The following is a 252,640-nucleotide window of genomic DNA, read 5'->3' as shown; positions in this document are numbered from 1 at the left end:
TTGTCACCGCCTCCCAAGTGCTGGGGTTAAAAGAGCGTGCACCATCATGCTTGGCTCTTTTTTAAATTTTAATTTGGCTTTCAGTTAGACAGTAGCTGAGAAGAGGCGGGGACCAGTAAGAACAGGAGGGGACAAAAGGAGATAATGGGATGCAGATGTGATCGAAATTAGATACATGTGACAATGTCATGATGAAATCCATTATTAGGCAACTAACATACGCTAATACAAACAATATAAAATAAGACTTTGAGACTACAGCATACACTGCAAGTTTACTTTCAGATAACATCCTGCCACTTCACAGGCAGAACAAGTACTTTATCCACACAGAATTTCTTGTGTCTGTCTTCCATCCCTTATATCACCACCATTGCTAATTTCCCTGGTCCATCAGATCCATAGATAAGCAAAATAAAAGATTTTATTTACCTGCATTTATCCCTTCTCCAGTATTCTTCATTTCTTTACATACAGTGAGCTTCTTTTCTTTTTTAAAGCAGTATTTAAAATTTATTTTATGTGTATGAGAGTTATGCCTGCAAATATGTATGTGTACAATGTGCGTATCCAGTGCCTTTGAAAGGCATTGGATCCCTTGGAATTGGAATTACTGACAGTTGTCAACTGCCATGTGGGTGCAGGGAATCGAACCTAGGTCTTGGAAGGGTGTGTGCAAAAACCAAAAACCAAAACAAAATCTCAAGTACCCTTCATCATTAGGCAATATCTTCAGGACTCTTAAGTTTTCAGATCATAGCATTTCTACCTCTGGCTAGCTCTCTTTAACACTCCATGAAAGGCCGTTCTCCTGAGGATGCATTTCTCCAGTGTTTCTCTGAGAAAGCCATGTTTTTTGGGGGAGAGAAGTGGGGGGGGGGTTGCAGCAAACTTTATTGATGGTATTCAAGAGAGTAGGGAGGGCTCCCCAGGCCCCTCCTGTTATTATGAGGGTCTAGGATGGAAATTGTGGGGGAGATGCTCAGTGTTGGGGGCCGAGTTGGGACAGGGACTCCTCAGCAACTGAGGGCCTCTCTCTTGCTCTCAGTGTCCTTGCTGGGGTGGGTGGTCCAGTGTTTCTCACTCCTTGGAGGCCATGTAGACCATGAGGTTGGTTGTACACCACCCTGTTGCTGTAGCTGCATTCATTGTCATACCAGGAAATGAGCTTTACAAAGCTGTCATTGAGAGCAATGCCAGCCCCAGCATCAAAGGTGGAAGAGTGGGAGTTGCTGTTGAAGTCTCAGAAGACAACCTGGTCCTCAATGTAGCCCAGGATGCCCTTCAGTGGGCCCTCAGATGCCTCCTTCAGTACGTTCTTGATGTCATCATACTTGGCAGATTTCTCCATGCGGCATGTCAAATCCACAACGGATACATTGGGGGTAGGAACATGGAAGGCCATGCCAGCGAGCTTCCTGTTCAGCTCTGGGATGACCTTGCCCACAGCCTTGGCAGCACTAGTGGATGCAGGGATGATGCTCTTGGCAGTGCCATGGCCATCAAGGCACAGCTTTCCAGAGGAGCCAGCCAGCCACAGTCTTCTGAGTGGCAGCGATAACATGAACTGTGGTCATGAGCCCTTTCATGATGCCAAAGTTGTTATGGATGACCTTGGCTGGGGGGCTAAATAGTTGGTGGTGCAGGATGCATTTCTGACAATCTTGAGTGAGTTGTCATATTTCTCATGGTTCACACCCACCACAAACATGGGGGCATTGGCAGAAGGGGCAGAGATGATGATCCTTTAGTCCCCACCCTTCAAGTGGGCCCCAGCTTTCTCCATGGTGGTGAAGACACCAGTAGACTCCACTACATACTTAGCACCAGCATCACCCCATTTGATGTTAGAGGGTCTTGCTCCTGGAAGATGGTGATGGGTTTCCCATTGATGACAAGCTTCCCATTCTCAGCCTTGACTGTGCTGTTGAGTTTGCCATGGGTAGAGCCATACTGCTACATGTAGACCATATAATTGACGTCAATGAAGGGGTTGTTGATAGCAACAATCTCCACTTTGCCAGCTGCAGGGCAGAAGGCAGCCCTGGTAACCAGGTGCCCAATACTGCCAAGTCCACTCACACCGATTTTCACCATCTTGTCTATGGGACGAGACTGGCACTGCACCAGATGCAGCCATCTCTGAAACAGGGAGGAGCAGAGAGTTGATGTACTGGCTAGTTTTGTGTCAACTTGACACAGCTGGAGTTATCACAGAGAAAGGAGCTTCAGTTGAGGAAATGCCTCCATGAGATCCAACTGTAAGGCATTTCCTCAATTAGTGATCAAGGGGGAAAGGCCCCTTGTGGGTGGGACCATCCCTGGGCTGGTAGTCTTGGTTCTATAAGAGAGCAGACTGAGCAAGCCAGGAGAAGCAAGCCAGTAAAGAACATCCCTCCACGGCTTCTGTATCAGCTCCTGCTTTCTGACCTGCTTGAATTCCAGTCCTGACTTCCTTGGTGATGAGCAGCAGTATAGAAGTGTAAGCCGAATAAACCCTTTCCTTCCCAACTTGATTCTTGGTCATGATGTTTGTGCAGGAATAGAAACCCTGACTAAGACCGTCGACTTGCATAAAATTATGCCCTCCATCATGAAAGGCTCCTCTCTCATGCTCATTGGCTAAAGTAGATACGCAGAAAAATGGAGGAAGTGCTGGTTCACATTACCAACACACACAGAAACTGTGAATAACAGCTGAGATGCAATGAAATATCACTTCACAAAACATCAAAAGTCCCACTTTTTAGAACTGGATTGAGAGCTTCGGTGGTTAAGAGTACCAGCTCTTCTTCCATAGGGTCCCGGTTTGCATCCCAGCACCCACATGGCAGCTCACAATCATCTGTAATTCCAGTCTTGGGGAATCCAGTGACTTCTTCTGGTCTCCACAGGACCAGCCATGCACGTAGTGTATATACATACATGTAGGTAAAGCACTCGTACACAAACCTCCCACTTTCTAAGTATGCCTAGGCAAGCCTGATCAGTGTAGGAAATCCAAGTCTTTCCTCAAGATTCTGTTGCTGGGGCTGGGACTGGGTAGCTCAGTTGGTAGAGTGTTCAACATGCATGAGGCCCTGGGTTCTGGCCCCACTACTACATAAACCAGTTGTACTACATGCCTGTAGTCCCAGCACTCAAGAGGTGGAGGCAGAAGAATATGAAGTTCAAGGTCAACCTCAGCTACATAGTGAGTTCAAGACCAGCTTGGGACACTTGAGACCCTGTCTTAAAAGAAGAAGAGAAAGAAGGGGAGAAGTGTAGTTGGGGGGGGGGATAAGGGAGACAAGGGAGACGAAGAGGAGGAGAAAAGGAAAACTGAAATGAATTGAAAATTAAAAGGTTATGTTGTTATTTCCATTGATTGTGAGCGTGCACAGATGAGTCTGAGTTTAATTTCCCCTTATTTTTGTTTTCTTTACAACTAGGTCTTAGAGTTTGTATGTGTGTGTGTGAGAGAGAGAGAGAGAGCGAGAGAGAGAAAGAGAGAGGGGAGAGAGAGAGAGAGAGAGAGAGAGAGAGAGAGAGGGAGAGAGAGAGGAATAACTTCAAAGAAGATTCAAACAATACTTGCAGATACAGCTTGAAGTTAGGTGTACTTTAAAAAGGACAAAGACAGGGCTGAGGATGGCCTGGCAGTCGAGAGCACACAGTCCTCTTGCAAAGGTCCACAGGCTGTGTGTCCAGCACCCACACCAGTTGACTCACAGCAGCCAGTAACCCCAGCTCCAAGGGACCCAGTGCCCCCCTCTGCCTTCTGTGGAGCATCTGCATGCATGTTCACATGCCCCACATATGAACACGACACACATATGAACATACAGACACATGAGTACAAATTTTAAAATAAAACTTTCGTTTAAAAAAGAAGGAAAAGGACAACTGAAAGAATTTATCCCGCACATATGTAGCAGATGTGCAGCTTGGTCTTCGTGCAGGTTCCCCAACAACTGGAACAGGGGCCGTCCCTGACTCTGTTGCCTGCCTGTGGATCCTGTTCCCCTGGCAGAGCTGCCTTGTCGGGCCTGAGTGGGAGAGAATGTGCCTAGTCCTGCAGTGACTGGATATGCCAGGATGGATTGGAACCCAGGGGCAGAGCCTTCTCCTTATCAGAGGAAAAGGGGAGGGGTTGGGAAGGAGCTATGTTTGGGGTATGTGAGCTGCCCACCTGGGTCCTAAGACAGACTCAGGTCCTCAGTACCCTGCCTGACTAATCTCTGAGCATGTCTCCATCCCTCATATAGGACTTCCACCAAAAAACTGTATAGTGTGATATTCGGGGAAAAAGACAACATGAAAAAGCAAAAGCAAATGTCATAACCAAGATTGTATATGGCAAATATTTTGCTCTGAGCCACTAGGAATTAAGGTAATTTTGATTAAAAAGTTAAAGGAAAAGGTGAATAGCAGGCCAGAGCAGATGTTAATGCAAGCAAGAGAGGTGTGGCTTTCAAGGGAGAAAGAAATGCTTGCACCCAGAAGCACGGAAACAAAAGCATAAGATGTTTTCAATGGGCTTGTTGGCACACGAAAGACAGCAGAAGAAATGTTCATGAGCCTGGATCAGTGTCAGCAGTTACTTCCCAAGTTGAAATGCAAAGAGAAAAAGAAAAGAAAAAGATGGCTCAGAATATTAACTATAATTCAACTGCAAACACCGCAGCATTCATGGGAACACGGAAGAGAAAGGAGGAAAGGGACAGAAGGGGCTATCTGAAGTAATAATGGATGAACGTTTTCCAAAATTAAAAATAAATGCCAGACCGCAGCACCAGGAAGCTTAGAGAATACAAAACAGCATAAATACCATCCCACCCCTGGGGTGGGGGACCTGAAACTAAACGTATCATATTTAAACTTCCGAAAACTTCAAAACACAATGAAAACCTTGAAAGAAGCTATGTGTGTGTGTGTGTGTGTGTGTGTGAGAGAGAGAGAGAGAGAGAGAGAGAGAGAGAGAGAGAGAGAGAGGGAGAGGGGGAGGGGGAGGGGGAGGGAGAGGGAGAGAGGGAGAGAGGGAGAGAGGGAGAGAGAGAACAGAGTGAAATATTTAAAGCATTGAAAGAAAAGTCACCTAGAACCTTATGTCTAGCAAAAACTGATTATTAAAAGTGGCTTTTAATGACAGCTTTGTAAAGCTCATTTCCTGATATGACAATGAGTACGGCTACAACAACAGGGTGGTGGACCTCATGGCCTACATGGCCTCCCAGGAGTGAGAAACCCTGGACCACCCACCCCAGCAAGGACACTGAGAGCAAGAGAGAGGCCCTCAGTTGCTGAGGAGTCCCTGTCCCAACTCGGCCCCCAACACTGAGCATCTTCCTCACAATTTCCATCCCAGACCCCCATAATAACAAGAGGGGCCTGAAGAGCCCTCCCTACTCTCTTGAATACCATCAATAAAGCTGGCTGCACCCCAAACACTCTTTTTATGCAAGTCCTGGGAGAAATGAGAACATGTTACCTGTCCCTAACTCTGAGCAGGGAGGGGAAAGCTAAGGTCACATCCATGAGATGCTTTGTTTGACCCAAGCTCTGCTGCAGGACCTGGCTGTCAGCATGCCACTCAGTATCACAAGGTGATGTGACACCAAGAGGTGTTTCCTTTTGGCTACTTCAGACTGGAACTTTGTAACTAAGCTAGGCTGTCTAGCCGGTGAAGCACAAGGATGCACCGTGTCTTCCTCCCCACTTATGGGGTTCTAAGTGAGTGCCACCATGTCTGGCCTGAACTTAGGTCTCATGCTTGCCTGTCGTCTCCCAGTACCCATCTCCCCAGCCCCAGAGATGCTGTTTTCTTTCCTCTCTGACTACGATGCTTCTGGTTTATGAGGTAGCTCTTGCTCTTCTCTACTCACGGGTAGGTAAGATTTGAACTCACATTATCTATGCCTCTGCCCTTTCTCCACTGCCTGGGACTTTCAGGCAGATCAAAGATTATCAGACTGGAATTTCCACAGTCAGCCGTGTGACTCATTGGCACATGCAAAGTCTTCTCACGCACCTGGAGCACCGCTGCGGAGGTGGGGCCGAGTCAATGTGCCATGAATGACTCATGGGCGCTTAGAAGTGGACTTGATGTTTCACAGGACACATGGTTAGCTCGCGTCTGTTCGGGAAGATACAGATGATGGCTTGCTGACCTAAAGCCTTTTCCTCTTGTTTCAGGCTTATGCAGGCTTTCCCAGAAGTTTACCCAGCTGCATCAGACTTTTTGCTGTTGTTTGTTTGTTTGTGACAGGGTCTCATTATATAGCCTTGGCTGGCCTAGAACTTGTTATGTAGACCTGGCTGGCCTCAAACTCATAGAAATCCACCTGCCTATGCTTTCTGAGTGTTGGGATCAATGCCATGTTCTACCACAACCAGCGAAGACTACTTTTTTGTTTTTAAAGGATTTATTTTATTTTATTTTATTTTCTGTGCATTGCTGTGTCTCTGTGACAGTTTGAGGATTTCCTAAAACTGGAATTACAGATGGTTGTGAGTTGTCAAGTGGATGTTGGGAATTGAACCCAGTCTTTTGGGAAAGCAGCCAGTGTTCTTACCTACTGATCTATATCTCCAGCCCCCAAGACTGATTTTATAACAGCCCTATAAGAAAGATTTAAAGTGTAGTTATGTGTATGTGTGTATGTGATATTTGTACAGGTGTGTGCAGTACCCACAAGCCAGAAGAGGGTGCTGGATCCCCTGGAATTTGAGTTACAGGGAGTTGTGAACCACTAGGTGTGGATACTGGGAACCAAACCCAGGTCTTCAGGAAGAGCAGAAAGTGCTCTTTACAGCTGAGCCATCTGTCTTAGGGTTTCTATTCCTGCACAAAACATCATGACCAAGAAGCAAGTTGGGGAGGAAAGGGTTTATTCACCTTATACTTCCACATTGTGTACATCACCAAAGGAAGTCAGGACTGGAACTCAAGCAGGTCAGGAAGCAGGAGCTGATGCAGAGGCCACGGAGGGATGTTACTTACTGACTTATTTCCCCTGGCTTGCTCAGCTTGCTCTCTTATAGAACCCAAGGCTACCAGCCCAGGGATGGCACCACCCACAATGGGCCCTCCTACTTTTGATCACTAATGGAGAAAATGCCTTACAGCTGGATCTCATGGAAGCATTTCTTCAAGGGAGGCTCCTTTCTCTGTGATAACTCCAGCTTGGGTCAAGTTGACACACAAACCAACCGTGCAATTGACTCCTCAACTTGATACACAAACACAGCACTATTAAGGCTTACTTTCTTATTAATCCCCAAGATCTAAATAACTTAAAAGTCCCACAGTCTTTACAAATTCTTACATATTAAATTTTCAATCCCTTTAAAATATCCAATCTCTCTTTTGCAATTTAAAATCTTTTACAATTCAAAGTCTCCTAACTGTGGGCTCTACAAAAATACTTTCTTACTTCAAGAAGGGAAAAAAAAAGCTGGCTGTAGTGGTGCACGCCTTTAATCCCAGCACTTGGGAGGCAGAGGCAGGCGAATTTCTGAGTTCAAGGCTATCCTGGTCTACAGAGTGAGTTCCAGGACAGCCAGGGCTATACAGAGAAACTCTGTCTCCAAAAAAACAAAACAAAACAAAACAAAAAACAACAACAACAACAACAACAACAACAAAAAAGGAGGAATAAAAATCAGGGCACAGTCACAATCAAAAGTAAAATCAGGGCCCAATATCTGGGATACACTTAAGATCTTCTGGGCTCCTCCAGGGGCTTTGGTTACTTCCCCAGCTCTGCCCTTTGTAGCACACACCTTGCCTTCTAGGCTCTGGTTAACTCCAATGCACTGCTGCAGCTGTTCTTGGTGGTCATCTCATGATACTGTCATCTCCAAAACACTGGGGTCTGCTGCTGCAACTAGGCTGTACTTTCACCAATAGCTTCTCAAAGGCTCTCTTCATGATGCCAAGCCTCAACTCCTTTGCATGACCCATTCAGTCCTGAACCTTCAACTGCCACTGAGGCTGCAACTTCACCAATGGCCTCTTCTGGCCACTCACAGTGCCAAGCCTTCATGACCCCTTCATGTACCAGTACCGCACATACATGTATAAACATACACACATGCACACACACACAGAGACAGAGACAGAGATAGACAGAGACAAAGACACACAGAGAGAGAAAATATTGGCCTCTGGCTCCTATATGTGCATGTGTGGTTAAACATACCTTTGTACACACAGTATCACACACATACACACATACACACACACACATCTGTCTTAAATCTCACTAAGGTTGCATATTAAAATAACTTGCAATATTTCCTGCCTTTTCAGGACTCTCGTTGTAATTGGAGTTAGCACCATGGCTTGGCATTTAACTGGTTCTCTATTTTTGGCTGTTTCTTTTTGCCTCTCTCTGTGAGACATGAGCCATCTAGAGCACCATCTAGTCCTTAGGTTTCCTTCACATCTCCCTGAATGCATTCAAGCTTCACAATGAATCTTTCTGTATTTGTTCACAAGACTGAGAACCCTTCAAGGCAAGCGTGTGTGTGCAGTGTAGTCCTTTCTTCTATGATTTGCTACAGTGCCTGGTACTAAATAAGTGTTCAATAAATACTTGTGTTTGTGGACACAGTGATAGATCCTAGAGACCTTGTAAGCTAAGGTCAAGGCTGAGTTTATCAGCAAAGCTCTCCTCTGTTCTGAAACAGCAAATGTTCTTTCTCCATGTATGTGAAACATGTATTAGTAAGAACTACCTTGAAATGCCAACCCTGGCTTATCCAGAAAGCATCTCATTTATACTCACCTGGGGTCAAAACAGACCTAAAAAGTAGCAGAAAGCCAGGTCTCACATTTCTTTCTCTTCCTTCCTTGTCTTCCTGATCTTACTGTATCTTCATGCTGGGGATTGAACTCAACTTCTTGGACTTGTGAGGCAAATGCTCTACTACTGAGCTGCAGCCCCAATCCCTCATACTGCTTTATTATTAACAGTCTCACAGAATCCCCTACCTCAGCAAAAATCAGTCTCATGATACAGAGTGGAAGCAAGTTTGAGTGGCACTGAGTTTGATAGCCTCCTGGTGCTCATGTCTTCCTTACAGATTTCATCCTGGCTGTGAACTCCAGAAGCTTTGGCTCAGGGAGGGGACTGTCCTGTAAGCAGAAGAGGGAGGATGCTGTCTCTAAAGAGAAAGGTAGTTAGTTAGGATCAAGAAAGGGACAAGATGGGGCTGGAGAGATAGCTCAACACTTATAAGCACTTCCAGAGGGCCTGAGTTCAACTCCCAGAAACCATGTAGTAGCTCTCAACCATCTGTAATGTGATCCGATGCCTAAGGGACAAGAATCCAGGAGCCCCTCCCCCCAAAGACTCAGGGGTGTTGAAGAAGGAGAAGGGGAGGAAGGGGTTGGGGAGAACGGTACAACTCTGATTTTCAGGTGTGACGCAACCACAATACTCTCACACTCTGTGCCTGTGATCGCGTGCACAAGATCTGTACAAGATTGGACTCCTCAATACCCTCAAGGGGAAGGGGTGCTTATGGAGCCTGGCTCCTGGGGATTCATACAACGTTAAGGGTTAACTGAGGAAGAGAGACATTTTCTTCAGTGAGATAGAGATGCTTGCTGCCCTAAAAAACCGCAATCTCTAATAAAGCCCATGACGCCACAAAAAACCCAAGAAGATATAAAAACAGAAGAGAGAGTAGATAGGAAGAGAGAAGGAACTAGCATGGGACAGGAGAGTAACCAGGACTTAATAAGAGCAAAATATACTATATGCAGGTGCAAAAGTAGTACAATGCAAACTGTTATTGTATATCATTAATATATACTAGATATATATATATATATATATATATATATATATATATATATATAATTTATTTATTTAGGCAGAGTCTCATTATGTAGCTCTGGCTGGCCTGGAACTTGCTATGTAGATGAGGCTGACCTTGAACTCACAGAGTTCTGCCTTCCTCTTCAGGTGATGGGGACAGAACACAGGGCCTGGTGCATACTGATGCCAAACTCAAGTGGGCCATGTGGGTATGATCCAGGAGATGTGTGCTCTTCGCCCCTTTTTACAGTTGTGGAAAGGCATTGACTGGAAGGAAGCAGCCAGAACAGGGCTTCTGCTTATCTCAGTGGCAAGGATGGGCTGGCAGTTACTCTAACTCAAGGGCACAGCATGAAGACTCTTGCATACCTATATCGCTCAGCTTTCCACCCAGTGCGCATGCACACATGTGGAACATCCGGTATGGTTCATGGATGCTTAGGGGACTTGATTAAGACTCCTTTCCTGGCTTGGAAAGATGGCTGGTGGTTAAGTGTTTGCTGCTCTTGGCAGAGAACTGGAGTTTGGCTTCCATCACTCATAATCGGTAACTCACAACTATGAGTATCACTAATTCCAACTTACCTGATGCCTATTCCGGCCTCTGCAGGCACCCGCACATAGGCGCACATGTACACATACAGACAACAATACAAAAATAACTATTTTGAAAAAAGATTCTTTTCCTTTCCTTGCTAGTGTTGTAGATAAAGGTTGGTACATATGCTTTGACCATTTGAGACTCATCCCTAGCAAATGTTGAGACTTAAATATATTTTTTTAATGTTGAAATTAACTTGCATTATGTGCTGTAAGGAAATATACCACTTCTTCAAGTGAAAGATTGCTTTGGAAAGAATCATGCTAATCTGGGCTTTCAGGTTGCTTCCTCAGCATGGTAGCCGAGAGAGTCAGGAAAGTGCCTTTTAATTATCTTTGGAAAGCTTGAAAGAATGTAATTGTGAGCCTGTGACCTAGTCAGGTGGTAATTCCCTAAGGACACCTTCCCCATGGGGGCAGCTCAGGCCAAGGTTGGTTCTGGGACTGCTATGCACCCTGGAGTCTGGAGCAGAGGGGGTGTGTTTGAATTTATCTGAGTCCCTCTATCTAGATAAGAGAAGCCAAGGTTCCAGTCCCTTTTTGTTATGATTGCGTATCAGGAACCGGGAGTTCACCTTGTTCTGGAGAGCTGAGCTGTGGACACTTGCTTGATTATTCTCCGTGGGGTGATAACTCCAGAACTCAAAGAAGTCTCATGACATAGTTTAGAGACTGATTATTACTCTGCTTTATCTACTGCTGGGGTCAGAGATAGGGAAGTTATTATGCATATGTATATATATATATGCATATATATGATTGACATGTATTAATTACACAGATTAATGCAGTTCAGTATGATATGTCAGCACATACATTTCTTCACGCAAAGGTAACAAATGTGATTTTTCTCCACACCTATAAAGCTCTTTATCTCTCTTTAAGGGTATTGTATTAACTGTGCTTTTCTTGGCTTTTGGTTGACAAAGTCAACTTTGATAATCAGAAAACAAAAATCAGGCCATTGGAAAATAATTTGCCTTATATGCCTGTTGCATGTCTTCCTTGTAATCATAAAGTTTTCCCAAGGTGACATGCTGACATGCCCAGGGTCACAGAGGAGTGAAAGGTCTGGAACTCCTTCAGCCTCCTGGCTGGTGCTTCAGTGCGCTGCAAGACCTACGCCTCTGCACTGTCTTCCCTCAGGATCATCCACACTGAGTTCTGAGGCAGGACTTCTCATTGGTCTGGAAGTCGCTGGCTAGGCTGGTGGCCCTCGAGCCCCAGGCACACATGCGCCTCTACTCCCTCAGCACAGGGGTTACACATGTGTCACACCATGCCTGGCTTGCTTGTATTTCGAGGGTGTGTCCCACTATAGCTCAGGCTGGCTTCAAATTTGGAATCCACCTGTCTCTGCCTCACGTGAGCTGGAGTTATAGGCATTTCCCACCATTAAGGGAAGCTGTTATCATTCGGGGTTACGTGGGACATCAGTATTTTTTTTTGTAAGCATATAATATACTTTGAACATATTTCCCCTAGATTTTTAAAAATTAGGGTAATGAGAAGGCTGTTGAAAAACAAAGTATTTTCACTGCATAAGGCTCTCCATATGCTTGAAGCAGTAGTAACCTTGACTCCAGCTCATTTTGCCTCTGCCTCCCGAGAGCCCTGATTGCAGGTCTGTATGACCATTAGGGATTTTTACATTTCCAGAATCCCTTTTAAAACACCCTTGGCCATTCCTTTCAGTCTCTCATTCTTTGCTCTGATTTTTCAAGCTTCTCACTAATTCCTTCCAGCAAAATAAAGAATTTTAAGCAGCTCCGTGTAAGACGTTTCTGCGTTGAAAAGTGCTGGCCGGCTCTCTGCTCCTCCCTGTTCCAGAGACAGCCGCATCTTCTTGTGCAGTGCCAGCCCCGTCCCGTAGACAAAATGGTGAAGGTCGGTGTGAACGGATTTGGCCGTATTGGGCGCCTGGTCACCAGGGCTGCCATCTGCAGTGGCAAAGTGGAGATTGTTGCCATCAACGACCCCTTCATTGACCTCAACTACATGGTCTACATGTTCCAGTATGACTCCACTCACGGCAAATTCAACGGCACAGTCAAGGCCGAGAATGGGAAGCTTGTCATCTATGGGAAGCCCATCACCATCTTCCAGGAGCGAGACCCCACTAACATCAAATGGGGTGAGGCCGGTGCTGAGTATGTCGTGGAGTCTACTGGTGTCTTCACCACCATGGAGAAGGCCGGGGCCCACTTGAAGGGTGGAGCCAAAAGGGTCATCATCTCCGCCCCTTCTGCCGATGCCCCCATGTTTGTGATGGGTGTGAACCACGAGAAATATGACAACTCACTCAAGATTGTCAGCAATGCATCCTGCACCACCAACTGCTTAGCCCCCCTGGCCAAGGTCATCCATGACAACTTTGGCATTGTGGAAGGGCTCATGACCACGGTCCATGCCATCACTGTCACCCAGAAGACTGTGGATGGCCCCTCTGGAAAGCTGTGGCGTGATGGCCGTGGGGCTGCCCAGAACATCATCCCTGCATCCACTGGTGCTGCCAAGGCTGTGGGCAAGGTCATCCCAGAGCTGAACGGGAAGCTCACTGGCATGGCCTTCCGTGTTCCTACCCCCAATGTGTCCGTCGTGGATCTGACGTGCCGCCTGGAGAAACCTGCCAAGTATGATGACATCAAGAAGGTGGTGAAGCAGGCATCTGAGGGCCCACTGAAGGGCATCTTGGGCTACACTGAGGACCAGGTTGTCTCCTGCGACTTCAACAGCAACTCCCACTCTTCCACCTTCGATGCCGGGGCTGGCATTGCTCTCAATGACAACTTTGTCAAGCTCATTTCCTGGTATGACAATGAATACGGCTACAGCAACAGGGTGGTGGACCTCATGGCCTACATGGCCTCCAAGGAGTAAGAAACCCTGGACCACCCACCCCAGCAAGGACACTGAGCAAGAGAGAGGCCCTATCCCAACTCGGCCCCCAACACTGAGCATCTCCCTCACAATTTCCATCCCAGACCCCCATAATAACAGGAGGGGCCTAGGGAGCCCTCCCTACTCTCTTGAATACCATCAATAAAGTTCGCTGCACCCAAAAAAAAAAAAAAAAAAAAAAAAGAAAAGTGCTGGCCAGTTTGATGTGGCTCTCTGATGCTTGCTCAGACTGCGGCCCAGGGCCCTCCCTTTTCTCTGGGAGGTGCCCTTGTCGTCTTGGTGACTTTATTTATAGAATCCCTTCAGGGCCTGCTTCAACGGTGTTTCCCCAGAGGACATTTGTTTCTGTAAGTTTCCTCGGAGGACTACTGACACAGACTGATTGCAATTTACATATCCAAATGAGTCTTTTCCCCACAGCGTGGGCAATTCAAATTCCTATAGATAAATGGGCCAGTGGTTTGACTGGCTAACACTGCCCAAGGTTATATTTCTTTTTCCTTTTTACAGAGCCTTCTGTTTAGTTGGTTTTGGAGACAAGGATCTAGCCCAGGCTAGCCTCAAACTTGGAATCTTCCTGCCTGAGACACTCAAGTACTACAGTCAGTCATGTGGGATACGGACTACCACATAGGGATATGGACTACCACATAGGGATATGTGCTACCACATAGGGATATGGACTACCACATAGGGATATGGACTACCACATAGGGATATGGGCTACCACATAGGGATATGTGCTACCACATAGGAATATGGACTACCACATAGGGATATGGACTACCACATAGGGATATGGACTACCACATAGGGATATGGACTACCACATAGGGATATGTGCTACCACATAGGTATATGTACTACCACATAGGAATATGGACTACCACAGAGGGATATGGGCTACCACATAGGGATATGGACTACCACATAGGGATATGGACTACCACATAGGAATATGGACTACCACAGAGGGATATGGGCTACCACATAGGGATATGGACTAACACATAGGGATATGAACTACCACATAGGGATATGGACTACCACATAGGAATATGGACTACCACAGAGGGATATGGACTACCACAGAGGGATATGGACTAACACATAGGGTTATGAACTACCACATAGGGATATGGACTACCACATAGGAATATGGACTACCACAGAGGGATATGGACTACCACAGAGGGATATGGACTACCACATAGGAATATGGACTACCACATAGGGATATGTGCTACCACAAAGTTTTGGTTTTTTTATTGTTTTGTTGGAGCTCATATTCTGGTGTGTGCTACATCCATTCCAGTAGTGACATGCATGACAGGCCAAAAGCCTGGATGCAGTCCTGAGGCAAAGAGTTTCACGGAAATTTAGTGTCCTGGAACTGTGGCAATCCATAGCACGTATGCTCCAATTTTGTCCTTGCGAATGGATCTGTGTGCTTCCTTTCAGTATTGTTTTGTTATAGGTGCCTCCAAGCAACGACTTGCCAAATACCTAAGCAAATTGAACTTTGCTTCCTGGCCTTCACCAATGCCCTAGGTAGTCCTTGAGCCAATCCTGGGCTTGGAATTCAGTAAGAATGTTGCCTATTCAGTGACATTCAGAATTGCCTCTAGTATTATAAGAGAGATAATGAAAGAAATCAGGCTTTACTATCTACTACATAGAGTTAGAAATCTCAGGGCAAGCTTAGCAAAGTAAGTTTAGAATTATTATTATAGTTATGTATGGCAGACTACATTACTTATTAGTAGAAAAGTCCCCCCACACTATCACTTAGAATAAAAGCCAAGTCGCTCCCATATTCAGGAATTTACAATGGTTTAGGAAATAGATCAGGCTGTGGTTTTAGAGTATCGAATTTTTTATGAAATGGTTAGCTAGAGTGGAACTCCCTAATTAGAACCATGACTTGCGTGTGAAAGCCCTTGCCCTAGGAGTGTAAAGACCTCACACCTGGCTTCTAAGACTATAGCTGACCTTAGATAGGACTGACTTTGTCTCAGTTGTTTTATTGCACAGTTCCTGCCAGTCTTTGTGTTTACATTCCTCTGTTTTGTGTAAGAGTCATTAAGCATCCGGTAACCTCATTTGTACCTTGCCGTTGTGTCACCTAACTTCCCTATTTTCTTCTCTATAAAAAGTTTGATGCTCAATTTGAAAAATTACATTCAGATCCACACTTGGTTGTGTCAAGTCTGTCTGACAATTCCCACCGACTCCTTGCCCACCTGCGACTAGAGACCCGTTCCACGCAGACAAGGGACCAAGAGGGTCTGCAGCAGGTGTGATGCCTTCTTCTGGTCTCTGTGGACACGAGTTTTGTAAAATATACAGCCTAATATGCTGGCAAAACATCCATACAAATTAAATATATAAAAATAAAACAGAACAAAACACATCACACACACACACACAAATCTCATAATGTTTTAAACAACTTTATGATTTTGTGTTAGGTTACATTCATGGTTATTTGAGTTGCATGTGGTCTGTAGGCTATGGGTTGGGCAGATCAGTTGAAGGGCTTGATCTCTGTCCCTGGCCCCATCGATCAAAAGCAGACATTTCAAACATCATCTGGCTTTGATGTTACCTTACCTCTTAGAGATGCTTTGGGAGCTATCTGTTGAGTGTTGACTCAGGGTTTGATTATTTACCCAGGGAAAGTGTTTGGGAGTGTTTAATCTTTCAGGCAGCTACACATGGACAGATTTTCATCTTCTAGGGGACCTTGTGGGCCAGGCTTGAGGTGACAGTAACAGTATGGTTGATGCCTATCAATCAGCTCACACTGACTTTAGGAGTCAATTTGGTTCTCTAAAATCTGACCAATTTGGAGTTGGAGAGGTAGTAAGTGGCTAAGAGAACTTGATGCCCTTGCAGAGGATTTGGGTTTGGTTCCCAGTACCTGTATAGTGGCTTATAACTCCAATTCCAGGGGATACAAACCTCTGACAGTACAGTACTGCATTAACTTACTACACACACACACACACACACACACACACACACACACACGCGCATACACACACACACACACACACACACACACACACACACACATACCCCACAGGCAAAACACTCATACACATAACAATTAAAAATATGTTTATAAACCTGTATTAGTCAGGGTTCTCTAGAGTCACAGAGTTTATGGATAGTCTCTATATAGTAAAGGAATTTATTGATGACTTACAGTCTGCAGTCCAATTCCCAACAATGGTTCAGTAGTAGCTGTGAATGGAAGTCCAAGGATCTAGCAGTTACTCAGTCCCACACGGCAAGCAGGCAAGGCAGCAAGACTCCCTTCTTCCAATGACCTTATGTTGTCTCCAGCAGAAGGTGTAGCCCAGATTAAAGGTGTGTTCCACTACAACTTTAATCTCAGATGACCTTGAACTCGGAGATTTAATCTTCTGGAATCCATAGCCACTATGCCTCAAGATCTCAATACCAAGATCCAGATCAGAATCTTCTATCTCCAAGCCTCCAGATAAGGGTCACTGGTGAGCCTTCCAATTCTGGATTGTAGTTCATTCCAAATATAGTCAAGTTGACAACCAGGAATAGCCACTACAAAACCTATTTTTTCTACTTGTTATACCAAAACCGAACCAAACCAAACCAAACATAGAAATGACTCCCTCAGTCATGAGTTCAAGCTTGAGTAAGGGAATCAGTGAAGAATGATGCCAGCACCTACCATGCACCCTCTATAAAGTGTTATGGCAGTGTGTCCCAGTGACTGTCCAAAGACAAGGACATCTGCCTCATCCACCAGGCCCCAGCGTAAACTGTGGAGAACTAAGCTGTTGGTATTAAGCAGCAACTGGGGGAGCTTAGTTCTTCACCATGATAGTTCCTACAGTGTGGTTCTGAAGTGTGAAGTGTATGTGTGTCTTTATAGTAGAGAGAATGAAAGTGCCACCATCCATGTCATCGCCTGGCAGTGTCACAAAGGGGAAAAGATACTTAGAAGAGAGCTTCATTGTTTGCTTGGAATGCTGCCGTTCAAACATAATCCGTTCATCTCTTTCTAAGAGTTCAAAAAATGTCTACAAGTCAGCCTTGCGTGTGCACCTCATCACAGGGCAGAGCGGGTGTGGAGGTGCACACCCACAGTCCCTGCACTTAGGGGCCGAGGCAAGAGCATTCCCAGTTTGAGACAAGCCTGTGATATTGTTTCAAAAAAAGTGCTCATAATTGTATTTAAAATCTAAACTTATTTATTGGGAAGCTATAGGATATTCAGTGATGTTGGCGTCTGGTCATTACTGTAGACACATAACAGACACAGAGACATAGACACATTGATCACTATGTAGGTATATATCTTGCTGTGACTGTATCTTTGCCCCCTTGATCAGTGTAAAAGTGTCTTGTTTCTGGAATCTCCTACAAGAACGTTTTATGAGTATTCCTAACTAGGTTGAGCAGCCGTCCCTATGAATTAGTACTGACAAGATGGAACCAGCAATTTATGAGAAATGCATAGGGCAGAGAAATAAGATGTGGAATTGGGCAGTAAAACTGAGATTATAGTAAGCCCCACATGACCAATGATCTAGGGTTTTGTGTTTTAAGATTTATTAATTTTATGTATGTGAGTACACTGTAGCTATCTTCAGACACACCAGGAGAGGAATCGGGGCCCATTACAGATGGTTGTGAGCCACCATGTGGTTGCTGGGAATTGAACTCAGTACCTCTGGAAGAGCAGGCAGTGTTCTTAACTGTTGAGCCATCTCTCCAGCCCCAATCTGGTTTTGTTTTAACAAAATATTCACGTGACAATAAATAGTGAGCATGAGGTGGGATATGGGAGTGAACAGAGAGGCTCAAGATAGACTCCCCATTATTATGTAAAAAACGTAGTAGAAGACAGAATTAAACTCTACACATTTATGGGACAATGTCAAGCTGAGAAACAGTTGAACTTTTAATGCTAACTAGGAATTATTGGTAATAGCATTAATTTTTTATTGTAAAATTAAAATTGTTTTGGTCAAAACATTATTATCATGCACATATGTGCCCTGGCACATATGTGGAGCCAAAGGATAACTTTGTAGAGTGGATTTTCTCTTTTCACTTTTATGTGGGCCCCAGAGATCAACCAGGTCACTGGGCTCTGACTAGGCTTGTGGGGCAGGCGTTTTACCTGAGGAACCATCTTGATGGCCCTAGGAGTTTGATATTTTAGAGGACATGTGATACAAATACATATTTTAGAAATAGTTTTTATAATATTTATGAATATTTATGAATGGAATGATGAGAAATTTCTAAGCCATTTGCTCCACATGACCAGAAATGGGGAAAAGGCCAGGACATACATAAAGCAAGTCCAGCCAGGAGGCGCCAGTCCCTGAAACGGTGGGGACAGAAGGGTTCATGATCTATTTTTGTTTCGATAAATATTTAAAGGTTTTTTGTTTTTTCTTTTCTGTTTTTTTTCCCTGATAATACATTAAAAACCATGGAGCAGGACTCATGAACTGTGGCAGGAAATGATTTTTTTTTTTTTTTTTTTTTGAGACAGGGTTTCTCTGTATAGCCTGGCTGTCCTGGAACTCACTTTGTAGACCAGGCTGGCCTCGAACTCAGAAATCCGCCTGCCTCTGCCTCCCAAGTGCTGGGATTAAAGGCGTGTGGCACCATGCCCGGCTAAATGAATTGGTTTTATCATTTAACTTTAATAGAAATAAGCAAATATATCTTGAAGTCCCAGTCTAAAGTTTCTCATTTATTAAGTATGTTCATGTGTGTGGGGTGTATGTGCCTGTGTGTGTGCAGATGTGCCAGACTGTGCTCTGAGGTACAGGCCAGAGGAAGATGGCAGCTGCCCTGTTCACTCACTCTCTGCTGTATTTACTTTTGATAGTCTTTGGTTGAAGCTGGAGTTAGACTAGCAGCCAGCAACTCCAGTGACACAGGTTTGTTTTGGCCAATAGGCTACAATCTGCCATGGTGTCTTAGAAGCAAGAGTATATATATATATATGCAGGCTTGTTATGTAACCCAGGCTGGCCTGAAACTCACTGTGTGGCCCAGGCTGGCCTACAGCTTCTGCCTCCCAAGTGCACTAGAGGCACGCACCATCACACTCAAGCGCATCTTCCTGTTCACTGGTCCCTAAGGCAGGGCACTCTCCTTCAGGGCACAAGAAGTTCCCAGATTCCCTAAGGAATCCCCACCAGCAAGGTGCTGTAGATAATAATTGTAGGAATTCTGGGTAAAGGGCAAACACATGACAGTGTGTGGTAACGATATCATTAATGTCTCCTGGAATTGTTGCTATCAGGTGTTCCTCAGCTGGAACCTTGACCCTTCTCTGAATCTCTCCTTATAAGGTTTGAAAGTGGCTGCTTGAGACCGGTCGGTCGCTGAAGCCCAGCAAGAACCTCTTGTTCCTGTAAGCAAGAATGCGCTGAAGCAAGACTTCGTTTATGAGAAATCGGGGCAGCAACAAAGGCAGAAGGACAAAGACAAGTGACAGCAGAGCTGAATGGCAGGTTCCGGGAACACTCCGAGTACACTGATCTTGTCTGCAGCAAGTTAGCCTTTACCCTGTCTTGGCCTCTGAAGCTGTTTGCTGCTTTTTGTCACACCTTGGGAGGGAACTTGGTGAACCTGGCATAGTTTTCCTGGATAGGGAACCAGGATGAACTTTTCCATAGCAAACAGGGGGTGGAGTTGAAGGGCCCTCATCGATTGATAAAATAAAATATAAATATCCTTTCAGGTTGTTTTCACCCTCATCTCTCACCACAGCCTTTCTATCTCAGCTCATATCTAACCTGAACCTTGGAGATGAAATGACTAGCATACCAGGAAGCCGGCCAGAGCCTGCTGATGTGACTGCAAACAGATGCAGGCACACGGTACGCAGAGAAACAACAACGGGGGTTCAAGTTGGCTCCTTTCAAAACTACAGTCCTGACATTCTAAACAGTGTCACAAAGCAGTACATGTTCGGGGGGGGGGGGCGGGCATCTTTGATTGGCATCAATTTTAGACAGTTATGATTTGCGATGGGTTTCCAGACATAGGTTTCAAATGAGCACATTTTTATCTGCTTGCTAATATTCTTTGTTCTTTGGAGTTTTTATCTTTTAAACATTTTAAATTTTATGAGCATGTGTGTGTGTGTGTGTGTGTCCATGTGCACGCGTGCAGGCACACGCGTGCCATGTTGCGTACATAGGAGTCATATGCCATCTCTTCAGGAGCTGGTTCTCTGCTTTCGCCTTGTGGGACAAGGGTCTCTCTTGTTTCTGCCACTCTGTCTTTGCCAAGCAAGCTGGCCCGTGAACCTTAAGTTGTCATAAAAATAGAAAAAGAATTTACATTCTCCTGTCAACACCTCCCATATCCCAGGGATGCTGAGACTAATTTCAAGCCACCAAATCCAGCTTTTTGTGGGATATGAGGATTGAACTCGGGTCATCAGGTTTGTGCGGCAAATGATCGCACCCCCTTAAAAGCCACCTGGCGGGTCCTTATTTTTAGCTTTTGAGAAAGAAACTGCAATAGTTGTAGTTGGCCCGGAACTTGCTACGTAGCAGAGGATACCCTTGAACTTCTGATCTTTCTTCCTCTATTGCCCACATTCTACGGCTGTGGGTGTGCATCACCAGGCCTGGCTTGCTGTTCTGTGTTTCATATATGGAAGTCTCTTCCGAAAGCTCCTGTTCTTACAGTCAGTCTGCAGCACACGTGGATTTAGCTGCTACCCTTGTTTCAGTCGTTAATTTGTTCAGACCCTCTTGGCCTTCCTTGGATGCAGAGCTCCGTGTTTCATGTTTAAACACGGAAGGTGGTAAGCGCAAAGGTAGAGAAACAGCAAGTCGCCTTATGTCACTTGGTTATTCCATGTGACCTCCTGGAATGGAGAGATTGGTGTTTGAGTTTTGAAACATCAAAACCACATGTAGTTGGAAGCATGGAGTATTTCTTTTGAAAGAGCAGATATTATCTCATGTAGAGTATTTTCACTGAAAATGAATATAAATGAAAATTTTCATTTACGAAAATATTTTTTAAAATTAATTCTTTGAGATCTTCCAACTCCTTTTAGGTCCAACCATTCTCCCTTACTTTACCTGTCCAACTTTGTGTTATCTTTTTTCAAAATTAAGTTGTGTGTGCGTGTGTGTGTGTATTTGTGAGTGTGTGTGTGTGTGTTTGTGCTCATGAGTGCAGGTGTCTATGGAGTCCAGAAGGCACCTGGTTCTCCGGAACTAGAGTTACAGGAGAGGATGAGCTGCCAAGACATGGGTGTTGAGAACCGGTTACATGGAAGAGTGGAAAGCGCTCTCAATCCTGAAATGTTTCTCCAGCCCTTAAATCATCACTCTTGGAATGGAGGAAGAGTAAGATAGATCTCATAGCTGGGCTTGGCTTGAAGAAACGTCCCTTAGACAACGTTTCTTCCCGTGCCCGTGTGTCAGTAACTCAAATGTCCCTGCTTGACTTTGCCTTTCCCTTGCTGCTCCCAGACACTAAGCAGCACCTAAGCCAAAGTGGTGGTAGATAAAGCGGGCAGGGGCACAGGTGGGTGAGGTGGGTTCTGCAACCCATGCTCCTATTTTAATATTTAAAAGGATCTATCGGGCTGGTGAGATGGCTCAGTGGGTAAGAGCACCCGACTGCTCTTCCGAAGGTCCAGAGTTCAAATCCCAGCAACCACATGGTGGCTCACAACCATCCGTAATAAGATCTGACTCCCTCTTCTGGTGTGTCTGAAGACAGCTACAGTGTACTTACATATAATAAATAAATAAATCTTTAAAAAAAAAAGGATCTATCTATCTATCTATCTATCACATCATGAGTATAGCTGTTTTGATTACATGTATGTCTGTGGAGTACCTGTATGTAGTACCCACAAATGCCAGAATGCCAGAACATGCCAGAAGAGGATACCAAATCCCCTGGACCTTGTGGGAGTCAACCCTTGGTTCTCTGAAAGAGCAGTCAGTGCTCTTAACTGCTGAGCCTTCTTTCCTGCTCAACCCAGACTTCTAGAAAGGAGTGTGTGCTTGGAAAATCTGGGAAAGGCATGGCTATTGTTTAGTGTGTGTGTGTGTGTGTGTGTGTGTGTGTGTGTGTGTGTGTGTGTGTGTGTGCGTGCACTCAATGTCATGCCTGCTGTGTGGACATCAGAGGACAACTTGTGTGCATCGCTTCCTTCATCCCCCTATGCATGTGGGGTCTGGATATTGCTCTCAGGTCTTCAGCTTTTGAAGGCATGCACCTTTTACTCAATGCCTGTCTCCTTAGCCCATAGCTCTCAAGATACAAGAGATGACTCAAGTTGTCTAGGAGTGGATTATCCTCATCTCTCTAATCCTCCAAGAAGTTAGCTGTAAGCACAAGCTTATGCTATTAGCTCTGGCTTAGCTGAACATTGACCTAGGTCCAGCACTCCTCTATGGTCCGTGGAAAGCAAGCCCGGAAGCATGTGCAGGAAAATCAGAATATGCAAATGAATGGAAATAAAAATGTAGGAAATTTGTTTAATGTCATCATCCATTGATAATTGCTATCAGGATTTTCTGCATGCAACCCTTTTTCTTATCTCTTTCTCTCTTTGTGCACAGGGGACTACAATGTATACCCTGTTTTATGATTTGTATACCTAACAACGTACGCTTGGCTTCATTCCATGGCATCGTGTATGGTCTATACCATTATGTAAAATACCTGACTTGCAGTGTTCTGTCCAGCTGTGTAATTTAACCTACATTCTATTATTGGATATTTGAGTTGGCTTAGAATTTATCTTTACTATTGAGGACAACACCTATGCAACTTACAGCCACAGCTGAGTCACTGAGCAAATGTTTAGCTATATCCTTGTGACAAATGTCTGGATGCGACTGCTGGGTCAAAGAATAGAAGTGATAGCATGCCCATCAGAGGCTGACGGGAAGTCTTATGTGTTAGTTACCGCCCTACAATAAACACCCTGCTCTGGAGTTCAGGAACTTCCAAGAGGAGTCCAGCCCCAATTCCAACCATGGCCCCTTCTTTCTTCTCCATCTTCTTGAGTGTGTTGGCCATTTTCATCCATCACAGGTAATGACAGGTGCTGCAGCTCCAAGCATTGTGGCCTCTCGTGAGAGAGCCAAGCAGGAAGGGAAGGAGCTGAGACAGTTAAGGAGAAGTCTGCAAATTCTTCCCGACAGTTGTTTTCTTCGGTGGCTTTAGGCAACTCCAACTCTTGGTCTGTTTTCAGACTAAATAGTGACTGGGCCTGAGTGGCCCCGACTTCTTTCCCCATGACTCATCTGGAAGTGGAAGCGGGGCTCAGAGCACCTGAATCTGAGCAAGTTCTTTAAACAGAGGGAATAGCCAGTCAGACACCAACGGAAGTTTTGTTAGAGAGTGTGCAGGAAATCCACTTGTTCCCCAGACTGCAGACTTCCTGAAAGCTCTGTACGACTTTTTATCGAGTACACATACTCAGGATCTCACAGGCACTGGGCATTCTATGGTGTTCACTAAAGTTTTCAGACCCCTCTAAGAAATGCTCAAGAGCATAGCTGAAGAGCACACCCCTGAAATTCTGGGAGGTTCCAAGCATTCCTGAGGCAGTAAGTAAAATTTTTTTTTTCCTGGCACTGTGTTCTGCCTGAAGCCTGATCTACAATATTTATATTTATCAAACATACTAAAAAGTTGAAAGATAATGTAAGCATCTTTTAAAATACTTTAAAATTTTATTTCTTATCAACACTATTTTTTCTTTTATTCATTAAAAGTGTCTGTGTGTGTGTACTCAGAGATGTGGGCACAGGTACTTGTGTACCATGGCTCATGGGTGGAGGTCAGAAAACAACTTTAAGTGGTTCTCAGGATGGTTAGGTTTGGAAACAAATCATTGCCAAGGAAACACCATGGACTCATGACAATCAGTTAGATCATTACTTCTTTCTCTCTCAGGACCCCTTCCATTTGCTGAGAAAAACTAACACAGCCCTGGTGTGTATACGTGTGTGTGTGTGTGTGTGTGTGTGTATGATATTAAATATATGTTTATCGTTTATATGTGTATATCTCATCAATCACACATTATATATACATATATGATATACTGATCTAATATTTACTGATAATAAATCATAAGTAAATTTATTTTAAAACAGTTCTTTGCTGTATATGCAATTCCACTATTTATTAATGGTCAATATGACTGGACACTAACAAGACAGATGTGTTTGCTTATTATGCATGTAAATCTCTGCTAAATATTGAATACTGCAGGACCCAACATCATCAACACTTTTATAGTCAGTGAGTATCCATTTTATTTTATTTTACTTTATTTTATTTTATTTTATTTTATTTTATTTTATTTTAATAGCGTTGGTTGTCCTGAAATTCACTGTGTAGACCAGGCTGGCCTCAGACTCACAGAGATCCACCTGCCTGTGCTCCCAAATTATCTTTAATTTTGAATGGGTATCTTGGCTTTGTAAGCACATGCCACTTTTCACAGATGTGTAGTTTCAAGATGGCCGCGTATTTAGTACTGCCTTAAAAACTGTTGGAAAGTCTGTCCCAATACCAAGCCAAATTCATTTAGCGATTAATAACATCCAAACGCTCAATTCAGCATTTCAAGTAGTAAATTTTGGAAATGTTTGGAAGCAGATTCTATGCCCCAGTATAGGGGAATGCCGGGGCCAGGAAGCGGGAGGGGGTGGGTAGGGGAGCAGGGTAGGGGGAGGGTATAGGGGACTTTCAGGATAGCATTTGAAATGTAAATGAAGAAAATATCTAATAAACATTGCTTAATAAAAAAAATGAAAGAAAATGTTTGGGAGCTTGCAAGATGGCTCAGTGGCTAAGAGCACTTGGCTAGGACCTGAGTTTAGTTCCCAGTACCCAAGTCAGAGGATTTACAGCTTCCTTTCTGTAAGTCCAGCTCCAGAAGATCCAACGCCCTCTTCTGGCTTCTGCAGGCACTGCATCCATATCTGCACACAGCCGTATGTGCCTATAGTTAAAAACAAATCTTTAATAAAAAAAGAAAATAAACATTTTCATACCATACATTCTCCATATATATAAATTTGATACTTAAATGCCAAGTGATGACAACAAGAAAATATTTACAGTTTTTATGTTAGTTAAACAATCGAACCATTCATTATATTTCTATAAAAGCAGATAACCTTGTGTGTATGTAAAACCACTACAATTTGTAGCATACAGTGGTCAGAATCTGAGGTGAGGTGCTTCAGGTACCATTCGCCAGCATCCTGAACTGTAGCGTGCTCAGGGCAAAGTGAGTGTGTGGTGTTTTCAGAACCAAGGCTGCAGGGAAGCTGTGGTGTGCAGTGCTAGCCGTCTCTGGTTGGTAGGAGTGCCACCATGGCCTGGAGCTCCCAGGACATTCCTGTTTTGTCTCCTGAGACCCCACAGATGGCTTGTGCTTTCCTCCCTCATGGACCGTTGCCCTCGGAGTGGGTGGACTCTGCTTACAGTGTGCAGGCCCGCAGATGGCCACGTTCCCACCAGCACTCAAACCACGTTTTGACTCGACCCAGAGAAGCTCCTTTCCTGAATATGCCCGACCGCTAACATCTGTCTGCTGCGGCTTCTCAGAGCACGGTGTCGTTTCATCCACTGTGAATAAATGTCAGGGGTCCTCAGTGGTGACGAATATGTAGAGGCTTCTGGAAATTTGTATAAAATTGAAAGAATATAACTCCAGGAAGTCCGTCCATCCTCGGGACTGTTGTAACCGTGGGTCCCTCCGTGAGCTCTTTCCTGACAGTAATGGGCATGCTTTACTTAAAAAAATACAGCCAGGATTGAGAAAGTCTGGAGACCAAGCAAGACTTTCCAAAACTGCCTGGTGCTTGCTTTGGCCCACTGTCTGACTTTTTGCTGCTTGAGACCACACTTGGCTTCCTTTTTAAAAACAATGTCTTAATGCATTTATTTTGCACATGTATCTGTGTGTATGTGTGTGCACATGTCATGCATGAGTGTGGGACATGAGTGTGTGTGTGTGTGTGTGGGGGGGGTCAAAAGACAACTGTTGGGACTCAGTTCTCTCTTTCTGCCTGATGGGCTCCAGAGATGGGACTCAAATTACCAAGTCTGGCAGCAAACCTTCTCCTGCTAGGCCATCGCACAAGCTCCAAGACCCATTTTCTCATATCCTAAAGGAGTGTCTAGAATAATGTTAGGCATTTATTAAATACCTGAGCAACATCCATGGCAGGACGATCTTAGACCAGATGCAGAGTACGGCCTGGCCTTGCTGGGGGTGGAATGATTTGGCTCCTGCCCCTGGAACAGGGCAGACAGGGCTTGAGCCTCCAGGGGTACTGATGGCTGCAGTAGGTGCAAGGCTTGTTTATATGATAATGTACATATTTTTACATGCCTCCTTCAAGGAATGTCCTCCCTGTTAATGCTTGACTCCATGATAATCAGAGAGTACGGGAGGAGAGAAGGTGTGGCTAATGTCTTACAGAAATGTAAAATCCTTAGGACAGCCCTTAAGGCTGTGGAAAAGAACTCTAAAAACATGAATTTGAAAGTATATGATCTCTCAACTATGGAAAAAAAATAAGGATGCAATATGAACTATATGTGGGGCTTCATGAATCTAAAGGAACAAAGGCAGCTGTATTAATGAGCCAGCTTGTCAGAAAGATACAAAGGCAAGCAGATTCCTGAGTTCAAGGATAGCCTGGGACACAGCAAGTCTAGGCCAATGAGGTAGAAATGGGAATTTCACGGCTGGGTCCCCCACCTAGCTAGTTTATAGTCTGTGGTTAACTGACTCAGGCAGATCTCTGAATTCTTTTGCAATGTTAAAAAACGACTGTGTTTACTTCCCCTAAGAATCAAGGGGCTGAAGTAGTAGGTGCTTATTCATAGGATAATTAAAAGGCAACTCGGAGTAAATGACTGGATTGATATGTAATAAAAGACTGCTCAAGAGCTAGAGAATTTTTTTAGAGTAGCAAGAGAGGACTGCCTGGAGAATTGTCTAGAGCAGAAAACAGAGCGATCTGGAGAGAAAGCAGAATAAAGATAAAGTAGTTTGGAAAGCTGTCTCCAGCAGAACATAGATTGATGTCAGAAAGGAGGAAGGTGTGGTTTTTGGTTTTAGTTTTTGTTTTGTTAGTTGGCTGTTGTTATGAAATGGGTACTGAGGTAGAGTCTTTGTCTTAGTCAGGGTTTCTATTCCTGCACAAACATCATGACCAAGAAGCAAGTTGGGGAGGAAAGGGTTTATTCGGCTTACACTTCCATACTGCTGTTCATCACCAAGGAAGTCAGGACTGGAACTCAAGCAGGTCAGGAAGCAGGAGCTGATGCAGAGGCCATGGAGGGATGTTCTTTACTGGCTTGCTTCACATGGTTTGCTCAGCCTGCTCTCTTATAGAACCAAGACTACCAGCCCAGAGATGATCCCACCCACAAGGGGCCTTTCCCCCTTGATCACTAATTGAGAAAATGCCTTACAGTTGGATCTCATGGAGGCATTTCCTCAACTGAAGCTCCTTTCTCTGTGATAACTCCAGCTGTGTCAAGTTGACACAAAATTAGCCAGTACAGTGGGAATGAGATATTGTTAAGCCAGGCTGTCTGCTGCTGCTGATTTAGGTCTCCAGGTCACATAAGGAGAGACAAGATGGAAGTCATTTTGTACCTACAGATTTAAATCTGACCTACTCACCTTTCCAAGACCCACATCAGGGCTGGGAGATGGCCTTGGGACAGTTGCTTGGCCCTTGACTTCCTCAGGATGAGTGATAGGGTCAGAGTCCTCCTGACTCAAGGTGACTTCTGGACGCTTTGCCTTCCTTTGTTTTTTTCTAAGAAAGCAAAGGCTCCTTTGAGGTTGAGACATGCTTTTCTCTTTCTCATCTGCCCCATCTAATCCGTCTTTCTGTCCTTTTAGCTAATCATCGCTGCTTGAAGTTAACCACCTGATTCTCTCTCTCCCCCTTTTCCTGACACCTTTCAGGCAGGCTACCACCAAGTCCTGGGGGTATCATCTTTCAAGACATCCAACTGTATGTCATGTCCACCTGCCTCACTGCATCTATACCACCCTTGCTTCTAGGACAGATGTTACATCTCAGCTGGCTTTTTACATCAGATTGTCCAATTCCCCTCTGAGGCCACTCTCGTCTCCTTCAGTCCATTCTTCGTTAAGAGGCCCAGGTGGCATTTGATAAAGTGGGTCACAGTGTCCCCTTACATGGCTCCCTATGGCATTTCACATCCTGGCATGGTCTGTCGCCTTTTCCCTTCTCTGACAATTCTAGCACCTGTCCATTTTGATTCACAATGCTCCAGGGATGGCTCCGGCCTTCTCAGATCTTAGATCTTGTCTATCTCGTTGTGTCTCGATGTCTTATCATCTGTTTTGCCTTTTTCTTAGGTCAGTCTTTGATCTCTTCTTTGGGCCAAACTTCCTCATCCCTGTATGTTATCTCTCTCTCTCACTTAAGATTTATTTATTTATTTTATGTATACGAGTACACTGTAGCTGTACAGATGGTTGTGAGCCTTTATGTGGTTGCGGGGATTTGAACTCAGGACCTTCAGAAGAGCAGTCAGTGCTCTTAACCGCTGAGCCGTCTCACCAGCCTGGATGTTATCTCTTGAGTCTTGCCTCTCTGTGCACCTCATCTAACTGGTGTTTTAGAACAGTCTTCTCTGCTGTACCTTTCCAACCCTTCAGAACAGTTGTTCTCAACCTTCCCAATGCTGTGACCCTTTAACACAATTCTTCATGTTGTGGTGATCCCCAACCATAAAATTATTTTTGTTACTCCATCCTAACTAATTTTGCTACTGTTAGGAATTGTATTATAAATATCTGTCTTAGGCGACCCTTGTGATCAGTTGGCCCCCCACCCCCAAAGGTTGAGAATCACTGCTTTAAAGAGGCCCGTTACCAGTGTGATTTTATTTGCTTGTTTATTGGTGGTCCTTACAACTGGATCATAAGCTCCTCGGGTACATGCCAGGTCAGTCATTTTCACTGCTAGGTTCTCTGAACCTAAAAGTCTTGCAGGGAGTGGATGCTCAATAGGCACCTGTAGGGAAAAATGGACAAGTGACAATAAGTAGCCCGAGTGGATCACACCCGGTGATCTTGTAGTTCTTTGAAACTGGTATAAACTTTCCCTTGACCTTCCTCTCCCTACTTCAGTTAGCTCACAGATTAATCAGGGTTCTCCAGCAAACAGAGCCTGAGCCTTCCACATACAGCTAAACAGTAGCTGTCCGCATCAATCAGTGGCTGTGGTTGACGTGTTCATAGGCAGACTGGCAAGATGGCTCGTGGATAAAGGTAATCTAGAACTATTTATTTCCTAGAAGCTACAGGGTAGACGGAGAGAGCTGATTCCTGAATGTTGTCTTCTGACCCCTCATCTTGTGCCATGGAAGCTGTGCCACAAGAATAGGCACCATATCCCCTTTTAACATAGATATTTCTAAATAGCAGGAAAGATTAAGTGTCCCAAATATCAAGAAAGAGCATCTCAAAAATGTACTGGGTACCTTCAGGTCTACCTGCACTAGTGAAGAAGACAATGTACACAGAGAACAATGATGTCTTCAACTATGACCATGCCAGTGTTTTAATGCAGCTCTTCTGAATGTGACCAGAACTCAGCATTGGTGTTAGTTTGGGGTGCTGGTTGACCCCCAGGAGCTCACTCAGGGGCCTCGTTGAGTTTTAAGGATTCTAGGTCAAGAGCAACTCTGTGCTTATGCTTTTGGCGTGGTCCTTTTCCAGGCCATACAGTTGCTTCCCTAAGGAGAAAGGGGCTTTCAGCCAAACCTTTGAATGCTTTCTTGGTGGACCCCCAGCAGAGAAAAGCATTTCCAGTCATTGCCCCATCCTTTTGCCCTGGGTATCTCCCAGTGGAGAAAAGTATATTGCTTCCAAGGTTCCTGGTAGCATTGAAAAATAGCTCTCTCCCTTGCAGGCAGCCAGCTCTCCTCTGGCAAGTCACCCGGCCTCTTTCTTTCCTTCTTTCCTTTCCCATGGAATCCGGTCCCTTCATTTGTCTTTCAAACTTGCCCTTAGCCACAGCGATTCAAGCTTGATTTTCTCCTTGAATGCACTCTCTCTGTGAAAGGGGCTTTTCACAGAGAGTGCTGCCCGTGCTTCCTCACGCCAGAGGGCCAGACAAAGACCTCCATGCTGGGCAGAAGTTTTACAGACATTCCCACATGCCTGTTCTTGGTTACATTTGGCTAAGACCAACCGCAGATGCACGAAAAACAGAAAAGGAAGGAAAAACTTTCCTAGGAAAAATCCTTCCGAAGCAATGGAGAGGGAACCGTGGCAAAAGTTGATAACCTTATTTTATTTTAAATCTATTTTGGGGGTACATTAATTTGATTCCAGCAAAGCAGACTTTGCAGCTACATATATGAAAAATATAAGTGAATGCATACATTCATATTGTTAAACACTATTAAATACCTTAAAGTTAAAAAAAGTTCAGCTAATGATTTATATGTGCTTAGAACCCCTGCAGATATAATAAGATAGTTTTTATTATTCCAGAGTGAAATATAAGAAACTAGGAAATTTTCATTTTACTTCTAACTTTTCTCTAAAGGCATTATAGCAGATAAATGTCTTTTTCTGTTTCCCCTAATGTTATAAAAAGTCACCAGGAAAAGAAGCTCTCACAAGACGAGTATCTAGATATCTATGTGTCAGCACATGTTGAAATTCTCAAAGATAGCTCTCTGAAGGACCGGCTTTCTCAGGTTCCGTCCAGGCAATACGCCCATGTGCTGTGTCCTGGGTTCCTGCTCAGTGAAACAGCAGCATTGAAGCCAGGGAACTAACCTCTTGCTTTCTTCTGCGTTTGCTTCCTCTATTTCTGTCCCCTTCCTTCCTCTCTGATGTCTAGAGAGTTCACTGCAGATGTGCACCTAGGCAGAGGAGAAAGCTGACCATTGCTGAGGCTTCATGGATCTGAAGAGTTACCTCAAACCCTACTTTCCCTTTTGCTCCTGTGATGACATCCCTTAAAGGTCTGTTTCAGTGAGACTGACAGATGCAGCTGTTAACACTCACCGAAACCTTGTTGGGATGAAGTAATAGCTCAGCTGGTAGAATGCTTGCCTAGCATGCAAGAAGCCCTGGGTTCATTGTCCTACTATTATGTAAGTTAGCTGTGGTGGTTATGTCTGCAGCTCCAGCTCTTGGGAGAAGAGGCAGAAGGATTAGGAGTTCAAGGCCAGCCTGGGATACATGAGATCCTGTCTCAAAATAACACCTTTGTGAATAGGTGATATATGGATATATGTGTGTGCATATGCATACATACATGTGTATATATGTGTATATACATATATATGTATCTCTCTATATATAATTTATGTGTATAAATTATTTACATGTAAATAATTTATGTGTATGTGCTTTGTGCTTGTAGGTTTATGTACACCATATGTGGAAAGGTGCCCAGGGAGGCTAGAGAACAATGGATTCCTGGAATTGTGGCCCACTTGCTGTGGGTGATGGGAGCTGAACATAGCTCTTCAATAAGAGCAGGAAGGGCATTTAAACACTGAACCATCTCTCCAACCTGACTTGGCAACCTCAACTCTCTTCTGACTTGAGACTTTTACCCTGCCGTCCTCTTGTGTGTCACCTCATGCTTCCCTTTCTCTCTGCATTGCTTGACCTTTATACACATTTTCAGCCCATCTCCAGGGTCAGGAAGCTGTATTTGATCTGGGATTGAGTGTACTCTTTAGCTCTTGAGAATAGGCCCAAATGGCGTAGAAACGTAATAGGGATTGAAGAGCAGTAGACATGGTGGAGTGTGCCACAGCCAGCTTGCACACTGGGTGAACAGAGCACAGCTGCCCAGATGGGGAGCACTCTGAGGGAGATGTCTGGCTGGTGTTGTAAGGAGGGGATTTTACTGCATTCTTCCCATGCCAGTGGCCCTCAAGCTTGAATCCATATTAGAATCAAGAGTGGAACCAAACGTGTTCAGACCATGCTCCAGTCAAGAACTGGGTATTGTTTTCAAGCTGGTAATTTTTAAATAGGTAATTCTTATATACCAGTAAGATTGAACAACACTGCTGTTGACAGAAACGCCCTCCTCTTCTCAGTCACGTTAGGGCAGGAAGGTGGTCTTCTATAACTTAAGAGAAAGGCCTTCACCACACAATCTGCTGTCGTGTCATGGGATCTCCAGTCTGTAGAACTCTGAGAAATAAAAGGCTGTTGGTTAAAGTATTGGTCTATGGTAATTTTGACATAGTGTCTTAGTCAGGGTTTCTATTCCTGCACAAACATCGTGACCAAGAAGCAAGTTGGGGAGGAAAGGGTTTATTCAGCTTACACTTCCATACTGCTGTTCATCACCAAAGGAAGTCAGGACTGGAACTCAAGCAGGTCAGGAAGCAGGAGCTGATGCAGAGGCCATGGAGCTATGTTACTTACTGACTTGCTTCCCCTGGCTTGCTCAGCTTGCTCTCTTATAGAATCGAAGACTACCAGCCTAGGGATGGCACCACCCACAATGGACTCCCCCGTCCCCCTTGATCACTAATGGAGAAAATGCCTTACAGCTGGATCTCATAGAGGCATTTCCTCAACTGAAGCTCCTTTCTCTGTGATAACTCCAGCCTGTGTCAAGTTGACACACAAAATCAGCCAGTACACACAGCAACCCAACTGGACCAGGACATAAGCGAAGAGAATGAAACTGAAGAGATGATCTTGGCAATTGCAAGGAACACAGTCTAGTGAGGTGCATGGCCTGGGGAGATGGGTAAACTTGGTTGCTGCCTCTTTCTTTTTTTTTTTTTTTTTTTTTTTTTTTTTTGCTGTTGTGGACCACTTGACTAAATTCTCTGTGATGGCCAATGCTCAAAGGAGTAGGGACAAGAGTGACCAGGTCCTTAAGCCTGCAATCGTCCCAGTGGCTTTTAAGTTTTCTGTGATGCTATTTCCTTGCAAATATTAGTATAGCCAAGCAATATTTGGAAGTATTTCTGAGGTTGCCTTAAATATCATTGAGTATTGGGAGCTGGGGAACTGATTCAGTTGGTGAAGTGATTACCATACAAGCAGAAGGATCTGAATGAATTTGGAGTCCCCAGTATCCGTGGAAATGCCAGTTATGGTCATACACCTCCATCACCCCTAGTATGGAGGAGTGAAGAGGCAGACTGCAGACAGACGCTTGAAGATTCCCAGTCAGCTAGACTAGCTGAACTGGTGAGTTCTAGCTTCAGTGAGGGACTCTGCCTCAAAGAGAAAAATACACCAAACATCTACCTCTGGCCTCCAGATTCAAGTGCACACATGTATACACATACATGTATTCCATACAAATTATGTATAAACACATTATCACACACATAAAATCATTGTTAATAGTGATGGACATTAGATGGCACTTTACTATCTTGTAATTTGCTCTATTATCTATATTCATCTTTCCATCATCTGTCATCTAATTTCTACTTATCTATTATATATATACCTATTTAGGTATCTATATATCATTTACCAATCTACCTATCATATCTATTTGTCTATCATCATATCTATCTGTCATATGTCTATCTATCTATCTATCTATCTATCTATCTATCTATCTATCTATCTACCTATCATCTATCTGTCACCTATGCAACACTGGTCTCTCAGCTTGTAAGTCTATTTATCTACTATGTGTTGCTATCTACCAGTGACTCTCAACTACAAGTAACCTGCCCTTCACTAGAGGCTTTTGACAAAACCTGGAGAAATTTTAATTGCTCCATCCAGGGAAAGTGTTTTTGTCATCTTGCATCCAGAGGTCAGAGGTTCTTCTCAGTATCTAAAATGCACAGAGCAGCCACTGACAACAAAGTATCATCTAGTCTCTATGCTCACAGTTCTAAAACTGAGCAATCAGAATGCACAGAATTTTTACAATGTTTGCAATATTTGCAATGAGTGCATGAGTACAAGAAAGGAGTCTGAGGGCCACACACGGTAACATACTCATTCAAGATTGTAAGTCACAATGTCAGGTATTTCATGTTGAGCTTGCTTAGCCACAGAAGGCTGCACATGGATAGAGAGCCAAGGTTGACTGTACGGGATACAGTACACCTTTGTTGACATTCAGTGCCCTCATAAAGCAGGCAGTTATGTGGAGTCAGTGCAGCAGAACAGAAAGTTTGTCTTGACCTCATTGGACTTTTTGCTCTTTAACAGGTTACAAGGGTTATGGAATGGAAAGTTGGCCCCTTGGATATTTTGTTTGGATCTTTTCATCTCTGCTTTAATTATTGTCAAAAATATTTTAGCTAGAGCAAATAAAGTTGATCCTCTGACTTTGTCCTTGAATATTCCTTCCTAGGAGCTTCATAGTTTAGAGTGCCATGACCCATGGACACTGCAGCCTGTTGAAAAGCAGAGATGCCCTTCCTAGGACCTAGTGTAGGGAGGGCAGAGCTGCACTGGACCACTGCTACCAGGAGAGTGATGACCACTACACCTCACTGCAGCCAGGAGAGTGATGAACATTGTAGACAGGAGAGTGATAACCACTGCAGCTCACTGCTACCAGGAAAGTGATGACCACTACAGCTCACTGAAGCCAGGAGAGGGATGACCACTGCAGCTCACTGCAGCCAGAAGAGTGATGATCATTGCAGCAGGAGAGTGATGACCACTGCAGCTCACTGCAGCCAGGAGGGTGATGACCACTGCAGCTCACTGCAGCCAGGAGAGTGATGACCACTGCAGCTCACTGCAGCCAGGAGGGTGATGACCACTGCAGCTCACTGCAGCCAGGAGAGTGATGAACATTGCAGCAGGAGAGTGATGACCACTGCAGCTCACTGCAGCCAGGAGGGTGATGACCACTGCAGCTCACTGCAGCCAGGAGAGTGATGACCACTGCAGCTCACTGCAGCCAGGAGGGTGATGACCACTGCAGCTCACTGCAGCCAGGAGGGTTATGATCACTGCAGCTCACTGCAGCCAGGAGAGTGATGACCACTGCAGCTCACTGCAGCCAGAAGAGTGATGATCATTGTAGCAGGAGAGTGATGACCACTGCAGCTCACTGCAGCCAGGAGGGTGATGACCATTGCAGCTCACTGCAGCCAGGAGGGTTATGACCACTGCAGCTCACTGCAGCCAGGAGAGTGATGACCACTGCAGCCAGGAGAGTGATGACCACTGCAGTTCACTGCAGCCAGAAGAGTGATGATCATTGCAGCAGGAGAGTGATGACCATTGCAGCTCACTGCAGCCAGGAGAGTGATGATCACTGCAGCCAGGTGGTCAGTAACCACAGGAGGAAAGGCACACTAGGTCCATACCACCTCAGATGCAGCAAGAACAACAGCCACCACTCATCAGTGAGCAGAACTCTGTAGTCATTCTGCTATGCTGTGGGTAACATTGAGAGGGTCCATCCAGAAGGGTCCCAGTCCATAGGAACGCACATCTATTTCAGGATATCTGAGTTAGAAGGGGGTACAGTTAGGTTAATCCCTTTCCTGGATTGATGTTTTAAACAGACCTGGATGAGAGTAGAAAGTAGGAGGAAGAGAGTTCTCAGCTATAGGCAATGCCTGTGTGAAGGAGTTGAAGCAGAAAAGTGCTTTGACGCTTGATGCTGGAAAGAAGGTTGGCAAGGTTGGAAAGTGCCGAGTGAGTTTGGGAAATGCAGAATAATGATGGAGCCTCAGATAGAACCCTACTGCCTACTTATCGGCTGCTAGGTTGCTAAAGGGCTTGAATGAGAAGTTTGTTACGATCTCTTGAAAACTTTAACATGCTATTCCCATATGATCCAGGGTGAACATGGTGGGACTATGCCTCAAAGAGTGAAAAGCATGGGGCTCAGGCAGGTATTTCCATATCTACAGTTCATAGAAGCAACAGACAAAATGTGGAATCAACCTAAGAGTCCATTGGCAGATTCACAGACAAGAAAATGTGGTGCACATGTATACTAGAATAAATTCAGCCTGAACAAAGGAGAAGGTGTGCTGACTCAGGTTCCAACATGAATAAGCCTTGAGGACATCATGCTAAGTGAAAGAAGCCCCACAGAAAAGGACTGTAACTTCACTGATATGAGATAATTTCTGGAAGTGGGGAGAAGAGAATGAGGAGTTACTGTTTAACAGGCACAGAGATCCAGTTTTGTAAGATGAGAAATTTCTGAAGATGGATGGTGGCTGTGGTGGTTTGAGTAAGTGTGGACCCCTTTGACTCCTGTGTTTACCCTTGGTCCATGAGGAGTGGCACTATTAGGAAGTGTTGCCTTGTTAGAGGAAGTCTTGTTGTGGAGGCAGGACTTTGAGGTCTTAAATGCTCAAGCTACACCCGGTCTAGTCTCCTAGACACATCTAGTTTCCTCCTAGTCACATCCTCTCTAGATCAAGATGTAGAACTCTCAGCTCCTCCAGCACCATGTCTACCTACTGCTATACTTCCTGCCATGATGATAGTGGAACTAAACCTCTGAAACTGTAAGCCAGCCCCAATTAAATGTTTGCCTTTATAAGAGTTGCCATGGTCATGGTGTCTCTTCACAGCAATAAAACCCTAACCAAGACAACAATGATGACTATATAACATGAATTTGCTCAGGACTACTTGGATATATACTTAAAATAGTAACTATAAAGCCCTGTGTGATGGCCCACTCTTGGAATGCCAGGGTAGACAGACGAACATGGCAGATCCATGAGACTCATTGCCCATTCAGCCTAGCCTACTGGGTGAGTACAGGGGAGAGAGAGAGAGAGAGAGAGAGAGAGAGAGAGAGAGAGAGAGAGAGAGAGAGAGAGAGAGAGATTGAGAGAGAGAGCCTGTTTCAAAACCAAGGTGTCCTGCACCCAAGGAACATAAGGATACCTGAGATTGACCTTTGGAAGGCACAGTCACAAGAAGAAGAGAACGGTCCTCCCTTCTTCTTGAGGTGGCTTGATGATGGACTAGAAGAGGAGACAAGAAAGATAAAGAAACATTGAACACTGGGCTCTGTGAGCAAGGAGAGAATGAAGTTACCTGTCATAATACAGCTTGTATTCTAATGCTAATTTGGGGCCCCCAAGACTGGTTGCCCCAGAGACAAGGAGAGAGAATTGGTAAATAAAGATGCCAACAGCTAAGAGCTGGGCAGAAGGGACATAAGTGGGGTTTAGGTTTTCCAGGCTTGGGGTCAGAGGAGGACCAGGAAAAGAAGACTGTTCAGGAGGAGCAAAGAACCAGCCATGGGTTAAAGGTCAAAAAAGCATGGCTCTGAGGGCTGCCCAACTGGAGTTAAGAGCAGCTCAGAAGGAACATAGCACATAGTAATAAATCAGGGTTATCAATAGGAAAGTGTATTCTAACAGCATGGAGGGTAGGGAGCTGCCCAGGTATTGTGCTGTTTAGGGCTTATTGTAAATATAAAGGCTGCGAGTATCTTTCATCTGGGAATTCAGTAACCTAGGTGGGGTAGAAACCCCTGACCAGGATTAGAGAAAATTCTAAAACAGCTATCATAGATTGGACTGGGTCTTAGCCCAGATGGTAGCTACCACTGTTTGGACTGGGTCATAGCCCAGATGGTAGCATGCTTTCCAATTTTGAGGGAGGTCCAGGGTTTGATACCATAGCACCACGTATCCTGGGTATGGAAGTGCATTCCTGTAATCTCAATGGTACGAAGGTGGCAGCAGGAGAATCTGGAGTTTAAGGTCATTCTCAGTTTGAGGCCAGCTTAGGGTCTGTTAGACCTTGTATAAACACATATATGAAAATAAAATTTCCACTGAGTGCAGGGGCAAATGTTGGGGTTGGGGGAAGCAAGCAGCAGAGTTCAAACGTTCAAGCTGAGACACAGCACCTTTGGGATGATTGCTACAGATGTCAAATGGGAAGTTGCAGATACAAGCCTGCAGTTTAGAAGGACATTCTAGGGAGGGGATATGAGATGACAGATGGCATTATGGAAGCCACAGGAACACACGAGATTGCTCAAGCAGAGGGTGTACACCAGTGAAGAAAAGACAACAACAAAAATATAGCTCAAGAAATGAGACAAGCCCACACCAGATCTGCAGATCCAGCAAATTAGCTTGTTTTTTTTTTTTTTTCCTTCTTAACCAAAGTTTGTGGGCCTTCAATGATGTTGGTGCCTAAATATAAAAATCTTTGATGTCTAAATATAAATATCTTCTGGAGACCAAGAGCACAGGGTGGGCCTTGACGACGCGCTGGCAGTCATGTGGACCCTGCCACATGGTCATGGTCAGTGATTTGGGGCACAGGGAGCTCTTATCACTGAGTCTATCTGGGGTCTTACAAAAATTCACCTTCTCTGGTCTTCTTTGCATGAGGGAACTGAATAGAAGAGAGAAAACAGAGCAGAGTAACTGTGATGCCCAAGACTGAGGACAGCAGACAGGCCTACAGTACACCTTCAACTACGAAGGTTTGTTATATTCCCTCCACTTGTATTTGTATAGTAATCTCCATGTTTGGTTCATCCACCCGACTAAAGATTGTGTGGCAGCAACTAAAAGAACAAACTAAAATCTCTTTAAGAGAGATGAGTGCAGGAGGCATTTCCATCTTCTGGTATCTTCAATTTCTTTATTTGGTGTGTTCAAACTTTCATTGTACAGATCTTTCATTTCCTTGGTTAGATTTATTCCAAGTTTTTTTCTTAAGTTTAGGTTAATATGAATGGAATTGCTTATTTGATTTCTTTCTCTGTATGTTTGATTTGGTATATAGGAAGGCTACTGTTTTTTGGGTTTTTTTGGTAGGTAAATTTGGTATTCTATTTTACTGGTTTGCTGAGTGTGTTTATTAGCTATAGGGTGTTTCTGGTGGAGTTCATGGGGGACTTTTATGCATAAAGTCACACCATCTGCAAAGAACAATACTTTGACTTCTTCCTTTCCTATCTATATCCCCTTTCTATTGCTTTAGCTAAGACTTCCAGTCATTATATTGAACAGGGGTGGCAGAAAGAGTAGACATCTTGTTTTGCTCATGATTTTAGTGGAAAAAAATGTGAAGTATTCTCCTTTCTTAGAATGATGTTGGCTGTACCTTGCTGTGTATTGCCCTTATTATATTGAGATTTGTATTCTTAGGTTCTCCAGAAGTTTTATCATGAATGGATGATGGATTTTGTTCAAGGCCTCTTTTGCATCTAATGTGATGATCGTGTAGTCTCTATCCACGAGTCTAAATGGTGAATTACATTTACTGATTTATATCTGTTGAACCATCTCTGTATCTCTGGATGATGTCAACTTGATCATGGCAGATAATCTTTTTGATGTATTCCTGAATTCAGCTTACAATTATTTTTGTTGAGAATCTTTGTCTGCATGGTCATTAGAGGAATTGGTCTATAATTTGGGAGAGATTAATGGTGGGAATATGTGAGGAAATAGGGCAGAGGGACTGGGAGGTGGCCTTGCTAAAAACACATTTTAGGCATATACAAAATTTTCAAGCAATAAAAAAAGAAAGATGAACTATGAGCATAAGATTCTAGTGGTAAAAAGGTGTCAGCTACCCCCCCACACACACAAAGGATATGTACACACACACACGCTCACACACACACACACAATATATATATATACACACATACATATATATGTATGTATGTGTGTATATATATATATATATACATATATATATATTACATGCACACACACATACACACACATATCAGATTAGATGCACTCTTTTTCTCCTCCCTCTCTCCCTCTGTCACCTCTTCCTCCCCCTCCTCTTCTCTGTTTTAATCTCTCTCTTTCCCTCCTTTGGAGGTTATACTTAACTTCCATTTTCTGAACATGCTCCAGTTGGTTTAGACATGGAAAGAATTGGGGAATTGCTTTGAGAATAAATAGTCAAGGTTTTTCTGAACATGTAAGAGCTCCCTAGATGTTTAGCAAACACTCCTAAAAATTGGCATTTGGGTTGGAAAGAACTCACCACCCACAGTCTTGGACTATGATAGGGTTACTATGATCTCTGTTGGCATAAAAACCAAGGATCTGGAATCTGTTGAGACATGAACTGACTGAGCTATCTCTTCAGCACATAGTCACTTATTTATTTAATGTGAGTGTTATGGAATTGGCTCATGGTCCCTGGGCCTGCACAGAGTCCAGGGACAACAGGTTCTAGCTCTTGGGCACAGCAGATGTGGCTGGATACTGCAGAAGAGCTGAGAACAGAGTGGGTTCTGCTGGCCAGCTCTGACCTGGGGCAGAAGGGAAAAGGGCAGGGAGGTGAGCACTCCAGCTGGATCCAGTGGGGAGGAGAGTCCTAGGCAGGTTCTGTGGGCAGGCTGGTTTTGTGTGGTGACCATGGATGGAGCGTGGGGAGGCCTCCCATAGGAGATTAGATGAGTGGCTCTTTAGAGGAAGACCTACTCCATTGCTACAGCATGGCAGATCCTGATGAGAAGAGGCAGTCCATGGTTTTAAGGTGTTTATTGTAGAAAGGCAGAGAGAGGGGGAAGAGTACAGAAGTAGAGGGCAGTCATGGCCATGTGGAGAGAGGGGGAAAGAGGATGGGGGAGAGAGGGGGAGCAAGAGGGCAAGAGTAAGAGAGGTGGGAGCAAGAGAGTAAGAGAGGGAGGAGGGAGCAAACAGCCCCTTATATCCTGAGCCGGCCCACCTGGCTGTTGCCAGGTAGCTGTGGGGGTGGAGTCTGGATAGCCTATGTGACTGATGGCCACAGAATTATGGAGCTGGGGCCTTGTGTCAGGAGTCTAGTGTCTGGGAGCATGTGGCAAACTTCCTTCCACCCCTTGCAGATTAATCTGCTGGGTCTCTGGGGTTTAAACCTAGCTCGACCAGAAAACAGGCTGCCTTTCACAGTCCCGCATCAGATGTTACCCTTAGGAAGGCCATCCATTTTCTTTGAGGCAGGGTTTCTCATAGGTTTGAAGTTTACTAATTAGACTAGACTGTCCAGCCAGGGAACTCCAAGGAGCCTCTGTCTCTGCCTCTCCAGCACTGGGATTATAAGAACGTGACATCATGTTTGACATTTTCAAAAGTGTTTGGAGGATATAATCCAAGCTCAAACACTTAACTGACTGGGCCAATCTAGCCATGATTTTAAACAGGATTGGGAGGTTGTAAATTTGGAGGTTTAAATGTCATCTAATTTGTTTAGTTCACTCTCCAAATTTCGTTTCATAACCTTCACCATATGACTCTGTGAAACTGATAAAGGATCAACAGATTTGCCCCAAATTATTCAGTACCACACCCCACACATGGTGACTCTTCATTGGTCAGAGCAAAAGCAGGTAGAGTTTGGTTTCATGATAAACTCTGAGCCACAGGGAGGGAATAGGAGAGTACCATCAGAACAAGCCACAGTTAAGAGCTGAAGGCAAGTTGATAACAGTAACATCATAAAACAATTATCTTTCATTGGAAGGAGCCCATAGCCTTGTCCATAAATTACCTAATTTATCTTTACCACCTTCATAACAAGTTAGACAAGTATCACTCGTTGTTATTCAATAGTAGGCCAAGGGGGCGAGTGACATAGAGATGCTGGGCAGCAAAGAAAGGAATAAAACGTATTATCTCCTCCAAATACTATTTCTTTAGTGCTCACTGGACTGTGGGCAGGACAAGAAACGGTGAAGAACAATATGACAAAAATGATGAATGGGTTCTTAGGTAAAATAAAGATGATCAAGTTAGGTCTGGTGGTCCATGATTTATAGTACAAGATACTGAGAGTTGGTTTAATTAAAATATTTTAAAAGTTGTGTGTGTGTGTGTGTGTGTGTGTGAGAGAGAGAGAGAGAGAGTGAGAGAGTATGTGTGTATGTGTGTATACGTCACATGTGGGTGGGTATCCATAGGGGCCAGAAGAGTCCATTGGATCCTTAGCATCTGGAATTATAGGTGGTTGTTAGCTGCCCAATGTGGGGTGCTGGGAGCAGAACCTGGCTCCCCTGAAAGAGCAGCAAATGCTCTTAACCACGTAGCCATCTCTGTCGCCTTGAGACCTGGTTATTTGACCATTTGGATAATTGGATAATTTGCTTAATGGAAGACTTTCTATGAAATAAACCCACATTCAGAATATCATCACCTATCAATCAATAACCCATCTTTTTTATCCATCCACTCATTTGTTCCTTCATTCATATATTTATTTCTCTATGCTGCAACCTACCTGCAGACATGAGTTATATCATGATATTTTAGTCAGTGATAGACAACATAAACAAAATGGTACTTCCATAATACAGACTGTAACATCAGTGTAACATCATTGCAAATGTGCCACTCAGGGATTCATGGTAATGCTGGTGTGACACACCTGCTGTGCTTCACAACATGTTCAGTTACATATCGCACTAATAGTTAAAAATAAATGATTGTATTACTGATTGTATTAGGCAGAATTCGATAGAGGAGCAGAACCAATAGAAGTGTGTGTTACATAATATATATGCATATATATCTAATAAATAGGGCTTACTAGATTGACTTAAAACTGATATGTGCTAGAAAGTCAAACAATGCTCGTCTGCATACTGGAGAGTCTTGAGTCTACAGAGCCAGACACTCAGCAGTGCCATACTGGTAGTGAAGGCCTGGAAGGCTCCTGGAAAGTCTCTAGTCTTTAGGTCACATTGGAAGGCTGGAGAAGCAAGATTCTCAGCAAAGAGCTACAGCATCATCATGACAATAGATGCTCATAAACAAGAAGAGAAGGCATGCAAGTGGGCGAGACTCCTTAGTTCTCAGACCTCCTTATAGTTCAGCTAATGTAGGAAGGGGCAGCCTACTCATTCTGAGGGTCTTCTACCCTCAATTAACTCCTCCCTAAAAGGCCCACCTCACAGACCCACCTAGAGGATTCTAGCTTAGTTGATTCTAGAATCAGTTTGGAAATAAAGATCAATAATCATAATGGTTTGTATGTATATCCTTCTCTCCCTCCTTTCCCTCCCCCTCCTCCTCTCCTTCCTCCTCCTCCTTGCATCTCCTCTCCCTAATCTTCCTGTTCCTTCTCTGGTGTGGTTTCCAGAAGTGGCTCCTGATCAATGTGTAGTCCAGGCTGGCTTTCTGTCTCCACCTCCTAAGAGCTGGATTATCCCCAGCTTTCCCTGTACTTTAGTCATCAGACTGTATTTACAAAAGATTCCTGTAAGGGTGAGTCATATTATCTGGTTTTTATATCTTTAGTTTCCTTGAGAGGGCTACACTAAGTGATTATAATATATAATTTAGATTTGTATAAGTATATTCTATGATGTTGACAAATGGTTTAAGATGTATGGAAAGAGAAATCTATCTATCTATCTATCAATCATCTACTTATCTATCAACTATCAATCATCTATCATCTATTTATCTAGCAATCTATCTATCTATCTATCTATCTATCAATCAATCTACCTAATGCATCAATCTTTTTCTTCTACTCCTCCAGCCCCTTCTTCTATTTTCCTCCATAACTATCATCCTTCCATTAAAAAAAGATAAAGCATTTATGTTTTAAAAAATAAGTAAGTGGTTTGATATGGGAGAAAACGAAATAAGAAAAGATAATTACATTGTTGGATGGAGATAGTTTACAGGAACAATTAGTCTATGGACATGTGACTATAGACAGAATCTATCTATATATTTTTGCCTCCTAGTTTTATTTATCCATTTTTAAGCACTCTGATTTAAATAGGCAATCTTCATAACAGTCCTGCAAATATTTTTTATGCCTTTCCATGAATTAAGAAATGAGAAGAAGGGGCTGGGGAGATGACTCAGCAGTTCAGAGCACTGGCTGCTCTTTTAGAGGAGCTGAATTCAATTCCCAGCACCCACATGGTACCTCACAACTGTTTGTAACTCCAGTTTCAGGGCATCTGATACACTTTTCTCACCTCTGTAGGCATGGGGTACAAAACTGGCATAGACATACGTGCAGGGCAAAACACTCACACATTAAAAAAGGAGGAGAAGAGGAGGAGGAGGAGGAAGAAGAGGAGGAGGAAGAGGAGGAAGAAAGAAACAAGACTAAAATAAGTTAGAATATTTGCATAAAGTTCCAGAAATAAATGAAGAACAAGATTTGAATGTGTCTACGTGGTTCCAAGGCAACCTATATACCAAAGTGCTCCACTAGGCTGGGTTTGTAATGGCTTCTATGTCCTGAGACAAACTCAGAATTCATCCCAGCCAATGAATCTCAATCGCCCAGACACAAAGCAGATCTTATGAAAACAGTCATTTGATAGTCTTTAATGTAAAGGACTTTAAGCACAACCTGTTGCGATTTACCCTGGTTTCTAAAATTTACTTTAAAAGCTCAGAAAAAAAAAAACCCCACAGTATAAATCTTCATGGTAATGAGTAATTTTGCTAGAGGCTTATCATAACTGCTCAAGTACACATTCCAAACCAGTCACATATTTACTAGATCTTACAGCTCCAGAGACAAGAGCCAGAGGAGCAATGTCTTCTAGGACATGCTTCCGGACAGCAGAATTATAAATTCAGTCTTTTCCTGTGTTAGTGGCAGAATGTCTGACAGAGCAACTAAAGGAAGTATTAGCTCACTTAGGCTCACAGAGAATTCAGTCCCTTAGGGCGGGGGAAGCCACAACAGCAGGAGCAGGAGGCAGCTGGCCTTGCTGCATTGGCAGTCAGGAAGCAGGGAGAGAGGAATGTTGATTCTTAGTTATGAGCTCTGTCTCTCTGTCTCTCTGTCTCTCTGTCTCTCTCTGTCTCTCTCTCCTCTCCCCCCGACCCCATTCTGGGAACTTAGCCCATAGGGCCATGCTGCTCATACTCATCGGACTCTTCTCACCTCACTTACACCTCTCTGGAAATGTCCTCATTAACACTCTAAAGGTGGATCTCCTAGGCAAGTCTAAATCCAGTTAAGTTGACCATGAATATGAACCACTACAACCACCAAGCACACACACACACACACACACACACACACATCCCACAGGCATGCGTGCACACACTCGTACCATGCGCCGTCACAACTACTAAGCTGAGCAGGTACTCTTGTCTCCTCAGTGGGAGCACTGTCTTGCTACTGGCCTTCAAATCAGCACCTACGCTTCTTAAGGTGTAATTATTTTAATTTTGCACAGGTACAGCTTCAAATTATCTGCCGTGTCATACTATGTTTGCTCTGTCCAACTGACATTTGCGATGAGATAATTATTTAGCCAATGGAGAGATGGCGAGATTAGAGATATACAGAGTCCATCAGGTGACAAATATTTCCTCTTAAACCAGGCAAGCAGTTTGGTATACAAGACAATATTAATGAAGTTAGAAGAGATAATTACATTGTCAGGTGTGGATAGTTAAAGGAACCACAAGTCTATAGTCACACGACTGTGGGAAGAACTGAGAATCTGGGAAATCATTATCTAACCCTTTAGCGTTCTCTATATGTTTGGGAAGAGACAGCTCACCAGTGCGCAGTTCCATTGCACACCAGGATGTGGGAAAGAAAGATCCAGGAAGGCTATGAAAGTGACGACAGAGCCTCAGAAAGGTGAAGCTGCTCTGTGCATTTGAACGTCACCTCATACTTTATAGCTGCTGTAACTTCCTAGTAGGTTTCGTTTCTTGGAATAAGGCAGCGTGTAAATAAATACTCCTTGCTAAGCACACGTGCTACTTCTGAAGCCTTTTAAAACTTCATGTTGCACAGGTGACATGAATCTTGGCCAGAAGCCACTCACTGCAAGCATTTCTTCTGCTGCCTCTCTGCTACGTGTAGCAGAGTGAAGGTCACCATCCCTTATAGTCTGGACATAACTTACATGGGATCTCGGGTGTAAGACAGCAAGCGGCAGTATACCTAGCTGGACAAAGGCAGTTGTCTGAGAAAGAGATTCAAATCTAGAGGAACTACTTGGAGCAATTGGAATCCCATCTAAATACCAGTGAGAAAGGATCACATTGCTTCAACAGTGGGAGGCATTCCTGTTGAATACCAACAGGTATAGGCTCAGACTACACCTAGCACAGGAATGACAATGGAATGTCCTGCCACTCTAGGTAGAAGGTGACAAAGTAACAAGTAACAAAGTAACAAAGTAACAGGGGTTTGGTTTTCTGCCAGGTGGCTGCAGAGACTCCTATACCCCGACTGTGTGTTCCCCGGTGTGGAGAATGTCCTGGGGGGGGGGGTCTGTTAATCCTCCCAACCATCTTCTTTGCAACTGGCCTCTAGCTCCTTTCCAATTTGATGACTCAGAATTTCTAAATAAGAGAAAGGGGGACAGGGTCTTTTGGTTTTTCTTTTACCCACTTCTAAGCTTTTTGTTTTTTTGTTTTTGTTTTTGTTGTTGTTGTTGTTTTGTTTTGTTTTGTTTTTTGCTTTTTGAGACAGGGTTTTTCTGTGTAGCCCTGGCTGTCCTGCAACTCACTCTATAGACCAGCCTGGCCTCGAACTCAGAAATCCTCCTACCTCTGCCTCCCAAGTGCTGGGATTAAAGGAGTGGGCCACCACGCCCGGCTCACTTCTAAGCTTTTGTGTTCTGTTCGAAAAGTCAACTTGGGTTTTCTTGAAAAATCACATATAAACGAAGAGAAGGCCACTAAGGGTAGAGAGGCATGGTTTCTTGTAGTGACTTCCTGCTTCTGCCAAGGCAGACAGCCTGTGTCCTCAGCTCACCCTGGCTCTGGGAGCTGTATGCAAATAAGTGGTTTCAGTGCCTGCCCATAAGAGACTCATGAAGCAAGCAGAAACGAAACAAAAACAAACAAAGCTAAACCCAAAAACCACTGTTACCACCAACTACAAAAAACGCCTCATGACCAATGAATTCCATGAGATTCTTGTGGAGTGTGTGTGTGTGCTAGGGGGCTTTGGGGGACCCACTCTGCTTTGCCCTTTTAGCTGTGAGCGCTCTCAGGACTCACTTCCCTAATGAACTGTACTCAAGAATGGCAAAGAATTCAAAGCATTCACAGGATATATATATATATATATATATATATATATATATATATATATATATTTATAGCCATGTGGATTGCTATTTCTAAGGCTAATTTTCTTTGATGGGAAAACAGAAAAAGCAGTCAGGAGTCTTAAACCAATTTGCTAGACTTATTTCACAACTAGCCTTGATGGTAACCTTTTTCCTTTATTTTTTTTTTTAATTATTTATTTTAGTGAGTGTCGAGTCTCACTTGATAGCTCCAAGCAGGTTTTTGGATTTGTAAGCTTTCTGCCTTCTCCTCTGCACTGCTGGGATGGGTAGGCATGAGCTACCACACAGGGTGAAGTTGTGTTGTTGTAGTTGGTTTTGGTACTGGGGCTGTTAAGCAAGATGTATGTCTACCATTGACATACAGAGTCCCAACTCCGTAGAAAACAAAGTGAGGTAGGGTCTCACTGAGTTGCACAGATTGGCCTTGAACTCACTCTGTAGCTCATGTAGACTTTGAACTTGACAACCTTCTGCCTTAACTTGATGAGTATCTGGGATTAAATAAAGTCCTATGCTACAGGGTCCTGATAAAAGTGGATTTTTGTTTTTGTTTTTTGTCTTTTTTTTTTTTTTTTTTTTTTTTTTTTTTTTTTTTTTTTGGTCATTGCTATGTCCAAAGCAGGAGAAGAGAGGAAGAATTTGTTCTGATTCACAGTTCATGGCAGCAAGGCAAGGGAGCGTGAACATCAGAGAACTGTTCACATTGCACCCATAGTCAGGAGGCAGAGGGTAGTGAATGTTCTCAGCTAGCTTTCTCTATTTTACGGAATCCGGCTCATAGACAATGCTGCCCACATTTAGAGTGGGTCTTCCCAGTTCAAAGAACTTAATCTAGAACACCCAACTGGACATGCCCTAGGAAATACCCAGAGGCCTGTCTCTTCAGCAATCTTATAAGTTGATATTCAATATTAGTCTAGGTAGAAGGACAAAGTAACAAAGTAACAGGGGTCTGGTTTTCTGCCAGGTGCCTGCAGAGATGCACTTTTCATCTGCAAGAATTTTAAAAGGCCAACACCATTGCTGCCATTCAACAGTCATGGGTAGGCTGTGCAGCAGGGTCCCTGCCACAAGGACAAACCTCTCTGCTCTTTGGTTCTGCACTTCTGATAGCCATGTTTGATTTTAATAGTCACCTTCTAAGTGGCACCTATTGATCATGTGATCATCCAGATCTGTGTTTTACCCCAAAGCTGAATGAGAAATGGGAAACCCAGACAGGAAAAACTGAGCTTTGTTATGTGAGGAGTATATAAAATAGATTCAATCAGGAAATAGCTATATTTGTCTCTATTTGCGGTGGTCAAAGATAACAATCGGGACAGATTCTTTAGTTCGTCATTTCCCCTTACGTTCATTCCTAAGCATGGTCTTTAGGTAATTAAGACTTCATTTAAGAGATAAGTGGTCTAGAGTGGTCTAAATAAAACATGGGCCGTGTACACTTCCTCCAGGAACTTTTCAGGCTTCAGGTGGGACCACTACGACAATTGATTAGAAAGCAGTCCCGAATCTGTCTGCTGACCTCTCTCCTTTTCTCCTGTGTATTTTCTAAAGCTTATGTTACCTTAGGTTCATGGGAGCCATTTCAAGATATTTTAAAATATTTTTAGAGCTGAGTGCAAATTTTTACTTTTGATATTTATATTAAGGAGGCAAATAAAAAAGTTAGGGGCTGGAGAGATGGGTCAGTGGTTAAGAGCTCTTGTTGACGCGCATCTAGAGGACCTGAGTTCAGTTACAACTCTTGACATTATGTGGCTCACAACTACCCATGACTCCAGATTCAAGGAGTTTGATGCCCTTGTTTAGCCTTCTCAGGAACCCAAACACATGCGACACACACACACACACACACACTTTTTTTTTTTTTTTTTTTTTTTTTTATGTTTAGAGTAGCCTAACAGAAGAGAGCCGGAAGAGGCAGGAAGCAAAGTTTGGAGGGTCGGCAGGAGCAGTGAAGTGATTCTGGAAAATGATTCTTAGCAAAGGAGAGAGCCGGATCATAGGAAGGATTTGTGAGGCACTGGGCAGTTAGAATGATCAACATGCAGCCATTGGTGGGGTGCAGCAAGGAGAGTGGGAGCCCGAACAACAGCAGGAAAGGTTGCTTTTGTCGGGCAGTGGTGGCACACGCCTTTAATCCCAGCACTTGGGAGGCAGAGGCAGGTGGATTTCTGAGTTCGAAGCCAGCCTGGTCTACAGAGTGAGTTCCAGGACAGCCAGGGCTACACAGAGAAACCCCGTCTCAAAAAAATCAATCAATCAATCAATCAATCAATCAATCCAGGGCTACACTGAGAAACCATGCAACCATGCCTAGAAAAAAGCAAAAAGGAAAGGTTGCTTTTGTATCTGGTGTGCTCAGGACCCTGTCCCGATGGAGAACAAGTTCACCACAGTGACCCTAGCCTGTGCTGTGGGAGTTCCTGTGACTTCTCAGATGTCTCTTCTCTCTTGCTCATCTCTGAGTTGTCTGGATGGGAGAAGGGCATCTCCCATAGTGTCCCATGCATTCCAAGTGGTCATCTCCCATAGTGTCCCATGCATTCCAAGATGCTGTCAACCCTCTGCTCTGTCATACAGGCTCCTCCTTGCCCTTAGACAGACAGTACCTTGTCTGCCTGCGTAGAGAGCACTAACTTTTCGAGTGTCTTCTACTCCATTTAGGGAATCTGTTCCCCACTTACTGGTCTGTTTTTCCCAGAGAGGATTCTCAGCTGACTGACCTCTTATTCTCCAGCTTCTTTGTCCAGGCATGGTGTCAAAAGTATGAGCAGGCCTAGGCTCATACTTCAGGAAACCATTTTCTCTGCCAGTCTCTCTGCTGGTCTACTCGGCTCCACGGAACTGTCCCATAGGCTCATTCAAGTGGAGGGTTGCTGTAGGACATCGATTTTAGAGTCCTCAATGGGTTCATGGATGCTGTAAAGCCCAGCACCACGCTGTCCAGATGGTCCAGATGCAAGGACTGTCCAGCTAGACCAAACACATAGAAGACCCTTTCATGATGGTGTGACTAAAGTCCAGGTGTGTCTAATAGTCCAGCTGTCACTTGATCCCAAGTTCTAACACCCACTGAGGGCCGAGCATAGGCCAGGTATTGGGGAGAGATGATGTGCTTATGTGGGAACAAACAAACAACAAACAACGTAGGCTATGCTCTGAGGGAATCCAGACGATGGTGCCTGTTAAACAGACAGCTCTGTTGTACAGGAGGAAACCAGAGTAGTCTGGAGTCTGTTCGTTTGTATGTATATGCATGTGCATCTCTATGTATATGTTTTGCATATACGTTACACATAGGCATGTGGACTAATGCCTGGGACATTAGGGGCCTGCTCTATCATTTCCTACAATATCCTTTTGAGATAAGATCTGCAATGAACCTGGAGTTGGGTCAGTGACTACAGCCTTGGCGACCCTCTATTTTCCACAGTTCTAGGGTTACACATGTTTTATTTTTATTTTATGTCTTTGTTAGAGTGACTTAGCAAAATAAAATTCTAGTTTATCGTTGGATATTGTTTCACACATGCATCAAACCGGCCAAAGTGAAGTAAAATGAAATAACAGAAATGAAGTGAAATGAAATAAAATAAAATAAAATAAATAGCGACTTTGTAGAAAAAAAAATCTTGAATCTTTGCCCTTTTTGACAATTTCATACAAAACAATGGGTTTTTGTTTGTTTGTTTTTTAATGTGGATGCCAGGGATTTGAACTCAAGTCTTCATGCTTGACAGCTACATGCTCAGGGCTGAGGAGGTGGTTCACTACCCTGGTGGGAGTGTGAAGGAGACTGAAGAAACTGAAGCCACAGGCAACGATGCCTGTATGAGAAGTGAGACATCCATGGAGAAAAGGCAGGAGCAGACTGGAGTTAGGAACATACAAGAAGAGCCCAGTCGTGTAGTTTACCTAGAATGGAAACCATTAAGGACAACTGCGGAGCAGCAAAATAGCCCAGACTACCCAAAGAGGGACTATTTGAGCATTCCAAGAAAAAGGATTTTAATGGATTTGAAGCACATTGATTTGTAAAAATCTCATTATGTAGATATATATGTATTGTGTTCCTTTATTTTGTGTACTTTTGTGTTAGAGTTGTATTTCTTGGGCTTAAAAGGTTTATTTATGGGCTGGCAAGATGGCTCAGCGGGTAAGAGCAGTGACTGCTCTTGCAAAGGTCCTGAGTTCAAATCCCAGCAACCACATGGTGGCTCACAACCACCTGTAATGAGATCTGATGCCCTCTTCTGGTGCATCTGAAGCCAGCTACATATAATAATAAATAAATCTTTTTTAAAAAGGTTTATTTATTTATATATGTATTTATTTAATGTATATGAGGGCTCTGTCTTAAGGAATCCTGCTGGCCAGAAAAAGGCATTGAATCCCATTATACATAATTGTGGGGTGTCACATGGTTGCTGGGAATTGAACTCAGGACCCCAGGAAGTGCAGCCAGTGTCTTTAACCACTGAGCCATATCTCCAGCACCTGAGAATAAGTTTTGTGGTGAACTTAAGTTCCCTTCCCTCCCCTCCCTCCCCTCCCCCTCTCCTTCCTCTCCCCCTCTCCTTCCCTTCCTCCTCCTCCTCCTCTTCTTCTTCTTCTTCTTCTCTCCCCCCCCCCTTTAAATTTCCTGAGTGCTAGGATTAAAGGCATACAACACCATCATCAGTCTCAGTCTTTTTGTTTGTTTGTTTGTTTATGGTTTTTCCAAGACAGGGTTTTTCTGTGTAGCCCTGGATGTCCTGGAATTCATTCTGTAGACCAGGCTGGCTTTGAACTCAGAAATCCACCTACCTCTGCCTCCCAAGTGCTGAGTTTAAAGGCGTGCACCACCACTGCCTGGCTTTATTTTGGGTTTTAAGGCATAAAACTTCATTGAAAATAGATGTCGAGTTAGGAAGTGTCACCTGAATGCTGGATTTTAACAGATAGCTCAGTTCTGCCTCTCTGGAAAGGAGAAAGAAAGATTTTAGCAAAAAAAAAAAAAAAAAAAAAGTATTGGAAATAACCAGTTTCTCATACTGCCTTCATTTTTGACAAGTTTAATCTGTGTGGATGCACATATTGAATTACACTTAAATACATGGAAATTTTAAAACGCCAAAGGAAAGGAGAAGGCTGCACAACACAAATGTTTAACTGTTTCTTTTCCCCGACTATGGTAAATTCAAACCACTGGAAAGCTAAGAAGAGCCACTGCAGGAAGAGCCACCTCGGGAAGAGCCACTGCTAGCTTTGACGGTTGATGCTGATGGTCATGATGGGAGCCAAGCACTGTAACTGCCCACGGCTTGAGTCCTGTGTATAAACTGGTCCCCATCACATGCAGTGACTGCTTAGGGAGCTGGGGACCTGGACTGGTGTTCTAGTTGAATTCCTTTTTCTGTGATAAAGTATCCTGACCAAAAGCCACGAGGGGAGAAGGAGTCCTCAGCTTACTTGCAGAATATGACTCATCATTGTGGGGAAGTTGAGGCAGGGAGTCACATCACCATCAGAGTCAAGAGCAGAGAGAATAAACACATCCTTGTTGCTTATTTCACCAGCTAGCTTCCTTCACTGTTACAAGGAGCTGCCTAGGGTCATGGTGCTAATCACAGTGGGCTGGGTATTTCTACACTAATTAATAAGCAAGACAAAACCCCAGAGACATTCCTACAGGCCAACCTGAGCTCAGTAATTCCTCACTGAGCATGTTTCTTCCCAGGTGACTCAAGGCTAAGTAAAATTGACAATAAAAAAAAACTAACCAGTGTTCTCATCTCTTATTAACTTTATATATACACACACACCACTTTTAAACCACAGATTTCTATGCCTTCTCTCTTATAGTGTAAAACATAGTTTAACTTAAAAAAAAAATCCCAGTCTTTAATTCCATGTCTTTCAGGGGTCAGCTTTGAGAACTGACATAAATTATGATACTTCTCTGACTGAGCAAGTCATCATCTTCAGATAGCAAGACACAGCAAAGTTCATATGGGGAATAAAAAGCACAATTCAGAAAATCTCTCTTGAGCGACTTTGAAAAGTCATGTTGAATTTGGGGAGGCAATCTAGATCGGAAACTTCCAGATCGTGTGAACAACCAGTGTGACTATGGGCAAGCCATTGACTGATTTCTTAAGCCTGGGTTTGCTCATCAGCCAAATAGCTAAGAAGTCAGACATGAGATGGTGCATGCCAGTCATAACATCCCTGGAGAAACTGAGGCAGGAGAATAGGAGTTGAAGATCATCCACAGCTATATAGTGAGTTTGAGGCCAGCTTACGTTATTTGAGACCTGTTTAGAAGACTCAATGAAACAAACAGGAAAAAAATGGAGCTAAGAAGGAACTGTTTTGTAAGGTTGTTGTTAGCACTGTAAATGTGCATTCATTCATTCACTTGTTCATTCATTCATTCACTCACTCATCCATCCATTCACTCATTCATTCATTCATTCACTCATCCATTCATTCACTCACTCATCCATCCATTCCTCACTCACTCATTCATTCATTCACTCTCATCCATTTGCTCACTCACTCATTCCTTTATTCTAGACAATGTTTTGAGTATAGGAGACCTACAGACGCATAAGACACCATTTCAGTCGTTGAGCTTATACTGAAGAGATCTATAAACAAGCAAACACAGTAAAATGTGGTCAGCCGACTTCTATTTCCTGGAAAACAGTAGTATGAGCAGGCAAAGCCAAGGCTTGTCTCTTAAGGGTCTGTGTCAGGTGGATTGGGGAAACAAAACCCAGGAGCAAACATATGCATGCCTTCTACCCTCTTCTTCTCTTCGTTCCCCTCTGTTCCACCTTCATCCTTAGTCTTGAGGGAAGATAATAACATTGGAAGCATGTGATCATTAAACCTGGAAATGGGACTGGGCTCAGTCAGCCAAGAGTTTGTCATGCAAGCGTGAGAATGTAAGTTCAATCCCCAGCGTCCACATAAAAAAGCCAGACATTTCTGTCATCAGGGCTAGGGAGGCAGAGATACAGGAGCCCTAGGATTTACTGACCAGACCAGTCAGCCCAATTAGTGATCTCCGGGTTCAATAAGAGACCTTGTCTCAAAAAAAAAAAAAAAAAAAAAAGGTGAAGACTGATCAAAGAAGACACCTACCCATTCCTCATGTCTGGCTTCCATGTGCACACACTAGCACATGTATGCACACATATGAACAAGTGCACATAAATGTTCCTGAATTTATTGGTTGATAAGACTGAGCCACATAGAGAAGAGTGGGGGTGTGGGAAACGTCCTGCCTCTAAAGGATGGAGAGGACTTACTACTTGCTTGGTTTATTTACTGTCAACATAACACATCTGCAAGGAGGGAGCCTCAGTTAGGAACTGCTTCCATCAGATTGGCTGGGGAACATGTGTCTGTGGGGGACATTTTCTTGATTGTTAGTTAATGTAGGAGGGGCCAGCACACTGTAGATGGTATCATGCCTAGGCACTAGGCCCTGAGTTACATAATAAAGCTAGCTGAGCAGAAGCAGAGATAGCAAGCGATTAATCAGCCTTCCTTCATGCTTTCTGCCTTCAAGCTTCCTGCTTGAGGTCCTGCCCCAACTTCCTTCAGTGATGGCTTGTGACCTGGATGTGTGTGGCAGTTAGTGTTAAATTTGTTGTTGGTAAACACCATGACCAAAAGCAAATTGGGGAGGAAAAGGCTTTTGGTTTTTATTTTTCTTTCAAAATATTTATTTATTTATTTACTTATTTATTTATTTTTGTTGTTGTTTTTTTGAGACAGGATTTTTTTGTGTAGCCCTGGCTGTCCTCAAACTTGCTCCATAGACCAGGTTGGCCTCGAACTCATAGAGATCTGCCTGCCTCTGTCTACAAACTGCTGGGATTAAAGGCACACAGCACTACCACCCGGCTCAAGGAAAGGGTTTATCTTGCTTACAAAAGTCATAGCAGGAGCCCAGAGGAGGGAGTTGATGCAAAGGCCATGGAGAAGGTGTGTTGCTTACTGTCTCAGTCCATGCGACTTGCTCAGCCTGTGCTTGCTTTTAGAACCCAGGACCACCTGCCCAGGGGTAGCCCCACCCACAATGAGCTGGGCTCCCTCCGATCAATCACTAATTAAGAAACTGCACTACAGGCTTGCCCACAACCCTATCTTATGGAGTCATTTTCTCAGCTGAGGCTCCCTTCAGATGATTTTAGCTTGTGTCAAGTTGACATGAAGCTAGCCTGCGCAGTGTAAGAAAGCCAACCGAACCCTTCCCCATTGCTTTTAGTTACAGTGTTTTATTTCAGCAACAGCAGAGGCACTTGCCGGTACTGAGGTCTTTTGCTTCACGTTGAGCTGAGTTTTGTTTGTTTGTTTTTTTGCTTTCGGGACAGGGTTTCTCTGTATAGCCCTGGCTGGACTGGATCTCACTTTGTAGACCAGGCTGGCCTCGAACTCAGAAATCCGCCTGCCTCTGCCTCCCAAGGGCTGGGATTAAAGGCGTGCGCCACCACGCCCAGCGCTTGAGCTGAGTTTTAATTCCAGATATGTCTCTGCAAGCAGAGTGACTGTCACCGAGGGACTTCGCTTCTCTTAGTCTTACATTCTCTATCTCTAAAATGAGGTTACAACTAACCCCCTCATCGGGTTGTAGTAAGGATTAAGGTAGGTATTGTCTGTAAAGATGTTAATACAAGTTATTCTTTTCTTAATTCATTGTGTTGATTAATCTTCATTGTCAACTTGATTGGGCCTGGAATCATCATAGAAACACCTTTAGGTGTGAGTATGTGTGTGTGTGTGTGTGTGCGAGCACTTGTGTGTGAGAGAGTTTCCAGAAAGGTTTAACTGAAGAGAGAAGACTCATGCTGATGCAGGCTGTATTACATTTGGGGTCCCAGGAGAATCAGACAGAGACAGGGGGCTGAGCAAACATAGTCATCTCTCTGTTTCCTGACTGTGGGCTCTGTGGCAAGCTGTCTAGAGTTCCAGGCCCCATGCTATCCCGACCATGATGGATTGAACCCTCAAGCTACGAGCTATGATACATCCTTCCTTTCTGGAAGTGTTTATTAGGTATTCTGCCACAGCAATGAATAAAATAAATAATACATTTACTTTTATTGTTTCCAGTGAATGTAGATTACAGAACATCAGAGTCAGAAGGTCTGAGGGCCTGGTCTCAGGCAAAAATTATATTTACATTTATCTTGAACTCAGGGTTGAAGCCAGATTTTAGAAGACTGTTTATTCTGAACCAGAACTTACTGGAGTTGCTCTTATTTTAGTTCCTGGATCCTCTCATGAGATTTGAAATGTGATATTTCCAGAGGGAGTTTTCAGGAAAACCCATGACATCATAGTACAGAGGACACCAGATGGAATTGCCTCCAGGCAAATAGGTCAACACTCTCCAGTAAACCAAAATCCAGATGCACGAGAGAGACCCGGTGTTGCTGACATTCTGTCTGTTGTTGGGTTTTCCCATGGAATGTTCCTCCTAGCCACTCATGGGAAGTCAACACCCACGATCAAAAGGATCAGTTCCGATATAAGCTAAGCTGGGTTTTACTCAGATTGGCTCTGTCTTCCTGAGTAGGCTTAAGCAGATCTATCTTTCGTATACATCTGAGACCTCAGGGACAGCCAGCCTCAGCCTGGGAGAAATGAACAGAAGGGTCTCAGAAGGCCTAACAAAGGCTACAGTAGGCAATCAATATTGGGTAGGGCCTGGCAGAAGAATCAAAAAAAAAAAAAAAAAAAAAAAGAAAAGAAATGAATTAAAAAAGGACACAGAGAACCTGAAGTGTGGGAGAATACTTTCATAAGCATCAATGGTTACATTTTAGCAACTTGTGACCTCTTTCCACCACGGGACATTTATTTTTACTTAGGATGTTACTTTTCAATTTCAGTTTGACACAACCTAGAATCACAGGGAAAGAAAGTCTCAGTGAGCTCTCTACATAGAGCTGGCCAGTGGGCACATCTGTGAGAGATTGTCATTTAAATTAATTGATGTAGGGAGATTAAGCCCACTATGGGCAGCACCATTACCTAGGCCATGAACTGCTTAAAAGTGTCTCCACTTTTAAGATGAGCACAAACAAACAAATAAATAAGTGTGTCTTCATTTCTCCCTTCTCGTGACTATGGATGTGATATGACTAGCGATTTGAAGTTCTAGCTTTGACTTTCCCACAACCCGGAATTGTAAGTTGAAATAAACCTTTTTCTTTTTAAAGTGGCCTTCCACCTCCCACCCCACCCCCCAGGTTAGATGATCACAACAACAGAAATGAAACTAGAACATTCATAATTACTTATGTATCAGTTTTTCTTGCTACGGTCTAAGCACAACACAGACAAGGCCCACCCACAAGATCATAGTTTCCAAATGATAGTGGGCACCTCTGATGTCAAGCTACACAGATATGAAAGGTATAACCTGTAGGTAAACCTCTTTAGATTGTGTTGAATTAAGGACTGTTGACAGAGCTTAAAGCTTGAATTTTGCTGGAAACATCTCAGAGGATTTTTCTTTAATTGGAAGAATTAAAGCTTATCTTGGCCCCTTTCACCAGTGCAGTTTAACTGACTTCAATTTAATAGTCTTGGTAGGTGCAAGGGCAGCTGGCATAGGTACAAAGTGTCTAGTCCCATTAGAAAAGGATTTTTGAGTTCTAGTTTTTGGTTACACGGTCTATTCTATTGGCATGAGAATGTGCTAAAACAACAATGACAGAGACAATGTCCCAATTCTGTCTGGCCATGCCTTGAATCCTGGGAGAGTCCAGGCTTTCCGTAGTTCTCCTGCCTGTTTTCAGTTTACTTAGAACTAGAAGGGTCTGGGATTTTCCCACTAAGTCCTGCTTTCACTTTCTGCTTAAGGTAACAGTCTGTACACTATATGTAACAGCCAGCTGATCGTCATTTGTCCCTGTTAAAAATGACACATGCCTAGGTGAAGGCTCCCGGAGTTTCCTGTTCCTCAAAGCAAACAAAACCTTGTGTTTACAACTGTCAATTTTACTTGCAAAATGCCTGTTATATCTTTTTTTTTCACATTTCCATTTATTTTGTTTATGTATTTATTTACTTACTTTTTAAGTCACTATTTGTCAGAATGTTGTCACCTCTTAGCACAGACTCTTGTTGAAACCACCTGGGACTGGTCCTCTCTTCCTTCAGTTCAGGGCTGTACTTAACCTTGGGTTTGCATGAAAACATCAACCCAAGGAAAACGTTTGTGGTTGGTGACACTGAAGGGTTGGTCCAACTGTCTTAGAATGATTTTCAAGGCCGGGAGGAATGGGGGACCAGTGTGTCTGACATTTCTTCCTCGGGTGCCCTACCCGCCCTGTTTCCTTGTCCCAGTTGATAGCCTACCAATTCCGAACACATCATGTCCGTTCATGCTTCTGTGACTCTGTTGCACCATGTTCCTCCACCCAGGTTATTGCTTTCTACATCTTCTGGGTGGAAACTTACGTACCCATTAAGGCCCATCCAGGTGGAATGGAATCTGTGCAGGCTCCCTTAACTGCTGTGATTGGTTGAATAATCAAAGAGGCGGTTAGTAAAGGAGATGAAAGACTGAAGCCAACACAGCACAGCACTCTCACCTAACATAGCAAGGGCATCCATGCTTGAATTTTGGTGCCAGGCCTTTAAACACTTGTAATTACGTTTAGTTACCGTTGGTGTGAGCATGTGCTTATGCCACAGTGCAGGTGTGGAGGTCAGAGAACAACTACAGGGTTCAGCTCTCTCCTACCGTGTCAGTATGGGGGACTGTAGATAGACTGTCAGGCTTGGCAGCAAGTCTTCCTCTACTGAGCAATCCTGCTGGCACGTATAAAAGGCATTCTGGGTAGAGTTTCATTGATTAAAATCCTCCATTGATTTTCTTCATAAATGATTGCCATAATGGCTTTATTTTCCAGTTCAGCTTCAATATAACAGAACAAGAATAGAAAAGTCTCAAGTGGGTGGGGAGATGACTTAGTAGGTAAATAAAATATATAGTAAATATGAGGGACCTGCGTCCAGAGCCCTAGAACCCATATAAAAAGCCAGACACTTACAATCCTAGAAACAGTGAGGTGGAAGGTAGAGACAGGCTTGCTGGCCCTGGAAGCTTGCTGGCCATTGAATAGTTTAGCCTATTTGGCAAGGTTCCAGGCCAGCAAGCCTGGTACACACAGCATGGCAGAAATGAGGCAGATGGCTTCAACAAGGAGGGAGGAGAGATCTGGGTCCTGAATGCTGTTCTATGAGGCATGATCTCTGTATGCAGCACACACACACACACACACACACACACACACACACACACACACACACGGAACAGAATAAAGAATTTTTAAAAATCCCAAATTATTTTTTGTGGTAAAATAAACCATTATAACCATAAACTTCCATAAACCATTCAGCTTAATTGTCTCAGGCTCACATTTCTTTGTGCTGTACTTCTTTACCTCATGCAATACTTTGCTAAAATATCAGGAAACAGCTCAAGAAAGGACTGCAGTTGATGGGTGTGAATATGCTAGCCTTGTGTGTTCTGTAAGGAAGCATCCTGCCTGATATCCACTCCACCTCCCACCCCTGACCTCCCACTCACTCCACCTCTCAGCCCTGCCCTCTCACCCCTATAGAATCTGGGCGCGACAAAGTGTCCTTCGGTTGCTAATCATTAAGGTAACAGCGTATAAACCAGTCACTTCCTTCTGCTGTGATGGGCCGGTTGGTTGTCCTGAGCAGGTGGCCTGCGGCACTCACCAATAACTTACTTTGCTTTGGAGTCTGGCACACACCCGCTGGGCACTTTCAGACCCTGAAGTTTCTGAGGAAATTCTGACTTGGGTGTTTAAAATCATTTTAGGCTTTTGCTGCACCAGTGCTAAAGACAAATGGTTAATACTATCTCAGGAACTTGGGGGAATAATCCTCCAATTCACAGTTGTGGTCAGAAGGCCACTCTTGATTTGACTAATCAGGAGCCTGAACAAAGACAGGTGGGTGTCCTAGGGAGCTCTTATTTAGGTTGCCCCTTCAGAGATGGGGAGGAACACATCTCTCAGACCCTGTGCTCTTCCTCCCAGAATGGCTGCTGATGTTTTCTAAGCTATCCCTGCCATCTCTCTGCAACAGACACACTGGCTGAGAGCTGGGACCGCCCTTGCCTTGGTATCTTTCTAGGTTCATGGTTTGGGGGGTCGTGTTCAAGCTGACACATTAACAAGAGGGGGGAAGTGTTTTTATTTTGAATGTATACAAGAATTCATTTTTTAAAATGGCTCAAAATGAGGCCTATAAACCATCATAGGCTAATCAGATGAAATGGGGTGTGGGTTATTGGGGGAGGAGGGCGATGAAAGTTGTGACATGTCCAGGAGATGGTATGTGTCAAAGAACGGCTGCCATGCTTGTAGATGGTGGCATCTCTGGTTGCAGCTCTTCTACTGAAGGTGGAAATTTCCATTGTAATTGTAGCATTAAAAATGCTTTTTGAAGGGGGAAAGTGTACTCTCTAGGTTTTGGAAGTATGGGAAAAGTCAAAAGCTCCAGTTGCCTTTAGTTTAAAATTCTCCATATGCCCCCAAGGCATATTGTGGGGTACGTCTCTGGCCCCCTCACCCGCTCAGTGCAGATCCTCTGTGTGTGATGTCATCAGGGACGGCCCTTCTCAGTAAATAAAGAGTTATGTAAGGAGTGCATGAGTGAGAGAACTTTTTTCCCGCCTGCCTAAACATGACACATTGCTTTTCATAGTGTGGCTAAATGCTACTTCCTTGGGGGAGGAGATCCACTGATTTGAGTTCACACTGAAGTGTAAATATGTCTCACAGTCTTGTTCTCTTCTGACAGTAACTGACCAGAAGTGTGAGGTGTTAGAGTATTCATAGGCTGAAACTTGTTAGAAGTGGCATTTGGGACTGGCAATGTAGCTCAGTAGACAGAATTCGTGCCTACAATGAGTGAGGTACTCGGTTCCAGGCCTGGACCTGATTAACCCAGGTGTGGTAGCACATGTCTGCAATCCAAGTAACCAGAAGGTAATGGCAAGAGGATCAGAAATGTAAGGTTATCTATCCTTAGTTACGTAGTGAGTTCACAGCCAGCCTGAGCACATAACATTTTGTCTGAATAGTAATAATAATAATAATAAACTCACAAATAAACCTAGTATTTTGACTATCAAGCTCTTTCAATGCAGGCAAGATCCTGGGGTCTTGCATCATGGGGTTCTGTAAGGGAAGGTGGCAGAGAGGAGAGGTATGGAAGTAAGAAATGGCTCTTCAGTTACTGCCGTTATTTTTATAACTATGCAAATACTGTGGAGATAAAACCAGCTTGTTCAAGAACTCTGAAGAGCAAGGACGACAGATACCCTGAAACACAGTCCTAGTATCTGTGTTTCCTCTGGGGTCCTGAAAATGCCCTTTGCTCCAGATCTTTGTCACTTCTGATTGTAGGGTTCATACCATCTCCTGTATCCACCACAGGTGCCCTTGGGTTCTGTGTACAGTAACTAGGCAAACACTGTGTTTTCACAGTAATTAGTACTGGAATAAAGACATTTTCGTTATGTAGCACAACTCCTTGCTTTACGGTTGAGGAAGCTGGAGTTGGAGCTTAAGTGATTTGACTCAAATATGCTAGCCGAAAGCCAGCTATGGAGGCACAACGTTCATTTCCTGTTTTATTCACACCTCCTGTGTGGAGAGCTGAACCCCAGCTCTGGCAGGAGTCACTAACCCTCTGCCTTTCTGAGACTGCTGTCACCTACACACTGCATGCTCAGACACCATGCAATCTCCCCCATTCCTCTCTTTAACACAAGCTCACGTACACACACACACATGTGCGTGCACCCACACAGAGAAATCTCATAATGTGTTAAGTAAGCTGCGTAACTCGTTTTTGCTGAGCCTCATTTATAAACTATCTTGGGGTACAGGCTGCCTATGGGGTGCAAGTCGGACATGCCTAGTAGGTGTCTTTTGAAACACGCAAGTCTATTTTCCTATAGTAATCCATTGAGCTCTGATGGTCACCACCAGACCTAGTCACAGTGAATCTGTTGCTTTATCTACAACCCTTGAACCATGCTTTTGGCCAATAAGATTTTCTTAATTAGGAATCAGAAGTAAAGGGCTAGAGAGATGCCTCAAAGTTTAAGAGCACTGACTGTCTTCTAGAGGTCCTGAGTTAAATTCCCAGCATCCACACATCACAACCTTCTATAATGGGATCTGAGTCCTTCTTCTAGTATGTGTGAAGACACTCACAATAAATATTTAAAGAGTCAACAAACAGACAAACAGACAAAGGAATCTGGGTAAAAAGGGGCATTGTCATTTCTAAGGTCCTAATAGGGAAGGCATTTGCATGGGCTGTAGAGAAGCCACGCCAACTGGAACTGTGGAGTAACATAAACTGAATAGAGAGAAAATAGAGAAAGTAGGGTACAGTCAGATGGGAACAAGTTCCCGAGGAAGAGGTCACATGGCTTACACAACAGCCAGAAGAATGAGTTTGTGTTCCTGTGGTTTTGGCGCTGATCTAGCGCTAGCTAAAGACCAGTTGTATCAACCATGTTCTTTTTAAAAAGATAATCATCACTTCTATTTCTTGCTACAAGCAGATGCAACTGTTACAAGAAAATCAAGCCCAAGCCTAGTTTCCTTGCTTCTGTGACTGGGGACCTGAGGTCAGTCTCCAGCACTGATGACAGGTGGAGTTGGAGTTATAGATGCCAGTCCAGGAAACTGAACTCGGTTCCTCTGCATGTGTAGCAAGGGTTCCTAACCACTGACCAGTAACCATCTTACTCAAGACCATTTTAATTCAGAGGAGATAACTACACAATCGGCAAAGTTTTCAAATCACATCTGCCCGCAGGCATGCTAAGCCTCCCTCTTTACCACCCCCCTGCATGGTACAGTCTTGTTGATTGTAATCAATAAGCACACATGGACAGACTTTCACCTGGACTCCACCCTTTCCATTCAGGATTCATCTTGCTGTTGGACAATCTATTGTTTAAACAATAGCATAATGGCACACCTCTACCAATGTAGCATCCTACACAATGGTGTCACAATTCTGTCACTGCCCTCAAGGTTCACAGTGCTGAGCCTTTCCTTGCTTCTCCCTAACTCCTGGCATGCACAGGTCTTAGTGTCAGCTGTGTGTTCCCTTTCCAGAACGCAATCTTGGTGGAATTGCACAGCATGCAATGTTTTTAGATCAGCTTTTTTTTTTTTTCCCACTTAGCAATTGTGCTCCCCCTACATCTTTTCATAGTTTGGAAGCACACTCCTTTTAAGTGCCAAACCGTTTCCAGTTATGTGCATGTTCTGCAGCTTACTTATGCTCACCTACAGAAGAGCATCCTGGCTGCTTCCGCATCTTGACAGTAATGAGTAAAGACACTGCAAGAATCTGGGTATAGTAAGATTTTAGGTGCACATATGCTTTCAACTCATTTGAATAAACACCAAAGAACGGAGGTGAGAACAAACATACGTGGAGAATGTGCTTAATCTCTTAAGGTAAGAAGAGCTGAGTGTTGAGTGGCTGGTTCTTGTTGCCAGCGAGTCTCAGTGGTCCCTTTGTCTCCACCTGCCCACCCGAAGCACTGGGGCCCTTCTTGGTTCAGTGTCTTATTCTACAGGCAGAACCTATCATGAGAGCTCCTTGGATAGGAGAAAAGAAAGGGAAAGGAGGAGAGAAGAGGACAGGAAAAGAGAGGAGAGGAGACAAAAGGAGACAAGACTTCTTCCTCAGGCAAATTTCCTCTGCTTGTGTGCATCTGGACAACCTGACTCACACTATTCATGCTAGTGATGATGGTTTTTCTGCCCTTGAAAGCCCTGCTCCCACCCCAATCCAGTTGCCAAAAAACCCATTTGTGCTTTAAACCTCAATTAGCCTTCTGTGGGCAGCACAGCAGCTTATATTGGCTTCCTTCTCTGTTTCTCGTCTCTCTGGTAAAAAGTCTACTTAGCTTGCCTTATGCAATCAACATTACTATTTTTTATGTAAAGTCTTACTCTAATCTAGAAAAGCAAGACATATGTACTCTGTCACAGCATACCAGTTGTGATTCCATCACTGCGAACAATGGTGCTGGGATAACAGGAGAGAGAAGAAAGAAGAAAGATGAAGGGAGAGAAGGAAAGAAGGAAGGAAGAGAAGAAGACAACAAAATTGTAATCACTCAAACAAAACCCTGATTTGTTTTTGTCTTAGTCAGGGTTTCTATTCCTGCACAAAACATCATGACCAAGAAGCAAGTTGGGGAGGAAAGGACTTATTCAGCTTACACTTCCACATTGCTGTTCATCACCAAAGGAAGTCAGGACAGGAATTCACACAAGGCAGGAACTTGGAGGCAGGAGCTGATGCAGAGGCCATGGAGGGGTGCTGTTTACTGGATTGCTTCCCCTGGGTTGCTCAGTCTGCTTTCTTATAGAACCCAGGAATACCAGCCCAGGGATGGCACCACCTACCAATGGACTAGGCCCTCCTACCCTTGATCGCTAATTGAGAAAATGCCTTACAGCTGGATCTCATAGAGACATTTCCTCAAGGGAGGCTCATTTCTCTGTGATAACTCCAGCTTGTGTCAGGTTGACACATAAAACCAGCCAGTACAGTAATATCTGCCCGTGTTTATACTGCATATTCTTTGAATCTGGGAAAGATGCTTAATGTCAGTTAAGAATTAGTCCAGTTGGCTTGAGCACATCACTGGGATTTGTAGGAGTAAATGTGGTTTTATTAAGGTGCAGTTTTCATGCAGACTGTGCAAGCATTCAGGAAAGGGAGTCAGGGAACCCGCCTTTTCATCTTTGGTGAGCAGTAGCTAGTTCTGGGTTTGTCATATAGCCAAGTCCCACGGGGAATTGCTTCCTGGTATGGTGTGGTTGACTGGGAGATTACTCGTATCTCTCTGGACCAGCTTAGTGGACACTTTGGAGGTAAATAACTGTAAATGTCCGTTAACAATTATAAAGAACCCCCCCCCCGCTCCTAAGAAGCCAGACTACCCAGTTATATATAGATAAGAACATACACTGACTGCCTTTGCTCTGCGAATAGGGGCAGAGACCCAAGGACTTCCATATCAGCACACTTCCACTCTTCCACTTGTTTGCCTCCCAGGGCATGTGATGTTGCCAAGTTGATTGGATCTGGAATCAACTAAAAGACAAACACAGCACCTGTGGGTGGGACTGTGAGGGTCTTTCCAGGAAGTACTGACTGGAAGGCACATTTCCAGTGATATCTCAGATACAAGAAGGACTGACAGACAAGCCGAAGCTTTTGCCTGTCTGCCTTCATTCTTGGCTCGTGAGTGCATCTACTCTATGTATATATCTATATGAGTGCATCTGCTGTTATGGCAATCTTTTGCTGACTTCAGAACCCAGCTCTTTCAATCTTTTTTTTTTGTTTTTTTTTTGTTTTTGTTTTTGTTTTTTTGTTTCGAGACAGGGTTTCTCTGTATAGCCCTGGCTGTCCTGGAGCTCACTTTGTAGACCAGGCTGGCCTTGAACTCAGAAATCCGCCTTCTTCTGCCTCCCGAGTGCCCAGCTCTTTCAATCTTTTAATGTGGACTAAAACCCAGCTGCCCTCCAGGAATTCTCCAGGGATTCGGTGTCACTACTGAGGCATCCAGGAGCCTCGTGATCTGAGCATGAAGTGATGTAGACGGCCATGGTTGGAAACAACCTGTATCACGTGAGAAAGTCTAATGAATCCTTTTTCATGCTCTATATGAGTTCGATCGGTTCTATGTTTACAGATAGTCCAGACTAATAAAGGTCTAAGATTAGTATTCACATAAAATGCAGCTATATTGGAGACTGTGCCTCAGGAGGTGTTGTTGGTATAAAGACAGGTTTTAGGAGGGCATACCTTAGCCACTTACTGTAATCATTGGGTGCCTAACACCACCATAGGCCAGAGTTAAGATGTAGCTCTTGGCATAGTCTGTGACACTGGCCATGGAGACCGTCTGAAGGGAGTATGCGTTTGATGTGAGGGCACTGGGGATAGCACTGCACATACCATGTCAGTGTTTGTGGGTGGGGGAAGAAAAAGAAACCAAAACCAAAAACCAGACTCAAGTCTGGTAGAAGGCAGCCGGTCAGCTGAAGCTCGCCCCAGCCCATTCTCCTCTTTGTTGTTTCAGTTTCTGTTTGGCTCTGGCCCAATCATTTGGGCCCTGACCAACAAAGTTCCATGATGGCTGCCAGCTAGCTAGAGTGCAAAACAAGTTTGCAGGTGGCCTCACTGAAGGCCTTCTGAGGAAGACACGTTGACATCAAATGGCTGCACTTTTGTTTCTGAGGCACATATGGGAGAGGACTTGGTAAAGTTTGTCACTCATGGCAATGGGCTGTTTTAGACACATTTCAAAAGGGTGACTCTGGACTTTCGAAACAGTGAGGTAGAATCAAGATTTCATCTGGTTTTTACAGCTAGTTATCTTATAACATAAATTTGAAGGTCATTTAAGTAGCCTTTTCTCTAGCTATCTTTTGAACCCCAAACAATTTCTAGGAACAACTCTTTCTCCTCTTGCTCTGCCTCTCCTGATTTCTGGAGTCCAGGTTGCTCAAGATGGCCTCATCAAATGTCCTTCCTGGAGAAGTGTCTCTGACTGTTGCATCAGTTGTCACGGTGGTTAATGTTGACCATCAACTCAACGGGGTCTAGGATCACTGGGGAAACAGGTCTATAAGATTTTCTGGATTAGGTTTATTGAGATGGAAAGACCCTCTCTACACTTGGGTGGCAGGCACCATTCTGTCAGCTGATATCTCAAGGTGTGTGGAATGAAAAAGTGAGCTGTGTACCAGTATTCATCTTTCTTTGTTTCCTGACTGAACACAGGATGTGGCCTGCTCCGGCTGCCTCAGGCTCCTCTTGCTGTCTTTCCCATCATGATGGACTGAAAGACCCCCGAAGGGAGACCCTCACTCAAGCCTCGGGACAGCCGCGGACCCAAGAAGACACTGAGACCGAACTCAAAATGTTGAAGGCAAGATTTAATAAAGCAGCAGCATGAAAGCAGCACATAGACCAGAGCTCTGGGGTCGAAACTCATACACCTAGTGGTGTAGAGGAGAATCGACGACCAGCCAAATTTTTCACAGGCTTATATAGGAAAACTCAAGGGGGGGAGAGCGGGGTAGGGAAAGTACAAGTTTACATAACTAAGGGGTTCTGCCAAGGGACAAGGGGTTCTGCCAAGGGATTCTACGTAACTAAGGGGTCATGTCCTATTCTTTGGCAATGTACCCGGTTCATTCTGAGGTTGTTCCAGGGGGCCCTTATCTCAAAAATGTTCTTGGAACAGTCTTTAGTTGGGAGGGTTCGAACTCTAGGGTGAGGAGTTCAGGAATGCATTCTGGGGTGAAGAGTTCAGGAGTGTTCTGGGAACACTCTCTAGATGGGAGGGGTCGGGCTCTGGGGTGAGGAAGAGTTCAGTAATTTTTATTCTTCATTCCCCACTCTTTTTAGGAAATAGCTCTAATCTTAGAGCGAGTTTTCAACCTCCTGAAGGACCCGATATTGTTGCCTTAGTACCATAACCTGTACTGCATTTATCCTTTCTCTAATAAAAGCTACTAACTTATTAAGGATGCAGGGGCCAAAAGTAAGCAAAAGCATAAGAGTAATCAAAGGTCCTGCTATGGTGGAGAGGAGAGTGGTGAGCCAAGGGGACTTATTAAACCAGCTTTCGAACCATCCTTGTTGGCTTTCTCTTTCTCTTTTACGTATATCTAGGCGTTCTCTAAGTTTGGCCATAGAATCTTTGATTACTCCTGAATGGTCAACATAAAAACAACATTCTTCTTTTAGGGCAGCACAGAGTCCTCCTTCTTTAAGGAATAATAAGTCTAATCCCCTTCTATTCTGTAACACCACTTCGGACAGGGAAGTTAAAGATTCTTCTAATTTGGTTATAGACTGTTCTATAGTTCTAAGATCAACATCCATAGCTGCACGTAGTTCTTCATAGTATTGGGGGGTCTTAATTAAGGCAGCGGTTCCTGTACCTACTCCAGCCGCTACTCCTAATCCTAATAGAACTGCCAAAGTTAAGGTAACAGGCTCTCTTCTCCAGCGGACCCGATGCTCAAATTTGTCTAAAAAGGAGCTATCATCATGATACAGGAGTCTAGGAATAAGCTGAACCAAAATGCAGAAATCTTTGGAACTATTAAAAACAGACATAGACACACAAGGAGTGAGACCGGTATTGCAAGCCCACACTGTGTCTAGGGGAGGCACCAGATACTGACCACTTTTGCTAGACTGGATGTTCTGGGTCTGATTACAGAGGTGCCCTTTATCCTGAGGTACCTGGCCCAAACAAAGCCCTCTTCCTGAAACTGCTGCTAGAGTCAACTTTCTGTTTTCTCCCCAAAGACATTGAGAATGATCTGAAGTGATATTATAAGTTCTGATCTGAGCTATTCCTTCATAATAAGGGGGGCTAGAGGTATAGCATAACCAGCATGATTGAGTCATATTAGGGTTAGTTCTATTTAAAGCTAAAAAAGCTCCCTGGACTAGACTGACCAGACGGTCCTCTGTACCTAGGGGCAGTGGGGAAGCCAAGGTAGGCTTTATGAGGGGAGTATTAGTCCCTAGGAAGGGTACCACTGAGTTGGGCTGTGGAGTTGGTGGAGCTGGTACGGCTGGGACCTTTGGGGGAGCTGGTACGACTGGGGGGCCCTGTTCTATAAGGACCTTGTTAGGCCCAACGGGTGTCACCGGGTCTCTCACTGTCAGCCTGATCGTGAAAATGAACCCAGGATCTCTTGGTGGAATGTATACTCGCCAACCCCACCTATTTCCTTTAAGCCAACTTAGATGGTGTTGTTTCCCTTTCTCGGTGAACTTTATAAGTAGGGGGTTGCAGTATTTACCTTTGCATGGTCCTGGGGGGCTGTTTTTAAAAGCGCACCCATTCTCTGGATATTTATAGGAGTTTCTTTCTCCTTCGTTTGACTTATCATAGCCACTTCCTCGTTTTACCGTGATTAGGTCCCATTCAGAGGAGGGCTTCCAGTAAGCTTCCCCTGTCGTTTCACATGTCCATTTACCACAAAAGTAATCTGATGCCCCTCCACATTCTCGTTGAAGCCTTTTGCTCTGACCCTGACCAGGGCAAACATAAAATTGTGCAGCTCTAAGATTAGCTCGGTAAAACTGCCCCGAACACCCATATGTGCTCCCTATCCCGTTTGGGACACACCGCTCTTCAGGGGGTGGGTTACTAAGATCGGTATGATCGGGGAGGTCCCATTTGGGGGATCCTGCCACTAACTTACAGATGTCAGGTGTGAGATTAGGCCACCAAGTCCAGAGGGGATGGACTGCAGTGGTTGCCCACACAATGTTTCCCTCCTCATTAAGCACTTCCCAAGACTGTTGAATTGGAGCATGAGGGTTATGGTTCCCTAGGCTCAGGGTGGCGCCTGTGGCGCAAACGAAGCTTAAGAGGATTGTCAGTGGCTGCCACTGTCCAATTGTCTTCGTGGTTTTCTTCATCTTGACTGGCGGCCCTCTTAACGTGGGAGGCGTGGATCCAGGAGGCAATCCCGTCAACTTTTACCGCGGTAGGGGTTGTCAGTAACACCAAATAGGGTCCCTTCCACCGTGGCTCGAGGCTGCCGGTTCGATGCCGTCTGACCAAGACTTTGTCTCCAACTCGGAACCCGTGGGGTACTGCGGTGGTCCCTGGGGTATAGGCTGCCTTCAGTTGGTCCCAAATCTGGGTCCTAATCACTTCTAGGGCCTTTAAATGAACAAGCAAAGAGGAGGGTAAGACAGGGTCAGAGTCGGAAACCAATGTTCCACCAGCTTCCATTAAAGGGGGAGGTCCTCCATACAGAACTTCAAAAGGAGTGAGCCCGAAATGTCCAGGGGTGTTTCGGGCTCGGAAGAGCGCAAGAGGAAGGAGAGCCACCCAGTCTTTCCCGCCGGTCTCAATGGCTAATTTAGTCAAGGTCTCTTTTAAGGTCCTATTCATCCTCTCTACCTGTCCTGAGCTTTGAGGGCGGTAAGCACAGTGTAATTTCCAATCGATGCCCAACTGAGTGGCCAAGCCCTGACTTACCTGGGCAACAAAGGCTGGTCCATTGTCGGACCCGATTACCTTAGGGATTCCAAATCTTGGCAAGATTTCTTCAAGGATTTTCTTGGCCACAATCTGGGCAGTCTCAGTTTTAGTGGGAAACGCCTCAACCCATCCTGAAAAAGTGTCTACAAATACTAACAGATACTTGTTACCATACATTCCAGGTTTAACTTCAGTAAAATCTACCTCCCAATACACTCCAGGACGGTCTCCCCGTTGTCTCTTTCCAGGTTCTTTGTAGGCTCTAGTCGCATTAGTGAATGCACATGGTTTGCAGGAGTCTATAATCTTTTGAGCCACTGACTTCAGGTTGGGGACTTGGTATCGGGAATTCTTAATTAGTCTCATCATTTTTTCAACTCCCAGGTGGGTGAATTGGTGTAGTCCTTTCACAAATTTTATTCCTTCTTCGGGAGTCAATTCTATTTTCCCTTCAAAAAAGTATGGGAGGGGAATCACTGGTCCACAATAGCTCTTTTATGTTATACCTCTCATCCTCAGGGCTTTTGGGCGGATCACCTTTTTCAGTTAAGATCATGGCCCCTTGAGCAACTTGTTTTGCCACTGAGTCTGCCATTCGGTTGCCCTTGGCCACCAAGTCTTCTCCTCTTTGGTGGCCGGGGCAGTGGATGATGGCTACCTTCTTAGGTGCATGTATGGCTTCCAACAGGGCCAGAATTTCTTCTTTGTTTTTAATGTCTTTACCAGCCGAGGTCAATAGCCCTCGCTGCCTGTAGATGGCCCCATGGATGTGTGCGGTAGCAAAAGCATAGCGGCTGTCAGTGTAGATGTTAACGATCTTACCTTTAGCCTCTCGGAGGGCTTGTATAAGCGCTATAAGTTCAGCCTTTTGTGCAGACGTTCCTTCAGGCAAAGCGCTTGCCCAAATTACCTTTTTCCCGTCCACCACCGCAGCTCCAGCCTTTCGCTTCCCCTCTATCAGGAAACTGCTGCCGTCCGTATACCAACTGGGAGCTCCAGGCCAGGGTTGGTCAGTCAGGTCTCTTCTGGTCCCAGTTTCTTCAGCGAGGATGTCTGTACATTGATGTACTGGGACGGAATCATTTGTTAGAGGGAGAAGGGTAGCTGGGTTGAGGATGGCAGGGGGCGCAAAGGTTACACGCTCTTTTAGCAGCAAGCTCTGATAGTGTGTCATTCGGGCATTTGTCATCCATCTGTCAGGTGGCTGCCGCACGATACTTTCCAAGGCATGAGGGGCTACAACAGTCACCTGTTGTCCCATTGTCAATTTGTCAGCATCTTTGATCAGCAGGGCCACTGCCGCAATAGCTTTCAGGCATGTGGGCCATCCACTAGCAACGGGATCTAATTTCTTTGACAAATAGGCTACAGGTCTCTTCCAGGGTCCCAGTGCTTGTGTCAACACTCCCCTGGCTACGCCCGCTCTCTCGTCCACATACAGGACAAAAGGCTTAGTCAAGTCTGGTAATGCTAGCACGGGGGCAGTCATTAGAGACGACTTGATAGCCTCAAAAGCTCTTTGGTGCTCTTCTTTCCACTCAAAAGGAACCCCTTCCTTAGTCAAAGGATATAGAGGTGCCGCTAGGGTTGCAAAGCCTGGAATCCAGAGTCTACAAAAGCCAGCAGTCCCCAGAAACTCACGTACCTGCCGTGGGGTGGTTGGCGAGGGGATCATCATAACAGTCTTCTTCCGGGCCTCTGTGAGCCATCTTTTACCCCCTCGGAGGGTATACCCCAGGTAGGTTACCTCAGTTTGACAAATTTGTGCCTTTTTAGCCGAAACTCGATACCCCAAGTCACTCAGTTCTGCGAGGAGCTTCTCAGTTCCCTGGTGGCACAGCTCCTTCGAGGCCGCCGAGACCAAGAGATCATCCACATACTGTAGTAGGGTAAGCTGAGGGTTTCGAGCGTGAAAAGGCGCGAGATCCCGATGGAGGGCCTCGTCAAACAGGGTGGGGGAATTTTTGAACCCCTGTGGTAGCCTAGTCCAGGTTAGTTGACCAGTCTGTCCGCCCTCTGGGTCCCTCCATTCAAAGGCAAACAGGAGCTGACTCTTAGGGTGCAAGCACAGGCAAAAGAAGGCATCTTTTAAGTCCAGGACTGTATACCATGTTCTCTCGGGTGGGAGAGAGCTTAATAAATTGTACGGGTTCGGGACTGTGGGGTGAATGTCCAGGACCCTTTTGTTAACTTCCCGGAGGTCTTGCACCGGGCGATAGTCATTAGTCCCTGGTTTTCGAACCGGCAGAAGTGGTGTATTCCAAGGGGACTGACAGGCTACTAAAACTCCTTGGTCTAACAACCTCTGGATATGAGGCCGGATGCCCTCCCTAGCTTCCTTGCTCATAGGGTATTGTCTTACCGAGATGGGGGTGGCATCAGCTTTAAGTTCTACCACAACCGGAGGCACTTGTTTAGCCAACCCCATTCCTGCTTGTTCTGCCCAGACATTGGGGAACGCAGTTAGCCAGCCTGAAGAGACTGCATTTTTGGGTTGCTCTTCATGCAACCGATACTCTTCCTCTGTGTTGAGGACAAGGCAGGCAACGGGGGCTTTTCCCCAGCTTACTTGTGGGCCTTCTGAAGTAAATTGGACTTGAGCCTTTAGTTTGGTTAGCAGATCGCGCCCCAAGAGGGGAGCAGGACACTCAGGTATCACCAGGAAGGAATGGGTCACTATGTTCTTGTTTATCTGTAGGGCTCGTTCGGTCGTCCAGGGGTAAAATTTACTACCAGTGGCTCCAATCACCATGGTCTTTTTAGAGCCTAGCTTGCCTAGGGGGCTAGTGAGTACTGAATGCTCTGCTCCGGTGTCTATCAGGAAGTTGACGGGAGTCCCCTCCACGGACAAAGTTACCCTAGGCTCAGGGAGGGGGTCTGAGCCCCGACTTCCCTAATCATCTTCTAGGGTCAGGACCTTGGATCGCTCCCGTTTTTAGGGCAATCTCTAGCCCAGTGTCCTTTCTCTTTGCAATAGGCGCATTGGTCTTTTTCCAGTGGTATCTTTCTGCCACCTGGCGATTTCACTGCCCTGTTGCCCAGGAGCCCTATTTTACCTTTTCCTGACTGTCTATCATTTACAACTGCAGCCAAAATTTTACTCAAATTTCTCTCCTGACGGCGATCCCGTCTATTTTCCCTCTCCTCTATTTCTTTCTTCTCTCTCTCCTGCCTCTCTTCTTCTGTTTCCCTCTTATGATAGACTTTCTCTGCTTCTTTTAGTTCAGTAATTTTTATTCTTCAGGACCATGTCTTCAAAGTGTGAACACAAACAACACCACACCCTCCCTCCCTCCCTTCCTTCCTTCCTTCCCTTCCTTCCTTCCTTCCTTCCTTCCATTGCTCTTGTTAGGCATTTTATGACAACAGTAAGAAAAAACAAGAGTCTCTTGAATGTGAGTGTGAACCAACAGGTACCCTTATCTATGACACTCCACTTAAAGTATCCCAGCAGAGGAACTCTCCCGGAGACAACAAAGTAAAACTCAGGCATGCTCGGGCTGTTTTACCCTCCCCAATATAAACACAGGAGTAAGGAGATAGTTCAAGACAATCACTTGGAACTATTCCTTTACCTAGAATAAATTGTTCTTTCATTCCCATTCATAGTATCACCACACTGGAATCTCATCTTTTGAAAATTTGAGAGTGTAAGAACTGGAAAACTGACATTTCAGCCCAGGAGTCTCTGCAACTCAAACTGGTTTCTAAAAATGTGCCACATTATATAATTCAGGGCAAGGCATGGAAAAGTACTCGCTGGTGTGCAGCTGGAGGCTGCCCTGCCTCTGACTCACTGAGGCAAAAGCGTTTGAATTAAGATGCATCTCAGAAAAGCCATGCAAGTCCATTCATCCTTCAGGACTTCACACATTTGCTGTGGGGGAAGAAGATGCAAGGCGAGGAACCTGGGAGCAGTAGTGAGTTTTCCAACTTTGTTCTTGCTCCCCTTGAAGCCAATGTTGAGTGCTTCTCCAAGCCTTTCCAAATGTTTGGACCTGTCCATCTGTTTTTATGCCATCACACCCATGTGGGAAAGATGGCGTTTGACAGCCAAACTAGTCTTGCCAGTGACACTTCTGCCATATTAAATATTACTCTCCGTTTCAATTACCATTCTTCATATATGGAGCCATTTTGATGTCTGTCCAATCTCTGGCCCCAGTATTAAACAAAACAAAAGGAAGTGCTAAAATTATGCCTACATTTAAGCTATCTGGTGACTCTTTTGAAAATGTGTGTATGTCTGTGCACATATATGTGTGCATGCTGGTACAAGTGTATATGGGGCCTGCTTGTGAAGACTGAAGGCTAGTGTTGGGTATCTTCAATCTCTTTCTCCTTTATTTTGTATTCTCTTGAGACATCATTTCTCTCTGATCTTTGCACTCATTAATTTGTCTAGATTGGCTGCCCAGCAAACTCCAGAGACCCTCTTGTCTCTGCTTGCTGTGTGCTCCAGTTATAGAGGGTGTCACCATGCCTGGCTTCTTCACGTGAGTTCTGGGGACACAAACTGAGGTCCTCATGCATATGCAGTAGGTGCATTACCATTGTCCCAAATGTCTTAAGAGGCCTTTAACAGAATAAATATACTATAGTCTGATAAAAGAAAAGAACACCTAAGGTATTTTCTTTTACTTTTTATTTGGGTGTGTGTGTGTGTGTGCAGGTGCATGTGAGGGGGCCTCTGGAGGCCAGATCCCCCAGAGCTGGAGTTACAGACAACTCTGAACAATTTTATGGATGCCAGCAACCCATCCTGGGTCATCTTCAAGAATAGTATATTTTCTTAACCTCTGAACCTTCTCTATACTGACTTTCTATGATTAACGCACACATACGAACACACACATGCTCATACTCACACATGCATACACACCTATGCATTATTGAGAATTTGGCATTTTCTGATGAGATCCCAGTTCTTGCCATGTTCCTCACAGTTTATTACAGGTATTTTATGATTTCAGTCAGCTATTGAGACATCTCATGAGTGTTCTTTTATTTTTAAATATCTTCAGAGAGTAGGGAGAAATCCATTCATGGTTTCCAGCTAGGAGATAGTAAGTAAGTGCCATTCACGGTTGGTGTCTCTTTTATTCAAGTTTGGCTGAGTCATTCACAGCTAACACTATATTTAGGATTTGCTAATATGGGCATAACTTTACATGGAAGTAAATATCATTGTAGTCACCCAGCCTCCTACACTGTATGTCCCAGATCGGCTTCAGGAGGATGCAATGGTTCACACATCTCCCCGGCAGCTCCTGCTCCAAGGAGTTGGGGGTGACCTTTCTGTCCATGTGCGCATCAAACCCTCCCACGTGGTTCTGGAATCTAATGACCTATTTGAGTTCTAATTTAAAAAGTGCCCTACAGGCTTGCCTACAGCCCAGTCTTATTGACGCTTTTTGTCAATTGGTTCCCTCCTCTTAGACGAGTTTAGCTTGCGTCAAACTGACATAAAACCTAGCCAGCTAATAATGCTCTAAATATCCACCATGTTAGGACAAATGACAAGATCCATGCATAGAAATAAACCAGCCAGAAATAGAACTTCCACAACAAGGAGTGAAATCAGCATGTCAAAAAGGGTGCCTGTTCCCCAATTTATTGTAGTAGGTCCCAGTTTGCTTCTCTGTCACTGTGATCAATACATGACCAAAAGCAACTTGGGACGGAAAGGGCTCATTTCATCTTACAGCTTATAGACCATAGTGAAGGGAAGCCAAGGCATAAACTCAAGCAGGAACCTGGAGGCCAGATCTGAAGCAGAGGCCATGGACGAGGCATGGCTTGTTTGTCCCATCTTGCTCAGGTTAAATCTTTGTACAACCCAGGAGCATCTGAAACAGAAAACTCACCCCAAGAACTATGCTCTAGTATGCTAAGCTAATTACATGGAGGTGTTTTCTCAACTGAGGCTCCCTGTTCCCAGATGATTCTACCTTGTGTCCAAGTGACAAAACAAAAAACAAAAACAGAAACAAAAAGAACAAAAAGCCAGAACACAGAGCTATTCACAAAAGCCAAGACATGGAATCATTCTATGGAGAAATGGATAAACACAATACTGTCTAGACATAGCACATGATGTTGGGGGATGGGGTCAGCAGTGGATTCCTCTTGAAGGGTTCCAAGAGGTGCTGCTCAGACTGTTTACAGACAGCCTGATTCCCAGAGGGAGGTGCTGGTGGGGAGGTGGGGAAGTGGGGAGGTGGGGGGGTGGGGAGATGGGGAAGTGGGGAGGTGGGGGAGGGTGGGGAGGTGGGGAGGTGGGGAGGTGGGGGGTGGGGGGTGGGGGGGTAGGAGGTGGGGAGGTGGGGAGGTGGGGAGGTGGGGATGGAAGGGGATCAGACAGGTAGGTGCTCAAGCTGCTTATCACAGGACCTCATGAGTCATTGAATTACAGGAAACTAGAAGCTTGTTATGGTTGTGATGACCAAGATGTCTGTGGTCTACTCGCTTGTCAACAAAAAAGAATGATATTCTCTCTCTCTCTCTCTCTCTCTCTCTCTCTCTCTCTCTCTCTCTCTCTCTCTCTCTCACACACACACACACACACACACAAACACTTAGCATTCCTTGGGATATCATCGTTTTCGAATGAGAACCTAAGTCTTACCATGATTCCTATGCCCTCCTAAGGGTCTAAGTTTTGAATGCCACAAGCTCTAGATTTTTGAAAGATGGAGTAATAACAACAGTAGAAAGCTTTCTTCCATCTAGTCATAGTCTAATTGCAGGCCATAGGCACTACAGGGATCCAGCCCAAGGCTCTCATTTTATGGAGGTTACAGAAAACTCTTGGAGTTTGGCTGCTGTTCTTGATATAACAAATAGCTATTGCCCAAGAAGGCACCACAAGCTAGTTTTTCCAGATTACCCATCACACAAATGATGCTTAATTTAAATCCTCTTAATTAATCCAAATCCTCTGCTTAATCCAAATCCTCAATCAGCTTCATACGAGGAAGCACAATGAGCCCTACATCTCAGGACCTGATCTATGAAGGCCGAAGTATTCCAAGAAAAGAAGTATAATGAAGTTTTGTTAGCGTGCCCCATATTACTCAGCCTTCCCCTGATATAACAAGTCCTGGAGATGGTCAACTTATGAAGAGAAAAAGCTTTATTTTAGATTACAGTTTGGAAGGTTTCAGCCCACAGTTGGTTGGCTCTATTGTTCTTGGAGCTGTGGAGAAAGTACTACATCATGGTGAGAGTGTCTGGTGGAGGAAGCCTTCATCTACCTCATGGCTAAAAGCAAAAGGGAGAGAGTTCTGCAAACCCTTGAAGGTGCTCTCTCAATGACCTAAAACCTCTCAGCAGGTTCTGTGGTATTTGTGGTAGAGAAGACTCTATCTCCCATGGTATATACCTCCTGACAGCAGTATCATAAGCTAGGGAGTAATCTTTAACACATGGGCCTTTGCTGGCATTCCACATCCAATCTAGAGCATTTCCCCAGGAGCGTGTAACTTCAGTGCCGAGGCTTGGAATCACCTGCCTCAGACATACACTGGTCCTATGGAGACAGCAAACACATTTGTAACATTACTAGGCACATGGCCTGAGAATACATTGCCTCTAAATGGAATATAGGGTGTCTGGGTATGGGAGTGTTGGGCTGAGGGAACTTCAGTGTGAGCTGATTTTGAAAGTGATTATATCTGGCACTGGAGGTTGAGTTAAGACAAGAGTAAGAAGAACTCAATTGGCATTTGAGTGGGCTTTATTTTATTTTAAGACCAGGAAAAGAGATATTTATTACTACAAGTGCAATTTTATTCAGTGTACTGAACATATGTTTAAAAAAAAAATCCCAACCAACCAACCAACCAAATGACTACCCCCAAAACAAAAACACCCCTGCCCCCCCCAAAATTATTTAAATATATGCAAGTGAGGCCACTTTACTGGAGATGGCCATATTGACTGGGTGTGATCTTCACACCCTGCACACATCTGCAATGTATGGGTACCCAGTATTTCAGAGGTGGAAGCAAGCATATCATGAGCTCTAACTGAGGCTACCTAGTGAGACCCTGTCTAAACAACAAATAAACAACAAACAAACAAACAAACAAGGCATCTTTGGCCAAATTATACCTGTGTTCCCTCTGTTACTTGGTCCCATTCCACCGCCACCCATCTGCACTGTGGTTCAGTGGTGGGATCCATAGCAGCTCTCTTGCCCAGTCCCCAGTCAGAGCTCAGTGGCTGCTCTGGCCACTACTGTGCTTCAGGAAAGGAACAATCTCAATCACAATGCCTTTAAGGAACTCCCACTCCGCAGCTCAAAGATGTAGAGCCCACGAAGCTCATTTGAGGAGAGGGAAGGCATTGTGGGACTGTACTGAGTTCAATGGCAGAGAAAACTTTATATAGTTCCAGTGAGTGTGGTTCCTAAGAGGCTTCTAGAGCCCAGAGCTGCTCCTACAACCTGCTCGTTTCTGTTGTTCAGATGGAGCTTTCTCCTAAGTCTTCTTTTGAAGAAAATGCTGCAAACTGAGAAATAGATTCAGAGGGAGGGAAGGTGGGCCTATCAGTGTCAAATGATAGAGAGGCAGAGATGACAAGAATCTAGGTTCTAGGTGGTTCAAATAGCACAACTGACTACCTTCTCGTGATCTGCCTCAGCTCCTATGACGTCTTCATCTGTGGAACATCCTGGGGGAAAGAATGCCAACACCAATACAGAATATGCTTTTAATAAACTGTTTTACTATTGGCACTGAAGCCTTTGACCTTCCTGTTAGTTGACATAGCAACATATAATGGCATAACTGCCTGTTCACTGGGTAGATCACTGTAGATGATCCTCCCAGACCAGTTTCACAAGCATCATCAGAATTTAAAAGTTTAATGTTAACTTTGTGTTTGGAAATCCATTCATTTATCTATCCACCCATTCACCTGTTACCCATCCATCAATCCCTTTAGGCATCCATCCATTCATTATCCTTTCAACCAGTCATTCACCCATCCAATCATCCATTATTCTATTCATCCATCCATCCACATAACCATCTACCCATTGATTCATCTATCTACCAATCACCCATCCATCCATCCATCCATCCATCCATCCACTCATCCATCTGCCCATCATTCATCTATCTACCCATCACCTGTACATCCAACTAGCCACTAATCCAACCAACAACCTGTCTTTCCACCCATCCACCCACCATTGTTTAATCATTTAACCATCTGCCACACACCTGCTGAGCTTCTTTGTGTAGTATAGTGGAGAAAGAGTGGGGTGACAGCAGTGGACAGAGTAGGCAGGAACTGTTTACAGGCTCTGAGATTTGCACCCTCATAGCCACTGATAAGTAAGAAACTCTTGATTCATGGTCAGTCCTTACTAAGGTAAACTGAAAGTATAAGAGAGACACTAGGTTCACAGGTTTATTTATAGTACACATACAGTAAAGAACAATATCTCATTGATCATTTGTAATATCAACTACATGTTGAACCAGTGATATTTTGGATATATTGGGGTAGGTAAATTGTATTATTAAGCTTAATTTTATTCTCTTCTTTACTATTTATTTATTTTTTTAATTCACCCCTATGCCACTCATCTTGCAGTCCTTCCACATCTGCCCTCTGCCCTTGTAACCCATGCCCCCTCCCAGTAAAATAGACAAAAACCAACCAACCAAAAAACCTATCTCCCTGTGTAAGCCGTGGTGTGTCACAATGTGTCCCACAAAGGGACACATTACCCATATAGTTTTACTTGCAAACATTCATTAGAATGAGTTACAGGTCTGGTTTGAGGCCTTTGGCTTTTGCCACACTCCCAATACTGGATCTTCACCGGGACTCTTCTGGGACATCCCTTTGCTTCGCTATGTCATGGAGATCCTGCAGCTTTGGATCTGCATGGCTGTCCCTTTTTCGTGCTCTAGCAGTTCATAGATGGGTTAGATATTGGGCTCAACTCAAATCCCTGGCTCTGGGTCTGGGATGGAAGCTGAGTTGGTCAGCCTGCCAGCTCTCCCATGCCACTGCCACCAGGGCCAGCTCTACTGTGCTGCCCAGGAGAGGTGCAGGGCAGTTCTTCAGATTATTGCATCAGGTGAGGGGCAGGTCTTAACTTTTTAAAAACATAGTTTGCATTATATATTTGAATGCATTATATTTCCTGAATGTGGCAGTTTTGGAAAGGAGTATTCTGAATGAATGGATGAGTTGTGAGTGATTCTAGGGAAAAAAATAAAAGGTGCTACTGAGGTTACTGAGTTAAGAGAACAGGACATACCTTCATCTTCCTTACATGCCACAGATAGACTCAGTCGGTCGTACAACCGGTGGGGAACCAGGATACCGGTCAGGTGAGCAAGGAGTTGGCAGATGACAAAACAGACACGGACACCAGAGAGAATGCTGCATCTGATTGTAATGTCTCAAAGCGAGCACCAGACTTAAATTACAGAAGAGAAACAAGAAAGCTAGGGGATACATCAGCCAAGGTACATCGAGATGCATAATGGTTCTTTACACAAAACAAAGAAAATGCATACATAAAAAGATGACGGGAGCCAGGCAGTATTTACAACTAAGATAGGAACAACCCTATCTAAAATCAGTTATTCACAGGAGCCAGGTGAAAGGTCTGATGCATTGCTAATCTATTGTTAAACCCACCACCAGGGGTCCCTTAGTAAATACCTGATTATGCTATTCCTCTGGGCCTAGTGAAAAACATGCACCAGGGGAATTCTGTACCCTTTCATGAATAATACAATACTTCAGTTCCTCCTAAAACCACAAAACACCTTTTTTCTACTATTATGTAATGTAGGCTGCCATTCATGTCTGTAATGAGAATTCTAAGTATACTTTGCTAAGCTTGCCCTGAGATTTCAAGCCCCTATCCAGTAAAATACTGCAAGAAAGCATGCAAGATCCTCCACACTATTGCAGGGACACATTTGGAGCATTCATGCTATGGGAACCTTGGATGCCAAGGTTCCAGGATGCTACGTTTCCATGAAACATTTTTGCCTCCGGACTGCGTCCAAGCTTTTGGGCCTGCCACACAGTCTTCACTGGAGTGGGTGTGGCACCTACACAGCTGGGAAGAATGTGTGAGAAAATGTACATGTTCCAGTAAGTGTCTGATCTTTGTCTTGTTTGGGGGTGCATTATTTTAATAAGCAGCGATTTAAATTATGATGCTATTTTAGGCTATACGGTATTCATTCATTTTCTTTGGTCATGGTTAATTATTGCTTCATTGGTGGTGATGAAGATGTCAGCCCTGGTGTTAATGAAGGTCAAACTGCATTGTGTGGAGAAGTTGTAAATGATGTGTGTGCGTGCATGCGTGTGTGTGTGTGTGTGTGTGTGTGTGTGTGTGTGTGTATGAGTGTATGTGTTGTATGGGGTGTGTGTACATGAGTTTGCAACACTGTGTGCATAAAGAGACCCAAGGAAGATGCCAGCTGTCTTCCTGTATTGCTCCCCTTCCTGCTCCCTTGAGACAGGGTCTCTAACTGAGAGGGAAGCTTACCATTCACTTAGGGTGACTGACAGGCAAGCTCCCAGGAACTCTGTCGCAGCTTTCTAATGCCTGGGTGATAGGTGTGAGCAGCCATCCTGCTCTTTTATGGATGCTGTATAGGCATAAACACTTGAGTTCAGAACTCCCAGTACCCACAGAAAAGCCAGGTCCAGTGTGTTTGCAGCCCTAGCAATGAGCTATGACAGAGACAGACAAATTATAGGGGCTACTGGCCAGCTAAGTTTACATGAAGGAATAAACTTCAGGTTCACTGAGAGACCTTGCCTCAAAATTAAGTGGAGAGTGATAGAGATCACATGGTTACCTCTGACTCCTACGTGTACATATATGGGTTATCAAACTTGTATACATATGCACACACGTGGACATACACCCTTACACACACACACACACACACACACACACACACACATACACACACACACACCCCTCAAAAATATCTAAGTAGGACTCACCTTTTTTTCCTGCATCCTTGTTATTACTGGGGTCTGCTATGCTCTAGGCACTTGGTGTGGTGCTGGGGCTCCATGGGAAGTGAAATCAAAGAAGCCTCTGCACCCCGACAGCTGGTAGACATGAATCACACCACTTGAAAGTCTTTGGCTACACAGAGGACTTCTAAGGTCCCTTGTGGCTCTCTGAAATTAAATATTTCTTTTTCTTCTCTGGTGCTTGTTCTTGTCAAAGACGAGAATCATCCGTTCCTTGCATCCAAGGACTCAGAACAGCAAGAATCTGCCTGTCAGGCTGTAGAGAGTATCCTCGTCCTGGCTTTGGTCAACATTACTGCCTGAAGTAGAAGTCGCTCTGGCATCCTCACCTCCCACTTTCTCCCTCTCCTCACCTCACCGCCCTCCCTCCCTCACGCCAATTTTTTGTGGTTACTGAGTCTCGCTTGTACTTCACTGAGCCTCCACTATGCTTGTTGCTGCCTGTGCTAAACTGGATTTCTCTTGGCTCTAGTCCCAGCCTCTTCTCTGAACTTTCTGGCCATTAGCCTGGTACTGACTGGTACTAGCCTCATGGGGTTTGACATGACATAGCTACATTCCCCAGAATGGTTGGAGTGGACTTCTCTGACTAAGCCTATTCCGCCCTGTCTTTTCTTTCTGTCTCATCTACTGAGGCACCTTCCAGGCCTCTGTGGTGGAAAGTCTGCACGGCGTGGGAGTGCACTCATTTACCCAGTCAGAAGCAAGCAGCGCTGTGTACCTGGCTTTGACTGGAGGTTGAGACTCTGCAGTGACAGCCCTAGAACTCACTTCTTCATCAGGAAGAAAGCATCAAGGACAGCCCCACCCGCATGTGGCTTCCTGTATCTGCCATGAAGCACCGCAGACATTTAAAAGGAGGAAAGGCTTATTTTAGTCACGGTCCCAGAACTTTCATCCCTGAGCTGCTTGACCGGTTGCCTCTGTGGTGGGTTCAAATGCCGTGGTGGGAGTATGTGGTGGAGCAAAGCTGTTCATGCTACTCACGGAGGCCAGGGGAGAAAAGGCAAGGGGGTGGGAAGTGGGCCCCAATATCTGCCTAAAGACCTGTACCAATGATATAGTTCTATTAGTTCCAGATGCTGCTATGTTCCCAACTACCCCCATAGCGACACTGTGTAGGTCCCAGGGACTTAAGTCACCAGGCTTGGTGTTAGGTGCTTTTGCTCTCTGATCACCTCTCTCCAGCATGAACATTATCTATTAGGGTATGGGAAGGAATGAAAATAAATACTTATGCTAACTATACCATCCTTACCTAAACCTTTGCTAAAAATACTAAATAATCCACATTTTCTCCCAACATAAAAAGATTACCTTTCTCGTCTACTACATTTTTATATTCATTGGGCTGTAGTTTGGAATTCTTTGTCTAAAAGTCTAACTTGTCAAGGTCATGTTTATTGTATTATAACACCTTTCCCAAAACTGATAGCTCACAAGTATCTGTGACTCCAGTTCCAAGTGATGTGGCACCGTCACACAGACACACATGCAGGCAAAATACCAACAAGTGATGTGGCACCCTCACATAGACATACACGCAGGCAAAACACCAATGTTCATAAAATAAAAGTAAAACCCTAAGTTAAAAATAATTAAAATTATTGTTGATACATTGTATGCACACACACATATAATATATATTAGCATAAACACACATCATTTCTCCCATCCACTAATACAAAGTCACTGTCTTCAATGAGTATATGGAGCAGAGGACCCCATGGAGTCAAGGGGCTTTGATTTTGTCATTGTTGTTGTATTAGATTGGTTCCTATTTGGTTATTAGTTTCCATTATCTTTTGGCAGTTATATGGAAAATAAATGTTTAAGAATGTTTAAGAATAATTTACAAAAATATTTAAAGTGAGAGGGTGGTACTATATATATATAATAGGAACCCATCTAATAAAAAAACAGCAACAAACCAAGGCCCCTTGCCTCCATGAGGATGCTCATTGGAGAGTCAGTGACTTCGTGTTAGTGGCTGGGTATTTATGCTAATATTTTTTCATAATGCACTATACTTCCAAATACTTAGAACTTGTTAGGTGATTCAATCAGGTTTTATTTCTCTGAAGCCTTTGCTGTTAGATCTTTACATTTTTCGGTTGTTCGGTAGATTTTTTTGGTGGTGGTGTTTTTTGAGACAGGGTCTTACGTAGCCCTGGCAAGGCTGGATGGAGCTAACTAGGCAGAGCAGGCTGTCCACTGACTCACAGAGACCTGCCTCCCAAGTGCTAGCATTAATGACGTGTGCCATCATGCCTGGCTACATTTCTCTTCTTAGTATAAATTTTGGCAGTGCTTTATTGTCAAATAGGAAACCCTTTGTGGGCACATAATTTACTGACCCCTGGTGCTGTGGGGTGAATTCATCCATGGACAATCCCTATATGAATGAACGTGACTACATTTCAACAAAACTTTATTTCTAAAAATGAGTAGTGGACCGGGTGGTGTACCTGAAGTGTAATCGATTGATTCCTGATTTTGGGGATGTTTCATAGAAAAACAATCTATGGGTGAGCGCTATGGCTCAGTGGGTAAGGGTGTCTGCGGAGAAGCCAGACAACTTGAGTTCAATCCTTGGGATTCACACAGTGGAGGAGGAGAACCGGATCCTGAAAGTTGTTCTCTAACATCCTTAACATCTCTATGGCAAGTATACATACAGACATACACACATATACATGTACATATACATACAGATAGATACACAGAGCCAGACTCACACACACACACACACACACACACACACACACACACACACACACACACTAAATAAGGGCGATAATTCTTTTTAAAAAGTGAAACACTCCATTAATATAAAAATGAAGGAGAGAGTGTGGGTCTTGAGTCAGCTGTCCTATGGAACCGTCCCTGAATGAGCAGTCTAGGTGTTATTTGGAAGCAGCTCATTCCCTCATAACTTTATGCAGCACCTTTGACTTTTAGTAGGCATCCAACTACCCTATCTGTGTTCAAGTCTCCCCTCTTAGGTTGTAGATCTTTATGAAGAGCTTATGCTTTGTCTGTTTCTGAGGCTTTCTGGTGTAGCGTAGACTAAATCCATTACATCATTTAGTAAGCACATGAAGCTGTGGGGGGAGATGAATTCTAAGGACACACAAGAGAAGAAATCCGTTCCTGTTATCATGCTAGCGCTAGCTGCAGTCCTGACTGGTGTGTCCGTGGCTCTCCTTTCAGCCTATCCCTTATCTTCCCTGATAAGTGGGGTTTAGCCTGAGTTGCCACTTTGCTCTGTGGTGCTCTAAGCTTTCATTGTCTGCAGTGTGGAGGGCCGGTCTGTGCTGAGAGGCGGGATGTGTTTCTGTGGTTTGCCTGCTGATTTGCTGATTCATGGGACACGCATCGCACCATGGCTGGCGTGAGCCCTTGACCTGGGTCACTCATTTTTCTACTCCTCTACTTCTTTCCTAAAAAAAATAGGAAAGTAATCAAAATGTTTTCCCCCTCTGTGGGAAAGTCTCCCTTCACCTTTAGTAATCAGTGTTCTGTTTATCAGCTTCCACCAGCAGTGCTTTGAGTCCTTCTGACTGTGAACCATCAGGGGGACACTTGCAGTGATATACGCCATGGGAATCTGCTTAAATGCACACTGTAAGTACATGTATCCAGTTGCTGGGGCAGAGATACACGCAGGGCCACCTGCTGAACTGGATAAACACGGGAAGACTCCAACTGGATGTTACAGTTGCAAATCCAGGAAGAAAAACAACAACAAAAACACGTTGCTACCAGAAGCAGGGTGACTTTAAAAGCTGTTTTCTTTCAAATACCAAATACCAAGTGTGTTGGAATAGTTATGGTTGAGAGGCAAAGTTGTGTTCTTTGTTCCAAATACTTTTCTGCTTTCTCCTATCTTCCTTTCTTCCCCTCTCTCTTTCCTTCCCTTATTTCCTTCTCCCTTCCTTCCTTCCTTCCTTCCTTCCTTCCTTCCTTCCTTCCTTCCTTCCTTCCTTCCTTCCTTCCTTCCTTCTTTCTTTCTTTCTTTCTTTCTTTCTTTCTTTCTTTCTTTCTTTCTTTCTTCCTAAATGAATCATCTCCCTGAGAATTCTCCGACCATCAGTGTCTCCTGAGCTAAGGGTGGTAGTTCTTGAGCACCCCTCCCCCCAGCTCTGTATCAGAATGTTGACTGGCTTGGTTATGTGGAGACAACCACAGTAGCTATGAACTCATGAGTGTAGCTGTCCTGTTTTGTCCATAATACACTGGTCAGCTCTTGTCTTCCCCAGGCTCTGGCTCCTATAATCTTTTGATCTTTTCTTCCATGATGGTCCCTAAGACTTGGGATGCTACTGGTACATGTGATATAGATGTGAATATTTTGACCAGTTGTGATTTTGTTGTTGAATGCTGTCCACTGATTCTAATTGTTTCCGTGAATATTTCTTGAAGATCTTCTATGTGTTAGGACAGCTACTCTAGATTTTGCTATTATTCACCTCGAGGAGACTATCTCTCAATGCATTATGCTATCCTTGTCTTCAGAACATACCTGCATCCCACAGTTTTAGGCTGTCACAAAAGGCATAACAGAACTCTCTAGTGGTTTTCCTTTCTTTTTTTCTTTTTAACCAATAAGATACAATGTGATCCTTACATGCTAAGAACTCCTAGCTCAAAAGGAAGCTCAGTAGATATTAAAACATCCTGAGAGCCTTAAATCCAGCCAAAAGAAGTAGATGATTCCATGATAGTCATTCCATGACTGTACATGTATTGGAGTATATGGGGTTCACAGCAGAGTAAGGCCAGCCAATAGGAAGGAAACCTTTCTGCTTAGTCCTAGCCTCATCTCACCAAGTCCTAAAACTAAAGCACATGGCTCAGCAGTCATGACTTACTTTCTATCTTGATGGGTAACGAACAGCAGCAGCAACAGGCGGCATTGTTCTGGAGGCTGCAGGAACCTTTCAGCAAGGAGGTGATATGGTTTTATAAACAAGTTTTATTGAGATATAAATCTCACAAAACAGCCATTTTAAAGTCCACACTTTATTGTTCTACATATTATCAGAGTTGTGTAGTTATCACCACAAGCTGACTTCAGGACATTCTGATCACCCCTCACAAAGGGTTTGTGCCCGTTAGCACTCAGTTTTCCTTATGCTCTGAGCTTGAAATCGATAACCTATTTCTTGTCTCATTAGATTTGCTTGTATTGGACTTTCTATGTAAATGGGATTCTATTCTGTGTACTCTTTTGTGCCTTCTTCGCCTATGTAGGTTAGTGTTTCTGAGACTTACTACTATTGCACCTCGTATTAGCCACTTTGTTCCTTTTAACTGTTGAGTAGTATTCTATTATATGGGCACACCCCTTCTGCCTGTCGGTTGATCGCCTCTGATGTTGCTCCTTTTTGGCTACACTGAATGAAGTTTCAAAGAAGCTTTGTACAGGCCTTCTTATGTGCACGTGTCTTCGTTTCTCTTGAGTACACAACTGTAAGAGTAATGGTTAGCTCATGTGGTAAGTTTATTTATTTTTTTCTTATAAAGGAAAATATTTAATTGAGGGCTGGCTTACGATTCAGAGGTTTGGTCCATTGTCATTGTGGGAAGCATGTCAGCAGGCAGGCATGGTCCTGGAGAAGGAGCTGAGAGTTCTACATCGTGATCTGAAGGCAGCAGGAAGAGGGTGAGTGTACAGTTTTTTTTTAAAAAAATCTTTAATTGCCAGACTATTTTTTAAAAGACACATTGCACAATTTTTACAATAGTATTATTCACAGTGTAGCAGCTAATGATATTGAACATCTTTTCGTATTGTTACTAGCTATTTGTCCAGATTTTAGAGAAAAAAAAATCTATTCAATTCCTCCATTTTTAGCTCGGGCTTTTGTTATTTTCTTGCTGAGTCATAAGAGTCATTATGTATTCTACATGGTCCATACAAGTAAAGGATTGTTTGCGTAGTGTCTTACACATAGTAGGCCCTCAACAAATATCTGTTTGAGTAATCGTATGAACGTGAGTGGCTATGGGCTTCGGCTATGGATGCACAGGATCATGACATTAAGAATTAGCTCCTTCTTTTTTTTTTTTTCCTTAGGTGCAGACTTTGAATCAGAAGGCTCGTTTGTGTTGCTTGCCTCCAGCTATTGATGGGGCCTTGGGCTGCATCATCCTGGGCTAGCCTGGCAGCCAGTGCCCTGGAGCCAGCACAGGGCCCCTTCATTCTCTTTCTTTTTCTTTGGCACAGAGAGTGTCTTGCGACAGGTTGAATAAGCAGCCTGAAGGTTTGCCAGCGTCATGAGATGAGGAAGCACAGCAAGAGAAAAAGCGGGAGGCTGGGCTGTAGGGGAGGGGCAGCGGAAGCTTGCCATCATGTGGTTTAAATGGCTCAAACGCGATTAAAGGCGGGCATCAGTGCAAGCCCTTTAGCCTTCCAGGAAGCCTGGCCCTTCCCTTGGGTTGTTTGTTTAGCATGGTCTGGTGGGCTGGTTTGGTTACTTCCCCAAACTCATGAGCAAAGAGTGTTCTAGGTAGAGCGGGGATGTGGTCATTCCAGCCACGGAGGCAACTGAATTTAGGGTACCTGCATCTGAACTTAAAAACTCTAGGTCCAATCAAATTGTCACTGTGAAAAATGTCTGACACAGAGGGGACCATACCGAGTAGAGATGGAGGGAGAAGTAAGTGCTAGAGTTTTGTGTTCTTTTTTCTGCCGCTAGTATGTGGAAACAAATTTGAGCGCACATCTCGTGAGGTGCACATGAGACTGGAGAGAAAAAGCAGCGTTGAAGTTATTAGGCCAGCAGAAGGAACCGGGGTTGGATCGCTGCATTAGATCTGAGCTGAGTTAGTGACCACATGGAGATGTCCCTCATAACTCTCTTCCTAAATTTTCTCACCAAAACACCCAAATCCTTCTGCCCTGGCTTTCCTTAATTTACAACATGACCCCCTTTTAGTGCCCTACGCAGTTAGCTACAGTCTACTCTCTGTCTTCTTCACTCCCTGATCTTAGGGGGAAGACGTCATGGTGTGTTGGTTGATTCTAGAAACCTTGCGACACAGCAGGTGGCTGCAGAGGAATTACTGGTAGTGAAAAATAACAGCCAGCCCCCACCCCTTCTCTTGCAAGTGTCAGGAAGAGGAAGTGACATAGGAGAGTAGACAGCTTGCATTACAACATGGGAGGGTGAGTACCATATCAGGAGACTGACCATGTCTCAGATACCCATGGACAATGCCACTCCTCACTTGGTAAATGACAAGAGTGAAGCTCACTTCAGTTGGTAAGTTTATGGGTCTTCTGCACGGGAGCATTTAAGAAACTCAGCAACAACTATCTCCTGGTTGGCGAACATCTTCTTAGGTGCTGAAAGCATTGCTCATCAGCTCTCTCCTTTCTAGAACCTACTATCTGTGGCTCTTCCTGGGGAATTGTAAGAGAACTGAGCAGACCATGACCCCAAACTCTCTGTCAGCAACAGTATTTGCACTGTCATCTGTAGTGTTCTTTGCTGGTTTCAGGGAGGTTTGCACTGGTCTGTTTGTGTGACCTGAGTGTTTACCCAGTGAATACAATCAATACGATCCTTTCATTGATGAAGAGACTGAGCTCAGGAGGGCAAAGAGCTCCACAAAGACCTGTCTACTGAGAGTCCTTGATCACATGACCTGAGAGGCTCGCTGTCAGGGCTCTGAATCACTTTATGACAAGCAGGTTTTCCCCTTTATTTCCTACAATACACCCCATTCACTAGTATTTATTAATTGTACACAGTAATAATGGGCTCTATTGTGACATTTTGTCCTTGCATCGTACCATCCTTTGGCTAGACATCTTTCTATTACTCTCTCTCTCTTTTTTTTTTTTGAGACAGGGTTTCTCTGTATAGTCCTGGCTGTCCTGGAACTCACTTTGTAAACCAGGCTGGCCTCGAACTCAGAAATCCGCCTGCCTCTGCCTCCTGAGTGCTGGGATTACTCTTGTAGATTGCCCTCAAGCTTCCCTTGAAGGATGCTCACGGTGAAGGAAGGAAGGAAGCAGGAGAATCCAGTTCATTTTGGTTCACAAAACGTTTTCGACGGCAGTAGCATCTTCTGTCACGTTCCTCTGCTGCCCTCTAGTGGTGATCTAGCCTCAAGTTATGTGCGTGAGTGTGTGTGATGTGTATGGTGTGTGTGCATGTATGTGTATATGTGTGGTATGTGTGATGTATATGGTATGTGTGTGGTGTATATGGTGTAATGTGTATGGTGTGTGTGCATGTGTGTGATATGTATGGTGTGGTGTGTGTGATGTGTATGGTATATGTGTGTATGTGTGAGATGTGTATGGTGGGTAGTGTGATGTGTATCGTGTGTGTGTGTGTGTGTGTGTGTGTGTGTGTGTGTGTGAAGGCTAATCTTTATTTTCAACCTGATGGGATTTAGGATCATTCTGGAAACAGATACCTGGGTTTGTCTGTAAAGTACTATCTAGATTATATTAATTGAAGTAGAACCCACCCTGAATGGTCTGGGTTGGAGTCTCTGACTGAACAGAGGAGAAATAGAGCTGAGCAGCCTCAGGCACCACTCTGCTTCCTGAATGCAGAATGTGTGACCCGCTGCCCCACACAGCTGCTGTCCTTTCCCACTGTGGACTGCATCCTTGGAACTGTGAGCCACAACAACCCTTCCTTCCTTGGGATGCTCTTCTCAGGTCTATCTTAGCATTGACTCAAGTGATGAACCCAGTCAGTGTATATATACAGAAGAGAAATATATATATATTTCCCTCCCTCCCTCCCTCCCTCCCTCCCTCCCTCCCTCCCTCCCTCCCTCCCTCTTCCCCTCTTCTGCTTCTCTTCCTTCCTTCTTGTAGCAGTTCGTATTAAAACCGCTCCATGCTCCCAGGTGGGTACTCGAGGCTCCCCTGGACCAGCCAGAGTGCTCTGTATTCACGAATGAAAGACAACAAACACGCTGCGATATTTTAAATATGCCTTAAGTAGCCCAATGGCTGGGCCACTCCTGAACCTCCCTGTGGCTAACACACTCACTTCAGATATTCTTGAGTTATTACTTTCTAAAATCTATCCTGCATCTCTGCTACCCCAGATCCAAATGGGGAGTGGCCCGGGACTGCTTTCCCGTGGTTCTTACATGGCTGCTTCTCTGTCTTCCGTGGCTCTCAAGGCTCTCATGTTTGTACCCTCTTCCTTCCTTCTGCCCTGGGGATTCTCCTTCTCTCTGTCCTGTGTTCCTCTCTGGGAATCCTCAGAGTCCCGCCTCTATCCCCCTGCCTAGCCATTGTCTGCTGGCTCTTTATTGACCAGTCAACAAACCAACCTTGGCAGGGACCAGCAGTGGACGTGCAAATTCCTATGTAAGCAGAAATCAAATCCCCAACACTTCCCTTGCACCTAATGTGTGTGAAACCCTGACTGCAGGACTGAGAATGTGGAGATAAAAGTTTGCGACAATATTCCCTCAGCTAGGATGTTCTGACTTCTCTTCTGCATCGAAAGAAGCAAAGAAGACTTAAAATTCTGCAGAAGAGTAGCGGGAGATGCTCTTGCTCTTGCTGGCTCTTTGGTACAAGGCAAAACTGTGATCCCGAGATGTCAAACCAGGAAATCAGTGGCTTTTAATGCAGTGTCTCCGTACTGAGTTCTGACTACTTCCTCCCTCTCTCCCTCCCCCTCCTTTCTTCTCCCCCCTCCCCCCTTTGTATTCACAGACTGGACAGTGTCTCCCATCACTTGCTCGCACAACTGGAGAGATTGTTTCCATCTGTGCCGCAACATCCAACTTCTAGCACTCTACAGATGGTCTACACTCAGAGGTGGGGGGAGAGAGAGTCCGAAAGGATTTGTCAGGAGCATCCTAGTCAAAACCAAGGCAGGCTCAGTGTAGGTAGACTCCTGTTTAGAACCAGAGGCAGAGGGAAGGGCTCTGAATGTTCTCACGTAAAGGCCCACGTGGCTCCTTTTAATCTGATGCTCTGATAACTGTCCAGCCCAACTCAGAGTCCAGGGCTTTATCCTGGCTGTTCTGGTTCATGAGTCTGGCTCGTTTCCAGGTTGCTGCTGACCTTGTTAGATATCACATGAGATTACTGATAACCACAGAAACAACTCTGTGTACTGTGATGGTATCTCGGAGGACCTAGCATGTCTGTCACACTCTTGCAGACAGTTCTAATCTAGGCATACCTCACTCACAAACGTGAGTGAAAGTGTTTATCTCTCCCACTAGGGAGGAAACAGCTAAGGGCCTTAATGCTGCCAATTGACTTTTCTCTTCCCTATATTTGGAACATAGCTGGGGACCAATAATTTCTCATTTCATTAAGAAAAGGAGGGATGAGTTGGCTTGGTGGTGTGGACCTGTAATTTTAGCACTCTGGAGGCTGGGGCAGGAAGATTGACATTTTCAGATCACCTTGGGTTACAAAGCAAGCTCACACATCTGGATTGTATAGCCACCCCGAATCCTCGCACATTAAATAAAAACAAGCATGAATAATTATTGGCCTCAGCCATACTTACTTCTCATACACAATTACTGTTTTTCATAAGTAGAGTCACTAGGCCAACAGGAATGCATAGGATGAGGATTTATAATCAGAGGTCCCTGTAAACAGCTAAATCTCTGTGGCCAGGTCTGTGACACAAAAGGGCATTTAAGAGAAAGCAAAAGACACCAGGCTACAAAGCCAAGAAGGGCAGGGGGTGGACCAGTTTTTTTTTAAGTGTCCATAGATTCTGATGACTGAGAGACAATTTTCAGGTCTACTTTTACCAATAGGAATAAACCCATTGACAAATTTCCCAGGAAGTTGGAAGGTAAGCACAGAGTGGTCTGGGCGCTGTGGTGGGAGTAAGATGCACTGGACATATCTGGGTTATTTTCAAAGAATATTCCTTTATAATATTGATTTCTACCCTTTTGATTGCCACACATAATTACAGGTGAAAATCTTCTAATGGAATTAAATAAGAGCAATAGTCAGGAAAGAGGAGCGCACATGCATACGATACTCGACAGAAAGCAGCTTAAGGTGGAACTGACATATCTTGGCTCACATTTTAAGAAGGAGGTATGGAAGCCCTAGTATGGGGTGACTGCTACATCGCACTTGCAGTTAGGAAGCAGAGTCAACAGAAGATGAGGCAGGTCTGTGAAGCTTCAAGACTGAGGAGCCTCATTCTAGAGACTTCACAAACGTGCCATCAGACGCTGGGCTGTCATCCCGGAGGGCGGCTTGGCAGTGCATACTTAGCCTTTGCAGCTATTATGTTTGCTTTTATTTTTGAAAGTGGAGCAAAAGAGTAATGGCAAGAAATTCCTTTGAAACAGGTTAGTTTGTGAAAGGACATCTGAAACCTGTGTAGGTTTAAAATGTACAGTAAGACCTGGGGAGATGGCTCAGTGGTTAAGTGGCTGCTCTTCCAGAGGTCCTGGGTTTGACTCCCAGCACCCGTGGAGGCTCACAACTATCCATTCAGTACCAATGGATCTGAGCTCTCTTCTTGACCCCAAGGGTATCAGGCACATACGGTACACATAGATGCTGGCAAAACACTCAACCACACTAAAGCCAAATCATCTTTTTAAAAAAGCACAACAAGAACAACAACATAAAATCCTCAATGTTTTAGAAAACTCCTTGGCTTAGAATTAACTTGTTTAAATTAGAAATAGCTTTTCATTTCTATATCCAACATCATCCTAACTAAAATTATATTTTTAATTCTAAAATATGTTCTAAAGTAGTTTATGTTACTGATAAACCAGGCCACTAAGAACAACCTTTTCCATCTCTGAAAGGATCAATCTGCACAGTGGACACCATGCATGGGCTTTTTGGTTTGTCTGTTTGTTTTGAGACCAAGTTTCACTCTGCATATCTTAGCGACCCTGACCTCCTGATGCTCTTCCCACCCAAGACATCTGAACACTAGGACCCATATTCTATTCAGACTTGTGGCTATGGAATTTGGTGGTAAAATAATGTTAAGTCGCCTCCCAGTGACTACAATTTTAACTTGCATATTAATTCTCTTGAAGCCTTTGCCTGGGTGATGACTTTTTAAAATGAAGTAAGATAAATGGCAACAGTGACACTCCCCAGGAAGAGGCAGGCTGGCTCCTTACACTTCCTGCCCTTCCTGAGTAGAGACACCTTCACCTCTGTGCAGACAGAAACGCTAATGGTTACTTTATATTGTCAACCTGCTGCACTCTAGAGTCACCTAGAAGGGAGTCGGCGGCGCTAGAGCTTAGCTTGCTCTCTGCACTCTGCTAATCATTCACACTGGTTCCAATTCCTTGAAATAGGCTTCCCGCCTCAGTGAACCCAATTAAGAAAATCCCTCAGAGGAATGTTAATGGCCCAACCTGATCTAGAACGCTCCTCACTGAGACCCCCTAACTGCAGTGAGTTAACACCGCATCAAGTCAAGTTGTCAATCAAAATTAACTACCTTAGGGCCTGATGGTGGCTCAGCAATTCAGAGTGTCTCTTGATCTTACAGAGGATCCAGTTACCCAGGCATAGCTCATAACTCCAGTTTCAGGGATCTGACGCTCTCTTCTGGCCTCTACGGGCAACTCACATACAACACCCTAGGGCCACCCACCACCTCCACCACCACCACCACCACCACCATCACCACCACTATATAACACATATGTTTGTTTTGATTTCTTAAACGTGTAATAGCGACTCAAGCTCATGTCCCTGCAAGTACTTTATCTCACTGAGTTAGCTCTCTAGCCCCAACATGCCTAATTTTTAATCAAAAATTCATCTTATATATGTGTGTATAAGAAAAAGCTGTCTGTATATAGATTGGTATAACCGGTTAGGCTGTCACTGGGGGACAGAAATGCACTCCTTGCAGATCAAGTTGATTGTAAAGGGTTACAATCTATAAAATAGTGTAAGAATTCTAAAGGACTATACAAATATAAAGATATCAAATGATAAATATCCACATAAATATAATCAAGAATCATTTGCAGTAGGGAAATGTGGCATATTTCCAATTTGACAAGGGTTCAAAGATCATACCCAAAATATATCGTGTGCTGGCAATTGTCTCTACTCTAGTTTGCTAGAGCCTACTTGAAAAGTAATGCCATTGCCTATAACAATCATTTAGGGGGTTATTTTTACAATTACTTTTAGTCTTGTTCATAGATCTACCCTAATGTGGGCATATCCATACTTTTTCTTGGTTTAGAGCTTTAAAAATGCTTTTGGCTGTAAATTCTAGTTTCATTCTGCTAGTATGAAAAAACTCCAGAGCATCTTGGGTGAGGATTATTGGGCTTACACTTTGGGGTCACAGTCCTTCATTAAGGGGTGTCAAGGGAGGAACTCAAGGATGGAACTTGAAGGCGGGCCATTTTGCTATTCCACACATTGTTACCTTGACTTAAGGAACCTGCTTTACAGCTAAAGAAATACAGCAGGAACCCTGGAGGAGGATGCTTGCTAGCTGGCTCCCAGTTTGGCCGATACTCAGTAAACTTTCTTATGCAGTCCAGGGTCACCTACTTAGGGATGGTGCTGCTCACAGTGAGTTGGCTCACAGTGGGGCTGTCTTTCAGGTTCAGAAGTTCAGTCATTATCAGCAAAGTGGGAAGCATGGCAGCATCCAGGCAGACATGATGCAGGCTGAGCTGAGAGTTCTACATCTTCATCTGAAGGTTGCTAGTGGAAGACTGATTTCCAGGAAGCTAAGATGAGGATCTTAAAACACCCACAGTGACACACCTACTCCAACAAGACCATACCTTCTAATAGTGCCACTCCGTGGGCTGCATATATACAAACCATCACAGTAAACAAATATAGTACAGTTTTTCTAAGTCCAAATGGAAATATGGTGCTTCTGAGGCAGGCAAGCCTATGAAATGGCTTAGCGCCTGGGACTCTACTTGTCTTGGACAAGGCACACACCTTTTTCTAACAATGCACTGAGACGATCACCTAAACATTCTGTGCACATACACATCTCGTTCTGAGCAATGCACCCATTAGCAAGGTAGAACCCCCAGGGTGCATGCACATCCCTGTTTGAACAATGGAATACATCCCTCCTTATCTTAACGACCAGCAATGTGTTTCTTCTTTGGCAGGTGTGAGCCTGGCCCTGTTGGAGTAGGTGTGTCACTGTGGGTATGGGCTAAAGACCCTTATCCTAGCTGCCTGGAAGCCAGTCTAATGCTAACAGCCTTCAGATGAAGATGTAGAGCTCTCAGTTTTTCATGCACCATGCTTGCCTGGATGCTGCTATGTTCCTGCCTTGATAATGGACTGAACCTCTGAACCTGTAAGCCAGCCCCAAGTAAATGTAAATCCTTTATAAGAGTTGCCTTGGTCATAAAGTCTGTTCACATCAGTAAAACCCTAAGACAGAAGTTGGTACCAGGGACTTGGGTATTGCTGTGATAGGTCTGAGCATGCTTCTGTTTAAAAGAATGTGGATTTTGGGACTTTGGATCTGGAAAGCAGTGGAATGCTTTAAATGGGGCTTAATGGGCCATCCTAGTAGGAATATGGAAGACTTTGTTATTGAATTGTGCGGACTTGGTCCAAGAGGATTCAGTGGAGAATTTCAATATGTGGTCTAGAGATGATTTTTGTGATATTTTGGTGAAGAACATGGCTACTTTTTGCCCTTGTCTGGAGTCTGCCTGAGGCTAAGGTAAAGAGACTCAGACTAATTTCATTGACAAATTAAGTCTCAGAAACACCCATCATAGACTTTGTTTTCTAGTTAAGTCTCATGAAGAGCATTTTAAACAAGCATAGCAAGCTGAGAAAGGAAAAATACAAAATATATGGTTTGAGTATTAAAGGGGTACCAGGAAGTGAAATGAAGCGACATCCTATGTTCAAGGAGATAACAAATTAAAGGAGTGTGACTTTGGGGCAAGATGCTACCCAGCTACATTTAGATCCGGGCATGGTAGTACAAACCTTTAATCCCAGAAGGCAAAGACAAGCAGATCAAGGACAGTCTAGAGCAGAGCAAGTTCTAGGTGAAGAAAAACTTAAATCCTGGCTTGGTGGACCAGTGCTTAGGAGATAGGCATGCAGATCTATGAGTTCAAAGTCAATCTACAAAACAAGATCCAGGAAGGCCAAGTTTTGGCAGTGAAGGAGTTGGGAAACAGAAAGCTGGTAATAATGTAATAGAACAAGGGGGCCATCTTCCAGGCCCAACAAGCAGCAGAACTCAGCAGCTTTGGACACATGGCTCTGGCTTTAGAGTCAAGAATAGAAGGGACTACTGGGACATTTGATGCTGGTTAGCTGGAGCTAAGCAATTAGTGGTGATTAAGAAGAGACCAGCATCACTGAGGTGAAATCTTCTGGGAAGTGTTTTCTGAGAGCACAAAGAAGCTGTATTCCAGAGATATCCAAGGTTGTACCTCCTACAGCAGCTGGACTTGGTATTGTGTAAAAGTTCCCAGGTGGTACTTGTTTTGAAGGCATGAAGGAGTCATGAAGAGCAGCTGAGGCTTGGCACTGGTGAGAGGCCATGTAAGGCCATTGGTGAAAGCGCAGCCTCAGTTGCAGTTGATGGCCCAGGACTGAAGGGGTTGTGCAAAGACTTGGCACAATGAAGAAAGCCTATGAGAGGCTATTGGTGAAGCCTAGTTGCAGAAGATCCCAGAGTATTGGAGATACCAGTACTATGGATAATCACCAAGAACAGCGGCAGCAGTGGAGTGTATCAACCTGAGCTTAGAGTGCTTCAGAGGGCAGAACTGGAGAAGTGATGCCAGCCTTTGGAGGATCCCAGAAGATTATGTGCAAATTCCAGACATTGAAACATAAAGCTGTAACATTGAAGTTGTCTTGGAGACCCCAAGATGTTTGAGATGCCACAGCCATGGGCTCTATGTTGAGGAAAGCTGCTAACAGCGAGTGGAACCAGCCCAGGAGAAAGACTTTGTTGCTGTCAACAAAGATAAAAAAGGAGTTGGAGATCTTAAGATTGCTTTGACATCAGTCATGGAAATGCAGAGTTTGGAGTTGGCCCAGCCGCTTTCCTGTCTTGTTTTGGGAATTACAGTTAAGTGTAACATTGTTGAGACTGCTATAGACTATGGGGACTTTGTGTGGAGGTTGGAGGACAATCTGCAGAAGCTGGTTCTCCCCTTTTACTGTGCAATCCCAGGATACAATTCAGACCATCAATCTTAGAGGCAAGCACCTTTATCCACTGAGTCACCTGGCCAGCCCCTGCTGACAATCTTGATAGCATACTGCCTTTTTTCCCCTCCCCTCCCCTCCCCTCCCCTCCCCTCCCCTCCCCTCCCCTCCCCTCCCCTCCCCTCCCCTCCCCTCCCCTTCCCTCCCCCCTCCCCTCCCCTCCCCCTCCCCCCCCTTTTCACTGTTTCTTAATTTTTTGAGACACAGTTGCACTATGTGGCCCTGGCTGTTCTGGCACTCACTATGTAGACCAGACTGACTTTGAACTCACAGAGATGTGCCTACCTCTGCCACCCACGTGCTGGCATAAAAGGTGGGATCCACCATGCCTGGATGACAGCATATTCCTGATATGTGCAATCACTCTGCTTTATTTATTTATTTATTTATTTTTTTTTGGTATTTTTTTGTTGTTGTTTTTTGTTTGTTTGTTTTTCCGAGACAGGGTTTCTCTGTATAGCCCTGGCTGTTCTGGAACTCACTTTGTAGACCAGGCTGGTCTTGAACTCAGAAATCCGCCTGCCTCTGCCTCCCAAGTGCTGGGATTAAAGGCGTGCGCCACCACGCCCAGCATCACTCTGCTTTTTAATAAAGTAGTCTTGCTACTTTTGATCTGAGTACATTTTTATTTAGTTCTTGAATAAGATGGCAATAACCTAGATACATCCAGCCCAGAGCCCAAGCACTGATTACAATTCTAAGCAATAATAATAAAAGGACATTTGAGGTATAAAATTGAGATCTGTTTGCAAATAATTATATAAACCACAAACTTCTGAAACCAACAAAATAAAACAGAACACATTACATGAGCCAATAGAACATTGGATAAATGACATTAATGGGAAAATATCACAGAAGACCAAATCCAAATGGGCACAGAATACATGAAAATGTCAGAGCTTGGAAGCATAATAGCCTCGTGGGAGATGCAGACTGTACCAGCAATACTGAACTATCATGTTCTACCCATCAGACCGGCAAAAATGAGATGCAACTACGGCTTGTAGGAACATTCTCTTCATCTTCATTGTTTGAATTGCAAAGTGTTTTCCTGGCAAGCAAATGGCTGTATAGACAGCCCAGCACTTCCTCTCCAGAATGTCTGACTCCTGCAAATTAGAGTAAATATATGAGACTATTTATTACTACATTGTTAGCAGCAGGCAGGAATGGGAAAAAAACCCTGAATGCCCATTAGCAAAGGAATGACTGCAAAACTATAATTATTTACTGTAGGCTAGCCAGGCATAAAAATAAACAAATTAGAAATTTACCAGATGACTTGGAGAGATTTCCATGAGGAGCTGAAAAATGTGCGTATGAGCAGAGCAATTTCATGACCGTCAAACAAAGAGGGCTCCAAGCATTGTATGCATGTATGTGCGTATGTATGTATGTATGTATGTATGTATGTATGTATGTATGTATGTGTCTTAGTCAGGGTTTCTATTCCTGCACAAACATCATGACCAAGAAGCACTTGGGGCGGAAAGGGTTTATTCGGCTTACACTTCCATACTGCTGTTCATCACCAAGGAAGTCAGGACTGGAACTCAAGCAGGTCAGGAAGCAGGAGCTGATGCAGAGGCCATAGAGGGATGTTCTTTACTGGCTTGCTTCCCCTGGCTTGCTCAGCCTGCTCTCTTATAGAACTAAGATTACCAGCCCAGAGATGGTCCCACCCACAAGGGGCCTTTCTCCCTTGATCACTAATTGAGAAAATGCCTTACAGTTGGATCTCATGGAGGCATTTCCTCAACTGAAGCTCCTTTCTCTGTGATAATTCCAGGTTGTGTCAAGTTGACACATAGAACCAGCCAGTACAGTATGTATGTATGTATGTATGTATGTATGTATGTATGGCACACATGCACGAACCAGGAATCAGTGTTGAGTGTTGTCCTCAACTTCTCTATGCCTTTCATTTTGGGGCAGAGCATCTCAATGAACCTGGGGCTCACTAAGTCAGCAAGACTGTCTACCCAGTGAGCCCCAGCGATCATTGGGCCTTCACTTCAGTTCTGGGACTACAGATGTGTACCTCCCTGCATGGGCTTTTTAAAAATGTGGATCCTGGTGATTGACTTGAGGTCCTTATACCTGTGCGGTAAGATTAGACTTTACCACCTGAGCAACCTCCACATCCATGGAATATTTGGCCTGTATGTTGGCTGGCCTGCTGGCCTGATACTTCAAGCATCTCACAGCTTCAGTCCATTCAAACTTTATTCTCCCATGTCACTGTTCACTTTTTGACAAAGTCCAGGTTGGCTTCTATCTCCGTCACTCAGAAAAATGTCTGTGCTCACTCACCAATAATCTCAGACAGTTGCCGCCTTTCAATGTTTAGCCCAATAACTCTAAACAGTGAAGAATTCTGTTTTTCACTCTGCTGACACCATGTGCTTCTGGCTTTCCTTGAATAATCCTCTTTGGTTGTTTCCTTCCTTCCTTCCTTCCTTCCTTCCTTCCTTCCTTCCTTCCTTCCTTCCTTCCTTCCTTCTGTGTACACACACACATGTGCATGTGGGGACATCTGGTATTGTTCCATAGGTTCTGTCTATCTTTAATTCTTTGAGGCAGGGTCTCCCACTAGCTTCAACTCTCCAGACAGTCTAGGCTGATTGGCCAGTGAGTCTCAGGGATTCATCTCTCTCTGCTGGGATTACGTGTGCACCCCACCACACCCAGCTGGAAATTATTTGTTATGTGTGTGGATGTCTTATCGGCACGTGTCCGTGCACCCCTGGGTGTTGTGTGCTCTTAGAGGACAGAAGAGGGACCATGACCTGAAGCGGATTCTAGACAGTTGTTGGCTGCCATGTGGCTGCTAGGAACCAAACCTGGGTCATTTGGAAGAAGAGCCAGGGATTCCAGTCACACCATGTTTCTCCACACAACCCCATTTTCTTTAAGGTGGGGCCTGGGGTCAAACATAGGTTTTTGTGCTCTCGGGGAAAGCAGCGTATCAACAGCACTATCTCTGTAGTCGCTTGTTACTTTCTTGACCTCTAAACTAAGTAATCTGTGCTCAAGTCTTTTTTGTTTTTCTGTAGGAAACGCATTTCCAGAAAGCTGAAGAGCATTCAGTTCCTTCCTGGCAGACACTAGAGGTCGCTACTGAACCACAAAGCACAAGGCCCGTCAGTGGAACCCTTATGCAAAGGCATCGCCCATGACAAGAATGATGGCCTTATATTCGGAGGGGTGGGAAGGGAGTGAGCTGTGGAGAAAAACTACAGTTTTAGAAGAAACTTGAGCAGTTTCTACTTTCTGAGGGTGGCTGTCACCTGCGGGTGTTTCGAAATATCAACCTGAAATCTGAACAAACACCCAGGGACTTGAGAGTTTCCACTTGGTTTTCAGATTTTTATCTTTGGTAGAACATCCTAAGCTTCTCACAGCCCGAAGCAGTGGAAACACAACAAAACAAAATTCAGCAAAGATAGACTATGTGGCGGTGGCTACACATCCTGCAGAGAAATTATCTTCCCTCTGGATTTCATTTTGGTAGTTCAGAATTAGACTTGCGGTAACTGAGTGATTGTTCTCAGTTGGAATATATGCAATTTAAGGTTACTCTGGGACTGAGAAGGCGACTTCACTGAGAAAGCATTGGAACCTGAGTGCGGTCTCCAGTGCCTGTGTAAAAAGCCAGACATGGCGACATGTGTTTGTAATCGCAGTGGTGTCAAGGCAGGAGGCAGGCACATTAGACCCTGGAACTCCTGGTCCAGTGTCTTAGTCAGGGTTCTCTAGAGTCACAGAACTTATGGATAGTGTCTATATATTAAGGGGATTTGTTATGATGACTTAGAGTCTGTAGTCCAACTCCCCAACAATGGTCAGCTGTGAATGGGGAGTCCAAGGATCTAGTAGTTGCTCAGTCCCACAAAGCTAGCAGATCCAACAGATGTGTTGGCAAGTCAATGCAAGTAGGCGAAGAAGAGTGAATCTTCCCTCTTTCAGTGTCCTTATGTAGGTCTCCAGCAGAAGGTGTGGCCCAGATTAAAGGTGAGTGTCACCAGACCTGGATCTGGGACTTCTTTTGTTTCAGGATGACCTTGAACTCAGAGATCTCCTTGCCTTAGTCTCCTGGGATTCATAGCCACTATGCCTCAAGATCTCCATGCTAAGATCCAGGTCAGAAACTTGTATCTCTCAGCCTTCCAATTCTGGATTGTAGCTCATTCCAGATATACTCTAGTTGACAACCAGGAGTAACCATTACACCCAGCTAGCCTAGTCTGCTTGGTGAAGTTCCAGGCCAAATGAGAGAAGAGACCTCGTGTCAAACAAAAAGTACCAAATGCCCGAGAAATATCACCTAAGGTTGTTCTCTGATGTCCACATAAGCACACACATGTGCACTCCATCCACTTTCCCACCCCCATCCCCACCCTCACCCCCTGCACAACACAATTCTAGTTTCTCAGTGCATTGTCAGTCTCTTGATCCATTCATGCTTGTTCTGACCTCTTCCCTGGTGCTTGGTTAAGTCCTTGAACTTCCTCTGACACCTCAGCTGGACATGAAGTGGCCAGATGAATGGCCAGGTGAGCAACTAGGACTCTTGGTCGAGGAGGAAGTGACCATTTCTGGTACTTGGAGTTCTTCCTGTTCTCACCCCACACTCCTTGCCTGTCTAGTGTCAGGGAATTTGAGGGTCCTTTGTACTATCACTTAAGTGCCTGACTTCTTGTCCCTGACCTCTTTTTCAGGACCTTCACTGGCTCCCAGACAGCTGTTTTCATGTGGTATGAGGCCCCTATGTTTCTTCCAAATTTGTCTGTTCTGAAAGCATATCAGGCAGCCAGAGCCATTTCTCAAAGAACAAGGTCCTTGCTTTTTACGTCGATTATGCATTGTTTACATTTAAGACACTACCAGAAAAACTATGTTTCAACTAACAATCAAGACACCCCTGCCTCCCCCCTTCCCCCACCAAGTCAGGGTCACAGGCTGGTCTAATCTGGGCAAGCCTTCAGTTGAGACTCCCTTCTCAGATGACCCTAGGCTGTTTGTCATTGACAGTTCAAGCTAATCAGGACATTTAGACACTGTGAGGACCTGTGTTCTCCTCTGAGCCACAGGTCACCCCGTTCCCCTCAGACAAGGCAGGAGCAGAGCAAAGATGATGCCTTCTTTGTTTCTGTTCTTTTTTTTTTTTTTTAATCTTCCTTTCTTGCCAGCAACTCCCACTTCCTGCCACTATTAACACAACCCTCTCTGCCCTCATCCAATCCCTGGAATGGAGGTCAGGAGGACCCAGGACTTTCCATCTGAACTCTCACGGCTACTTACAGAATCACAGAGGTTAGCGGGAAGATTGAAGATAAATGAGTTAATTCTTCATGTGAAAACCTTTAAATGCCTCTGATAAAGGAGTTATGGTTTAGTGTTGATTTAGATCCAAGGAACTTTTAGCCTCCCACGGATTTAAGTTATCTATTACCTACCTATCACGTATGTATGTATGTATGTATGTATGTATGTATGTATGTATGTATGTATGTATGTATACAATGCATGTATCTGTCTATCATCTATCTATCTATCTATCTATCTATCTATCTATCTATCTATCTATCTATCTATCTGCCTATCTATCTATCTGCCTATCTATCTATCTGCCTGTCTATTTATCTATCTATCCATCTATCTGTCTGTCTGTCTGTCTGTCTGTCTGTCTGTCTGTCTGCCTGCCTGCCTGCCTGCCTGCCTGCCTGCCTGCCTGCCTGCCTGCCTGCCTGCCTATCTATCTATCTATCTATCTATCTATCTATCTATCTATCTATCTATCCATCTATCCATCTATTTATCCATCATCTGCCTATTATCTATCTATCTATCTGCCTGTCTATCATCTTATCTATCTATCTATCTATCTATCTATCTATCTATCTATCTATCTATCTATCACCTATCCATCTAGCTGTCTTCTTTCATCCACAGAGGTTTCTTGACTCAGGTTAGCAATATGTTTTAGTAACCCCAGTGTAGGCTGAAAAGCTGCATTTGAACCCCCAACTGTGGCCTGGAGAGCAAAGTCAGTGGTTAGGAACACTTGCAGCTGTTGCAACAGAACTTGAGTTCAGTTCCCAGCATCCACACCAAGTGGCTCAAAACCACCTGCAACTCTGGCACCCTCTTCTCGCCTCCATGGCATCTGCACTCACATGGCACACAATCTCTCTCATATACACTTAGCACTCACATGGCACACAATCTCTCTCATATACACTTAACACTCACATGGCACACAATCTCTCTCATATACACTTATAAAAATAACAAATAAACATCCAACCTACACAGATATTGATTATCAATTTGGTGCTGTAATGCATCAGTTGTTCCCCTTCATGTCTATGTGGCTGGCTGAGGTTATTTGTGGCTTGCTGCTGCTGCCCAGTGTCACAGAGAGTATCACAGCACATACTGTGAGTCCAAGGAAAGATCAAAATGCAAAGTTCAAAGTATGCTTTCTCCTGAACCTCTATTAACTTATCCTTTCATAAAGTTTAGAAAAACAGTAAGTTGGAAATTATCATCCATCTATATGTCTATTTATCATTACCAATATGTCTCTATCACCCTTCTATCTATATGTCTATTTATCATCACCTATATATCCCTATCATCCATCTATCTATGAATCTATTTATCAGCACCCATATATCTTTATCATCCATTCATCCATCCAACCATTTATCTACAGAATGGACCGATTTATATTCCATTTTATCTATCATCTACCTTTTCCGGCCTGTCTTGTTTTTACATATGTATGTGTGTGCATCTATATGTTATACATGTGTTCAAAGTCATCCATGTACATAATTTCAAAGCTCTTCAGAGAAGTCTCCTGGATAAATCACAAGACAGTTTGTGCCCTGCTCTTTGTCAGGTTCTAAATTTTGAGCTTCCATGTGGCTTGCTGTTAGTCAAGATGAGAATATTTCCTCTCTACTCCTTCATAGAGACTGTCTCCTCTTGCAATTTTGTTTGGTTTACTTTGCATTTCTGTCATTAGCTACACGTGGCTATTGCTTGAAGCGAATCTCTATAAAGCATTATTACTACTTCTCCACATTTCACATTTCTGTGCCTTCCTGAAACCTGTGCTGTAATAGTGTAAGATTTCTCTCTCTACTGTGCAGAGTCTTCCTCAATTTCTTCCACATTCCAAAGCTTCATTGATATCTTTCCTTTGTTGTCTCCTTTTTCCACTTTGTTCTTTTAAATATTGTAACTTTCTTTTCAAAACTTAAGTATAGTCAGGTAGGAAGGATTTGAATGAATACTTTATCCCCGATTTTGCACCAGAGCTTCATGGTTTTTGTTTTGTTTTGTTTGTTTGTTTGTTTGTTTGTTTGTTTTTATTCCCTTAGGTGACTCAGATTGGCTGCCAATCTGAGTGTTCTCAACTTAAAGCTATAAACCTTTTCCATTTTATAACATACTTCACACACATAGCCTTATGGCTCTGGGAATTTAGTTCTGCTCAAATGTCCTTGCAAAAGACAACCTGAAGATAGAGGCATCCCTAGCCACCATCACTTGGTGTAGGAGGGCGAAGCTGCAGCTGGGCCTTTGCAGTGGGTTTCCTTTGAGCTTGTTTACAAGACTGGCAGGGCCTCCTGGGTAGGTAGAGAGAATGAGTAAAGGTTCTGAGACAGGAATATGCACACTGAGACACTGAGAGTGGAGTAATGAGTCAACCAGCCTGACACGAATAACTTGTGCTATATTTTGTAATCATTTAGTTGACCTATTTATATCTTATGCACATGTGCATGTGTGCGCGCACACACACACATACCACATACACACACAGACACATGCACACACAGATATACAGCGTGTCCTCTATTCTTCACTCAACTCTTGTTTCAGCAACATAAATGTGTTAGTATAGAGTTCTGGAATAATTTCAGTGAAATATTCTCCCTTCCTCTTGTTCAAGTGAGCTTCATGTTGGCTGCTTGAAGTTAGTTTCCTTCATGTCTTTTTATGCTTAGATTCAGCTTTCTCCTTCAATAGATAAATAACCATGGCTTCTGTCCCTCCAGGCATCTACTCCTGACCCCAAGATGGGAGAGGAGAATGAACAAGGAAAAGGTGATGGGAAAAATCGTCCTGGACTTGAACGGTTATACGTGGGTTTACTTGGGTATTTCTGGTCTGGTAGGTGACTAAGGCTGGTGCTCACTCATCATGGGGTCCTGGATGGGTCCACTTGAAAATGGTTTATCTGCTAATATTCTTCTTGCTATGGACAGAAGCATCTCTTTCGTGCTGCTGTGTGGTTTATGAGCTCTTCCTTTTGCTAACCAAGATATAAGCACATCCTGGACAGTGCTCTCTCAATGGTCCACAAACTGTACACAGGAAGTACCCATGTCTGAAGCAGTACTGGCTTTGTTAGAAGAGCCACGTTCTTGTTCTTTGTTGGCTATGTCAAGATAAAGTGGAATATTTCCAGCCCACGACCGTCAGAAGTACAAATTAGTGTGAACATAAATTTTTAACTTTCTATGAGAAAAGTGTGGCCACAGAAGTAGTTGTTGATGCCCTGGACAAAGAAAGAGTGAAAGGATTGTCTGGCCAAAATCAGTGGTTGGAACAACAAACAAGGTTTTTCCATGAATCAAGGTGTCTTGACCCAGAGCAGAGTGCTCCTGCTGAGTAAGACCAAGGGGAACTGGAAAGAAGAAGTGCAAGTTTGTTCAAGATGTATTGTGGATGCTAATCTGATTGTCCTCAACTTAGTCAAATATCCTTAAGAAAGAAGGACTTTTCTGGGACTGATGGTGGTTGAGTCTCAAAAGAGCTAGAAAAGTCTGGAAGCTTTTCAGTTTCTGTCTTAGGGTTTTCTATTGCTGGGACAAAACACCATGATCCAAAAAAGCAAGTTAAGGAGAAAAGGGTTGGTTTATACTTCCAGAGAGTAGTCCATCATTGGAGGAAGTCAGAACAGGGCAGGATTGGAAGCAGGAGCTGATGCAGAAGGCATGGAGGAGTGGTGCTTACTGCCTTGCTACCTCACGGCTTGCTCAACGTGCTTTCTTATAGAACCCAGGACCACCGGTCCAGAGATGGCCCCACCCACAGTGGGCTGAGCTCTCCCTCATTGATCACCAGTTGAGGCGATCAATACCTTACAACTGGGTCTCATGGAATCATTTCCTCACCTGAGGATCCTTCCTCTCTGATGACTCCAGCGTGTGTCATGTTGACACATGAAACTAGCCAGTACGACACCTCTTTAAGGAAGATGATGTCTGTCGGCATGTTGTCAGAAAGCCCATAAGGAATGTAGAATGCACCTGGAAAAGCAGGGAGGAGTCTGCAGAATGTGCTAAACGTTTGACCATGAGAATGAAGGAAGTCAGAGGGAAAAAACCTTATCCCTTCAAAAGAAATAAGTGTATTTCACTTTTCCAGTACCTTTGACTGGGATCCAAGGAACAGTCCTCATCCCTTTTGGGACGATGGTGTCTGGATGTAAGAACAGTTAGGAAAGGAATAGACGTGGAGGTGTGCTAAGAACTCTGCCAAGCATTTGCCAGACTGTGTCTCTGAGCCAGTTTCCCTAGATGTGGAACCAGCTATGACCTAATGTTTGGAGAGTCTTTTAAAACGGTCTAGTCAATCACAGCCATTGGTCATTGATTTGTTTGGAAGCCTAGATATCAGCGTGGAGTCGAACCTCATGCCAAGGAGCTCAGGTTCAAGTTTCCACTGTTAACTTGTGTGATCTGAGGTTAGTGGCTGTCACCTGTCACCACAAGTTTTTTCCTTCTTATTTTCAAGTAAATATATTGATAAATGATTGCAGAGGTTTTGGTGAGAGTCAGAGGACACTGTCAAAACTATTTATAGTCTAAAATATGAAGCAGATATTAACAATAAACCATACAGAAAATATTTGTCATAAAAAAACCAAGGGGAAATGAGGCTCTGTTTTCAGTAAAGTAGACAGGAGTTAAAAGTGTGTAGCTTATTATTTTTAAGGGTCAAGAGTCTTCATGTACTTGAATGTCTCCAGGTGGGGGACCCAGTGTGTGTGTGGGTCTCTGTTTGGCAGCAGCAGGAGGCTGGGTATCTGTGCAAGGGCAAGAGGGAGAAGACAGCTGAACACAACTGAGAGGATTGAAGTTGGCCCCTTATCTGGAGAGTGGCATCAGCGAGTACCTATGCATGGAAAGAATTTCTCACTGACATTTTAGCTTCTTAGGATTTTCATTCATATTGGAACCAGAAAACATTCAAACTAGAGGGGACCACGGCTGTCTCTGCTGACTCTTTTACTTGAGGTGATGGAATAACTTGCTCAAGATTTCACAGAAAGGTTCAAGAACAAAGGACATTCCTTCCCACAGGCTGCTCACACCGAGAGATGGATTCTCTTTTTCAACATCTGTAAACATTTTCATCTGGAACAAGGGAAACACACATGTTGCTTTTGGTCATAGCCAGAGTTCAGAGTGTCCTAGTTAGCTTTGACCATAAACCCGACACAGTCTAGAATCACTGGAGATAAGCCTCAGCTGAGGAGTTGTCTACATCAGATTGGCCTGTGGACATGTCTGTAGGGGACTGTCATGTGAGGCAGGGAACAGAGAATAGACACTGGTCAAAGTGAGCAGAAACAGAGTGAGAAGCAGGAAGGAATGTGTGCATCTGGTGGGAAGTAAAGAGTCAACGTGAAAGCAACAAACAGGCTTGCCTTAGGGTTTTACTGCTGTGAACAGACACTGTGACCAAGGCAACTCTTATAAAGGATTTATACTTAATTGGGGCTGGGTTACAGGTTCAGAGATTCAGTCCATTATCATATAAATGGGAGCATGGCAGTGTCCAGGCAGGCATGGTATGGGAGGAGCTCAGAGTTCTATATCTTCATCTTAAGGCTGCTAGGAAAAGACTGACTCTTTTGTACTGGGTGGAACTTCAAAGCCCACCCTCATGGTGACACATTTCCTCCAATAAGGCCATACCTTCTAACAGTACCTCTCCCTATAAGCCAAGTATATTCAAACCACTACAAGGCTCCTCCTCAGTCCTTGTGTGTGTGTGTGTGTGTGTGTGTGTGTGTGTGTGTATGTGAGAGAGAGAGAGAGAGAGAGAGAGCAGGCTCTGTATGAGTGCATGTGTGTCTGTGTATGTATGCTTACTGAGGCCAAAGGTAGATGTCAGGTGTCTCTCTGTTGCTCTCCACCACATTGTTTGAAACATGGTCTCTCACTGATGTGGCCAGAGTGACTGACTGAAGAGTCTCAGGGGATCCACCTGTCTCCCTACCCTCAGCACTGAGACTATAGATGTGTGCCAGAGTGTCCCATTTTTACATGGGTCCTGGGGATTCAAAGTCAGGTTACCTACTTGCACAGTAAACTCTTTACTCCAGTTCCTAAATGTATACTTTCAATCAGTCACTTAGCAGTATGGACTTAAAAAAAAAAGATTGTACTTCAAAACTATTATTTAAAAGTATGGGATGGAATCATGTAAAATATTCTTACCACCACCTAAGGCAGTGAGACATACACGTCCTCTCATATTGTGGAATATTCTAGCAGGTTCTTGGCTAAGTGTTGTCATAGTGTCTGTTCTATTGTCATGGCCAAGGCAAGGCCTATAAAAGAAAGCCTGTGACAGTCCCAATGCCTGTGACACACTTCTTTCAACAAAGCCACACCTACTCCAACAAGGCCACACCTCCTAATCCTTCTCAAGCAGTGCGACTCCGTGATGACTAAGCAGTCAAGCATGTGAGCCTATGCGGGGCACTCTTGTTTAAAGCACCACATGTGTCCTATCTTTCCCCTGTGGCTTAGTCTTGTGTAAAGAGGGACTCGTTGACTTCCATAGGGTACCAGCTTGAAGAGCTACTGGTCTGTTTTGTGTTGAAAGTGTTATGCAGCAAGCACTGCTGGAAACTTCAAGGCAAGTTGCTCCTTGATGAGTGTCACAAGTGATTCTCCTAGAGGGAGAAAGGCAAGACACCTGAGTCAGCCAAAGAGGACCGAACATCTTACTATGTGCCAAGTGCATGGAACTGTCCTTGTATGGTCTGCTAGATTCTCAATGAAGACAGATAGTAGAAGACAGAAAACTTACAACCCTTTTTGTTGGTAGATACCATGTCTGCACACCATTTACCTACATTCAGGATTCATATTTATAGTCTCAACATACCCTCATGGTATAGTCACTAGACTACAGAATTGACACCAGTTATTAAACAATACAGGCAGACATACTGCTTGTACCCACTGAAATACCAGACCCATCTGGTAATCGTCCCTTTATCACAGATATGCCTGACCCCCTCAAAGAAGACACAAAAGAGGGGAGAATGGAGATTGGCTGGATAGACCCAGGGGATGCCCAAAGCCATCTGTGGGAATGCAAATACCATAGCATAATTAACCAGACTAGGCTCAGAGGACACCTTAGAAGGAGTAGTGGTTAGTCCTGTCCCTAGAGGGTCTCATTCCAACATCTCATTATTTCATTGACATTTTTGGTGACTTGACACAGACAGGGCCTCTCCCCATTCTGTTAAACATTTGCAGCAAAATGGTGCAGAACATGAACAAGAATCTCCGCCAAGTTTCCTATAGATGTCATAGAAAACAGTTGGTTACCCTGGAGCTGGGAGTGTTGGGTAACGTTGCTTCCTTGTGTGTTCCTCCCTGATATCTGAAGGGAAAGTCAGGTGATTAAAGCCGTCTCTGAACACAGATTAAGACATCCATGAGGCCAGGCTCACACCTGCCAAAGAAGAAACACATTGCTGTCCTTTCCTGCGGGTCCTCCAGGCCCACAAAGTCCCCTGACTCATCTGGTCATCTGGGACCACTTATTTTGATTCCAAGTAGTGCAAAAGAAAAAGTCCCTGGTAACTTTCTTGTCAAACCTGTGGAGTCAATGTCAGTAATAATTGCTCTGAACCCTGAATCCATTTAACTCTGAGAACATTGAAAGGGATTAGCCAACACAGGGAAGGCATTGAAACCTGACAAAACTGTTAAACTATGAAATGCCTAAGCCTCTGAACTCGGTTGGATTTGGGCTGATGGAGAGAAATAGAATGGCCCAGAAATGGATGGGGTGATGGAGAGGCCAGTCCAGCTAGCTTCTCACTGCTTGGTTAATGGGATAGTGGTGTTCTGGATTAATCATGGTGGGGGGGGGTGAGTTCCCATCTGCACCTGGGGCACAGGACAGTGTAAATGAGCCTGGGCTCGCTTCCACAGTCTTTTCTTTTGATACAGAATATAATCATGATAAATATATTTTTTTAAAATGTTGACAAAAGAATGCCTCTTCGAGGATTTATCTTAAAAACACACATTAGCCAGACCTGGTTATTTCTTCATTGCTCTGTAAATGGGGTAATTTTCTGAACTTTAAAAGTTGTTCATTTTTATTATCTGGAAATGTTACTGAGGCTTTTCATGCATCCGAGGATAGGGAAGGGGGTAGATGTGTGTAGAGGCCAGAAGTCAGCCTTGGGCAGCACTAGCCAGCTAAGTTTTTTGAGAGAATCTCTTTATGGCCTGGGGATTGCTGGACAGTCAGTCCAGCCAAATGTGTGCTCAATAAAAGACTCTATCGAAAAAAATAAAATAATAAAATACGATAGGCAAAGAACAGTCGAAGAAGACCCCTCACATCAGCAGCTAGCCTCCATATGCATGCTCACATATATGTGCACACACTTGCACACATGTGTTTACACACACATGAACAGACATACACAAACACAAAACTCATTTGCTGAATTCATACTTTCTCCTTTTGCCAGGAAACTATTTGTTTTATCTAGGTTTTAAAATATGCTGACATGAAATCACATATATTTACACTTAGTATGTATTTCTTCCTTTTTGGTTTTGTAATTAAGTTTCCAAGGTAACTTGGAAGTATTTTTTTTTTCACTTAAAAAGTAAAAGCTTAAAAGAAGACAAGTAAAAGCTTTTTATTTATTTATTGATGAAGTCTAATGTATACTTTCTCAATATATTTCCTCCACTTGTCTTTAAAACATTCTGTTTTCCAATTTATACGTTTTCTATGCTAAGGTATTTTGTGATTTCTTGTATGGTGTGTTCATTTAAAAATACTTCTAATGTAGAAAATATTCCATACACAGAAGATATGAACTTGTGCATAAACTGCCCACTCAAACATCTCCCCTAGTGTTTCTGGTGGATATTTTGTTTTCTAGTCTCCAAATTTTCTTTCTTTTCTTCTTCTTGTGAGATAAAATTTTTCTGTTTTTGTTTTTTAGACAAGTTCTCTCTGTGTTGTGGCTGTCCTGGTACTTGCAATCTATATCAAGCTGGCCTCGAACTCATAGAAATCTACCTGCTTCTGCCTTTCAAGTGCTGGGATTAAAGATGTGCACCACCATGCTTGGCTTATTTCCTTCCTTCCCTCCCTCCCTCCTTCCCTCCCTCCCTCCCTCCCTCCCTCCCTCTCCTCCCTCCCTCCCTTCCTGTGTTTAAGCATTATACACGTGCATACTGTGGGATTCAGACAAAGGCATGGGTTTTTTGGAGTTACAGGTTGTGGTCAGCTGCCCAGTGTGGGTGCTGAGAACCAAACTCCAATCCTCTGAAGAACAGCAAGCACTCTTAGCCACTGTGTTATCATCTCTCCAGCCTCTACTTCTTCATTTTGAAGTTGAAGACTTAGAGTCCCCTAGGAGATTTCCTTCAGAGCACATCTGGGGGTGTTTCCTCAGGAGGAATTCCTGGAACCCAGCCCTTCCCGCTTGTGACTGTGTTAGGATTTTAGTTTTCCAAGTTTCCATTGGGATGACCCACAATACTCTAGAATCTCTCCTGTCTGCAGCTCCACTCTCTTCACATTCCTCCTGAAAATTGGTGCCAAAGTCACAAGCCACATGGTCAGGTCATCATGGCCCACTTCCCTGTACCGACTGTTTGTATTCATTACTTTTCTTGTTGCTGTCACAAAAGTTTAAAATAGCAATATAAAGAAGTAAAGGGTATTTATTTATTTATTTATTTACACTCCGTATTTTATTCCCCACCCCCTCCATCCTCTGACTGTTCAACATCCCCCACCCCTTCCCCAACCCCTGTCTCCATGTGGATGACCCCTACCCCACCTGACCTCTAAACTCCCTGGGGCCTCCAGTATCTTGAGGGTTAGGTGCATCATCTCTGAATGAAGAGACAGATCCCGTAATCCTCCACTGTATGTGTGTTGGGGGCCTCATATCAGCTGGTGTATGCTGCCTGTTTGGTGGTCCAGTGTTTGAAAGATCTTGGTGGTCCAGATTAATTAAGACTGTTGGTCCTCCTAGAGGGTTGCCCTTCTCCTCAGCTTCTTTAGCCTTTCCTAATTCAACAATAGGAGTCAGCTGCTTCTGTCCATTGGTTGGGTCCATCTGACTCTTTCAGCTGCTTGCTGGGTCTTTTGGAGTGTGGTCATGCTAGGTCCTTTTTGTGAGCATTCCATAGCTCCAGTAATAGTGTCAGGCCTTGGGACCTCCACTTGAGCTGGATCCCACTTTGGGCCTGTCACTGGACCTTCTTTTCCTCAGGTTCCTCTCCATTTCCATTCCTGTAATTCTTTCAGACACCATTTTCATCCCTGTAATTCTTTCAGACAGGAACTATTGTGGGTCATAACTTTGACTTTGGAGTCCCCCCTATTTGATGCCCTGCCTTCCTGCTGGAGGTGGCTTCTATAAGTTCCCTCCCCCCACTGTCAGGCAAGAAGTAAAGGTTTATTTGTCTCACTTCTGATGGGTGCCTTTCACTGTTCTACTGCTGTGAAGAGACACCATGACCAAGGTAAGCTATAAAAGAAAGCAGTTCATTGGGGGCTTGTTTACAGTTCCAAAGGCTAAGTCATTATGATGGGGAACATGGGAACAGGCAGGCAAGCATGGCCTTGGAGCAGAAGCTGAGAGCGCACATCTGATCCACAAGCTGGAGGCATAGAGAGAAAGAGAGATGTGGGGGAGAGTGGTGTGTGTGTGGATGGCTGGGATAGGTTTATGAAACCTCAAAATCCATGACATGGGTTCTTCTAACAAGGCTACATCCTGTAGAGGGCTGGTCTGGTGCTGCTATGTATTCAAATGTTAAATACCAGCCCCCAAAATCTGGTTGTTCCCTCTGAGGAGATCATCTTAATGATGTTATGTAAACTTGACACCCAAGTTATCCCTGATTGGTTAATAAAGATGCCTATGGCCTGGGTTGGGTAGAAGAGAGGGGACAAAGCAAAAGGTTCCCAGGCTTGGGGGTCTGAGGTAGTAGGCAGCAGGGGAAGAGAGAGAATATGGAGAGGTTTTCATGAACTAGCATAGATGGTGAGCACAAGGCCACGAGGACTAGCCTCCTGCAGCAGGAACAGTTCAAATGAAACATGATAAGGGATTTCGACAGAAAAAAATAGTACAGAGGGTTGATATCTGACCAGCTCTAGCTTTATTTTAAAAGACTATTTTATTTATATGAGTACACTGTAGCTGTCTTCAGACACACCAGAAGAGGGCATGGGATCCCATTACAGATGGTTGTGAGCCACCATGTGGTTGCTGGGAATTGAACTCAGGACCTCTGGAAGAACAGTCAGTGCTCTTAACCGCTGAGCCATCTCTCCAGCCCTCTAATGCTTTTTATAAATCTAAAAGTCACTGTGTCTTTTATTTGGGAACTGAATGATCTGAAGTGAGGTTAAAAACCTCTCATAGATATTTAAAGGCAACAGTAAAACTAACCCCACTAATAATAATTCTAACTTCACAATACCTTCTAATCCTTCCTAAATAGTCCACCAACTGGGGACCAAGCATTCAAATCTATGAGCCTATGGGGCCAGTCTCATTCAAACCACCACAGAGAGAATCGAGTTCTATCACGGTCGAGAAGGTCTGGTGTTAGGAGCATGCCTTAGTCAGGATTTCTATTGCTGTGATAAAGTACCAGGACTAAAAGTAACTTGGGGAGGGAATAGTTTATTTCAGTTTCCAGATCTGTATCGTAGTCCACCATTAAAGGAAGTCAGGGCAGGAACCCAGAGGCAGGTATTAAAGCACACAACCCGCTGAGCTGCTTTCTTAGATCATTCAGGACCACCCGCCCAGGGGTAGAACTGCCCCCCAGTGAGTTGGGCCAGTCCACATCATACATTAATCAAGAAAAATGCCCTGTGCGCTTGCCTACCAGCAATGTGAAGGGTGCATGTTCTGAGTTGAGGTTCATCCTCTGACCAACTCTATTTTGTATCGTGTGGACAAAGCAGTGGCCAGGCTCGGCAGCTAGTCACGTGGTATCTGCAACCCGGAAGGAAGCAGACAGAAATGAGTGCTGCCGCTTAGCTCACTCACCCTACTCCTCTTTATTCAGTTAGGATTGGGCCACCCCTGGTCAACCAGATTCAGGGTGACTCTTACCTCCTCAGTTAAACCTCTCCGGAAACAGTCCACAGATGTCACCATGTCTCCCACAGGATCTTAAAGCCAATCACAGTGAAGATTAACTATCTCCATAGTCCATGCTGCTCTTACCGTTATTCATTCATAAAAGCATGTGAATTGTGTTTTATTTACCCTTTAATGTAGAGATATTTACAAGTGAGCACTCAACTTGCCAGACACAATTTATCTTCTCAATAACTAAAGCCTCTTAACTTATGGCTCGTTGAAGGTGTGTTGGTGGGTTTATTTTGAAAAATGTGTTGGTGGATTTGTTTAGATTTTGAGCATAACAACGTTTCCCGTACTTTATTCTGATTACCACATACCATAGACATTTTCCATGTGTTAACTTACTAAACGTTATTAACTCCTGTGAGGTCAGATATGTCTTCCTTCAGTGTATAGTCAGTGTTTACTGACTTGAAGTTTCTATTAGCTCATGTTTATTAAACTCTTTTCAGATCGCCTGCTTTTCTTTTTTGTCTTGATGGTTTGATTTTTGAGGAGGCCCTTTAGTGCCTCTCACTACCATGATATATTTATCTGTCTTGCATTTTTACCAATTTAATTTATTATACTTTTCAAAAGTCCTTGCATTTTCATGCATTCTGGATGTACTTTATTCAAATTGAAATGTTTCTTATTCTAATGCCTGGCATTAATACTACTGAGATTTACACTTTTCTTATTTATTTCCCATGTCTTGATGAAGAATCTTCCCTTAACCAAACTCTTGTCCGGGGTCTCTGAATTCTCTTCACATCTAGCTCACAACGTTTGGACTTCTTCACCCATTTGTGCAGTGTATGACTTTAGCAAGAAGCATATGTTGTTAGTTTAGTCAGAATCTACCCCTTTGGTGGCTGATCAAATCCCTCATTTCCCACCAGCCCTCAGGTGAGGTTTGTCGCCTTGACTCAAGATTCCTGTCCTTCCCCTCCAAGTCACTCAGTAATTTTCTCCCCGCTGACTTCATCTCACTCCTTGGCTACGGAGTCCAGCTCATCGGTGTCGCTTGCAATTGCTCTCGGAGTTATCCTAAGATCTCCTGTCCCTTGTAACCATTCCTAAACGGAATCTGCCTTTTCTGCTCTGTTTAAATGGCTCTGGTTTTTCTTCAACACTTAATCTAATTCTTTACCTTCCCCCCTTTTTTGTTTCCTTTATCTTTCTTTTATGTTCAACTATGATATCTTTTCTTCGCCATTTACGGTCAAAAATTCTTGTCACCTAATCTGTATCTACTGTTAAATAGCACAGAATTAAAAACAGATTTGACTCATTAGCATACTGATTAATGATGTGTTTAAAAGTGTGCTAGCTTTTGATTGCTTTTACATTTTTTTCTATTTTGTTCTATTTGTTCTTCTAGTTGTTTGGGAACAAACTGTCCTTTTTCTAATCTCTTCATGCTTACCTTTACGTTAAAAGAAAATAGGTCTATTGAATTTTCTGGATCTGATATTCTATAAATGTAGCCAAATGATTGCTGCCCTTTGCCGCTTTATCGTTTTCTTACTGTTATCTGCTCTCGAGCCACTTCATCTTTATTTCTGTTACAATCAATTTCCCCCCAAGTGATGAATAACAAGTCAATTGCAGGGGTTGCTGGATTGCTTTTATGAAGGCTAATTGCTCCCACGAGTGAACGAGTCTTTGGATTCATGGAGTCTATTGGCATTTCCAGTATGTTACAAATCTCAGAACAGAGATTTTGACATAGTTAATATTTCACCATGTTGACATCTTTAATCAAGTCAGTGGGCCTTTCTTCATTCAGAAAAAAAAAAAGCCCACAATAAAAACAACTTTCCTGACTCCTGAATTCATTCCTTGCTTTTTCTTCCAGGGCCCTCTCCATCACAGCCTATGTGGAGGCTCCGTTTAGATTATATTAGTTGTAAACTCCTAGAAAAAAAATTAAAACAAATGTTTTAAAGGGAATTTTATTTTATTATAATTATTAATGCACACTAGTCATACATAGTAATAGGCTCACTGTTGCAATTCTATGCACACAAGTACTTCCTTCCTTACTCTCATTTCTTTTCTGGTCCCTGGTTAAAGCCTGCTAATACTTTCAAGCTGCTTTTTAAAACCTGTTAATATCCATGTAGGAGACACGTACCTCTGGCCTATTTTGCTTAACAGGATGACCTCTAGCTGCATTTATTTCACCAAAAATGACATTTTTCAATTCTGTTCATGCCTCTGATTATGCATGTATATATACATATATATATATATATATACATGTATATATAAAGTGGGTATAATATGTACATATATATACTATACAATATATACACATATGTACATACATATATAAACACACTATCTCTGTATCTATCTATCTATCTATCTATCTATCTATCTATCTATCTATCCATATAACATTTTCCCTTGTCTATTTACCCACTGACAGGCATCTAGGCTACTCTGTACTTGTCTACTGGGAATAGTAGTACAATGAATATTCATGCTCAAGTATCTCTCCGGTATGTTAACTTCGCATGGTATATACTTAGGAGTGCTATTTTTCATAGTCTCTAAGCTAAATTACATCCTCACTAACAATATATAAAGTTCCTTTTCCCTACATCCTTTTTAGCATTTTCCTCTTCCTCTTCTCTTCTGCTTCCTTCCTTCCATCCTTTCTTTCTTTCTCTTTCTTTCTTTCTTTCTTTCTTTCTTTCTTTCTTTCTTTCTTTCTTTCTTTCTTTCTTTCCTCTCTCTCTCCCTCCCTCTTTCTTTCTTTCTTTCTTCCTTCCTTTCTTTCTTTCTTTCTTTCTTTCTTTCTTTCTTTCTTTCTTTCTTTCTCTCTCTTCCTCTTTCTCTTTCTTTCTTTCTTTCTTTCTTTCTTTCTTTCTTTCTTTCTTTCTTTCTTTCTTTCTTCCTTCCTTCCTTCCTTCCTTCCTTCCTTCCTTCCTTCCTTTCTTTCTTTCTTTCTTTCTTTCTTTCTTTCTTCTTTCCTCCTCCTAGTCTTCCTCTTCTTCCCTCTTACTATTTTGTCTAGGGAAGAGATGATTTTAATTTTGAAAGGAACATTTGATCATATCTGGTTAGACTCCAGTTAAATTACCCCTCTTATTTATACCACTGTTGATTACTGATTGATAACTGGTGTTTTGGAGAAAAGGAAGAGACAGGATATCTCGTGGTACTTCTGCTTAGTGTTTAGTTCATATGCTTGCCTAAGATGTGTTAAGCATGCCAGGCTAAAGGTTCAGAAACATCTCTGTCTTTGTCTTCAAGGAGTTCACAGATGGAAAGAGATAAAATTCAATCAAATAAGTGTCATGGAGAGATCTATATGGAAGGGCCTCTAATTTGGGCCAGGAAATACATATCCTACAAGGCAAATTTGGATTGAGAGTTTATGGTAGCTTGAATAAGTCTTGTGATCGAATCTGAGACTTGGGTAAGTGGAAACGGGGCTTTAAAGGCAAAGAAAATAGTGTCAGGGAGACACAGAGCCAAGCTGGGAAACTTGGGTGGCTTAGGGCACAGAGTGAGTGAATAGTTGCAGTGGACTTCAAGGTAGAGTGAAAGTCCAGGAAGGAAACCAGGGGCCTTATGGGGGGCTTTAGTCAGGAAACATTACATAGGTTTTCAACATGTGTGTTTGTGACACGATGTAAATTTTCATTTGGGAAAAGAAACCAGATGCTGTACATAAAAGTTAAGAACTGGGAAAGATGAATAATGAAGGGACCAGATCAGTTGCTCTTTATCCCAACAGTAGTTGAAAAAGTAGAGATGTATATATGTTTTAGAAAGAGAGGATGTAATCGTTTCTTTTCTCTCTGGGTTAAGAAACCCTGACAAAGGCTACTTAAGGGAGAGGCTACTTAAGGTGCTCATTTTGGTCCACAGTTTTAGGGCATCGCCCATCACAGTAGGGAGATCACTGGGAAGCAGCTGATCAATTACATTGCGTCACCGTCGCGAGGACTGGAGCAGCGGGTGCTTGCACTGAGCTCACCTTCTGCCTTCAACCTAGTAAATGGTGTGTGTCTCCCCACTTCATTCCACCCAAATAAGACAGTGTACTCTCTCAGAGCTGTGCTTGGAGGCTTGTTTCCTGGGTGATTCTAAACCTGTCAGGTTGACAAGTAACACTAACCACCACTCAATATAAACGTAGAATAATAAGACTTGATATAAAAATAAACATTAAGGAAGTCAAGGAGAGAGAAGGAATTGCCAGGGAAAACTCTGGTTCTGGGACCAGGTAATAGGGCTGTTAGCAGAAATAGGAAATATAAGGCAGAGCTAGATGCTAACAATGGAATGCAAGCATTCTGGGCATGTTGGATTAGTGTCTGCTGGCAGCGGGCAGGGCTACAGCTGGAGATGGAGATTTGCAATTGTCTGTGTGGAGTGGTACTTATATGCCAGAAATGGATGACCACCAGAGGTAGTAAAGGGGTCCATGGGGGACGGGCTTTCTGAGGGATTTTGAGTAGGAAGGACAAAGAGTCAACAGAGGAGCAAGACAGGATGCAGGAAAACGTCCTCAGAAGATTCTAGAAGGCAGGCTGGAGAGAAGCATTGGTCCTATGTGGCATGCTGTAGAAAGATGAAAGAGGGGAGAGGGAACATTCTACCAGGGCTGGATGTCATCGCCACTGAGGGAAGTGAGGCCAGTCACAGCCTGAAGGCAGCCTGTGTAGACCCCTGCTTCAAGAAAATTTTGGGGGGAGAGGAAAGAGGAACATACTAATGGTTAACATTTGTCTGAATGTCTCACTCCTCTGAGGAACTCTTCCATAATTACTCATTTTTAAAACAAATTCAGTACTGGCTACATTTTGATGATCAACACGATGGACCTATGTCTTCGAGAAAACCAGTAGAGAATCAAACCACTAAGAGGCATCTTTCTTTCTTCTTTTATTCCCTTTTACATATCCACGTTATCATCACAACATCTCATCAACATATATAAACATCGCACGATATTGTGTATAGTTAGGACTCTAACTCAACAGGACTGACTACTGCAAATAGCATGCATGGGTTGGGTTGTCTTGCAGGATGCCTAAGGAGGGACTTATTTGCCATCAAATCACTGGGAACAACGTGATAAGGGATTGGTTTTCTTTATCTTAGAAGAGTCATGCATTTTATTTCTTGTATGATGGGAGGATGGTAATGAGTGCCTACCTACGCTGACAGAGAGATCAACTGAGAACAGAGGGGGGAGGGCAGGTTTGATTGGCAGCTGTAAACCACCCTGCCCTTGTTGGTTATACTTTCCTTCTGTGTGTATAAGATGTTCCACGTAGGCGACATCCTTACCCTTCCCTGTTGGCGACAAAGGGCTCTGCTAAGCTCACTGCCCTTTACTTTCCTCTGCCTTGGGAATTTTGGGGCTAGCCAGAATGAACAGATTTGTAAATTTCAAGTTTCATGCTATGTTTATTGGAGAGCTTCCCATTACAATCTGCTCAGAGCTTCCCCTTTCCCTCCCTTCTGTCATCGACATTTCCACAGACATGCACACATCAACGTGGCTTAGTGGTTCCTTCTCTGTGGTTGAGTGGAATTGACTTCTATAACAGGCGATCACTGCTCCAGTCTTGAGAAATCTGTTCCACTTGCGCCTTGGTTCATCACCAACCAGCAGCTGTTGTCTAGGGCAAGAGCAGAACTGCATTTCGAATCTTTCACAGCATCGGGAACCATCTTTCAAGTAAATGACTAGAGTTAATAATGATCTAACTTCAAGGGCTGCTGTGAGAGATTCCAGGAGATATAACGGGATGATGTCATTAGGGATGATGTCATTAGTGAAGTAGGCGTGGTTTGTGCTGTAGGTAACAAGTCACACAAGGAGCTCAGCAGTCCTCCCTGCCTTTGCAGTGTTTCTTTTCTTCTCTAACGTGAAAAAGAGACCCCCACCCCCAGAAGTGTTACTTGAACCAGTTCCCAGAGAGAAGGCAAATCCCTTCCAGTCTGGAGACAGATGAGGTTCAGGAGCAAATGAGAGTCTCCATCCCTGGGTTAATGAAGGAAAAGTTGCTGAACATGTTCTGGTCCATGCTGTTGATGAGTGCTCTGTCGGCGAATGATAGCCGGGGTTTCTCACTTAGGAATTCCTTGTCGAAATTGCTACAGTCATATGGTGATTTCTTGGTCACATGATGAGGAGGAGGAAAAAAAAGGGAAAGAAAATTAGCCACCAAGTTCATTATCGTAACTTTGCTTATAGAAGCTGTAGTATGTGTACAACCCAGTGTGTTCAAATCCCGAGTCATCATTTCTTTTATTAGAATCATTAATTTCACATAAAAGAATTATTACATTGTACAACACGGTGTTGGTTGCCTAGATGGTGACCATTAAGAATATAAGTGTTACATGTAAAATCCATTTTCTCTGAGAGTCCCACTCAGAAACATGTTCAACTTGGGAATGTTCTGCAATTTAATTCTTCCCAGAGGTGAATTCTGATGACACAGTTTCAATTTGGCAAGCAACAGCAACACCCCTCCCCCTCTCCTCTAGCCAAATGGTGGGGATTAGAGAAGCATGTTCCTCCCGGACAGTGTGGTTGGGGCAGGTTTCAGGAAGTGCTGTTACTTGCTTAGGGCAACAGCCTGTGATAGGAAGAGTAGGCATTAAAGCCAAACTGTCCAGCCAAACCAGGGGTGGGGTGGGGGGGAACCCCTTACCACTTTTGGTCTGAAGGGTGGGTCAATCTCTTTCCTTTCAAGCTCTTCCCAGTTGATCTCTCGAAACAAAGGATGCTGGCGGATGTCTCCTCTCACTCCCAGCCTCTTCTCAGGTTCTCTCACAAAAAGCTGCAAGGGGGCAGAAAGGGAATCGTTCACTTCTTCGATGAGGAGGCCGGGTCAGGTCAGGCGGGTATGCATTGCGTGGGGTGTGGGCAACTGGCTTTCGTACTGACCTTGGTGGCTGTGGAACTCTAACCTGATAACGCCTTCTCTGAGTGACCTTTCCTGAAGCAGGCTATACTGAGATTTATATCGGCCTGGCATGAGATCCACTTCACTTTGTGTTACTTATGGAGATAGACGCTAAGCTGATTTCACAACCTTTGGCGTATGCTGCTCTGGGTAGTTTTATTTGCCCATCTGACCCAGCCTAGATTCACCTGGGAGGAGGAACCTGTAAGTGCAGAACTGGGTCTGACACTCTGGCCTGTGGCTGCGTCTGTGAGAGACTGATGAATTATGGTTGATGTGGGTGGTGCCATCCCTGGACTAATGGTCTGGGTTGTTTAAGGAAGGTTGAACTAAGCATGATCCGGGGAGCTATGGCCTCTGCTTTAGTTCTTGTGTGAGTCTCTGTCCAACTTCCCTCAATAATCGACTGTAACCTTAAGGCTGAAATAAGCCCTCTCCTCCCCAAGTTGCTTTTGGCCACGGTGTTCACCAGAGCAATAGGAAGCAAACTGGAACATACACCAAGTGCCCCTCCCACTGGACTATCCTTAGGATTAAATAAAATGATAACATACACATATACGCACACACACATGTATATATACATGTGTATATACCTTCACCTAGAAAGTCATGAAACATGCATACCATCACATGTATATATACATGTGTATATACCTTCACCTAGAAAGTCATGAAACATGCATACCATCGCGTGTATGTGGGCACAAGCATGAACACACACATTCATGCCTATGCATATATGCATATGGATAAGCATACATGGCTGTGTGCATAAACTCATATTGCAAATGATCCCTGTCCCCATACACATATTTGTGCACTGTTACTTCTGGTCTGTAATACCCAAGAGCACAAGCCAGGCACAGTGGTGTCTGTCAGGGAGCCTGGCACTCAAGAGGCCAGGGAAGAAGGATCATGAGTTTGAGGCCAGCCCGGTCCAGTCTGGACAATGTTAGCCTGGGCTTTAGAGTGAGATGCTGTTTAAAAATAACCCAAAAGGGTTAAAAAATAAAAAGAACCCTGAGCAGGACAGAATGAGTGACTAACCTATTTGTCTGACTTAACTGCCCACCCGAGTGTGACATTTCTTATGAAGATGGCCTATCTTAGGAGTCTAGCATCATGGGACTTGTGTGCAATGGCAGCTAGGAGTCCCTGACAGTCAGCTGAGGTCCCTTGTCCCTTTGGGTACAGAACGTTGCCCTCCACTCCAGCAGACCTGCTGATGAGTACCATGTTCGTCTCTCCAGCCTTTCAGCCAGTGTCTATGTGCCTTCTGTCTAGACCACCCTCTCTCCTGCCACTTTACCTAACAACCAAAACGGATACTGGGACGACAGCAAGGCACTGGTGAGGCGTTTCAAACGTTAGCCTGCCCAGGGCTAAGGTGAAGGAGAGCCCAAACCTTAGCTCAGAAAGCAACAGGTTCCCTGGGCGCTACTTCTCATTTCTGCACCATCACCATCAAGATGTTTGACTATAGCATCACAGCTAGGGTGTTTTAAGGAGACTGTAGCCCTGTAAGATAGGAAATGGAGCAAAATGTAGGGATTACCAAATGGCTCCCACAAGGGTTTGAGCCCCATCTTTTGCTCCCCCTGTTTCTAAGAACAGCCAGGACATGTCCTTTGAAATTTTCTTGTAATTATGTTACCTTATAACTTGAAAACCTTCAGAGCTTCTGGTCTCCCCAAATCACAAATGTTAGCTACAGAAAACTGGAGATTTTCTCTTATTGACTAATTAATTTGATAATTAAATAAGAGAGTCTCTCTTATCATTTCAATTATAGTTAGGCATGGTAGCACACACCTGAGATCACCTCCAACCTCCTGTGTGGTGGAGGCAGAAGGATCAGGAGTGAAGGGCTAGCCTTGGCTACAGAGTGAGTTTGATGCCAGATGGAGCTACTTGAGATGTTGCCCTTAATAACAAGTTCTGAGTACAACCTTTATGAAACCACTGCACATCCACTGAAGAGTTCTTAGTATGGTTCCAGTGCCAGTCTCATCACCACCATACAGTGGCCACTCTTAGTGAGATCCTACATATAAAGTTGTTTGTAAAAGTACTGCACAGTGGAAGTAACCCAAGGCTATTGTTCAAGACACTGACTACATTTCTGTACCATGGAATGAAGGAATAATTTCTTTGTCTAGCTCAGGGCTCTTGTGACCTTGGGTAAGTTTTCTAAATACCCCCCCCCCCCCAACCTCAGTCAGCCATTTTTTCCCCATCACTATAACAAAATACCTGAGATAATAAAAATTTAAAAATAGAAAAGTTAACATTGGTTTCAGAAGTTTCACCCTGTCGTCAGTTGGCTTCATGGCTTTTGGACCTATGATGAATTAGAACATCCAGGCAGGAAGCTGTCGATGGATCAAGGGCCTTGTCTCAATGCAACAGGAATTCGGAAAGAGAAAAGGAGGTGGGGCTAGAAACTGACAATCTCCTCCAATAACCTAACTTCTTTGCCCTCTGCCCCACCTTTTAAAGGTTCCACTACCTTCCAAGCCTCTATCACGTGGGCCTTTGGGAGTAATATTTCAGATCCAAACCATGCAGGTCTGCCTGTAAAATGGAAGTTTAACTAAGGTGACCTCTAGGACCCAGAGAGTTCCGATGCTGCAGTGCTTCTACAAACATTCTAGATGCTGTATTCTAGTGCTACTATGTCTGCTTCTTCCGGGTCAAATCTGCTCATTTAACAGACCACTTTCAGCTCTCAATTTCCATAACGACGTTCATCTTCTAAGAGGTGGCCTAATCCAGCTACCTACTAAGATTCTCTTCTCCCAGTCATTGTCTTTAAATTCTGCCCCAGTCATTGGGGCTCTATGTGAGCACCCTCCTCCTTGATTACCTCCACTATAACAGAGCTCATCCCCAAACGAACAGTTTGCACCCTTTGTCTGCTTTTCAAGTCTGTGTTTCCCATGGACCGTAGCTCTGGGGAATAGGCACCACTGTTTTTCCATTACCCAGAATCTAACACCTTCCCTGGTACTAAGAAGCTGCTGAATAAATGCTAGCTCACTGAAGATGCTGTTCTCCCAGACTATCTGTAGACCACATGTCCTCTGTCCTGGCCTTCTCTCAGCCTCTTGGTTTTGGCATATAGAAAAGGCACCAAATTAGCAGTAAGATTCTTTTTCCTGAGGACTCAACTACCATTGAGCTGACACACGGAGAAGCACATTTGTGTGTGTATATACACTCAATACACACATACACACAAACATACAGACATACACATACAGACACACATACATACAATGCATACATACACACACATACACACACATACACACACAAAGTGTAGGTGCTTGTCGCAACCAGAAGAGGGCACTGGGCCTCCTTGAGCTGGAGTTACAGGAGCTTTTGAGCTGCCCAATGTGGATGCTTGGAGCTGAACTCTGGTCCCCTGGAAGAGCAGCAAGTGCTCTTAACTGCCGAGCCAACTCTCCATTTCCTAATGAATTTTTTTTTCTCTAGATTTTAAAAGAGAGAATAAACAGTTTGCTCTCCCCCTTGGAAATGATCATAAAAAACAATTGACCTCTACCTCTTATGGATGTTTTCATGAAACAAGATGAGATAAAAAGCTTAAAGGGTCTTAAGAACGGGCCCAAGTTTAGCTGACACTGGTTTCATACAATGTTTAGGGAGTTAAATTAGAAGTCACTGCTCTTGACCAACTGTGAGGCATGCTCAGTTTCCCACTAGATTTTCTTAGAAAGCATGTGGCATTTGGACCAAGAAACTCCTAATAAAGGGCCATCCGAGCTTGGCTTAGGCACCTGTGAAATAAAAATGGAAAATAAGAAGGTAATCTGGCCTCAATAGTCTTTCTGTCTTTATCTTTTCTCTCAAGAGCAAACAGACTCAACTTAGTGTCCTGAGTGTGACAGGGCTCGAGGACGGCAAGGTCAAGGGCTCTGGGCAGCAAAGGTACACCAAGGACATGGGGAAAGTATTTCTTTCTGCCAGTAAAAGCTTTTTATATTTACAGGAAACAGCTCACTCTTACATAAAAGGCTGAGATATAGTTGGAGTTTGTTTAAATGTATCTGTCAGTCTGGGTAGGAAGCAATTCGTCGCCACCAGCAGCTGTGACAGGTTATACCTGGATCCTATCCTCCCTCCCGACTCCCTCCTCAGAACACATGGTCTTGTGAAAAGGGAGATGAATTTCTGTTTAAGAGCAGCACTTTCCCATCCTTTTCAAACACAAGGACCGGATGTCCTGGATAAATAAATGGGGGAGAAAGGGAGCTTGCTTTTCACTTTGACACCAGGCAACTGGACAGCTGCAACCCAGCTGTAACTCCTGACAGAGCACAGCCTCTCCTGACATGTGGTTGTTCAGCGGACTATGTGTGCCCAAGAGGCACAAGTTTTCTTTTTAACCAATGTCAGAAATCACAAAAGCTTCCAAGTGACTTTCAGACCATTTTGCCTGGAGTCCTTCTCCACTTTTAGCCTTTAGTGCCTTCATCTCTGATCTATCCCACTAGTTCATCACTTATCCTTATGGGATGCCTTTCTCCTGCTACTGATACTATGCATAAATGTTTATTTTTGTTTTTGTATTTGCGTGGCATTTAATCTTATATTTAGTTTTGTTTTTACATTTATTCATTTATTTACTTATTTGTTGCACGTGACTCAATTCTCTCCATCCACCATTTGATCCCTGGTTATTAATCTCAAGTCACTAGGCTCTGGGGAGACTGCCTCTACCTGCTGAGCCATGCCAACCCTACATAAAACCCTTCTGCTTTTAAGTTTTCCTTTTATGAGTGTACAAGTATGTGTGTATATATGTGGTTTGTGCATACATGTGGTGTGTGCATAATATGTGCACACCAGAGGTTAACCTTCCGTGTTCTTTTTCAGGTGTCTCCATCCTGGTTTTATTTACTTAAAAAAAACAAACCCTTTTATCACTAAGTTTTATTTTATGTGTTTGAGTGTTTGATTTGCATGTATGTCTGTTTACCACATGTGTGCCTGGTGCCTGTGAAGGTCAGAAGAAGGTGGCAGATCCCTGGAACTGGAGCTAGACAGTTGTGAGTCACCATTATGGTGCTGGGAACTGAATCTCAGGTCCTCTGCAAGAGGGTGCCCTTAACCCCCGAGAGCATCTCTCCAATGCCTTTTTTTTTTTTTTTTTTTTTTTTTTTTTTTTTGCGGCACTAGGCCTAGTGCTTATCAGTCCCTGCTAGGCCCTCTGGCCAGCAAGCCCCTGTTTCCACGTTCCCCAGCTTTAGGATTTGAAGTGTGTAGCACCTCACCTGGCTATTTTTTATTTTTTAAGATTTATTTATTTATTATATGTAAGTACACCGTAGCTGTCTTCAGACACTCCAGAAGAGGGATTGAACTCAGGACCTTCGGAAGAGCAGTCGGTGCTCTTAACCGCTGAGCCATCTCTCCAGCCCTCACCTGGCTATTTTTTTAAGTTTTTAGTTGTTTGGAATGAAGAAAGGTTCCTTCCTTCCTTCCTGCTATTCACACCTCTGGACCAGCCAGCTTGATTGGTCCCTTGCTCGGCGCCTGCATACCCGCTCCTCCCATTCCTCCACACCGGCCACCATGATTGGTTCCTGAGAGCGCCCACCCTCGGGATGAAACTTTTTGCCTTTGGGATCTATAATTCACGCAGCAGCGGTCGTGAGGTATCAATTCTCTTGCCCTTTCATTGTGGCGTGGGTGTCTGTTACACATTCTCCATTTCCGTTTTTTAGAAGTGACCCTTTCCTCTTTCTCAATCCTTAGCTTGGCAACTAGCCCGTCCCCTCCCCCAGCTTTCCTCCATAAGTTACTCCTGGTTCTGCCTGCCTGCCTGTCTCTACTTTACCTATTCCTGGCAACGTCCCAGACCCTGAGGGGGACCGCGAATTTGGAAGGCACAGTGGGAAGGCTGGCTATGGAACATCCACAGTGTTGGGGCATTGCAAATAACTTCGGGCCCCGTCTGATGACTTCTCTGACTGACAGGCTCCTGATGGCCGGAAGAACAAGGGTCTTCATTTCTCTTTTTCCAGAAAGTTCTGTTGGTCTTGGTACCTCAAGATAGCTGTCATGCTAGAGACTGAGTGATAAACCCCTCAAAAGTCATATATTGAAGTCCTGACTCTAGTGTGACTGCGGAGAGGGACTTTGTGGAACTGGTGAAGGTTAGATGAGGCCACGGGGCTGGAGCTCTAACCTCCTTAGATTAGTGTCCTTAAAAATAAGCTGGGCAGTGGTGGCGCACGCCTTTAATTCCAGCACTCGGGAGGCAGAGGCAGGCAGATCTCTGAGTTCAAGGGCAGCCTGGTCTACAGAGTGAGTTCTAGGACAGCCAGGGCTACACAGAGAAACTTTGTCTCGAAACAAACAAACAAACAAAAAACAAAAACAAACAAGAAAAAAAGAATGAGTTGGTCGTGGCCACTCAAGGCCTTTAATCCCAGTACTCTCGGATCAGAGGCATGGGGGTCTGAGTTCAAGGCCAGCCTGGTTTACAGAGCAAGTTCCAGGAACAGCCAGGGCTACACAGAGAAAACTTGTTTTAAAAAACCCAAATAAGAAAGAGAGAGAGAGAGAGAGAGAGAGAGAGAGAGAGAGAGAGAGAGGAAGAAAGAAAGAAAGAAAGAAAAAAAGAAAGGAAGGAAGGAAGGAAGGAAGGAAGGAAGGAAGGAAAGAGAGAGACCCTAGAGTCTTTTCTCAGCTCACTCCTCCAGATAGAGCAAGATCTCTCTACGAAGAGAGCCAGGACCAAGAACTGACCCTGATGGACCTTAATCTTGGATGTGTAACCTCCAGAATGGTAAGAAATAATTGTCTGCTGTGTAAGATGCATCTGTGTATTCCAGTGTGCAATAAGTCCAGCTTGCTGGAGGCAGGGGGATCTGATCTGTGTGCACTTTGCCATCTGACAGCGTGCCAAGCAGTTAAGAAATGGTGAGAAAGAAATTGTCTGATTAGTCTGGGTATGTTTTGTTATGGCATCTGTAGCTGACATGTTCAATTCACTTTGAGCTCTTCACAGAGCCAAGTGTGAAGAAAAACGTTCTGACTGTCATGAAATTTGAACTTGCCTTTACGTAAAGTGAGACTGTGTGCATTTAAACCCCACTAGCTTCTTTTTGCCTCTGTCATCTTTAAAAAAAAAAAAAAACAACAACAACTAGTTTTTAAATTAGCTTTTATTCTATGTGTGTTTTGTTTGCTCATTAAAAGTGAATCTAATTGGCCATTCAGGGAGTTTTCTGGGCTCGGTGCTTGCTTGGCTCATAGTCAGAAGGTGCAAGCTGGATTCTAAATACCTACTTCTATTAACCTCGGGCCGAGTTTCCTATGAGGCTTTGTCACTGCCTCTCTGATTCGAGGTCCTGATTCTCAGGGAGAGCTCTGGAGTCGCTTCCAAATGTCTAATACCTCAGACAAGTTGTCACTTGCCTTAGAGACATGGAAGTACAAAGTCTTTTCGATTTAATCCTAAATAGTTCTTCACAAGGGGGAAAAAAGCCAAGTAGTGAGAAAGATGAGTCTTGGAATCTCTTGCTTTTTTCCTTCTTTTCTTTCCCTTTCTTTCCTTCTTTCCTTCTCTCTCTCCTTGCTTTGGTACTGAGAGGGAAAACTAGAACCTTTGTATGCTTAAAACAAAACAAAAAAACAAGAACCCTGTCACTGAACTGTATCCCATCCATTGAAATGCTTTCAAAATTTTGATTTAAAATTCATTAATAGGGGCTGGAGAGATGTCTCATTGGTTAATAATGCATAATGAACTCAGGCTGTCTATAAGTATATATGTATATGTGTATGTGTGTATATGATATATATGTATACTAACACGTGTGCTTGTTATTACATGTATTATAATACTATATCACTACGGGCCTGAGCAGAGACCCAAGAGTTGAAAGGGTAGAGAACTAGGTCGCAGATGACCTCAGTGTGACTGTAAACCCTCCTCCACAGGCCAGAACTCTGACAGAGGTGGGTGGCAGGCTTGCATGCACAAGGAGTCTGACAGGCTGACTGGGGCCTCGGGCTCCATGCTTTCAGCTTCTCGATGAGAAGATGTTTGTGACCTAAGAGGGTTGTCTTTCACTGGAGAGAACAGAGATGTCTGCATCCTGCTGAAGGTTCAAACAGGGATGGAGGACGCACTGGCCAAAGAGGTATTGCATATAGGAAACAAAGGATGCAGTAAGCCATGTACTGGGATTGCTTAAAGAGCCAGAGTCACCAAGCCTGCCTTGACATTTCTCTTAAAAGTGATGGAAAGAGGATTTGCTTTACTTCCTTCCTCTTGCCGTCACTTAAAAAAATTACTTATATATTTTATTTACATGAGTACACTGTAGCTGTCTTCAAACGTAACAGTAGAGGCATCGGATCTCATTGCAGATGGTTGTGAGCCGCCATGTGGTTGGTGGGAATTGAACTCACGACCTCTAGAAGAGCTGTCATTGCTCTTAAACACTGAGCCATCTCTGCAGCCTTGTCTTCCTAATGCTGGGGGACACTTCAGGGCGGCGCTCGCCCCGTGAGCCACGCGCGCCCCAGGCTTTGGCTTCAGGTCTTACCTTCACTAGAAGGTCCTTGGCCTCCCTTTCGAGCCACCTCGGGTAGAAGGGGTTGTCCATGCGGATGGAGTGGAACAGCTCCTCCTCGTCCTGCCCGTGGAAGGGGGACTGGCCAATCAGCATCTCATAAACGAGCACCCCGAAGGACCACCAGTCGACGGAATGGTTGTACTTCTGACCCAGCAAGATCTGCACGGCGAAGGCAGAGAGAGCATCATTAGTACGTACGTCTGACGAAAGCAGAGCATCATCAGTACGTACGTACATCTGACGACTGATAACACAGAGCATCATCAGTACGTACGCCTGACGACTGATCACGCTTCCAAGGCTGAAGGTAAATAAATGACTGGCTGTCGTGATCTACAGGCTCGACTGAGGACGCTATCTTCTGGCAAGCGCCGGTTCGAAATGGCTCCGCCATGACCAAGTTTCTGCCTGTAAGTAAACACTTCAGAGTCTCACTTTGCATTTTTCTCATTGGCGTTGAGTGCAATGACTGAAGCAAGCCTGTAGCTTTTATTTTCCCATCTGTGCTATGAGGTTCTGGGGAGGTAGGTATTGTGTCCTACAGAGCTGGCTTGACGCTAAGTTCTCCATTATTACCTTTGGTGTGGACTGCTAAGTGAAACCTACTTACTTATATTCTCTCAGCTCTGCATAAAATCACTGAGGGGAACTGATGAACCAGAGATACCACTTAATCAAGTCTTTAAAACCTAGCCAATCACAATTGTGCACGTCAAGAGTTATGCGCTTAGTCAATGGGATGAAGAATCAAGTCATGTGATTAGCATGAGCAAGGAGAGCAGAACTCTTCAGACCCAGAAGTCAGAGGACATCCCAGAGCTACGAGCAGCTCGGAGAACGGTCTGGGTCTGTCATCCAGGCAGGAGGATTAAAGGTAGGAATTTACTGAACTTACAAAATAAATCAATCCTTTTGATCAGTTTACTGTTTATAGCAATAGAGACTTTGTACCTCCACGTTCAACAGCTTCCTTGTCTGCTGTTGAAAGGCCAAAACTGTACAAGCCACTGTGAATATCAGCTGAGTGCAGCAGGCCCGGGCTTTGCTAAAACAGTTCATAGTGGGATCCATGACTGCATGAAGGCTGAAGGTGATGTGATGGTGGGCGGGTGTGTAAACAAAGGCAAAAAAGTCAGTGTGCTTAAGACACATGGGCACTCTGTTTAATGTAGCAGCATGGGATCTAAGGTAGGGCGTCAGCCCATCAATGGAATGAATGCACAAAGAAACTGGGATACGTAGATGCAGCCCAATGCTACCCAAACTTACAAACATATACGAGCCCAGAGCACTTCCGTGCTAGGTGAAGCAAGACTCCACTCAGATGAGATACTCCAGCCTCTGGATCAGAGACACGATACAGTGTCCCACAACCCAACAGTTCTGGTGGCTGTATAAAGCCCCACATGTCCTTCAAGTGCCAAATCTCTCATTTGCACAGCTTGGGGAAGACTCCTTACCCCTTTATAAACTACCTTAGTAGAGAGGATAGTCACACTTGCTATCTTATTGCAGGGTGGCTCTAAAGAGCCTGTGGAAAGTAGGAAACTCACGGTGATTTGTGATAGGATTTGTGACCTGAAATCTTCTGCAAGCGCAGTGCTGAACAGCTACTTGGATGAGACTTATCCCCATGAGTGAAAATAAAGATCATTTTGCAATCTGCCACCATTGTGAACTGCTACCTGATAGCTGCAATTCAATATTTAAATATACAAGCTCACTTTAAAGTTGACAAACAAAAAGTCAACTTCACTGGCCTTAAGGAATAATGTAAAAGTCGACTTCTGTGAATTCACCATGAGTACGTATAATCAATTGGTTCAGCCCTACACTCAAAAGGAAACCTCCTGTACTAGGTACCAGGCTCAGACGCAATTCCCACGGTAAGCCACCAGGTGGCGCCAAAGCAACCAGAGCCGGTCCTGAGCAACAAGCCTCTATGTAAACAACTTCATTTTAGAGGAACAAATGAAATTTGGAGGCCAGGAGACAGCTGTCGTGGAAATTAGAGCTTCGAGATTGGTTATGTTAGTTAAAGTAAATGCAGTTTTATGCTGGGAGGGAGGAGCAGACTGCACATTCACACAGGGAACAGGCTGTTCAAGAGGGAATGCTAACATACACCAGGTGTCATTTCATACGCGATGTCCGGACGCGCTGCTGTTATCCCTGGAGGAGGATGGCTGGACTTAGGAGGCTCTGTGTCTTATTTCAGATCTCACAGTGAGTTGAGAGCTGGTTCTGAAGTCCAGTCTTTGAGGATTTCAATCCATAGTTGATAATCGTCTCCTGCTATTTCTCTCTCCCTGCACGGTTCTTTCTACACTAACTGTTCTGAGGTGGAGAGGGCAGCAGAGCTGTACTGGGTAGAGGGTCAACCTTCCCTAGCTCTGCCTTCCTCCAAGAACTGAGACCCAGCTTCAAACCGGAGAAATGAGCCAAATTATAATAATGCCTTTGTCACGTGCTGACACAGACTCCCTTTGTCCCTTGCAGTGGGTGTGCCTTGGAGCTATTGTGTTAAGGTGCGCACACTCCTTGGATGAGGTTGAATAGCTACTCGATGACATGAATCCCGTTAGTCAGTTGCGATCAGAGCATTCGGATTAGAGAGAGAGTTTAAATAAATGATACGAATCTATGAGAGGTAGGAAATGGTCCCTCAGCCACGTCTGAAGCTGAACCAGCGGACACACTAACCATATTTTGGCCAAAAAGAAGCTTGATTGAAAAATAAAAGCCTTGAAAGTAGTGTTTTGGATGATGGACTTATATCTGCTATCATCAGGGATAGTCCTTGCTAAATACAGATTACAAATTCTGTTTCATATTGGACCTGCTTGGCCCTTTACCAGCCATGATAGTATGAGAATCGGAAGAAATACATTAGACCTTTCAGTTCCAGAGCCTTAGATCATTAAACCAAGACTTTAAAAAAATGATTTTTAAAAAATTACGTTTATTAAATGCAGGGAGACATGTGCTTGCCATGTACACGTGTGGAGGTCAGGGGACAATTTCCCAGGAGTCCATTCTATCGTGGGATGGATCTTAGGTTGTCAGGCTTGGTAGCAAGTGACTTTACCTGCTAAGCCCTAAACCAAAGAAAATTTAAAGTTATAGTCTTCATCCCTCATCAAGGAAAATTTTCTTTGTGGCAGATGGAGAAATCATTACAGAAAAACAAACAAACAAACAAACAAAAAAACCCCGGAGGTTGGAGCCCAGTGTACCAAGGGATGCTTCTATTATACAACTCCCACACTGAAGGCTCAGGGAACGGTGCTGACGTGAGGAAAGAAAGACTGTAGGAGCCAGAAGAACAGATTTGCTGTGAGGCTGTCTCTCCTAAGAACTTCAGAAGTTGTACCTACAAAGTCTCACCAATAGGTCTGCTAAACACAAGCTGAAGAAGGGCTAAAGAGGGCAGAGGAAGTACATGAAGCCTCAGCCCTGGACAAAGAATTACAGGCAACTAAGGGACACGAGAGCACTCTAGCTGGTCATCTACTATCAAATGGTCAGCCCTGGAAACACACACACACACACACACACACACACACACACACACACACACACACACACACAAATAATGTAAAGACCAAGCAGGCTGAATGTATGTATTTAGGAACACACACATGCAATAGCAACAATTAAGGAAAAAAGAATCCATAAATTTGAAAGAGCAAGGAGGGATATATAGGAAGGTTGGAGAGAGAAAAAAGAAGGGGGGATGATGTAATTATATTAAATCTCAATTATAAAAGAAATAGAAGGTGTGGGCCACCACTGCCCTGCAAAGAAATAATTTCCAAAAAGCTTTTTGATCTAATTTTAATGACATATTCTTACCTTCTACTATTAACAAAGTAGAATAAAATTAAGCTATTTGGTACCAGTTTTTTTTTTTTTATATTTCATTCTTAGTTCAATTTGATCTTAAACATTTTAGCCATGTTCTTTAAATCATAGACCACGAATGTAGCAATGAATGTGTAATGTAAACACATATACATATCTTTAGAGTGTTTATTTAACTGATAAAGAAACATCATCAAACAGTTTGAGGATATGGGGCTGCTGAGATGGCTCAGGGGGTAAAGGGGCTTGCTGACAAGTTTGATGACCTGAGTTCAATCCCCAGGAAGCCACCTGGTAGAGGAAGAGCATTGATGCCTGTGAAATGTCCTCTGACTTTCCCATGTAAACTAGGATGACCCTCATGTGTGCATGCATACATAAATGATGATCATATAGACTGATAAATAAATGTGTTTCAAAGGCTTGAAAACATGTAAGAGGTTGGTGATGTATGGGATGGAGAGAAGCCATGAGGAAGGGTATTGCCATATCTGGGATTCAGGGCAAGAGGAGACAGATTTCCTAGAGCAATGCCCAGAAAGGATGGAGAAGAACTGGACATTCTTTGGAGGCCAATAAAACGATGCAAAAAACAAGGGGCAAGTCTTGATTCAGTCTCAGCATCCAGGAAGTGAGAGATCCCATTCGAGAAAGCCTTGGAGTTTGGCTGTATTTGGAGATAGAGAAGAACACTTGAATATTGTATTTCAATTTTTGTTGTTGTTGAGACAACTGGTAGGTGGCTTCATGGTTAGTCATGAAAGATATATTAAGGAAAAGAGAGAGGGAAGGTTCACCAGAGAAAGTGAGTTTGGAGGCTGTGAAGTTTGAAGGGCATGTGATCTATGTAAGTCTGTGATGTATATAGGTCTGTAGTAAGACAAAGTTTGGCCTGACCATGCTTATTCTGGAGCTAAAACTATTGTCATAGATAAAGTTACTCATTAAAGAATACTCAAGGAGGGGCTGGAAAGGTGGCTGGGCAGATAGCAAATATTGCTTGTCTTAGGGTTTTACTGCTGTGAACAGACACCATGACCAATGCAAGTCTTACAAAGGACAACAGTTAATTGGGCTGGCTTATAGGTTCAGAGATTCAATCTATTATCATCAAGGCGGGAGCAGGGCAGCATCCAGGCAGGCATGGTGCAGGAGGAGCTGAGAGTACTACATCTCCATCTGAAGGCTGCTAGCAGAATACTGACTTCCAGGCAGCTAGGATGAGGATCTTAAAGCCCACACCCATAGTGACACACCTACTCCAACTGGGCTATACCTTCTAATCGTGCCACTCCCTGAGCCAAGCATATACAAATCACCATATTGCTCTTGCAGAGCATTGGAGGTCAATTCCCAGTACCAATGTTGGGCTATTCACAACTACCTGTTGTTCAGCTTCAGGGGGATCTGCCACTCTCTTCTTGCCTCTCTGGGTACCACTACATAATAAGAAGGTGATCAGAGACAGAGACAGAGACAGAGACAGAGACAGAGACAGAGAGTCACACACACACACACACACACACACACACACACACACACACACACACACACACAGAGAGAGAGATAGAGAGAGACAGACAGACAGACAGACAGACAGAGGAAGTGGATACCCAATAAGAAGTGAGAACTAATCATGGAGCCACGGGGAGAGGAGCATGCTTCCTTAAGGCAAGGTCTCTCACTGAATTTGGATCTAGGCTTGTAGTCAGCGGTCAGCAAACCCTAGTGATTCTCTTGTCCCTACCTTCTAAAGCTCTGAGGTTATAGGTGGACATGGCCATGCCTGGATTTTTAAGTGGGAGCTGGAAGATTTGAAACCCAGGTCCCTATACTTGCATAGGAAGATGTCTTACTCACTGTGCCATCTCTCTTGCTCCTGAGCTATGCGAGTTATAAGCAATGGAGGAGCCTGGGTGGAGGGTGCAGATGTTTCTGAGCTAGCTACCTTTGGGACTTCTTACAAACCTATCGTTATTTCAAAACTTTAAAAAGATTTTTAAAAAGCGAGCAACACGACCAGGCTTTAGCGCAAACAGGCAGCTATGCAGGAGATTGAAAGATACAAATACTATAACTGCAACATGGCCAGTCAGCTCGTGCTATGAGGAGCACCACATGGGAAGGCAGGCTCTATTCTCCCTGGGGTGTGCATCTGGAGGAGGGTTCCCCAGGTGGAAAGGGAGTTTAGCTGAAAGGACAGGTACCTCCTGAGGAAATGCTGGTCCTCAGGTTACCAAGAAACCATTTACTGTTACTGTTTTGGTAGGGCTAGAGTGAAGCTTAAGTTTTGGAAGCTCCTTTTTTTTTTCTTAGCAATGATTAATCATATATAATAATGGATTTCATTATGAAATTTTCAGCCATGTAGATGCTCCCTCCTTTAATATCTGCAAAACCACCATGACCAGAGTTATACTCATTGTAGAGAACAATCTACACACATTTAGAAATGGGTTGTGGGGGGTGCTGACAATGCTTCCACCTTCCCCTTCTGTCGAGGTTTTCTGACCCCACGTTTACCCCTGATTGAGTTGGATTTCTGATTTTAGCTCTTTGCTAGGTGCTCCTTCTGTTGGATTTGAACAGGTAATTTTTAAGGCTGAGGTTGTTTGGAACCACCACTCAAATGGAATCTAGTCACAGAAAGATGTTAGTTGTAAAACTCAAAAGACCCATTTGTGTGTCTGCAACTGGAAAATACTCCAGGACCAAACTGAATACTGAGCCTTAGGGCAAAACGCACTTGGCTTCAGCACACCAGGCTGAGAAAGGGCCACCCAGGCAGTGCGTCCCTACCTCCGGAGCAATGTAGTCAGGAGTTCCACAGAAAGTATTTGTCTTCGCATCTCCTAGCATGTTCTCTTTGCACATCCCAAAGTCTGCTATTTTGATATGTCCATCTCTGTCTAACAGGATATTATCAAGCTTCAGGTCCCTGAAAAACAAAAGAAAAGCGAAATCTCACTTGAATGAACACAGTTATTTTAAAGTGAAATTCTCATGGGGTGTGGCAGCTGTGTCATCACAGCTGGGTGGGGGAGTCAGAGGGCTGACCACGAATGGCTGTTCTCAGTTGCTCATTGCCTGCTGTCATTAGCCCCACCTCTGAGCATCAGTGGCTCATGGCTCATGCTCAGGGTTTCTCTTGAGGCCCTTGCTGCCCTGCATATCTGGCTTGGGCCAGATACGGAGATAGATTCTCACATCTCCCATACCGTTCTGAATACTTGTTGCAACTTAGGGGTTCTGTCAAGATTTTCTATGTGAATATCTCAGCAGGAAATTGGGTACATCAATGTCCTGTGTGGATGTCCCAGCAAAAGAGCGAGTATATCATTGTCCCATGTCACTGCCCCAGTGGCTGTTCTGACAACAGTATACAGCACACACTAAACACTCAATAGTGTTTATGGAATCAATTAACAGCCAACCGATGGTTCTTAGCTGTGAAGCACACTGAGAAACTGCTTTACCTGCTAGCTCCAGTTCTTGTGAGAATAAGTTCTCTAGAGAAACACAATGGGATTCAGCTAGGCTGTGGCAGATGAGTTGTAGGCAGATGCCCCTGGAGTTGATGTCTTCCATTTGGGCCAGGTTAGTCATCTCTACTACCCACACGTCACATCGTTTCCGTGTGACTGGGAATCCATAGACACAGCTCAGATTCTTGAGAATGTCTGTTTCTTTCCGTTCCTCCCCACACTTTCATGACCAAGACACAAGATGCTTGGCAACTCTAACGCTTCTCATTCGAGAACGCTTGTCTTCTGCTCCCTGATCTTCCACCGGAGCTAAACACACAGCATACCAACCTTATCCCATTCAGTTCAGTTATGGGCTAATCTAAATGCAGATGCTAACAATTCGGGTTTGTTTAGGTAATCCATATGCTATGCTATATTCATGTCATTTTAAGGTTGTCATTTATAGATACGTTTATATAGTTCTAAAGTTTGGCTGACAATGATGGGAGCCATGTCTAGGATGTGAGCATCTAGCTATGAGGCTTTAGAAAAGACCGGAAGAACAACAGACACTGTGTCCAATGCTTCCTCTGGGTTCTTTTGCTTGTCCATACATTTATCTCATCATTAGATCCTTACAGTAGTCCTTTGATATCAAATTATTGTTGCTATTGTGTGTTATGTGTGTGAGTGTGTGTGGCATATGCAGTGTGGTCTGCAGGCACATGTGAGTGCAGGTGGCCACCCTTGTATGTGATGGGTGGAGGAGAGAGGAAGACAGACGATATCCTGTTCTCTCTCTCTGCCTTTTCCCTTCAGACAGGGTTTCTTACCGGACCTAAAGAGAGGCTGGCAACCAGAAAGCCCCAGCAATCCTCCTGTCTCCACTCCCTCCGTCACTGGGATTACCAACGCAGGCCGTTATGCTTGGCTAAACAGTGGGGGATATAGGGGATTTGAACCCAGGTTTGTGAGCTTGAGCCATAAGCACTCGCTCTACTCTGTGAGCCAATTCTGCAACCCCATCAATTTACTATTAATGCATTTTTTTCAGTTAAGACAAAAGTTCCTCACAGATGATGTCTGTTTATCCAGACCACATAGCCAGTCAGTGGCCTGAGCTGCACACCTAGTTTCTCTCTTACTGTCTTTTATACAGAGACCACCTGGTCTTTCTCATCAAACTGGTCTCATGAAATTATACAAGGATGTATTTTAAGTGATCTAAAAATAAATGTTCTCTGTGCCTCTGGAGAGGAAAAACAAGCTTCATGTCAAATTTCCAGTCCACTTTTCCTTTAACGCAGGGCAGATGCTTTTGAGACTGTGGGAGAGGGGGGTCTGAGAGATCTGCCTTGGAATGGAAAGGTCCAGAAAGGTATTTTTTTTTCCTTCAAAGCTAGATCTCCGCGGAAGTAAGGAAGGAAGGCAGAAGACTAGCCAGGTTCTCTGGAGCCAACCAGAGATGTTTTAGAACCCAGAGATCCAGAACATTCGGAGGCAAGTCATTCAACTTCCTCTTCAGTATGGGACATCGGGACTCAAGAGAAGCACTGTTGAGTCCAAGGCCACTGTTTGTCTCTGTGGCCCTTTTGCATCAAGCATAATGGAAAAGTAAGTGGATCCCTTCGGCATATGGCCAATCCTGGAGAAGATCTTCCATTCAGAAGCCAAGTCAGTTGGTTTCATGGTGGACCTTCTCCGCCACGTTCCTTGCCCTGGCCGAGCCTCGTTACTAACCAATAAACAAGGCCCATGGTGCCTCTTGTCATCTCTTGTGAGATCTACTGAGGCGGGCCACATGAAAGCAGTTGAAAGTGGTCTCAGATACGAGGTGATGTCCAAGGTGATGTCACTACCAAGTGCAGTCAGCTCCTTCTCAGCTCAGATGTCCTCAGAGCTGAGCCATCTTTTCTTTTTATGTCTCTGTATTTCTGAGTCCTTGATTTTATATTACATCCAAACTTGTACTGATAGCATCTTTTAAGATGCGCTGTTTCCATTAGGGGCCTTGCTACATGGTGCTGAAGGATGAATCTACCTGCTTCTCCCTGTCTCCCCTTATTGGACTGGTTCATTTAGCTTTGCTCCACAGGAGGTAGTGAGTGATTCTGAGAGCTAACTGGCTCCCTCCCTCCCTCCCTCCCTCCCTCCCTCCCTCCCTCCCTCCCTCCCTCTCTCTCTCTCTCTCTCTCTCTCTCTCTCTCTCTCTCTCTCTCTCTCTCTCTCTCGCCCTGTGTGTGTGTGTGTGTAGTGGACGGTAAGTGTGTGTGGGTAAGGGGGCTTCAATCTGCAGGTCACTCTCTCTATTTGAAAATATCTTCCCTGTAAAAAAACTACCAGAAGATAAGACATTTTTGTTTTTTGGGTGCTATCAGTTCTGACAAGATCTTCTCTTCCCTCTCCTTTTAAAACTGGAATATTTATTTGAAATTTTTAGAATGTACTGCCTCTATCTTTTCATGTAAGTCTAAAAAAAATCTAAAAGTGGCTTTATTCATATATCTTAGAATTGGGAATTCGACATATTTTCTGCCATCATGATCTTCTACCAGGAACTATGGGTTAGTGCATGTTCATCAGTTCATGATACTGGCTGCAGAGTAGTCAGTGGTGCCTACCCCACTATGAATATGTTCATATTCTCTCTCTCTCTCTCTCTCTCTCTCTCTCTCTCTCTCTCTCTCTCTCTCACACACACACACACACTCACACAACTTAAAAAGGAAGTGTATTCTTAAAGAGTGTCGTTAAGGAGACTGGCTTCCCCAAACATGCCTAGGTCAGCAGTTTTGACATGCTGCACAGAGAGAGCATGCTTGCCCAGACACATCTGGAAATGAATACTTATTTCTCATTATGTGATTGGTTGTTTTGTTTTTAACTTCAGAGAGCAAGGCCATATTCCACAAACACCAAAGCGTCAGTGTTGACCAAGGCTCTATACTGCCTACTGTCTGCAAAAAGCCAAGTGCAAGACAATGGAAGTTCTAGTGGTGACTCCAGGTCATGACTGTTCCAGGACAGCCCTTGTTTGTTTCTGGCTGTTCAGCCAACTCCTTCCCAGACCCTTTTCCTCCCTGCCTCCATGGCCCCTTCATCTATAGTGAGTCTGGAAATCAGGCATCTAACCTTTGAGGGTTTTATGTTAAATATGGGTCAACTGTGTTTGAGGAAGTGAGGACAGCAATGTAGTCACATCCCTCTGAGAGCTCTGACTGTAGAGAGCAAAATAATACTGTGTAGGGGAGAAGGTTTGAATTCATGAAAGAGGGCAGAGGAGTGGTCCGTGTGCCTCTGTAGGCTCCAGTCATGAGTTTTTATAGACGTTATATGAACCTCCCAGAAAGAGCTTCCTTCTCCCACCCAAGAGGAAACATTGCATAAGCATGTCTAGGTGACCCAGAAGCACGAGGTACAAAGGGGGCAAATGATGGAGAAAGCAGAATAATGTTGTCAGAGATGAATAGTGGCTGAAGGAGGAGCGGACAAGTCACAGGAAGGACAAGAGCCAGGACCAGAAGAAAGGAGGATGCGAGCCCAGACCTGTCTGGCTTCCAGGAGTAGATGTCACAGTGGGAAGGGCTCTAGCCGGAGACTTTTCTCCCCAGATATTTTCACATCATTCAACTGCAGTGCTTAAGTTAACTGGGTCATGAAGCAAAAAGTCAGACAGAGAATGGTTTACCTGTAGACAATTCCTTTGGAATGAAGGAACTGCAGACCAAGGATGACCTCAGCAGCATAAAACCTGCAAGAGAGACACGGCATGAGGACAAGAACAGCAGCGTAAACCCCCAAGACACAGCATGAGGACAGGGACAGCAGAGTACAACCCCCAAGACACAGCATGAGGACAGGGACAGCAGAGTAAACCCCCAAGAAAGACAGCCAAGACACGGCACGAGGTCAGGGACAGCAGAGTAAAACCCCCAAGACACAGCATGAGGACAGGGACAGCAGAGTAAACCCCCAGCCTTGTGATAGTTTACATGCATTCAACTACACGGCACACGCCCACTTTGGCTTAATTCCAGTGAAGACAATATTGTCCACTCTACACTTAACACAGAGACTCAGGCAGCCCAGAGAGCATAAAATAGGAGCTGGTCTCGTTAGTCAAGATCTTCTGAGCTCTTTACTGATCTTTTAAGCTCGGTAAACAGTAAGGTCCATATTATCATAAGACCCATGCAAACATAAAGTGTAATAAATAGCACAGTGTCGAAGGAAAATAACTTCCTCTTTCATTTTAAATTCTGCCTGGAGCCCAAATCACTGTATGCCAGGCCATTCCCAACATATTCGGCTAGAATGTTTTCTTATTAATAACATTAAGCATAGGCCAGAACCTTAGCTTGAGAGGTGAAGAAAAGGATATTAGAAGATAGACGATGATAAACCAACCCTCATCTTCGGTGGTGACAGGTCTAAAGGAAATGAGTTTATGTCTGTCCAGTGAGATTAAGCCAGACATAGGGCAGTTTCCCGGAAGTGAAGTATGTTGGAACCCAGGACAGGCAGCAGGTGTTCAAGTTAGCTTCACGCTTTATAGAACCCTCAGGGACAGAATGGTTCATTTCTAACACACACACACACACACACACACACACACACACACACACACACACACACACACACGCATGCACACATGCACGCACCCACACACAGACATACATACACAGACACACATAGATACACACAGACACACAGAGATACACACACAGAGATAGGCACACAGACACACACAGACACATACTCACATACACATACACACACAAAGACATACACACACACACTCAGATACACATACACACACAAAGACACACACACACACACACACACACACACACACACACACACACACACACACACGCAGTGTGCAATGCCAAGTGACTTCTGTGCAATGCTGCAGAAGCCTGATAAAGATAATGTCAGGTGCTTGGCTGAAGGTGCCTGGAGACATTGGGAGTGGTCAGTGCCCCCTTCTAGAGCGGATAAAATAGCCACATTGCTGGGGTTTTGCAGCAGCCAATGGACCAAGTCCATCTTTCAGTCCAGTTCAACCTAAATCACAAAGTGCTTACAAAGAGATACACGATAAATGGCTGAGCATCAAGGGGGGAAAAGCTGGTATATAGTTATCTTTGAAAACAACATTGATTGATTGATTGATTGTCTATCATGATGCATTTGTGGAGATCAGAGGATATCCTATGGGAGTCTTGGGTGGGACTCAGTTCCTGAGGCATTCTTACTGAGCTATATTGCCAGCCTTAGCTATCATCTGTAAATGACTCTAATTTCCATGCTTCCTTTTACTTGCATGTCACTGTGGGTTTGTCAGGAGAGAAGCAGGACCATGGCTAAGGGAAGAACAGCACCTGGCGGTGACCTGTGGGGCTCAGCCATGGTCCTACCAGGGAAACAGCTGGCTCTATTTCTCTTGCATCTCTGGTTACTTGATGCTAGAGAAGGTGCAGGAAGGCCTGAATGCTTTCTAACTTTGCACTGAGTTTTCTCCTGGTAGGCTGCAGCTCAGTTCCACCCTCAGGGCCACAGGGAACATCCGAGGTCCCTTTCACTGCTCTTTCCAAAGGATACATAGTTGCATCTGCGCTCAGTGAGTTACAGCTTGCTGGACTGGAGGAGTTTGCTATGGACTGAAGTAATCCTTTGTAGCACATGGAACAAGGGATGGATTTCAGTTTCACAAAATGGAAAAATTTTGACTTGTTTGACACTATTCCCAAGTGTTTACCTTGTTCTGGGACTTACCTGTGCCAAGAAAGCAGGTAAGAAAAATAACACGAGGGGGCTAAGAACATGGCTGTGTGGTTAAGACTACTTCCAGAGGACCCAGGTTCAAATCCCAGCATCCATATCAGTTTGGTTCACAATTGCCTGTATCTCTAGTTCCAGGGGACCTGACACCTTCTCCTAGATTCTGAGGGTACTGTGTGCACATGTTAACATACGCACATATGAGCACACACACAAAATCATTAAAAGTAAATAAAAGCGACCAGCTGAGGAAACCATCTGTAAGTGCTGGGTGCACGTAATAAAGCAAGAATACAGAATGTCCCAGATCCCAAGTAGGCACTTACGTGGCTCTGGAAAGATCAAATTTGTGGCAACTTTGGATGTGGTACATTAAGTCGCCTCCATTGAGATACTCCATCACGAAAAAGAGATTTTCCTAAGAGAAAAACAACCATTGTCAATTTGTTTTTTTTAGCACAGAAAGAAAAGAAAGTTAACCTTGTGAAGAGATTAGATAATTTTAGAGAAAACAATTCTATCATTAAGTTTCTAATGAAAAGACTGATAAAATACTGAAGCCGAATTATATTTTTGGACCCCAGGGCTTGTGGGGAATCCTAGTGAGAGGGTGGGTAACACACTAAGGACCTTATGATGGGCTGGATTTTGCTGCTGATCAATGGACAGTGTGGAAGGCTTAGCAGTGTGGATTATACACTTGCTTGAATATCCTTGAATGCATAGGGTGGTGTCTGCTTCTCTTAGCCAGGGCATGGGGTCCTCCCATGTTATATGATGCTCAGCCAACAATCACTTGTTCTAAGAGTGATAGCTCAGGTCTTCCATCAAAGAGTCCTCAGCCTTGTCATCGAGTTTGCATATTACCCTCATTTCCATACATCACTCATGGCAAAGGTAGGCATAGTGTTTGAGCATGTCGCTTCTAGGGTAGGATACTCTGCCCGGCATTTGAAATACAACACTTATGAGAAGTAATTAACAGAAAACCTGGGTAGTTCTCAGGTCATGGGTGGCAGTATCGAGTATCAGAGTCTCATATCCCTACCAGTTCATGTTCGACCAACAACGTGAGACACTACTTCTTCAAGAAAAATAGCCACAGCTCTCTGAATGCCCCTGAATGCCTAAGAGTTTTCAGGAGTCATAGCGTCACTAACCTATGAAGTGTGGAGACAGTGAGTTTGTGCACACATTTGCACTTAACCACATCTGAGTGACTTTTTAACAAACAGAATTAACTTTCTGTCTGGAGCGGAGACTTGATGAGGCAGTCTAGTTTATTTGGTGAGCCCCAAGTCCTAGTGCCAGACCTGTTATAAAACAAGGTGGACAGATCCCGAGGAATGACACAGGAGGCTGACTCCTAGCCTCCGCAGGGATGTGCACACGTATGCACCTGTACATTCACACATACACACCCACTACACATAAAAGCAACTGGTAAGACCATCTGTCAAAATTACTGAGAAGATGGTTAGTTTGTATTGTCAGGACACAGATAGGGTCCTGCGGTGTTTTTCTTGGATTTCACAGTTGAGACATAGTTACACAGTGCCACAATTTATTTACTTCAGGCTTAGAAACAGTGGATAAGAGAAACTAGAGGAAAAAATGTAACTGCATCCTGTTGGGGTAACATTTTTGTACTTTGGGTGAAGGTTGTCTTTCTATTATTCAGCTGTTGATTTCTGCACCAGCAGAGAGCTGGCTATTGGGGAGATTTTGGTATTGCTATTCCTCTGGCTCATCACCTGCCTCTGTATTTTATAAACATACACTTTCCTCACTTGCTGATTGGTTTAATAAAGAGTTTCTGGCCAATGGCTAGGCTGAAAAGGGAAGGCAGGACTTCTGGTCAGAGGGAGAGTCTCTGGGAAAAACAGCAGAAGCAGGAAGATGTGCCTGTGGGACATGGAGGTGGTTGAGGACTGAGAGGAGGGTAAAGGACTAGCCAGATGGTGGGCTGTGAGCTAGGATAACAGGACTAAGCTAGGCGAGCTAGCTGGAAGGTAGCCTCAGCTAAGGCCTAAGTGATAATAAAAATTAGTAAGTCCTTGTGCCATTAGTTATACTTCTGGTGGGTCCAGAAAGTCCCATTCTACCACCCCACAGATTTCACACATTATTCTTATGACAGGGACTCTGTGAAAGTTGGGGGTCTAAAGGAGGGCCTATAACTGTCTTCTTGAGTCACTCAGCCTAACTCAGTTTGGACTTTCCCAGTTGTCAGGGATTTCTGTAGCAACTTTGAAGGGGTCCAGGTAAGCTGGTCCTGACGTGTCTTGAGCTAACTCTGTTTTGTTTCTCTGGTCTGTCTCTGGGTCTTTTCCTTTGTGATATCGAGTTTTGCAGTGTGGTTGAGGCTGGCCTTGACAGCCTACTACAAGCAATCATGAGTTTCCCCAGTAGCACCAGATCCCTGAAGAACCAGACCTGAGTAAGGATCAAGCAGACCAGTCTGCTCAAGGCCTCTGGGCTATGTGCTTCTTGTCACCAGCTTTTGACTTTGTCCTATAAGCTATAGCACTCTGAAGCCAGAACTTTGAAGTCCAGTGTGGTGACACATACCTGTAATTCCAGCACTAGGGAGGCTGAGGCAGGGGGGTCACAGAAAACAGCCTGCGTTACAGAGTGAATTGAAAGCCAGCCAGAAATACATTAAAACCACGTGGTGTTTGGAGTCTAGGGATCCCATTTTTGAGCATAGATAGCTTTTAAAAAAAGTTTAATCCCATGACTGAAATTTACATACAGGGCTGGAGAGATGGCTCAGTGGTTAAGAGCACTGACTGCTTTTCCAGAGGTCCTGAGTTTAATTCCCAGCAACCACATGGTGGCTCACAACCATCTGTAATGGGACCCTGTGCCATCTTCTGGTGTGTCTGAAGACAGTGACAGTGTATTCATATAAAATAAATAATTAAATCTTTAAATAAAAAAATAGAGATTTCACAAATAACTTTCACTAGTGGCCAGGAAAGGAAGCCTCAGAAAAAGTGACTTCTGGCTGTCCTGGACCCCTTCAGAGCTGCTCCCAAAAGCTCTGCCAACTGGAAAGGTGCAGACTGAGGCAGATAGAGTTATCCAAGTGGACGAGACTTGGAGTAGCCAAGAGAGCATGGGCTTTGTCAAGTCTTAGAGATGAGCTCGAATCACCTTTATTTACAGAGGGAGTTCACTAACCTCTTCTGGGCTTCATTCTGTTTCTGAAATCAGGGCCCTTGTACCTCATAGGAATGTTCTGAGTATGAAATGAGAGGGTTATTTGTAGAAAGTGAACTTAAAGCTAGCCCCTTAGATGCACTGAGTAACTGGTGACTGTAGTCATTGTAAGAAAATGAGTGAGATTAATTAGTACTAACAAGCAAACATAAAGAAATGTTTTTTCAAGAAAGAATGAACAGCCCTGCCCCAGCTCTTGGAAGAAAGAAGAAAACAGAATTGGATTTTCATTTCTGAGGCTGTTCTCTTGGCTCTGCTCCCCAGCTTCAAGAAGACACAGAGGAACTCTGTGAGACAGTTCGGGCTGGGCTCATTTTACATGGCCCTTGCTGTACCTTAGCAGGTACAAAGGGTCTCTCCAGGTAGGCAGGAACTCAAATTTTAACGGGTTGGGGAGTGAGATGCTACAACTCTGCCCCACCTTTAGCTCATGAACTCCTGGTATAGGACACCAGGGGTTCTAATATCTGAGCCCAGACCAGCCTGCTGCTACCCAGTTGAATGATGAAGCCCTACCAACCCAGGGCTTCAGTGAGACGTGTCTGTGAGAACCTTGACCGAACACCACATATTTTTATATATTTTTCCTTTCCTTGGGGAAAAGATAAAGTTAATAGAGAGAACTCACTCAGCACATTATACCAAGATCTATGCAATACTCCTAGGCAATCCACACGGGAGGATGCCAAGCTTGTAAAGTCCCAGGTGATATGATGGCCCAGAAAAACACATCCTTGTTGTATAAGTGAGGGGAAGCGAGGAACCTTCTTTTGGATGTCCTTCAAGCGATGGACCATACAGCTAGCTTTCCTAAGGACTACCATGTTTCCAGAAGAAAGATGGAACAAAGGGTGGGGCTTCCTCTGCTCAAACAGCTCTTGGGTATGTTTGCAGAGCTTGGCTATTGGTGGAGTACAGGTGTTTAGGGTACCCAGAGTCCAGAGCCCCAGAATGGAATGTTTAATACTTCCATGGGCGGCAGGATGGAAGAGTAGAAAGACTGAAAAAGTCTGAAGGGAATGTGTCTTGTGCTGTTTAGAATAATCCATGGAGGTGGTAGGAAGATGCATTTTGATTGGTCATTTTACTTGGTTTCTAAAAATGTGTGTCTCGTTCTTTGAGGCAAAACCCACTGTGGGATGCTTAGAGGAGAGACAGGACAGACTGAAGCAAGGGACTCAATTATGATCCCTGGGGCTCATCTCAATCTTGGTATTCAGAGTCCTATTTAAGTAGCCTATGACATAGCCTCTTGCCAAGAGGTCCTTTAAGAGTGAACTCTACATTAGAAAGGTATCCTGGGGCTGGCAAGATGGCTCAGCCAGGAAAGGCACTTGTTGCCAAAATTGATGGCCTGAGTAGGATCCCAGATTCCACACTGACACTGTGACTTTCTTGGCAATTTCTACACATGTGCTGTAGCATGAGTGCACACACACACACACACACACACACACACACACTCCGTAGGAGCAAGCACACTCCAGTTCTCAGCACCACTGTTAGTATTGGGTTGAACACCGACTGGCAATGAGCATTCCTGCAGGGCTTTCTACCAAAGCCACCTCCTCAGGATGCATTCCATGAATGTCCTTCCACCCCACACTGGTTTTAACAGAACAAGATACCATGGTGTTTCCACCACATGCCTTAGTGTTTTATATTCTTGGTGCACTGAAAATGTAATTATGGGCTGGGGGCCTCAGAATGCATACAAAATCATTTGTGGAATGTATGTAATCTTAAAAGAGATGGAAGAATCCAAGATGCTTGAAGGCCAGCTAGCCTGGCATATGAAGCCATGACAACGGGACCAACACTTGAGGTTATCTTCTGACCTCCATTCCACACATGTGCCAACAAATATATTAATTATACCCTTGAAAAATTATTGAAACATACACTTTAAGAACCCTTAAAAATTAGAAATAGCCTAGTGGCTTTGCAGAGAATTTTATGTGTCTCTGTGCAAAGGATAACATTACCTACAGCTTCTGCAAAGCTCTTTCTCCTTAGCTGGAGAAAACATTGCTGTGTGTGTGTGTGTGTGGTCTAACATCCATATTTCTTTGTGTTCATCTTCTTTGTTATATCCATACAAAAAATTAGCTGTGAAGGAGCTTATTCATATAAAAAGTTTTAATAATTTCAGTAGCTTTGTGCCTTTCTCTGTCCCTTCAGAGTGGAGGATTACCATGCTGACTCATATATAGTGGCTTCTCAGGCCTTGAACTTGGGTCCTCACGCTTGCTAGGCAAATATTTTACCTGAGCCCCATTCTGAACTAATTTTAACCCATTGTCTTTAGGATCTTCTTTTGTGACTTCCACTAGTTTTTATTATTCTGTTTTATCCTTTTTTAAAAATTACATTGTCAGTACAGTGTGGGCTTCTTCAGTGTTAGAAAAGCTAAAGATTCCCTCAGCTATGGATCACCACAGTGAAGGCTTTTTTAAGCCTACTTCCTAAAGGGGAAAGACTCATGTGATCTTGCATGGCAAGGTTTTATGTGGGAATTACAAGTGAGAACTGCCCCTTCTATGATCGCAGCTCTGGGTGTGGGGGAGGGAGAGGGGCTTTTTGCTTCACTGCAGATCACAGAGTCAGGACTGCTCCAGCACACACAGTTGCTGTTGAGTAGCGTGATGTAGCAGGGTGAGGCTATGGTGCCATGTTAACAACTCCATGATGTCTTCCGAGGTTCAGTCCAAAATTCTGGGTGCACTTCTAAACCCTGCATTGGTGTTTGATCAATCAGGAGTTAGATGTTCCGGTATTGTAGGAGATTGGCGCAATTTGGGATTTACTCATTGTTTCTTTGAAAAAAGCCTTAATCTGGTTCAGGCTGCTTTACCACTCAATATCTTCCTGTCACAGTTTCTGAGTGCTGCAGCTACAGGGCTCTCTTACCTCATCAGGTTCTTTCATTTTTAATTTATCTGACTACAAATTGAGATGTTCTGTGAAACAAGGTTTATTTCCTTTTTTTTCCGGTAAATATATACCATAACAGATCTAACCGAAAGTCCTTTGTATAATTCAATATATAAAGGTGCAGTGTGTGTGTGTGTGTGTGTGTGTGTGTGTGTGTGTGTGTGTGTGTGTACACATGCATGAATGTGCACATGCAAGGGAGGAAGAGAGGGAAATGGCTCTTTACAAACTAGCAAGCTCATTTATCCTGGCCTGTTTATGTTTCTACTGTAAACTTTAATTATTAGAATTCACCACCTTTGTAGATTTATTGGTGCGAGTCAGAAATAAGTGGTCTGAGTTTGGTACCTTGCAACGGGGACTTGGGCTCAGTTGTATTTACTGGCTTAATTGTCCCGTGGGGCTCTTCTTGCATTAACTAACCAATTATTTTCCTTTGCAATCAAAGTGCAACTAAAACTCCTTTCATGAATTTTAAAAGGGGCTTCCTTGGTGTGTTTAATCTCTGAGGAGAGGCACTGCAGCAACATTCTCGCTGCTTTGTGGTCTGACCTTCAGTGGGTTCCTTGTTCCTCTGAGATATTCCAATCCCTTGTCTATAAAATATGGACATTAATAATGCCTACTTCATAGGCTGCTAGGAAGAGTAAATGAACTCAAATACATAATGTGCCCAGAACATGGAGTGACACTGTAAGCACTCTATAAATGTCAGATGTCTTCAAATTTATTATTACAGTTATTAAATATAATCCTCACATGTTCATACCTTGAGAACTAATGTCTCAGGAACAGGCTGGATTTTACCATAGAAGGTAAGTTGTCTGACCTGGGGGGTTGATGTGCAAATGTCCCCTTTTGTTGACTATTTAAAATTATTAAATTATCACTGAGACTGCAAAACCATTGGGCGTAGCTCACCCTGTAATCTCAGGACTCATGAGGCTGCATAAAGAGTAGCCTTAGACAGCAGTCAATGTCCATATCAATGAAGAAGGCTCATTATGACGCTGGTTCATTGATAAATTCATGTAGCTATTGGTATTTCTGACAGGGAAACAGACTTGGTACTTGAAGCCAGTAATATGCAGTCTCTTGAATCTCATCTAAGTAAGACAATCATCTTATTTCATTGAAGGTTCTCAGAAGAAAATATGGCCCAATACAAAGTAGTAATCTGTTGGACATAAAATTCCATCTCTGAAAATTATTTGGAGGGCTGGGGATGAGGTGGAGTGCTTGCCTCTGGAACATGAAGACCTGGATTCAAGTCAGGCAGGAAATGAATGAGATGTGTGTTGACAAACACTTAAGATCACAGCACTTTGCTGGCTAGAATGTGGAGAAAGAGGAACACTCCTCCATTGTTGGCGGGATTACAAGCTGGTACAACCACTCTGGAAATCAGTCTGGCAGTTCCTCAGAAAATTGGACATAGTACTACCGGAGGATCCAGCAATACCTCTCCTGGGCATATACCCAGAAGATGTTCCAACTTGTAATAAGGACACATGCTCCACTATGTTCATAGCAGCCTTATTTATAATAGCCAGAACCTGGAAAGAACCCAGATGTCCCTCAACAGAGGAATGGATACAAAAAATGTGGTACATTTACACAGTGGAGTACTACTCAGCTATTAAAAACAATGAATTTATGATTAGGCAAATGGATGGATCTGGAGGATATCATCCTGAGTGAGGTAACCCAATCACAAAAGAAGTCGCTTGATATGCACTCACTGATAAGTGGATATTAGCCCAGAAATTTAGAATACCCACAATACAATTTGCAAAACACATGAAACTCAAGAAGAAGGAAGACCAAAGTGCGGATATTTCATTCCTTCTTAGAATGGGGAACAAAATACCCATGGAAACATTTACAGAGGCAAAGTTCTGAGCTTAGATAGAAGGAAGAAAAGACCATCCAGAGTCTGTCCCACCCAGGGATCCATACCAGATACAACCACCAAACACAGACACTATTGCATATGCCAGCAAGATTTTGCTGATAGGACGCTGATATAGCTATCTCTTGTGAGGCTATGCCAGTGCCTGGCAAATACAGAAGTGGATGCTCACAGTCATCTATTGGATGGAACACAGGGCCCATAAAGAAGGAGCTAGAGAAAGTACCCAAGGAACTAAAGGGGTCAGCAACCCTATAGGAGGAACAACAATATGAACTAACCAGTACTCCCCAGAACTATGTTTCTAGTTGCATATGTAGCAGAGGATGGCCTAGTCGGCCACCAATGAGAGGAGAGGCCTTTGGTCTTGTGAAGATCATATGTACCAGTATAGGGGAATGCCAAGGCCAGGAAGCATGAGTGGGTGGGTTGGGGAGCAGGGCGGGGCGGGGAGGGGTATAAGGGGACTTTTGGGATAGCATTTGAAATGTAAATGAAGAAAATATCTAATAAAAAAGGGCCTCGGATTGTGGGAAAATATGAGTATTTCAAATGCTAGCTGATTCTTAGACGAGGCATAAAGCATTCTGTGAACATTCTAGCTTCAGCCAAAAGAAGATTGTAACCATAGACACAAACACTGTTAGATGCACACTGGCTTATGTAGTGTGTTTTCGCTGCAATGCTCACATTTTCCAACTAAAGAAAGAATGCAAGAAACAGTCAGAGGAACTGTTGTCAAGTGCTTGGGATAAATGAGAACTTCACAGCATCAAAGAAATGAGCTGGCGAATTTACCAAAGCAGGAGCAAGTAACTTTGAAAATGCATGGGAAACTTGACAAGTGTCACATAAATGACGTCAGGAACACCAACTCTTTCGCTAGGAAAACAGGGTGGAAACAAAAAGCAAGCAATTATAGATACTTTCCCCTAGGTATCATTTTCCTCCAGAGGCTAGGAAGCTCACATAATCATTTCTTTGTTTTTGTCTTTTTATAAAATTTTATTTACTCTTTTAATAATTAAACATTATAGAAGGGGACATAAAGTTGGGAGGGAGATGTATTGGGGAGTCCTGGGGAGATACAGAGGTGGGAGGGATGGATGCCTGCAATCAAGATGCAGGAAAATTTCAAAGAATGATGTAATAAAATTTACATATGAGATTTTCAATATCTGAAAAAGAAATGAAATCAAGACTGAAGTTCTGACTAAAATAAGATAGAAGTAGATCTTAGTCTTCTCAGAGTATCACAGATTAAACATAATGTGATAATGTTCTACTTTCAAGATCATCAGCTAAGACGGTGGGCACTGAAGAATGGAAGACATCTATCCATTGGGATGCAGCCCATGACAGCCAGTGGACAGAGCTAGGAATTCCGCTCAGAGAGCAGGCCAGCTACTATACATGTCTACAAGCAAATGAAACAGGCTGATGGGTAGCTCAGTTGCTGGAGTACTTGCATAGTGTGCACAAAACCCTGGATTCCATTGCAAGTATCATGGAAACCAGCCATTTGGGAATCTAAGCATTTGGGAGGTAGAAGCAGGAGGACCAGAGGTTTCTTGGCAAATCTCAAGACTGAGGCCAGAGTCAGGGCTACTGAGACCTATCTGAATAAGAAACCAAAATAAAACCAAACCAAACTATACAAGCCCTCAGAGAATTCTTAGCCTTGGCTGGCCCGGAGAACCTACTAATCCACTTTTATTATGGTTGTATGCACTGATGTGAAGAAATATGCCAGAGTTCCAGCCAGGTGCGAAAGCACCTGTGGGTTTGGACAGCAGATGAAGGAAGCTATGGCATGGCATGCCTAGTGCCCTGGTTTCTGTTGTTTGGTTTTACATGTCAAGGAATCCCTGCATATCTGTCATTAATTTTCCCCATTATCCTCTGTGACACTGGGCAAAACATTTCACCCAAACTCTCCAAGCACTGAAGTTTACCACGAATTGACTTTAAAACTACCAAACTTGATAAAGCGACTGCGAATCTACCTGCTGAATCACAGTGTCACTGACATCAGAGACAGAGGTGGTGGGCGCTGCCTGATCAACATTCACGTGAGCAACCATTTCTGCAATAATCTATCTTGGCACTTAAAGAGAGGGCCATCGGTCAGGATCGACCAGTGTTCCTTCTGGCCTAGCACAGGGACAAGGATGTCATCTACATGTGACTTTTTATTATTCCCTTCTTTGCTATAGAGCTGTGATGATGGCCAGAGCTCCTGACTCAGCCAGAGGATGCATAGATTGAAGTGTTTGCAACGGCTTCAGACGAGGCAGCTCCTGAGTAACTAGCTTGAGACTCACCACTGCGATGTCAGATCTTGCTTTTAAATTGTGGACAGAATGACAAATTTTTGGGGGAAAAAGGCTTTTTGTCTTACTTCAAGTAATGATCTTGCTGTTGCTATGGTACTTCCCCCCACAATGTTTCAGACATCTCTACAAAGAGCTCCTTTTCTTTCTTGTGTATTTGGAGGCAAGGAGGTGAACCAAAGCCACCAAGCCATGTTAGAGACTTTTCAAAGGATGGTGTCTCCTGCCTTGAAGCTGTAACCAGAAGCGCAGTGCTGTGTGTTCTAAAATAGAAAGTGAAACTCATTTTTTCCCTTGTACCTTTGTTTTTTTTATTATTACTGTTTCTTAGGAAAGAGAATTTTCCAGGAAACTATGGTGGTGGTGGTGAGGGGGATGGCATACATCATAGAGAACTCTGACACTCATAGTGGCTGTCGTGCAAATGCACTCCTGGGAAGGTCTCAGAGCTGTGCTTGTAGGATTAAAATAGCCTTTGAGGTCTGTTTGTCAACACTTGTGTGTGCGCGCATGCAATGCCTGTGGAGGCCAGAAGGGGGCGTCAGATTGCTTGGAACTGGAGTTACAGACAGTGGTTAGCCACCATGTAGGTCATCAAATGCTGTCATTTGAACCTGTGTCCTCTGTAAAAGCAGCCAGCGCTCTTAACCACTGAGCCATCTCTCCAGACTTGCTCACTCTGGCATGTATGGGCCTCCAGAGAAGGAAATGAAATAGCATTTAAACAAGACTTGCTAAAAATTAAAATAAAGGCAGCAGAATATTATTTTTCCAAATTAGGTAGATCTTTTTTACTTTCTTTATTACTAACTAATTTTTTAAAAAACCAAGACAGGCAAAGCCTGGTAAGCCAGCCCCGGACAGTTTTCCAGTCTTGCTTCTTTTGAGGAAAACTTCAGACCGCACAGATCCCGGTTCTCTGAGGCGCATTCAGGACTTAATTTAACAAGGGTTTTAAAGGAAATCTGTGAGAAGATGGAGTTTCAAAGTTCACGTTTAATTTATTCCAGTTGTTTTTAATTCACTTGTGGGTTGTGTGTGTAACGTTTTCCATTTATTCTTAATTCGTTTGTGAGTGGGTTCTTCTGATTTATGACAGTTGTTCTGGAAGATGGTTTTTTCTTATATATTTTCTCATCTTTTTTTCTAAAAGATTAATTTATAGAAGTAAAATGTATGTGTAGTGGTGCTTTGCCGTTGTGCATGCCTGTGTGCTGTGCTGTGCTGTGCGTGCATGCATGCGTGCGTGTGTGTGTGTGTGTGTGTGTGTGTGTGAGAGAGAGAGAGAGAGAGAGAGAGAGAGAGAGAGAGAGAGAGAGAGAGAGAGAATGCACATGAATGTGCACACGCCATTCCCAGCAGAGGCCAGAGGAGGGTGACAGATCGCCTGGAACCGTTTCCTAATTATCCTGAACTAGGAGGCAAGGGAACTTCAGAGCCCTGCCAATGAAAGGCCGAACTGAGGCTAAACTTCTGCATCCAAACACACAACTCTTGTCCTTTTCACAGAGGCCTACGCTTGCTTTCTTACCATATTTTTACCCACCAAATTCTCATTTGTGAATATTAAAAATTGTATGTCTGTCCATGTGCACATCACACACAGAGAGAAAGAGAGAGAGACAGAGACAGAGACACAGAGAGAACACAGGTGTATGGGTGTGGAGGTCAGGGGTCATCCTTGGGTGTGGTTCCTCAGGACACTGCTGCCCCCACCCCCACCCTCCACCCCGTTTTCTGAGGCAGGCCTTCAGGGGGTCTGTACCTTTTTTATTTGGCTAAGGTGGCTGGCCAGGATGTCCCAGGGACCCCTTGTCTCCACCTCCCCAGTACTGAGATGGTAAGTACACATTCTACACTTGCCCTTTTAATGGATCCTGGGGCTAGAACTCAGATTTGTGTGGTGAGCTTGTAATGTCGTAAGCTACCTCCCTGGGCCAATGTTAAAAGTCTTTAATGGTTTGAGCCACATGCCCCTTAATAAATAATAGTGGAACAACCTGGACACCTGTCATCCGTTCTCGTGTTCAGTAGCAGCACTCTTTGGAGGTAGGCGGCAACCAAATCAACTTTCTGGGGGAAACAATCCAACTCTTCAGGACAGTGACAGTGAATTCATCTTATGTCTAGTTTTGCTGGAGTACATAGGCCACTAGACTTAGAGCAAGCCAGGCAAGCCTCGGCCACTAACTAAGCCACACTATCGGCTTTTTCTTACTGTGACAAGGCCTCACAGAGTGGCCCAGGCTGACCTTGTACTCATGCTATAGCTCAGGACGGCTTTGAACTTGGTGATGCTCCTGCTTCAGCCTCCTGAGAGTGCTGAGACTGCAGGGTGCACTACCTTGCCTGCATTAATGGTATGTTAAACCCAAGAAACCTGGCCATGGGAGACGGGTCAGGGGATAAGTGCTGTCGGGGCAAGCCTGGTGCCTGGGTCTGAAGAAAGGCCCTTCCTGCCATGTTTGCAGAGGGCAATGCCTGCATTCTGCTGCTTCTCCCATTGCCATGGTGCACCTACTCAGGTGCTGTGTTTGATGGGGCAGGATCTGAATAACAAACCAGGACATCGCAAACGGTCAGGGCCTGGGCCCCACCACCACAGAAATCTGATTCATCAAGAAGCCGTGTTAGGAATTGGGGAGGGCTAATTATCTCCCAATCTGTACTGCCTGGTTTTTGTGTGTCAATTTGACACAAGCTGGAGTTATAACAGAGCCCCCCCTTGAGGAAATGCCTCCATGTGATCCGGCTATAAGGCATTTTTCTCAATTAGTAATCAAGCAGGGAGGGTCCATTGTGGGTGGTGCCATCCCTGGGCTGGTAGTCTTGGGTTCTATAAGAAAGCAAGCTGAGCAAGCCAGGGGAAGCAAGCCTGTGAATAACATCCCTCCATGGCCTCTGCATCAGCTCCTGCTTCCCAATCTGCTTGAGTTGCAGTCCTGACTTCCTTGGTGAAGAACAGTGTGGAAGTGTAAGCTGAATAAACTCTTTCCTCCCCAACTTTCTTCTTGGCCATGATGTTTGTGCAGGACTAGAAACCCTGACTCAGACACTGTCCTGTCAGAAGCCCCTTCCTGTGCCTGTGGAACTCCCAGCTGTGTCAGTGCTGAACCTTCTCTTCTTTCTGAGTCCTAATGCAGAAACACATAGTTTTTCCTTTTCCTTTTTGTATTCTCTCAAACACTGGTCAGAAGCTAAGCGGCCTTCTCTGGGGAATCTCCCCGTTCCCAGAGGCCCTAAGCCCCTTCCGCCATGCATCTGCTCGTTTATGACCTTCACGTCCAAATCACTAACAAACAAAACCAACTCAACTTCAGTGACTCTGGAGGGTTAGAATGGTGCTGATTTGATAGCCTAATTAAAATGTCTTTGGGGCTGTCTTTAGCCCCCTAAGAACCATTGCTCCACCACCTCTGTATCAGACCTAATATCCTGACAAATAGATATAAGCCGTTGGAGTGTATTAACTTCACAAAACCCTACTCTCCACCAACGGAAGGGCTGAGATTGCTGTCAAATGCCTCTAAGGCCCGTAGGAGAGATCATCCTGTCTTACTCTGATGTTTCCACCAATGTATTTTTAAAATATCTCTTGACTTATGACTTTGGCTTGCCACTATAAACCTTTGTGAATTTGCTTCTACATTGGGAACATCAACCTGGTGTAATGTAGTTCCTTGTTTCCTCCGCCATGGTTACTCAAATTCAGTTCTAGAATAAACTTTCTCTTATTCCTACATGGCTTCCTCTCTCCTTCTCCTTCTCCTTCTCCTTCTCCTTCTCCTTCTCCTTCTCCTTCTCCTTCTCCTTCTCCTTCTCCTTCTCCTTCTCCTTCTCCTTCTCCTTCTCCTCCTCCTCATCCTCCTCCTCTTCCTTTACCTCCTCCTCTTCCTCCTCCTCCTCTTCCTCCTCCCCCTCTCCCTTCCTTTTTCTTCTTTCTGTCTTCTATAGGCAACTGCCAAGATTTATAGCTGGCCTTCCTTGCTGTTTTTCCTTGTGCTGTTTTCTGAGTAATTTTAAATCTTTTACTAATGATACCTAGGGCCCAAAAGAGAAGGCCCAATTTTCCTGGTAATGGTATCAGTATTGTCTTATAAAGTATGACATGCTTTGGGTTCTAGACTGTATTCTATGTCCCAGTGGGCTCCACAGTGCTTCAGAAGTAGGATATGTTCAGTGAGTCTTCGCCATAATCTGGACATGTTGGGGAATATCCACATTTTTAACAAAATGTTAAAAATGAAAATAATAGCCTAGTAGGGATTTACAATTAAATTGATATTTATTTGAAGGAACTCATGAGAGTGTGGGAAAAGCTAGATAAACTTCAGTGTATTGATTGTGAGTGTATGCAGGGGTAAGATTAGAAATTTGGATAATCTTCCAAACTCTCCACAATGATATGAGTCAGAAAAAAAAATGATTGAGTTTTTGTTCATGGGAGAAAAGGTGGCTAGGGACAGAGTTCCTTGAGAGTAGGAACAGCTTCAGAGAAACTCAGCATGAGGGAGGGGCCATGTTCAGTGTCTACACTGGCCTATATATATATTCCTTCCCCTCTCCTACCCATGAACCTTACATTAACATCCACCTTTTCTGATAGCCTTTAAAAGGACCACAACAGAGAACATGCATGTGGTGGTTTGTATATGCTAGGCCCAGGGAATGACACTATTAGAAGGTGTGACCTTGTTGGAGTAGGTGTGTCACTGTGGGTATGGGCTTAAGACTCTCAACCTAGTTGCCTGGAAGTCAGTCTTCCACTAGCAGCCTTCAGATGAAGATGTAGAACTCTCAGCTCCTCCTGTACCATGCCTGCCTGGATACTGCCATGCTCTTGCCTTGACAACAATGGACTGAACCTCTGAACCTGTAAGCCAGCCCCAATTAAATATTGTCCTTTATAAGAGTTGTCTTGGTCATGGTGTCTGTTAACAGCAGGAAAACCCTAAGAATGCATTTTTATCTGTTTCCTCTTTTTTCTGTCTCTTTAAATACTGCAGACTAAAGAGTGGAATACTGTATAGGAACCTGCTTCTTATACAAACAGACATAAACATAAGGGTCTATCCTACCACACAGCATTTACAACTCTAAGTCATGTTTCCTTGCTGCTTAAAAGAGATGGAAGTTTTTGAGATGGAACCATGGAGGGCAGGTGTAGTGGCTATTCCTGGTTGTCAACTTGACAATATTTGGAATAAACTACAATCCGGAATTGGAAGGCTCACCAGTGACCCTTCTGGAGGCTTGGAGATCCTTATCTGGATCTTGGTTTGAAGATCTTGAGCCATAGTGGCTATGGATTCCAGAAGATTGAATCTCCGAGTTTAAGGAACACACCTTTAATCTGGGCTACACCTTCTGCTGGAGACAATATAAGGACATTGGAAGAAGGGAGTCTAGCTCTTGCTCTTGCTCCTTTGCCTGCTTGCTGCGTGAGACTGAGTAACTGCTAGATCCTTGGACTTCCATTCACAGCTGCGACTGAACAATTGTTGGGAATTGGGCTGCCGACTGTAAGTCATCAATAAATTCCTTTACTATCTAGAGACTGTCCATAAGTTCTGTGACTCTAGAGAACCCTGACTAATACAGCAGGTGACTAAGAGGTAAGAAAAATGTGGGGACAATATCCCACCCCTCTGCATGTATGTGCCACTAGAGGGGTGGCCCTTGGGTAAAGCAAAGGAAGAGAAAGTGTGTCTGAGCAGAAAGTGTGGGTCTCGGAGTTAGACTCCTTTGTAGCAAAGAACCAAGATGGCTGGCTTCTTCTTCCTCTTCCTGAGACCAAAGCCTGGAGGCTTAAAACAAAGGCTTCCCGGGCTTTCCCTCCTGCCTGTAGGACACCTGCTGATGGACTGACTATGGACAAGTTCAAGGCTGGATCAGGGCATGTTTACACAACACACTGACCAATCCTAAGTTAGGAGAGGAAGATCCATTAGACTTAAAACACTCCAGGTCTTGAGAAGAGACTGGGGCTCTCGAGTCCCATCTCAGCTTTAGGGTAATTTTCTCTGCTTGTCTGCCACACACCTGTGTTTTATCACCCCTGGAAAAAAGCCTTTCTTCAGCTGCCGGTCCCGTGTTTTTCTCCTGCTACCCGTTGGGCTCTGGACTTTCTCTACCTTTTAATTCTTTAACTGTCAGAGGAAAGTAACCCGAATAGGAAACTTAGAGAGTAACAAACGCATACCTTGGTCTGGAATGTGCAGAACATGTGTGTTAGAAATGGATGCTCCCATGCCAAGGACAGAACCCTCTTTTCCACCATTGTACACTCGACGTCATCATCCATCAACACCACATCTTTCTTTAAGGCTTTTATTGCGAAAAACTGATTGGTTCTCTTGAACTCTGCCAGGAAGACCTAAAAGGAAAGGGAGACGGCAACTCGGTTCTAGGATATGAGTTTCCACTCATTAAAGAAGAGACAGAGACAGGTTAGGAGAGATTGGCGATGGGAGAGAATGGAAAACTTCTGGTTTCTATCCTGGATAGCATCTAACTGTTTAAGATGCTACTAAGCATTTCAGATCATCCTCTTTTCCCAAGGCTCTCACAAAACTGTTATATATTTGGAAGATTACTCTTTTTTTTCTTCTGGTTTTTAGAGACATGGTTTCTCTGTGTAGTCCTGACTGTCCTGGAACTCACTTTGTAGACCAGGCTGGCCTCGAACTCAGAAATCCGCCTGCCTCTGCCTCCCAAGTGCTGGGATTAAAGGTGTGTGCCACCACGCCCGGCTCTGGAAGATTACTCTTAATGACAAAAAAATCTCAGCGCTGCGGTATAGCTCAGTAGGTAGGTATATAGGTAGGTAGGGTGCTTGTCCAGCATGCAGGAAGCCCTGGGTTTAATCTTCAGCACTTCATAAACCAAGGACGGTGGGCACACCTTTAATCCTAGCACTTAGGAGGTGGAAGAAGGGAGGAGAAATCAGAAATTTAAGGTCATCTGTTGCTACCTGATAAATTTCAGACTATCCTGGGCTGCACGATAGATCTCAGAACAGCCCTCAATTCTGAACACTACAGGATAGGTATCTATGATAATGATAACAATCTTAATAATATTATCTCTGAGTTTAAAGTATAAACTTGCTCAAATTCATGGAATTACTCAGGGGAAGATCTGGCCCCAGAGTTAACTTTCCCACTTCTCCCTTCTGTGTTAACAGAGACCAGAAGGGAGAGTTTAAACAACTTTAGGTTTCCAAAGGTGGCAGGAGAGGACTCTTGGCAGGTGGAAGAACAAGGGGTTTATAAAACCATAGGCATCTGAGCAAAGCCATTGGCATCTCTGGGCTTCAGCTTCCTAAGATTTACAATGCGTGTGTGTTAGTAGTGGGGTCATGTTTGCTGTGCGGTGGTTTGAATATGCTTGGCCTAGGGAGTGACACTACCAGGAGGCGTGGCCTTGTTGGAGTAGGTGTGGCCTTGTTGGAGGAAGCGTGTCACTGTGGGTGTACGCTTTAAGACCCTCCTCCTAGCTGCCTGGAAGTCAGTCTTTTCAAAGCTGTCTTCAGAACAAGAGGTAGAGCTCTCAGCTCCTCCAGCACCATGTCTGCCTGCCTGGATGCCACCATGCTTCCAGCCACAATGATAATGGACTGAATCTCAGAACCTGTAAGCCAGCCCCAGTTAAATGTTGTCCTTTATAAGAGTTGCCGTGGTCATGGTGTCTCTTCTCAGTAATGAAACCCTAACTCAGACAGGGGGACTTCACTGATTTACAGGACAATGGGGACAAACAAATAAGACACAGTGAAGCAAAGTGAACCATAAGCTATAAAATGGCTCCTAATTGAGTGTTATAAGAACTTTTTATTACTTTAAAATTTATATGCTATTTTATATTTATGTTAATATGTCTCTGTGAATATAGGCATGTGTTGCAAGTGCCCTAGGAGGCCAGAAGAGGACATTAGATACTCTGAGGCTGGAGTTACAGGCAGCAGTGAGCTGTCAGAATTGGGTGCTAAGAACTGACTCTATTCCCTTGTAAGAGTAACAGGCACTCTTACCCAGCCATCTCCTGAGCCCCGAGAGTTACAAAGACTCTTAGCATTTGTTTCTTTCATTGACTTTTAGGAAATGTTAAAGTCAATGGTGCCAAACTAACTATATGCAAGGGTCTGGGTTTATAATGATTGTATGGGAGTGTAGTTCAGTTGGTAGCATGCGCTTGAGCATGCAGAAAGCCCTGGCTTAGATCCTTAGCACTGCACAAAACAGGCATGGTCTGCAATCTTGTATTGTGGATGAATAATACTGTGTTCTAGTACTTGGGTATTAGATACTCAGTACTCAATCCTGAAGCTTGGGTATACTTGAGGTGATTTTGGGGGAGTTGGAAGCAGAAAGATCAGGAGTTCAAGGACATTCTCCCACTGTGCAGTGAGGATGAAGTCAGCCTAGGCTTCAGGAAACCCTATTTCTTTGTTTGTTTCTAAGAGATAAACACTTGCCACTGATAGCTGACTGGGACTTGGATGGAACTTAGACATCTCCAGAAAATGTGTAATTTGTTAGCCTTGGCATAAAAGCAGATTGGAAAAAAAAAAGTAGCAGACTACCATTTGGTTAAAAGCCATGTTTTCCACAGAAAGACAAAAGAATGATGAAATGTAAGTTCTTGGGAACTCTTGGTATTCTGAGAAAGAGAAATAGGTCAGCTTAGTTTTTGCCTTCTCAGGGTTCAGGGCCCGGTGTCTCAGTGCAAAAAAGGTACTGTGCACTTGGCACAGAGCAAGGAGGTACCTAGAGCCCAGAATGTCCCCAGGGCTACTTTCCAAAGCATGTATATATGTTTAACTTACTATCACTCTTATTAACCTTGTTTGAGTATAGAAATTCACATGGGAACAAAAGAGGATAAACATTTCATTAACAAAAGCACTCTGTTGGTAATTGTTTCTTTTAGTAAACCATCTTAAAGCCAGTTATAAAGTAAGAGCCAGGAAGGCAATTGCCATCTCCATAATGTCCTTTCAATTTTTCCTATCAGGTTATAATTGCACATTAATTGCAGCTAAATTATAATAAAGACTGGCTGTCAAATTGCCAGTCCACTCTGATTAACACCAAATGAACTGTTGTGGTTTGTATTATGGTGGAAGTGAAAAGAATTCACAAATCCCAGCTACAATTTGCAGGGCAGAGAATTTATGAAAAGAAAGTGCCTTAGTGTTCAGATGCAAACACAGTATTATTCAGCCACAATGGAAGCTCGGGTACACTTGAGTTTGTTTATTGTTACATAAACTGGGTAGATGCTGCTGGCAAAGTCTGACCAGCAGGTGCTTAGTGTAAGTTGGCTTTGGACTCCCTCAGTCATGGAATAGTGACCCTTGGTTAAAATATTCCTAGGCGTTCCAACTAACACTACAAAAATAGTTAGGAACCCTAGTAATAAATTACATACACTTAATGTCTAACATACCAAAAGGTCTGCATTCTATAATAACCCCCTTTATAATCATTAACTCGGTAGTTTTCTTCCAGGTTGTCACTGATGGTTGAAATTTCTTTGTGAGCATGAGTGTTTGTGTGTGTGCGGGTGCACATGCGCACACTGTAGAATCTGAGTTTGAAGTCTAGAGGTCAGCCTTTCACATTGGTTCTCAGGAGCTGTCCGTCTCTTTCTGACTTTTTGAAATGAGGTCTCTCAGCTCCTTAGAACTAATTTGGCTGGCTGGCCAGCAAGCCCAAGGCCACTTCTGGTCTCTGGGATTCCAGTGCTTGGATTACAAGCAAATGCCACCAAATCTGACCTTTCTATGTGGGCTCTGGGAACCGAACTCGGGTCCTTCAGTTTGTAACTCAAGTACTTCACCAACTAAGCTACCCCCGTCCTGAGGATAATTTCTTTCTTTTCACCCCTCTCCTTTCTCTCTTGACTTCTTTTTGTCCTTCACATTCTGTACTTGCTCTCTGTGGCTGACAGAGACACATTATTTCCTCCATCCCTGTCCAGTGAGTAACAAAAGAGGTAGGGAAGGGGGCCTCATTCCAAGGTACTTTTTCTAAGACTTCCTCAAACTACAGTCTTTGTTTGTTTGTTTGTTTGTTTGTTTTGTTCATTGATGTTTTGCCCACATGCATGTCTGTGTGAGGGTGCCAGGTCCTCTGGAACTGGAGTGACAGACAGGTGTGAGCTGCCATGTGGATGCTGGGAATGAACTCCAGTCCTTTGGAGGAGCAGCCAGTGCTCTTAACATCTGAGCCATCCCTGTAGCCTTCAAACTATAGTCAGTGTCTCAGCTTGTGTCTTCTTCCTCCCCACCTTCGCATGGCAAGATAAAAACCTTGGCCTCTAGTACTCCCAAGAGAGCGAATATATTTGGAAGTGGGCCTCTAAATAGGTAATTACAGTTAGCTGAGGTCACTCCCTAGGCACATGAAATGCAAAACAATTTTGAGGTGTGGGGAAGAAACAATGAAAAACTAGAAGGAAGAGTAGGCACAGGAAATGGGCATTTCTCTGACTCCTTGGTGCTCAGGCATCAAACTCATTAGTTCATGAGTATGTAGGCTTAAAACAATGGATTTGGGGCCAAAGATCCATAGGGAACAGAGACTGCTATTACTGCAGAGTTACTTAGCTCCCGATTTAATGTTGGATGCTCTGTCATCTCACGACACGGTGGGGGGCGGGTGCTCTCTGGCCCTGTTTGCACACCTTCAGGAACTTGGTAGCATACCTTGCCAAAACTTCCTTTTCCCAACATCTTGTGCAGGATGAAGTCATCGATCTTCAGTTTCAGCTGCAGTGAAGTCCTGCGCATGCTCACTTCGGGTTCAGGAGGACCGGCCGATTTATTTGACCCATCCAAAGGGGAATCCCAGGAAATGCCCTGGGGTTCTGAAAACAGCAGATCAGTTATTAAACATGAATGGGTAAGTAAGGTCACTCACTGTAGGCACTTAGGGCACCACCCACTTCTTCCATCTTTCATTCCGAAGTTCCATCTAATTCAGTTTCAGAATCCTTCTGCATCTGTCTGTAAACCTGGCATTTGGGCTGGGTCTCTGGCTAGCTAATAGCCTGGGCAATGGTCTAACTGAAGAAATACTGGACCCAAGGTCATGGTTAGTGTGGCAGTGGTGGTGCACGCCTTGAATCCCAGAACTGAGGAGGCAGAGGTAGGCTGATCTCTGAGTTTGAGGCCAGTCTACAGAGCAAGTTCCAGGACAGCCAGGGAACCCTGTCTTGAAAAAAACAAACAACACCATCCCTAAACACGAAAAAGTCCTAAACTCAAACCCAAACCAGAACAAATAGAAAGAAAGAAAGACAGACTGACAGACAGGACTCATCTCAATCAAAGACTACATATTTGTGTGTGAGAGAGAGGAAGAGAAAGGGAGAGGGAGGCAGGGAGAGGGAGAAGCCAAGAGAGAAAACTTTTAATAACATCAGATTCTGAGGAAATAGGAATCTTCACAGATCTGGGGAACGGATATCACCACTGTTTGTAACTACCAGACATACTGACATCAATTTCCATTAAGTAAAATGTGAGCTCTGAGGACACGCAATCAAGCAGGTTGTTAAAGATCTAAACCACACCATGTTTTGTGGTCTTCAAGGCTGTGTGCACTGATCATCTCTGAGGACGATGCTCCTTACTGCTTGGGAATCCTTCTGAGATGGACTTTGAATCTCTCTTGAAATTTTATGTCAATTTAGTCCTTGTATGATGCCAGAAGAAGGATTAAAAAGTGTTTTTAGGAATCCTTACTATGTATATACTACTATCATTAGTATTGCTTCTTTGTGTGTATGGATATGTGCATGTGAGGGCATGCACATATGTGTGGGTATGCATACATGTATGTGTGGGTGTGCGCATGTATATGGAAGCCAGAGGTCAGCCCTAACTGTCATTCTTCTAGCAGTATCTACCTTGGTTTCAAAGCAGGGTCCTTCACTAGCATGGAACATGCCAATTAGGCAAGGCTGGATGGCAGTTGGACCCAGGGATCCACTTGTCTCTGCCCCGCATGCCACCAGGATTACAGATACATACCGCCATTAACGGCTTTTTTATTTTTCATTTTATTTTATTTTAATAATGGTTTGGGGATTGAACTCTGGTCCTTGTGCTTGCAAAACAAGCACTTACCAACTGAACCATCTCCCCAGACCCTAGTATTCTTTAAGTTCAAAGACCATATCTCATAATGTTTGTTGAAATGATTCAGTTCCCAGAATCATGTAGCTGCATTTTCCCTTGAACCCCCTTCAAGCAGAAGGCAGAATGAATCTCTACACATGACAAAGTTTAAGGGTTAGGGCTCTTCTTCCTTCCTGTCTCAAAACCTCACAGGAGAGTCTCCGGGCAACAGTGACGATGCCCCAATGACATTTCTCCTTGTCTTGCTTTACAGTAGACTAACATCTGTAAAACCACCCAACATGGCCAGGAAATGACATTCTAGAACTCTGCCAGGAGCAACGCCCTCACAAAAAAATTCTAGTTAGGCATATTTTAGTTTTACTCTTAAAAGAAGAGTAGGAGGGGAAACTTTAGTCAGGATATATTGTATATGAAATGGATCTATTTTCGATAAAAAAAAATAGGGGCCTTGAGGTTGGTGACTGGATTTGTACTCTTTAAATAGAGAAAAAGAAACTCATCAGACTAGGTAAATGAAGAACTTAAGGCCAGAGAACAAGTGGATCGTGACAAGTGACCGGCATTGATGGTCAACTGCAGTGATAGTTACCTCTTTTCCCAGGTGTTGGTACGCATGGTGGCCTGGTTTCGTTTTTGGTGGAGCATGGGAGACCAATTTCAACTGGGCCTTCTCGGAAGATGTGTTCTGAATCTCGTAAGGAGCGAGCCTAGATCATAAAAAGGGTCAGACAACCCAATCACCAGTAGTTGGCGCCATTTCCCACCCACAGAAATCATACTGTATTGTCCCTAAGGACAGAAGGCTGTGAGGAATTTTGAATATGCAGGACAGTCAACACTTTCCTTTCTTTCTTTCTTTCTTTCTTTCTTTCTTTCTTTCTTTCTTTCTTTCTTTCTTTCTTTCTTTCTTTCTCTCTCTCTCTCTCTCTCTCTCTCTCTCTCTCTCTTTCTTTCTTTCTTTCTTTCTTTCTCTCTCTCTCTCTTTCTCTTTCTTTCTTTCTTTCTTTCTTTCTTTCTTTCTTTCTTTCTTTCTTTCTTTCTTTCTTTCTTTCTTTCTTCTCAGTAGGTTTAGAGTTCCTTGGCCTTGCATGCAACTGCTACATTCAATGTATCAGCAGCAGGCTCTTGGCTCCTTTTTCACACTTCAAGGGTACTAGCTGGAATCTTCTATGTAAGTAGCCTCATTCCATAACAAGTCAGGACAGAAAAGAAGGTGAACAAAAATACAGCTTATGTAGAAGGTAATGCCGAGTCTCAGTGAAAATTGGTTCTCAAGAGATAGGAATTTAATCAATGTAAGACAAACAGACAGGCAAAAGTTGCCCAGACTAGACACAGTGTCCTGTGACCATTCTGGAGGGAATTCTAATAAATACACTTTCTTTCCAGCTTCTTAGAGATCCCTAAAATACAGATATAAAGCTGGCAGTAAATCCTCAATAATTTGAGTGAATTTGCTTTCTTTCTGTACCTTCTCATTCTATACAGAGTTTAAGATATTACAGATGGCCACACTGATGTATGAATTATTAATTATCTCAAAGGTGGGATTATGGGGATGAAGGTGAAAATATCATGGCAAGTGTTCAGAAGGACACGCAGGGACATCCTGTGGGGTAGACAGAGCAAGAAAGAATGGACGTGGGTGGCCCTTGTTGAGAGGACATCGGGAATCACATCAGTGTAATGTCTGCTTTACCTGTTGGGTGCTTTCAATCATCGCTAGTGCTTCAGCCATTAGCTTCTGGTTTATACCACAAAGATTGGCAACCTTTGTCTGGCATCGGTGGTGGACGTTCATGCCACATGCTGAAACGAAGAAAGTAGCTCGTGAGGAGCAGGGAAAGAAGCCGGGAGTGCTTCAAAATGACACCAGGTACAATGTGAGCATCACAGTCTCACATCTAGAGAAGAAAGTCTGTGGCTGGCATGGCATCTGAGATGGCCTGTGGATGGAAGCGCCAAGAGGACCATGGTTCTATTGATAGTGTTAGAAAATTTGAGGATACAAGAGGTTGTCCTCCTGCTCTGGGACAAAGCTTAAACTCTGGCTTAAGCCTGAAGAAGGGAAATGGATAGCGATGAGATGGTGTTTGTATGTTAACAGGTAGGTAGGAGGAAAGAGGCCCAGAGACCATGGGCTCACTTTAGGAAGAGGTATTGTTATACTTCCTGGCTGGTTATGATGGAGGCACAGAATGAGGGCAAAGGTCTGAGCCCTGACTAGTGGGGGAGGAGGCATCCAGGATGGCTGTGTCTCTTGTGGACAGAACTAAGAGACTAGACGGAGCTTTGGAAGGGAAAATCAAACTGGTGGGGGCCCAGGAGTGAAGGAAGCTCTTTGATGAACTGCAATGTACTGGGAAGTTATGGTAGTGTTCCTACACACAGCCTTCCACAGAAGTCATAAGAAGAGCATCACAGACCTCATCTCTGGATTTAGATAGTGATGCTAACATCAACCTGACAGCTGGATGGAGATCATGTCTCAGTTCCCCGGCCCCTAAACACATGCATGTCCAGATATCATGCAATTACAGGCTAATTAAGGGCAGAGGAACGATGTAGTTATTAGAGTTTTGCTTATGGTAATGTCAAGGCCATAAAGAAAATGGGATTTCTTACATATGTGTTAATGTCTTAACTTTACACCTATGCCATAGTTAATTGCAAGAGCCACAAGAAAGAGCACAGCACCCTCAATCACTGTAGGTCCTGGACGCTGTGGATTTTAGATTTTCCACAAAGAAAGAGATGTGCTTGATTCGTGAGCATCTCTCTCTCTCTCTCTCTCTCTCTCTCTCTCTCTCTCTCTCTCTCTCTCTCTCTCCCTCCCTCCCTCCCTCCCTCCCTCCCTCCCTCCCTCCCTCCCTCCCTCAAGGGATAATGCTGTCTCCATAGGCTTCTTCTAACTCTTAAATCCTACAAGCAACCTGATTCATAAGTCCTGATAACAACACCATAAGGGACTAACTTCCACTTCCTGTGACCTTGTGATTCCCTGTTCATCTATAGGGGGATGTGTGTCCTCACCAGTCTATGGAAATACCACTATTACACCATGTTCTCAGTTTTTAGAAATTTTTCCTTTTGAAAGATCGCTATTACAATCAACAGAAAAATTAGCATAACAATTCCAAGCTCCGGTAGATGGAACTCTAATCTCGAGTACTACTTGGCTTCTACCAAAATACTTAAGCATTATCCTAATAGAATTAGGCAGTTAAGACCCAAAATTTAATCTTCACTGGGTATTAGCCATTTATGCACAAAGATCTTTACACAGTGACAGCAGTTCACCAAGTACAACTTCTCTTTCATTATTATAATTAATTGCAGTCATACATTAAAACATCTAGACGGGCTGGCAGGTGGCTCAGTGATTTAGAGCATTTGCTGCTCTTGTAAAGGATTCCAGTTTAGTGTCCTGCACCTATGTCATATGGCTCACAACCTCCTGTGACTGCAGCTCTAGGGGACCCAATGACCTCGTCTAACCTCTGTGAACTCTTGGACTCACATGCATAGACACACAGAGAGATACACACAATTCAGGATAAAAACAGAAGGTTAAAATAGCAAGATAAAATTGTGGCATCTTTTAAGTAGTCCACATTTTTCTAGATAGTTCATCATAAAAACTAATAAAACCTTATCTATAAAACATTTGTTATAAAAATTCTTTTAAAATAAAACCTTTTAGGTATATTTAAAATTTTTAATGGTGGTGCTAAAATTTCTGCATTGTTGGTATAACTACATTGGATTTGTTCAGTAGGTTTTAAGGCTTCCATTTCATTGTTGTTTTTGTTGTTGTTGAGACAGAGTCTTACTACGTAGCCTAGGCTGGCTTTGAACTGGTCATTCTCATGTCTCGGCTTCCCAAGTTCTGGGAGTATAGGTACGTATGTAAGGCACCAATTGAGAATTAGGTATATTGGGATTTTTATTTTACTTTGCTCCTTAAAATAGTAGCTAGGTCTAAGCTTGACTCTGATGCTCAGTTGGGAAAAATGGCTTTTATTCCCATTGTAACACCACGGGTCTTTGTTACTAACCTATCAGGTGAAAACTTGACCTCTGGGAGCGCAAATAGTCCCTTCTGATGACTATTTTCATAGGAGTTATTGTGGGGAAAGAAAGAAGACAGCGTTGAGGCCTGAAGATCAGGGCACACGAGAAGATGACCAGGGAGGAGGTGAAGGAAAGCTGAGGTGAAGAGAGAGGGAGAACAATGACTAGAGGGAGAGACAAGGAAGGTCAAGAAGGGAGGAGAAAGCCCTGTGGAGAACACAGGGTGCTCAGGAATATAAAACACCTAAAATGGATGTTGAATTGGGGAGGGGAAGGGAGGGAAGGAAAGAGGGGGGAGGACAGGGGGGGATAAAAGAAAGGAGCAAAAAGGGAGTGGAAGAGGGGGAGGGGATGGAATGGGAAAGAGAGAATGTTAGAAAGGCTAAAGCAAGCACGTGCGAGTGTGAAATAATGCCAAGGAATCTTCAGGGAAGTTCTAAGTGTTGCAATCATACTGTCAAGATGAACGCTGCCTTAGCAGGTGGCCACCCAGGCTCCCAGGAGATGACCCCTGCCTGAGATGGTCACAGGAGTAGCAAGCAGTGAGAGCTTCATCATTGGCCTTTCTGCTTATGTGGTTAGGGTATTGGGACATTATTGTCACCTAAGAATTAATGATATTTTTTCCATAATTATGTATGCCAGCATTTTCCTTACAAACAAGCATATGGAAAAAGGACATAAGTAGGATTTGGGGACCCATAAAGGGATTCTCTTCTCATCTATCCACCCACCTACCCACCCACCCACCCACCCACACATCTATCTGTCTGTCTATCTATCTATCTATCTATCTATCTATCTATCTATCTATCTATCTATCTATCTATCTATCTATCTATTTGTATTTGTGTGTGTGTAAGATTTATTTATTGATTTTATGTATATGAGTACACTGTAACTGTATTCAGACACACCAGAGGAGAGCATCAGATCCTATTACAGATGGTTGTGAACCAACATGTGGTTGCTGGGAATTGAACTCAGGACCTCTGGTAGAGCAGTCAGTTCTCTTAACTCCTGAGCCAACTCTCAGGATTAAGATTAATTATAATCTTAATAAAGGGATTATTAAGGTTATTCTGACTGCCAGTAACTACCATGGTAACAATCTGCAAACTCCACTCTTTCCACCTCTACTAAGATGCCATTCTTGGGGCCCACCAGGTTCCTGAACACCACTGAGCTAAGGAAGGAGAGACAGAAGAGGAGGATGGCCTTTCACTTTTAGGAGGCCATCTCCAGGTCTTAAAAGAGAAGAGGAAACAAGAATGTTGCAAAGCAGAAGAAAAGGGTGACATATTGACTGGTTCACCATCAGAAAGGTCTTTATTGTGCTAAGAAAGGGTCTTGTGAGGAGGCATCAGCCCTCCCCTTTCTTACCTAGAAGGCAGTGTGCTTTGTCACCCTTTCTGAGGCATTTTCGCCCTTGTGACTCCCTAGTTATAGTATTTCAGTTTTTAAACTTAGAGTTTTAGATCAGGAATGCCTTGTTTCTCTTTTCGCTATAGATGTGACTACCTGCAGCTAAAGTCCCAGAGTTCTTCTCACTAGCCAAATGTATATGTATGCTTGCTCGTTGAGGAGATGACAGAAATAATCTCATCAACTGGTACTAACATGAGCTCCACAAAGCTTGATCTGATAGAATTAAGATAGGATAGCCTGGCAAACATAGAAGTGGATGCTCACAGTCACTATTGGATGGAACACAGGGCCCCCAATGGAGGACCTAGAGAAAGTACCCAAGGAACTAAAGGGGTCTGCAGCCCTATAGGTGGAACAACAATATGAACTAACCAGTACCCTTGGAGCTCATGTCTCTAGCTGCATATGTATCAGAAGATGGTGTAGTCGGCCATCATTGGGAAGAGAGGCCCCTTGGTCTTGCAAACTTTATATGCCTCAGTACAGGGGAACGCCAGGGCCAAGAAGTGTGTGTGTGGGGAGGGCAGTGGGGGGGAAGGGTCTGGGGGACTTTTGGGATAGCATTTGAAATGTAAATGAAGAAAATACCTAATTAAAAAAAAGATAGGCTAGCCCAGAATCTAGGGAGATAGCACATTCGGTTAGAGTGAAGAGTCCAGTTAAAGGAGGAATACTGTCTTTCTTTTGCTCAGGAGGAAGGTCTAACATTGAAATATGGGGTCAGGATCTTCAACCTTGACCTTGAGCTATTGAACTTTGACCTTGACTTGTGGAACCTTGACCTTGAGCCTAAGTTATTGAGTCTTAACCTTGAATCTGACTGGCTGTGCACTTTCCTCATATGTGAAGATGGGGGTGTGGTATGGTAGAAGAATAATAAGTAGACTGCTTAGTGAGGTGGCATTCATCTTTCCAGGCACATAAAGATGGGGACACAGTCAGTCATTCTAGAGCCTTTCTTTTTCCCCTTCATGATGCACAGAGAACTGTGTGTGTGTGTGTGGGGGGCACACACAGCACCCACCCTGGAATCTTCTGCACTCACCATCACATTTGAGTCCTTGCCTCGCCAGCCCCCAGAGCAGGGTACCACAGTGCTCACAGAAGGTTGGACTCTTGTAGTTGTAGACTTTGAATCTGTGTGGCATGTCGATCTTGAATCTCTCCTTATGGAACTGGAAGACAGATAGAAGGCCTGGCTGCACACATATCTCAAACTTCTGATTGTCTCCTGGACACATGATTCACAGTGATTGTAATGAAAGAATGCAGTGAGTCCTTTATCCAACCTACTGCCTACCACCTTGCTGAGGTAGCTGAAGAGGCCCGCAGCTCTGCACTGTGAGGTGCGTGCGGTTGCCATCTGCATGTCAAAGCATGCACCAAGTACCAGGGGGGCACCTGTAGCTGATGTCTGAGGCATTAGTCTTGACGGATGGAGTGACCATGTCAGGAGGAGGAGATATGAGTACTTTGTTTTTTCAAATGGCAGCTAAGGAAACACTCATTTGGCATTGTGCAATGCCAATATGATCATCAGCTCAATATCTAGAAACATTTGAATGTTGAGAGGAGTCCCAACGGACTCACAATAAGACAGCTGGAGACTTGGTCTGATCTTTGTATATGAGAACCAAGCAACCACACAGGGTTAGTGTACACCCGAGGGGTGGTGGTCTAGAATTGAGGTGCATGTACAAATTATACAGTGGGACTTGAAGACCCGGTAAGTAAAATAGTGTAAAATATCTTTATATTGATTATATATTGAAATGGTAATAGCCTTGGTTCAATTAAATATGACTAGAATGAGTTTTACTGGTTTCTCCTTTATATAACTTATGCTTGTGGCCCTAGCGATTGAAGTCAGGGCCTCTCACCTAATAGGCAAGCACACTGCCACTAAGCCATATTGCTAGCCTGCTTTATACTGTTCTAGAAACAATCTCACTGAAGCCCCCAGGCTGACCTTGAAATCACTTTGTAGCTCAAACGGGCCTTTGAACTTGTAACCAGTGTCCTGAACAGCCGTCCTATGACACCACACCCTGTTTGTTTCTTCCTTACTGTGGCCACTTGAAAGATTAAAATTATACACGTTTATGTCTGTAGATGGGACTAGTCCAGGTTTAGGCAAGTAACCGAACCCTGATGATAGTGCCCCCTTGAACTCACAAGAAATAAAGATATCGCAGAAGATAAACCATTACCCTTTAAAACACATGTTCATTTAACACACCGTTTCTACATAGCATATTTTCATCGGGGGTTTTAGAAGCTATTGAGATTAAGAGTAAGGCTTATAGTCTGATTTGCTGGAAAGGGCAGAGAGTAAATAAATGGAATTTAAACTTGCCATTACCATGGTTTCTCGGCTATTGATTGCGGATCCTGTGCACTTGGCTATCACTTTATCAATGCACTTCTTGTGAATCGCTGCATTACACTCTGAAAAAGAAACAATTGTCATTTATAATTTCTGCTGGTCAAGGAACAAATCAATTCAAAGAACACCAAGGATACAACTGAAATGCTCTGTACTTACGTCGGCACTGGTAACCCTGCTTGTTCAGGCCCCTGTAACAAAGCAACACTTACATTCAATTACATGTCTGCATCAACATCAGCAGCAGAAACATTCTAGAGGTAAATGAGATTGCAGATAATCCTAAGGCCGCAGAGCACTTTCTCAGATTGGTAACCCACACGTACCCCTTGCCAAGAAGGCATTTTAAGTTTATGTTGCTTTACTTACATTTTTATAATCAACTCAGTGAGATTATTTTCCTTCTCATCTTTGCATTTTCACGCAAATCCATGTATGCTTACAACACCACATTAAAGTGTATCACAGGCTCCTAGCAATGAATTTCTATGTCTCTTGCTGAAAAAGTCACTGCCTTGTTCAAAGGGCGTTGCCTCGCTCATTCTAGCTTTATACACAGATGAACACACTCATCTGTAAAACGCCTTATTTCCTCACTCAGAGACTCTGAAGCTATCAGCTGCCCATAAAGCTCCACACAGAGATATATTCCTGAGCAGCACTGCTCATTACAAACAAAGGAAGCAAAGGAGGTCGGGTGATTAGCAGAAAGCCAGTTAATGAAAGTTCACGCTAATCTGTTGGTTTGTGGATGCTCCACAAAGTGGAAACTTGTGCATTAAAGATTCCGCAGGAGCCCAAGGGTCTAGCGTCTCTTTGCAGGCACAGATGTTGAGAGCAGAAGCAAGCATCATTTCACTTCTACTCTACCATAGCTTTTGCTATGTGGTTACACTCACTCCAATGCTAAGACACCCATGAGCTTCATTTCAACCATTTGTTACAGTGGGGTAGTGCTGTCTGCTGCAAACTGCAGCAGCGCAGTGGCTTGGCTATTGGGTGATGAAGGTGTTGAGTATAAAATTCGACAGCTTTGCTTACAATAGCAATGCATCCTCGCCTGTTTCTTCCTTTGTATACCAGCAGCCTCTCATTTGGTCAAAAACAAAACTCCATGGACCACCTTATAGATTAAATCTGAAGTGCCCCAAAGCCATGTGCTAATGATTTGGAACCAGCCAGTTTTGAACCATATTTGAACCATAAGGAGGCAGGACCTGTGACTAGGCAAGACATTTTATCTTATAAAAGGGATAGGCAACCTTTTTTGAAGCTATTAGTCCAAATAAACCTTTCTCCCTTAATGTTGATAGTCCTGGGTATTTATTTTGTCATAATCTAGGAAAGCTAGCTAATAGGAGACTCTTTCTGGAGTGGGGCTCACTCTTCAGGAGCCATATTGTAAAAATCCTGCGTGTTGAATCAGCCTTTGTAGACCTTCTCTGTGCTGGTGAGCCCACTGACTGCCATTCCACAGTACTCAGCCCTCGAACTCCCTCCCAGCAGTGCACACTCCTTAGCAACTACGAAATGCATAGCTCAAAGCTTGGGAGGAAAATAACAGGTTACTGTACCAGACAAATTCATGGCAGACAGAGCAAAATGTGGGTTGAGGGAAAAAGGTGGCCGTGAACTCGTGACACTTGACATGGTGGACTTTGGCCTGTTTGATGGCTCCTCGGCGCTGATGCAGTGCAAAGAATCCTTCATTCTCAAACTCACTCATGTCCTTTGTGTCTGGAGAAAGAGAAAGAGAGCAGGGGATGCGTTGAGGCCCTGTGATGGTCACAGCCGGGTGGAGAGGACTGGGACTTGGGGGAGAGATGGAAGAGATAAATGCTAAGCCTCCATGGGCTTGTGAAGACGGGACCAACACTAGGCTTCTGCTCTCAGTTTGGCAGTATGGAACCACCGTAGCAGGCACTGCTAAAGGATTAGTCCCTTGTTGACTTCTCTGAGCCCATCTAGACCTCTTTTGTTTTTAGAACCAGAATTCTGACATTTCAAGTCTGTAATTCCATAAAGCAATGTGACAGTGGTGTGACAAGGATGTCCCTCTGGTGTGGGGATGCTTGCACAGAGTGGTGTTTAGATAGGGTACCTAAGATTGAAGGGAGATGCCCAGCCCTTTGCACGATGGCAAAGAACTCGGGGGAGAAGTTTAATGTTCTAGTTCCTCATGGCTACAGTGATCAGAAATAAGAGCTACAGCCTCTGCTGCAGAAAGTGCCAGAAATTAATAGTTAAAGTTTTTAGAGATGTCTAGGTAATCCCGTGCCATTTACATCAAACTGTCAAATTTAAATGTAGTCCATCAGTCCTGGGCTCAGGGGTAGTCATTCCCCATAGCCTCTTATTCTCAGATGACATTTCCCCAAAGGGATGAAGGAACCTAAGTTGATAGAATCCTGAGAATACCTACAATGCCAATGCTCAATATTCAAAAGGACCACAAAATAAGTAGTGCAGCGAACACTTCAGCAAATGGAGAGGCACTAACATGGCAACCAGCAAAGAAACAATGGAAACTACAACCTAGTACTGAAGCAAGGATAATAAATCTAATGAATACAATGCTTAGAATCATAATTTGTAACAGGCTAGAGAGTGTCGGATCATTTGCTGTTTCTTTGTATCTACAAAAATGGAAATTTAGAATTAGTGCTCATCATATTTCACACACAGGAAGAATTAACAATTTGGAACTAAATTGCATCTATTATGGCTAATCACGCACTTGAGGTTGGTGTCTCTGCCAAGGAACCATATTTTGCCATTGTCAAGAGTGGGTGGCTGGGAACACAGTAGCTCGTCAAATGCGGAGATTTTGTGCAGGAGAAGCCTTTTCCTAGGAACCCATCTGAGTTTTATGACACAGTTTTGGATTCACATTTTTGCAGCCATTCCTGGATCTATTCTTGTACTGGCTAGTTTTGTGTCAACTTGACACAGCTGGAGTTATCACAGAGAAAGGAGCTTCAGTTGAGGAAATGCCTCCATGAGATTCAACTGTAAGGCATTTTCTCAATTAGTGATCAAGGGGAAAAGGCCCCTTATGGGTGGGACCATCTCTGGGCTGGTAGTCTTGGTTCTATAAGAGAGCAGGCTGAGCAAGCCAGGAAAAGCAAGCCAGTAAAGAGCATCCCTTCATGACTTCTGCATCAGCTCCTGCTTCCTGACCTGCTTGAGTTCCATTCCTGACTTCCTTGGTGATGAACAGCAGTATGGAAGTGTAAGCCGAATAAACCCTTTCCTCCCCAAACTGCTTCTTGGTCATGATGTTTGTGCAGGAATAGAAAACCTGACTAAGACAAATTGGTACCAGATAGTGGGGTATTCCTGTGACAACCTGACCATGTTTTGGGGAGGTCTGTGGAAGGACTTTGGAACTTTGGGCTTGAAGATCCATTCGGTGTTAAGCTCTCTGTCAGATGTTGTATAGGAGCTTGGAAGATAATGTTGAAAACAGTGCATAAGATGGAGGTCTGGCTTGTGAAATTTCAGAGGGAAAATTAAAGACTCTTTTTCAGGGCCATTGCTGATTTGATTGTGAAGATTCTGTGGTTCTGGTTAGCTGGGGATGAAGAATCAGTTGTGATTAACAAGATACTAGAACTACCAAAGCAAAAACTTGGCATTACTGGGACTATTGATGCTGGTTAGCTGGGGCTAATAAATTAGCGGTGATTAAGAAGAGACCAGCATCATTGAGGTGACATCTTCTGGGAAGTGTTTTCTGAAAGCACAAAGAGGCTGTGTTCCAGAAATAACCAAGGTTGTACCTTGTGCTACACTGGGACTTGGTAATATGTAAGGGTCACCCAGGTGGTACTGGTTTTGAAGGCATGACGGGGTCACGCAGAGCAGCTGAGGCTCTGCACTGTGAGAGACCATGGAAGGCCATTGGTGAAGGTGCAGCCTCAGTTTCAATTGGCAGCCCAGGACTGAAGGGATCATGCAGTGTTTTGGAGGTGTCAGTACCATGAGATGACCACCAAGAACAGCAGCAGCAGTGGAGTACAGGCATCTGGAGCCTAGAGGACGATGCGTGTGCTACAAAGGGCATGGCTGGAGAAGTGACCCAAGCCCTTGGAGGAGCACAGAAGATCGTGAGTTGGATCCCAGACATTGGATGGTTGGAGATTGATTTTTGCTTTTGAATGTGACTCTGCCCTGATATTTTCCCTCTTGAAGGAAGAAACTATTTTAGTGGAGCCCACAGTTAAGAGACTTTTAATTGTAAAAAGACTTTGGATTTTAAAAGAGATGTATATTTTAAAGAGATTGAAAATTTAAGAATATGTAAAGACTATGGGACATTTAAAGTTATTTAGACCTTGGGGATGAATAAGAATGTAAGGGTTGAGGCTTACTAGTGATGTGTTTGTATGTCAAGTTGACAAGGGGTCAATTGTACTAGCTAGTTTTGTGTCAACTTGACACAGCTGGAGTTATCACAGAGAAAGGAGCTTCAGTTGAGGAAATGCCTCCATGAGAACCAACTTTAAGGCATTTTCTCAATTAGTGATCAAGGGGAAAAGGCCCCTTGTGGGTGGGACCATCTCTGGGTTGGTAGTCTTGGTTCTATAAGAGAGCAGGCTGAGCAAGCCAGGGGAAGCAAGCCAGTAAAGAACATCCCTCCATGGCCTCTGCATCAGCTCCTGCTTTCTGACCTGCTTGAGTTCCAGTCCTACATCCTTTGGTGATGAACAGCAGTATGGAAGTGTAAGCCGAATAAATCCTTTCCTCCCCAAGTGCTTCTTGGTCATGATGTTTGTGCAGGAATAGAAACCCTGACTAAGACAATTCTGAAGAAATCTCAAGCTCCTGGGTGCAGGGTATTCCCAATACTTTTCTTATAATTCCCCAGATGGGCCAGGATGCTTTGCCCACTACTTTCAGGATAGAGTAGTCCGATTATTTTATTTGGAATTATGATGGGGATAAACACTTGGTGAGTGTGGGTGAAAGACTGTCATCAAGTTAATCATTTTCTCCCTCAATGTATGGGATAACTATACAGATAAATCTATAAATTGTGACCCACATATGTCAATTCTTAATAAAACCAGACATTTCTGCTTTAGTTCAGATGCAATGAAATGGAATGAACAAAAGTATACATGCAATTTGTGGAATAAAAATGTATATTCTAGAACCCTAAACTTATTATTATAAATACATATATACACCCCTGTCATCTAAGTCTATACCTATATCATTTACATATCTATGATTATAACCTTGCATACATTAGATTATAGAAAAACTTAAAAAACATTAGCATATTCCAGAAATGAACTTTTCCTTGCTCCATCCCCTGCCTGCCTTTAGCCTCTCAACTTTTCAGTCACCCCAGGGAATACTTATGTCAGAACATAGACTTTCTTGAATTCTGTTGGCTTTTCTGTGCTTACTTCTGAAGTGATTTATTTGGCCATGTCTTTTGTATAAACAGGTCTAGATCAATTATTTAATTCAATCTTTTCTTTAACTGACTTCTTTTCAGTTAATCAAACATTGATGTTTTCTGAACATCTCTGAGGAAATTTCTGTGTTGAGCATTCTTACAGAACCCCGAGGAGAATTCTAACCACTGAGTGTCTCCAGCTAAGACAGGGAGACACTGAAGAATATTTGGAGAACAGGAAGCAATTGTAAGAGGCAGTGTGGTAGTGTACGGTAGTCTCGGATGGTTGAGGGATCTAGGAAAATAAATCACTAAGGAAACCAAGCTGAGAAAGCTGGCAATGTAAGAGAAAATATTGACTATCTACAGATGAAGAAGAAGGAGGAGGAGGAGGAAGAGGAGGAGAAGGAAAGAAAAGAAAGGAAGGAAGGAAGGAAGGAAGGAAGGAAAGGGAAGAAAGGGAAGAAAGGGAAGAAAGGGAAGAAAGGAAAGAAAGAAAGGAAGGAAGAAAGGAAGAAAGAAAGAAAGAAAGAAAGAAAGAAAGAAAGAAAGAAAGAAAGAAAGGAAGGAAGGAAGAAAGAAAGAAAGAGAAAAAGTCTCTTTAGCATTGATAAATGTCAAAGAAGATGAAGTTGAAGGTTGAAAAACCAGAAACTTGATCAGAAGGCTCAATGACTCAGGGAAAGCCATGTAATAGATTAATCAAGATATAAACCAAACTTTTAGAGTATAAGAATCAAAATGCACATGTCCCCATCCCTATCCCAGAAGCTATCTCCCATTGGTAACCATTTGCAAATGGAAATCTAGTTTCCTCCAAGAGTCTTACTAGAGAACCAAACTACTCATAAGGGGAGGCTGCATGCCCAGCACTGGCTGCCGGTGGGAAAGGACTCAATGGCATGCTTGGAGGTTCCTTGTCTCATAACATTGTGTCAGGGCTCATATATATCTTTAGGTTCTTTACATGTATATTATGGCTATAGTGTTTTTGTGGGATTCCTGCGTGTACGAATAAGTGGGTTTCTGTTTCATGAGCCTTCTCTTGGTCTCTTTTCCTTCGGTTTGTTTATTTTGTCCAATTCTTATGTGTTGATTTTCATTTCAACTTATTTTATTCTATTTTGCTTTGTTTTAATGTTATCCCATAGAAATCCCATAGTTTGTTTTCTAGTGAAAGACAGAAGGGAGTGGATCTGGATAGGAAGGATAGTGGGGGGATCTAGGGGGAGTAGAGGGAGAAGGAGCCATATGTGAGAAAAAAATCTTTTGAATAAAAGGAAAAAATGGAAAAAATTAAAGAAGCAATGAAGAAATAATGACTATCATGTATGAATTATATCTTTAATAAATGCCAGGGTGGGCTGGGAGAGTGCTTGCCTTTCTATCACACAGAAAGTCCTAGGTTAAATTCCCACTGTTGCATAACACCAGTACAGTGATGCAGGACCCTGTCCTAGCACTTGGGAGGCAGAGGCAGGAAGATCCTCAAGTATATATCAAATTTGAAGTCAGCTTGGCCTCCTGAGATCATGTCATAAGAAAAGAAAAAAAAATAAAACAAATATCATGTCATGAAAAGAGAAAAGAAATATCCAGAGAGGAAAAAAAAAACAAAAAGAAAAAGATTAATACATGTAGTTAGTTTTCAAGGTAGAAATGAAGGCTTAATATAGGATGCCTAAAGTTTTCAAGGTAGAAATGAAGGCTTAATATAGGATGCCTTAGCAAGCAGGAGGCAACCACAGAGCAAGGGGAAAGTTGACAGTAGAGAGGAAGTGTCTAGATGGGGGAGTGCTGCCAGGGATGAAGCATGAGGTCAACAAAGGAAGGAACTTTCTCTGAAATAGAAGAGGAAGAGAAATCAGAAGGAAACAGCTGCATCCTACAGCAGATGATGAACCTGTCATCAATTATATTGGATCAAGGTCAACCTTCAATGTGGCAAGAAGGATAATACACCCCAAGAAACCAAGAAACAGGCAGGAGCTTGCTAGAAAGTAGACAGGCATTTGGAACAGCTATCATGGGAAGCAAAGGGAATTGAAAACTATTGAAAGTTCAGGGGAGCTCATTTGAACCGTGTAACAATCATGTATGCATTCTTCTATGCCTAACCGACAAGCTAGTCATAAAGTAAGAGGCGGTTCAACCAATGCTGCCGTGGGGCTCACTCTAGAAGAATGGAAAGGAACGCGTTTCTACCTCTGCCCAGCAAGATCCTATCCCTGGTGGATAACAACTGCCTAGGCAAGAGTTTTACACAGTTCAGCTGCAGTGGACTGTAGAGAGCCTGAGAGCTGTGGTGGGAGGGGGCCAAGGCTACCTCTAAACTAACAGCAAAACTTGGATCATTGACTTGGTGCTGCTTTTGTATGCAGGCAAGAATGATAGGGTTATGCAAGATTGTACCAAGGTTCCAGAAAGCCGCCAAGACTTGACAGGCTGAGACAAGCTTGGACTCTCTGCAAGGAATCCTGGAGAGGCCATTCCATGGAGCTATGACAATGGGACTCCAGGATGTTGGAGATACCAGAATTGTGGAATGTCTGCCATGGGAAGCAACAGGCATGGAATGGGACCATCCAAGATGGGTTACATGTACAGGCAACAGAACTGGAGGGACAGGGCGAATCAAGCCAATTGGAGCACAGTTGCTACCACTAAAAGCCTTACATGCCAGACATGGTGCTGCATGCAAACAAGGTTTGGTATTTACCTTGCTGAGTTTAAGTCTTGTTTCTTTGCTATGCCCCTAACTCTCTTTTCGAGTACAATGTTTAATGCCATTGTATATTGTAAGTATATGTCTTGCCATTTGATTTTTACAGGGGTTCACAGCTAAGGAGTTGATTTGATTCTCAGAAAAGGTTTTGGACTTTGGGATTTTGGACTACTTTAGAACTATTAAGATTTAGGGAGCTCTTGGAGATGAGCCAAGTGCTCTACAAGTTGACTATGGGCACTTTGGGGACTAGGGGTAATATTCTGGGTTAAAGGGATGTGTTTGGGTCTTATGTTGAAGGCAATGTTGTGGTGGTTAGTCTTCACTATCAATTTTACTAGATTTAGAATCAATTAAGAGGCATGTTCTTAGAATGCCCGTGAGGGTGTTTCCCCTAAAGTTTTAACGGAGGAGGGAAGGCCCACACTGAATGAGGGCCATACCATTTCACAGACTGGATCTCGGCCTAAGAGAAAGAGAAAAAAACAGAAAGCAAGCCAAGCTGAGAGTTTAAGCCGAACACTAGGATCTCTCTCTCTCTCTCTCTCTCTCTCTCTCTCTCTCTCTCTCTCTCTCTCTCTCTCTCCTTCCTGACTGAAGACTAAGTCATCAGCTGCCTATGTGACAGCGCAAGACTCTGAAAATCTCTCTCTCATTGTAAGACTGGAACTTTAAAGCCAGACTTTAGTACCATGCCTGGAAGTCACTTAGGGCACTCAGACCCTTTGTTTCAATTGCCTTTAAGAGAATAATGTATCAAGCTTACCTACCTTGGATTTCCCACATAATCAACGTTTACTGCCTAATCTAAAGCACGGGCACTAAAGTTATATACTCTTCCTTGTCACAGAGCAATGCTTCTGCGTCATTGGCTGAGAGCAGCAGGCGTGGAAGTTGAAAGCAACGTCCTAAAATCTACCGTAAAGGTTGAAGGCAACCATTTATGGATATTGGTTGATAAATAATGATGTTTGCTGTCTGGGCTGGTAGGGATCATCTGGACTCCATGATTTAATCTCTTTTAAAACTCTGTTAAAGATACCTGTAAAGTATCTCATTTCTGCCTCATGTGATGCTTTCTGTGCTGTTCCAAAAAGACAGAATGAAAGACTTTGTTAGAGACAGTCACACTACTCTCAAGCAGACATGACCCATACAGAGACATAGAATGCACATACAGACATACAGCTCAATACTACAGACACACAGACAGATATACACACAAACACACATTCAACATAGACACACAGACACACAGAAACATACACACACACACACAGAGAGAGAGAGAGAGAGAGAGAGAGAGAGAGAGAGAGAGAGAGAGAGATCCACAAGACAGTCTCCAGGCAGGCACAGATTCAGACCCATTGTTTTATGTCCATCCTGAATGTGACAGTGACACATTATTGATGACATGGACATTATCATCAATGAACTGGGATCTGCACAGCCCCGAGTTTCTGCTGCCATGGTTTCCCCACCACAGTGGACTGAACATCTTCAATTTTGAGTCCAAAGAACTCCTTCCTTCCTTAACATGCACTTCTTCCCCAGAAAAGTGAGAAAAATAAGGCACACAGCTACATTCATCCTCAGACTTAAAAATTTGATAGCCATGCTTCAATATTTCCAAATACCTGGTAAGTGTTCGTATTTTCCCTGTTTGTCTCATAATGCTATTTGAATATGGGCATATCAGGACTAATATATGTCAAATGCAAGTAGTGTAAATCTCTGAACTAAAGCTCACTTCTTGTTGGTATCGCTTGAGCATCTTCATTCAAAAGTCAAAAAGCCAACATGCTAAATATATTTTTAAGCACGAATTAAAATTTACACCTAGAAATATCTAAATCATAAAACACTACCTCTTGGAAAAATTATTCAAATTATTGTATAACATCTTCAGGTTGGTGTGTGATACTTAATACTATAATAAAAGGGTTTTCTGTTCAGATTTGATTTAAATCCCCATGCACCAACTATCCTACCCGCCTACCCCAAATAATTCAAACTCTGAAACCATCTGGTTTTAAGTGGTTTTGGCTAAGTGATACTAGACCTGAGGTAAAAAAGAATTTACTAAAAACAGTCTATTGTTAGTGACTTAGCATGCTTATTCGGTGCCTTGCGATTTTATAAGCGGTAGCATTTAATTCACAGAGACACTGACTGTATGTCAGAGGCACACAGCACTCAGTGCTTGTAAGCTCAACTTCTGGGACTTCGGTGCACAGCACGGAAATGAAACTCTTTGGCAGTCTCTACCCTTCCTTGTTCCTAAGAGGATGTAAGATAACTAACTTTAGGCTTTAGCATTTGACGCTAATTTTATAGTCTATGTTTCTAGTTTCTTATTTCGTATTCCAGTATAGCAGAAGGCTGGATATAGAACATTATTTATAAATAGGAATGCTATATGCATGCACACAGCAATGCAGGAGCAGCCTTTTCTAGTCACTTGAACTTCCCGAACTAAAATAGAGACTATAAAAGCCTCAGGCATGTGAGTTTACACCATTTAGAGAGGAGCGCTGTTAATGTTTCATGTTTACACTTACACTGTACTCATGTGTTTGTATTTGTTCAATGTTTGTCTGACCAGGACCGTTGTTTTCAGTCCCTGCCTGAGCACCATTGAGAATTTCAATAGAATTAGTTGCGTTTCTCTTTTCTCCTCAGTTTTTTCCTAGGATATGGCAGAAGCAAAAGGAGCCTTGCCTGAACAGGACATGCCCTCCTCACCCCCAAAACAAGAAGAAGAAATGTCACTTGCCACTCATTTCCAGAAAGTATCTTGCATTCATTAGCATTCGGCCTTGAGGTTTCAGCTCTAACTGGGCAAGAAAAAGGAGAGAAATATCGTCAGAATATGAAGCCAGCCCTGGCCCTGGGACCTGCTAACTATCTAATCTACATGGCTGATGGCAAATATCCACTCAAGAAAGGATCTCGGCTCTTCTTCATACATTCTCATTATCATCATGTTCATTATTATCAGAATTGCATAGCACCTGGGGTAGTGCATATATATAATCTATATCTGCACCTGCATTTATATCTAAATCTATATGTATAAACATGCACATATATGCATATATATGCACTATATCATCTATCATCTATCTACCTATCTACCTATCTATCTATCTATCTATCTATCTATCTATCTATCTATCTATCTATCATCTATCTATCTATCTATCTAATCCTTTTACAGAATGCCTTGACAATTCATTCCTTCTAATTGAGGTCCAAAATTGACAGAAGAAATACAGAGTCTGCGTTCTTCCAGGACGCTTACCTGAAGAGCATACGAGCATAGCCCCAGATATCAATCATCACAGAAATATCCAACTCTTGCTCTCATGGAAAAAAACATAGGACTTATGTAGTAAAGATAAGCCCTGATCTGGGGGCCCTTCTCTTGCTTGCCATGTGGGTTACATATCTAGGTAGACCAGGGTATGATCCACAGAGTATTCCATTTCAAACTGACTAAAGAAAAAATTAATAGGTGGTTCTTGAGAGTTTTATATCTATATATGTTATATACATTATATATGCATATGCAAGTAATTATCTGGTATGTATTTTAGAATAAGCATTGTATTTATATATTCTAAATATTATTACTATTACATGAGTACTACACATATATGTATATATGTGTAAATATATATCACAAACAGTATTATGTAGAAGATACAAGGGCAAAGTGTCATTTTTAAAGGGCTTATTAGGCTCCCATGTAATGTGACATACACAGAAGGAAAAAAGAGAGATTCCTTTGGAAACATCAATATGTACACACATGCATACACACACACACATATCTATATATACATATATAGATATATACATGTATGTGTATGTATGTATGCACATATATGTTCATATATATGATGCATGAAAAGCCATCATACTGTGCCATTAGTGAAATAAATAGGCTAAGATAAGAGAGGACTCATTATTGATCATCACTACAGTGGTTGCCTGGAAACAGGAAGAGGCAACAAGAAGTGTTCTGGTGAATCCAGAGTTCAATTTGAAATCATTGAGAAGTCATTTCTTAGCTGCTTGACCTTCTGCAAATCACTGTCTTCAAAGAACTTTAAAAACCTGACAGCACCCCTGCTATCAGAGTTTTATGATGTAATAAAGCTATGTTTTTGGAATAACTATATAGTCTCATACAAATTTAAACAGATTAATGTAAGGAGATGTTCTTTAGACCATAGGAATGGACAACAACATTTTATAATTTCTATTATTGTAAAAATGGAGGCAGGGAAGTCAGGGAGCATTTTCAAAGGAAACCTTGACTCTTGGTCACCACAGTGTCACTAGCATTAAGAAAGTAGTGGGGATGGAATAAATTAAGTCAGGAAGCAATTGGAAAGTCAAAGCTCTGGGAGTGAGGGGAAACTTTACAAGCTCTTGCAACCCTGTGCAGCACAAAGGGAGCCCCAGAGTGGCTTTGACAACCAGGATGGACATGACAGGCAAAGTTGAGAGAATATTTTTTTTGTCAAATAAATCAATTTTATGACAGTTGATATCCACAGAAGCAAGAGTAATATAAATTCAAAATAATCTGTGGTTTCAAGTTTACTTGAAATAAAAAGTAAACTAAGAACCCTAAACCAATATGGCTTCAAAATACAGAAAGCATTGCCAGTCGGCTCAATGAGGACATGAGTACTATGTACTGATGTCCAACAGTCTTAGACAGCAGAATGAAGTGTCTTATATGTGTACACCAGTGTTTAGTGTATGCCTGCAATCCCAACACCTGGGAGACTGAGGAAGTAGGACTGTGATGGTTCAAGGCTAGCCTGGCCTATGTAACAAGACTCTGTCCCAACAAAACAAAACGGAAGAGCAGGTTGAGGAGAAAAATCAGCAAAATCTGGGATACGGAGTTAAAGGCAACTTTAAAGAGACAGAAACAGAAAGGCAAACTGCTTGTGAGTCAGCTCTGTAAACTACTGTAGAGGGATAAAAAAAATTGGTTGTCTGTTCCTTTACTGAGAAGAAAACATGGAAAAATTAGGGAGGGGATAATGCCATCAAAATAAGTTAGATGAAAGCTAGAAAATTCATGGAACTAGGTAGAGAGCAGAAAGTAAGATGAGGGATCTGTAGCTTGTCTCTTCTTGCCTAGCCAAACTCTTCCTGGGCGTAAGGCTCAGCCAGAGCCCCACACTTGGCAATTTCTGTACATTTTTTAAGAAGCCAAAACCAACGTGAGACCATAAACAACAAAAATGCCAATCCTAGGTTTCTGTCATTCCCACTTGAAAGTTAGAACTTGAAAGTTTTTTTAGACATCTTGCTAAAATCTGAATTATAGAGGCAAACAGGTTGAAAGCAAAGGATATTTTGCTCCTTCAGCATAAATGACATAAACATCTGAAAACATTTTTCTGACTTTCACGATGGCAGCTTTCACTGCTATGTTTCATCTGGTTTTTGTACAACAGAAATTCTCATTTGCTTGTTTTATTCCTTCATGCATTGCTTTCTCCTTTTCTGTTTCTAAGCATCTGCTGCCCACACAGTTACAACCTAAGTTCCCCAAAACAATGCGTCATCATGAATAATGAGTGACGTAATTCTTAGCATATGGTGACTTCATTACAGCTGAAAGAAAGATGGGCAAAGGCTTGAGAGAGAAAACCAGATATGAAATGAGCCTTATTTCTGCCCTCTCATTTGGATGGGGTGATGAGAAGATAAGAGCCTCTCCAATGAAGGGGAATTAGTGATAATCCCAGGCATAGCTTAAGAGTAATCAATAATGGTTGTGTATAGCCAGAGCCTCTTCTCCCTGTGATACACAGGCATCAGAGAGATTTAACATTTTCATTACATTCGACAGTTCATGAGTAGCCATTGCCATTATCAAATCTCCAAGGAGTATGTGATAGGGAGTCTGCTTACTCATGTCCTCATACCTTAAGGAGGACAGGGGCATTTAAGGCTATTCAACAACTAGCTAGCATCATGGTGCACACTAGCTGTGTGTGGTAGCACACACCTGTAAACCCAGAGCTTGGGAGGTGGAGGGAGGAGGACCAGAAGCTCACGGACTTCCTACAGTTCACAGCTCTGATATTTACCCATATTTCTGTCCGCCCATTGTTCTTGCGGCATCTCTCCGCCAGGGAGTAGAGTTCCACGGTTGTTTCTGAGATGAGGTCTACATTCTTGCCCTTCACGATGATCTGCATCACCCTTCCCTTGTTAATGTGGGCGTCAAAGGTGCTGTCCCAAGGTGGGTACATGGTTGGCTTTTTCTGGATGTACATCTGCCCATTTTCTAGGAAGAGAAAAATAGTGTCTTGTTGATCTTCTGTAAGTTTGGGAGAATAATTCAATTCCATTTAATAGTGGGCTCGCTTATACATAATTATGAGGCAAAGGCAGAAATAACTCTGAGACAATCTAGGGCAGATGAGACAGGTCCATGGTTAGATGCAAGATAACATTGTGTCTTCTAGATCCGATATATATAGTTTAAGCAAGAACAATCTAAGAACAACTTAAACTGGAAATGTTCTTTTCCCATTCAACATTGCTTTGCTTCACTCTGAGAGTGAGTATCTGAAGAAATAGCCTTTAAAAAACCTTTTATTGCTGGGCGTGGTTACGCCTGGGCAGGGTGGTGGACACCAATTACACTGATAACAGCACACAGAAGGTTGATGTCAGAGGCTAGAGAGAGTTTGAACAGCCTTTCTGTGCTACATAGCAAGACCATGCCTCAGAAAATCACCAGCAACAAAACTACAAGAAGCAACCACTCTCACATATCGCCCCGCAATACACCAACCAAAAAAAGAAAGTCCAAACTTTTATGCCTTTAAACACTTTCTTTGTTAGCCTACAATAGCTTGGTCATATGATTGACCAATTCCACTGGCGTCAGGTAAATAAGTCCCCATAAAACTATTGTATTCATGTGAAAGACACCGTGGCATAAGTTACGCTTACAAGGAGCAATCCTTTAATATTTATTTATTTAATTATTTATTTATGTTTTTTTTTCAAGATGGTTTCTCTGTGTATCCCTGGCTGTCCTAGACTCACTTTGTAGATCAAGCTGACCTTGCTTGATCTCACAGAGATCCACCTGCCTCTGCTTTCCAAGTGCTGGTATTAAAGGCACACACCACCATGCTCAACTGATCATTTCATTTTTTAAAATTATTTTTTATCTGCCCCAAACACACAGAGATACACAGAACCTTTAAACCCCCCTCTCTCCTCTCTCTTTCTCTCTCTCCCTCTCCCTCTCCCTACCCCTCTCCCTCTCCCCCCCTCTCTGAATATCAGTAGATAGTCCAGGGTGGTCCCTAATTTACCGTGTAGTTCATGCTAGCCTTGGGCTTTCTACCTTCCCAGCTTAGTCTCTCAAGTGCCATAAATGCAGACACGAGTCTCTACACACAGCTTCCTTTTCTAATTCTTGAATGAGGATGGTTTTTGCACTCTTGCTACACCCTAATCAGAAGCTGGCAGTAACACAGAGGAAGCAGCAAAGCTAACAGCAGATGTGCACGTGAAGGTGGGAGGGCAAATAAGGGTCCTAGTCACTGTGACAGGAGCTGTGACCAGGCTGATCTCTTTACAAGAATCTCCCAGTAGCCACCTGGCAGGGACAAGATGTTCCAAATTGAATTAAGTCATTTTGTCATGTCCTCTTTTCACATTGGATTTTCTCTGGTATGTATCCTTCCATCATTTCATTAGCAGAAACCTTTAGCAGTATTTTATCATTTCTTATAATAATAAGCCCATTAAATACCATACTTAGAAATTCAGAGACATTGGTAGGGCAAAAGAAAAACAAATCTGCCTCAAGTAGGAACGAGAAGTCTTTCGTTGATTCCTCTTTTATAACACAGGAAGCTAAATGCAATGGGCACTTAGTAGTTGCTCATATTTATCTTGAGGGTATACAAAGTTGAAGAAGTCAAAATTTTATACTTTAGGGAAACTTGGCCAACAGATGTATAAATTATGGCACTGTTAGGAATTGAATAGGATGCTGACATTTTTGCAGGTGCTTCTCAGCCATTCGGTATTCCTCAGGTGAGAATTCTTTGTTTAGCTCTGAGCCCCATTTTTTAATGGGGTTATTTGATTTTCTGGAGTCCACCTTCTTGAGTTCTTTATATATATTGGATATTAGTCCCCTATCTGATTTGGGATAGGTAAAGATCCTTTCCCAATCTGTTGGTGGCCTTTTTGTCTTATTGACGGTGTCTTTTGCTTTGCAGAAGCTTTGTAGTTTCATGAGGTCCCATTTGTCAATTCTGGATCTTACAGCACAAGCCATTGCTGTTCTATTCAGGAATTTTCCCCCTGTGCCCATATCTTCAAGGCTTTTCCCCACTTTCTCCTCTATAAGTTTCAGTGTCTCTGGTTTTATGTGGAGTTCCTTAATCCACTTAGATTTGATCTTAGTACAAGGAGATAAGAATGGACCAATTCGCATTCGTCTACATGATAACCGACAGTTGTGCCAGAACCATTTGTTGATAATGCTGTCTTTTTTCCACTGGATGGTTTTAGCTCCCTTGTCAAAGATCAAGTGATGGCCATCATTGGCAAAAGAGGCCCCTTGGTCTTGCAAACTTTATATGCCTCATTACAGGGGAACGCCAGGGCCAAGAAGTGGGAGTGGGTGAGTAGGGGAGTGGGTGGGGGAGGGTATGAGGGAGTTTTGGGATAGCATTTGAAATGTAAATGAAGAAAATACCTAATTTTTTTAAAAAAAGAATTGAATAGGAAGGAGGTGACTTTTAAAATATATATAAAAATTTTCATTAATCCTTTGAGAAGTTATGCATGCATACAATGTATTGTGATAGTTTACGTTCTTGTTTCTCTTCATAGTTTCTACCATATCTACATCTGTTCCCCTCTCCCTACTCTACTTACTCCCAAATTTGATTCCTGTTCTTTTCTTTGTTTTTTTGTAAATACTCTAGCAAGTCCAATTTGTATTCTCCAGTCATTCATTGACTGGGGACATTCACTGGAGCCTGGTCAACCTACCCAGGGCCAGACATTTAAAGAAAACTGACTCACTTTTCCCTCAAAAATCACCAACTGTTAATAGTTCCTCAGTTTGGGGTTGGGAGCTCATGAACCCCTGAAAAGGGAAGGGAAGACTTTTACGGTTAAGTTAAAATATGAATGATAGATTGGATTTCTTGAAAATCAGTCGTATTATTGATCATTGTCTCTTAGTTTCCCTGTCAAATTATTCCTTATTACAACAATGTTGAGAGAAGGGTAGGCTCCAGGAGGCAAGCCACTTACTGTACATTATCAGTCACTTGGTTAAGGACTACCTATAACGTAGACCAGAACTCAGAATCTTGTTCTGTTTTCTTTTCTGTTGCTGTGATAAAAATACCCTGACAAAATGTCACCTAGGGGAGAAAGCATTTATTTAGGTGGAAACCCCAGGTCCCAGTCTACGTGAGGATGGGGGTGGGGGTGGGGGTGGGGAGAGAGTCAAGCTAGGAACTCAAGCAGCTATAGTATAACCACAGTCAAGAGCAGAGGGCAATACATTCATTCATGCAGCCTACTTGCTTGACTGCCTGCTTTGGACTAGTGTTTCCTCTCTTACACTGCTTGTGAGTCTTGCCTAGGGAATGGTCTGGGTCTGCTTACATTAATTAACAGTCAAGATAATGCCCCAAAGACATTCCTACAGGCCAATGTGATCTAGATAATTCATTACAACTTTCTTACCATGTGTTTCTAGACTGTATCAAAGTGATGGCTAAAACAAACCGGCATATCTGTCTATGTGTGTATAATGAGGAATGCTGTTTCCAAAAGCTCCCAGGCTAACAGCTCTGTTTCCTGTTTGTCCCCTTTCCACTGACTCATCATGGAAAATTCAACCTCACAGCCTAAATACCTGTTTAAATTCTACAGAACGAATCTTTGAACCAGGCATCGTCTAGAGTGATTTCTTTTCAGAACGTAAACTGAATAAAAATAAAAAAATAAATATCCAAAGTCCACTGGGCAATCTATTGCAAAAACAGTTTTGTTCTTTTCCTGACAAAGTCTCTTGATCCATATCGCTGAGACCAAGTTCAAAAGCAAGGACAAAAGAAGAGGAAGAAAAAAAGAAAAAAAGAAAGTAAAGAAAAGAAGATTGGCAGGAGGCAAATGTCAACGAGACCAGAGGTTGGGAAGAGGACCAGATCCATGAGACCCATTAAGTCAAAGGCAGCTTTGAAAGAACCCAGCCATTTTATACTTCAAAGATGTCCGTGACATTTGAAAGGGTTTAGGTGGGAGCGTTTTCACTTTTAAGACAGTAGAGAACTCTGGATGGAAGAGAAATCAAGAGCATCTAGTCTCCTAAGCTTTGATACACTTGGAGCAGCTATAGAGATGAAGGAAGATGGGGGGTGGGGGGGCCCAGTGTGATGTGTAACCCCAGAGTTCAGGATTGCCAGCATCTAGCTAGAGGCTCTTAATGCAAGCCTTCGTTTCCTCTGGTATCCACAGATGCTCCTAAGCCCTGACAGAGGTCCTTCTCGAAGCACCCCACTGAGGACAAGGTTCCGTTCTCTGGGACCTTCCTAGCCTTGCTTTATCTTCTCAGCCCTCACTGCTGATGTCAGGACACTTTAAATTTGCTTACTGCCTGTCTTCCTCCGTGAGACTGGAAACTCTAGAGGGACATCCCTCCTTATGGGAACCTTTACTGTGCTTTTCTCTGTGCTCTAGCTCCAGAACCCTCAAAGTGGCTCTCCAAACACACTTTTTGTATGTGTGTAAATGGATTGGGATACAGTTATAGTCTATATGCAGTGATATAGGACTGGGTGAGGCTGGGAAGTTCTTGGATGATGTAGCTTCCTATTTTTCCTTTGGAAGAGATTTAAGAATATTAAGATGCAGGGGTGTGGATCAAGAAGGAACCAGAAGGCTTAAACATTAGTGGATTCCCTCCCCAATGGGATTGTTTTGACAGAGCTATCCAAACAAACAAAATCAGTCATGGGCATATGACCCAGGTTTTCTCCTCATTAATTACCTAATTATTTAATAGTCATAGTTAATAAAACAGAAATGATCTTTTTATTCATGCAGAATACTAGCTGATTAAGGATCCTTCCTAACTTCTTCAGCTAAGGCAATGAACAGACATAACATTTAGAGTTGCTCCCAAGATCTAGGATTAGATAGGGTTAATTTACCTACAGTCATTGAGTTATAGTCTATATAACTATACAGACTATAAAGACTATAGGTATAGAGCCTATATAGTCTAAATAGACTATATACTTATAGTCTTTAGAGTTGCTCCCAAGATCTAGGGTTAATTTACCTATAGTCATTGAGTCATAGTCTATATACATAGACTGTATACATATATATATGTATATAGTCTGTGTGTGTGTGTGTGTGTGTGTATAGTCTATGTAGGTATATAGTCTATACCTACATACCTATAGTCTTTAGAGTTGATCCAGAGATCTAGGATTAGAAAGACGTAATTTGCCTATAGTTATTGAAAACAGTGAGCTATTAGTACAGGTGATACATAAACATAATCCTTCTCAGTTGATTTCTTCCCCAACTAAATATTCTCTTTATCTTTGTTTATGTGGGGGAAATGATAAAATGGAATAGATATGGCTAGAGGCCATCACTAAGCCTGAGTCCTTAAGAAAGAATTTGGCCTTTGTTGGTCACCAGTGTCCTAAACTGTGACATTCAGTTCCATCAGACATCCTGGAAGGTCTCGTCTCCCAAGTGCTTGTCTAGTCTAGCCACCATCTCCTCTTCTCCCCCCCCCCCCCGACCCCAGTTAATTTACCTGATTCCACATACTCTTTGACAAGCACAGCGCAGTAGGGGTTCACTGCCTCTCCCTGACAAGCTTGGCAGGTCCCACAGTCAAAGTTGGATAAACCGATTCGAAGAAACGGTGACATGGTTGTTCCCTAGAAAAATGACAAAAGACAAACACTGTATGTATGGGGCTCTAAGACATATTATTTTTAGTGTTCCACCTCCACTTAGTGTTTTATCTCAGACAGCCAGGGCTTACAATGAGCCTGCTATCCTTCTGAACAACTGCGTTCACTTCCTTCTCTGTGAAGCACATTGCTGGACTCTCCCTTAGCTGCGGACTGGCTCGTAGAGGGCGAGTTCTTTGGAAAGTCTGTGGCTAACCTCCATTGCTAAGGGTTAATTCTGCTCAATGTAACAGTCATGTTTGATAGCTGCACAGCAAGGCAAACATTTTTTTCAAGGTTTTGTTTCTTCACATAGGTGCCCAAAACACAGTAGTCAGAAAAGGAGTTTATTAAAGCTGAGTCTATTTTAGTCACACCAGTAAATATGACACCACAACATTCTTACATAGTCTATTTATGTGTGTCATGGAATTGGCTCCCAGCAATGAGCAGCTGATCCGTATTTGTTTTGGATATTTTCATTATGGTTTGTTCTTGTCAGCGACAAACACACTCAAACAGATACAAGCAATTAAGCTACTGAATGCTATGAGCCACTTAAAAACCTCTAAGCCATTGACCACAGTATGATTGTGTCTCATCTTCAAGGCAAAGGACTTCGTAAATGTCAGTGTTCTTTTTTTTTAATCTTCAATCTTTTTATTGACATTTTCATTATGTTCATATACAATTTCCTAGATATTCTATATATTATCCTGAAATTCTTTTTTTTAATTGGATATTTTCTTTATTTACATTTCAAATGTTTTCTCCTTTCCAGCTTTCCCCTTTGGAAACCCTCTATCCCATCCCTCCTCCCCTTGCCTCTGTGAGGGTGTTCCCCTACCCACCTACCGCCCCCGTCTTCCCACTCTGACATTCCCCTACACTGGAATGCCAGTGTTCTTAATATGTTTTCTCAGAACTTTAGATGGAAATCATCACAGTGTTTGCTATAGTTTTCAAAACTTGGTGTGGTTTTTTTTTTTTTGGTAAGATTTATTTCATTTTTATTTATGTGTGTGCCAGTGTATATGTGGGAATGCGCGCACATAGCTAAGGAAGCCAGAAGATGGAGTTTACCACGCTGGAGCTATAGATAAAGGCAGCTGTGGGCCATTCAGTGTGAGGGCTGGGATCCCGCCTCTAGTCTGCTGAAAGAGAAGCGAGTGTGTGCTCTTTACCACTGAAGCAGCCCTTCAAGCAACCTTGTCTGAGTCTGCATCTGCTTCCCCATCTCTGCCATTCACCTCATCTAAATACTTTTCCTTTATACTTACTTCTTGCATGCATGTATGTGTGTGTGTGATGAGCATGCATGCTCATGTGTGTGGGTACATGTACTTGTGTGTGCATGCCTATGCAGAGGTCTGTCTGGAGTTGGCATGAAGTGTCTTTCTTGATTTCTCTCCATTTTATTTGTTAGGGGAGGTTCTCTGGCTCAACACAGAGTTTATGAATTCCTGCAATTGTAGCTAGCCAGCTTGTCCCAGGATCCCTATCTCTGCCCATGGAGTGTTAGTATTACAGGCTATTGTCACACTTGCTTAGCTTTTATGTAGGTGCAGGTTATTTGAGACCCTGTCTTTGTGCTTGTGAGCCCATCTCCCCTGCTCTAGTTTTTATTTTTAGCCTGCTTCTTAAGTTCTCATAGGTCTGAAAACTATCGTCTAGTGTTCAGTAACAGCAATATTCTTGCTTCTTCTTGTTCTAGTTCATAGTCAAGGTAAAAACACCATTTTGACTTGAATCTGGATGGGATTGTTGGCTCACAGAGCCCAAGTTACTACCACCCTGACCTTTGGTGACTCATTGTGCACAATTTCCAGGCTGGGCTCCTAACTGGGCAGCAGCAGAGCTCAGACTGAATCTGCCTCAGAAATAGATAGAAGTCTCTCGGTTTGCCAGGGCTTGTGTTACAGAGGTCTTGCGTAGGCAGCAGAGATTTCTTATTTTAAAAAGTGATGAAGATTTGTGACTTTCCTAGATTTATTTAGTCTACATCATCACCCAGAGCCTGCTGACAGTTTACTCAATGCTAATGTCTGTTTTCCAGCCTAGTTGGGGTCTTCCTTTTCCAACAATCTGGTGTCACAGGGACATGATAAAAATATCTAAAAGATAGAACAGGCATTGTGTGGACACATGTCAAAAATAAAGTAGATCTGTGCTAAGCACTGGAGGATGAAGTTAACATAGACAAGTTCTGTGACTCGCTCTTGGGGGCTCCGAGCTCATGGAGGAAAGAAGGGGGATTGCTTGGCTATTAAAATAGAAAGCAGAACTTGCTGTATACAAACAAATGTACGGGTGAAACAGGATGCCTAAGGACTGAGCTTGCGAAGTTCTCTTCCATGAGCTGAAAACATCAATCCATTTCATCTTCCCTCACCATCCACAAAAGTCTTGCAAGTCACAGCACATGTGTGTGGAAGGTGACTGATAGGCCAAGCTGTTTCTCACAGGGATGGGAGCAAGTCCTTCCATATAATTAGCTGAGCAACAAAGTCACGTCCCCAGCTCTCTTTCCCATTTCCATACACATTTCCATTGTATACACCAAGCACCACTGGGAACATGCCATCTTTCAGTTCAAATCTGCTTCCTCCCCTTTCCTTAATTAAAAGGTTTTGTGTTTGTTTGTTTTTTTGGTGTGTGTGTGTGTGTGTGTGTGTGTGTGTGTGTGTGTGTGTGTGTGTGTGTTTGTTTTAAAGATAGGGCCTCACTACATAACCCTAGCTGGCTTGGAACTCACTATGTACCAGGCTAACCTAGAACCCAGAGACCCTCCTGCCTGTCTCCAAACACTGGGATTAGAGTTCTGTCCCAGTGCCCTCTGACCATCTCGTTCCTCCCTTTACTCTCCCATCTCAATGACTAATGTCATGACACTCAGCCTGGCTCCCTGCTTTGACCACACCCCCTGCTTTGTCTCACAACCTATTTTCATGATCTCTGTCCTACCTCCTTGCCCTTCTTCATAGCTTAATTCTATATCGCCCTTTCCTTGCATACTGTATGTAGCAGGTTACATCCCTACTTTTGGTCACTTACTCCCTGACACCTCCATGTGGCAGCCTGACTTGTCTTAGCATCCTGCAGAACTGCAGTGTTTCGATGCTCTAGACTACAACTCTCCCTTGTCCCTGGAATGTCTTCCTATTTTATCCCCTCCTGCATTTCTGCACCTTCCCCATCCTTGAAGCTTCACTCAGTCTCTAGTTTCTTCCTCCATTACCTTCTCATTTACACATCCCTTCAGGGCCCCTTGGTCTCATGGGGACCCTGCCATATTTCCCGTGGGTTGCAGCCACTTCTAAAGTCAGCGTCTCAAACCATCATCCAGTGAGCAGGCATTCCTTGCTTCTCTATCTTCTTAAGCCTTTTCCCCCATGCCTAGGTTTCCAGATCAAAGCCAGCATACACAGTGAGTGATTCAGTAGAAATGTCCTTGGTGTGTCTCTTGCTTGATCCTTGGGATGCATCACAAACTCAACAGAGAGGCTCAGTGACAATTTCGGTGCTCCCATGTACAAGAACTTACCAAGTCTTTTTGTGTGAGTGCAAACTGAAGTTATATTGTTCTTGCCCCTGAAGGAGAATGAGTGGAGTTCTGGAGATACTTGGCCATAGTCATCCCCATCCCCTCACACACACACTCACACACAACATATATGTAATCTGCATTAGATATATGTAATTATATATTACATTATACCCACATGTTATATGTAATATATTACATATAATGTATACATTATATATCTGTGTGTGTGTGTGTGTGTGTGTGTGTGTGTGTGTGTGTGTGTGTTTCTCTTCCTGAATGTCTTTCCTACCAAGACTGGATTGTGAGAGCAAGGTCAAAGACTGAACCATCTATATGCTTCTACAACCAATTCCCCATCTCCTCTATAATAGGTATTCAATGCATTTTTGCCAAAGGAGGAACTTCTCGAAGGTAATATTACACATGGTTTCTTCCCGTGTGTTTCTTTTACCTGCAAAGACATCTGACTTTCAAAAGGAGCTGCAAACAGCTGCAGAGGAAGTGCACCCCTGTGCAAATTTCCCAGCACTTGTTACAGGCAGAAGATCCATGATGCTCTCCTGAGCTCAGCTGCAGGAGTTATTTAACCTCTCTTAGCCTATTTACTCATTTGAAAGCACTACTATTACCATTAGCCCTCTCAAAAGGCTGTGGGGATTAAATGGGCAAACACAGGAAAGATGTTTAGAATGGGATTGGCACCAGGTAAACTCTCAATAAATGCTAGCTATCAACAATAAAACGTTGATACATTTTCTAATAGTCTCTCTCCTCTTTATTGATCTGTATCAAATGGGGCAGGCAGAGAGGATAAACAGTCTTTTAGAGGCATATCTTGGCTGAATTATGTGACCTGTGTCAAGCATGTCCCCCATAAAACCCTACATATATCTCTCATATAGTACTTATGACCCTCTGATACAATCACCTTGTTTTAGTGCTTATCATGATGGATAGTCGCACCCCTAGACAATGTTCTATGCTTTTGCTATCGCTGCTGAAAAATACTATCATTATATAAACTCGAAACTCCTGAAAAATCCTCCCTCTCCCAAGCTCGGTGCTTTCACTGATAGGTGTGATCAGGTTTGTCTTTGGCTTATAGATTTGATGCTATCCAGAGTTAGGTATAACTGTCAGTGTATGTGAACTAGGTCACGAGAACTTAGAATTCTGGGGGTTTGCTCATGTATTTCTTTTACCCGTACAGATACAAGGTGTTCCAATGGAATGACCGGGAGTTGGAAAGAAAGTGGATACCGAAGGAAACTTCCCAGCGTTTGTTATAGGCAGAAGGTGGATGTTCTCATGAGCTCAGTGACTGGAGTCTCTCTCTCTCTCTCTCTCTCTCTCTCTCTCTCTCTCTCTCTCTCTCTCTCTCTCTCTCTCTGTGTGTGTGTGTGTGTGTGTGTGTGTTCACGTGTTTGTGTGTAGGCAATTAGTTGATGCTGATTTTCTTCTTTTTGCTCTCTACCCTATATTTTGAGACAGGATCTCTCACTGAACCCAGAGATCATCAATTTTGCTAGAGCAGTTGGGTCGGCAAGCCCCAGGGATCTTTCTCATTGTGTTTCCTCAGTACTGGAATCACAAACACAGACATGATGCCTGGGCTTTTCACCAGGTGCTCAGGCTCTGGACTCAGGTCCTCTTACTTGCATCATAAACACTTTACTGATGGAGCCAATTCCCTAACACTTAGCATATTTTTTAATTTAAAAAGTGGACAATATTTCACTGCTATGCTTTAGGTTCGCAGTGCTTAGGAAGGGTGAGACAAAAATAAGAAATGAAAACAAACAGAACAAAACCCAGTTGCCTAATCAGGAATGGTTGTACTTGTCTATAATCCCAGGCCTCAGGAGGTTGAGGCAGGAAGATCATAAGTTTGAGACCAACCTGGGCCATTTCAAAACCCTCAGACCAAGCAAATCACCAAAAGAAACAAACACACAAAACACAACAGTTATTACTTGTCTCAAAATGTTTAACATGCAGAGGAGAATATGTACTGTAATTAGAATTAAACTTGGAAATGAAGAAAGAAAAGAATTTAACTTGTAATTATAACTGCTCAGCAAAATAGGATTATTATAATTTTATTATAATAATTGAAATAATTGATTATTATAATATTTGAAATGCCTTCCATAGTCTTATATGATGAGCCCTTGGTGCCTAGTATGGTAGTATGAATATGCTGGGCCCTGAGAATGGCACCATTAGGTGTGGCCTTGGAGGAAGTGTGTCCCTGTGGCAGTGGGCTTTGAGACCCTTCTTCCAGTTGCCTGGAAGCCAGTCTCTTCCTGTTGGCCTTCAGAACAAGATGTAGAATTCTCAGCTCCTCCAGTACCTTGTCTGCCTGTATGATGCCATGTTTCTTGCTGTGATAATAATGGACTGAACCCCCAAACCAGCAAGCCAACCCCAATTAAATGTTGTTCTTTATAAGAGTTGCCTTGGTCATGGTGTCTCTTCATGCCAATGGAAAAATCTAACTAAGACACCTAGATTGTGGCATTACTTTGAAGGCCATAGAGTCTTGTGAAGGTAGGGCCCTGATGACAGAGGTAGGTCACTGGGATGGCCTTCAAAGTTACATGCTTTTCTGGTTCTGACCTGTGTTCTTTGCTTATTGATATAGCAAGTTGTGAACAACCCCACCACGTAGTCCTACTTGCATAGAGCCCCAAAAGCGTCATTATGATTAAATTGGCTGAGTGCCTAAGAAATTACTGTGACTCTTCATTGAGTTAAATCAATAGTTCTTAGCTGGACAGTGGTGGTACATGCCTTTAATCCCAGTACTTTGGAGGCAAAGGCAGAGAGGCAGAGGCAGAGGCAGAGGCAGAGGCAGAGGCAGAGGCAGAGGCAGAGGCAGAGGCAGAGGCAGAGGCAGAGGCAGAGGCATGCCAACTGGTCTACAAAGCAAGTTCCAGGACATCCAGAGTTACACAGAAAGAAAGAACAAAAATAAATCAAAACAAAAGAATATATATATAATACACACACACACACACATATATATATATAGCATTATTTCGTTTCTGGGAGACATAATATATTTAGCAGCCTGAGGATTTGTGCAGTTACATGTCTCCTTTGGGTCCCATGAAGATCACAACTGTGCTTACCCATCTTCCCTGCTCTCTGACTTATCCTTCTTTGCACAACAAATGACCCTGAGACTTAAATACCAGCCATTTATTTTTGCTTGCAATTAATTGCAATCAAATAGAATTGTGCTCAGTTGGACAGCTCAGATCTTATGTCACATGAGCCAGCACAGTGGGGACAGCTAGGACAGCCCAGCTTCTCTCTCCATGAGGTCCCTCATCCTCCCGGAAGTGTCTTGGGCTTGTCAGTATGGCAGTTGCTCTAGAAGAGGATGAGAGGGAAGGACACTGCTGGGCCTTTCAAGGCTAGGCACTGAACTCAGACAACGTACTTCAGCCTCATATATAACTGGTCAAAGATTTCGGGGCAGCTTTGACTTCAGGGGCGGGTGATAGGCTCTCTTGACTAGAAGACCGTTAAAGAATCTGTGGTTTGTTTTAATACCTTACCATGCCTATCTTCTCAAGCGCTGAGCATTAAGTACTGGAAACATTATTATTTTGTAGACAGGCCAAACATTGTCAATTAAACTAGAATCCAATGCTTAGCGCCAGACTTTTACTTTACGCTTATGCAAAGGTCCTTTTTTGGTATGTGTTCATCAGGTGTATGTTTTTGTGTAGGGTGGTGTATATGTGTGGTTTCTGAGCATGTATGTATGTGGGTGCATCTGATTGTGGGCCTGTTCAGAGACCAGAGGATGTGCAGTGCCTTATTCTAATCCCCTCTTCCTCTTTTTCTTTAGACAGGGTATCTAACTAAACCCAGAGCCTCATGGGCAGTCTGTGGAATGGCAGGCATGGAGATGTTACCTTTTACAGGAGGAGATGTAATCTAAGGTTCTGTTGCTTGTGTCAAGTTAACTCTGAAAAGATAAGCTCTATGATGCTATTGTCTTTGCAGCCCCAGCACTATCTCTGAGATGCTGTGGCTTTGCAGTCTTCTGAGGGACAAGCTGGTGCTTGGTGAAGAAAACTGTACCACCTGGTACAGGGGAGCAAACTTAGGGCCTGGGCCCGAGTCAAAGGACACCTCGATGAGAAGCTGAGGCTGAAGTCCCTGGGTACAGGGTCTTCCCTGTCATCTAACCTTTATTGGGAATATACACATAGGCATAGGGACTGTGGGAGGAGCAAAGAGATGAAGGTGCTCATAGGTTTGCAAGTGAGACCATCTCAGAACAAAGTCAACTCCATCGTATCCCATTTCTATATCTTAAGCAAATGTCTGAAACTCTGTGACTAAATTCTTCTATGTGCAAATCGAGGCATAAAGTAGACATACTTCCTAGGAGTCTCTGAGGGGTTGGATCTGTCCATGTTCTGAAGATTCAAAGAGTTAACCCACAGAAAATGCTTTTGAATGGCCAGTGGAGAAGTAAGCTATGGTTTTCCCAGATACCCTTCGAAGATTTTCCCATATAGCCTTTGAAGTGCTTCCTGATGAAAATATAACAACTCACACTACGGATCAATCCATATGCCTAGAATAAGCCTTAATTACTGGCCAAGTTGATGAGCTGACTCAAATATTTATTCAATAAACACTAGCTAAACCATCAAATGGGTTGTAAGGTGTTTTACTGGATACATGGATGTGATTGGGAGTTAGTTCCAGATAAGCTATGAGAACTCAATTTGGGGTTAGCCTCTCCTCCTAGAGGGGATTGGGAAAGGAGACGGTGAGCTTCTTCGCTTTCTTGCCCTCTTATCCTACAAGGAGTGCTGTGATGGTGTCAGGGACAGGATGAGAAACAGAACTGTCACTGCAGGGGACACCAATGGCAACACACTTCTGTGTTTACTGCTGCATTAACACCACACCCCACTTCCTCCTAAGGGTGTGTGACACTTTTCAGAGAAAATACAACGTTCACTGGTATCACCACAATGAGCGGAAATAGCTGTCCCCAGATGAACTGATAGTTTATGCAAAATAGTGTTAGGTGGAGTCCTCCATGTGCTAGTGTGGATGGACAATGCTGATGCGGGCCATTTCTGTCACATAAAGGATGCTGCAGGCAGAAGGGAAATAAATGTGAGCAGATATGTGTGTGTGTGCCTGAGTCTGTGTGAATTGCCTGTGTCTTGTTCTTACACTGAAGCATTCTCACTTATAAATGAGCAGGTTGTAAAAATTTAGTCAAAGTTTGAAGCTTCAACTCCATGAAAACTATAAAATTAGGCAACACTTTCATTTCTGGGCCAGCCTGCTGACTTGCCCATTTAGAAGGAGGTCAAAATAAATGTATTCTATAAAACCCATTACTTTCTGCTACTGCTCCAATGTACAGGCCGCTCGATTTGTTTTTCCTCTGACATTCCATTAACTGTGGGTTGACTAATCAGTTAATTGAGGCCTAATTCCTTTTTAAACATTTAAAAATGGTATTTTCATTTTTCTATCTGTGTGTATGAGCATTTGTGCATGGGGAGAGGGTGTGAGGAAGCACATGTTTCACAGCATGCAGATAACATGTTCCACAGCATGCATGCAGATAACATGTTCCACAGCATGCATGCAGATAACATGTTCCTCAGCATGCATGCAGATAACATGTTCCACAGCATGCATGAAGATAACTTATAGGAGCTGGATTTCTTCTTTTACCATGTGGATCCTGGGATCAAAATCAGTTATAACATATAAAATACAAATTAGTTTGAATGAAAGGATTAGTTTGGCTGTATTTTTGGCCACAACAGGAGCAGGTACTACATATCTGAAGGATGGAGGCAGAAGCTTAGTAATACCTAAAACGTGTCCTGGGGATCTTCCAATAGCAGCATCACCTGAGAAGTCTCTAGCACCCTGGACCTGCTATGTTAAAACTATAGCACTCAGCAAGCTAGGCTTCAGCAAGTACTCCAGGTTCCTGCGATGCCCACTCTAGATACAGAATCTGCACTTGAGCGAACCACACAAGGCGAGGCCTGCATTGTCTTACTCCCTTATTCTGCACAGTATCTTGCCCAGTGCTTGCGTCTTAGGAGGTTCTAAATCTGTCCTCCTCAACCAGGTTGCTGTTACTCCAAGTGAACACGTGCTCAAGACTAGAGACACTAGAGCTGATGTAAACAGAGGGGTCAGATGCTATTGCCTGAAGGTTAAAGCCAGGGTTATTACGAAGCAACCCACAATGCTCAGGGTGCCACCACCCACTAAACAGGGCAGCATAGCTGAAGATAAGACGCCTCTTCTCAATTAGTGACTAAAGTGGCAGCAGCAAGAACCTCTCCCTGGTCCATTCTCCCCATCTGCCAGCACCACTTCACGTTCAGTGACTTCTAGGCTCACAGTGAGAAGGAAACACAGGGAGTAAGCATAATCAGTCTTTCTCTCTCTCCCTCACTCCCATCTCATCCAGGGTGCATGGAAAACCTAGGGATTGACCTACAATACGTTCACAATGAACCAGTGAATGGATGGATCAAATAAAACAAAGCAATTACGCTAGTTCTTTTTGTTTCACGGTGGCCACATCCTTGACAGGAACAAAGGGTGAATGATTCATGATGGCTTACAGTTTCAGAGAGTTTTCGTCCATCATAGTGGGGAAGGGAGAGCAGAGCCACTCAGTGCACTTCACTGGAGGCATGTGACAGAGGCCATTCATGTCAGGGCAGGCCAGAAGTACAGACAACAGAATTCAGGGAGGGGATTTAACCCTCAAGCAGCTGGCCTACATGACCTTCTATCAGTAACCTTCCCCCCTTAAAGTCTCCACAGCCTCTCCACCTAGCATTAACAGGTTTTCTGTTTTCATTCTGTTGTTTGACAAATACCAGGATCAAAAGATACTCAGGAAGAAAGGGTGTATTTGGCTTTCACTTCCAAGTCACACTCCATCACTGAGGGAAGTCAGGGGAGGAACTCAAGCAGGAGCTTGAACCGGAAATTATGGAGGAATGCTGCTTCCTGACCTATAGGCTCATGCTTTTTTATATAGGCAAAGGTCACCAGTCTAGGGAATTGTACCACCCACAGTGGACTGGGGCTGCTGACGTCAATCAAGACAATCCTCCTCATGCCCATAGGTAAAGCTAATCTGGGAAATCCTTCAGTTGAAACTTTCTCTTCAGGTGACTCTGAGCTGTGTCAAGTTGACAGTTAAATCTATCTGGGGCACCAACTAAGGGACACTCATTCAAAACGTGAAACTGGGGGATATTTCCAACTCAAATTATAAGAGCAATGAATAAATCAGAGAGGGATCCCCTAATCTCTTCCACTGTGAAGATTAAAATGTTCCTTATAGACATTTGGTCTGGATTCTCATGGAGCAGACAAGCAGACAATGGAATTGAAACTCAGAGGAACCAACATGAGATATCTGTCTACTCTGTGGTAGAAGAGGGAGTAGGAGCCAAGAGTCCATTGTCTTCCCACTGCCTGAACCTACTGTTCTGACATGCATGAAGACAACTGAATGATGGGATTTGCTCCAGCTCAGAATATTAATGCTGCTCACACCTAAAGCTGGCTCAGTCAGCCTGACGAAAGCCTGGCCCCTTCCAGGTCTTTTCTCTGTTTGCTGGAGGTCATGCTGTGCACTGTTCAACTTTGACCTTCCCTGCTATAATGGATCGAGATCTCTAAAACCTGGGGTTACATGTAGTAAGACCTTCCTCCTTTAAGTTGCTTACGCCAGGCATTTTGTCACAACAAAAACTGTAACTAATCCAAGTGTATCAAGTAGGTTTCCTAAGAAAAACAAAGAGGGTTGAGCTCTCATAGAAAGTGGGATTTAAAAACCTTGTTACTTCACTACAGAGTTTGAGAAACATTGTAATAACACAGTATTTGAATCATAATTTTTGCTACAATGTAATCTAGCTGATGCTCTATTTGCCTTTTTATCCTCCTCACAGGGATTTCAGCAGCACTGTCTAGCATTTGTTTCACTCAATGGATCTTCATTTTACAGAACGAGTTTAGAGCCAAACCAGGCAGAGACGTGCAGAAGGTTCCCCCAAGCCCTGTTCTGCTCACACAGAGCTTTGCCACCATCCACATCCCTACCCAATACACCTAGTTCAATCACCACTGTCATACAGAAAGTACAGTTTTCAGTAGAGTTCATTTTTGGTGCTGTACGTTTTATAGTTTCCTATCACCAAATAAGGCCATGTTCCCGCAATGACAGGATTCATAGGGAGCAGCATTACTGTCCTGAAAACCCTTTGTGCTCCGTATAACCGTCTCTCCCCTCCATCAGTCAGAATAGACACAGATCATTCTGTGTCATCATGGGAATAATGTGGAATTGATGTTAGACCAGATGGTCAGGTACACAGAAGAAAATAAAAGATCCTGAAGCAGATGAAGATAAGCATGCATGAGTATATAAGTTCTGGATGTAATGAGAGCTAGACTGAAAGTCGGGAGGAAAGTGAAGATGTGCTTAGTAAATGGGACTATGTTCTCTAATTGAAGCCTATATCACAGTCAACATCAAATTAAAATTTTGGCAGATGGAAGCTATTTTGAAATGAAACCAGTCAACCACTGAAAGTACTAGAAATGTAGATTAATGATTAGGATCTTTTGGAACTAGGAAGAGCTTCCCAGGTATGACACCACAGAGACACTCAACAAGGAAACTATTTTATGTAACAGCCAATTGTGAGGAATGCTTACAAAGCATTTTAAATGACAGACACGTCTTTGTAAAACATGCGTGTGACTACACGCATGACACATATGTAAAATCTCTTAACCATCAGGAAAAAGACAAACACCCTAAGAAAACTACAGAACAAGCCCAGTACAGGCAATATATGAAAATTATATGAATGGCTGGTAGAATACAAATAATTCGATTTGCTAGACATCAACAATATGCAAATTATTCCAGTACATAAGCCCATCTCTACAATCCCTAAACCTAAAAAGCTCTGAAAATTGAAGGATTTATCTGGTTATGCAAATTGAATTTGTAACAAAATTACATGAGAGATATATTCCACTAAAAATAATGATTAATATAATTCCGTGCATAGTTTGTTGGTAATGTATAATGCATAATTTCATCATCTGTGTAATATATGGTTTCTAAGGCAGATTTGGCCATAAGAGATGTGTATAATCTCTGGATAAGCAAATGTGGGGATGAGGGACATGGCTCAGCTGTTAAGCACACATACTGCTCTTACAGAGCACATGAGTTCTGTTCCCAATACCTACAAGGGGTGGTGCACAGCTTTGGAGAATCTGGCCTTGGTGGGCACTCACCTCTCTCTCTCTCTCTCTCTCTCTCTCTCTCTGTCTCTCTCTGTCTCTCTCACACTCACACACTATCAATTAATAAAAGTAATAAACCTTCTAAAAAGGAGAGAAAATATGTATTAGATCATTTAAATGATATAGTTAAATAATAAACAATAAGGTGGGCTGGAGAGATGGCTCAGCGGTTAAGAGCACTGACTGCTCTTCCGAAGGTCCTGAGTTCAAATCCCAGCAACCACATGGTGGTTCACAACCAACCATAGTGAGACCTGACACCCTCTTCTGGTGTGTCTAAAGACAGCTACAGTGTACTTACATATAATAAATAAATAAATCTTTGGGCCAGAGCAAGGGAGACCAGAGTGAGCAGAGGTCCTGAGTTCAGTTTCTATCAACCACATGATGGCTCACAACCATCTGTACAGCTACAGTGTACTCATATGCATAAAATAAAATAAAAATTAAAAAAAATAAACAATAAGGTATGTTTATGAAGATAATACCTGCAAGAATGCCTATTGCAGAATTATTTCATAATAATAACACTGGACTAACCTTAATATCAGAAAACATATCCTATCAAAATATCCTATCAAAAATAGGATATTGTTTAATCCTATTATAGTCTGCACTACAATGGGATTTTTTTATAATAGACTAATTATGACTCATTAAAGTAAAAATATTTACATAATGTGGTTAGGCCAAAGACATATTAACCATAGTATTTATAATAGGAGCTTATTTTGAAAGATACATGCATACGTCTTAGTGGGAGAAAATTTGGACCAAAATATTACCTTGGGTGGATTTTATTTAACTTTATTTATTTTTTTGATTCGAGACAGTGCTTTTATACATAATTTTAGTTGTCCTAAAACTCGCTCTATAGACCAGGCTAGCCCTGAACTCAGAGATGTTTCTGCCTCTGCCAGCCAGGTGCTGGAATTAAAGGTGTTTGCCACCACGTCTGATTGATTTTAAATGACTATTTCTAGAGTTCACAGTTCAACTTCTTAAAAACAATTAGAATAAATGTATGTGGTAATAGCAAATGAAAGTGGAAGGGGATCTGAGACTCAAGGAAGAGATCTAAAAGGAGGGGGAGAGGGACCAAGCATATTGGAATTCAGGTGGCAGGGAAGCAAAGGGCAGGGGGCTCTTTGGGAAGAGGAGGAAAACTTCCTGGGGGTTAGGGAAAGCCAGGGAGGATGGGGGAGAGGAAGGACCAATGAGGACAAAAAATCATTGCACATAAATGTGAAAATCCATTCATGACCTCTCCCCACTCTGTATGCTAACTTAAGAAAAATCACTTAGAAAAAATTGACTATTGTTCCAATTCAGCCATCTGTGTCACACAAAGGAAAATTCTTGTTAGCTTAAGTCATTAAGTCTGCCTACCATTTTGTCCATTCAGGACCATTCCCACTAGAAAGAAGAGAGAAAGTGTTCAGAAGCTCAGATTCTCAGGACAGCTTCTGCTGATGTTGAGGTGCATGGCCCAAGCCCTCTTTCCAGTTCCAGCCTGTTCTCCCTGTGAGACCTGCTTATCCGGCCGGCTCACGTGTTACACCCTTTAAGATCCCCAGGTTAGATAAGCACCAGTAATTTGACAGGCCCTGCTCCATTGAATGCCAATCCATCACGAGTCTCATGTGAGCAAAGTGCTTTAGCCAGCGCTTAGATGTGAGAACTGTAGGTCATGGCTCAAAGGACCCTTCAAGACTCACAGTGGGAAATTCTCAATTCAGGAAGTCATCCTCAGCTTCAAATGACTCAAATCGGCAGATGTATTTCCTCACAGTGACGTCATCCACAGGGCTGGATTTGTGTGTGGTCAGGTTTTAAAATATTACATGGTGCAATGGAAGCACTTGTGGTGGGTTTACAGTGGATTTATAATGGCCTATTAAACTAGCCTGCAGCCTGTTTGGAGTCTAGGAGTTGCTATCACAGGGCAGCTGTGATAGACAATGCAGGCACTGCTTGTCTTCCCTTCCCCTCTCCTTTTAAGCATAGACAGGAGGACAGGATGGAAAGCCAGTTTGAAGTAGAGCTGGGAGGAAGACTATCGACTAGTGAGATGCCAGGACAGAGAGGCAAGAAAGCAAGGGAAAGAATGAAGAGAAGGAAAGATTAGGAGTAACTGTTGGGTGTGAGAATGTCTACATGGCCTGTGATACAACACTTTCCTCCTGCTGGGGTTCATCTGATGCTAGATATCAATTCCCATCATGCTCCAGGCAGCTGGATGTAACCAGGGTCCGCCTTGTAGGATAGCCCAGACACCTGCCATTGTCTGGAATGTGCAAGTGGCAGTGTTAGGCTGTCTTTGATAAAGACTTTGTCAACTGCCTTGACAGTCTGTGCCCGGACCCTTACGGGGCAACAAGCAAACAAAAACAAAGAGCAAACAGACTCACAGCAGAGAGTACAAAAGCAGCCGAAAGTTCCCTCTTTATACAGGTATTTCTCTGCCACATTAAAAAAAAATGAAATTAAAGTCTGTTTTCCTGGGAAAGAACGGAGGGAGATAAGATGATGACAGGTGGGTCACCTCACGGATGTGTCTTTGTTCCTTTTTCCTGTGGTGAAACACTTTGATGAAAGCAACTTAATAGAGAGAGGGTTTATTCGGCTCAGAGTTCCCGGTTACAGGCTACCCTTGTGGGAAAGTCACACAGCAAGGGGCTTGAGAGAACTGGTCACATTTCAGCCACAGTCAAGAGGAGAGAGCAATGGATTGATGTACCCCAGTGCTCGGCCAACTTTCTCCCTTTTCAGGGGCAGGTCCCCAGGTTAGGAAGAGATGGGGATGTGCTTAAGGGTGGTCCCCCAATACAAATCAATGTAATAAAGATAAACTGCCACAGACGTTCACTCCCCTCCCCATCTCTTCTGTTCTAAAGGAAATCTCATCTTGGTTGGATGAAGAATTGAAGCCAATGAGGAATTTTATTAATCTACACTCCACCTTACCTTCTAGAAAAATTTATGGAACTGGAGGCTACAAATTCTCATAATGTGTTCGAATTAATTCTCTATTTCTTCCATTTTAGTGCCCTCACACTGCGGCACATCTGAGGCAATGGTCTTGTCCCTGTTTTACAGATGGAGGACATGACTCAGTGAGATGAAGCTGTCTGCCTAGTTCTGCACAGTGTCACAGTGCCAAGTGAGAAGGGAGACTCAAGTGCCCCAGAGGTTCCCCCGGGGCAAGGTGCTGCAAATGTCCCCTCCTCCCTCAGGGTCTATCCTGGAAGCTCACAATTATTTGATCTTCAGTAAGCTAAGTGCCATTCTAGAACTAATTATTTTTAATTACATCCTACTGAGGGAGTTAGGCTGCGATCTTTGTCAGGCTCTCTGGGCTCCCGCTGTGTGAGCTGCAGCTGTTCCTTCTAGCTGGAGATTAAAAGATGATTTTCATCTTTCACAATGATTATTTATCTCATGTTTCTCTGGTGTTCTCCAAAGATACTGTCACCTTGGTTGCTCCCAATGATGACGCCACACCCTGTCTGCAGATATTCGCACCAGATATCCAGGAAGCGCAGAACACTCTGTCTTCTCCGGTTCAGCTTCTGCCCTTCCCCATACTCCTTTCCCAAAGGCATCTGCAGTTGAGTTTCCTCACTGGGGATGTGGTAATCAAAAGGAAGCTCTATCAATGGGAAGTCTGGGCTTGGGGCATGATGGGGGGTGTGTGTCAGAAAGAGGGGTATTTGTCTCTGTAGGAGTAATTTGCTCACTGCCTCCAGGAGTATGAGGCAGGGTCCCTGGCTCTGGCTACTCATCCCCCACCTCCACACCATCTTGTCTTCAGCACCTGGCTGACACCCCAATCTCTTAGATTCTTGTTGCTGTTCTAGGGTGAAGGAACATTGGCAGCTCCCATGGCTAAGTATGGAGGCAGCAGAGTTGGAGTTAGAAGGAGCCAGCATCCTGGACTAACCTCTGGGTTTCCTCATCCCATTATTGTCTTGCTGGAACTCTGCTGCTGAGCCCAGAAAGCCAGGCTGCATACAGCCTAGGGGTGTTTCAATCCACATCGGAGTGGCCTTTTAAAAGTGAGAAAGTGTTTGCAAAGCACTTCCACTGGGAGGTGTGAATCCCAGAGCCTCCATTCCAATCTTTGGTAGCACTTATCAGTTGGAAGGGACACTGGGGACGGCTCTTTAAAAGCAGGCCCTATTTGCACTACTTTATCTGGCCCCCAGAGTATTAACAATTGTCACTTGAAAATGGAGATGTTTGCCTTGCTGTTCCACCCTGTTAATGTTACCAGGGTCCTCTAGCCATCTGGTCATAGGCTCCAGAGAAGTTCAGTTCTTCCCCTGATGCTGTCCTGAAATGTTCGCTAAGGGGTGGGGGTGGGGCTCTGCCACTGTGGATCCTCTCAACTCAAAGGACTGGCATGCGGTTCCACCCATGTTTCCTGGTGATAAACACCTCAGCTCCTCTAGTCAGCTCTTCTTTCTCTAACTGTCCAGACTCGTTGATTGTGGTCATCTGTGCGCAGACATGAGGGCTTGGCCAACATTCTCTGGGCGGTAGTTGTCGGCAGGGTAGTGAATTTATACTTCCAAAGTTTTATGTTGGTGAGTCCCATGCTAATTTGTGAAGTACACAGTTCAATGACCCTAGCATGTTCATGTTGCTTCCCAATTACCACTGCCACCAATTTCCAGAACGTTTTATTATCCTAAGCCCCAATTCTGTACCAATTGAATACTGACACCCAAACACCCCATCCCATCACTTCGTGTCACCCCTCTTCTGCTTTCTGACCCGATAGACTTGACTGTTCTAGGTGTATCATGTAAGTTGAAAATTTGTTTGGTTTGGGGGCATCTGGATTATTTCACCCTCACATATATTTTCGATCCTCATCTGATTTGCTGTATATATCAGAATCTCATCTCTGTACAGTTTCAGGTTTTAAGGACTGAACTCAGGTATCACGTTTTCACAGCAATGAACCTCAGTCTCCCCAGCCTCCTGCTCCTTTTAAAGCAGTGCCCGTCAACCTTCCTAATACTGTGGCCCTTTAAAAGATAAAAACAGTTCTTCATGGGGTGACCCCCAACCATAAAATTATTTTTGTTTCTACTTTGTGCCTGTAATTTTGATACTGTTATGGACTGTAATGTAAATATCTGTGTTTTCAAATGATCTTAGGCGAGCCAGGGAATTTGATCCCCAAAAGTTGATACCCACCAATTGAGAACCACTGTTTTAAAGTAGGAACACTATTTCACACGATGGCTATATCCATCGCATCACATTTTGCTCGTCTACTTTTGGAGTCCACTGAATAATGTTACCGTGAAGACTGGTATATAAACATCTGAATCCTCACTTTAGCTCTGTCGAGTGCACTTAGGGATGGAAGCGCTGAGTCAGGAGGTAAGTCTATTTAACTGTTGAGACACCGCTGTGCTCTTTCCTGCACTGAACGGACCGGTTTGCATTTCCTTCAGCAAGACAGGGGTTCTAGTTTGCACGGCACCCACTCTTATCTACTTCCTTCTTGGCAACAGTTGGTGCCATGGTCATGATGCATAACTTGTTTTGATTTAAATGTCTCTAAGGCTCAAGGCAGTCAGACAGTTTTCTTTATATCAACGTGCTTATAAAACATATCCAGAATAATCAATGTCCTTCAGACATTATTTGAATAAAACTTATAATCCACTAAAGGTTCATCGAGCAAAGAGAACAAAGAAAAATTGACTTTTGAGGAGCATGCATTCAGCTACTGACTAAAGTTCCTATGTCCTGCCCATTATAACACGCTATAGTCCTGGTTCTCCAGTGTGCACTTTTTTGGTAAAGATTTATTTTCTTTTTAATTATGTGTATTTTATATGTTGGCATGTGGGTTGCAAGGGACTGCAGGTGTCAAAGAGGCAGAAAAGGGGGTATCCTCTCCTCAAGGGGTAGAGCTTTGCTGATGGTTCCTAACACTTTGCTCTTGACCATTTGAACTGTTGGGTCTGGAAAAAGCATTGCACTTAAGCAAGATCTCAATCAACATGGCCTCCGCCTACTTTGTCAGCAGTGAGTGTCACCATTCGGCTCCGGGATCTGACTGAACCATCTTGCTTTGTGTGGTCAGCCATAGTCTTGGCCTGATTTCTCCGTCCTCATTCCAGACCTGCACACATACACGTGCTAGTGGCTAGGGCAGAAATGAGTACTGTGGGGATTATTGTGGACTTTCAACTTGATGAGATTTAGAATCACCATGGAAACAAACCTTTAGGATAGGTCTGTGAGGCATTTTCTAGATGAGGCTAATGGAGGTGAGGAGGCTCTTCTTAATATGGGAGGTATCATTTTATGGGCTGAGGTCCCAAATGGAATCCAAAGAAGAAAACCGAGCTCACCCACATCACTCATCTCCCTCTGCTTCCTGACTGTGGAATCAATGTCAACCTGCATTCAAGAAGCCTCGGTCTGCTGCTGCCCTGATGTCCTCGCCATGATGGGCTGTCACCTCATACTATACCCCCAGATGAAACCTTTCTTCCTCGACTTGTTTCTGCCAGGCACTTTGTCACAGCAACGGGACAGGTAATTAAACACGGCTTGAACTTGGCTCACCTTGGATAACCTTCTATTTCCTAGATTTGAAATTTGATCACTGCTCCCTAAGTGGTAGCTACATGTTCCCGTGCTCCTCCTGGGAGTAGTGTGAGCCTCTCTAGTAAACATTGCTGACTTTCATTAAGCCGTGAGCTCACTGGTTCAGCGATTTTACAAAGATGGAAATCTGAGTGATGAAGTGAACGTTAGTGTATCTGGGTTGAGTTTTTATCATTATTACCTTTTATGTACTTTTAAAAAGGCATAAACAAAAATTCTCCTCTATACAATGAACTGTTCCTGTTTTGAGTGATTTAGGCATTCTTAGGATTCCCTTCTTATTTATTCCCATGTTGGTGTTGCATATTAAAATCACCTCCAAGCCTTCTTTTTTTCAAGTGAAGTAATATCTACTGTTTGCACATTCTCCAAAATGTATTCACATTTAACTTGCAAATGATTTTTTTCTTTTCTCTAGGTCATATCTCATTGCTATATGAACTTATTAAAATGCTGAGCTCAAAGCAATTCTGCTCCATTAAGTTTAAGACCGGAGCTGGGAAGATATCTCAGTCGGTAGTTTGCTGGGCAAGAATAGACTCCAGTTTTATCACTAGAACCCACGTCCAAATGCAGGGCATCCTGGTGTACAGTTCTAATTCCAGCACTGGAGAGATGGAGAAAGGTGGATTCCTGGACAGCTTAGCTGTTCTTGGCAAGTCCCAGTGCGATACTATGTCTCAAAAACTGATGTGGATAACCACTGAGAAAGGTGCCTAAAACAGACCACTAGCCTCCACATGAGCATACGCACTTATGTACAACACAGAAACACAGAGGTGGGGGGGGGGCGAAGAGGGAGGGAGAGGGAAAAGGGAGAGAGAGAAAAAGGCAACCATATACTTTTCCAGAGCACTCCTGACTATTTGAGGCAGGGCCAGAACTACGCAGGTGCAAGTTGGCTCTGACTGTAGAGCATGCTCATACATTCATGGAAGATGAAGAGACCACTCCATTCCAGTGAGGAACTGGATAAACTGAGGTACTTCACCTCTGAGGCCCAGCTTCTTCACCATCAAAAGAAGGAGAAGAGATCAATCTCTCTGGTCCATTTCCATCCCAGCACTTGAAGGGCATGGTCTTCCTGGAGCAGTAGCTGAGCTCTCTGTGATATGGAGGATTATCCACTGACAGAAGGCTGACATATCAGAGAGACAACACTGCGTTCTCAATTCTAGAAACATTCTAGAAACAATCTGTTCAGTGGCAGCATTTATACTGCAGATACCCTTTGAGTATGTAATATGGGCAAACACTGGTAGAAATAGGAATGCTGTCTTCAAAACACTTGCATTTCAGTGGAGTCAAACAGGAAGCAGGGTAGATAAAGGAGGAAGCTTTATCTACTGAGCACGATGGCTCAGTAGATAAAGGCACACAGGTGCAATCAAACTTGATGACCTGAGTTCGATTCCGGAACCCACAAAGTAGAAGGATAGAACTCGAGTTCTCCTCTGACGTTCATGCCGTGTCATGGAACACACATGTGTGCACACACTCACACACACTCAACAAATAAATGTAAAGAAATACAAACAGATAAGTGCAACAGGTTTAAGAAAACCCAGGGCAATTTGAAGAATTGACAGGATAGCATTTACAAAATTTGAATGTCTAGCTTTCCTGAGAAAAGAGCAGGATTTGGGTTGAACTCAGTGGATTATCAGGCTTACAATCCCATCCACAGCTTGGAGACGGGATGTCGTATGATCAGCTCAACATTGGATTTGATGTGACAAGATCATTTTTGCTTTTTCCTTTGAAGTCTAAGCTCTTAGTTATCTATTTCATAGCTTCTTTGGGTATTCTCAGGAATGCACTAGGGACATCAGGAATCTATGAATATGAACAATACACATTCCAGGTCACATGTTAGAGGGTTTCCATCAAGTGGAACAAAGTAATTTCTAGCAGGCCAGAGGGCTCAGGGCCATAGCCATGGCTAAGAGAGAGCATGGGTTGCTGAGGCAGGAGAATAACAAGTTCATGGCTGTCCGAGTTTGCTTTCTATTCCTATATTGCTACAAGAAAACACTGAGCAAAAGCCATTTGGCGAGGAAAGGCTTTATCTGGATTCTATGTCCCAACCATGGCCCCTGAGGGAAGTTCAGGCAGGACGTCAAGCAGAACAGGAAGCTGGAGGCAGGAAGTGACGTAGTGATGACGTAGTGACCATGAGGGGAGCCTGCTCGCCGGTCTGGTATCCATGGCTTGCTCAGTTTACCTCTTGTATAATTCAGGATCATCTCTATTCAGAGGAAGCACTACCTATAGTGGGCTGCCCTGCTCCACCACACGTGCGCACACACACCAGGCATTGATCAAAAATATATCCCATGGAAAGATGGACCAACTTCTCAATTAAGGTTCCCTCTTCCCAGGTAATTCTAGTTTGTGTGGACAAAATCAAACAAAGCTAGCTCAAGGGCTTTCTTGGGATGTATAGCAAGACCTTGTCTCAGAATTTAAAAGAAAAAAAAGTGTAAAATCAGAACTGTGGGCACAGCTCCAAGATAGAGTTCTTGCTCAGCATGCCAGAGGCCCTGGGTTCAATTACCCAGCCCCACCCCCACCCCCCACACACACCTGTTTCTTCTTGAGTTCCAAGGTTCAAAAAGCTAGAAGGCTATCCTACCATCTAAGTATCTGTTCCCATCATGAACTTCTGTCTTTGAGGCTCCAAGAAGCCCACAGGTTGGGAAGTGGCATCCCTGGAGCCCCAGTTATGGCTCCTTTGGAGACAGGATGGCTCTCAGAGCAGGCAGGAAGCAGAGCCACCTCACCAGCAAGCACTCTTTGAAGTCCTTTGCTCAGTTAGCCCCGCAGTTCCTGTATCTCTGTGTGCTGGGTGAGCTCACATCCTGCTGTGTGTACTTTTGAAAAGAAAGAAACAAAGAAGGCACACTGGTGGGGTCCGGGCATGTGAAAATACTCAGCTGTGCTCAACAGCACGCTCCCAACTCTCTGTCCTCGTCTGTGAAGCTTGTCCAGACTCCTGGATCACGGTGGAAGAAGACACCCAAAGGACAAAAGTGGGGAAGGGGGTGTTGAGGGAAGGGTGGAGAGGCAAACATGAGAAATCTCTCATTGCTATGTGGATCTCGCTCTGCCCTCCCCAGACTCTTTGGTCCTTGTGATCTCCATCAAATGAGTTCAGAGGAGACCAAGAACACAATAGAGAAGCAGAGCTATGAGGGCCTCTGGAGAATGGAAGTGCACAATGGCCAACAGATTACTGTAAAGGAAAGCACCTCTCACAGCACGCTAGCCAACAGTGGCCAGAGACATTTGTGCCTGCCTATATCTTGCGGTGATATTATATTTCTACTGTTTCTAAAGTCCCTAGAGCAGCAGGTGGATTTCCAGAGGGTCAGTTTCCTGCCCAAGTGATTGAGAGGCCCACTTGGATAAATTTGCAAGGAAAGGGACAATGTGTCTTTGTTCTTTACAGAGCCCTCCTGATAGATAGCCATCTTACCATCTCCTGCAGAGTTTGGAATGTTTCCACTTAGGACCAGAGACAGGACTTAGATGGCAACCTTTGGACCAGTAGCCAGAGCCATGTAATTCCAGTTCCTGGTTTTGTGGCCTGCTCATTGTAAGGGAAGGGGTATGGATGACCTTTAAGTGAACTCATACCGACTAGCTACCAACATCAGGACTAAATTACCAGGGCTACTCTCAAAATAAGAGTTCATGGGCATTTTCAAGTCAGCATCTTATCTAGAAGAGAGAAGCTAACCACTACTTTGTGGTTACGAAGAACACACCTTCCTGAAAACACTGTCATAGAAGATCTAATGAACTTCCTCCTAACAAAGCAGGCTGTTAACACAGTTGTTCCCTTCCCATGGAGCTGGGCATCAGAGATACTTTCTCAATAGGGCTGAGGTGCTGGTCTGAAAGAAACACTGCCGTGGAACTGAGACACAAGCCAAGCTCGTTCAATTAATTCTAACACTGCCCTGAGCGCTTCCTCTCCTGAGACAGGTGTGACTAACTGGCCTAGGCTGGCCTCAAACTTGTGATCTTTTTACTTCAGCCTCTCAAGCATAGCAATTACAGAAGTGGACAATCACACAGAACCCCCGTATTCCCTCCCCCCCTTTTTTTAAAATGAGACAAAGTCTCACTATGTAGCCCAGGCTAGCTTTGAAGTTGATGTCATGTTCCAGAGTGGACTCAAACTTAAAACACTCCCGTCTCAGTCTACACGCTAGGATGACAAATAGGCACTGCCATGCCTGGCTCTGTCACTCATTATCAACTCCATTGTTCTCAGTTGAACTGGCAGTGACCTTGTTACTCTTGAGTTCTGTGAAGGCTCCTGTCAGAACTGACATGAATAGTTTCATTTCATAGCCCGGTGGCGGTGGCCGTGGCAGTGGCCGTGGCGGTGGCGGTGGCGGTGGTGGTGCATGGCTACGAGCCTGGTGCTTGGGAGGCAAAAGCAGGGGGATCGCTGAGTTTGAAGCCAGCCTGGTCTACAGAATGAGTTCTAGGACAGCCAGGGCTACACACACACACACACACACACACACACACACACACACACACACACACACACACATACACACACACACAAACCTGTCTCAACAAACAAACATACAAACAAACAACAACAAAATAGCAGGTGTATACTCTCGGCTGTAGGCAGTGTTTAGGTTATCTCACAGTGCTAATAGGTTACATTTTTTTTTATAGTTTGCTTGCAGCTTCAAAGTCAGTTCAAAGACAAACTGGACATCACTGAGTTTCTGACAGTCAAATTACCATCTTTGGGAAATTCTGGAAGAGTCATTTGGGAGAAACCTTGCTTAAACGGTCAAGTCTGGGAAGCGGCTCAGTCCGTGACGTGCTTGTTGCACACCCATGAGGGCCCTGAGTAGGACCCCCAGCACCCAAACACAAATGTTTGACTTGTCTATCGTCCCAGAGCTGGGAAGTGTGAGGGAGACAAGTGCATCCTCTGAGCTCAGTGGACAGTCAGTTTAGCCAAACTGGTAACACAAGTTCAGGGAGAGACCCTGTCTCAAAACAGAATGTGGAGAGCAACTGCAGAAGACCCTGGAATCTGACCTCTGGCCCACACATGAATTTGTGCACATGAGCTCCTGCACACACACACACACACACACACACACACACACACACACACACACAAGAATCAAAAGGTTAGATACAACACAATTTTTACACTTTTACCAGTGGGGGGGCAATCAGTTAGAAAGAAACAAGGTAAACTATTGTTTCAAGAGTCACTGCTTTGAGTTTAGTTCCTGCCATTTGGCATCCACTGTGGAAAGTGGGCTCTGTATTTCCATCCAGATTAGCACCACTCTAGGTTCTTCATCAGGCAGGCTTGCCTTTGTAAAGACTCAGTCACCCTGTCAGCCAAGGTACTGTCTTGTCCATTCTAATAATGCAATGATGTTGTTAACAGCATGCTATGTTGTACTAGAATTAACTCCACAGTGATTAACTCTAATTAACTTAGGCCAAGGACAACAAATTAAGATAATGGAGAACTGGTTCCTCATGTGCTAATCTGATTCATTTAGCCTGACCTCAGTATCTTAATGAAGCCCAAGACGGGTCAGCCTCCTCTCTCACCTAAGCCACTAGGTAAGAGTGCAACCCACAATGCATTCTGGATACTTTGCTTCTCTGAGTGACAGGGGCTTGATACAATTTTCCTTGTCACCCATCTTTATAGGTAAGGACAGTGGGAAAGTGTGGCAAGGCTGATTATGTTTCTAATGCTAGCGCCCTGGGAGCTGTTTTCTCATTTATTAAAGAAGGACAATCTCCCACTCTGTCAATCAAGCACAACTGGAACTCTAGAGTCCTAGCTGCAGAGTGTCATCAGGAACTAAGGAAGTGAGAAAATGTCGTATTTTCACCTTGTTCCTCGGGAAACTTATAATTTAGAAGAAGAGAGGAAGGATAGATGGAGCTGGAGATGGAGCTCAGGCAGTAAGACAATTGTCTTGCAAGCAGAAGGACCCTACCTAGCTCAGCCTCTGGAATCAATGTAACAACAACAAATTGGGTATGATCTCATGCTTGTAGTGCCAGTACTGGGGAAAGGAGTACATCTCTGCAAAGCTAGCCTAGCTTACCTGCTAAGCTCCAGGCCAGGGAGAAACTCTGCCTCAAAAACCAAGATGGGCGTGGTCTGAAAAATGACAGTCAAACTGTCCTCTGGCCTTCATATGCACATGTGAACATCCAGAGGGGGATTATAGAAAAAGAAGGGAAGGGAGTTAGCATCCGGTATGTGAGTCCTGTGCCTCATTGTGCGTCCGTGTGTATGTGTGTGTGTGTGTGTGTGTGTGTGTGTCTGTTCTCACTAACTTTAAACAGTGCCCTTTGGGGGGAAAATAGCCTATGTCTAGTTCTACAAAAGAGGTCATTGAGGCTGGAAAGGTTAAAGTAGAATATTACAGTCAGCACTGCACGCGTGTATATACATGTGTATGCAGAGTCACGAGTGTGCATCTGTATATCCACATGCACATGGAAGCCAGGGCTGACTGTAGGTGCACATGCATGTAGAAGTGGGGACTGATCATGCATGAACGTGCATCTGGAAGCCAGGGATGACCATGTGTGAACATGCATGTAGAAGCCAGGGCTGATCTTGTGTGAACATGCATGTGGAAGCCGGGGCTGACCATGTGTGCACATGCATGTGAAGCCAGGGCGGGCTGACCATGTGTGCACATGCATGTGGAAGCCAGGGGCTGATTGTGGGTGCCTTCCTCAGTTGCTCCTCACTTTATTTATTGAGGTGAGATCTCTTGCTGACCCTGGAGTTCACTGCTTTGATTTGATTCAACTGGAGTAGGTAGCCAACTTGCCCAGCATACTCTGTCCCCACCTCTTAAGAGTTCTGGGGTTTTGAAGAGGCCTCAGCTTTTATGTGGGTGTTGGGGACTCAACCTTCAGCACTAATGTTCAGACAGCAAGCACTTTATCCTCCAAGCCATCTCTATACCGGCTCCTTGGGAGTAGGATTTATGCAGGCGGGAGGAAGTGAGGAACAGGCGTTAAGTGTGGAATGCTCAGTATAAGACCAGGTCAAGGACTGCGATGAAGTGGAGAATCCCTGTGCAAGATACTCAGACAACTAACTCACTTTTATGATAGTTATGTAACTGAAGGTCACACAAAATCTTATTTCAGCTAACACAATTTCCCTTTTAATTGTGGCAAAAAGAACCCACTTAAGCATCAAATTCACTAATGTGATCATTTAAAATTAAAAAATTGTGTGTGTGTGTGTGTGTGTGTGTGTGTACGTGAGTGTGTGTATCTATATTGTCATAGACCCATTTCCAAACCTTTTCATCTTTGAGCCACCGACTTCTTTCCCAGCCCCTAACTAATATTCTCCTTTCTGTTCCTGTGTGTTCCTGGCTTTGTGTTTGGTGCTCACACTTCCCCTTTCTTGGGGTCTAACGGGTGAGCTCTCAGCTTTCACCACACCTGGGAATTTAGATAACAAAATACCTCAGGCAAGGACAATCCTACAGAAGCTGTCACCGTGTGATTCTCCCCTCAGCATGATCTTCTCCAGGCTGCCCAAGTGTTGGAGCCCAAGAAGCTTTCCTCCCTTCGATGAGCCAGTGATAGCCCCTCCTGTGTAGGTACTCATCCCTCAACTGTTAGGGACATTTGGGCTATCCTCACCTCTTGGCAGCTGCAAATAAAGCTGCAGATGCTCATGAATATGCAAACAGCCCTTCAGGTTCTTGCGGTCAACTCCTTTGGAAATGTACAGATTAGAAGGGCTGAGTTACGGGATCATTGTTTTAAAATAATCTCTTCTGTATGTGGTGCTGGGAATTGAACTCAGGATGTCATGCATGCCAGTACCTTATGGCTGAGCTAAATCCCAGGACTCTCTTCTTTTCAAACGTTTTGAGGAACCACCTAACTGCTTTCCATAACAGCTATACCGGCTCACATTCCTGAAAACAGTGCGCCAAATCACCAGGTTTCCATATCTTATATTCTACTGTTTTTCTCATAGGTGTGATGATGGACATGAGGTCACAGTGGTCACAATTTGCATGTTTCTAATGACCAGTGAGGCAGAGAATCTTTTCATGTGTTTGTTGGCCACTCACATACCTTCTTTATAGAAATGTTTACTCAAGACCTTTGCTAAATTTTAAAAATCAGCTTGCATTTCTGTTTTTCAGTTGCATACTACGGGTATTAGTTTTCCATTATAGAATAAATCCATTCAGCTATACAAACTATTTTTTAAAGAAAAAAAGTTCATGAACAATTACGCCTATAATTCCAACTCAGGATGAAACATAGTTGATATATTTATACATTAGATAATAATGATACATTGATGTCTTTCTTTCTGTACCCTCAACTGTCCTCTGTAAACATTAATTATTAGGCTGAATATGGGATTTATCATGTCACAAACTTTAGACATGATAGATATATATGTATGCAATCCTTAAATCATGTATTCTATATATAGCATCTTTTGGTGAAATTCAAAGCAAGGTGCTGCTTACACTCTCCCACATCTTCATCCAAAGCAGGTAAATATGTGCTTTGGCACATGAGACTCCATTTGCTCATTTCTGCTTTGCAGACGTTTACTCTCATATTTTTTGTCTCAAGATTTCTTACTCTTCATTTTATCAACTGATCTATGATTGATTGATTGATTGATTGATTTATAGGGTTTCATGTAGCCCAGGCTGGCTTTGAACTGTCTATGCAGTCAAAGATGATCTTGGACTTTTGATCCTCCTGCTCTACCTCCCAGGTAGTGGGATTACAGTTGTGCACCAAACCCAGTCTGTGAGACATGGGGCGTTGAACCCAGAGCTTCCTATGTACTGGGCGAACATTTTACCAATGAAGCTACTTTCCAGCTCACTCTATAAGAAGAACTCAATTATGTGGATTATAATATTTTCCTTGTTAGAAAATATAACAAACAGAATAATTATTTCTCAATGAAACACAATATAAATCAATTATGTGGTATGCTAATATAATGTATTTTATGATACATCACATTTCCAAAGCAAAAAGTTTGAAAAAAAAGTGGTCTTATTTTGATGATTTCTCTGTCTCTGCCTCCTTTTCTCCCTCCCTCTCTCCCTTCATCCATCCATCCACCCATCCATCCATCCATCCATCCATCCACCCATCCATCCATCCATCCATCCATCCATCCATCCATCTCTCCCTCTCTCTCTGGTAATACTGAAGTCTGAATCTAGGGCTCTGTGCAAGCTAAGCAAGTGACCTATATCACCAGACCCTTTACAAATCCTTTTAATGTCTAGCTTCAAAGAAGATGATGTGAGCTTCTCATATGAGTCCTGTGCTCTGACTGTTGCTATCAGACCATGAAGCTTTTAGAAACTTCACTGTACAAAGTAAGCGTGAAAAGGAAAAGTAGACCTTGGCAGTACTGTAAAAATAGTCTCAAACTCTCTGAGGACTTTCAGAGTTGCAGCACTCTCTAAACTATACTTTGAGAACTGTCTGCTCCACTGAAATAGAAGAGTCTATCTATTCTTCTGGGGTGCTTAGTTCCTTTGGCTGCTGCTGTGATAAAATACCTTGACAAAAGCAACTTAAGGGAGAAGGATTTCTTCTGGCTCTTATTTCAAGGGAAATATTCCATCATGGCAGGGAAGTCAAGGGAGTAGGATCTTGGGACTGCTGGTCGGGTTACATTCATAGTCAAGAAACAGAGAGCAGGGGCCAGTGAGATGGCTCAGAAGGGAAGGGTGTTTACTGCCAAATTGACTCCTTGAATATGATTCCTGGAACACACGTGATGAAAAGAGAGAAGTTACTCAAACAGGTTGTACTTTATCTTTACAGAGGACCATGATAATTGCACGCACGAGGTATGTGAAGGGGGGTAGGGGGAGAAGAAAGAGGAAGAAGGCAATGAATGAATAATGCTGCTCATTTCCACTCTGCTTATGCAGTTCAAGATCCCATCTAGGGGGTGATGCCACCTGCAGTGGACAGGTTCCCCATCTCTATTAATGAAATCAAGATCATCTCACAATTATTTTTCAAATAGGATTGGATTAAGGGAGCTAAGTTTGGGGAAGTGAAAGGTTAGGAAAGTAGTTCCCCTTTTGATAGGATGGCTCAGCAATATTTAGCGGGCAGTGCTGAGTATGATGACAAGCTGGCACTGTGGTAGCAGGTCTATCTGTAGGTATCCACTTGAAAGGTGTATGGGAAGCTCTGTCCAAAATATAGATCCGCAAGAAGAGGTGCTTGTCATTCATTCCTGATTCAGGAATTTGGTTAACTCTAGTCAAGGCTCCATACACACACAAAAATGAAATGGAAGTCATGTGATTCTACAGAGATGTTCAAAACATTAGACATTGCCTCCAGTGGGGGTTTTATTATAACTTTCGTAGAGCAGTACACATTCTCATTAAGAATAGCTAAGTCTGATACTGGTCATTTATCCAAACCCCTTTTAGAGGCTGGTTCCCCTCACCCACATATGACCAGGAACAGAGCTTATTTGTCTCTGTGACCTCTGATTTTTCCCATTGATGCTTGTTTTGGGGAACCTCTTTTAGGAACTTTAAAACTTCTTTTAGGAACACGTATTCAAATGAATGGTATAGTGGTCCAAAATCGACTGCTAAACTGGAAAAGTCCACCCGTATATATAAATCTCTGTTATTATTTGGATAGGGAGAAACATAGTCATTGTCATGAGCACATATATGATAAATTAAATACTCAGCGCAACATAATTAGAGCATTCAAAGGTTGGAGATATTTGGGATACACTGGGTATTCAAATTATTCTAATGTTGTACAATTACAGAAATAAGTTCTAATCCATTCTGTGTGGTAGATTAAGTGAAGAGAGTATGACTTAAGAAAGACCTTACTGATCTTGTGCAGGTATCCACAGTTGCTGTGGGTTTGTGACTGTAACAGCCTTGTTACAACAGAAGATCAAACCGGCCAAAATACCAGAGTGAATAGAGGAGGAGCTCACGAGGCCCCACCCATAACTAAGAACTATTAGCTAATGAACATTGTTGGGGGAGGAGCATCATTCTTCTTTGGGGAGTGGCTACTGGTAGGTGCACAACCATGTATATGTGGGCAGAACTAATTGGATTTAGTTAAATGTTATTAAAAGGAAGGAAGGAAGGAAGGAAGGAAGGAAGGAAGGAAGGAAGGAAGGAAGGAAGGAAGGAAGGGAGGAAAGAAGGAAGGAAGGAAAGAAGGAAGGAAAAAGGACAACAACATGAAAGGAGGGGTTGGGAAAGATCCAGGGAGTGGATGAATATGATCATACGCCATTATGCACATGGGTGAAATTCTCAAAGTACAAATTAAAATTACAAATGGAGTCTACACTCATGCAACATGTCTGTAAAAAATGGTGGCCTTCTATCTATTCTATTTTATTATTTTATGAATTTCGGTTCAAAAGCAAAAACATAATATGATCTGTGTGAGACCAGCATATTCTCAGGGACATAAAGCAGAATGGATTAATAGAGGCAGAGCACATGGAGATCGGGAGCTCTTGGGCAAAGATACAGAGCTCCTGCTTGGGCGATGAGATGGTTATGAAGAGATGCAGTGACACGGGGTGAGAATCGCAAACCCACAGACGGTGTACACTTAAAGTTAATTAAAGGAGCCTGGGGTGGCACACATGTCTGTCATTCCAGCACTCAGGAGGTAGAGGCACAAAGATCAGGAGTTCAAGGATAGCCTGGGCTATGCGAAACCCTGTTTGAGACAGACAAAGGTTAAGTGGAAAATGCTGTTAAAATATCTTTCTACCAAAATTGCAAAAACAACCCTGAATATCTAATCTAAGCCTATGTGTGTGTGTGTTTGTTTGTTGGTTGGTTGGTTTGTTTGTTACTGGATTTGCCTATAATCTTTCTTTAAAATCTCATCTTGATGTGTTGCCTTTTGAATTTCCTAGATGGGCGGTCTCACAGTTGTTTTTCTTTAATTTCCCAAACCATTGATGTTCCTTCTCCACCCTAGGCAGGTGAGCTTTTCTGCTTTGAAGAGAAAATGAAAGCCACAAGACGCGAGTTCACTCAGCTTCCTCTCCTCTTGGCTCTCTCCAGCTACCTCACTCCAAGGAAGGCTCCACACACCACCTGATCCTTCCCCTGGCTATGCCTCCACTGCCGGTCTTTCACTTGGCCCCTGTCATTCTTGTGATTTCTGTCACCCCTACTTCCACTGACAGGCACAATGCAGGGCTTGCATTTTCAACAACCAACTTCTGACATGTTTCTCCCACAGGGTGGCGTTACCCCTACCCTTTGCCAGTAAGTTTCCTAGGCCATCTCTGTGACCTTCTCTTCCAGTCACTCCCTCCCATCCCCCTCTGCTGGTTTTTTCACATGGCCCACACTAGCCATCCTGTGCTCTGAGAGGACCAACTACTAAGGACAAACCCTTGCTTCCCCCTCCCCCCAGTATCAATCACACCTGCCATTGCTGCCTGCTGGCCTCACCACAGACTGTGCTCTGTCTGCAGTTGGTCCTGTCTCCTCAGTGGCTTTATGGAACCCATCTGGGCTTTCCTTTACTCCCTTCTTTTCTAAAAAAACATTTTGGCCAATCGAAATTGTCTGTCTCTGTCTTGATGGCATGTGCAACACCGTGATCAACTTTGACAAGCACTTCTTTCCTGGACAATACATATATATATATATATATATATATATATATATATGCACTTCTTTCATTCTCAAAATTTCAACTGTGCATCTTACCCAAGCGGTTCACAGTCTCACATGCATAGCCAAGCCAGATAGGATTTCTGCCTTTCCTCAGACACCTACGTTTCTCTTCTAGGTCTTGTCTTCAGCAGTAGCATCATGGCCTACTAAATCTTCCCAGCTAGAAATACTAGAACCACCCATGAGTCCTTCGCCTCCCTCACTGTGTCCATGTTACAAATTCTGCACATGTATTTAATCTTGTTTTATCTACTGCATTCAGTAATCACCAGGACCAATCTGTTAGGGTGAGAATGTCATATGTGTTTCCCCAGATCGTAATGATGGAGCTAAAGCAAACTGCCTTTTTATGTGGCCTGTTCCTTTTCTACACTGACCGTGTGACTTGTCTTCCTTAAAAATTGCCTTTTTTTTGGGGGGGGGGGGGGAGGCGTTGAGATGGCTCAGTGGGTAAAACAACCTGCCACATAAACCTGATGTTTCAACTGTGGATCATAGTTTTTCATAGTTTCGGGAGAAACTATGAAAAAAAAAAAACCCAAAAAACAAAACAAAACAAAACAAAACAAAACAAAAACAAAAACAAAAAAAAAACCCTTAGGCAGCTGCATGCACCTGCAATCCCAGAATTTTTTGAGGTAAGAAGAGACAAGAGGTGCACACAGGCGAGGCCTGGGGGCCATCTGGCCTGCACCACGCAGAAAAACAGCAAGGAAGAACATGTCAGACTTTGCCTCCAAACAAAGGTGTAAATCTAGACTCATGAACTCTTTTAAGTATGTGCAAGATAATCTCTCACGCATGTACTTAAATTTTAAAGGGAATTCACTCCATCAATATTTAAGGGACACTCTCACAACAGCATTTATTCCTGTTTCTTACAAGCACATCCTTCTAAATTGCCTGGGATTTGGTTGAAAAGAGCCCTGAGTCCAACAAACCTCCCTTCACAGCTGCTAAGATAAAAACAGACATACAATATTTTTAAAATAAAATTAAAAAAAAAAAAAAGCTTAGTAAACACAGGGAGGAGACATATGCAGAAACCCACAACTGATTTAATTTGCAAAACCACACCGCCTTAGCTCAACTAGAGTGAAGATGATTTAGATAAAATACAACCAGAAAAGGGAGATAGCGGATACCGGGTAAGCAACACAGCTGATGCTGTAGCAGGAAACGCTCTGGGCGGGAAGTGAAGATCAGAAAAACTTTCTACATTGGCTTTGTTTCAAGATGCTGGAGGCAATCACTGCTCATTGGAAGAAGGTATTAACTTGTCTCTGTGGGAGAATCCTCACCTTGATGCAGGAAGGAAAACAAGACTTGTTAAATTGAAGCTGTGGAGTCTGGAGCTACCTTCATCTTTGCGTGCAAAGACCTGAGGAATTTCTCAAGAGGTGGATTGTATCTTTAGGGTGTAAGAAAAGAGGGCAAGAAAAACTCCGTGTAGAAACCAACGACTGTGGTTCCTTTCCCAGGAAGTATTTGCAGAGTAGATTACAAGCATAAATGACCATAACCGCACAGCAGGGCAAAACTGCCTCTGGAGGTGACACAGGCTGAAGGTCAAAGGAGAACAGAAAGCGAAAGCTTTTCTGTCTGAGCTTTATTTATGAGTTGGAATTCACTAAGCCATTCTCAAGCATTCTGCTGCTCATTTTCCTAGCTGTGAAATAATTCAGCCATAGGCAATAAAAGGTTAAGGATCAAAAGTGAAAGCAGAGATGAACCTTATGAATAAGGATTACAGCTGTCGGCTTAGGTAAGAGAAGATTCACCTAGGAGCTGGCATTCACTGCCCACTACCAAGACCCAGGCGCTATGTAGTAACAAAAGAATCCAGGGTAGAAAAAGAGAGTCACGTGTGCTTTGAGCCCTTCTAGAGGACCCAAGGGGAGCACTCAAGGATGTGTGGGTCTAGCAGAGAGGGTGGCCATGCTGCTTCTACGCTGTCTAATGGTGCCTTTGTTTTTCTTAACCATGATTTTGCGGCAGTGAGAATGTATGAGATTTTTTTTTTTCTGAGTCATACGTTAAACAATCTGAAAGCTGCTGGGGTTGCAGAAGTTCCCCTGAGCTTCCCAGCCTTGTCTGGATTCTTCAGGCACCGGCCATTACTCAACCTGCTCTCACCGAGCCCTGTTTGCTTTCTTCTCCAACAGACAGGTCTTCTGAGGGCTAGCTAGCATCTTCTCCTTTTATCCCTCTTTCCTCTCTATACACAAAATTATGTCCAATGTGGTTAGATATCTGATCAAGAAATATTTAACTCAAATAAGGCAAATTTAAAGTTTAAAATTAAAAAAATGTCCAGTTTCTGCTCATTGACTAAACCAGGCTAAGGTGTCGTGGAATGTCCACGGAACCTGGGTTTTTAAGGTGATCCGTGCCTTTCAAAGTCCTAAGGTGGCAGAGAATTTCAGGCATTGGAAAAGAATGTGGTGAAAATTTTCTACAATATTTTGTAGGAAGAAATGTTCCAAGGCAGTGGTTCTCCACCTGTGAGTCCCACACAACCCCTTTGGGGGTTGTCTATCAGATATTTACATTATGGTTCATAATAGTACCAAAATTAAAGTTATGAAGTAGAAATGAAATAATTTCATGATTAGTGGTCACCACAACATGAAGAACTAAGGGCCACAGCATTGGGAAGGTTAAGAACCACTGGTCTGAAGGGTTTCTTCCCAACAGGTTAGGGCACTTAGACTTATTTTATACCTTTCATAGTGTCTTCCCTTCTTCTATGACTGAATATATATATGATTGAAACCTAAAATCACTAGCTAGGACCTGGGGAAATGGCTCAGTGGAAAAGGGCCAGGTAAGGGTGAATACTTGATTTCTATGATCCCTGGCACCCTCTGGCTGTGGCCAAACACTTGGTCCATCACTTCAACACTGTCATGTCAGAGACTCACAAGTTGCCAGGCTAGCGAGGTAGCTCCACATTGAGTGAGAGGCCTGCTTCAAGGCAATGATGCAGAGATAATAGAGCAAGACACCCAGTGTCCTTCCCTGGCTTCTACATAGGCATGCACCTCCACATGTGTGCAGATACACAAGACTACACACACCACATATGCTTCCTCACATTCGCCAGACAAACAGAACACTCTAGCACTGGTGGGTCTGCTGTGGCAGGATGGTGACACTGAGGGAAGCCTTACTGACTGCAGCTCCCTAGAAAGAGGGTCATGAACGTCCTCTACCTAGGCAGTTATTGAATCTAATTTGTTTTCATGTATTCATTTCCAGGGCTAGTATGGATGTATTTGTTTATTTTTGAGGCAGAGTCGCTCACAGCCCAGCCTAGCCATGAACTTTCCTGTAACCAAGGTGACCTTGAACCTCTGATCCTCTTCGTTCTGTCTCCCAATCACAGGTGAGCACTACCACCCTCTGCACAGTGCTGCGGCTCTGTGCATGCTCCCTAAGCGCTCGACCAGACAGGTACACCTCTGCTTTTCCACTATAATTATATTCGATTAATTGCTTTGCTTTTGAAAATTGCCCATTTTCTCAAATATGAAAACTCCATTAAAATTCTGAGTTTTTTTTTTCTTTTTAATAACCAATCAAAAAACCAAAGCATACCATTGTCAGCGGTTTTCTGGTGGGGGCGGTATAACACACTTGTTTTAACTCTCTCTCTCTTCTCTCTCTGACAAAATAAGAAACAAAAGTAAACAAGGAACAACCCCCCCCATCAACAACACAGAAATGAAAGTTAAAATGAGCAGGAAAAAAAATGAATAAAATTTAAAAATACCAAAACAAAACAAAAAGCTTCACAAAAATACCACTGAGTTTGTTTATTTTGTCAACTATTCCTGGCCATCTCGGAGGTCTGACCTGTGTGTGGTTCATATATTTGGTGACATTCCAATAGAGAAAAAAAATTAAATGATGCCTTTAAAGATCTCTCTCTCTGTCTCTCATTATGTGCACAGTGTTTTGGCTGAGTTCTGCTTGTATACCACTTACATGTCTGGTGCCACTGGAGTCAGAGAGGTGTCAGGTCTCCTGGGACTAGAGTTGCAGGTGATTGTGAACCACATTTTGGGTGCTGGGGATTGAACCTGGGGCTGTATGAATGCTAGGCAAGCATGCTACCAGCTGAGCTACATCCCTAACCCCTAAATGATGCTTTTGAAGTTAAAAACAAAAGAATACTTGTTTTGAAGAAGAGTGTCTTTTTGAGTATTGAAATCAAGTGCTTCGGGAGCCTGCTAAACAATGAACAATAGGCTCAGGGGCCATCAAAAATTGACACAAATTTATTGGTTTATATACATATGAAAATCTCCCGACGGAAAGGCAAATGAAAAAGTACCATCAGGCACAAACGAAAATAATTTCAAGATGTCCCATGGTGCATTATTTTTTGAATTCCCCAAATATTTTCATGAAGTTCAAACTTCATGGTTATTGCTCAAGAATGCTAATCTAGCTGCATCCTCACTCTGTTTTAATTAAAGAAATTAATAGTTCCCTGTGAGTTACAGAAGTCAGCATCAGCCTCTCTCTCTGCCTCTCTGTCTCTGTCTGCCTGTCTCTCTGCCTCTGTCGTGTGTGTGTGTGTGTGTGTGTGTGTGTGTGTGTGTGAGAGAGAGAGAGAGAGAGAGAGAGAGAGAGAGAGAGAGAGAGAGAGAGAGACTTGTCTGTGTGAGCTTGTGAGGAGCACAGATGTTGAAGCCATGATCAGTCCTTGATCTGTCACTAAGTCACACCTCCCCCCAGACAGAATGTAGCAGTGCTGGGGGTGCTTATTAAATACAGCATTCAACCTAGAATGAATGAGAGACAGAGGGGGAAGCTCATGTGAGCATGGTGAGCTTGAGAACGGGAGGAGTCAGTCCAGAGGATAGATGAAGGTTCTAAAATGCAGTCTATCTCAGCTCCAGGTCTGCTTAAAAAAAATCTTTACATACAAAACTAGAAGTTTCAAATACAATTGGAAGGCAAGAAGTCCATGGAGAAATAAATCAGGTTTCTGGACATACTGGGAAGGAAAATACATAGGGCATGAAGGTGGCGATTGAAGTGATCTCTACGGTCAGGCAGGCAGAGAAGCATCCTTAGCTGATGGAAGCCATGGCTTTGAAAGTATTTATGTTGGTTTATTTATGTGTGCATGTGTGTGTGTGTGTGTGTGTGCATGTGTATGTGGTAGGGGTGCATACAAAGGTCAGTGGAGGTAGCCAGAACTCCTGGAGGCAGAGTTTCAGATGGCTGTCTGCCACCTGATGTGGGTGCTGGAAGGGAACTCTGATCTACTGCTCTTTCAGGAGACCAGGGTTCAATTCCCAGCACCTACATTGTGGGATTGTAACTCTAGCTCTAGGGCTTCCCTGGGAATATACGCATTCATCCCTCTCTCCCTCTCCCCCTCCCCCTCTCTCCCCCTCCCCCTTTCTCCCCTCCCCCTCTCTCCCCCTCCCCCTCTCTCCCCTCCCCCTCTCTCCCCTTCCCCCTCCCCCTCTCTCCCCCTCCCCCTCCCCCTCCCTCTCCCCCTCCTCCTCCCCCCTCCCCCTCCCTCTCCACCTCCTCCTCCCCCCTCCCCCTCCCTCTCCCCCTCCCCCTCCCTCCCTTCCTGTCTCTGTTCCCCCCTCTCTCCCTCTCTCTCTGTCTTTCTGCTTCCCTTCCTCCTCTCCTCTCTCTCTCTCTCTCTCTCTCTCTCTCTCTCTCTCTCTCTCGCATGTTCTCTCCCTTTCTCTCCTCCCCTCTGTATCTCTGTTTGCCCCTCTCTCTCCCCCTCCCTGTCTCTCTGTCATACACATTCATGAACAGAAATAAATCCTAGGACTGGGAAGGATGAGGCAGGAGGATCTGGAGTTTGACATCTGTTTCAAAGAGAATAATAACAAGAAAAGACCCTGGCACTTCCAAGAAAATGGATGGCACTGGAGATTATGTTAAGCAAAAAAGTCATGCTCAGAACTACAAGCATTGCATATTTTCTATCAAGAGTTTTTCCTTAGTGTAAACTTTAGAGGAAGAGGGGAGGGGTGGGAAAGGAAGTGAAAATGAAATGGAAAGTATTAGTGAAGAGGAAGGAGGAAGGCATCAGGGAGGGGAGGGGAAAGTGTGCACATATGATGTCACAATGTGATCAGGAGTCTGCATAATTAATATGTACCAGTAATGACTGCAAGAACAAAAGACAGATTGCAACATCAAGCCATTTGGGTCCAACTTCCAACTCACTGGGCTGCGTGTATTCCCAGGAAAGCCCTAAAAAGGCATTAGATCCCTGGAGCTAGAGTTACAGCCCTACTGTATGGGTGCTGAGATTTGAACCCTGGTTTCCTGAAAAAGCAGTAGACCAGAGTTTCCCTGTCTATAAACTCAGAATTAACAATAGTACCAACCTCAAGAGTAGTTACAAGGGCGACATGAATCAGTAGCTGGGAGTAGGTAAGAACACTACCTGATGGACGGGAAAAGCCAGTTACCTGTGCGATACAGCAGAACAGATTCAGAGTCAAATGGGCAACCATATTTTTTTTTCCAATATTTAACAGGACCTCTTTTCCTCATGTCAATTAGATTGCTTTCTTTATACTTTGTCTCCCCCAACTGCCATACAAAGCCGAGTTCTTCCCAAGTAGATCTTTCTTGCTTAGCTCTTCAGGACACAACACCTCTCCTCAGTTCCCCAGCAAGACAACCGCCCCTGTACCTTATTCACTAGAATGTAGGATGAACATGTGTATCGTGGGCCTGCTGGCACATATGACTGACTTTAACGCTATCCAGTCAGTTTGACATTATTTGGTCAAGGGGGAATGGACTGACAGTTTGGGTTTTGGAGTGTTCTATTGTTTGACTCCCGGTTAGGAACCCTTCTGTCTGCTTCTTTCTTCATCCCTGTGGATGCTCATCAGCTCTGATGATGCTCAGTCACCTCCATCTTTTCACCGCCTTTTCCTTCATCTTTACCCCATGATCCGCACCTCTCCTGTTGAATCACATTTTCTGTTTTACTTTCTGTCCTTCACTTTTCTGGAGCTTTCTCTTCATTTTTCTTGCCACTCTGATTCTTGCAACAGAGCTTTGGCTCTGTTGGTTCTTCAGTACTGCTAGCCACTCCCCCCACACCCAGCCCTGACTCTCTTTATCACACCCACCTTCTTCCTGTTTAAGGGTTTTCTGGTCTCCCTCCCAGTCACTCTGCTGCTCGGTCATATGCCTGCACTAAACTGACACTTAGCACAGGCTTCCTCTTGTCACATGCACGACTCTTTGTAAGAGGTGATCTAGACTGGAGGTACATAGAGACCCTGCTTTCCAACACACTGGGGACAGAGCTAAGGACTGCCATGTCTGCTCACATACTTATGAGTCCAAGATGTCATGGCACACAGAGGGAATGTGGCCTGTGTGACATGTCAAGGTTTAGCAAGTGACCCAGTGAGAGAAGATGAAGTCTAGGTTTAAAATTCATTATGGAGATATATATCAATGCAGGTAGCATCCTAGGAATACAAAGGGTGGAAGGCCTTGGAATATGCAGCATCTGGCCCAGAACGACCATGTTTCACCAAGCCCTGCTTTTTCACATGGGCTCTGGGTAACCAACTCAGGTTGCTGCACTTGTACAGCGTGCACTGTATTAACTGAGCCGTCTCCCCAACTCCCTGAGCACAGTTTTGTTTTAGTAGACTCCTGCTATCAGCCATGTAATGAATGAAACAAAAGGTCCAATCTCAGAAAAGATGAGAGGTCCTCTCTGTGAGAAGGTATACTAACCCCCGAAATGTCTGTGCTAGAGGGTGCTGCAAGAATGAAGGCCATAGCCTGCTTCTGAGACCTCAGTACTCATCTGTGGTGCTACTCCACACTTCCTGTGCCCAGATCCTACCTGGTCTGTGACCTGTTTTGACCAATAGGCCTCTGCAGAAACAGTGCAATGAACCTTGCTAGCTTGGACCTTAAAAACTTGAGCTTTGATTTGGAGTATTCACAACCCTCACTTCTAGTATCTAATTGCTATGAGAAGACCTCCAGGGTAGAGAGTTGGCAAGAAAGGAGATGAGGAGTTGTGTGGTCTCACCTTCCTAGTTATACCCACTCTGGAACCATGTGATCAGACCTGGCTATTCCCAGGAATATGACACGTTCTAAAGTCACCATGCCAGAGTCACCCCAAATTCTTGACCCATCAAACCACAAGCAGGTAAAATAGAGGTGCTTTTAGTCGCTGAGGTTGGGCAATTTGTTCCACAGATTGAAATCCAAATCAACACTCAGGGTCGAACAAACATTTGTCAAAGAAACACTGAACTGCATCCCAGACAATTCCAAGAGCAATAACCCGACTCTACTGACAATTTACACCACACTGAACTACATTCTTAATTGTGTGACACCAAATCCCATTTCAAGCCAGAGTCACACTTAACCGATTAGGGCTTAAGCTCCTTAGAAAGGGCTCCTTAGAAAACTCAGTCCTTTGAATCTGTCTTACAAAGGGCTAAGAAAATGTGTGTGGCACACGGATTAAAATTCCCTAGAATTTGGATTGACTTTTCCTTCTGGTTCTTTTAAGATAAATGTCCAAAATAATGTGTGTTTTTTGAACTCGCAGAATGCTTGGGGATTCTTTGTATTTTCATTTCTCAGCTCGTAATTACAGGTGTTGAGATAGACACCTTGAGACAAAAGTGTGTAATCTCTTCATTGATCTTACATAGCTAAATACAGGGGTCCAATGGATGGAACTAGAAAATATCATCCTGAGTGAGGTAACCCAGACCCAAAAGGACATACATGGTATGTACTCACTGATAAGTGGATATTAGGAAAAAAAAAAAAAAACCACAGAATACCCAGGATACAACCCACAGACCAACCATAAGAAGGTTAACAAGAAGGAAGGTCCAATTGAGGATGCTTCAATCCAACTTAGAAGGAGGAACAAAATAATCAGGGGAGGCAGAGAGAGTGAGGAATCTAGGGGGGAGAGAAAAAGGGGGCAGGATCAGGTATGGAGCAGGGAGACAGGAGAGAGGTCCAAAGGACAAGGGGAATACATGGAAATATGCAGCTGCTGGGGGTGGGGGAAGCTCTAGAAAAATCCCAGAGATCTGGAGTGGGGGAGGCTCCCAGGAACCAATGTGGATGACCTTAGCTGAAATGCTCAACAGTGGGAAACCAGAAGAGACCACCCCCAGTAGTCAGACAGGATCTACAGTGGAGGGATGGGGACCCAACCCACTTAAAAAACTTTCCACCCAAGATTTCTTCTGTCTCAAAGAAATGCAGAGACAATGGAGCAGAGACTGAAGGAATAGCTGACCAGTGACTGGTCCAACTTGGGATCCACCATGGGCGGGCACCAATTCCTGATACTATTACTGTTGCTAGGCTGTGCTTTCAGATATGAGCCTAGCATGGCTGTCCTCTGAGAAGCTCTACCCAGCATCTGACTGAAATAGATGCAGATACTCATAGCCAAGCATTGGTCGGAGATCGGGACCCCTATGGAAGAGTTAGTGGAAGGATTGAAGGAGCTGAAGGGGAAGGCAACCCCATAGGAAGACCAACAGTGTCAACTAACCTGGATTCCTGGGAGCTCCCAGAGACTGAGCAAAGAGCATGCATGGGCTGGTCTGAGCCTCTCTCCCTGCTTCACACCCTCAGCCCCGCACACATGTAGCAGAGGACTGCCTTGTCTTGCCTTAGTAGGAAAAGATGTGCCTAACTACATCAGAGTGGAGGGATACAGGGTGGGAACAATCTCTCAGAGGCAAAGAAGAGAGGCTATGGGGGAAGAACTGTGAGAGGGGGGACCAGTAAGGAGGCAACATTTGGGATGTAAACAAAAACAATTAATAAAAAAAATAAGAATCTAAATTATTTTTTTCCACAGGAAGATATCCACACTATTTTCCAAAAGAAAATTGGTTATATACTTCCACGGACAGATGCTCTTTTTGTTCTGAATTTTTCAACTTTTGTTCTCTAAAGAGAAGGGGTTTTCTTTTCCCCTTTCCTTTCTATTGCAGTAATGAAATTAAAAATAATGGATTGTGTTGACATTTCTCTCTGGCAGCTCCAGCGATGACAAGGGACTGTTAATGGATGTTTTACTCCATTCACATCCAAAGTGATGTGCTAATTTATGCTTAGCCAGATCAGCCCCTTTTTGGTCAAACAAGTTACATTTATTTCATTTTAAACAATAAAAAAATGGTCTTTTTTCTCCTTCAGATGGCTTACACTCTTAGAGTGCATTTAGTCGCAGACCTCAGATGCACTATAAATATTAAGGAACACCGAAGCCCAGGTGCTGGGATCGGGTCCAGAGCTGCGATCCAGGCTCTCCCTGACCTGGCTGAGGCTGAGGAAGGTTATATGCCTTTGGCAATGCTTCAACTGTCCCTACTTGAGAACTTGGAAGTTGGAGGTTGGAGACACGGCTCAGCAGTTAAGAGTACTGGCTACTCTTCCAGAGGACCTGGGTTCAAGTCCCAGCTCCAACATGGCAGCTCAAACTGTCTGTAACTCCTGATCTTAGGGAACTGATGCCCTCACACACATGCAGTTAAATCACCTGTGTTCATAAAATAAAAATAAACAAGTTATTTTTGAAAAGGAACTTGGAACTCTGCAAGTTAGTTCTCATTGAATTATTTCCATCAATGTTAAAATGATTTCTCCTGGTTTTTCCTTTCTTTCTTTTTTTCTTTTTCTTTTTTTTTCTTTTAGTTCTTTGAGACAAGATTTCTCTGTGTAGCCCTGGCTGTCCTGGAACTCACTCTGTAGAGCAGCTTGGCCTCAAACTCACAGAAATCTCTCTGCCTCCTGAGCACCGGGATTAAAGGCCTGTGCTACCACCACACAGTTTATAAAGGAAAATTTTAATTGGCTATTTTGAATATTACTACTGTAAGGACTGAGTAAGTCTTGCTTGGTATGTGTGCTATTTTCCTTTTTCAGTGTATAGTGTAGAAATAAAGAGCTCCTGTTATTATTATTCAATACTAAATTCTACTTCTCTATTCATCATCATCATGAAACAAACTCACTGAAGATATTAATGGACCTTTTTTTTTTAAAAATTGGTTATTATTACATCCCTTATATTACCATCACTAACAACACAGTAGAAGACACTTCCTATTCTGGTATTAAATATTTTAATTTTGTGTGTATGTGTAGGAGATGTGTACTCAAGTATATGTGTTTATGTATGTGGTAAATATATTATAATTGGATGAATTTCCAAGACCTGTTGTGATAGTTCATATTTATTGTCAAGGCAACTGAATTTGGAAATCTGTCTGAGTGAATCTCTGTTGGTGTTTCCAGGTTAACGAAGGAGGGAAGACTCACTCTGGAGTGGCAGCACTATCCCTTTGGCTGGGGTCCCGAATTCCATAAAAAGCAGAAATTGAGCCTTCCCCAGCTATTAGCTTGTGCTTACTGAGTGTGAATTCAATGTGACCAACTGTCTCATGATCCTGCTGCTGTGCCTTTATAGTCATGATGGACTGGACCCTCAAACGGTGAGGTCTGAGGGTCCTGCCTTCCTTATGCTGCTTTGTCAAGCATTTTGTCATTGCAGTAAGAAAAGCAACTGATATTATGACCAATAAATCACCATGGTTTAGCAGGATCAAGGCAGATGAAAGGCACAGCAAGACATGGTAGCCTCCCTTTGGTCCCTAAAGGGGCTGCTCTAACAGTTATCTAGTGTCCCCAATTACTGGGAGGAAACAAAACAGTAGTTACGTGATGGGGAGAAAATGGGAGGGAAGCAGTAGATTTCCCAACACATGGTGAGCCATCAGGGGTCAATGCACAAAAGGCTTCCATGGACTTGGGCCCCAAAACTATTTTCAGGCATATTCCTTAAAACTTAGCTTAAAAATATAGACAAAATTTGGAATGCTTAAAGGTCTTAATACTGATAATGTAAATGTGGTCTGTATGGTCAGAGACCTTCATATTCATAACTGGAGAAAAATCAAATATATTCCTTAGTTACAGAGGTTTCACATTAGCCACTTTCGTGAGGGCACCACCCCTCAAGGAGGGCCAAAATAGTAGTAGGAGCTCAGAGTAGGTGGTCACACCCAATCAGAGTCGCATGGGAGAGAGAGAGAGAGAGAGAGAGAGAGAGAGAGAGAGAGAGCTCAGCATCCTCTCTCTTTCTTATCAGCCCAGAAACCCAGCACATGAACGGTGCCATCCGTGTGTAGGTTGGATCATTACCTCCGATAAACCAATCTAGAACATCCCTTACGTGCATGCCAATGATTTGTCTCCTAGGTGATTCTAGCTGACAGTTGGTATTGGCCATCACAGACTTCATGGGCATTCTCCACTGAAAGCACAGCCCCAGCTCAAAAAGCCAAGGGCTAAAGAAAGAAGAGACATAAGGTGTTTATGATATGCCGTTAGGCAGCTTACCTAGGGAGCGGTGATTGAATTAAAACTTCATTATGGAATTCCAGCAATGAGCTGGGGAAAAGCTGTCAAGCCCCGGAGATACATGAAGCAGAAGAGGGAGTATAAATGACGCGTAGGTGGCTTATACAATGCAACACTCAAGGATACTTAAGGTTTTTTAATTCCATGGGAGAACATCACATTCTGCTTGGGAAAGGGATGGCGTTTGTGAACACTGGGGTTTTCAGTTGGCATTTAAGAAGCTGCCTACCATTCTACTCTACAGAAGAAAGCTTTTAGATTGAGGTGGTTGGAATGAAAAAGAATGCTGTGTGTGTCTTACAGTCTTACACCGCAAGAGGTGTCACCTTCCCTCTACAGGCCAATAGGAGGGAGCCCTTTGGCTTGCCCTCAGGTGACCTTGTGTACACACTTCTCTGGAGGGACCAGTCATGGTGAGTGCACTCTGCCTTTCTCCCTTGAAAACATTATCTCTGCACATGTCCGTGACCCAACTTTCACACCAGAAATAAACAGACCCTGAGGTCGTTCCAGCTCTGCTCTGTGGTTGTTAGGAATCTGAAATAGTGTCTGCCCTGCCTTCCCTTCTCCATTCCATCTTCCCTGTTTCTCTCCTTCTCCCTTTCCCTCCTCTCCCTCCCCTCCTCTTTCATTATTGCTAGGATTTATTTTTAATCTTCTTGGAAATACTTTTCCCCTTTCCTTCTTTTCGGTTCATATTTTTGATTAGTCTGCCTTTGAATCATCTAAACAGCCTTTTTTTTTTTAATTATGGGGTCTGGAGAAATGGCTCTGTGTTTAAGAGTACCTTCTGGTACTCAGGTTCTCTTCCCAGCACCCACAGGGCAGCTCGAAACTGTCTCTAACTCTAGCTTCAGGGATTCAACACCCTCACCCGGACACACACACAGGCAAAACACCAATGTGCATAAAAAATTGTGTGTGTGACAGCAAAGATCAGGGGAGAGGAGAGAGGAGAGAGGAGAGGGGAGAGAGAGAGAGAGAGAAAGAGAGAGAGAGAGAGAGAGAGAGAGAGAGAGAGAGAGAGAGAGCGCCTATGCATACCACAGAACCTGTATGTGGAGGGTGGAGATCAGGGGAATTCTGGGAGTAAGGACCTGCCTCTATCATGTTTTTGAGATAGTGTCTTCTGATGCTTCTTCAGTTACTCCAGACCAGTTGAGTTGTTTTTTTCTTTTTCCCTTTGGTGGGGGGAGTTACTTATTTTTTCCTTTGGTACGTCTCTATCTATCACTTACATTCTTGAATTTATTTTTACTTTCTCTCTTTCTTACCCTGAACTTCCTTAACAAGTCTTAAAGCAATGGTGATTTCACAGAAGGCTCCTTAAGATCTTTTAAATTTTAGACCAATGATTATTTCTCCCTTTTAATCCTATCTAAAAATTAAAAGAGCTTTTGGTTATCAGAACATCAGCATTTTATGTTTTTTAAAAATTTCTTTGTCCTTTTACTTATAGTGATTTTCACATTTTAATGCTTCTTTTTCTTTCTCTGCCTTCCTTTCTCCTTCCTCTCTGCTTTCCTTCTTCCTTCCTTCCTCCTTCCCTCCCACCCGCCCACCCTCTTTCCTTTCTTTTCTTTTCTCTCCTCTCTTCCTTCCTTCCTTCCCTTTCTTTCTTTCTTTCTTTCTTTCTTTCTTTCTTTCTTTCTTTCTTTCTTTCTTTCTTTCTTTCTTTCTCTCTCTCTCTCTTTCTTTCTTTCCTTCTTTCTTTTATTCTTGCTTTCTTCCAATCTTGGGGTTGTCCCCTTGACTAGATAAGTGTTCTGAAACTGATCTATGCCCCTAGCCTCCTGTTTTGACACAGGGTCTACCTCTGTAGCCCAAGGCTGGCCTCAAACTCACAATCCCCCTGTGCCAGCCCTCCCTCAGAAGGCTGGGATTCCAGGCAGGTACCATCAGGCCCAATGAGGACCTTTAATTTCTTGGTCATCTTAAGTTAATATTTTCTTATTCTTTTCTATTGGGGTTTTAGTTGTCAGCAAAGTGAGATGGCAGAAAGAGACGGAGGAAGAGAACACAACACATACCAGAGGAGACAACTCTAAAGAACACAACACATACCAGAGGAGACAACTCTAAAGAACACAACACATACCAGAGGAGACAACTCTAAAGAACACAACACATACCAGAGGAGACAACTCTTGTTCTTGTTGCTGGTCGTTCCTAAGATTATCAGTGAAAAGGTCTCTAGAGGCAGAGCTGTAAATGCTTCCCGTTAGGTCCAGCTCAGATTTCTAGGAGAATTTATCCAGAGAATTCCAGAAGCTCACAGGCAAAATTCCTCAGTAAAACAGCGATTCTGTTTGTACTAATATTTAAATCACATTTGACTCATTTCTTCTAACTCAGAGATGGTCCCCAGGACATTGAAGATTGTAAACTTTATGGCTTTTTATTTATCTCGCTAGTCTTTCTTGATATTCTCTAGTTATCAGATGCATTGATACATATTAGGGATGCAGTCAGTGATCAGAGAAGATGCACACGGTGATCGTGCAGAATATAATGCCGGAGGCATCTAAAGGCAAGCAATGCCAGGGCATCTATTCCCACCTAATGGCTCGGTTGCTGCAGGCCACATCATCTGCTAAGTACCTTGGAGAGATAATCTGATGGTGTTTGAAATCTGCAGAGAATAAAACCAAATCTTGTCTGCAGGATCATAAAAGGCCTTCAGGAAAAGATGACTAAATGAAGTCTGCGATGCATAGGAATTCAAGGAAGGAGAGGTCAGATATCCAAATGACTAAGCTAATTGAACCTGGTTCTTGTTGAACTCATCCTGGAGAGAGGAAGGAGGTGAACACTGGATCCCAAGACCTCCATGGGTGACAACTATGCCAACTACTGAAGCTACCTCTGGTCTCATCCTTTTACCACATGCTCTCCATATTCAGTATGAAAGGGAGGAATGGCAAAGATGCCACTTGGAGCCCATGTCCCAACACAAAGCTGAAGTTTTTTCCCTTACACTCAAATGTCAAGTCTTTGAGACTATGTTCTAATGAAAAAAATAAAAATAAAAAGTGAAACTGGTCCAAGACATTTGAAACAAGACCTCAAGAGCATAAGAGGAAAGCTTCCTTGGTTACGTGGCCAGGCATTTCAGATGGTTCAGCTTATGTGACAATGCAGATTGGCTTTATAATAACTTCCTTGGCTTATGCTTCTCCTTAGTCTAAGGCAGTGTTTCTCAACCTTCCTAATTTCTAACTTCTCAACCAATATCTCCATTGCTATAACTGTAATTTTGCTGCTGTTATGAATCGTAGGGTGAATATCTGATATGCAGGACTTCTGACATGCAACCCCTGTAAAAGACTCATTTGGTCCCCACAGGGGTTGGGACCCACAGGTTGAGAACCACTGGCCTAAAGCAACTTGCTTACTTTGATGCCAACATATCTTCGTGACGTACCATGAATAATATTTGGTGGGAAGCAGGAGCTAGATGGACATCATGCATTAAGAAATGGCATGTCTGTGTACAGTTTAGGTTCCGAAAGCTGAGGTTTTCTAGAGTTGGAACCATTGTGCCCTCCATGAAATACAAAAAGACAGCTTGCACTTCTTTCACCGGCTCACTGAGTACAATCAATCCTAAGGGTCTCCACAAGGCCAGGACACTTACATAGAACTGATATCCACAGACAGAAAAACTAAGCATTAGCCGAGTTCTTCTTGTGCTTCAAAAGGGATCAAGAGCTTCGTGTGCCTTACAAGGAGGGCGACTCTGGGGACTACTAAGGAGATGGCAGCTGGTAAAGTGTTTGCCCTGCAAGCAAGGAGCTGAGTTGGATTCCCTAGAATCCACATGCAACCTGGATGCTGGCAGCATGGGTATGCAATCTTGGAGCTAGAGAGGTAGAGACAGGAAGATCCTTCGAGCGTGCTGGTTAGCCTGGCTAATGGGATCAGCGAGCCTTCTGTGAGAACAAGCTAGAGAGTGATTGAGGAAGACATCCAGTTCTGACTTCTGGTTTCCGGAAACACACATGTGCACGTGCACCTACACACACACACACACGCGCGCGCGCGCACATCAACACAAACAATGCATACACACACCTATTCTCCATATACAAACACATTCATATGCCACATACATATACATACATATTCATGTACACTAAGACACTAAGCCTTCTCCCAAAGTAAGGTAACGCTACTGATCAGTGTTCTCAGGAAAGCTTGGCTTGTAGCTGTTGTACTAGTTTAGTTATTAATAATGTTCCCAAGTGTGCCAGTCTGGACACTTAAAATAGTTAACCCTTTCCGGCTCTACCCATTAGTAACACCACTCGACTGAGCTGTGAAATGCTTATCTGTTATGACAAGGTCACCGCCACTGGCCGATTTCATAAGCAGGGAGAACAACACTCCTAAAAATTAATCAATTAAGGTGATGTAACAAATAGGTAAGGGGAGCAGGCTTGTCCTGCTTGAGTCCCCTCATGCCGGGCTAGCATGTCAGTGGGTTGTAGGGTCACTCAGCAAATCCCATTCCTGTTTTCTGCAATGCACTCACTTGGATCAGGGTCACTTGCCCTTTAGACGTCAGCTGAGCCAACACTGACAACCCCCAAGTGTGGGTGCTCCTATAGGACTGCCTTCTGCACAACCTGTGTACAATCATTCTATGCATATCTATCAGGAACATGGCATATGTGCCACTCTGCTGTACTGGTGGGGACAAAACTCTAGCCATTGTAGATTGGTCAGGAAGAAATTAGGCAGATAAGTAACATACCTGTGTCCTCACCTATAAATGTGCTCACTGCACAATTACTCTTCTATAAAGTCACCATGCCACACATTCAGACTTACTGAGGACTGATAACATGCTGTCTCGTTCTTTCTGGCATTCATTCCTGCATAATGACCGGGACAATTACACATACAGAGCCTTCAGCTTACTTTTTAGGGGCCCCTCCTGGTCATGATTCCCTGGTCTGTCAGGCTCCATGAATAATAGCTCTTCCAATGAATTTGAGCTAGCACAAGGCATGTAAGTATAAGACAAGACAGGAAGAAGTAATGGTCTGAGGGGTAGCCTTGCCTCGCAGACCCCTGGAACCAGGCAGCTAATGGTTTGATTGAAAAGCTAATCAGTTAGCATACCAGGCTGTAAGGATGAAAATCCAAAGCAGAAAACGACGACGGTCGGCTAGGATGAAGTGTGATTAGAGCGGTGAGGTATTATTGGTGGGAACGTAAAGTGATCCAACAGCCTTGGAAACAAGTACAGTGCTATCCTTGTTTTCTGAAGTACGTGCAGAATCACTGGAAGATTTGGAATGTCTGTCAACTTGATGGGAGTTAGAATCACCTAGAAGACAAATCTCTGGCATTTCCAGAGATCTTTAACCGAGGAGGAAGACTCACTCTGAATGTGCAGCACCAACCTATGGGCTGGGTTCCGAGAATGAACAAGAATGTGAATGCGAGTAGAGCATCACTCTCTGCCTCTCCTGCCTGTGCCACCCTGTGCTATGCTGCCAAGCCATTCCTGACCAGACGAACTAACTATACCTTCAAGCCATAAGCCAAAATAAAACCCTTCTTTAAATTGCTTTTGACAGGTACTTTGTCACAGCAGCGAGAAAGGGCTAATACACCTGTCTTTTTGCACTGCCTGTAAAAATCAAAGGTGGAAGCAATCAATCGATTGCCCACGAACAAAATTAATAGTTAAGTCAATGTGGCATGTTCGCACCCTGAAACATTCAATCTATAAAAAGAGGGAATGTGTAACGTTTGCTGTAACATGGAGAGAGAATATTGAGTGAAATCAGCTAAGTGAAAACAGCCAGTCGATAAAAGATGCATCCTTTTATGAACACACTCACAGAAGGTTCCTAAACAAAGATAGCAAGCTGGAAGTGTGGCTCTCGGGGGCTGACAGAGTGGGGAATGTAGGAGTTAAGTTTTGTGTATAGTTTTGTAAGATGGTAAGAGCTCCATGGGTCTAGTTTAGAGAGAGAGCTCCATGAGTAAGAAGCTTCCTCTACAAGCTTGGGGGCCTGAGACCCTAGCCCCAGGATCCATATAAAAAGCGGAGGACATCTGCACCTTCCTGTAACCTCAGCACGGCAGGCTAAGGGTGCGATAGGGAGACCCCCAGAATTCACAAGGCTACCCAGCCCTAGTCCAAAGAGTGAGCTTTTTAAAGTTCAGTGAAAGACCCTGTCTCAAGGCAGTAACTCAGAGAATGGCTGAAGATGGCTTGTGCATGTGTAAGAAAGGGCACGCGGACACACGTCATGTGTTACACTGCACACAAACATATCCCATAGTCACAAAAGAAAACGGCTTAAGAATGAAAGTGACGATCACATGAAGCTGTCCAATCTTTCACTTAAACGTGCCTGAAAGGTGGCTGGAGACATGGCTCCCTGATTATGGCATTTACTGCTCTTCCAGAGGATGCTAGTTCAATCCCAGCACCCATGTGGCAGCTCACGACCTGTAACTCCAGTCCCAGGTGATCTACCACCCACTCTGGCCTGCATGTGGTGCACAGACATGCTCACAGACAAAACACTCAGACCCATAAAACAGAATTAAGTCAATCCTTCTAAAGAGGTTACAATGGTCAGTTTTACGTACACTTCTGTCAGGTGACCTGACATATAGTTTACAGCAGGGCTTACTGCCCAGGCAAATTTGCCTCTTACGCCTTCTAAATGCTGGGCAAGTGACTTAGCTCTCTCAAGCCTTGGCTTCCTCTTCTGAAAAAAAAATGAGAATAAGAATACCAAATTTATGAGGACTTTTATGAAAATTAAATGTGACAATAATTATAATTAGCATATAAATCATAAATAGTAATGATCCTTTGTGCTTTTAGTTTAGTCTGTTTTCTTAGGGGGTGTCTGGTATCTCAGGATGGCCTTGAACCCACTATGTAGCCAAGGATGAGTTTGTTCCTGTTCTCCCTTTCCTGAGTGCTGGGATTATATGCATGCAGTACCACGGCTGGTTTCTGCTCTGCTCAGGACAGAACCCAGGGCTTCCTGCATGCTAGGTAGAAACTCTACCAATGGAGCTACCCACATCCCTAGCCCAAACATTATTGTTTTGGTTTGTTCTGGCTATGATTATCATCAATACCATTAGCTTAATTCAAAAGCTAACACAATCTAGCAACCTGTAGAAGGACGTGCTCCCAAGACAAGGACTTATCAAATAAATGGCAATTTAACCCCAGAGCAGAAATCCATGATTCTGAACTCAGATGAGATTGTTTCAACTTCTGGGACCTTAGACTTTCAACCCTCCCCCAACTGCCTGCCAAGAATATGCAGAGATGATATAGCAATCAGAATATCACTGTATACAAATATCTGGCAGGTTGAGATGAAAGATGTTTCAAGCCTTGCTAAGACACACCTTTTAATTCACTTTTCTGGCTCCACATTGTGCATTTCAGTGGATGGCCAAATATCTATGGTTATATAGAAAGCACTAATTAGATTCTGGGTTATTAAAAAATATTGACTGAACAGGCTATATTTAAGGATATGTATGTCTTTACATATTTGCATGCAATAACACATTTCAGAGAGCTTCCAAGACCTGCTGTGAACACGGGAAGTAGAAGGGTGTTGAGAAGGATATTTGAGATTCTAGAAAAGCTGGGTTTGACTCTATGAGCAGCATCCCTGGGAGCCTTGGAAGAGAGGAGAGAGCCGTCATAGAGACTGCGCTGTGTGGCTACACAGTGTAGGCAGAGGCCCTGCTGGGAGGGGGCACTGGTGGGAGAACAGGTGTTGGGAGCTTGTCCAGGAGTCACTGCCACCCTGAGCCACCACAGCACAAGGCAGTGCACAAGTGAACCTGACCAAACATCGGGCAACAAGAATCTCCCTGAGAAGCTGCTGCCATTTCAAAGTGTAGACAGCAATCCTGGGCCTTGGAATTAGAAACTATTGATGCCAGAAAGGTTACCCTTGGGACAGGCAGTAAGAGTCACCAAGGGGATTAAACGACGATACAACAGTTGTAAAAACTAAAACAGAACCCCTTCATTTAGATTGAATTGCTCAACTTGGCAGGGAACTGTGCAGGTTTCAGATCTTCCTAGGCTAAATCGTCATATATATGCACTCTCAATCAGCAAAAGAAACAGCCTAACAAGATCTTTCTGTGGTAGACACCTGCATCAGACAATGGCACTGATCTCTGGGGGATTTTAAACAGCTGTGCATAAACTTCAAAAGTAATTTGCAACCAAATTAGTAAATGTCACCCTTCTTCCCACAAGACACAGCATTTTTTTTTAAAAAAAGAGAGAGCAAGCATCCTCATTTAAGCCTGCCATTTTACACATTCTCAAAGATAAGGGGGTGGGGGGTGCGGCGGGATGAAGATGATGTTTCACAAGGTTGGGGTGTGGGTGGGGTGAGGTACTCAAGATCTTAGAAAAGGACTACTCAGGCAAGGAAACAAGCCCTGGGGAGGAAGAAGCAGTGGTGGGCATGGCTTCCAGGACAAATGCACGGAGCCATTAAGTTCTGTTTCCTTGACTCCTGAATCCCGAGACTTTTCCTTTGCTAAATGAAAGGGACAAATGAACTGAGCTGAGAAGACAAAGGCAGATCCCCCATATCTTGTCTGAGGTTCATCACACAATTCCCCAGTCTAGGTCTGTGTTCTCAAAAGGCACCTGCAGCTTAAAGGACTGGGGCTTGGGCACAAACGGTCCATTTTTCCCACTGACAGCCCAAGCTCTTTCTCCCTCCCCCCCAACCCCCACCCCTGCCCTCCGCCCTCCCATCTCCACACATACCCAGCTGTGTCACCACTGAATAATCTTTTATTAGCACCATGGCCAGCCCACATAGTAGCAGGACAGCCCAGAGGACAGGGCAGCTCTGTGACGCTCCCCTTGCAGAGAACACCAGAATCACTAAGGTTCAGCCCGCCGTTGGACCTCTCTCCCACGCCCACATGGAGTCATTAAAGTCACCCGTGGTACTTTGATAATGCCAGCTCTTAAAACTCCAGTGGAACAAAGAGGTTGCATATAACAAAATGCATCTTAACATGTGACACTCAAAGCTAGAAAATAATCTTGTTCTAAGGAAGTGAATACCTCAACTTTTAAAATCAAACAACAAACAAACACCTAAAATACAACCTAGCCCCTGAAAAACAAAACAAAACAAACAAAAACCCGAATCAAGCGCTGCAGCAAATTCCCAGAAAACTAGGTGTTCTCCATGGACAGGTCTCCTAGGACAGAAAACACTCCTTACAAGTCTATGGTTTTGTTTTTGTTTTTGTTTTGTGGAGAACACATAAAGTTGCAACTGTTTCCTTTTTCCTAGCCTGCCTTTCCTCGGGTGCTAAGGAAACGCAAAGGAAGAAGGAAGCGCCCCTCAGTCCCTGACCCCAGCTTCCACTGGTCAAGGTCGCCAGCACACAAGAAACCAACGACTGGAGGAGCCCCAAAGTTTGCTTTTTCTCGATTTTGTTCTCACCCCTGTTACTCCTGACAGTCCCCTACCCTTTCCTGGAACACTTGCAAGAGACATTCGGGTGGCCCTTCAGGCCCTGATCTTTGGCACCTCCAGTCTGCTCACTCCTCGGTGGTAACTTGGGACCCTGGGTCCTACCTGGTGTCGCGGCCGCGGTCCCAGAGCAGCGCCGCTGTTGCTCGGATGGCGGGGACTGGCGCGGGCCTGGCGACCCAAGGGTACTCCGGTGGCGGCACCGGCCAGAGGGCGCTCGCCACGCCGGCTCAGGGACGCGCGCCTGGTTGCGTTCCGCGAGCGCTCTCGGCCTTCCTCCTGCTGGCTCTGTCCCCACCCTCCATCCTCACGCCTCACTGGCCACTTGTCGCTCTGCCGCGACTGGGACCCGGAGGCTGCAGGAGGTCTGGATGAAGCAGTCACCGGGCGGGGAGCGACGCCGCAGGCAGCGCGAAGCGGGACGGACGCCAGAGCCTCAGCCGCCTGAGTGCCAGAAAGGGGGGCGCGAGAGCAGTCTCTTCTTGCTTAGCTGAAAAACCATAAATGAGCAGCCAGTGGGAAGGGCTAAGGTCGCCGGCAGAAAGAAGTGTTTTATTTAATCCATTTTGCATTACAAAGGGCTTACGAGTTGCTTTTGTTTTGGTTTGCTTTTTAATTACCTACGAGTGTGTTTGGACACAGCTCTGTAGTGGCATAGAGGCTTCTTGGTGGAGTCTTATGAATGATTTTTGATGTTTTGAACTGCTGTAAACTGTACAGCATTTCGGCAGCAACTTTTCGTCACTAGGGTGTATTTGTCTTTTTAAGAGTTTTTATGCCATGCTGCTAATGTTCATGATTGTCTCTATAACAAGGGGTGGTAGATTTTCGCGCACTTAATAAAATTACATTTTTGTTGTGCAGTACAGGAAGGCCAGATTAGTATGAGAATTTAAATAGTAACACTATTTAAATACTCCACCCTACCCCATGTTCTCCTCAGCAGGCTTCTGGTTACTGACATACATCATCTTTAAATGGCCACAGGTACGGAGAGTTTCAGCTTCTAATGTGACTCTACAGATGACACTGAGACATGGAAGTGCTTGGTGACTTGATCAACTGATACTTGGGGCTGTGTTAAGAAGCCACAAATGGCGATACTTCCCTATAATGTATATGAACCATCAAAACCAATGCACAGAGTTTTAAAGGTTACAAAAATATTTGGCCAAAATTAATCCACTTTGCCATTTGTTGATACATAAGCACTGAACTAGCCCACAAGTCAGGATCTTACAATACAGAGGCTGTGCTTCCAGCCCTGAAGTATGATGACCTCAGGACATCAAAGTCTGGCACATAGTAGGCCTCCATTATATTTTGGCTATTACATTTGGCAGAAAAGTGTGTCATGCCTGGGAACAAGGTCAAAGGGCTGGAGTGATGGTCCCCACTTCTGCCCCAGTCTGTGACTGCTAAGGATCCTCTTGTTCAAAGATGAAAGGACTGGCTTCTCCAGCCAGTCTTCAGTAGATCCTACTGGGTTGGGGAGAAATGACAGAGTGATCACACAGCTATGCCTTAAGTCAGGAAACATATTCTCCATGACTATGTTTCCCACTGAGTATTTTAGGAGATTAAATATATGCAGGGGCTTAGGGACCTTCATATGTCCTCTGATTAATTATTTAAAACACATTGTAGAGACTCTACTACTGACCATCCACAGCCTGTTTCTGTAAATCAGGCTTCAATTGCTTTTAAAAGGTTATATACAAATGACAGGATGTTGGCAACATAGTAAATACTTATACATAGTAGGCCTGTGGTGGGAAGAATTACATACATTGTTCATTCTACCTTCATAATCTAATGAAGTAGCTAACATCATAACCATTATTATCATCCCCACTTGACACATGAAAATAATAATGTTTTGAAATATTATGTAATATAATCAGCATTACATTATTATACATTATATTGTTATGTGATTAGAAAGAATCAGAATTCAAACCTTGAGTACTCTTTAGTATCCCTCTTAAACATAATTGAATGCAACCTTCATCCCTACAGCACTGATTTTAGTATTTGGTTTCCATCGCTTTAGAACCTCTGGGTTTGGAAGGCCTGTGGTATTCTGATATCCTATAACTACAGAGTTCAATAGTTAGAAGTTCTTTACCCTGAAAGCTGGATCTTCTGAAATAATACTCTATCATGTATCTCAGAAAAATGATTTTATTTTGGCCTTAACAGTATGTTTAAAAGCATGGAACTGTATTCTTGGTCTATGTCAAGTGCAGCGGGAACCTGTCAACTGTTTGGCCTCCTTATGGTACAGAACCAACTCTGCTTCCCCAGGCTGCAGAGTGTTTCTTTCTATCAGAGTTTGTCTCCCTTGTTTCAGATACCCAGCTGCTGCTCAGAACTCTCCACACCTTTGTTTCCTGGAAGAGGAAATGGCATTTCCGGGAGAGGATGGTGTGTGGGTGGCAAGGTTCTACCCATTGTGTTAAAAACACCCCAACTTTCAGTTATGTGTTTCTTTTCTCCTTCAATGTCTGCCCTAAAGTTTCCCAGAATTGCACTGAGTACCCGGTGGGTTAGTTGCTTCCTTCTGCGTGGGAAAGATGCTGTTCCGACTCTGGCCACTGAGGGCTAAGGAACAAGGAACTCCAGAGTGACTTTTTCCTGGACCTGTGGCAACTTGGAATTTGGAAAAGAGCCCCCATGGCATCACCGTGCTTTCCTCTGGGACTTAGTTGAAGACTGTGGCTCCATCTCCTATGGCATCCACACTTGCACCTTTCTCTGGGATTAGCCTCATAAGGGATTCAGAATACAGAGCACAAAGAACAGTTCTTAGTTTGAGCCTCAGTTTGGAGACCAATGGAACTTTGGAGAACTAGGGTGTGACAAATATAGGCAACTTAAAGACAGT

The 252,640-nt window shown here is 43.7% G+C and overlaps 1 protein-coding gene, 3 long non-coding RNA genes and 2 pseudogenes across 8 annotated transcripts; 2 read left to right on the top strand and 4 right to left on the bottom strand.

Annotated features, from left to right (window-relative positions):
* Gm13296 (predicted gene 13296) lies at positions 880-2,114 on the bottom strand (annotated as a pseudogene).
* Gm13292 (predicted gene 13292) lies at positions 12,270-13,470 on the top strand (annotated as a pseudogene).
* 8030442B05Rik (RIKEN cDNA 8030442B05 gene) lies at positions 23,819-83,953 on the top strand. Its single transcript, NR_040615.1, has 3 exons — positions 23,819-23,926; positions 67,250-67,397; positions 83,176-83,953. It is a non-coding gene; the product is annotated as an RIKEN cDNA 8030442B05 gene (long non-coding RNA).
* On the bottom strand, positions 34,616-37,384 carry Gm13291 (predicted gene 13291). Its single transcript, NR_166156.1, has 2 exons — positions 37,240-37,384; positions 34,616-35,832 (listed from the first exon to the last, which is right to left on the bottom strand). It is a non-coding gene; the product is annotated as a predicted gene 13291 (long non-coding RNA).
* On the bottom strand, positions 78,213-82,830 carry Gm13293 (predicted gene 13293). The gene is made up of 4 exons (NR_040369.2): positions 82,494-82,830; positions 80,773-80,934; positions 79,721-79,876; positions 78,213-79,166 (listed from the first exon to the last, which is right to left on the bottom strand). It is a non-coding gene; the product is annotated as a predicted gene 13293 (long non-coding RNA).
* Positions 83,954-121,092: 37,139 nt separating the features above from the next.
* On the bottom strand, positions 121,093-250,414 carry Prkcq (protein kinase C, theta). 5 transcript variants are annotated; one of them, NM_008859.2, is made up of 18 exons: positions 249,859-249,937; positions 195,334-195,460; positions 189,590-189,789; positions 186,241-186,301; positions 176,904-177,066; positions 175,489-175,520; positions 175,306-175,391; positions 173,989-174,118; positions 169,141-169,250; positions 168,031-168,148; positions 166,002-166,162; positions 161,493-161,666; positions 145,213-145,304; positions 142,791-142,853; positions 138,435-138,573; positions 131,742-131,930; positions 122,896-123,024; positions 121,093-122,352 (listed from the first exon to the last, which is right to left on the bottom strand). In NM_008859.2, exons 2-18 carry the CDS (start codon positions 195,449-195,451, stop codon positions 122,194-122,196), a joined length of 2,124 nt encoding a protein of 707 aa, NP_032885.1. In that variant the 5' UTR covers positions 195,452-195,460; positions 249,859-249,937; the 3' UTR covers positions 121,093-122,193. The 5 variants fall into 5 exon arrangements, with proteins under 5 accessions (NP_032885.1, XP_030104322.1, XP_006497461.1 ...); XM_030248462.1 differs by lacking the exon at positions 186,241-186,301 and having other exon boundaries at positions 121,620-122,352; positions 249,859-250,414; XM_006497398.4 differs by lacking the exon at positions 195,334-195,460 and having other exon boundaries at positions 121,620-122,352; positions 249,859-250,414.
* Positions 250,415-252,640: the final 2,226 nt, after the last annotated feature.

Source organism: Mus musculus, chromosome 2 (assembly GCF_000001635.26).
Source record: "Mus musculus strain C57BL/6J chromosome 2, GRCm38.p6 C57BL/6J".
Classification (NCBI taxonomy): Eukaryota; Metazoa; Chordata; class Mammalia; order Rodentia; family Muridae; genus Mus; species Mus musculus.
This window is presented reverse-complemented; position numbering and strand designations above follow the sequence as displayed.

What these genes read in the sequence shown, in the direction of transcription:
- Prkcq (NM_008859.2), bottom strand. Translation starts at nt 195,451, where the DNA reads ATGTCACCGTTTCTTCGAATCGGTTTATCCAACTTTGACTGTGGGACC. An exon ending in GAAAAGGAAGTTTTGGCAAG is followed by an intron (nt 161,667 to 166,001) that starts GTATGCTACCAA and finishes CTTTCCTTTTAG; the next exon opens with GTCTTCCTGGCAGAGTTCAA. An exon ending in TTTGATCTTTCCAGAGCCAC is followed by an intron (nt 142,854 to 145,212) that starts GTAAGTGCCTAC and finishes TCTCTCTTGCAG; the next exon opens with GTTTTATGCTGCTGAGGTCA.